This window comes from Alligator mississippiensis, chromosome 11 (genome assembly GCF_030867095.1).
Source record: "Alligator mississippiensis isolate rAllMis1 chromosome 11, rAllMis1, whole genome shotgun sequence".
Classification (NCBI taxonomy): domain Eukaryota; kingdom Metazoa; phylum Chordata; order Crocodylia; family Alligatoridae; genus Alligator; species Alligator mississippiensis.
The window spans coordinates 40,635,349-40,903,878 of record NC_081834.1 but is presented as its reverse complement, the minus strand read 5'-3'; the positions used below and the strand labels follow the sequence as shown (position 1 = coordinate 40,903,878).

At 45.7% G+C, this 268,530-nt stretch overlaps 5 protein-coding genes and 2 long non-coding RNA genes across 16 annotated transcripts; 5 read left to right on the top strand and 2 right to left on the bottom strand.

Moving 5' to 3' along the window:
• Positions 1-6,921: 6,921 nt before the first annotated feature.
• PATL2 (PAT1 homolog 2) lies at positions 6,922-22,915 on the top strand. Of its 3 annotated transcripts, XM_019477832.2 has the most exons (20): positions 6,938-7,027; positions 7,657-7,797; positions 7,886-7,988; positions 8,496-8,935; positions 9,747-9,815; positions 10,205-10,264; positions 11,144-11,311; positions 11,638-11,724; positions 12,669-12,823; positions 13,164-13,244; positions 13,885-14,026; positions 14,554-14,674; positions 14,761-14,858; positions 15,514-15,558; positions 18,671-18,819; positions 19,079-19,238; positions 19,866-20,006; positions 20,261-20,358; positions 20,448-20,597; positions 22,482-22,915. In XM_019477832.2, exons 3-20 carry the CDS (start codon positions 7,934-7,936, stop codon positions 22,519-22,521), a joined length of 2,259 nt encoding a protein of 752 aa, XP_019333377.1. In that variant the 5' UTR covers positions 6,938-7,027; positions 7,657-7,797; positions 7,886-7,933; the 3' UTR covers positions 22,522-22,915. The 3 variants fall into 3 exon arrangements, with proteins under 3 accessions (XP_014455446.1, XP_006260961.2, XP_019333377.1); XM_014599960.3 differs by lacking the exon at positions 7,657-7,797 and having other exon boundaries at positions 6,922-7,027; positions 11,641-11,724; XM_006260899.4 differs by lacking the exon at positions 7,657-7,797 and having other exon boundaries at positions 6,922-7,027.
• A 4,419-nt stretch (positions 22,916-27,334) lies between these two features.
• Positions 27,335-50,263, top strand: SNX1 (sorting nexin 1). The gene is made up of 15 exons (XM_006260908.3): positions 27,335-27,563; positions 36,964-37,081; positions 38,491-38,630; positions 39,199-39,265; positions 40,415-40,458; positions 43,132-43,273; positions 43,966-44,044; positions 45,059-45,134; positions 46,609-46,722; positions 46,900-46,993; positions 47,510-47,715; positions 47,979-48,122; positions 48,545-48,625; positions 49,176-49,247; positions 49,825-50,263. Exons 1-15 carry the CDS (start codon positions 27,435-27,437, stop codon positions 49,873-49,875), a joined length of 1,557 nt encoding a protein of 518 aa, XP_006260970.1. The 5' UTR covers positions 27,335-27,434; the 3' UTR covers positions 49,876-50,263.
• A 12,516-nt stretch (positions 50,264-62,779) lies between these two features.
• SNX22 (sorting nexin 22) lies at positions 62,780-68,687 on the top strand. 2 transcript variants are annotated; one of them, XM_059714864.1, is made up of 7 exons: positions 62,780-62,909; positions 64,757-64,840; positions 65,656-65,760; positions 66,004-66,098; positions 67,214-67,246; positions 67,831-67,898; positions 68,028-68,687. In XM_059714864.1, exons 1-7 carry the CDS (start codon positions 62,835-62,837, stop codon positions 68,144-68,146), a joined length of 579 nt encoding a protein of 192 aa, XP_059570847.1. In that variant the 5' UTR covers positions 62,780-62,834; the 3' UTR covers positions 68,147-68,687. The 2 variants fall into 2 exon arrangements, with proteins under 2 accessions (XP_059570847.1, XP_059570848.1); XM_059714865.1 differs by lacking the exon at positions 67,214-67,246.
• A 656-nt stretch (positions 68,688-69,343) lies between these two features.
• Positions 69,344-72,755, bottom strand: PPIB (peptidylprolyl isomerase B). Its single transcript, XM_006260902.2, has 5 exons — positions 72,561-72,755; positions 72,359-72,472; positions 71,396-71,489; positions 70,073-70,257; positions 69,344-69,789 (listed from the first exon to the last, which is right to left on the bottom strand). The coding sequence occupies exons 1-5, from the start codon at positions 72,738-72,740 to the stop codon at positions 69,667-69,669; spliced, it is 696 nt and encodes a 231-aa protein (XP_006260964.1). The 5' UTR covers positions 72,741-72,755; the 3' UTR covers positions 69,344-69,666.
• Positions 72,756-72,959: 204 nt separating this feature from the next.
• On the top strand, positions 72,960-85,671 carry LOC132244013 (uncharacterized). The gene is made up of 2 exons (XR_009455641.1): positions 72,960-73,308; positions 79,868-85,671. It is a non-coding gene; the product is annotated as an uncharacterized LOC132244013 (long non-coding RNA).
• Positions 73,306-250,951, bottom strand: CSNK1G1 (casein kinase 1 gamma 1). 7 transcript variants are annotated; one of them, XM_006260903.4, is made up of 15 exons: positions 250,851-250,951; positions 226,290-226,383; positions 215,038-215,110; positions 194,551-194,985; positions 182,283-182,323; positions 172,496-172,565; positions 131,656-131,807; positions 118,135-118,369; positions 113,389-113,474; positions 105,286-105,370; positions 101,503-101,651; positions 98,864-98,971; positions 90,367-90,477; positions 86,129-86,235; positions 73,306-80,018 (listed from the first exon to the last, which is right to left on the bottom strand). In XM_006260903.4, exons 4-15 carry the CDS (start codon positions 194,729-194,731, stop codon positions 79,964-79,966), a joined length of 1,380 nt encoding a protein of 459 aa, XP_006260965.1. In that variant the 5' UTR covers positions 194,732-194,985; positions 215,038-215,110; positions 226,290-226,383; positions 250,851-250,951; the 3' UTR covers positions 73,306-79,963. The 7 variants fall into 7 exon arrangements, with proteins under 7 accessions (XP_006260965.1, XP_014455433.1, XP_019333118.1 ...); XM_059714861.1 differs by lacking the exon at positions 73,306-80,018 and adding an exon at positions 86,556-86,612 and having other exon boundaries at positions 86,152-86,235; XM_014599947.3 differs by lacking the exon at positions 90,367-90,477.
• LOC109280658 (uncharacterized) lies at positions 90,434-91,500 on the top strand. The gene is made up of 2 exons (XR_002087043.2): positions 90,434-90,522; positions 90,793-91,500. It is a non-coding gene; the product is annotated as an uncharacterized LOC109280658 (long non-coding RNA).
• Positions 250,952-268,530: the final 17,579 nt, after the last annotated feature.

Genomic DNA, 268,530 nt, shown 5'->3' with positions numbered 1-268,530 from the left:
CTATTACAGTCTACATACAGAAACCAAAAGGTGAGTATGAGATCATGAAAGTGTTTTGCGACTACAATACAATCTGTTCTACACAAGAGCTCAGTTGTGATCATGGAAGGCAGCTGAAGACAAGATAAGGAAGTGCTTATATTTCCCTCCAGTCACGTTAAAAGTTAATTACTTGAGAATCAACCCTCTGTGCCAGCCAGCAATTCAGTGGAAGCAGACCCACAACTGAGAACGTTTATTTTTTATTCTAATAGATTATAAAGTCCACACAAATAAATTCATCAGGACCATTTCCAGTTCTGCAGTCCATACACTGAATGTTTGGAAAAAAAAAAAAAAAAAAAAAAAAAAAAAAAAATCCTCACCCATTAGCCAGGATAAGTAGGAAAGCCATTCTGTTCAAGGCTGAAAACAGAAAGTTGAGATTAAAACTAGCTGGAGCTTTTTACTCCAATGTTTATGGGAGCTGTCACAGCAACAGAGACCTCAGGGCCTAATTTTTCCTGAAATGCACACGAGAATCAGGTGTCATCATTTCCATTCTGACTAGCCTTTGCAGAGATGTAAACTACTATTCAAGACAGAAAGAAGCCAAGCCCTCAGACTGCGCATGCTAAGGTGTGGTCATGAATTTCCTCCCCCCTTCACTCCTCCATTCCAGCAGCAGGGTGGGGGCTGCATCTCTGCTGCAGGTAAGCAGTAGCTCTGAAATCTGCAAAAATCTAGCACATTTCACAGCTGCTGTTCACAATCTGAAAGGCAGCACCTGCTACACTGACAAGTTTTATTGTGCTGTTGAGGAATATCCTGAGCTCAAGAACACATGTAGAAGTGTGAGGGTCACAGGGAAGGTGAAATTTGTTTTTTTGTTTTGTCTTGTCTCCAGGAGCCCAAAGGAGGAGGAGGAACATCAATGCCTTTTTTCAGCAGCCAGAATTGGGAACCTCTATTTGTGGAACACCTATGAGCCAAAATTTTGTTTTTAAGTGAGAAAGAAAGGATACTTAATTGGATCTAAGGAAAGTCTATTGGGGAAAAGGGGAATTCAATGCTTCCCTCCTTCAGGAGCTGTGGAGCAGAGGTACTGCACAAGCCCATCCCTCCACTATATCCAATATAGCCCATATTAAGAAAAAAATTGCCTGCTATGTTGCTAAACCAAAAATTCTTGTCACTTCTAGCATCAAACCCTAGCAAGGGAAAGAAACAATTTAAAGCAAGGAGTATCCAGCCCTGAGGGGTATCCCGTGTCCAAATGGAAGGGTGCAAAAAAGCCAGAGGACGAACATCAAATACCTTTTACTAGATTTACTTGATACCCCTTTTTGTGGGCAAGTTGCAGGTATAGTATAACAAGCCCTTTGTTTGAGCCTTTGCCCAGAGAAGTTCAACACACTAGCCTCAATACAATATGCAGCCCCTATGGCACAGCCATCTCAAATACTTACACCCAATTTGGTACCAATCTATCAGAGATTAACAGACTAACCAGACCAGTGGACTGGTACTGTGTATGGCAAATCCCGTGCTCTGGCCCGCAGTCAAGCCTTCTCCTTAAACTAGGAATTAGGAAGAGCCAAGATGCTTTATACAAATGTTGGCTACAAATGTCCAACTCAGGATCCTTAAAATTCTAGTTTATTAGGCGGATTGAAATACTGTAATGAGTTAAATCATAAACCTTGGGGCTGGTCCCCACACAAAAGCAAGCTACAGAGTCAGGTATACCTATCCTACAAGCACTGGAGTCTGCCATCGATGGCCAGTCGAGGCTTCTTTCAGCGTGGTGTTATCCTCCAGAAAGGGGTCACCAGCTGGTCCTTCTGGCTGGACAGGTCTGGTCGAGTTGGAGATCAAGAGGGGGCCACTGAGGGTTGTCATATTGAATGAAATAGTTTGAATGTTTGTAGTAGTTGCCCATTAGCCAGTTCAGGAAGAAGACAAGATTTATCTTCTTATCTAGGCCATTGTTTTGGTTTATGTGCGGAAGGGTCCTGACTTTGCTCAAAGTCTTAACTTTTGAATTTTATCTTTAGAGGTCTTTAACAAAGTTAACCTAAAAATGACCCTTAAGCAAACATCCCACATTCCAAGAAATCAAAACCTAGGAGCTTTTTAAAAGATTGGAAATAAAAGTCAATTCAGTGATATGGAAGTTCCTCAAAGTAATTAAAATGGTCAACAAAAGAAACTAATTACCAAGCAAAAGAATCTGTTGAGTAAGATCTGAGCCCAAATTTGGGAGTAGTGACAGGTTTGGGTAGGAGGGGCCCAAGACGGCAACTCACTTAATAAAAACTGTAACCTACTGTTCCAATTTGGAGGTAACCTCACTTGCAGAACAATGAAGGAAGAATCGCAGGTATAGGCTGGATCAGACTGATCACCTGAACCACCCTCTCCTTGAACACAAATCTCTTAGTTCATGCTGAAGCCGCGGAGCATCCGAAAGGGACTGAAGGAAGGGGATTTAGTCCCATCAGTATTGAGGCCAGCCCATTGAATCATATTGCTGAGGTGAGCCCATTGAACTGTACTACTGAGGCCAACCCATTAAATTGTACTACTGAGGCATGAAAGCATATCTAGATGTTTGGCTTCTTGGAATTCTAGGATTGTAAGTATATTATGAAAATAATAGTATTGATTCAAATTTAACTTTTAGTTGTAATTGTAGTTGTTTTTGTAATACTAATTCTTATAACATTGTTTGGGAAGGAAGTGCATTTGGAGCATTGTTTCTGATATATGTAGTTATTGTGTTCTTAATGTTTGTGGTATTTCTTAAAGAAAAGCAGTGTTATATGTGTAGCAAAGAATTTAAAAATAAAATTGTGTTGTATGAATCAAGTGTGCAATCACTGTGAAATCATGCAAGTAGCTAAAAATTTCCCCAGCCAGTGCATCAAACGAATCAGTAAGTTGTGTGGGACTTTCTCTATTCCATAACCCACTAGAGACAAGGGTCACTTTTCACTGCCTTTTATCTGTCCTTGGCAGACTTTGGTGACTCCCTAGTTTCCAAGTTTGCCCAATCCAGGGGTCATTGACCCTCGTGGGACTTCCCCCCCCCCCCCCTTGGTGGCCACTGGACGGCATCCGTCAGCCCCAGGGGTCGTCCGCATGTACGTGCAGGTTTGGGAGTCCGTTGATGAATTTTGAATAGGGCTCTGGGAGTGGTCAATCTGGAGATATTCAGCCCAAAAGTTGGTCCCCGGCGTTGATTGACTCAGGCCAGGGCTTCTAGCCCTTGATCAGTGAGGTTTAGAGATTTCCCAGTTGTTACATTGTCTTCTATTGAATTCTTCAGCTGGTTGCTCTGCAGTGTCCCAGGTGTTAATTGCTGTCTGCTGCTACAGTATTACACATTCAATCACTGATTCACTGGCTCTTTCAGGGGCCAGCCTGATACAGGGAAGGGCAGTTTGATTCCTGCCCTTATTAACATTGTTACAATGTATAACTTACTTATGAAACTAAAACACACTTAGTTGAAAAATGAAAGGTGAGGAGTATAAAATATAAGCTACAAATGCCATGGCACACAAATAGATAAAAATACCAAACTACAAGGGGAGATACAAAATGCACACATACAAATTTTAAAACACAATTCCTTATCTTAAAGTGAGAGAGAGAAGAAGGAAGAAAAGGTAGAAAAAGAGAAACATATCCAAAGAGAGGAGAGCAAATGCAGGCAAGAGGAAAAGGGGGCTTTCTGCTACACAAACATCCTGGTTTTGTAATTCTCTTGGTCATGAAGCACCCTTATCCCGCTGAGCCCAAGGAGCACAGTTTACAATGGGGAAGGCCAGGGCTCACAGGGATGTAGCTGGGCCATAAATTCATCATTATTGCATTGAGGAAGCCAAGGAGGCAAAGGAAAAGTAAAACCAGAGACCAAGCCAGCAGTACTGGCAAAGAGTGGTCAGTCAGTCACACCCCATGCACAGCTACCAACCTATCCTGGCCATCTGAGGAGGCCTCTTCCCAACCCAGTCCCCACTCCAGCTACCTGCACTCCCAAAGTTAGTTCCCTCTCCTTCTAGCATATGCCTTGTGGGAGGAGTAAGGAAATCATTCCATGTTCTGATTTACTAATTCTGGGCATTTTACTGTGTACACTTAAAGCAACAGCTTTAGAGTTCCAGGAAGAGGATCCATGGAGGCAGATCAACACGTACCATAATCATAAGGGGGGGGGGGTGAATTCCTACCCCCTTCAGGGACATATTCTACACATCTAAATCTGCTGCATTCCTCAAACAATGAGGGCTTCAGTAACAAGCCCAGAATATTCTTCATAATCCAGGCATCTCACAGGCCCCAATCCAGCAGCAAGCTCTGTGCAGAGTTGGGATCCACCCCCAAAGGGACTCTGCCCAAGCACAGCTCACTGCACCACCAAAAGAAAAACATTCAGCCTATCTTACAAATGCAGTTGCCAACAATGCTGCATTAGATGAAAACCAAGACAGATTGCAGACATGGGTTTGTTCCCATGTATCTATACGGTCTTCATCATTACTCTGCGGCCTGGGAAGCCTGATGGGACCAAACAGTTCGATTTATTCATTATTCACTCTGTCCAGAACAAGTGCCTCAAATCACACCTAGGAATCAAAACTTACTCACCGGAAACCAAATCTAAGCCCAACAACAGCCTAGCCTGCTCATAAGTACTCCCTCCACCATCAAGAATTATTTTCTCCATCCAATACTTCAGGAGGAAAATAGCTCACCCACTCAGTGTACTCTCCATTATACCTGCAGGTCAGTACCCTCACAATGTCCGGGACAAACCAAGGCACCAATTGCAGAGTCATCTCCCATCTCAAACAGCAGCCCAAAGCAAAAATTGAGATCCTGAACACTTCCTGTCAGCTTTAGTGATAGCTACTTGGATGCTAGCTGCATTTACCAGATACGAAGCCCCACAATTATTCTCACTGTCAGTGTCCTATGTTCCAGAAAAGCATCCTGTATTTTCCAAGCACGACATTTTAAACCCTTCTCAGTAAATCTGAGAACCATCAAGCATTAGCACCCTTTAAACAACAATACACATGCTGAAGAAAGCTACACTACTGAAAAAAAGGTGCACCTTTGTCTGCTTGACTAGTAAGCAGACGAATTGGCATATTTGCAGTATCTCAACTACCCAACTGAAGCACTGCAAGTTAATAACTGTTGCTACATACTCATCACTGCTTAAATGTGCGCTCAGCTGTGGGCTCCTGCCTTAACACTGCCCTCTGCAGACCCAGAGCTGAAGCAACAAACACCACAGATTCAAGCCAGGCCTATCTGTTACCTTAAAGAATCATGGCAGGTTCAAGTCAGGCTACTGGAAGCTGCAGGGCTTCTCTCATACCAATGGGCACATACCATACTCAGCCAGCCTCCTCTGGTTCCCTCCACTACAGAGAATTCAAAGGACCGCTCAGGCTACTGAAAAGTGTATTCAGTGAGGCTTGGCCTTAGGGATGGCAGTGGGAGACTCCATTACATTCATACAGACATCCTTTCCCCCTCCCACTATCACACAGAAAAGCAAGGCTGGTAGGGACCTCTACAGGTCACCTAGTCCAGTTGTTCTCAGCCTTTTTTTTTGTACCAGAACCCTTTTGTAAATATTGATATCCAGGCCCCAGCCCTGCAGCATGTGGGACTGGGGGTGAGGGCAAGCAACCCCTCACAGGCTGGAACTCTGCCAGCTTGCAAGGAAAAAACCATGACTTCCCATGTTTATCTCCTTTAAAGAAGAATCCATTTTTAAAGTTTGTTTGCAACCCTTTCATATATTTTTGTGACCCACTTTTGGGTCATGACCCACAGGTTGAGAAATGCTGATCTAGTCCAACCCCCTGCTTGAGGCATGATTGTCCCTATCCACAGGGCTGTTCCTAGGGGTGTACAGGGCCTGGGCCATTGCCCACCCTGGCCCGCATGGGCTGATGTGGCAAGCAGCCAGAGCATGGAGCTGGTGGCACACAGCAGCTGCAGAGTTGGTGGTACATGGTGGCTACAGCAGAGCTGGCGGTGGCCACAGCAGATCCTGTACAGCACAGTCCACAGGGCCCCCCAAAGTGCAGGGCCTATGTTGGTCACCCCAATTTGCCCCCCCCAGGCACAGCCCTACCTATCCAAACTGTCCTAAACAAATCCTAACTTCTTAGCAAAAACAAACAAACAAACCACACATTCAATCCTGACACCCTAAAGATGCAACACCATCTCCTACTACAGGGAAAGCAGGGGAACAATAGCAAGCAACATCTTTGTGCTGTAAAGGTTTTAAATACACTCAAGAGATCCCAAGCCATACACCCCACTACAGGAGGAGGATTTCCCCCTTACCAATCTTATCATGGGGTAAGATTCTTTCCTAACCCCAAATACAGCAATTGGTCTGAACCAGAGAGTAAGAGGACAGACCCCTCCAGCCAGGAACATCCAGGTTTCAGTTTTAACAGGATTGTTAGCACCTACTGGACACAGGTGCAGCTACTTAGATTACCTTATTAGCCCAGCAGTGCTTCTAGGCAGCATCTCGAGGTAAGCCTGGATGAGGCTGTGCACCTGCCCATCTCCATACCTCAATAGCAGCTAGGCACCCCAGGCAGGGACCAAGCCTCACCCCTGTGCTCGGCCGGCGCTGCACAAACAGAACAGAAGTGCGATACCCCGACCTCCCACAGCGCAGCTAAGACCTTTGCTCCTCCCTCTCACCGCTTATATCAGCGGGAGGAAAGACCCACTGCACCCGCAGCCTGCACGCGAGAGCCCACGTGGCGATGGCAGGCAGCCCCCAGCTGGGGAAGACGCGCGTTGGAGTGCGCAGGCGCGCTCGCCTTGCGCCGCCTGGGAGACGCCATGTTGTTGTACGGAAGGGCAGGCGCTGCGCATGCGCCTGCGGGGGAGCCTCACTCCCTGTGCCACTACCCTTTAAAAAGCGGCAGCTGCCGGGGCCAGCCCCGTGGAGGCGAGCGGCGACTGGAGGATGGCGGGGAGCGGCGACCCGGTTGTAAGTGTTCTCCACCATTGCCCCTGCTCTTCTAGCTGTCCCGTCCCGGGGACGCCGAGGAGTCTTCCCCAGCGCCGTACCTGCACCTGCCTCAGCGGCTGCCCCCCCCCCCTCCCCCCCGGGCTTGCCCCGCGGCGCTGTGGGTGGGGTGTGGTGCAGGAGAAGCCCCGGGGTGGCGGCCTCCTTGCCCCGAGGGTGGCTGCTCGCAGCTCCGGGCGCCCCGGCCCCTGTTGGGCACCTGCACGTGCCTCTTGCTCCGCGGCTTCGCGCTCCAGCCCCGAGGTGCAGGAGGAGGGTGGGAGGTGCCTGCGCTGTCCCACTGACCCCGCGCAGATCCCCGGCACCTCTGCCGCAGCTTCTCCAACGTGGCCCAAGTGCGGCTGCTCCTGCGGGTGCCGGCTCCCCACGAGCTCGCTCCTGCCAGGCCCCGGTGGGCTCCTGCTCTATGTCGGGCCCCTTGCCCCGGCCCCTGCGCTGGGCTTCTTGGCACTCTCTGACCCCATGCAACTTGTGGCGGGATTGGGCCCTGAAGGTTTAAAGCATACTGAAGGAAGGTGCCTCTCTTACTGATTGATGCAGGGAGGGATGAAAGTTTACAAAAAGTAGGACCATCTCCTTTCACTTTTCAGTTAGTACCTTGGAGGTATGTGAGCAGTACAGCTGGTCCTGAGCTGGCCAGCAGGGAATTGCCCCATCTGCAGTTGTTTGGAAGGGTGTTTTGTCAATACTGGGGCGCTCCTTTTGCGTGAAGCCCATGCCTCTGGCTCCAGGCAAGTGGTACTGTCTCCTACCTCTACCATTTAGCTTCATGAAGGGACTGGGATATGCTATTGCTCTTCTCACTCTGTCCATTCCCAGGTCCTAGAAGATTACCTTCTGGCAGAAGATGCACCTTTGCTGGAGGAAATGGCTGAGGAGGATGAAGAGATTGACCTGTACAATGACATGACCTTTGGGTTAGGTAGGGAGGGGCTCTGGTCTTGAGGAAAAATAACTGTGGGCCCAGGAAGGCTTCAATATTAGCAGGTAGGCTGGGAGGGGTGGGAGAAGAGAGGCTCATGGTGCAGAGATCCGAGTCTTCATATTGTTAGAGTAGGAGGCTTGATGGCCACCCCTAAGCTAATGTATGGACAGCCTGTGGAACAGGCGGACTGTGTGGCATGCTGCACACTTGGAAGGAAGCAGAAAGAGCAACAGATGGGCCAGGGAACTGAAAGCAGAGTAGCAGGTGAGGCAGAGGAAAGGGATCAGATGGCACTTGGGAAGGGTGCTGAGGTAATTTGTGGCACTTCTGGCAAAAAAGCTGGTCCCCACTACATTAGCTTTTGACTGGTACCAGTGGGGGGGGGGGGGGGAAGGCAGAGCTTATTCAGGCAACCCTTCAGACTACCCAAAGGGTCTGTCATGGAGCTGCCAGGCAGTCCCCCAATGACCCATCTCCTGACTAGAGCTCTGCTTGCTTTTGAAGATCGAGACTCCATGGAAGAGGAGGTGGCCAAAGCTCCAGCCCCTCAAGATAAAGACCCTGAGCCAAGTCCCATGGACAAGAGTATTGAAGAAGGGACAGTGATGGAGGAGGATGAGGAGAACAAGGCTGTGGAGGAGCCTGGGCCTGAGACAGAAGAGAAGTCTTCTATTCTGGAGGAGATGGATGAGGCAGAGGAAGAGCATGAAGGGGAGCCTGGGACTCAGCTAGAGGACTATGGTGACATGGAGGAAGAGGGAGAGCTAGGGGCAGATGAGCAAGTAGAGGTAGAGGTGGAGGAGGAAGAGGATGAAGAGGAGGACGATGATGAGCAGGAGGAAGAGGAGCAGCAGCACCACCATGATGACGGGGACTCCAAGGAGCAGAATGACCTGGGAGACCCAGCAGTGATGAGAGCAGTGCATGGCAAGCCCACCCTGGAGGTAAGGCCCAGGCCCAGCCCTAGCTCTGACTGGGTCTAGGAGCATGGTTGGCTCTCGTGCCTTTGGACAAGGGATCTCACCTTGACCTGAACCTGTTCAGCCTCCACAAGAGAAGGCTGAGGGGGGGGATCTAGTGGCTGTTTACAAACTAGTCGGGGGAACCAGCAGGCATTGGGAGAGTCCCTGTTCCCCCGAACACTACCAGGAGTGACAAGAAATAACGGTCACAAGCTGGCAGAGGGTAGATTCAGGCTAGACATCAGGAGGCGCTACTTCACTGTCCGGGTGGCTAGGATCTGGAACCAGCTTCCAAGAGAAGTGGTGCTGGCTTCTACCCTGGGGGTCTTTAAGAGGAGGCTGGGTGAGCACCTTGCCGGGGTTGTTTGACCCCAGTACTCTTTCCTGCCATGAACAGATCATCAAGTCCAACCCCCTGCCAAGTCTCTTCCGACCCTATCAACTATGAAACCGCCTGACTTGGCCCATTGCCTTGGGCTGTGCCTCATCCAAGTGGGAGGACCCCAGCTGGGGCATGGGGTCTGCTGGGAAGTGGCACAACATTTTCCTGCTGCAGGCCCCTTCTCCCTTGTGCCACTAGGGTGCCAGGCACTAAGCCCAGTCCTTCCCCCAACTCTGCTCTTGCTATTAGGTTCCAGGGCAAGTCCCTGACCCCTCTCCCTGGAGCAGGAGGGAGAGAAGGGAAAGCTTGCCCCTTTCCCAGCATCCAGGGGTGACTCCTCCAGCTGCCTGCCCCCTGGGAGCTGAATGCTGGTCTCCTCTGCCCTTTCAAGCTCTCGCCTTTGCCCTGCAGAGTCTGGACTCAGCAGTTGTGGACAGCAGCATTGGCTCCAGCTGGGAAGGGTACAAAGCAGATGATTTGGTAAGCAGCAAGCGTCCTGTCTTCAGTCCGCCATGTCTGCTCCTGCCTCCTACCAGAGAATGCTCCCTGCTGGAGGGTTAGATGGGGTGGGAGGGGATATAGGCTTCCCACCACATTGTGGGTCCTCCTGCCTGATTCCTTCCCTATGTGTCCCTATAGCTCCCCTGCTGGGAAACCTGGGACGAAGTGGAGGAGCTCTCTGGCACAACTATGACTCTTGCTCAGGTCCCCATAGTGCCTTCTGCAGGCAGGGGCTGGCATTTAAGCTGTTCCTGCCTGTGCCCTGTCCTCCCCCTGATATTCTCCCTTTTGGCCCCTCTATCTTTTCCTGGGGAGTCCTTTTTTTTTTTTTTTTTTTTTTCCCCTGACTAGCTCCTGCTGCCTTCCAGGTGCTTGCAGATGTGTGGTCTTCATCCCCTGGCAGTATCCCATCACATCACATGCTGGAGGTGAGCACTGCCCTTTGCCTTCTCTCCTGCATCCAGAAGGGCTGCAGGTTGCAGCACTGTGGGCCCCTCTGTACCTCTAGGGCAGCAGGGGGCACCCAGGGTCCAAGCCAAAGTGCTTGCTGGGTTTTGGGGAGGGCTGACATTGGATGGCTTCTAAGCATGGCCTGCAGGAGCTGCTCCTCTAGCGGGAAGGAGCTTGATGCAGGTCTGTTGGCATAGAGGGAAAATGGGATCTCAAGGTATCAGTGAGGTATTGAGAGGTTCTCCAAGAGCAGGCTAGTGCACAAAGGCTCATGGGAGAGAAACTGCCTACCCTGTGCAGCTGGACTGATGCTCCAGTGGGGCTTGGGATCTTTGTAGGGCTGACACTTCTCCAGCTGCACAGCTCCTGAGGGGATTGGGAGAGCCAGCCTGCTCCAGGCACAGAACATGGCCCCTCTCATGGCCCCCAGCCAGAGGAAGTGGCTGTAGCAAGAGCTCTGTCAGAGCAGGTCCTCTTCTCTCTGGCCTGTGCCCCCTCCAGCCCGTGGCCCGGGCATGTGTGGGAGGAGGCCTTTTCAGCTGCTTTCCGAGGAGAAGATGGTTAGCCACTTATATAGCTTGGAGTTGTGGCCTAGCATGCTTGTGGTGGCTACTGGAGTTTGGGCTCTGCTGCTCTTAGCCAGTGCTCCCAGCTGCTCTTAGCTAATGCTTCCACCCAGGATTATGGGTGGCCTAAAGGACAAGTTTGATCTGTTTGGGTCAGCAAGCAGTGGTGATGGAACCTAGTCCCTAGTAGGGGGGATGGCAGGGATTGTAAGAGCCTCTCTCCCTTGGATCCCCCACGTGCCTGGGACATAATGCAATGGCTCTTTCATAGTGTTCCCCCATTCCCCATAGGACAAAGCCATTCTTCAAGTGCTGGAAAGGGTCCCCCCCACATCTCACATGAGCCTGGACTTCCTTGGCTCCCCAGTGCAGAGAGGGTACCCAGGCTCCCCAGGACTCAAGCGCCCAAACTTCAGGATGATGTCCCCTAAATCCTTCCCTCAGCGGTTCATGCGGCAGGTAAGGGACTCCTGTTGTCTGTCCTATTGTGACCATCTCCCCCTCTTCTGTCACATGTGAAACCAAGAGCAAGCTATGCCTTGAGACTCTTCTCTCTGGAGTTTCTCTGTACCTTGCTGAGGTAGCCTGCATGCTGTGCTGCCCTCTTACAGCAGCCAGACTACTGTAACATCCCTGTGTGCCTCCTGTTCCATTTCATTTATACCTACAAATGCTGATATAGCAAGGCACACTGCTGGGCAGGCCTTGGGTGCCTGGCACCTTGAGCCCAACCTATTAGCTTGCCACAGCTCTGCTTCCAGTAACACTCCCTGTCTCCTGTGCAGCAGTCTCCCATGATGCCTCGCTCCCTGTACTCCCCTCGGCCCTTCACGCCACCCCGCAGAGCTTCTCCTCTCTTCACTCCCAGTCAGGTAAGGCACTGGGTGGTGGCGGTGGCTGCTGCTGCTACTCTCTTGGCCACAGCCTCCTGTGGGTGCCAATACACAAGGACTAGACAGGGTTGCAGCTAACCAACCCATCACCTGCTGGGGTTGTATGGGAGGCTTTGGCCAAAGCACTGAACCTGACCAGCCTGGCTGCAAGTCCTGCTCTGTACGAGGGAAGAGTGTCTCCTGAGTGTCTTAATTGGGAGAGCTTTCTGCACTGAGTGGCAGGAGCAGCACTTGTAACATCTGCGGGAGTTTTCCTGAAGAGTTCTTGTTGAGAGGATCAGGTGGTGGTTATTACTGGACTGTTCTCCTGCAGGAGGGAGTTCCATAGGTGGGTTGCATAGTAACTCCCTTAGTCCAAGTCAAACACCTTTTAATCCCAAAAATCATTCCTTTTTGGCTTCTGGGGCATGTCCAGGCAAGGGCTCTGTGTACATTATTTTGAGCTTCCTCTTCCCAAACAACATGGCTGTCCTCCTTCCCATGGCATCCCAAGCCCCTCGGATGCATCATCCTGGATGATGCAGAGGCCAGCATTGATGGTGATTCCTGACAGGCTGTGGGACAGGGGTGGGCAGGGGCTGGGCCAGCTCCTGAGACCTGTGAATAGGTCACTTGCTGACTCCATATGCATGAGGACTGCATCAGGTTCTTTCTCCAGTCACCATCCTGGCTGGATCTGCTGCAAAATGCCAAAGTCCCAGAAGTGGTCTCTGGCTACCTGTGCAGGTTCCTCTCTGCCCCATCCTACTCTCTGCAGTCCCCTCAGTGAGATGAGTGGTTCTGCCAACTAATCAAGAGGCAGTGGGTGCAGGAGCACAGGGGCTCAAACATGACTATTCTGGAAGGCAGTGGACTCCTTTGGGAGAGGTATTCAAGAGGTGTTCTTGCTCTAGGTCCTTAATGCTTCTTTCCTCCCCTTTCAGAGCTCAGAGTACACATCTCCAATGCCCTTCAGGCCCATGTCACCCAATATCAGGACACCAACGCAGCCTTTGGGTATGCGCTTCGGCCCCATGTCGCCCTCTCTGGACCCCTCACTCTTCTTTAGTCCGTCAGCTGGCCTCCAAGGGAAGTTCAGGTATGGAGCTGGCAGGTGCAACATCCAAGTCTTGCAGTTCCTAAATGTGCTGGAAGGGAGGGCCAGGGGGGAAAGCGGTCTCCATCCCCTCAACTGTGGCAGGTGAAGACAACTGGAGAGAGACTATTCTGAAATGAAAGCTGAAACCCTAGGCCCCTGATGGATGGAGGGCTAGGGGAGGCATTGTGTGGCTAGTGAACCCCACAGATGTTAGTTTAGCCTGCTGGTGGAGCTGCCTTTCTGTGAAAGTCAGTGGCCAGCTGTGCTCTTTGCCTGGTGTCCAACCACTGCCAGGCCTTCCTTGTCACTGGATCTTGCCCTCCCCTGGATTCCTTTGCAGTGTGCCCAGCCACATGACTCAGCTGCACCCCCAGCATCAACGGATCCTGAACCAACGGCAGCAGCAAGGGCAGGTGCAGAGGTAAAGTTGTTGGTAGACTTGAGGCGCACTCTCCCTGCAGAGCCTTGTTTCTATGGGCGACTCCCACTGCCACATCCTTACATGGCTGGAAAGGTCAGGGAGAGGGAAGGGTGAAGAGCAGCTGGGCAGGAGGAGAAGTCTGGCCTCCCTTTTCCCATGCAAATGAGGTCAAGCAAGGGGAGACAAGTGAAGACCCAGAGTTTCAGGGGAAACCAGTTAACTGGGTGGGACACACCCTGATGGTGGGGTCAGTTCTGGTATGGGGAGTCTTGTCCTGAATCCTGCACCTGCCTTCACCGGCTCAGCCTGAGAAGGGAGGATCTAGGACTGGGGACGGAGGGCCCAGGCACAATGCAGAGAAATGGGGCCATCCCCTCCCAAAGTGGACAAGGGCTGGAGGGAAGGAGCAACCCACATGTTTACTCAAACTTCTGGGTCCTGTGAAAGGATGGCTGTCCCATTTATTTGCTCAGTGCTGTTCCCTTTCCCTATGCCTCCCCTGCTTCCCAGTTCCCCTTGGCCATTTTCCCCAGATAGCCCACCTGCCTGGTCCATGGACATGGGGTAGCAAGAGAGGGGCTGGGTGATGTGGGTTTGTATCTGTAGGGAATAACACTGGGGTGTGGTTTCTTGCCTGAAGCATCTCCCCCAAGAAGCCCTGGTCCCCAAAGGCAGACCCCTATGCTGGGCTCATGACTCACAAGGAGAAGGACTGGGTCATCAAGGTGCAGATGATGCAGTTGCAGAGTGAGAATCCCCACTTGGATGACTACTATTACCAGGTGAGCAGAAGGATCCAGTGCCTTCTCCCCTTCAGAAGGGAGACAGCTGCATGCCCCTCCCCAACTGGGTGAAGCTTGGGCTTTCACCCACACCTCACCTGGCTCAGCTGAGTGTTTCTCCTACCTGCCCCTATGCTTAAAGGGGAGATCCTCCCAGCAGGAGGAGGTTGAAGCCACCAAGTGGTTGCCCCCCTCAGCCAGTCTGGCTCTGTCCCCAAGGCCTTCATATCCAACACTCAGCCCAGGTATTGGGCCTGAGAGCAGGGCTGGCATCTCAGCGCATCTGGTCTGTCCTGACCAGGCCTATAGCAGGTGTACTATAGCAGGACACAGGTGGCATAGGGCTAAGATCCCAACTGAGAGCTAAACCATACACACTAGCCCTAGGAGCCATGTGGGCTTCTGTGGCCAGACCAGTAATTCTGCCCTCTTCCTCCCCAGCAGGAGGGTAGAGCTCCTGTCATTCACCATGGGGCTGCTCCCACTCTGCCCTCTCTCACCACTGCTCTGCCATCCTGTGCTTGCAGGCATATTACCACCGGCTGGAGCGAAAGCAGGCAGAGGAGGAGCTTTTTGGGGGCCGGAGCAAGCAGGAGCCTCCCAAGCTAGTCACACCTTATATCCAGAAGATGGAGACCTACGACTCTGGTAAGGGGCTTGGGTGATGAGATATGACCTGAGCAAGCTGTGGGGCTACAGGGAGACCTGGCACACTATATCTCTGTCTCTTCCAGTGGTGCGCATAGCAGGATCACTGGGCCAGGTTGCCATGTCCACGTGCTACAGCCCCCGCAGGGCCATTGATGCTGTGCACCATGCCCTACTGGAAGAGGTATGTAGGGGACTGCCCACAGAGCCCTGGGCACACAACAGACCAGCAGCCCCTGAGTTCACCTTGAGTCTTAGTATGGCCTTAGCTGCTGGCTAATTTACTTAAAGCAGGAGTTGTCAACCTGCAGCACAGACGCTACAAGTGGTATGGGCAGCCTGTCATGTGGCAGACTGGGGAGGGAATAGGCAGCACAGAGGGCAGGGAGCAGAAAGCAGAGCAGGTAAGCGAACAGGATCAGGGTGGCATTCAAGAAGGGCATGAGGTTAATTTTGTGGAACACCTGCAAAAAAAGGTTTTCCCTTCCTGGCTTAACCGGAGAGACTGGGGCCTCTTGCTCAACCCTCCAGAGGCTGCTGTGGCTAGCAGGACACTGGTGCACAGGGCTGTAGCTAAGCATAGCATTGGGGCTGAGCTGGGCTAAGGAGCTAGGTAATGAGGCCTTTCTCCAAGGGAAAACTTGCTTGGGTGGAAGCTTTGCTGACTCCACCCTGCCCAGGCAAGCTGGAATTGAGGGATGAGCTGGGGGCTCTGTATCCTGACACCATCTGCTATCCATACTTTTCTGGTAGCAGTCTGGGCAGAGCCTCCAGTGCCAGGGCAGCTGCATCTCATGCAGGTGGTGACTATTTTCCTTTCTTCCCTCCTGGATCCAAAGGCTGCAGGGAACCAGCGGCTTCGAGCACTGGACAGGATCGAGAAGGTGAGAGGACTTGTTGGTCCCTATTGTGGCATTCTCAGTAATGCATCCCTCCTCCCACTGAGATGCTATGTGGGGAGCTGGGAGCCATCCAGCTGAAAGGTGTGGGTGCCATTAGAAACTTGCTTTTGGCTCCTTTTCTAAGGTCTCCAGCCCTGCTAAGTCTGGATTTGGTGAGTGTAGTTGCTTAGTGCTGAGATCCTCTGTGGGGAGGGAAGGCTGACATCTGTGGGTCCAAGTGAGCTGGGGACAAGTCTGACAGCACCTCCAAGCAGCCTTGGAAGGTGCTGTGGGAATTATAGATGCTAGGGTTGGAAGGGACCTCAGTAGATTGAGTCCGACCCCCTCCTGTGGCAGGAAAAAGTGATGAAGTCATGTGACCCCAGCCAGGTGCTTGTCTAGTCTCTTGAAGACACACCCCCCACCCCCACAAAGTAGGGGAGAGCACCACCTCCCTTGGAAGCCTGTTCCAGATTCTGGCAACCCTAACGGTGGAAAAAGTTATTTTTGATGTCCAACCTAAATCTGCTCTCTATCAGCTTGTGGCCATTGTTCCTGGTTATTCCAGAGAGGGTGCCCTGGTAAACAGCATATCCTATTCCCTGCTGCCGCTTACCCCTCTCTGGTGAATTGGTATACTGCCACAAGATTCCTCCCCTCTGCCTTCTCTTGCAGAGGCTGTAAAGAGCCAGGTCCCTCAGCCTTTCCTCATAGGGCCTTCCCTGCAGGCCTGTAACCATATGAATGGCCCTCCTCTGGACCCACTCAAGATGTCCATATCCCTCTTGAATTGCGGCACTCAGAATTGGATGCAGTACTTCAGCTGCAGCCTGACCAGTGCTGCATAAAGGGGAAGCATCACCTCCCTGGACCTGCTCGTGGTGCACCTACTAATGCATGACAAAGTGTGGTTAGCTCTGCTAATTACTTCATCGTATTGACGACTTATTCATCTTGGAGTTGGCAATGACACTGAGATCTTTCTGCTGCTGTGCTGCTGAGAAGGTCATCCCCGAGCCTATAGGTGTGCTGGCGATTCCCTCTCCCTAGGTGCAGCACCTTGCATTTGTACTTTGTTGAACTGCATCCTATTGTTCTCTGCCCAATCCTCTAACCTGTCCAGGTCTGCCTGGATTCAGTTTTTTCCCATCGGTGTGTTTACTTTGCCCCATAGTCTTGTCATCTGCAAATTTGGAAAGAGTGCTTTCCACACCCTTATCCAGGTCATTGATGAAGATATTGAACAGCATCGGCCCAAGGACTGAGTCTTGGGGGGACCCCACTGCCCACATCTTTCCAGGTCAATACCAACCTGTCTACCACCACTCTGAGTACAACCCTTAAGCCAATTTGCCACCCACATGACTGTGTAATCATCTATGGCATAGCTGTTCAATTTATGAGACTAGGATGGGATACCTTGTTGAAGGCCTTCTTAAAGTCCAAGTAGATGACATCTACCTTGACTCCTGCATCTAAGCACTTTGTGACCTGGTCATAACAAGAAACAAAGTAAGTCAGGCAGGATCTACCTGCTATGAACCCATGTTTGTTGCCCTTCAGCATTATTACCTGCTGGACTCCTACAGATGTGATCCTTAATAATTTTTTCAAGGGTTTTCCCAAGGATAGAGGGAAGGCTAACTGGATCCTAACCTGGATCCTCCTTCCTCCCCTTCTTGAAAATAGGGACCACAATTGGCCCTTTTCCAATCCTTTGGGACCTCACCTGCACTCCATGAGTGCTCAAACAGCTGTGCCAGAGGCTCTGCTATGACGCTAGCTAATTCTTTCAGCACCCTTGGATGGAGCTCATCCAGTCCCACTGATTTTAAACACATCCAGCCAAGTGTCTCTTTACTAGGTTGGCACTGACAGTAAGTGGTCTGGTGTTCCTCCTGCTTCATTCTGTAATGCATTTGGGGGATTTGTCTAGATCTGTGTTCAAGAATACAGAGGCAAAAAACTCATTGAAGAGCTCTGCTTTGTCCCTCCTATGTCATCAACTGCCCTAGTCTATCCTGTATTAGTCCTATGCTGCCCTGCACTGCCTTTTTGCTCCCCATATACCTGAAGAAGGACTTCTTGTTGCCCTTAATTTTTGTCTCCATCTTAAGTTCTAATGCTGCTTTGGCCTTCCTGACTGATTCCCTGCAAGTGCAAGCCAAGGAGGTATACTTCTTAGTAGCTACCCCCTGCTTCCACAGCCTGTGTACCCCTTTTTTGCCCTTTAGGCTTTCTTGGATTTCCCTGTTTAGCAAAGAGGGCTTCTTGGCCCCTTTGCCTCCTTTTCTACACAGTGGGATTGCCTCCTGGCAGTGGGATGTTGCACCTTCATAGGGGTCTGTCTGCTGGGAGATTCTTCTTTCTCAGTTGCTTGCCTAGGGCTGTTCTGAAAGTTAGATGGTTTGTGTGTCCTGGTGTGGATGAGTTAATCCTTGCCCATGCCACCAGTCCCCTGTGGAGTTGATCTATCTGGAGCTCATAGCCTGTGACTTGGTTAAAGTGCCAAGGCAGTCTGTATTATCACAAGGCCTGGAAACCCCTGGGACCAACAAGAGCACAGAAAATCAGGGTGCTGGATCTCACCTGACTCCTGCTGTGGTGCCTTGATGTCTTGCTTACCAAGTACTGGCCTAGTCTGATCCTTCCTTGCTTAAAAAAACCCAAAAACAACAGAGCACAAATGCATTTCCCCCCTACCCAGTGCCACACATCTTGTAGTTAAGCCTCCTGTGTTTGGGAAAGTACAGGGCTTAACAACAGCTGGAGTCTTTCCACTGCGTGCCCCTCCCCACCCCCACCCCAACAACACACGCACACTCTGGGAAAACAAATTTAGGATCCATGGTCTCTCCTTAGCTGTTGGATCTCAGCAGAGAGCATACAGTAAAACTAGGCTTGAGGACCCCTGGTCTCCACCCAGACTGAGACAGTGTCTTAGTGGACAAGAGTTGCTTGCCTGGCTGGAGTGTCTTGCCCAGTGAGAAAAGCCTGCCCTGTAGTCACTGGGTTGAATACTGCAGGATGAGGTTGAAGGCTCCCTATCTGGGAGGAGAGGGATGTGTAGAGCTGATGAAGGCTCTCTCCACCTTAACTTGTCATGTTTCTCCAGATGTTTCTGCAGCTGTTGGATGTGGAGGAAACACAGCGGAAAATGAACCTGGCACCAGAGGAACAGCAACCGCGCTTCCGGGAGAAGAAGAGTCGTGAAGTGGGCCGCATTTTCCACACCCTGAAGATTGGGGCGTGCGGCAGTGAGGAGTGAGTCGGATGGTGCGCATGAGTGTGCAACCTCACCGCATGCTGCTGGCCCCTAGGGAGGGGTGGCCTGAGGGCAGGTATCAATCCCTTGGTGAAGCTCCAACCACCACCACAGAGTTGGTGGGAGGAAGGTCTCGGAGATTCTGGGTTTGAGAGAACCTGCTCAGTCTCCCTTGCTGGCGACCCCAGGTCCCTTTGCAGGCTGGGATGAGTCGTGGCTCCCATGGAGTCTGCACCAACTCCAGCCCCTGTCCTCCAGGGAGGCAGAGGATGAGTTCCTGCAAGTGCTGTGTGTGCGGAAGGGCAAGAAGCTGACGGCACGGCTGCTGCCCCACCTGGCACGGGAGCAGGCCGAGGGGATCCTGGTTGCCATCACCCACCACCTGCCATTCCTCATGAGGAAGGATGTACTAGATGAGGTAACAGCATGCAGGGGGCAAGGAGGAGCTGGGTACAGTCAGGGCACCAGTATGCACTCCTTATGCCACTCCCTGCTCTGGGCTGAGCAAAGCTTGGCCCCTGTGTTCACTCAGCACCCACTTATAAGTCCCTAGAAAGGCCCTTCTAGAAGCACTGCAGAGACTGACCAATGGTAGGGAGCTCAGGAGAAGGAAGTAGGAGGGGGCTGGTAGCTGGTTTAAGGGACTGGTCCCATTGACAGGACAGTGGTATGAGGGGGACGCGGGGCAGTGCCACTGAAAGAAAACAGTTCTAGCTGGAGAAGGGAGTCCTGTCAGGGAGCTGCACCAGGCTGTGACCTAGTCTCTGAAGCGATTCTACTTTCCTCTAACACCCTTGAGAGGGTTTGTGGGTGCACAACCCTGAATGATCCCACATCCCCTGTAATAGCAAGGGGAGATGCTCTTCCAGCTCTGCAAAACTTCCCAGTGCTACTTACTGGCTGGCTTAGCTTCCTAGCCTTTCTTGCACAGGCAGATGCTCTGTGGAAGCAGGGTCAGGGTGGGGACATTCCAGGAGTCAGGAATACAGCTCATCCCAGTGGGTGTTGGTCTTGACCCCCTACTGGCCCCTCTCTGCCCTGTTAGTCACTTCCAGTTCTCTACGGCCCCCTCAGCGAGATGGTGGGCAAGATGACCTTCAGTGAGCTCATTGAGGTCCTGCAGGAGCTGACCAGACCACTACCTGACTCAATAGAGTTGCCACTCACCATGGCCCTGAAGAACCAGGTGTGTTGGGTTAGGGTAATGCCCTCTGCAAAGATCTTGGGGGGAGAGGGGTATGCAGTTGGGGGGGGGAATCTGTCCCAGGTCCAGGCCAGGAAGTTGGCATGGAGAGCGGGACTCCAGGATACTTTCAGGGATTTGGCCCTTCTGGCTTGGTGAAATCCTACTGTCTTGGTCCCAGACCAGGTAGCCATAAGGCTGTGAGGGGCTGAGGCAGTGTTTCTTCCTCTGAGCTGCCAAAATGCATTTTCCTGCAGTTTGGGATCTCGCTTCTGTACTTGCTGCTGAGCCATGGTGAGAAACTGCTCTCCTCGGATGTGCCCCTGGAGCCGCATAGCGGGGACTTTGAGAAATGGTGAGGTACCACAGGGAGGGGGCAGAGGGTCTCTACAGTGCATGCTGTGCCAGCCAGGTGCTCACTGCTGGGTTTGGTCCCCTCTTCAGGACCGACACTGTATTCCTGGTTGCCAGGGAGCTGTCCCAAGTGCCCAAGACCTCTCTGGTGGAGCCTCTTGTCCTCCCCAGCAACCTCCTCTCCTTGTTCTGCCGCTACCTAGATAAGCAGACCATCCACCGGCTGGAGGTCAAGATTGAGTGAGTAATGTCTGCACTGCCTGGCAAAGGGCACCAGGGCCTGGGCACTAGTAGGCTGACAGTGGTTGTTGCCTCTCCCAGGATGTGCTAGTCCCTCCATATGTGCCCTGCCCTGACTCTACCAGGATAGGAAGCATCTAGGCAATGCCAGGGGTATGGGCAAAAGCCTTAAGGATCTCGGAGTAGCATAGTGCTGCAGGGATGGGATCCTTGGAGGGCAAGAAGCCACTGCTGGCCTGCCCAAACCAAGGGTTGAGGTCTGAGCAGTGTGGAAGGAGTTGGGGTCTTTGGCAGAGCTCTGAGGGTCTCTGGGATAGAGGGGAGGACCTCGTGCCCACATAAACGGGGAGCTGAGATGGGACTGTCTGCCCTCAGACCTTCTGCCTCCCTGACTTTCTGCTAATTGAGATGGGGCTGCCCTTGCAGTGCTGTCTGGGAAGCTGGCTCCAGTCTGCCCAGCCAGAGCTGAGGGTGTTAATGTTGGGCTGTGTTCCCTCTGCTTCTTTGTGCTCAAAGCTTTTGAGATGTCTACCTTGTATAACCTTGCCGCCCATGACTCTCCATTCAGACCTCTCTGCTGCTCAGTCTGTGCAGACTTCAAGATTCCCAGAGATGCCCTTTCTAGTATCAGAAGCATGGTCCACACTGCTGCAAGTCGCCCCTTACCCCAAATTGCTGGTCCTGCTACTTGGCAGAACCAGTGGTGCCATTGGAAAGGGATGTGGTCCAGACTTCTCAGTCATAGAGAAAGTGGTGTGGCATCCCTCCAGGGACATGACCCAGAGAGAGTCCTCAAGCTGGAAAGTGGGTTATGTGTTGCAATGCACAATGGGTACAGATAGGCAGGGAGGGAGATCTGGCATGATGGATCTGGCTGGACTTTGCCCATGGAGATCTGGAAGCTGCCCAATATCCCAGAGCCAGCTGGCTTCAAAGGTAGCAGGAATGGGGAAGAGCAGACCAGACTAATGTAGGAGTTTGGCAGCATGGCTTTGCTAGGCTGTTTCCACCCTAAAACCATACTGGTTCAGCATAGTCCAAGGCAGCTCTTTAATCTGTTCACTTGAAGTGCTTTGTTTGCTGTCCTAGGGCAGGCAGATCCCCAGCCGTCCTCAGGGAGGTGAGCTCCTTGCTGCCTGGTTGAGAAATAAAAGTCACTAGCAGGCAGATAGGCCAGTCACTTCCTCCAGCATTTCCTTATGGGGCAAAGCAATGGAAGTCCCCTGGAGAGGGGCATGACTTAGCTCCACCATCCAAATGGGGGTGGTCCACATCATGGCAGTGAATCAAGCAGAAGGGAGATGGTTTCCTTGTGGCCAGGGGAAGATCCAGAGGAGGCTTGGTGGTGTGGTGGGACTTCCCTCTGGCTATACCCTGCATGCCCAACAAGCTGTTGAAGGTCACCAGCTTGTCAGCAGAAACCCTCCTGGGAGCTCTGTGTATGCTGTGATGTCTGAGCTGAGCAGTTGGTCTGCCTGCAGTCCTGGGGCTGAGGCTGGTGTGGGGGAGGGAGAGAGAGTAAATGGCAGCAAACTGAAGAGCTGAAAGCAGGAATTTTGCCAAGCAGACCCTGTGCCCATGAACTCATAGTATTCACAGCAAGGGGCTATAGTCACCCCCCTCCAGTCATGTAGCACACATGCAATGAGGTCTTTTCACTGCACGTGTCCCACACAGCCAAAGGGAGTATGGTCATATCACCTGTGCAATCCTGGATCTGGTCCACCCATGCCTGTGGCAGGTGGCTTCTGTCATAGAAGCCTACATGACATGAGTTGGTGATGATGCAGGGGTAGTATTTGACCTGTGCCTGCCTAAAAGTGGGGTTATTGTGCCCTAATTTTGTGCCTTCTCCTCCCCTGACCGCTGGATCTCTTCCTGCAGGTGTGCCTCACTGCCTTCTGAGACTGCTATGCTATGCTGAGGTGGCCTAGACTTGGAGAAGAACAGATTTAAACCAGCCTGCAAGGCAGTGATACTCATCCCTGCCAAAGTGCATGGGCAGGGAACCCGATGCAATGACTTTGAGTTTTGAAATCGGACAGTACCCCAGTGCAAGGGGCCTTTGTATTTTTTTTGCCTGGGCACTGCTAAGAGCATTACATAAGGGCCTGGTTGTGGCCCTGTCCACAGCCAGTGCCTGGGAGCACAGCACAGGGACACGGGTAACTTGTTTGGGCCTCATCCAGCAGAAATGGGCGTTGTGGTCCAGCTGGTGTGGGATAGGTCTGTACAGCTGGACACTGGGAGCACCTGGCTGGGAGGGAGATTTTGAGTTCATGTACAGCACTCACTACAATAAAAGTGGCTTATGAGAACCTCCAGGCTCTGTGTATAAAGCACAAAGAGGCTTCTGTGCCTAAAACTTAAAATTGGGTTGTTGGGTTTTTTTGATGTGGAGGAGCAGCCCTTGTGTTTCCACCATGCTCTTGGCACCAGCACGCACCATCCTACCAAGCACAGAACTACACTGTCTATAGAAGAAGTGGGAGGAGAAACTCCATGGCCCTGGCTTGTCTCTGCATGTCTGCAAGGCAGTCTAGCATACCTGTATGACATTGGGGGGGGATAGAGATGCTGTCTAAACTGGGAGCTTTGCCACTGACAAAGCCCTGAATCTCACTCCTTTCTCAGAGCTGTGAGCAGTGAGCATATAATGCCAACCTTTCCCAAGAAAGCTATTTCCTCTAGTCTGGCCTTAGGAGAGTCAGCTAACAGAGCTAGTCCTTTACTAGTCATTGTTAGCCTTCAAGTTTTACAGCAAATGCAACATCTCAAAGTTACTATTTCAGACTAACTCTAGACTGGGGCTGGATCACCCTCTGGAAAACTTTCTTCCCAGTATTCTTAATCAAAGTAGAGATTCTGGTGCACAACGTGGCATTGTGCTCAAGACACCTGCTATCTCATGTTGTGTTCTCCCTCCCTTTGAGTTTCCAAAGGATAGCCATTTGCTCTTCCTCTCTCCCAGCCATTCCACCTTTCTCATTCTCATCCTGTGCTACTTTGTTCAAGTAGACTTTAACCTCTCTGGGACTGGGGAATTGCTTCTAGCACTGTTTGTCTGAGCACCCTCCCTGGTCCCTTATCCAGGCTCTTTTTCCCCCCTTCTTACCCAGCCCATAAAGGCATTGGGGTATCCTGGGGACACCAGGCTGCCAGGGAGGCAGACAGTCTGTAAACTCCAATAGGGGGCAGGAGTGAAGGTATTGGAAGCTGGAAGAGAGATGAACAACTTACAGAACTCGGCAGGTTGAAGCTGAAGTGACTCTGGCAATGCTGGTACTGTCAGACCCCAAGTCCATGTGGCACCCAACAACTAAGGAGACAATGGTCCAATTGCTCATGGATCCTGTTACTCATTAGGCAGAGCAAGCAAGGAGCAAACACAAGCACATGTTGCTCGCAACAGCTTTATTCAGAATGGAGACTGCTTCAGGCAAAGGTCCCAAAAAAACAACAAACGGGGGACCTGCAGTGAACAGTAGTACTTTTCATATTTTATACACCTTGGTTCATACTCATTTACTCCACCTTTGTCCCTCCTTTTTCCACCCATATTTCCTCCTATTTCAAGATCTGCCTCTGTTTACTTCCTTAGTATAGAATTGCCTATGCATTTCATTCATTTACATGCCTCTCTGCTAAGAGTGCATGCCCAAGACTTTGAACTACACTTCCTCTGGTCACTTGCTGGTTCTTTCTGGTTTCTTACTAACTCCTCCTCCATCTCCAAGGTCTTGCTTCTGCTTTCTCCTGACGATAGCTGGTGGGCTGCATCTTCTCCTTTTACACAATAAATCATGCATCCTGCACACTATCCCAATGCTAGGAAACTGCTTGCAAGGTTTGCAAGGTTACTTTTAATATATCATCCTGCCTTGTGGTTAGCAGTTTTTGCTAGGCCACAGGTTATAGCCTTTTATTCAGCTGCAAATGCAGTGCTCCCCAAGATTTAAATACAGTCACCCTAACAGGTACCTCATGGTATAGCCTTTGCTCATGCATGTGCTTTCACTGGCTCTGGGATTGCAGGAGTTGGAGGGTGGAAGAGGCCAGGACAGGGTGACCCTGCAGCAGCACTTGTGGCCAAAATCTGCTGAGAACCACTGGGCAAAAAACACAGGAAATCCCTTCTACTGCTGCTGTACTTGCCTCTGGGAAGGGGCAGTGCCTGAGCAAGAAGGAATTTGGGTTGTGAAACCTCATCTACATAGTCAAAGGCCTTCCCAGCCACGGCAGGTTGGCCTTTCTTGCCATCTGGTGCCACTGGACACAGACAAGTTGGGTACAAGGTGTTGCTGGTACAGGTGGGTTGTGCTGGCAGCCCTGCCCTGTGGAACGTGGGCAGGAGGTGGCTTGCACCTTGTGGCCTCCTTGGTTCCAGTTCTGCAAATCAACTACAGCAAGGATAAGGTTCCTAGTACAGCATCCCCCTGGGCTGGGCTGGGCTGGGCTGGGCTCCAGGCTGAAGAGACTCATGTGCTGCATTCCCTTAAGTATAAGATATGCCTCTCAAAGCAAAATAGTTCTTCTAAAAGTGCCCTTCATCTTAAACTGGAATTAGTAGAGAAGTGTGTGTATACATCATAAGGGGCTGCAATCTTGTAAATGTCTTTGTTTGGTTGGTGGGAGCAGACACTGGCCTGCCTTGTTGCCAGGGCTCAGTACCACAGAAGCCTTTATCATACCTGAGCCCTGTGTCAGCCCTGCAAGGGAGGAAGAAGTTCTGTGGGTGGCAACCAGCAGAGAGCTTGCTATGCAAAGTAGAGGGGGAAGAGACCAACAAAGAGAGCAGGTGTTCAGCTAGAGCTGAGATCACAGGATGCTCTGCACAGGACAGGCACCCCCAGAACACAGCGCCAGGGGGAGCAGTGGAGTTGGCAGATGACAAATGCTTTTCAAAAGCAAAGGCCTGGTGCATTCCAGGGCCTTCAGCAGGACATAAAGACATGGGATGACTGCACTGGGCTCCAGGCCTCTTCTCCCTGCATGTTGTGTTACTGGAGGGCAAGAACTTTCTCACTCCAAGGGGGAGTGTAGGGGTTCAGCACTGGAACAGGGGCTCCATAGGGGCTGTGGAAGCAGCTAAGAGCAGGTCAGACAAACCCACATTGTCTACATTGGTTTAGACCAGGAGGTTGCCTAGAAATGGTCTCCTAGGGGCTCCACCATCCTGACTTTTCTACGTTCTTCTGTCTTAGGGTATTACGCTGCCACCCGTGTAACTAGCATCTCAGCACTTTCCACCTACACACATCTCCCGTTGGCTTCCTGGCGTCTCTGACACCTCCCTTTTGCAGTAAAAAGTGATGAGAGCAGGTTTTGATGTTTTGGTCCAGTCAGTGCTTTGAAATCCGCAGGTTGTCCTAACGTTCTGTCAGAAAGGTGTTCTTCCGTGTCTGTCCAGGTGCAGCAGGCTTATCTTGCATCGTTGTGAGCTGGCACCGGCTTACGCAGAGCTCATATGCTCTAGGTGCCAGATGCCAAGAGAGGACTATGGCAGACAAGTAGAAAGAAAAGCAATGCCCTGGACACTGCACTGTTCCACAGTCATGTCTGGCCATACCTGCTGTTGCTTCCTGCTGAGGTACTACTTACTCCATTAGCTCTCTGTGAAAGTCTCTGTCAGTGGCAGGATTAGCATCCATGAATTCAGTTGTTCTCAACCTTTTTTGCACCAGGACCCATTCGTAAGCAGCCACGGGTAGTCCCGGCCCAGTGCCACTCGCTCCCAACACACTGCCCCCAGGCCCCAGCCCCAGGTGTGCGGGGCAGCAGGCAGCCCCCCGCAGGCTGGAGCTCTGCCAGTCTGCAAGGGAAAAGCCAGTTTCCCATACTTTTCTCCTTTAAAGGAGAATCCATTTTTTAAGTTTGTTCACATCCCTTTCATATATTCTTGTGACCCCCTTTTGCATCGCGGCCTACGGGTTGAGAAACAGTGCGCTAATTCACCGGTCCCCAACCCGCAGCTTGCGGGCAACATGCCGCTGTGGCTCCCAGCAAGTTCTGCTTTCCACCGAGATGAGTCCATTGAGGCCGAGGGGGAGCAGCCCAGGGGGTGACTGGCTCCCCGGTGCTGCAGGCGGGCCGGCGCACCTGGGCCCCGCTACACCACGTTCAACCAGGCCTGCCAAAGCCCAAGGCAGCGCATGGAGCTGAGCTCTGGGGAGGGGGTGTCTTGCACCAGACCAACTTCGGTTATCAAAAAATTTTAATTGCACACTGCCCGGCACACGCGCCCTCCCCGCGCACAGGAGGGGGCAGAGCCCGCCCCATGCCTTGTACAGCAATTGTCTAGACCAGCAGCTCCTGACCTGTGGCAGGTACCAGGGAGCCTGTCGGCCGGACACACTAACAAATTTATTACAATTGCTTTAGATGACAAAAACGTGTTGATAACACCCAACCCGCCCCGCCCCGCCCCGCACGGGTGGTGCCAGTTTGCGCGACCCACTGCTCGATATATAGAGACGCGCACAGGCTGGAGGAGGCGTGGCTCGCCCAGGGCTGCAGCTGCCATTGGCTGCCTCTGTCCCGGAAGCACAAGCAACCAATCAGACGGGAGAGGAGCTGGGCTTCCCGCTCTCCACCCAGAGCGACCCCGCCTCCGCTCTCGCCTCAACCCCGCCCCCATCGGCGCTCCCGGGGCCGTGGCCCCGCCCACCGCGGCCTTGCTCTGGCTTTCTGCCGCGGCCCCGCCCACCGCCCGCGTTTCCGGTGCGTGGCCGCGGCCCCGCCCCCGCGGCGGCGGCGGCTGCGGCGCCGTCCCCATAAGGCGCGGGCGGCGGCTCCGCCCCAGGTGTCCGGAGGCGGAAGTGGCCTCGGCGCACGGATATGGCGACGGGCAGCGCCTGCGGCTCCGACCCCGACCTCGATCGCAGCCCCGGCCCGGCCGAGCGCCTGCCCCCACCCTTGCCGGCCGCTGACAGTGACGCGGAGGGCGAGGATGTCTTCACCGGCGCTGTGAGTCCGCGCTGGGCTGCCGGGGCCGGGCCGGGGGTGCGGCGGGAGCTGCCCGGAACTGCTGCCTCGGGGGAAGCGGCTGCAGCCCGGGCTGGCACGAGCAGGCCTCGCTCCCCTGGGCCCGGCGCCCTTGCGCCTGGCGGGGGTGGGCGACCCCAGCGTTGCCTGCGCGGAGCCTCCTCCTGACGCGTCTCCCAGCTGCCCCTGCCACACCTGTTCCCCGAGTCCCGCAGCCGGCCGGCCCGGCCCGGCCCGGGGAGGGGAGAGGAGGCGGGGAGCATCCCTGCTTGCTGCCCCCAGGCCTGTGGGGGGGGTCTGGCACTTCCAGTGTAGGCTGCACGCTGCGAAAGGGACTCGGGGAGGAGGGTGCTCACTTGCCTGCTGTAATCTGGTAGCGTCACGGGGGTCACCGTTCGCGGGGGACTGTGGTGCCTCGAGATGAATTGCTTCGGGCCCCTTGCCCCATCAGGCCTGTGGCTCTAGTTTCTGTTCCCTGCTGCTGCTTCCACGGTCTGTTGCGAGAGGCACTGATCTTAAAGCTTATTTCACAAACTCGACTGCATTGGTGCTAAATTTCTTCTTTAAGGTGACGTGTAGGGGAGGGGGGAGGAAGCTTGTGTGTAAAGGGCTCTTGGAAATGTCTCCCTGTACCCACATATGGAGCAGAGTTCAGGCTTTTTGAAGACTAAAACGTATGTGAGGCTAAGCTAGTGCAAATAACGTCAAGAGTGAAGGTAGAACAGCTGAGGGTTGGGCGTGGATTTCTCTGTAACGGCTCTTCTGTACTTTCTGGCTAGGTCACTGGCTCACTGACTCTCTTGAGAGAGAAACTTCAGTCAAGCCTCTCCTTGCCCAGTTAAGCTGGAAGCTCGTACAGAAAGAACCTGAACGTGCGGCCAGAGTTGACATTCCTGACTTCTTAGACTGTCTTTTAACCCTGTGGTGGACAAGGCTAACATCTGAAGCGCTTAACTACCCTTTTTGTAGGGGAAGCAAACACAAGCTGTACCTGTGTCCTCGTATAACCCATCAAAGTCTGATTCTCTGCTGGTCTCAAAACAGACTTCACAACTGAGCAAAGCTGCTTCCTCCTTGAAAAGACCTGTCCTTCTGCAGTGCTGGGACCAGGGAGCTGTTGTCTCCTGGGAGATGCTTTTTGGGGGGAGGGTGTTTGTGCTAAAATTCCTGGGAAAACTGAGGACCATGTGAAACTAACTCTGGGGGGAATCTTTTTTGCTTTGCTATGGACCGTCCTTAGCATTGCTGACACCGTCTTCTGAAAGCTTTTTTTTTAAAAAGCTTCTGCAGGAGCATTTCTAGCTCTTCTACTAAAACTGCATGAACCAACTAGCTGGTCCTACAGAGATTTGGTTTGGGGTAGAAATAGAACCTGGGCATCTTTTTAAGAAAGTTTTGTTATGGATGCAGGGACTCTGTCAAACAGTGCCTTGGCAGGCCAGGTCTGGTGCCAGGCCTCTGTTGCTCACAGCCTTGCCAGTAGCAGTCAGGGCAGATATGACCAATCTGTTTCCCAGCTAATGGGGAAGCTTGTGGGCTTTTGTACAAACATTTCTGCTGCTCTTTGCACAGCAGATGTGAGCACTAGAGCCTTATTACATGCACCTCAAAAGAGATGGTGAAAGTGAAGTGGGCAACCGTCTCCCACACAGGTAGGAGAGAGAGCTGCTTCCTCTCTTCAGCAGCTAGAGGGGGTTGGTGCATTGAACTTGATGCCTACTGACTAAAGACTGATGTGGAGAGGAAGCTTTCTAGCCTGGAGAAGATGCAGTAAGTTTCCCCAGACCTTGCAGCACCTGTATTTCTGGAGCCTGTCCAGTTGCTTCACATTAGGGCTAAGCATACTTCCCATTTTGGCCCTGTCTCTACTAAGCAGTCTTCAGAGCTTCCCACTGTTTGCCTACACCCTAAACAACAGTGATTACACCAGAGTAACTAAATAGACACCAGCATAACATCTAGAATTGGACATGGGGCCAGCTCTCTAAAGGCAGCTGTTCACAGACACTACTACAGTACCTGTCCTATAGGTGCTAGGGACTGGTTACTTGTCTGTGCTGAGGAATAGCTGCCTTGGCAAACTTAACTTGACACACCACACACCTGCTTTTACAGTTGTCTCAGTTCTTCTGAGTGGTAGCTCTATCACAAAGTGAAGTGACTTATGTTGGTGTTGGCTTCACTTCTATCCCCCAGTAAACTCAAAACACTTAAATGTGTTGTCTACACTCTCAAACCTGCCCCTCCAAACAGGCCATCTCACTGCTGAGGAAGCCTCTCTGCTTTCTTCAGGAGACATTAGGTACCTCTGGAAGGACACTTGAATTTTGGTAATGGAAGTGGTATGAGAACCTACATAACAATGTGTGGATGGTCTGCTTCTGACTTGAGGTACCTTCTGTATGTATGCCCTTTTGCAAGCCTGCTCTGATCAGATTTAGAAGGGCTACTGCCCAAGGCTGACACTTCCAACCTTAGTGACTTCTGGACTGGAGCTGAAGATCTCTGGGGAAGTAGAACTCTTCTAAACTAGAACAAGGCATCTCTTTAAAACTAATTCTGCATTAAGGGAATTCTACAGTTGCAACCATGAGCTTGAGAGCTAACTGAACAATTGGCAGCCAGAAATACCCCTAGAGACTTGCTTTCTCTGACTGTTAAGTCCTAGCTCTTCATTGAGGATATTGGTAATTCAGATTTGTCCCCCTGGGCCTTGGTAGGAGAAACAAAGCTCCTTAAGTCTCTATGTATATAGTAGCCTTCTAGGCAGGCAGTTCATCTCACTGAACTGGGATTACTCATGTGGCTAGAGTATCAGTCCTAACTGGCTCTTGCTGATAAGTGGTAGTAGAGGCTCAACCTTAGCAGTTGCTGCTGTACAGATCACTGAGAATGTTCTTTGCAAACTTGAGTGACATGTTCTGCTCACTTCCTCCCAAATTACATGAACTGCTACTTGCAGTTCTCTTAAGGGCTGAAAGGCAGCCTTATTTAGCTGTACAGGACTCAACTGGCTCAGATTTGTTGGTAACAAAAGGGCTTTTATCTAAAGTCTCCTAGCTAAAACAGAGCGCAGTGAACTGAGCAGTTCTCTTCCTGTTTGCACAGCACTTCAGTCTGGCTAGTCTGCAGTTAACCTGTGACTTAATGCATGGCTGAGCATGCTGCCATCTATGCTTTTGAATCTCCAGGTTCTTGGAGGAAAGTCTAGTTCAGCTTTTTTTTGTTTGTTTGTTTGTTTTGTCTTTAACTTTTTGCAGTCTTCAGCTGACTGCATCTTCATCACTTCAGCTCCTGACTGGTTAAGTAGTGGTGGGGAAAGTGAAACACTGGTTCATTTGGAGGCTACCTGTCTAGACAAGTGGGCTAGGATGCCTTGGGACACAGTTACTTGGGTCTTGAAACTCACAGGCTAGGACTGATCCATCTGGTCAACTGTGACACTGGGTGCTGTTGACAGAAGATGCTAGCAGATGTTTAAAACAGTTGCAAAATTCTGTACAGCTGAATCCAGGAAGAACACTGGCCTTTGGTGATAGGAACTTATGCAGCAGAATGCATGTGGGTGGACACAAGCTCTTGCCTTTCACCTAATGTTGCTGTTGGTGAGTGTCCTGTTCCAGTTTTGATAAAATGCTTGCTAAAGCACCTGTGGTAATTATAAGCAGTAGCACTTGGTAATGTCTGGACACTATTGGCCTGTCCTCCCAGGCTGAGAGAATCTCAATAGCACAGGGCAAGTGTGGGGTGGGGGGGTCATAGTGAAGAACTAAATGGAGGCTTAGTGGTGAGTAGAAACCCCTGTTCTTAAAATTCATCAGGATAAGATGAGGTAACTGCTTGTTTAAAAGTTAGCCACTGCATTGGCTGCAGGTGAAGTAGTTGCTTCTTGAGCATCTTCAGACTGGGGTTTTCAATTGCTATAGGTAACCTTCCTCAGCAGTATGCCAAACCTGGCAAAATGTCTGATAGACAAGACTCGGCCTCGAGGAGAGCATACAGAATCTGTCACTAGCGCTCTACCCTGCCTTGTATACCTTGTCCACTTAATTTTATATTGGTAGTTTGACTAATATCACTGGGATTAAGATAAAGATCTGAGAGAAGAACTACTACAGGAAATTGGAGCAAGGAGGTATGAAATTTCGTAACTTCCTTTATGGGCCTTGCAGCCTTTCATGTCTTGGACAAATGTTTGAGAGTGCTGTATTAAAGAACTGATGCGCAAAATCCCTACTGAACTATAATCAAACTCTCAGTGTAGAGGTTGCAATAACTTTTTATTGCAGGTGGGCTGCAATTTGGGTTGTATGGTTTAATGCAAGACTCATCTCCCACTAATAACTTGATACAGCTGTAGTCTTCTCTCACAGAGAAGGAAGAATAGTTCTGGCCAACAGTCTTCATGGAGGTCTATATAGACTTGTAAGTATGTATAACACTGATACATGAGCATGGCATAAAGGCTAAAGTAATCTTTAGTGTGGGGCTGGCCATCTGGCTGCAGTCTGAGCACTTCCATTTTTGCTCCAAAACTTCACTCTTTAGGCCTTGTGATGACTCAGTTTTGACTGACTGAATGTCTGGTTTGAGCTTGTTCATAGTCGGAGTAACCCCCTGCCTTGTTAACTGCATTTGGAGGTCTTAAACTTAGAAAGTAATGTTGCTAAAAGCAATATTCATCCACAATAGTGATACAGTGCATTCCAGCCCACCTCCAACTCTGAGGGAAACTCGGAAGAAGAACAACTAGAAAGAAAAAGCAGTGCTTTTTAAGCATAATACCACTGAATGTTTCTGAATTACTTTACACATACTTGTTCTCCACTTCAGTTAATACCCACAAGTTTTTCACTGCTGTCAGTGGAAGGGTGCTGCAGGCGTGGAATCCTAGTTCTAGCTGCAACTTGCGAACATCCAAAAATGGAATCTGACCCTCTGCATAACACTGGGCTGCGCTGTCGTATCTGAAAAAGGACCGAATGCCTAGCCCTAGTACAGATGTGAGGCCACTCAAAGTGTTTTGGCATGTAGTGTTCACCTTCAGCTGGCTACGTTTCTGCTGGTCCTCCTGCCTCTACTGATTGCTGGCTTGTGCAAACTGTATTGTCCTCAGCAGCTTGCTGGATGCCTGATCTAGCTGTCAGTTCAGGAGTCCTGCTGTATAACTGCAGCCCCCAACACTGCTGGACTGATGCACCATAAAACCTTGTTCTTTGCCAGATGATGTACTGGAAGTGTATACAGCTGATTGCATAAGTATGTGCTGGAGTGCTGCCTGTTGAAATAGCTGTGTATGTGGGTTTCTAACTTTTTTTTTTTAAGGAAGCAACATTCATGTGGTGCTGACACATTTGGACATGCTGTCTCAAGTCCAGCAGCTTCTAAGCCACTGGAATGGCAGTAAGGTGATGGGTAGTGAGCCAAAAAAGGTACCCAGTGCCTGGTTCAGGGAAGTGGCACTCAAAGTAGAATTGATGGAAACTTGGCTGCCATGCTCCCAACCTGTGCATCTCTGTGGAGAGGGCAGTCTCTTTTTATGCTTCAGTTCTTTCTTCTGTGCTAAGCTCTTTGCCACATCCCACTGCTTGAGTGTCCCACCAAACGCAATGAATCTGAGTCATAAGGGGAAGAGGAATTATTTGACTCTTCATATTTCTGGCTGACTACTGAGGGCTTGGCTAAAATGAGTTTCCCTGTCAATAGGGTCCCTTAAGACTGAATGGATTTAAAATTCATCCTACACCAACTCATTACAAGGCTGGACTTTCATAGATTGTAAGAACAGTAGAACCCATAGAAGCTTTGAATGCATGAGGTGTTGATGCACTCCATCCATTATTGCACTATGCAAAGTATAGGAGAGGCTAAACCACTAGCATCTCTTGTAACCTAATGGAATACACACACTCAATATAAATGGCTTGGGTCTTGGCTACTTCTGAGGAGATGCCTGAGCATCATGTGGTTGGTTTCTTTAAAGCTATTGGAAATTGGGCTCATCTTTAAAGCCCAATAGAAGCTTTCAAATCTAACCTGGTTACTGATGAGAACTGATCTACTTAAGTACTGGCACAAGATAAAGTTGAAGTGATCCTTGATATCTGCCTCCCAAAACAGACTTATTCAAGGTATTTTTGGCTCTAGTTCTCACTGCTTTATTAGGGAATAAAAACAACATGAACAGTACAGGGTGAGGGGGGGAAGATATAAATTGGCATCTGTTGGAGTAGATCTTTATATAGAAAGCTCCATGAATGCATTTGATGCTGGGGTTCTGTACTTAGACCTATGGCTCTTAGTCACAAGACCTACATGAATCTTGACCTTTTTTCCATAAATTTCTAGCACACATTTTTTTGAGTGCAGAGCTCAGCAGGGAAGAAACAGCTATGCAGTGATTTTTTTTTTTTCTTTTTTTTCCAGGAGTCTAATGACCTAGAGCCATAGATTTGAGGCAAAAAAACTGAACCATCCATCTTACTGCAGCACTAACTCCAAACCCTGGGCTCTAAGACAGTGGTTCTTGACCTTTTTTTGGGAGCAGAACCCACTTGTAAACATGGGCTAGTCCAGCCTGCTGCCTGCAGGCCCCAGCCCCCCAGTGTGGGAAGGGGGGGGCAGTATGGGATATGGTGGAGGACAAGCAACCCCTTGCAAGCTAGAACTGACAGCCTGCAAGGGGGAAAGCCACAGTTTCCCATCTTTTGTCTTTTAAAAGAGAATCCATTTTTAAAGCTTGTTCATAACCCTTTCACATATTTCTTGTGACCGACTTTTGGATCATGACCCCACAGGTTGAGAAACTACTCTAGGAAATGCCTTGTAAATGGAGGACTCAGATGTGATATCTCTTTGACACCAGGCTCGGCTAGTTTGAATCTTGCCTAGGCAGATACACAGCTGTGGAAGAAGGGTCTGTGATGCTGACCCCTTTTAGAGATGAGAATGGGCCTTCTCTGCTTGAGTAGAGTGAGAAGGGGACTCTTGCTTTCCTTGATTCTGAGATGGGACCTCTGCCACCTACACCCACTGAGATTGGCTGCATGGTGTTGGACTGACATTGCATGCAGGATGCTTTATGGTGTACCAAGGTTTCTGAATGGCTCTAATCCAGCCATGTCTGAGGCTGGCTTGCTGCAGGAACTGGGGGCCTGTTAGGGTAAGGGATCTTACTAGGCCAGGATCTAATAAACTAATCTTCAGGTGTGTTTTTAATATTTTTCTTTGTGCAGGTGTCATCATCCCTGCCTACAGAGGGACTGGAAAAGTCTTTGATTTGATCTGCATGGATTTGTTTTAGTCCAGTTCCTATCTCCAGTTAAGGTGCTGCTAGGTCAAAGCCTAGTGGTGATAAACTGGTATTGCAACTAATTCTTGATGTATCCTGCAGTACTCTGCCTTCTACAGTCCCTTGGCTAGGCTGTAGCTCATATGCCTGATAACTGGAATTGGAGGCTTCCTGCTGGATGGTCAGAATATTTCCCAGCTCTGTCATGCAAGGAAATATGAACTTGCGCCAATCTAGCAGACTCCCCCTTCTCTCTGCATTCAGTGGCTTAACATGAGCAGTTAGGTTAGGCCTCCGCTTCCTCCATGCCCCTAGAGAAATGGATGCTACGTGTAATAAAACCGCTTGCATGTTTCCTGTCCTAGTGCTAAATCTAACTGCCTAGTTAATGTTTCTCCAGCCCTCACTCTGTGGCCACCCTACTTTATAGGGAATGGTGATACCCGTTTTGGAAGTAGAATGTTCTCATCTCGCAACATGACATCACTTGGACTAGCCACTGCTTTTGGACTCGGGGCTGGGTTTTTTTTCCTTCCCTACTGACTTGCTTTCTTTCAGTCCCGTCTCCTAGTGTCAAACAAAAGATGACCCTATTGCTTGCCTGTGACTTCTTGCCTGCAGTACTTCTTGCGTACAAGAAGAACTGCAGTGCTGTAACAATAGAGAATTCATTTAGCTTGCAGATGTGTAGTTGGCTATCTCCTGTTGAGGTAGCCTGTATACTGTCACCATTCCCCTGAAGGTGGGAAGCAACCTCTGGGTTGCCAGGTCACTCATCCTAGTTCATTCTCTCACCTGCTTGCAGGCTCTGCTGTGGATGAAACAGGCTGTCGCTTGCATGCCCTCACTCTGGGTTGGATTCCCCCTACTGACAAACTGGTGCTGTCTGACACTAGAAGGTGCATAGGGAACTTGAGTGAGCTCTGGGTCTTAAAAGACACATGTACAGCATGATGTCCCTGTATTGGGGCTTGGTGTCAGCTTCAAAAGCTGACTGTATAGCATGGCTCTGAAGCAAAATTGCAAAGAGCTTGTTCTGAACAGTGCAGCCTTGTCTCAGCCTCTGTAGGATTGTTCTGGGAAGAAATATGCTTCAGCCTTGTGTAGTTCAGGCTGTTTCACTGGCATAGTCCCAGCTTCAAACCATGCCCAATGAGCAGAAAATGCATATGCTTCCTTGCAGCAAGTATTGAGAGTGTTGCTGCTTAGTCTGTCAGACTGTACTAGACTGCTCTGTTTTTGAAATGGGACTAAGAAGTTTCCAGAAGCAGGGATACAGCTTGTATGAAACTTGTGTGGCAGTTCCTCTAATGGTGGCAGCAATTGCAGTGTTTAGTGTAGACAGAGCTGAAACAGGCATGGTCATCTTGCCCCCTCCTGTAGACCTGCCTTGAGCCTAGGGAGTTGCACAGTGGCAAAATAAGTGCCTCTGCCTACCTGTGGTGCCTGATGATGAGTAGGGCATGGTGCACTTGAACTCTAGCCTTTCTAAATTACTGGGCTGCCTGATCAGCAGGGGCAGTGTCTGGCATCTGCCTTAACTGCTGCTCATACTGAATTTTTCTGTAAGCTAATAGTTGGTCCATTGGGAAACAACAGTGCTAGATGCCTAACTGCAGCAGCTAGTTCAGTGCCGTGTCAGTTGTATTGAAGATGAGTAATAAGGACACTCATGGCAGTTTAAGAGCACTTCTATTTTCCCCTCAGCTAAGAGGACAATTTTAAGTGTAGAAAGCTCAAAACTGTAGTGCTGGGTGTAGTCGGCAGCTTGAATTGGGCAGCCTTACACAGCCATGCTAGATGCATTCCTGCTCCTGATTCTCCATTATGCTGCTCCCCTCCCTCTTCAACTCTAGAATCCTTTCAGTCTTGCCCTGCATTTAGAAACCTGATGGTCATGACCTGACGGAGTGTGGCTCTTCCTGTGGCAAAGCAAAGTGATTCCATGTGGTCAAGTCAAAGCTGTCTTAGGCTCAGTGAGGTATCCAGGGAGACTTGTTGTCTGGGGGACTGGAGTTACCCCCTTTGCATGTGCCATCTCCAGGCAGCTCCTGCTGCCCATACTGACAGTCTCTCTCTTTCTCTTTTCAGAGCAAACCCATAGTATCCAAGAGGGAATCTCCTCCCCTTTCTCCTCCTCTGCCAGTGACCAGCAGCTCCAAAGAAAATGGTGTTCATGTGGAGCAGGATGACCAGGACCTATTTGCAGGCAAGTTCATATATACTATATGCTTTTATTGTACTGGGGTGGAAGGTGTTCTCTAGAGCTGCAGGAGACTCCAAAATCTAAATGTTTATCTAGAGGCACTTGGAGAAGAGGTATTGCAGTAAGCATGATGCCTGTAAATTGCTGCTTGTTCTAGTCATGTTTAAACATGCGGTTAAAAAGCTCCTCTGGCATTGAAGCAAGGGCGGGGGGAAGGGAAGATAGGAAGCCATCTGCCTATACTGCTGGAAAAAGATTCCTACTTAGTGGGTCCCACAGGAAATGGGTTCATCTAGGAACTGCTTGGTGAGTAGAGAGGCTTAAGTGATAAAGAACATGAACTTATTTGGGAAGATAAAAGTAAACCTTAATATGCCCTGATAGAGCATGCATGCTGTTCTATACCAGCAGCAGGAGCTCAAACTCTCCAGTCAGCTCCAAGTGCTACCAGGTAGAATCCTAGAGGCCTGAGGGGGAACCAGCAGTACAACAAGTCCATAGACTTGCATGAACTACTCAAGTGTGGCGTCTCCTTGAGGAGAAGGAGTCAAGGAGGCAGAAATCTTCAGCCTCTCTGCAGCACTTTGGAAAAGTTGAAAGTGATCCTGTACCACCACCTGATCCTGAAGGCCATGCCCTTGCTAGAGACTTTCTACAGGCTGACCTCTGCCTTGTGCCAGTGTGCCTCTCATCAGGAAAGTCTTTATAGAACAAAGTTTCCAAGATAATTTTTCTGCTGCCTCCCACCCCACCAAAGCATTGAGTTATGACATGCCACTCTTATGTCACCTCCCACACACCCAAGCAGAGGGACTGACTGTGGTGGTGGCTGCTGCTGCTTCTAGCTTGGTGGTAAGAACTGATGTCCTGGCCATGGCATTAGTTAAGAGCTATTTGAGCTCTTCGCTTGGTTATATGCCTCCTTGTCCAAACTGCAAGCAGACATGTCTATGGATGTTGGAAGTCAAATGTTGAAACTACTTCATTGTGAGACACCCAGTGTAGATAAGTTTAACACGGGGTGGGGGGGGGTCAGCCAGTGGTACAGGAAGTCTCTGTGGCTTCCAGAAGACTGGAGAGAGAGCAGGGAACAAAGTGGAATAGCCTATTGGATGGGGCAAAGCAATTGGTGGAGGATGTGTGGCTAACCTATGGCATGCCTGCTAAAAGGGTTGGTCCCTGCTGGTCTAACAGATCTATGGGAGCTTAGGAGAAACTCTTTCCTATAGGAAAACACTTCATACAAGTAGCTTAATAGCAGGAAGACACCAAAGGGGTGTGGGGTGTGAGGCAAAATCACAAGATGTTCTGGGCAGCTTCTTCCTTGCATAAGTGCTAGCTTTTCTGGAACAGAAAGACCATTTAGTTGGAAAAGCTGCTGACTCTTCATGATGACCCTTGTCTCTTTACAGATGCCACTGTTGAGCTGTCTCTGGACAGCACCCAAAACAACCAGAAGAAAGAACCAGCCAAAGCCTCTAGCCCTGCCCCTCCACTAGAAGTCAGAGCTGTCAGCTCTTCTTCCAGGCAAGCTTCAAAGAGCTATGAGGAGGTGAGAACTGTGACTTGGCTCTGATCTCCTTCCTGTTAAACTCAACCTCTGCTACTCTGGGGTTGGAGTAAGTACAAACAGTCCCCTTCCCTCAAGGAAAGATGACTGCTGAATAGCTGGTCTAAGAATTTTAGGTGTCACTTGGATTAATCTACCTTCTCCTTCCATGGCAGCCCTGCCTGAGGGCTTAGCACTGCTTTAAAAAAACAAAACAAAAACCTCAGCTGGGGTGGGTGCTAGGATGCTGTTCTGGGGTCAGCCTGGGTGAATAATGGAGCTCGGGTTCTGCAGTGCCACTGGCTGAAGGGTGGTGGCACTGCTGTCCATCACATGAATCTAGACTAACATCTAGTCCTCTTCACTGCTGGAAGGCTCCAGCTAGAATAACTGTTCCCTGCATGGTACTTCAGTGGCACTATCTGTTCTAAGAGCAGCTTGCTTTTTCAGGGGTGGGGTGGGAATGAAGGAGCCAATAGAAGCAGCTTTTCTTGCAAAGATCACAACTGAGGCAGGCTGTAGACTTTTTTTCTAGCTTTTAATTGTCTTGCCTCTAAAATCTCCCAAACAGCTGGAGGAGGAGGAACAGGAAGACAAATTTGAGCTGACAGTAGGAGTGAGTGACCCAGAAAAAGTTGGTGAGTCTTGTCACTTCCACCCCCATATAATATGCAGAATTAGAGACTGGGAGGGAAGTTATGAGCTTGGCAGGGGACTAACATAGCTGGGCTGGAACCTTTACCTCAAATGCACAATTAATCCTCTGTCACTCACCCCCAAGCAGATCAAAGAAATGCCTTTCTCCTGCATGATTTCTCAAGAATGTGGTGATACCAATTGGAAGTTTGATAGTAGCAGATAAGAAATAGGAACTGTAGCCAGGTGCCAGTGAATGCACGTACCCTTGCCTTTCACTTGTCGGGTGTTTGTATTTTGAAGGCTATACAAGCAGATCTGCCCAAGCCATTATTGGCGTATATGGCTGTTTGGCTTGCAAATGTCATACGGTCTTCAATTAAAAGGTTCCTAAAGATCCTGACCTTTTCAGGGCTATACAGTTCAACATTCCCAGTTTTATGGAGAATTCTCATGATGACCCCAAACAAATCAATAGCTCTGGCCACTTGTAATAGGCTAAGCTGAAAGCATCTCAACCCTAGTGGCCAAGTAGGGGTAAGTCTGACATAATTACCCCTGCGAAAAGGGATGGCACATGCGTAAAGCGCTCTGATGGATTTGTCACTAGGTAAAATGACATCTGCTCTATTGGCAATCCTCTGGGCTGTGATTGAGTCTCTGAAAAGGCAAATCACATGTAGCCCATGGGGTAGGTTTTTAACTAGCTTCCTTTCAGATAAGCTGCCTCCTGCTCATACAGCCACTGAATTGTTTGGCCTTAAACAGATGTGTGGCCTCAGCCCAAATGCTGGCAGTGCAACAAGTGACTAATTGTCAGCATCCAGCTTGCTACTCTAGGAAGTACAAATGGGGCTCTGCAGCACCAAGCAGCCAGCCCTATTGTCTAATAACTAATTGGCAGCAATCCACAGCTCCTACAATGTGAGATGCAGTGAGAGTATGCTGGTACTATGCACTGCACTTGAAGTGTGACCATGCTTTTGGTGAGTTGGCATTGCCTTGAGGTTGAGCACTTGGCCAGAAATTCCAAATGCAGGTGGTCCAGATCTCTGTAGCCCCTTTCTGAAACTTGGGCTGAAACACAAGCATGAGCAGGGGAAGGAAGCCATTATCCAAGGGATTAATCTTACTTTCTTCTTATTTCATAGGGGATGGAATGAATGCCTATGTAGCCTACAGAGTCTCAACACAGGTATGTCTCCCAGTGGGGAGGAAGTGTGCTTTCACTTCTCACTTTTTTCCAAATGAAGACAGTCAGATTTTTAGCATTCTGGAGTGCTTGCTGTAAAGTGTGGAGTCAAACAGCCCCACTCGGCATGTTGTCCCCTCTTGCAGCAACCTCATGGGACCTCTGTTCTTATGGATAACCCTTGGCATTTTTGTTGAAACTACTAGTGAGATGAGGAAAAGATTAAATGTTAACAGGGAGCGCCAATACAGACTGAGCTGTGCCCTTCCACCTCTGTACAAGAGACCAAACAAGCTTCTGTTCTTGAGACTTCCTTCTTGAACTCTGCAGTTTTTAGGTCTTGTCAGGCCAATCCCTCCTGGAATAACGTTCAAACATAAGTTGTTTGACTGTATCTTTAATGGTTAGGAAGCAGGTTTTGAGTATTTGGAGCGACTCCTACCATGTGCTTGATCTGCAACTGTTCCTTTTTAGATGTTCCTAGCCTGGATTTGAGTTGCTTAACACCCATCTGCTGTGACCTGAAACTAATGGGAGTTGATCCTGGGCTGCTTGGGAATAAGACACTTGTATGGTTTCTCTACAGGCTTGCCAGAACTGTTGTCTGTCCCACAGTAGGTGGTGCTGTTCAGTCAATGCTTCTTGTACCTTTTGTTTGGCATGAGCAACTCTAGGCTGAGCCATCACTTCGGAGCTTTGCTTTTGTATTTCATTCTGCTCACTTGAAGCTGAAGAGGCACTGCCTCTTCCCTACTACTGAGGTCCTAGTAACTCTAAGTTACTGGTATACCACCATATTACAGGAACCTCCTGCTTATAGTAGCCTTGCCTTTTTTTGTCTTGACCTGAACTGTTGTGAGGCTGCTGAGTAGACTACAGAAGCAGATTCATTTTGACTGTGAAGCTTAACACGTGAAGTTCCCTGTCCTGACTTAAGAACAGGATGACTAAGGGAGCAGAGGTAGCTCATGCACTAGCTTGGAGGCTTCTGGCGAACTGAAGTAACTTCAATTTCAGTGGTAGTGTTGGTCCAGGAAAAATGAGGCCGGGGTTCTCATGGGATGATTCATTCAACAAAAATAATATAGTTGGGAGGGAAAGAGGTGATGCTTTGAATACCTGTATACCCTTCCACAGTGATCCTTGAAAGCTCACCTGTCCCCCGCGGCTGTGCAGCTGATCCAATAAAAAGATACTGCCGCACAAAATCCTTGCCTCTGAATTCAGTGTCACTAGGCAGATTATAGCCCAAGTCTGCCTTGATTTTAATGCCTTGAAACTCATGGCTACTGTAGTCTCCACAAAGCTTGTCAGTGGGACTGGCACCATCTGTAGTGGTTGCTATGCTGTCCATCAGAAGCTTGTACTCCCTGGCTTCTGGTGAGCTTTGCTACATAACTGTCCCCTTCTGCTGCCCAGTAGGAAAAGCCCTTCCCCATCCTTCATGAGTGCAATGTCTTCCGGAAACCATACATACCCACTTATTTGCAGCCAAGGTGCTGCTTTTAGCTTGCCATGAATATGTTGATGCTTGGAGGGGGAAACAAACAAAAAAAACAAACACTTTCATGAACTAGAAAGGTCACACAACCTAGTAATACTAGCATTTCTTAACTGAAAAGCTACTCTAGCTTGGTATCCACTCCATAACATCAAACTACTTGTACAGGTAAAGTCTGTCCCCAGACACTCAGCTAGGAGTAAAGAAAGGTCTAGATGGAGTGATGAAATGGGAATAATTTAACGGCAGATGGAAGCCCAGAGCACTAGATTCCTCAGATGCCAATTGATCTCTGAGGACAAACAGCAGATGCAGTGGTGGCTGTCTAGAGACTAGATTATAGGATGGTTTTATTTCTGTTTTTTCTCCCCCCTCCCTACAGCCTGTACAGAAGATGGTCTGTTTAAAAACCTACTTTCCTAGGAGTGTGAGGAGAGCATGCACACTCTACCAGTGTGTGCACAGTGGGTTGGAGACTACTTACTGTACTTCTGTCACTCTTCAACAATCCCCTCTGTCAGAAGTCCCTCAGCCTAGTCATTGTGTGCTTACGACTTCAGCTGTCTCTCTCTAAGCATTTCCATGTTAAAACAATGCTAGCCACTTCAACTGGTAGTGTTACCATAGCAAAGGTAGTTGGCAAGTGAGCAGGTCCCTAGTCAAGTGACTGCCTGACATTGTTCACACTTTCTTCCCTTTGATCAGTATCGCACACAATTATATAATAAAAATAAAAACCCTAAGGCTGTGTGCATCCTAATTAACTTGCAGCTATTTCCCTCCCCCACTTCAGACTGCTTACAAGGTAAGAGCACAAGGAAAGAAATGATGAGTAAATGTGTGGCAATGTATTGTTCTGCTGGTAACCTAAAGACTACTATGATAAAACTGACAATCTATCTAGGGGTGTTGCAAAGAATGCCCTAGCCCTGATGGTAAGCTGGGTCCTTGATGTTTAGTTGGAGTAAGACCAAGCATGTTCAGTTGTTTAACTCCTCCATGGAGGTAAATTCTGAAGGGTGGGAGAGTACATCTATAGAAAGAGCTTATCCTCCCTTGTACCCTGTAGTGGGGGAGGGGGATAAAATTCTAGCTGAACTTCATAGACTTGCCATGGATCTTGTGCTAAACAAGCTGCACTGTAGCAAGCCTTATCTCTCGTCTCTCTCCCCCAGACTAGTTTACCTATGTTCAGAAGCAAGCAGTTCTCTGTCAAGAGGAGATTCAGTGACTTCTTGGGTCTGTATGAGAAGCTGTCAGAAAAGCACTCACAGAATGGATTCATAGTCCCACCACCCCCTGAGAAGAGCTTAATAGGTGAGTGGTGTCCTGTAACTTCAAGATAGTTTGTCTAAAAGTTGAAATTGGTTCTGTAACTTTCCATGAACATGTAGATGTGCCAAAACTTATTGGCAGACACACATGGAACCCTAAGTCCATAATGGATGAATGCAGAGTCCTGCTTTCTGTTAACAAGTATCTGTCATAATACTGATTTCTGAGCAACCACTTCCCCATGGGATGGTAGCAGTACACATGAGAACTTAATACTGTGACTTCAAAGTCCAACACTTAGTTCAGCCAGAGAGCTTGAATTATAACTTAACAAAGCCAAAGGCTTTTGAGCCAACTTGCATTATCAAATTCTGGAGTAAGCAGTAAGCAACAGCCACAGCTAGGTGACTTTTTCTTGCCATGTAGCAAGGGCAAGAGGTTTGTTTTGTTTGGGTTTTTTTTGTTGTTTTTTTCAGTGTTCTCATTGGCTTGCCATTCACACTAAGCTCACAATGAGTTGACCCTCTAAAAGCCTGCCTGGAGTTGGTCCACCAGACTTCATGAATATCCTCCACTCTTACCTGTTTCTAATAACATGCCTCAGCCTTTCCTGTTTACTACTGTTGTTGCAAAATCTTGACGGCTCTTGTCTGGAATAGTTTCCTGCCTCTTATCATCCTCCCACACTTGGAAACTGTGCATGCTGTTTAAACTAAATATCTCTCTGATTCCAGGAATGACCAAAGTCAAAGTTGGGAAAGAAGATTCCTCCTCTGCAGAGTTTCTAGAAAAAAGACGGGCTGCTTTAGAAAGGTACGGATCAGTTCCTTGGAGGCGGTGAGCTCTGTCAAGAGCAGCCTGCAGCCACCCCAGCACTAATCAACATGGATGCTTTTTGAGTGGGGAGTGAACTTTGCAGGCTTGCGGGGATGGGGAATTGGAACTACTACTCCCCTTGCCTAGATTTTCAATAAATTTTTGGATTTGCTATTGATGAGCAAGACTAAATTTCAACTGACTGTCTTAATATTCAGCTTCTCCTCTTCTCCCCCTGCCATGTACCAAGACTTTAAAGATCATCACTCTTTTCTTTAAGTGAAGAGTCCAGACAGCACTGCTCATTGTGCCTTTTAGTAAAGACAAATATCTAATTTAACTATTTTGTGATTCATTGCTTTATCGAATGCACACTAGAAACCTTGAAGGAATATGAACTAAAACCAAATGAATAAGCTTTCAAATAATGCAGAAGAGGGCTAGGAAATGACATACGATGCTGTTCAAAATGGTAGTGAAACTGGGGTGTCTTAATCCTGCCAAAACACTGTCTGCATGTGGCAGATGAGAGATGGTTGAGAAGCAGATTCTTGTAATGCATCATTGTGTAGCTGCATGACCCTTTGAATTTAAGATTAAGATAACCCTTTTTCTTTCTAAGGAGACTGTAGGAGATTCTCAGTCTTCTAAGTCAAGACTGGTGCTTACAGACCTTCTGTAACTCAAGTCTCCAAATTATTGCCTGCAATTCTTGAACAGGGCCACTGTAGGAGGTCAGACTAGATTATAAAGTTCCTTCTCATCCTCTCACTAAGGAAATGAGGCCAACTAGAAGTGCTTCTCATTCAGGCAGGGAGGACAGCTTGGCTTGTGACTGGACTAACCAATCGGGTATAAGTGCAGAACTACACACAACAGTTCTACTATAATATGCTGTAGTGGACTGCCAAGGCATGTCATACAAACTTTCCACAGAGGTTTGGTCAAACTAGTGCTGCTGGAGCTAAAAAGGTCCTGTCTGATGATCAAAATTTGTGTTCTCATTCTCAGGTACCTTCAAAGAGTAGTCAGCCACCCAACCATGCTACAAGATCCTGATGTCAGGGAGTTCTTGGAGAAAGAAGAGGTTAGTGAGTAAAGAAGATGTGCAGATCTTTTCAGTTTTCTGGAAGGAGGATAGAAGCTCCACATGAAGCTTCAAAGGAAGTGGTGAACTCCCTAAAGGAGTTAATGGAACTTAATTACATGCTAAACTAATCCCCCATGTACCCTCTGCCCTCCTCTTTCAAAACTGTTGGTATTTTTGCTTTCCACCTACTTCTTCTTCTCTTAAGAACTCATAAGGCATTGTAATTACAAAAATCTAATTCCTTCAGCCATTAACAAAACCAAAGGGAGGGGAAGATACTTAAGGATGTGATGAAACCAGCATATCTGGGACTTGGATGGAACACTAAACAAATGTGGTAGAAGCATGGCTTAGGACCTGGAACCAGAGATGAGGCAGTTGATTCTAAGCTGCCAGGGAAAGAGCATGTCTTCCAAACCAGTAGTCCTCTTATATGAGAGATTTGTACTCCAGAAATTCAGATTTGATCATCTGATTTCAACTGGGTGCCCAAGGCTCACTAAAAATAGTCTGTAGCCTCTAGCTTCTAAAAGTTAGTCTTCTAAAGTAAATGTTTTTTTCTTTTGATTATCAGTCTCTTGACTCAATCTCTGGGTTTATCTTGTGTAAACATGTATACATGATTCATACAACTAGAATAATTGAGCAGCATCTGTAAAAAGAGCTTGCAGCAGCACAGGGTGTCACAGTACCCTGGCTAACGGTCATTGGTTTATAAGTTTCACTTAACAGCTGTATTCTGCTTTGTGCAAGATCCCCATTGGAGATTTGGGCAAGATCCCCCCTGTGGAGCCAGTGGGATCATCTGAAATAGTCATACAAGTATAGTGTCTCCTTGACATGGAAGTAGACCAGTACAGTAATGTTCATGGCTCGCCTACTCTGAGTAGGGCCCCTTTTAACTCTGACTAGATATATATTCTCTTCTTAGTAAAAAAAACATTCCCAAACTACAGAGCTGGTAATAACCAGCTCACTTGAAAATGGGATTGTGATGGGGGTAATATGGCCAGTCTGCAAAGAAGCAAAATCTGTTCCCTAATTCCACTGATGTATAGACCTGCTGGTTCCTGGAGAGCCCCTAAGTATCTTTAAACTGTGGGTGAATGTCTTGAGTAACAGTTTGACATGACACTGCATGACCAGTAAACAAGGCAGTAAACGACTGCAGATGTGTCCCAATGGCTCAGATAGATAGCGCTAGATTGTGCTGCATCACTAGACTGTCTTGGCCTCATCAGACTAGGTTTGTTTGTTTGTTTGTTTTTTTTAAATGTACTAAATCTGTTCCCTACTAATCATTCCAACTAAGGACTGTTACAAGTTGTGGGACTAGGTAAATGGATCTCCTATCCCAGTTGCCCTCCACTGTAATATTTCTTCTGTGTCCATACTTCATTCCAAGGAATCCAAAATTTGGCTATCACCACAAACAGAAAAACATTTGATCTCTCTTGTGCTCTCTCTACAGCTGCCCCGAGCAATAGGTACCCAGGCACTGAGTGGAGCAGGAATACTGAAGATGTTCAACAAAGCCACTGATGCTGTTAGCAAAATGACCATCAAGATGAATGAATCAGATATAGTAAGTGTTAAGATCTTCAGGGAGCTCCTGCTGTCCACTTGATTTGGATGCTTTGAAGCTGGGGGTTCTCTAACTGCTCAAAAAGAAAATGGGTTGGCTGAGACATCAGCCAGACTAGTGATTTTTGTGATTCCATTCATGGGGAATGAGCCCTGCTCTGAACTTGTCCATTTTCAGTGGTTTGAAGAGAAGCTTCAGGAAGTGGAGTGTGAGGAGCAGCGTCTGCGGAAACTACATGCTGTTGTAGAAACACTAGTTAACCACAGGAAAGGTAATCGGCCCAGAACCTGAACTACAGAATTTCAGGGTCCATATGTTTGTAGTTGGATGGGGAACCTTGTGTGGGCATTGAAATGATGTGGTTTGAGAGGACCTGCCAGATCTGCTAGCACCAGCTCTGCTAAAGGCTTCCTCCTGGCTAACTTCTGCTAGTAACAACTACCTGCAGCTGGGGCACAACAGTTCTGCTGTCTTCAAGTTTAATACAAAGTATTCACTAGCCACCTGTGTTCATACTTGTCCTCCCACAGTTTCTCTGCCAACTTGCTGCCTTTTCCTGCTAGCTAGAGTCACCTAGCTCCAAGCTACAAGGGGCAGCTGATTCCTGCTGTGGAGTAACTGGCTGTTTAGCAGACCAGAGTGGTACTTGGGAAGCCCTAAAATGCCATGAGTCCCAGTCCAGCATCCCTGGGGCTAAACGCTTTCTAGCTGGGTTTCCCTTGTATGGCACCCAGAATAATAGGCTAGCATTCTGCTAAACTGACTCTCTCTCCATTCCATCCACTAGAGCTAGCACTGAATACAGCCCAGTTTGCAAAGAGCTTGGCTATGCTGGGGAGTTCAGAAGACAACACAGCCCTATCCCGGGCACTCTCCCAGCTGGCAGAGGTGGAAGAGAGGATTGAACAGCTGTACCAGGAACAAGTCAACAGTGACTTCTTCATCCTGGCTGAGCTCCTGAGTGATTACATTCGTCTTCTCTCAGTTGTAAGGGTAAGCACTTGCATGTCTTTGCCTGGTAGACAAATGTGCCAGAGAAGGATGGTGGGCCCAAAGTCAGCTTTACATGGTCACAGCTGGACTTGTGATAAGACACCTTCCTCCATGTCTAGGTGCTATACTGGACCCAAAAGTTTGAGATCTTCAGACTCAACAGAAAAAGTCTTTCCTAAGGCTGTGACTGTGCACCCAACAGACATGCTACAACAGGGTATTAGCAGAACTTGTTCAATGTTCCCTGCATTCCATTATTGCAGGGTGCCTTTGACCAGCGCATGAAAACCTGGCAGAGGTGGCAGGATGCCCAGACCATGCTGCAAAAGAAGCGGGAGACGGAGGCCAGGCTGCTGTGGGCCAACAAACCAGACAAGCTGCAGCAAGCCAAAGAGGAGATCTCAGAGGTGAGGAGCTTTTTGGTGGCGGAGAAAAAGCTAGTGAGGCATGTCTCTAACAAAACAGGGCTGCTGTCCATCTCTGGTCTGATGACTGGATACCACTAACTACTGTGTGAAACTACCTCTTAAGTTTTCTGGTTGCAACGCCCAACCCAAGAGCTGAATTAAACCCTGCACAGTTGGCTCTTACCTTGTGGTCAAGGACAAGTGTGCAGCCAGTAAAGCTCTGCTAAAATAGCTGTAGGCTCAAGCACCAAAAAGACTTGAATGTTTTTGCCCCCAAGGGCAGCAGCTGAAAGTAATGGGGAGCATCCCTTGACACCTAATAAGTATTTTAGGTAGCAATAAGCAGCTCTTCACAGTGCCTGACCGTAGCTGGAACCGATAGCTGTAAGAGATGTCCAATGTGTCTCTTGTGCTCTTTGCAGTGGGAGTCCCGTGTGACACAGTATGAAAGGGACTTTGAACGGGTTTCTGCTGTCATTCGCAAAGAAGTAATACGGTTCGAGGTAAGAGTTCTGGTTCATGCAGTAGGCCTCTGTCTGGCAACTTGCTCAGTCTAGTGTTCCTTTCCAACTGGCAGCACTTGTTAATCCCACTGTTCCATCTGCCCAGAGTGGAACAACCCTTTCCAGGTTCCTTGCTCCTTCAGGTCTTGAATTTCAGTAGCTATACAGCGCTCAGCAGCCCTGCCTCATCTGTCAAGAATATAAAGTACTAATTTCATTCATAGTGGTTCTACTACTATCAAGTCACCTTACCTCCCTCTTTGAACAGGTTAAAAGACCTGTGTAGTGGCAGTTACGTATTGGTAATAAGTAGCCTAGAAAGCCAGTGTGGACACAACTGCCTGAACATCTTCCCAGCATGCTGATAAAAGCTCTGACCATGTGTACATCTTCCTATAATAGTTGCTGACTCGCCACAGCCAAATCTGCAGTAGTAGCAGTGAAATACAATCTAGTATTTAAAAATGCAGCATCTGCTTGTTCTTGGTTCATCACCAGCTGAGTGGCATGCAAGTTCTGGGAGGCTAAATTTTAACGTTCTCATTTGCAGAAAGAGAAATCAAGGGACTTCAGAAACCACGTGACTAAATACCTAGAGACACTATTAAATTCACAACAACAGGTAAGGTTCCTCAATTGGGACTTAAATCTGCTAGGCAAGGCTCTAGAAATGCTTATCTCTACACAAAGTTGTACCATTGTTTGAATGCGTTACTCCTGACAAAGTAATGCATGTTTCAAAGTAGTAGGTATAAAGACTTGTGCACTGTACATGCAGGATGGGCTGTTTGTCCAAGCTGGAAGCCTGCTTAGGATCCAGAAACAGCTTTACCCATCTTATGATGGTAGATGAGATTCCCTGCTAGCTTTGTAGGGACCAGTGGTGTGCTTTGCTTTGCTTTTTTCTTCATGAGATTGGATGCAGAGAACTTGGTGCATCACTCTTGACAGATAAAAGCAGGGAAGAAGGGTTTTTAAGCTTAATATTAAACTCAGATCAGGTTTGCAGATAGACAGCAGACCACTGACTTAACCCCTTCATAATGAGGGGGTGCAGATAATGACCTCATGGAAGCACAGAATCTTGCCTTCGATTATACTTTCCCAACCCCTATAAAGGAGAAAAGGTTTGTCTTGTCAATCTAGCTGTTGGGTATCACACTGCTAATTATGTATCTGTCTTGTCTTGTTTTGTGCAGCTGGTGAAGTACTGGGAAGCATTCTTGCCTGAAGCAAAGGCCATCTCTTAACCGGACCAAGCAAACCAGAGCATACCTGAACTTACTCTGCCTTTTTATACACTATACCTCTTCGCCTTTTACAAACAAACCCTAGTTTGAACACATCCTGCGAAACAGTTAGAGGTTTAACCCCCAGATGAGCAGCTTACCCAACCAGTAACTCTTCTAACTGTATATTTTTCATTTAGCTTCATATATATTTTCTTACTGAAGAGAAACTAGTTTCCTGCTTTAAGCAAAGACCTGCAGTAGGTGGCAAGTGTGGGGAGGGGGTTAATGATATATCAATATCAAATGTATATTTTTCAGGCTGGGGGTTTAGGACTCGAATAATTCTTACTCCTGCAGTGCCATCAAGATTATGTAACAAAATATTTAAAAATCAGAGCAAAAAACAGTTGACTCTAGTGTCCTTTTGTGAAATGTTGTGTGGTTGGGGAAGGGGTGTCTGACATGGCAAAAGTTGCTCTATATCAAGCTTTGGGGAAGTTGAGGGCTTTCCTAATGGCTAAGTGGAATAAGGCAGCTTTGAAGGGAAGTCCTTTCTAGAAAAACCCAGACAGTCATTCCATAGATTGTGCAAATAGTAGTGGTGTCAGTCATTTCTTGCCCCATGGGGAAGAAAAAAAAACTATCTCTTTCCTCTTGAGGCAGCACCTTTGTGTTCATACTCCTGCAAAGAAGGCTGTTCCTTCTCTGAGACCATGTCCAGGACTACCATGCAGTTTCTAAATCTTAAGGGTTATAATGAGTTCAAGTTCTATGCCCCCTGCCTCTATTTAAGCTCTGTTTGGCTGCATTGGTACCCTAGAACAAGGTGCATTTTTGGGGGGGGTTACAATTTTTGTTTGTGTGGTCCAAATAGGTCAAATGCAACAAACTAAAACCCTACCACGCTGACCCAATAAGTGACAAGGCTGCAACTGCTTCAAAACAGGCCTTCAAACTAGTCTCTGGTCACTAGCAGCATAAATCAGTCACTGATGTCACTTGGGGCAAGCCAAACTGATTCCAAATCAGTAGTTCTCAACCTCTTTTTAATTTCAAGGCACCCCTTGGATAATACCGGCTGTTTTTAATTACCTTTTTCTACAGAAAAATGGAGCAGTTTTGTTGCAAAGAACTCACTGTGGAGTCCTGTGGGGAAATTCATAGATGTTAGGGTCGGAAGGGACCTCAATAGATCATCGAGTCCGACCCCCTGCATAAGCAGGAAAGAGTGCTGGGTCTAGATGACCCCAGCTAGATGGTTATCTAACCTCCTCTTGAAGACCCCCAGGGTAGGGGAGAGCACCACCTCCCTTGGGAGCCCCTTCCAGACCTTGGCCACTCGAACTGTGAAGAAGTTCTTCCTAATGTCCAATCTAAATCTGCTCTCTGCTAGCTTGTGGCCATTATTTCTTGTAACCCCTGGGGGCGCCTTGGTGAATAAAACCTCACCAATTCCCTTCTGTGCCCCCGTGATGAACTTATAGGCAGCCACAAGGTCGCCTCTCAACCTTCTCTTGCGGAGGCTGAAGAGGTCCAGTTTCTCTAGTCTCTCCTCGTAGGGCTTGGTCTGCAGGCCCTTGACGATATGAGTGGCCCTTCTCTGGACCCTCTCCAGGTTATCCGCATCCTTCTTGAAGTGTGGCGCCCAGAATTGCACGCAGTACTCCAACTGCGGTCTGACCAGCACCCGATAGAGGGGAAGTATCACCTCCTTGGACCTATTCGTCATGCATCTGCTGATGCACGATAAAGTGCCATTGGCTTTTCTGATGGCTTCGTCACACTGCCGGCTCATGTTCATCTTGGAGTCCACTAGGACTCCAGATCCCTTTCCACCTCTGCGCCACCCAGCAAGTCATTCCCTAGGCTGTAGGTGTGCTGGACATTTTTCCTCCCTAGGTGCAGCACTTTGCATTTCTCCTTGTTGAACTGCATTCTGTTGTTTTCTGCCCACTTGTCCAACCTGTCCAGGTCTGCTTGCAGCTGTTCCCTGCCCTCCAGCGTGTCCACTTCTCCCCATAGCTTTGTGTCATCTGCAAACTTGGACAGAGTACACTTCACTCCCTCGTCCAAGTCACTGACGAAGACCTTAAAGAGTATCGGTCCAAGGACCGAGCCCTGCGGGACCCCACTGCCCACACCCTTCCAGGTCAAGACCGACCCATCCACCATGACTCTGGGTGCAGCCCTCTAGCCAATTCGCCACCCACCGGACTGTGCAGTCATCCACATCACAGCCTCTTAACTTGTTCACCAGTATGGGGTGGGATACCGTATCGAAGGCCTTCCTGAAGTCTAAGTATAGGACATCCACCCCTCCTGTGTCCAGGCGTTTCGTAACCTGGTCATAGAAAAAGACTAGATTGGTCAGGCACGATCCACCTGCCACGAACCCATGCTAGTTTCCCCTCAGCATAGTTTGCCCTGCTGGGCTCTCACAAATGTGAGCCTTGATAATTTTTTCAAAGACTTTGCCAAGGATGGAGGTGAGACTGACTGGCCTATATTCCTGGGTTTATCCTGTGAAACATGCTTGTATAGTGCCCCAAGGCATCCATGAAAGGCTCTCAAGGTGCCCCAGCATGTCAATTGCTGGTTTAAGGGAATGAATCATGTAGAACAGAGGTATGTTCACAAGATTAAACCCAGAGATTGCAAATGGGAATTCAGAGCATCAAAAATGTTCTAACTTGCTGTGACTCTTGCTCTTAATTTTTTTTTGATGCTGCAAGGAGTCTTGCTTCCTGTCCAGTCTCTTGACTAGAAAATTAGGAGCTGCCATCCTTGGGGTGGAGGATACCTTGAATCTAATGAGGCCGAGCACAACTGCAGCAAATAGAGGGAAAGCTACAGCAACATTGCTCTATGGAGGCTATACCTGAGTGTGCACCCCCAACCCTGGCTCCTCACAGCTGGTTCACTTCCAGGGTTTCAGTGTTTCCAAAGCCTTAGTGGAGACCTTGCTAGAAAGCTGCAAGCAACAGGCTCTATGTGGGTTTGAGCTGGTAGCTGCAGAGGAACACATGAAGCCATAATTGTAGCTTCCCTACAGACGACCTACCAGTTTGCCCAGCGTGTAAGGAGCAGGCCTCTCCAATCTAATAGTTTCATGTCTACTTCCACTCTTCCTCTAAAGAACCACTGAGCCAACATACTAAAGGGAGTCCAAAGCACATGATATTTGGCTCCCAAAGACTTGACTGATCAAGTAAAGCAGTAAGCAGCTAGTTCCTTTGCTCAATGATGCTGAAGTACCTATAAAAGCACAGTTGCCTGGCCCAGTGAAGTGGGCATGTGGCACCAGGCAGCATGAGCTGCTTCTACCTAGCAAAAGCTTTTTCTCCAATGGAAGGCTTGCAGTAGAACCTGGTACCTTTTGTGCCTGGGTAACTTGCAACCAGCTTAACTTGCAGTGAGCTGCTGAATTTGGCACTTTTTTCTCTATCAGTCCTGCCCAACTATTGGCTGTGGCTGTATAGACCCTCCTGCTTACCATCCAAAGACAAGGATTTCAAAAATATCTGAGTTCTACTGAACAGGAGGATGTGCTCAAGTAGACCTGCCTCTACTTTTGCTTCCCCTGTTTGCCTGGATTCTACCTCTTCCAGCAATCTACTGCATAATTCTGCCCTTCCCTGCATCTGGCATAGGTGTGTCAAGCTTAGGAGACTGGATTTACATGCTCAGAAGCATGTGTTCCCCATAGCAAAGTGTATGTTGGGGTTTTGTGCGAGTCTTGCAGGCAACTGTCAAACCCAGCTGACTTGCAGCAGCAGGGATCCCAGTGTAGGGTCACTTAACGTGCTGGCAAGAGCATTAATTTAATGTAGTGATTCTCAGCCAGGGTGCTGCAGCACTGGTGCACCCTGAGATGCTTGCAAGGGTGCAGCGGGGTGCCATGCAATGTTAGCATTGTTAGGCATGCAAATATAATGCACAAGATAAAGCCAGAGCTTTCAAACGGGATCCGTAGTGTTACACACCCTGACGTACTGTGATTTTAGTTCTTGGCAGCAGAATTGCTAGAGTTTTTGTATTATTCTGTACTTAAAAAGTGGAGGGGTGTAAGAACTAAGCTGGTATTTTCTGAAGGGTGTCTTGAGCCTAAAAGTGTTGCAAACCACAGATGTAAAGGCACCATGCTGTATTCTGTATTGTTTGATAAACTGCCCTCCTAGCCAATTAACAGCCTAGCCACTTATTGTCCTAAATAGCACATTAAGAAGGGGATTGAAAAGCACTTTTCCACTGTATCCATGTTTTGAATACTGCATAGAGTTCTGATTCCTTCTCGCCCCCAAAGCACATAGCAGAATGTAGAATGAGAAAAAGTACCAAGAAGGGCAGTAAGAGTGATGAGAAGAGTCTCTAAAGAGGTTAGGATTGTTCAGCTTAAAGAAAAGATAGCTGTGGGAGGGAAGGGAGTGGATACAGTAGTTCTCTATAAAACAATGAGTGGTGTGAGGGGGGGGGAAAAAAGTAAATCCCTGTTTACTATTTACCATCTACAATACTAGAGCAGAGGGCCACAAAGGCATTATCAGGAGAGACAAATGGTTACACAGTGAGTAAAAGTGAACAGTTACACAGCATATAACAAGTTTGTGGAACTTGTTGCCTTAAGGTGTTGCCCAGGCTGAAAGTTTTTGACCAGGTTCAAAAGAGAATTGGACATGTGCATCTAGGATCAGTCCATCAGTGAAGGTTAAACAGGAAGTCCTGCTATGGAAGCTGCATAAGTCAGCTTAAAGCTTCCAGGATTTAGACACTTGTTTCATGGGATAGTTGCTGAGCACAAGTAGGCATGGACCTAGCCTATATTTAGGACAGTCTGAGGGGGGGGGGAAAGGCCTCAGTGACTTGAATTGTGGATATGCTCCTATTTTGATGATGCTGGGTGAGGGTGGAATGGGGTGTTGCCCGGCACTGCTATTAAATAACAGTTCTTGTAGTACATGAAGCCAGACTTGTTGCATATTAGCTTGGTGCTGCTTGGAAGCCAGTTAAGCCACCAGTCTTCACCAAGGAGCTATAGTCTTGCCTGTTGATGCTAATGAGATCCATAACAGCTGGTGGGCAAGGTAGGAAGATTAGGCCATGACTCTCCATAGTAGACACAGCTGGATGACTCCAGCAAGTCTTACAGAAACTCCCTCCCCACAGCAGCCTCCCTAGAAGTGAGTTTCTTGGAACATGCAACCAGAAGCTATTGGATCTTGCTGTGTTCTTGTCTCAGAGGCGAATTGTGTCCCTGAGCACTGGGAGGCCCTAATGGGCCGTGACGGGTCAGTCGCACCTTGTGTCCTGAGCTCCCTTGGTGGGATTTGTGCCCAGCCCATCTGCCTCACATTGCCTTGCATGCCAGGACTTTGCACCTGGGCACCTCCTATGTGGGTGCCAGGAGCCAGACCTCAGCCTGGCTTTCTTCTTAGCTGGAGAAGCATCTACCTGTATCTGTTCTTCCCTGTCTCACAAGCTAAGGTTAGTGACTTCACTGTGAAACTGCTGCTGGGACAGGGAAGTGACACCAGAAGCCTTAAAGCTGCAGCCCCCTGCAAGTGGTTTGGACTTGCAACAATTTGGGGAAAACCCAGGAAGGAAAAGTGAAAGCCAGTGCCTGGGCAAGCAGCTGTTGGTTACCAGTTATTGCCTTCTACTGGAAAGGGAGTTCCCAGTCTCCCCACCTTCAGCAAATATACTGTACTAAGAGCTCTTGGAGGAAAAGGAGCAGGAAAGAAGCCAATGTATGTGCAGAAGGCATGGTCCTAATGGGAGCACCAGGATCTGCTCTGCCTACTGGTTTCCCTGTGGTACTTGAGCTGTATGGGTCTCGCAAGCCAAATGCCCTGGGACCTGCCTGGCTATCACTGTGCCACAAATGATAGAGAGAAGCACCTGTGCTGGTTCTTCCTTAGCTGGAAGAGGTGCAGGGGGCCTCTGGCAGTCGGGTGGACTCTAAGACACGGCTGGGCAATTATTTCAGGCAGAGGGCTGCTTACTGAGTTTTGGTAAGACATTGAGGACAGCATGACAGGCAGTACGGGGCAGATAAATATTAATTTTCTAAATTTTTTAGGGGCCCTGTGGGCTGCATAGCATGGCCTAGCAAACCACATTTTGCCCACCTCTGCCATAAGAGGCTCATCAGCTTGAGACCACACTCCCCAGTGAACCCTTCAGGGCATCTTGCAAAGCAGCTGAGCTTCCTGGAGCAGAAGAAATCTTTGGAGGAGCTTCTGCTGGGTGAGGGGAGGCACCTGGGGCCTTGAACAAAGTGCTAGAGCCAGAGGCACGTGCGGAAGAACACATGGCCATAGTCCAAAACTCAGATGCTTTGACTATTTTGATCCTTGCTGCTGTTCCTCACAACCACTTTTAAACAAGCTCCCCTGGTGCCCCTAAGCAGTACTCTGCTCTGAGATGGAGGTTTGTGCTGTGACAACAAGGAACCTGCCCTGATGAGAGCTTGCAGGAGAAAGGTTCAAAGGAGAATTGCCTTTCTTTGTAAGAAAGGAGGTGGAGGTTAGACATTAGGCAGAACTTTCTAGCTAAGAGGCTAGTGAGCACTGGGCCACATTACCTGGAAAAGTGGGGCAATTGCTGGAAGGTTTTCAGGGCTTGTTGGACACACATGGGTCTGAAATAGCAGGGATAATCTTACTTTGAGCAGGGGGTTGGCCTGGATGACCTCCTCTGCTTCTATTCAGCTCCAGTTTGCTTTCTGTGAGATTTATGTTGACTCTGGTCCCTGCACACTGGTTAAAAGCCAAGGATCAAGCATTTTTAGAGCTGGATTTGTGTCTCGGTGCCCATTAGGTCTGCTGAGCCCTGATGCTGTGCCATGGAAATGCTGTCTCTCTCAGACGCATCTGGGTTTTTGTTTTTGTGGCACCTTCTATCAGCTGGCCTCTTTCTGGCTCATGGCATCATCAGGAATAAGCTGCTGCCCTTTGCTACCCATGCACACACTCACTGAGGGCGAGGGCAGTGATATGGAGAAAGGGATGTCCATGTGCCTCTGGAGCTCCTTCCAGAGCTTGGTGGCCATGATGACTGGGATGGGGGAGCAGCTGGGGGCTTATGCCATAGTTGACACTGATATCATCCTGTCCTAATGAATAGCGGGGGGGGGGGGGGAGGTGAAACATTATGCTGTTCCTTCTTCCCTGTCCTGTTTCAGTTCCTCTGCTGGGATAACAAGAGACTAGTGGAGACAATGGGGGGGGGGTGGAAGGCTGCTACTAATTGGAGCTGCTCTAGCCAGACAAGGAAAGGGCAAGAACAGAATATGAGACTAGAGGCCTCCAGATGGCAGGAGTCTGTCCTTATGTCCTGCTAGAGACACTTGGGCTTCCTTGAAGGTCCAGGAGATTGCTCTGTAGCTCACTGCCCCTGGCCTATGCCTCCCAGGTCCATGCATGCTGGTGTACCATGATTTGCTGTCCCTGGGGATGGGACCATAATGAGGGTTGTGTTCCAGGGGGCTGTGCCGGTGAGACTCTTCTACACCTGGTCCAGTGCCTGTGGCAGATGCTACAGCAAAGCCAAAGGAGCCCCAGGTCCTGCAGTTGAGAGGAAGTTCCTTCCAGGCTGTTGCTCATTGCCCCTCAGGCCTCTGCTGTTACTGGCTGTGTTCAGCAGAGCAGTGCTATGCTGCAGGGCCAGGGGGCAAATGGGGTGGGGGGACAGGGAGATGCCAAGACTTGGGAATACCAGGGCCAGGCTGGGAGAGACTGAGCCATGGGTTTGCAGTGAGGGCTGTGGCAGGGCTGCGGTTAACCTGCTGAGCTCAGCTCTCCCCAGCTGCCTTTTCTGCTGAGTGGGGCCTTGGAGTTGTCTGGCTGGCTGGATCTAGCTTTTTGACCCAGTGCTGACAGGGAGGGAGTGTGCAGCCTGCCACAAGCCAGCCCAACACGTGCAGCTCCCAGAGGCAAAAAAGGACACCAGGTCTGAGTCACGCACCCACCAGGCCAGCCTGCAGTACAGCTAGCTGAGTGGAGCTGGAGGGATGGGACAGCCAGGCACTTGCCCCCTCTCCTCTAGCACCCACTGCCAGTGTGAGAATAGCAGAAGCAGCTTTCACAGAGACCTGATGCCCAGCTGAGCTGCAGGGGCTCAGTTTCCCCTGGTGCTCCCACAAAAGGGGGAAGACTGCCCCATCTCTCCAGGGGCCACAGGTTTGCTTGCCCACTGCCCCCACTTTCCTAAACTGCCTGTGGGGGAGGGGGTTTGATTCCCTAATGGAGACAGGTCTGGGATGGAGGATGGCCCATGCCCACTCTGCCACAGCCTCACAGGTGGCCCTTGGGAAGTGACACTGGCCCCCATGCAGAAAGCACAAGGCCTCAGTGTGAGTCAGCTGGTCAGGACCAGATGATGCGACCAAGTGGGAGAGGGCCCCCTGGACCCTTGCACTGCCTTGACTCGTGTCCATCTGCACTGCTGTTAGGAAGCAGGAAGGTGTATTTACCTGCTGACCCAAGCAGGAGGCCCCAGCCCAAAGGAAGTTTACAGAGGCCTTTCCCACTGTCTTCTACAGTTATTCACTGCCACACTGGAGCCCTTTCATCCCAGTGCCTCATACCCAGGAGCAGTGGGCAAGCACGTTCCCCTGCCTCAGCCCACTGCTGCCTTGTCAGCCCCCACCATTCATGCTCCAGCCTCTTCCCTTCCTTTTCCAAACATGACCTGAAGAAATGCTGGCTGCAGCACCAGCTACAGCCCGGGGGCTGTGCTCCCTTCAGCTGCCGCTCTTGAACAGAGCAGCCAGGCCAGCACAGACACAGCTCGTGCCAGCCTCCCTTCCCTGCTCATCTCACGGTGCTTCTGCCTTCCAAACACATACAGATGTGCTCATTTCCCCTCTGAGTTTTTTTTTTCTCTATTGTTTTAGCAGGCACAGCAGCTGGCCTTAGCTGTCTTAGTTCAAAGAGGTATCACATCAGCATTGCTCCCATCTTCTGGCTGCTTTCCCTGAGCTCTAGAAGAATCCTCTCATACTAGGTAGAGACCCCTTCTACTCTTCCCACCTCCAAGCTGGGCCGTGCTCCGGCTGAAATCAGTTAGGACTGCTAATGCCTGGCACCTGAGGAAATTGCACTGCAAATGCCTTCATACTGAGCCTTCAAGAATCACCAGCCAAACTGATTCGCTAATTCCCTCCAAAGAGTGTGACTGGGCCACAATGACTGCTGCATGGACAGTCACATTTCCCCAGGACCTGCTTACTTTGTGTCCTTTATGTTTGATTTCTTTTGTGTAGTGTTTCCAGGCCTGTCCCTGCCAGGGTGGAGGAACAAACTTTCCTAGCTCCCTTCAGTCAACCTTTGCACAGGAGGCACCTGTTTTATTGTCAGCCTGTGCAGGTGGCAGACGCACCCTCCCCAGCCTGCAGCCTCTGCAGCCGCACATCCAGCACCCAGCCAGGGGAAGGTGGATTTGGTTGAGGAGCAAGCAGCTGGGCAGCCATGAGCTAAGGAGGCTGAGCCAGGGTGTAGGGGTCCAGCCCTCCTTCCCTGTGACAGCCCCTGGCTCAATGTCACCTGTGATTGTGGGCACAGCACCCCCCTGCTTTCCTGACATGAGGCCTTCTAATAGAGGTGGCTACAGCACTGAGGTGAGGATGGTGCGGCAGTAGAGGAAGGGTAGTTAGAGTAGCTTGCATGCCGTGGAGCATTGTGCCTGGGTTCCCATCTCACACTCGCACTTCCTGCTTTCTGTCTGACCTGCTGCTCAGGAACTGGACTAGACGGCCTCTGCTCCCGTGCCTCCCTGCTCCTCCAGCGCTGTCAGCTGAGGGCCTAGGAGCTGCAGCCTGAGTCATCTTCCTGAGCTCACGAGCTGGCTGTGGCAGCTGCACTGAGATGAGCTGCTGGCTTGGCAGTGGCTTCAGACAGTGCTGCGGGGGGACAAAGCAGAGCCCTGTTCTCTGGCTTTGCTCCGTGCTCGCTGCCTGCAGCCAGGAAGGAGCCCCTGGGAGGCTGGAATGGGACTTGGCTGCAGTTCTCACTTCTGCTGGCTCCTGCTTCCCCTGAAGCTTAGGCTGATCCCCACATCGGGTGTGCTTCCTTCCTCAGGTGGCTAGGACACCCCCTCCAGTGCTCCCCTCAGGCGTGGCTTCTATCCCAGGCTCAAGCTGGGTCTACAAGGAAGGCTACAGACCCTCCTTGCCTTGCCATTCCTGTTGTACCCTGTGTTTGACTCGAGCCAGGGTCATTAGTCCCTTTGGGCATCTCTTAACCTAAACCAAGTGCCCACCATTCGCTCCAAGCCCCTGAGCCACGAGCAGGCCAGGATCCTCCTTCTCGGGGGACGCTTGGCTTCAGTTCACTGCAGCAAGGGCCTTTAGCAGAAATAAGAAGTGAAAGCTGAGTGTGTGGTCGTGGGTCTTTGCCTTTTCCCTGCAAGTCTGAGTAATAAAGACAGTGGAGAAGACCTTACTTCTCCCTCCTGCAGAGGAACAGAGCGGGGCTGTGGGGCCAGGCCTCACACGGGCCAGGGCCAGGACCTAGGTGTGGGAAGTCACGTGCAGCCTGAAAGACTTGCTCCCAGCTCTGCTGAGGCAGTGATGCCCCCGCCCCCCGGTTTTCCTTGCTGTGCCTGCCTGCTGCCAGCCTCCAAGTCCCAGTCTTTTGAGACTCTATTAGCCTCAAAGCCCCCCTTGAAATAATGCCAGCTATTGGCTTTCTCTGCTTGCTTGCCTGCAGAAAACCAACACAGTGATTCTTCTGTGGCAGAAGACTTGGAGAGCCCACAACCTGGTATTTACCCTGTGTTACCTTGGCATCTGTCCTGTGAAGCATGGGCACACCTTGTGGCACTAAAGGCCTGAGCCCCCACACAGCAGCTCAGGAGCGTACCCGGGTAGATGCCCCCGGCCTGTGGCAGAAACCCAGTGTGTGGGGGCAGAGGGGGTGGCCAGGATGGCTGTGCGCAGTGCCCAGCCCAAACTGGCAGTGTTGGCACTGGGATGTGGGAGCAGATGCTGCCCCCAGCTGCGAGTGGCTTCAGTGGACAAAGGGCCCCAAGTGAGTCAGGAGGAGTCCCTGTCTCTGGAAGGGGGGTCCCCAGCCCTCTGCCCCCACCATGGGCAGATTTACATTTTTTGAAAAGCTGGGTACAGGTGATGTGGTGCCTCATCACACAGTGGAGGGCAATGAAAATGGTGAGGGGGCTGGGGAACATGATTTATGAGAAGAGGCTGACGGAACTGGGCTTATTTAGTCTGCAGAAGAGGAGACAGAGGGGATTTAATAGCAGCCTTCAACTACCTGAAGGGGGGTCCAAAGAGGATAGAGCTAGACAGTGGCGGCAGATGACAGAACAAGGAGCAATCGTCTCAAGTTGCAGCAAGGGAAGTTGAGGTTAGATATGAGGAAAAACTCTCTCACCAGGGGGGGTAGTAAAGCAAGGAACAGGTTACCCAGAGAGGTTGTGGACTCCCCATCCTTGGAGGTTTAAGACCTGGCTAGACAAAGCCTTGCCTGGGATGATCTAATTGGGGCTGGTCCTGCTTTGAGCATGGGGTTAGACTAGATGTGACCTCCTGAGGTCCCTTCCAACCCTCACTTTCTAAAGTCTGTGTTTCTCCAGTTAAAGAAAAACTAAAAATTTTATAAATTAAATGACTTATTCCGGAGGCCAGATCATGGGGGTTGGTAGCTCACCCATGTAAAAAATCTCAATTACAGTCTACAAGAGAAGCAAGGAGATGGAAACGATAGTCTGAAAGCTTTTGAAGTTGGAACAGGCAATGTTACATAAACCATAAAGCAAACGTCATAATGATTATAACAAAAGGTTATAAAAAATTTTAAAAATCAGATAGTTTTCTGCAGCAAAGCACAGGTTTTATTAGTTTTATTAATGTGCTAGGGGAGCTAGGGCTGTATTTTCAGTTTAAGATCAAAGCAAAAAACAAATACAACTATTATCATGTGCATTGATTGGCTAGCTAATTTATAAAATAAATAAAAACAACAAACAGAGCAAAATATAGTCAAACCATAGTGTCATTAGTCCCATAGCGATGACAGTTGAATGTACACCTCTCAGTCAGGCCCTGCTACACACTTCAAATGAAAGTTGGGTAGAAAGAAACCAGCTCTAGAGTTGTTACATATTTTCATGCACTAACTTAACAGCTGCTGGCTCTTTCTATAGCCCCATGGACATTGTTACCAAGTGCTCATGACTTTGCAGGTGTGGCAGATCTAAATGCACTGTGGGATTCACCAGTTAATTGTGTGCTAATTACTTGGCACTTTCTAGCCTGTTGTTGTTTTTTTTGCATGTGTGACTGGCCTATATTTATTGTGTGATTAACCAGGTGACTGTGTAATACATGTAATATGCAGTTGACACCTCATTCTCATTCTCATTCAGGGCCCTGCTACACTTGCAAATTACAGTTGGCTAGAAACCAGCTCGAGACTTGTCACCGTCTCGTGCTGGCCCGGGAGCCGGCGGCTCTGTGCGGGTGCGCGGCCTGCGGCCAGTCCCGCTCCAGTGTGGGGTCGCCCGTGAATCGCCTCATGGCTGCCAGGTGTAGCAGGCACCTCACCAGACCCTGCTACACTTCCAAATGCAAGCTGGGGAGACACCGGCTATGGAGTTGGTACACATTGTCGAGCACTAACTTGGTAGTTGGCTGGCTCTTTTCTAGCGGGATGGACACAGTTATAACTCGGAGGGGTGGCCTGTCTCCATTTACTGCACCATTCCCCAGGGAGGTGCGAGATGGGGCCCGCCCCTGGGCCGTGTGTGGAGGGGAGATGCCATGGGGGGAGCGGGGTCCCCAGTGAGTCGCGCCATGTGCGCAACGTGCAGCCGGGCCCTGGCTGGGACCCAGCGCCGCCCCCCAGCTGGGGTTGGGGGCGGGGCGGGGCGGGGCGGGCCCGGGGGCGGGGCGGGGCGGGCCCGGCGCTGAGGGCTGCGCTGGCGGCGTGTCCCGGCGGCGGCGGCGGCGCGGGGAGGAGATGCTCGTGGTTTCCGTCCCGTCCGTGGGGCCGGGGGCGGCCGAGTCCCAGCACAGCCCGGACAAGGCGCACACGGTGAGCGGGAGGCGGCAGGCCCGAGCCCGAGGGCAGGGGCGGCCGCGACCGCGACCCCCGCGGGGGCGGCCGCGTAAGGCAGGCGGGTCCCCCCCGCCCCCGCCCCGCTAGCCCATGCCCGGGGCTCCCCGCAGCCCGCCGGCCCCGGCCCCGGCCCCGTGGCGCTGCCCGGCGCGGGCTGGGGGAGCTGCGGCTCCGGGCAGCCGCCCGCCGTGGGATTTCGGCGGCAACCCCGGCCCGGCAGAGCCCCCGCGGGCCGGGCCGGGCCGGGCCGGGCCGGGCCGGGCCCGGCCCCTCGCGGTACCTGCAGGTTCATCAGAGGCGGGGACGTGCCGGGGCCCCCGAGCCGCAGGCCGGGGCAGTCGCGTGCCACCCCAGCCGGGCTCCTCTCGCTGCCCCCGCCTACGTGCCCGGCCCGGCGCCTGCTTTGCGGGTGGGGAGCCGGGACCCGCATTGCCCGGCCCGGGCGCAGGGGGCGCCGAGCCCGCCCCCCCCCGTCCAAGCACCAGCCGTTCAGCCCCGGGGTGTCACTGACGCCGGGTCGGGTCTCGGCTCCCTGCGGGAGGAGGCGGAGGCGTCTGCTGGGGGCAGCGCCTGATGGGCAGCACCGGGGCATCGCACGGCCCGTCTCCTCCGGCCGGCAGCGCAGGCTTTGCCCCCGAGCTGTTCTGTGACAACTGAACGCTTGGTCCAGAGCAGCCAACTCTCGGCGTCTGGGCTCTGGGCCTGCCGCGCTGGGCAGTGTCGCGGCTGGCTCCCGTGCCACCGTCCATCCCAGTGGCGGGTCCCAAGTGCTGGAATCCGGCAGCGAGTAATCTGCTGCCCACAGAGTGCCCGCAGCCCGGGCTGCAGCGTGGGAGCAAAGGGCAGGGTGCAGGCAGCACCCCTGGAGCAGACCTGCCTCTGATCCCTTGTGGGTGCTGGTGAGGGCTGCTCTGCCCCTCTGCTGTCGGGGCACCCACGCGTGCCTGCATCCACCGCTTGTTCTGGCGGGGGTATTGTGCTAAGGAGCCTTAGCCAGGGCTGGCGTCAGATGGCAGACCCAGGGTGCTGCAGGGAGTGGTGTTGGCAGTTGCTGTACGGGTGGCCCTCTCTGCTCCAAGGCTGTCACACCCCACAGCGCTGGAACGTCAGACAGGGTGATGAATAACCCTCAGTGCTTGGGAGGCATGTGTGTTGGGGGGATAAGGCTGGTGTTGTAAGCCGGTTCCCCCCCCCCCCAATCTCCTTGCTGGACCTGAGCTTGTCCTGAATGAATTGTGTAAGGTGGTTGCAGTGCTAAGTCAGACTGTGCTCTGCCCTAGAGGTGGCTGCATTTTAGTGATAGCAGCAGTACAATCTCTTGCGCACACACATGTGCTGCAGGGCATGTTGGTGCCCCCAGATGTTGCCTGAGAGCAGGATGGAGCCGTGAGCTGAGCAGCGTCAAGCCCTTGGCCAGGTTGCAAGTGCTGCTGATGCCAGGGCTGTGGCCTGGCGCTCCGCAAGAGAGGCATTTATCTAGTGTAGCTGCTCCCCTTCCTGCACAGGGCTCTAGGGAACATAGCCAGCACCTACTCTGAAAGGGCCTTTTGTGACTCTGGGCTCGCTGCAGCTGAAAAGGCTGAATTGGGCTTTGCACCGCTACGGTGCATGTTGGGAGCGGGAGTAAGACCACTTCCACTGCTGAGCAAACACTGGGACCGCAGTCCTGTGAATAGCTGCCCTGCCTCAGGGCTTCTGGGAGCCTCAGCCCATCCCTTACCCAGGCAGCTGGGAGCAGGATGTGGGGAGGGAGGGTGAACTCCTTGCTGTTCTGCAGCTGGGGTCTGTCAGGCCCGTCTCATGCCCTTCCCTTTGCCATGTAGGTGTTCAAGGTGGAGGTGCTGTACAATGGCCGGAAACATGCCATCGAGAAGCGCTACAGCGAGTTCCACGCCCTTCACAAACGGGTGAGGGTTGGGCCCCAAACCCACCTGCTGGGAAGAGCCAAGGGAGCTGATCAGTCCACTCCAGGCTCCAGCTGCTCCCCCCTGCACAGCTCAGAGGGGTCAAACCTTTCCCTGCACCACCCTGAATACTTTGTGCCCTGCTGCTTTCCCTCCAGGCACATGATGTTGGGATTCCAGACCATCTCTCTGCACTCAGTTGAGGCAGGGATGTGGGCACATACCAGTTGCAAGAATAGGCCTACTCTAACCTTGGCCCAGAGTGACTGGGAACCCTGCAGCTTCCTATGGCCCCATGCAGCAGAGTTCACAGGGTCTGGTACCCCTTGAGGCCCACTCCAAGTCCCCAAAGATACATGCCCAGGGCAGGGGCTCCCAGAGTTGTGCAACATCAGCTGCCGGCATTTTTATTAAGAGGAAAAACCTGCAAGTGTGGCCAGGAGTAATTGGTAGGCCAGCTGCTGCCAGAGCCTGCAGGAAGTCTGAGCCAGGTGCCCTGGGTTAGGGAGCTGCCTCCCTCAGCAGGGCATGCATTCGTCTGCTCTGTGGCATAGGGGCTGTAATGCTGTGGGGCCTCCTGCAGTGTCCTTGGGCTCCCTCCACCCCTGCTGCTCCCAAAGGGACCTGGGGTTGGGACCTGCCAGGGCAAGCAGCCCCCCACCCCAGCACTGTAGCTCCAGATGGGGTAGAGCCAGGCATTGGGGGCTGCCTGGGACACTGACTTGCTAGCTGGCTGGGTGATGGCAGTGCCTTCTGGGGTCCTGGCATGGGGTGGCCTGGTCTGATGGCTGCACCTGGGCTACTGCATTCTGCTTTAGATAAAGAAGCTGTGCAAGGTCCCCGACTTCCCCCCAAAACGAGTGCCCAACTGGATGACCAAGGTGTTGGAGCAGCGGCGGCAGGGCCTGGAGGTTTATATTCAGGTAGGACTTCTCCCTGTTGTCAGCAGCAGTGCTATGGGTCACAGTCTCCCACTGGGACTCCAGTACAAGTGGGGCTGGATCGGGGGCCCCCTTTGCATGGTTGTGGGACTTGCTGCCCTAAAGAAACAGAGGCACCTTTGGTTTGGGATTCCCTGCTGTGGGGGAGGAGCCCTTAGGAGATGAGCCTGCTGTGTCTCATGGAGCCCTTGCCTGCCTGTATCCTCATGTGTGCATTGGCTTCAGGGCGTTGTGTACTACAATGAGGAGCTTCCCAAGGAGGTGCTGGACTTCCTAAAACTCCGGCATGGTTACCAGGACCCCAAGGGCAGCAGCCTGGCGTGAGTACTTGGAGCACCTGGCAAGGGAGGATTGGTCTGCAGGGACCTAGTGAGTTTGGTGCTGCAGCTGTCCACATGCAGGCCTTGGAGGGGCTGGGCCAGGCAGAATAGTTAATGAGAGACAGAACAATGAATAGCTGGGACAGGGACAACAGGCTTCTGCTCCCTCTGTGCTGGGGCTGTAGCTGGGGTGCTGTCCTAAGAGCCTACCTGTTACCTGCCAGGCCCCCTCCATGCTACCCCCCACTAGCAGCCCTGCCCTGCCCTGATACATCCATGCAGTTGATCAGCTGGGAGTCTTGCTTGCTGGAGACCCCAGTGCAACAGCAGTTTGTGTTTTTCTGTAAGGGCAGATTCAAGTGCACAGACCTGGGTGTCATCAGATGCACACACCTTTTGTCTCAGTGGTTGTTGTGTCCAGGCACGGACAGGCACAGCAGTGACGCCCATCTGCTTGACATCAGTGTGGGGAAAGTAGAGGGCAGATGACACAAGTCCCTGAGCCGGAAGAACTGCTCAAATCTGGTGGAGAAACACCCCTAAAAAAAATCGGGGGTGCAAGTCACATCAGTCTGAACTTCATCTCTGTCCATCCCCGGGTAACTGGGTGCTCAAGACCAAATGGGCTGTTGCGCTTTCTCAGTTGCTTAGGGTTGAGCTACAGAGACAGCTACCTGCTCTGGCAGATGTTCTGGGGCAGTGCCAGGTATGTCCATTCCCCAGCCCAGTGCTACTTACCATGAACAGTGTGTGCCCCTGGTGGCTGTGGGGGGCACAGTGGTGGTAACCTGGGAGCTCCCACAGACTGTGCTGGGGGAGGGGGAGTGGCGAGTGCTGACCAAGGCCGGTGGGGATCGCGGACCACCAACAGATGCTGTTAGCGGCAGAGTGGTAAGTGACGACTGCCCACAGGTGCTGCCATGCTCAGCGGGTGCACATGCACCCGCGTACACCCCCTATGCATGGCCTCTGCTACTTACCTAGATGGTCAGCTCAGTGGCAGCAGTGTGTGCATCCATCCGCTCACAGGTGGGCCTGAGCATCTGGAAAGAAGCAGAGCCAGCCCCAGCTTTGATGCCTGAGCCCCAGGCTCACTATACTCTGTTCTCTTGCAGTTCTCCGTGTGCCTTCCCAGTGGAGGAGAGCAGGCAAGTCACTGGATTTGTATCTTGACCTAGAAGGCCCTGTGCACACCTCTGACAGCAGCCTTCACTGGACCTGGATCCAGCTGTTGCCATCTGAGCCACCAGCTGAGTGAGAGTGCCCCCTGGTGGCATTTTGTTTACATAGCAGCTCCCAGCTTCAGAGGCCAGGTCCAAGTCAGATCTGCTGCTGGCCAGAGATTGTTCCAGGGCCTCTCCTGAGCACTACACAGTCACTGTCCTCATGCCTGCAGTACCCAGCAGAGCCATCTTCTTCTCTCAGGGGCTCTGTTAGCTGAAGGCACTGGCTTGGAGCAAAGCCCTGGTGCCACTTCCCCTTTCTGCAGTGCAGGGCAGCAGCTGCCCTGGAACTCAGAGCAATGGTGCATGGTGGTGTAAGGGTGGGTAATGACACCTACATGACCTGATGCACGTATGCTTCTGGGGAGAGGCCTTGCCTGCGGGAACCCTCCTCCCTGTCTTACCAGCTGGAGGGGCCTCTGTGTCACGGGACTGTGGGCTGCTGCTTTAGTTATGTGCATCACTGCCCAGCACAGAGAGCTCATCACCCCCTCTTGTTGCAACCACAGGTTCCTGCTCACCCACCGGCCAGTCCTAAGCTTCTACAAGGACCCGTACGTGCTGCCCCCAGCCACAAGTAAGGAGCACCTAATTCACTGTGAGGGCTAAGGGGAGCCTGTAGGAATGCCATACTGGGGGCAGACAACAAGCCCTGCCACTTTTCCCCTGAGCACACCTCCACTAATACCATCCTCTTGCTTTTCAGACCTGCTGCCTGACACTGTGCTGAGCGGTGTGCTACAGGGCTTCTATGCCCCAGAGAATACTGTCTATAGGACACTTGCCCAGCAGGGCTTCTGTGCACACACAGATGGCAACAGCTGATGCAGCTTCACTAGCACCACTGTGGGAGCAGCACTGCCCAGCTGCTTCTCTCACTAGGATCCTAGTGCCTGGCTCCCCAGGCACTGAGAGAGGAGATGGAAGCTGAGCCTAGCTTTGGTATAAGGGACTGACACAGACAAAGTGGGTACCAAGGCCCCATTGCAGCAGACACTATTCTTCATGCACTGTACTTGTAGCTGCTCAGGGGTTGGGCCTGGCCCTTAGAGCATGATGGGGATGAGGGCAGGGCTTTAATGCCCTGGTTCCAGGCTGAGGTGTACCAGTGGCCTCCCGGGCCAGGACTCCGAGAAGTGGAGCCCAGTGTCACAAGCACCAGAACTGACACTTGCACAGCATGCAGAGGTGGCCCCACCAACACAGTGGCAAGTTTTCCAGCCCAGAGTTTGTTTGTGCCTTGTGTCTGCATGGCAACAGCCCCCAGGGGAAGCCTGATGGGGCTGAACTGTGGGGGGAGGGCATGTTCCTGAGCTATGTTGAGGGGGGCTGCAGACTCATCTGTGCAATAAATAACTCAGGTTGGGCTGGGCTGGCTGTTGTGCTTTGTCCTCAGGCAAGTGGAGACAAAGCCGGGGCCAGCTGTAGATCATGGCAGAGACAAGGGAACCAGTAGCAGTGGGGCAGGGAAGGGAAGGAGACTAAAGGTAGTTATAGGAGCAGCTAGGCAGTCCTGGGGGCAAGGTGCAGACTGGGGCCTAGTTCCATTCCCAGTCCCTGGTGAGTAGGAAGCTGTGCCCAGAGCAATGGAGGTACCACCTGGGCACTGGGCACCTGCTGGACCTTAGTCCTGGGGGAGAGGGCAGCCCCTGCCAGATGCATCTTCACCAGCCACCTAAGAGGACTCTGCACATTAGCGAAGTCTGGGGAAGCTGCAGGCCTCAGGCTTGGCTCCTGGGAGTGGGGGGTACAGCCCCCTGGTCAGTCTCCAATCACAAGTAGCCTCTGTGGAGGAGTTTTAAGGAAGCAGGAGGCCAGGCTGGTGCCAGGCCCCACCTTGGTATTAGGGCTGGGCTGCTGGGACAGCAGCACTGGAGCTGTTCAGATACTGTAAGCCACTCATTTTCTGTAGAGCCCTGGGCTGTGCAATCACTCAGTAGAGGGGCCCTACCTAGCTGGGGAAGGGGTGGTGGGCTGCCCCACTGTTGTTCAGCTCCTGAAGGAAGCAGGCAGAGGCAGCTCTATAAAAACACATTGGTCATGTTTATTGGTGCATGTGCTTCTTACAAAAAATGATGGGAAGCCCAAGCCAGACCTCCCTGCCCCCGCTTGCTGGCTGGACAGGATGTGGTGGGGGTACAGAGCAGGGAGGTCCTGGGCAACAGGGTGGGGCTGGAAGGCTCAGCGGCATAGCTGCTGCTCACCTGCCCAGGTGACGCAAGGAAGAGGGCAACTAAATATGAGGGATACCAATAAGCATGGCAGTCCCTCAGCCCAGGCCCACAGCCCTCTGCAGCAGGGCCCTGACAGCACTGGGCCCCACCTCATCACTGGGCCAGGACACATTACTCTTTGGCGATGGCAAAGGGCTTCTCCACTTCAATGGTGCCGCAGTCAGCGATAGTGACATCCTTCAGGGGCTTGTCTCGGCCATCGGTTTTAGTGTTCTCCACTTTCCTCACCACATCCTGGTGGGACACGCACAGCAGGGTTCTCAGGGCACTGGGAGTTACACTGCTGGGGCCATGATTCAGCTGGACTGCACTACATGCGCACATGGATGCCCCACCCAATGAAGGGGCTTTTACATCCCCACCCTAGATAGCTCCATGTCCAACTCCCAGCCAGTCCTGCTCCACAGGATGCCCTGCCAAGAGCCAGGACCCCTTGCCCTGAGCGCTCAGTGTCAGCTACACATCAGCCTGTGGTAGCCACTATCTCACACCCCACAAAGGTGCTTCTCCTCCTTACCATGCCTTCCAGGACTTTGCCAAACACCACGTGCTTGCCATCTAGCCAGGGGGTCTTGACAGTGGTGACGAAAAACTGGGAGCCGTTGGTGTCCTTGCCAGCATTGGCCATGCTGACCCAGCCTGGTCCATAGTGCTTCAGCTTGAAGTTCTCATCAGGGAAACGGTCGCCATAGATACTCTTCCCTGACAGCAAGAGCAGAGGGGCTGGCTATAGCAGGGGGACCCAAACAGGGATCCAGAGAGGAAACAATCTCCTCTGGCTCAGACAGGGCCTCTTCTCCCTTCCCCACCTGCTCAACTCAACCCCAGAAGCCTTGGAACCAGGAGCTGGAAGGCAGTGGAGAAGAAACCCCCACCGCCTGCACACAGCTCCAGTGGCAGCTGCAGGGAAGGGTAGTACCCAAGGCAGATGGGAGGAGGGCACCCCTAGCTGGCAAGAGAAGGAATGCAATCAAGCTGAATGGTGTTGAAACAGTCGCACCCTCCAGGACCCATCTTCTTCTAGCCAACCAAGGGGATGTGCAGGATGTAGGGGCAACCCCTAGGACACCTACCTCCTCCTCACAGCTCAGCAGACACATGCCCTTGCCTGTCATAGCAGTAGCTGGGTTGCAAGCACAACCACAATCCACATGCTCCCTAAGCTCTGAGAAGAGTGCAGGATTGGGCTCCCACAGACTGAAGTGGGACAGTATCTGGTACCTGCACTTTGCCACATACCCACCTGGCTGCTGGCATGATTAAGTCATATGACCAGGCAGTCAGCACCTTCATGCCATGCCAGCCTACATCAGGAGTTGCACAGCAGTACCCTGTTGGGGGTGGGGAATGGGCCAAGTCTCAAGTTGTCATGCCCATCACAGTGGTTAGCAGATAGGAGCTCTGAGGCAGCCTGTGCTGGCAGAGGGACCCCAGTGAACTGGGTCTCTGGAAGGGCCCATACCCACACCCCCTCCTCCATATAAATGCTGCATGGGAAGGATTTGGAGATCCCAGACCTTGTATCCCATGACTGCTAGTTTCAGCTCTCCACGAAGCACCTGCTCTGCTAACCCTAGCTTGCAAAAGCGGCTTCAACTCTGTCACAGCCAGATAATGCTGCCCCCTGTGGCACAGCAGAAGGTCCCCTGCCAAGGGTGGAGCAGTGTCGATGCAAGGGGGCTGAAGGTGCTGCCCCCTGCTGACCCACCTGGGAAAGGCAGGCCTGGGAAGAAACCCACTAACCCCAAAGAGCAGCAGAAGCCTCTGCCCCTTCCTGAGAGGCCCAGTGCCCAGAAGACAGGAACAGCAAGTGTCTAGACTGGCCAGGGCCCAGCATTACCTCCGGTGCCATCTCCCCGGGTAAAGTCTCCTCCCTGGATCATGAAGTCCTTGATCACGCGGTGGAACTTGCTGCCTTTGAAACCAAACCCTTTCTATAACAGAGAAGAGCTAAAGTGAGGCAACAGCCAGCACTGCCCCTCCCCCTGACCCCACAGGATGAGGAGGAGGCACTGCTGACCCCCAGCCAGTGCAGGCTCTGGCCCTCTTGGCTTGGAAGATGCCCTCCCACATGTGGCCATGGGCTGGACCCCAGCCTGCAGCCAGGCCCAAGGGTGAACCTGGGCAACGGCTTGAGGTGAGCTGTGGAGATGGTGCGTGCGTGTGTGGGGGGGTGTTAATCAGGAAAGGTGCCACCCTAGCACTGAGGCAGGGCCGTGGGTGAGCACAGGGAGTGGCTAGCTAAGGGCTTGTGGAAGGCAACTTGCCAGCCCCTGGGGGAAGCGAGGGCTTGTTTCCAGCCCGGTGCCAGAAGAGCAGCTGTTACTGCCCTTGACGGAGATTTCAATGGGGCCTAGAAAAGCCGAAGGCAAAGCCGCTTGCCCTGGGGCTCCTCACCGCTGGGGGACAGGCCCTGGGCCTCAGCACCAGGTGGGGGCTGCGCACTGGGCTCTCAGGAGCGGAGCTGGGCTGAGCCATGCCCGGCCGTGCCAGGATCTCTCGTGCCAGCGTGCGCCCAGTGTCCCAGCCCCCCCCACCCCCCCCAAATGCTGCTCTGCTCCCCGCCCCACGCTGGATGCCCAGCAGGCTGCTCTGCTCCCTCCCCTCTGCAACCTGCCCCGCTGCTCTCCTCTGCGCCTGATCTGCTGCTCTGCTCCCTCCCCTTGGCACTTGACACCTGCTCCATCCTGAGCTGCTGCTCTGCTGCCTGCTCCCCACCCTGCCCCACCACTTTGCTGCTCCCCCCCCCCCCCCCGATCCCCTGCTCCTCTCCCCGCTCCCCCCCGGAGCCCTCGCCCCGCACCTCGCCCGTGGCCAGGGCAACGAAATTCTCCACGGTCTTGGGCACGGTCTTGCCGAAGAGGCCGATGACCACGCGGCCCACCGCCTCCTCGCCGATGCTCAGGTCGAAGTACACCTGGGGGGAGGGGGGGAGCGGGGTCAGCGCCGGCCCGAGCCCCCGACGCGGGGGGGTGGGGGGGCAGTGCCGGGGGGGGGGAGCTCACCTTGGCCGTGACCTTGGGCCCCTTCTTGCGCTCGTCGGCGCGCGAGGCCGCGGGCAGCAGCAGCAGCAGCAGAGCCGCCCCGCCCAGCAGCGCCGCGGCCGCCAGCAGCTTCATCCTCCTGCGCTCGCCGCCCGGCCCCGGCCACAGCCACAGCCACAGCGCCCGCCGCGCCGCCGGCATCCGGCCCCGCCCCGTCGCGCTGGTGCGGCCCGGCCGGGGGGAGCGGCGCTGCTCCCCTCCCGCCGGGGCAGTGGTACAGTCCTCCTCGCGCGGGCCCAGCTGGCGGAAGGCTCCAAGTGTCTCTAGAAGGGGGGGGCTCGGGGGGACCCTGGAGTGAGGCGCGGTGGTGCGGTCCAGCGGGCGGGGCGGGGCCGGGCCGCAAGAGGATGCCACGTTTCCAGGCGCTCACTGGGCCGCGGGCTAGCCAATGGGGAACGGGCACGGAGCACGCGGCGTGGGGGAGGGCTAGGACCGGCATGCACCGCGCTTCGCCGCGACAGCGCGAGGCCGCGCCTGCGTAGTGCGGCCCGGGCGCACGTGCTTCCTTGCGGTGACGAGGGCGGAGCCAATCAGCGCCGCAGTCTCGCGCGCTCGAGGTGAGGCCGCGCGAAGGTGGCGGCCGGCCCCGGCCCGCGGGGAGGGAAGCCGATCCGCTCCCGCCCTTCCTCCCGGGGCCCGTTTCCAGCGGCGCCTGGCCGTGCGAGCGGGGTGGCGGACAGACGAGGCGGGCAGGTGGCAGACAGCATAGGTAAGACGTTTTATTTTACATACAAAAAAGGAGCAGTCGGGAGCGCCGGCCCCCCGCGGGGAAAGGAGACAAGTAAAGATCACATTTGTCACGTTTCTCCCTCGTGCCCCAACAAACGGGCAAATCTGAAAGAACAACAGGAAGCAGGACCCATTTTCTTGAGGGAAAGGCGCCCCTCCCCCCCGCCCGCGAGGATCTTCCTTCCCGCGGATAAGCCCTTATCCTGGCTGGACCATTTCAAATACAATTGAAATTAACATTCATGTTAAAAAATACTATACGTTGCATGTTCACAGCTGAGCTCAGAGACCAGTGCCAGGAGGAGAAATAAAATACCACATTACATGTTTAAAATAAGATTAAAAAACTCAAAGGCATTTACCAAGAATGAGACATCCACACACTATTTAAAAAAATGATTTCCACAGCTGATTTTTATGTATTTTTACAGTTAAAAAAAAGTTGCAACCAACATCCCAGTGTCCCCTCTTGAAAATACAATGGGGCTAAATTAAAGAGACCAAATAAATTATAGCTTGCTAAGACTTCTAGTGAGAATTAATCCTTTATGAGTAATTTTCCATGTGGAGGCATACAACTCGTAAGGGTATTTGGTATGATCTGTGTGTTCCCAGAGGATAGTCTTCCCTCTGCCTGATAATTAAAAGTAAAAGTTTCACCAGTCCCAGCCTTGCTGCTCTAATTTAGGAAGAGGTGTTGTCATTTTGGGAAGACAGGGTCTTCAGAGCTGCTTAAATTGTACAGCAAGATGGTACAGATGGGAAAAAAACTAGCATCTATTGCAGAGATCAACCATTTTTCCTGAGACACTCCCACAAAAGGATTAAACAAGTTTTAAAAAACACATTTTGCCTGCCCGCATTTCTTCTGGCTTTCATCTACACTTTGGTTGGAAAGACAAGGAGAACCATTGCCAGCTGGGGAGCTCCTGCCCACCCAGCTCCTGGGGAGGTCGAAATCTGCTGCTGCCCTCCACTGATACTCACCACGGTGCCAAAGCCTCTAGTCTTTCCTTAAACACTCAAAATGTGCAAAAGAGCAGGTTGAAACCGCACAGTAAAAGCTAAAGAGAGGAATACGAAAGGAAAGATCTTGGTCCAAGCAGCTTAAGTTTGGTCAGTCAAGCTAGAAACGCGCACAAAGTCTCTGCTGTTTATTCCAGACCTGGAGGTCAAATTTAACACAATCTTACATGAATACTGGACTGGAGAGTCTTAATGCAAGGAAATACATTTTTCAGGTTCTCTACTCAAATAGACCGTTAGCTATTGTACAACCATTTAATTGAAATCTGAGGGGGAATCCCCCAAAATATATTGCAGTCAATTAGCTGGAGAAGTAACTGAATGAACCTGACATTTGAGCAGCTGTGGCTTGTAAAGTACAGTAAAAGTGAGGGTATGGCACTGCTAGCCACTGTGCAGCCTGCAAGAGGCCAAAGGGGATGATATTTGCTTTGCTTAGAAGTTTGTAATTGAGCCTTGGATTACAAACCAACTCCACTCCTTGAAGTGGGCCTGCAAGCAGGTTGGAAAGACTTCTGGAAACTCCAGCACTTTTGTGGAAAAAATAGCAGAGTTCTGCCACAATCAGTAACTTCAGCAGGTTTCTAGCAAGAGCACAAGGTGGCAGCTCTAGCTGTATATGCATTATTCCTAGACATTCAGTTCCCTTGCGGGAAAAGGAGGGGAAAAATACTCCTCCCTTAAAAAGAAAAAAACAAAACACAACAAATCTGAAACAAACATAACCCAAGTGTGCCCAAATCAGCAGTGCCCAGCTGGCCCTGCTTTCACTGGTGTTACTAAACAAGCTCAGTCAGAATCCTAGCTCAAAGCAGAATACTGCAAGTTGCTGCTGCCTAATCTGTACTTGAAAACAGATAAAGACCTTAAGAGAGAGGAATTGCCTGGTATGGATGCAGGTTTTGAAAGGCCTGGGGGAATAGGTGCTGAGGTTTTTTCTTCTCAGAGAAGTAGTGTCCCTGGAAGCAGTAGGTTTTTGGAAAGTGGGAGATAAAGTTCATAGGAAAAAGTAAATATTTAAGACTGCAATCAAGTAGGAGCAAGCCTTCCAATGAAGCAGATCTTGGTATTGAAACAGATACCAACACTGAGAATCGCCACTGACAGAACACTATGTGCTGCTTCTACCTAAATATACTGAAAGCTACCTTAAGATGATACTTTTTGGTTAATAGGGTGACAGTGCTTTACTGAATGTTGCCCCCCTACCGCTATGGAGAATAAATAAGCAATTGCTGTTTGCATGCTGGGAAGCCTCGTAATTGTGGCAGTTCAGTAGATTAGCTGATTCATTTCAGTGACTGGAGAATGCAGTGTTCAGCCAAGTAGCTGCACATCCCCTTTTCCCCACTTCTTGTGCAACAGAGCTAGGTTATGGGACAAACTTCCTGAGGAAGCACATGCTCAGCCAGCAGGCACAAGTGCACCCTGGGCTGGGTTTCACAATGTTGCACCTGCCGCAGTCGTAGATTCTGATAAAGCTGGAGAGCACCTGGACTTCAGCTAGAGCAAGAGGACCTGCAGTTGCTGGATTCCCAACTGTCAAAGTTGCACAGCCCTTTTGTAGTGTATTGGCCCAGAGAACATAGTGCTTTTACAATTTAGGGAAGACAGTTGATGCTTTGCCATGAAGAAGGTAGGTGGAGATGCTTTTCTGCATGGCCCATGGATTACACTCTTTGTGGTTAGCCTGTTTATGGTTGGTTCATATTCTCTTGGGTATCAGCAGTGAATCTTAACATAACAAACAGTGAATGAAGCCTGCTCTCCATCACCAGGGATGTATGAAGTTAAACTAGGGAAGACAGGGAGAAGAGGGCTAGTTTCAGCATTCCATATCAAAGCCTGATATGGCTGGACTGTTCATGGCTTTAAAGCACAGAAAAAGCATTTCGAAAGCTCCCGTGTTAAAACTGTCCCTTTAAAGAGGTGTTCAGAGCTTCAACACAGGATTAAAGGGCAACCAAGGGAGCCTGCCTGAAGTAAAGAAAGCACTTTTGTAAATGAGTGAGTGTTCTCAGGAAGGGGTAATAAATACATCTATACATGGAATACAATACAGCAGTGCAATATTTTATTGAAAACCTCACTTGAGACCTCAGGAGGCCGCAATGCAACATGGATGGGTCCCAGCTATAGGGGAACTGCATCTGGAAACCCCAGCTGTGGTTTCAGACCATGCGAAGGAAGCACTGGACACCTAAACTGACATTCCCACTAAGCAGCTCCATTAGCCAGCTGTGATCAGAGATCCTCCCCCTCACTCTCTCAGAAGAATACAGTTATATATGAAGTAATACGTTAGCTCACAGAGGAAAGGGGAGAGGCAGGGGGGGATGTAGGTGGGGTTTAATGCTTTAATTCCTACCATATGATGGGCCTGCTTGATCTGGCTCATATCAGCCAGCCCTGGAACTCCCTGGGTTTAGTAGTTTCCTTAGAATAGGACTACCGATTACCCGCTTTTTTTTTTTTTTTTTAAATATCCTTTGCCCTTTTAAAAAGTCCAATGTTTGACCATAGTGCAAGAGAGCAAGGTATAAGTGAGCATTACCAGAATGCCTTGGGGAAAGATTTCCTCCCTCACATACACAGTATTCTAGGATTAAAAGGATATTAAATCCCCAGAATTAAGCAGTAGCAAGGTCAATATGAAATGGCTTTCTAACTGACCCACTTAAAAACAAAGTCAGGAAAGTTTCTAACCAAATACATTCACTTAAAAATGTTTAAGAAGGAAAAACAAATGTAGCGACAACTCCCCCATACACACACGCACACATGTACACTTGCAAACGACAAGCTACTCCCTGATTGGAAGTAGTTAGGAATGACTCACAATGGCAGGAAAATGCAGAAGGAATTGAGTTTTGGTGACAGGCACTTAGTGGGGTTTGGGAGGGCAGTAATGCAAGTGTCTCAGAGCCCAGCACAACTTTTTTCAGAGCTAGGAGTACACAACCACTTCCTCCCCGCAAAGCCCTGCTCCTCCTTCCTCCCAAGACGCCAAACCATGGTTTCCTACAGCAAGGGTATGAGGAAATAGGCTATTTCAGACAGACTGGCTTTTGGGAAGCCAGCAGCTGAGAAAGAGTTCAGGAAGGGGGGGGAGGGGGGCAGGGGTAAAGAGAAAGAACAAACAGCAAAACTAAGTGGTTAAATGGCTCCTTCTCTTCTGGGAGGAAGAAAAGAGCTCAGGTCATTCATGCATTCACACCTGAAGGAGATGGACAGTCCCTTCTCCATCCCCCATTACACTGAAAGGAAAAAAGTTTGCAGAATTAAAAAGTGAGTTTTATAAACATCTCTTGGCAGGTTAGCAAATAAAGAGCAAGCCAGCCTGCAGCTCAGCTTCCACCCTGGCGGGGGAGAGGGGAAAGCACAGCCAAGCACTCTGCTATAGCTGCCTTCTTTCCATTAGAATAAGGCATTAAGATACTTATGCAGAAAATGGCTAACAGCTAAGAAATCCCCTAAGGGATTCTCAGAGACCTGAATCCTCACTAGGAAAAGAGGTGTCTTTCCACACTACAGCCCCCACCATGGATAACAAAGAGCTCACCTGCTGGAAGGAAGAGGGATCATCTTCCAGAGATTTCCCCTGTTAACAACGATTCTTCCTTCTCCTTCCCGGGCTGGGGAGCCAAGCTACACTCCTGCCACCCCCCTTCCAGCAAGTGCTGGTAAGGACACGGAAAGGCAACTGGGTTGCATTTTAGAAGAGACAGGATGTCAGGTTTGGATTCTGCCTTCCCGCCCTTCATGCTCGGCAGAGAATTCAGGCACTGGGGTGGGGATGCCCCAATTACATGGCAAACTAAGCCTCTAAAGCGAGTGGTCCAATCCCATCAGGATGGAGAATGCACATAGGCAAAGCAATTCACAGCCTCCACAAAAAAAAAAAAAAAAGGGGAAAAAAGCTTGTTTAGCTCCTGCAAACCTGGCCACATGCACCACCCAGTACACTGTCCCCAGGAGTAATGCAGCCTCCTCTGACTTCAACAATCCCTACACTGAGGTGCAAGATTTTTTTTCTCCTTTTTTCCCCACACTTGCGCAGAGTGCCCCAAGCCCTTGGCCAAGTATTAGCTTGGCTCAAAAGCTGTACATTAAAACCTTAGCCCCCCTCCAGGGAGGAGCACATGGTGTGTGCTCCAGGCCCAGCAGACAGGGCTGAGCTGGTGTTCCCAGACCTAGGCAAGCTGCAGAGCAGATGCAAAGCCCGCACAAGGTCCAACTCAAGGAACCTGTTTTATCACTAGGAGAAAAGTCATTGTAAGGCAGTGAAGTGTCTGCTCCCTCCCTGCTAGGGCAGCTTTGTTCTTGCTAAGATTTCATCATTGAAGGTGCTTACCAAAAAAAAAAAAATCACTCTCCCAGGAACCTTCCAAGAAGGCTACAAGGCTACCCAGCCACAGGTTTGCAGTTTGGGAAACATCAGGTTTCTGGTTTCCTGAATCCATATCTGCTTCTCTATCCAGAGTAAACTCCTCAGCAAATGGGATGCCTCTCCATCCTATCAACACCAAGCTAGTGCCTTTCAGCTCCAAGCTGGTCAAGTTAGGCACTGTGTAGGAAACCATGATAGGGACCATTCACTGGCAGCTAAAATGGGTGATTGAAAATTCAAGTATGCTTCCCTCAAGGTTGTGGGTGTTGGGAACCCCAGACCGGCACTAGGGTTGGTTTGTTTTGATGCAAGCAAACCCTAAGTTGAGGGCATTCTTTGCACCCCACCATATTCCCAGCTGAATGTCTGTCTGTGCTGGCATCAGTCATCCATGCAAAAAAAAAAATCTACAGACACAATATGCATCTGTAACGCTAAAAAAATAAAAAATAAAAAGTGCAACAATGTCAGTTTCTGTAAAACAATCCACATTGCTCTGTTTACCGTTTGGAGAAGGGAGGTGTCACAGAAGCCAGAAAAAAAACTAAGACTGGAACAGTAGATAGCAAATTTCTCACAGCTTGCGTGCTACAGTAACTGTTCCCAAGGAACCTACAAGGGAACTAGTGTCCCACTGCTGTACCTGGCGAGGCTGGCAGCAGAGGCTGACACTGAAAGGGACTTTAGAGGAAGGAGGGGGTGAAAATTTTCCCCTGTCCCAGCCAGACCCTTTGCCCACACCTCTCTCCCCTGCCCAGATGGCATTCTCTCACCTTCTCCGTAGCCAATTAAGCCTTCTGGAGTATTTTTATTGGGGAGGGAGGAGAATGGAGGAGCAGAGAGCATAGGAAGGGGAGTAAAGTGAACAGGAAACAAAGCATAGTCCTCAGGTTGGTGTGAATGATGCCTTCTGCCGTAAACAGTGGGGAAGAGGGTCAGCCAGCCAGCCCACCTTCCCACAGGGCAAACCAAGGCCTGAGCCAGCTGCAGTCCTGATCACCAGAAAAGCCTCAGGCTTGGAGTGAATGGGGGAGACCATTCAGCAGATCCACCCCGATTGGTTTGTTTTGGAACGTTTTCTTCTTCTCTTTTTGGTTTAAAATGTCACATTTCTCTTCCTCAGCTGCTTCCTCACCCCTAGAGAGAAGCCCCTTTCAGTAAGACATGGCAGGAGCTGCAGGTGCAGATCGAGTTCCTGCAAGGCCCCAAGAGGCACTGGTCACTTGTGACGCTGGGCTGTCTTCTTCCTTTTTCTCTTGAAGAAGCAGCAGCACCTGGAGTATAAAAATATGTAACAAGTCAATGGAATGGATCAAACCACACAACTGGCTCCCACCACCCGACTTCCAAGAACTGGGCTTCTTCCCTTCACCTAGGGAGACATGCAGAGGGATTTCAACATGCCCAGTGCTATGGATAAAGCAGACCTACCAACACCTCCAAGAAGAAAAAGTTTATCCAATGCCAGCAGCATCCTATTCTAGCCTGCACTGGGAGGGGCATCAGCATGGTTCTCAGACAGTAGCTATTTATGGCCAGCTGCTAGGATCACAAGAGCCAGGAGATCCTAGGAAGACAGGTCAGCTGGGCTGTTTTAGAACCTGAAATCTACAGTTACTGAAAAAGGTCGGCAACTGTTATTTACAATAACTTGCTAGTGCCCAGAGGTCCCTAGTCAGCATTAGGGGATTGCTCTCCTGGGCACTATGCAAATGCAGGTCTTTGCCTCCAGGGGCTTAATTGGGGGAAAAAAGGAACAAAGGTCTCCAGGTTGCCAGACTACACACTGGGACTGATGGAGACAAGTGAGAGACACCCAAGGACCCAGCTATTCTGTTTCCTTTGTCCAAGACTGATGCTGCTGGAATGGTCTGAGCCCAGCCTGATGAGTGTGCACACCACAGGACATGAGCAATTTAAAAACACAAGTTAAGATGAAGAGGGCTTTGTTAGGGGCCAGCTTCCTTTACTGAACCCTTAATGGAGAACAAGCAACCAATGCTTCAGTTTCAAGACCAATCATTTAGTCCATGTCTGCATACCTGGTTTACTCCCTGAGCATGGGCACAGGGAGTAAGGGAGGCAGAACACCATGGATGTTGGAAACAGATGTGGTAAGAAATGGACACAATTTCACAGCTGATCCTTGAAAGATTAATTTCAGTAGATCTCGTAAGTAAAACCTCCATCACCCAGGCTTTCAGCTCCTGCTGGCTCCTCATGAAATCACATGGCATTTCAAGGCCTGCCTGTATTTCTCTGTCTTCGGGTTCTACTGTCAGTAACTTCTTGCGTGGAAAAAAAAAAATCTTGCTTCTTTGCAAGTGCATCTGCTTCCCTGCTCATCTCCTCCCTATGACACCACAACTATTTCCATGGCAACCAAGTTGTTATAGGATTATGGTTTTTTAGGGAGTGAAGAAGAGAATAAGCAGCATAAGAGCAGATGGAGGTGTGAGGGTTATTGTAGGTAAGTGCCCCTAGCCACAATCCATCAGGAGCAAAGACATTCAGAAGCTGCATGATATCTCCAGACTAGATTTCCATTGGGTGACTGGTGGCCCAATGCAGTCATTTAACATATACCTGTGCACTGAATAGCAAACACACACTAGCTTTGTTTCTCCACCCTCCACCTCTCTTCAGGTCTTAGCTATGAAAATGAGGAATGACCAACACCACTATGTCCCTCAGGTGAGGGATGTGACAGGTGCCAAACTGGCAGCCCTGAACATATATAACCTTCATGTATGCAGAGCAGATGCAGCTATGGCAATAGAAAGGGTAAGCTACCATCATCCCTTTCCAGAGCCCTGGCCAGATGGAATGGTCTCGTGGGGTGAAGGGCTGTTCATTGTCCAGGGTTCATCCTTGAAGTCTACTCCAGAAAGCAAGGCCCAGTTCTGGAGTTGGGGCTGAAGAATGTGCATCACGATCACTCTTCAAGTAAATAGATCATTCACATAGGCCCCCTTGAAGAGCTACCAGATGGTAGTTGCCCAGAGTCCCTAGTATCCCAGGCTGGTGGAAAGCATGATCTACGTATCTAGCTGTGAAAGCCAGAAGAGATCTCTGCGATTATCTGGTGGAATCTACAGAGCACATGCCAAAGAAATGTACCCAGATATCTGTATGCATATCCCCATCCCCTCTCCTCCCCCTATTTCACTCTGCATCCACAGTAATGACCTTACTTCATGGCTCAGGCACCAGAAAATGAAAGGGGAACTGTCATGGGAAGAAATGGGAGCAGTCTGCAGCAGGGATGACTGAATGTGTGTATCCCACCCACTAGGGATAGAAAGTGGGCCCCAAGCAGTAGGTGCATTTATTGCCCCAAATGTGGAGGGCTTAACATCTCTGGCTATGCTTTCCAACCATTTCTTTCCCTGGCAACTCCTTCACTCAGATAGGGGGTTCCTCAGCTTGTTTGGAAGGGTTCAGGAAAGGAAGTCCTGAGAGTTCATTAACACAGGCAGAGGCAGAAACAAAATAAAAGAATCAGGCAGGCTGACAGTTACAGAACGTGACCCTCGAGCATGCAGACAATGTCCAAGAGAACAGCCCCAGACTATGACATACAGAAAAGCCAGAGATGCCAGAGATACTGGAGGCAAGTGCCAATGGAGAGGAGGGCTGAGGAGGACCAGTCCGCCAACAAGCGGGAACATCCTTCACCACACATGGGGCCTTCAGGGAGTTTTAAACTTCTTCTCTACAGCTGGACTGACATGTAGATAGGACTCAAAGCACAACACCCAACAGATATGCTGAGCTTCACTGCTTAGGGTCTCCCTGGGCACGAGGGGTTGGCACAGCACACTGAGTAAACTCACAAAGCAGCTGCTCTGCTCCCACCCCCCATCCCCGTTAGACTTGCATTGTGGCCTTTCCCTTCCCACCTGCCTGGTGCAGGAACTTTCTGGAAGGCAACCACTAGCTCTCACCCATCCAGTGGAGCAATGGGCTCTAGCCCGGCCTCTCTCATGCCGCTATGAGGGAGGTCCTAATGACATATAAGAGATACCTAGGACTGTTCGTTCCCCTAATGGGGAGGTCTGCAGAGGGGAAGACAGCCTTCATAGGAGGGTGCCAATGCCTGCTGAGGACAAGCACCCTGCTGCCAGGAGACTTGGGTGGTTTGCAGAGCTTTCCATTCCTGAGCCATCTGTTGTGAGGAATTCCCACAAGAGGTTTTTCAGGCTTGGTCCCACCTCTGCCCAACTCCTTCAAACATCATTTGTTCAAGAACTGAGAGTGTTCAGTGAATAAAGTAAAAGCCATAGAGAAAAGGGGGGGGTGGGGGGATCAAGTTTTCGATGGGTCAGTCCAGTTGCTTAGGCCAGCATGGCCTCCTGTTGAAGAGTCCCTCCCACCGTCCTACAAGTGTTCCCCACCCTTGCTTTAAGCAGTAATTGCACTGGTTTGGCACTGAGTTTTGTTTGATTTGTGTGGCTAAAAGGTTTAGGGTGACTGCATTTTGCCAATCTCAGTCTAGTCTGGTCCGCTCCCCCTCCCATGTGGACTGGAGAGAGGGACTCACCACAAGTTGAGCATTTTCAGGCAGCTACAGAGTGTGTAGAGAGAAAAAACACAGAAAGGAAGAAAGAGCAATTAGTTCACAGAGGTGGGATGAAAGCATGTCACTGAGCCATGCAAGCATGCAGTGCAGGTTGGCAGATGCGCCATGCCCACTCATCCTCTCTAGCCTTTATACCACCTAGGGGCCCCCATAGCTGGGTTGCAGAAGAGGATCACACTGGATCCTGCCAGGTCAATGCTGGGAGGGAGTACATTTCTTCTGCTATCCTGAGGCCTGGGGACAAGCCCACCAGGACAGAGGGAATAAAGCATCAGGGACTTCTGTAGCTGGAAATAGGGAGGGTGCCTGGGCTAGTAGGAAGGTGACACCAGAGCTGGAAAAGGATCCAAACCACAGTCTGAGGACAGTCAGACAAGAGGGCTGGATGAGAGGTACAGTGTGTACAGGACTGTTCCCATAGAACACTGCTCTTGATCACAGCTGCTGAGGGTTTGTTCACTTACTACTTTGGCACAAACCACCAGCTCCCCTGCCTTGTCCACGGGTGCTGGGAAGAGAGACGTCCGCCGTCTTCCACACAATGCATCATCTCAAAAATCAGAGAGCCATGCAACTTCGCTTAACCCTTACCCTCCCTGCCAACTACAAAGCAGTAGCATCAGGCCAGCTGGGAGCATACTTCAAGTCCAAAAGACCTCCAACCTCCTCACATGCCCAGATAACTGAGAGGTGGATGACACATTTGGACTTGTGACAACAAATAATATTTGCCAGGAAAGATAATGAGATACCTTATGTAGCCTGACTCAGTAGGGTAACTGTTAGCATATCAGCACAAGGCACCAAACTGCAACAACCATCCACCTTCCCCCACCAAAAATACACAGCTCCAAAACATACACTGGTTGGTACTGAAAGAAAGGAAGTAGGCACTTCACATCTTCATGGGGATGTGGTAGGGCAGTGTTATCCCTCCCAAAGAAACTGCCTGTGCCAACACAGAACAAAAGGATTTTGTGCAACTGCTGAACCTCAGAGCCCTAGTCACAGATCAGGACCACACTGCTCAGTGCTGTACTAATGAAACAAAGGCAGTCCTGAAAGAGACAGCCAACTCCTCCTTATGTCTGATTGTTTGCCACATCCAGGGGAATAAGTTGCAGTCACTGTTCTTTAATGGTGGTAGGACTCAGGTTACACATGCTGGCAAGCAGCGCAGCAGTTGCTCCAAGACGGAAGAGTTTGCCGAGACAGTTTCAACAGAAAATGCTGTCCACACGAAGGAAATCTGGCCAACTCATTAGGCTACACTTGATTACTATCCCCTTCCAGGAAATCCCCATCTTCCATTGAAAAGAAAACAAATTTGCTCCCAAGTCTCTTCCTCACAATATGACTGTGGCTCAAGGATTGGACTGTTAAGTCACCTTAAGACCCATCAACGAGCCATAGTAGAGATCATCCCTTAATTGAGGGATTGCCAACAACTGTAGCTTACTATCCACAGGGATTCATGGCAAGATGGTCAATGGACAACCAAGCCACTGTTCCTCAGGAGAGAAAGATAGAAAAAGTTTCTCTGCTGGAGCCAACTTGACAGACATCTACAGAAGCTGTCCTGACATGGGAAAGTGCCAGGCCCACATTCCTTCAAGCCTTCTCTAGCACTACAACTCTACCTCCCACCCCAACTGGTCAAACGTGAGGCCTGTCAAGCAACAAGTTCATTGAGCCTTGCTGTAGCTTAGATCACTGAGTAATTTCCAAATGCAGAAAATGGAGGCAGCCTCAGAGCCCATTCCTCCTGTGCTGGGGAAGTTGATTTGTTAGGCAATAACTACACAACCCAAGCAACCCACTAGGACTAAAAACAGACAGTACTCATAGGCTGACCCTGGGCTTTGATTTGCATCAAAACAGGCCATGGGGTAGTTGTTTATATATGCAGTGTGAAAAGCAATTAACTCCAATTAGCTTCACACAGGGAGAGGGAGCGTTAGCTGGGTACTTCACAGCTACTTGGGGTTGGACAGTGGGCTTGTACACCTGTAGAATTCCAGGATAAAAGCCTTCATCTCAGGAAATTTGAAACCTGTTTTTAGCCTAGTATTCAAAGCTCTTCTTGATGCAGGAGAGAGACAGCAGGCCCCACATTCCACCTGTTAAAGGGGGATCATGCAAAGTGTCCTCTTGTGGTGCTGGATGGCAGCACACATACAAAAGCAGCAGAAATGGCCGACAGCGATTGCCCTCAATTTCATCAGAAGCTCCAGATGACACTTCCTGCTACCGCAACTGTCAGCTCAAAGTGAGATCTCCAGTTCCCACAGGAAGAAGGGCTATTTACAATTTCTCCCTCAATCAGCTCCTAATGGACTAGGCTAGGGAAAATTCAGAGAGAAAGCAGTGTCCCTGCACCAGGACTATGTAAAAACCTCAAACACACAAAGCTAGAGATAAAACACTGCTGACTTTTAGACTGACACTTTGTTCCCTGAACTGAAGCTGAACTATTTCCATGCTCATAACAGAGGGAAGGAGCATATCCTCCTGGATTCAAGGGAGATTCGCGCAACTGGTTTTCATGTTATTTTTGTATGTCACCATTTCTTTGTAATACATGCTCTGGCCAAAAGTTATTCTCCAGGCATCACAGGTAGGAAAAAAAAAAAAAAAAAAAGGCAGCAGAAGCAGCACTGAAGAACCATGCAAAAAGCAGTGAGATTCAGGGGAAAGATATGGAAACAAGCATCAAATACTTAAACATGGGTAAAAGCTTGTTGCAGAGAGACAACTTAAAAACTACATCAGTGAAGAGCTCAAATTGTAAAGCAAACGTACTTAGCTTCCTCCACCACTTCCACCTCAGCCTGTGCTGTGATTGGAGCATTGGAATGTGCCCCTGTTGGGTCATCAACGTTCAGTTCCCCATTAGTCGAGCTGACCACCTGAAACACAAAAATCATAGAAGCCACTATTAATTAAATCCACTGCTAGGTCATGCTTGTGTGTGCAGTAGGTCTTTACCAGTCTGGGCAACAGGTACTGTAAGAAAAGCACATGAAATCCATAGTGTGTACCCCTTTCCCTCCCTGCCCCTTTGTACTCTCCCAGCACCTCTGCAGAATTAAATGAGGTATCCCCCACAAGGCAGCATGCAACTGAGTGCACTGATTCACAGAAGTCAGAGACTGCTAAGGTCTAATTCACTATGCATGCCACAGCAGGGTCATTCCCTTCAATACATTCCCCAGGGCTTGGTCCACACCTTTGTGTCAGATTGAAGATTCTACTGCTACTTTTTGGATGCTGTTCCACTGTCTGTCTGAAATTAAGAGGAAAACATAGTTTGAATGCAAGATTTATTTTGACCCACTGCTTATTTACATCCTTGTAACACCTGTTCACTACATTTTTGCTAAGCCACTTCTCCATGGCATCTTCATACTAGTCTTTCTGTAGAAATCTTCTAGGTCTGAACCTGCCAACTCCCCATCATCTGAAGGGCTCACCCTTACAGGCCAAGTGTTTTGACAATATTTGCCAATGATATATCATGAAGACAAAAATGGACTCTTCAGCTTTGCACACCAAACTAATAAGCACCTCACACCTCCTTTAAAAAGAGACGGCCTGCTGGTCCACATGTCAAATCCCTCAGCCTTATCTCAAGACCACTGATGGCATACCAGAACTCATTTAATCTTGCATCAATCACCCCCCCCAATCCCAGAGAAGTGAACTCTCTTCCGTTTGCTTCTTGTGACAAAATAACTACCTGAACTCTGATCTCTTTTTGCCTCAACACAACATAAGCTACAGGGTGCCTTGACATTCCCTCCACCCACCACCCCCCCACTACTGATTGTAAACCACTTGAGTTCTCATTTAAAAGCCAAAGGTATCACAGCCGGTAGGGCAGATGAGATTGAGTGTCTCACAGCGACCATATTGCTGAAGGTGTGACTGCAACAGTAACAAATGAATGAATCCACAGACAACCAGAATTTGGCTCTCCATACTTTGTTCAAAAAGTCCAAAGGACTCCTGATCACATTCAGTCCCAAATTCTAACCCACTGTTAGGCGAGGAATTTCTTGTTGCATTGACATCCCAACTAACAACCCTGCAAGAACGAAGAGGACCATCCATAGGTCTCCCTTTGCAAACATCGCTCTCTCGGGAAAAGAGCTTGGGGTTAAAATTGTGATAACTAAGTCTGGGAAGCACTGGCATACATGGATTTCATTAGGATCCACAGTGTCAACCAGGTACTCTGGTGGGTTAGAAAGACCCAATTACCATAGAAAAGGAGTGGGAAGAAAGCTAAAACACAACAGGTCTTTTAGAAAGGGCTTCACTATTTTACCAGCAGTGACAACTTTTAAATCCTGCAAGCTGTGCGCTCAATGTGCCTCTGAAGTTTCAAGGTGGAGGCAGTTCCTATCCTATGCCCAAAGACTGCTAAAGTTTTGCTTCACCTCAGAGTCACCCTGGTGCTGCCTTTGGAGCTCCCCTTTCAGGAGTGGATTCCCCTCATTGGCACACCCTTCTCTAGTACCACCTCTTCTGCCAGTGTGAAACAAGGTGAGCCCTTCTACTCCCAGTAGGCCTGGCAAAGAGTTCTGCAGGTAGTCTCATTTCCACAGCTACTTCTTGTCCAATGTAACTTCACAAGAAGCTCTTCCTTTTTTTTTTTTTTTTTAATTAAACTTAACGCTGGTGTACTCTGCCATACTTGACAGTCAGTGGTTTTTACCTCCTAGATGCTGCTGTTTAAAAACTGCCTTCTTAGGGTTGAGGATTTTTTTGAGTACCCATGATACATCAATGAAAGCAGCAGAGAAACTCCTATTTCCAGTAGCAGGTAAATAGAAGTTTAAGATGCGCCATACAGGAGGATCTCTGCACAGATGTGGCAGCTTAACTAACCTTTTTAAAGGGAAGAAAACCAAAACTAACAAATGTTCCAATGTCTTTTGTGTAAGTGTACCCACACAGGGAGTTATATTGGATGGATTTTAGTGGCACAACCTTTAGTATAATTAGCTGTCTGGATAGGCCCAAAGACTGGGTTTAGATTAGGAGCACTTTCCTGGCATTACTATACCAGCATACTACCCTGACTGAGGACTTTGCATCGGTACAGTAAAATAAGAACTTCCCTTGAGCAGAACAGTTCTTTACACTGAGGGCTTCTGCCAAAGTCATGCTTCACAGTGGGATCATTTTTTTATGCATCTGCCCAGCACAGTTAGTAATCTCTGCAGCGACTTACGCTATGTCAAAGAAGAAAACAGTACTACATATTCTTCATACACCAATGTATCCTCGTTCCGGGTTTCAACTTCTGAACCTCAGAGAATTCTCAAAGTGGGAGAAAAACAAAAAAGGGAAGAAGCTGACCTACAAAAACCAGGTCCCTTAAATCTAGCCAAATATTAACAAAAAATTAGACCTCAGCAATAACCAACATTACAGCTATGAATGATCTTTCCACACAGAAGATCTAAAAGACGTTTGGAAGTTCCTTGACTATAGTGACCTCCTTCTGTATGCCTGCCGTGTAGTGGAAAAAATTCTCTCATGACCAGTATGGGCAAGAACTACACAGTAGAACATGGTGGCATGCATATCACCTGTACAGGAGAACCCATAAGGTAATGATTTATTTTAGACATACTCCTCTTTTGGTAGTATTTTGTGCTTACCATTAGGATTCCAGTATGCTAAAAAACAACATCAAACAATTTCACTAAATATTTTTTTTTCTCCCCAACAGTGATCCACCCTTTCTGCCATTTCAAATGCTGAGGAGCAGCAAATATTAATAAGACATTTCCTAGAGGAAGATATAAACAATTCCACGTAGCCAGGAATGACCAAGAGGTCTAGTTGGCTTTTGCCAGGCATCAGCTTTTGTACTAGTACACCAGCCCTATATGAAAACAGCAACACAGCACTTCTGCAAAACTTTTACTTCATTAGAGTGAATCAAAATCAAAACAGTTTGTTGCATAATGCTCCTGAAGTACTTAAGAAACAGTTGAAGCCTGGTTCAATTTTTATTTCATTCTCTTTAATTCTGGCCCAAACCTTGGGCCAAGTCAACTTGCATTCACTCCAACAACCAGTTGGCATGGCCATGCTGCAGCATGAGTCACAAGCTACAGCTGAGATAGGTACATGGCTGTCGCACTAAAAATGAAACAGGGTACCTGGTTCTCCTCACACTTTAACAGCACATTCACCTTTTCCATGGAACATAAATTGACTGCTGTATGAAATGCATTTTTCATTCATTTTCCCTACCACTAGCATAAAAGAAAAACAACACGATGTCAGTAGCAGCCAACAATGGGGTCACCAGCACTCCACAGTGCCATTTTGTGGTAGCAACACAACATGCTGCTTCTCAAGCTGTTTGTAAAATAACTTGTGAGAACAGGACAGCCAACCCAGCAATGTCCCTGGATTCTCCCACGTACGATGTACTCAGACATCCACCTGCACACAGCCTGGATATAAAGGCTGAACTAGAACAACACTATTGCTTTCCTAGAATTTGTTTGTGTGCAACAGCCCACGTAGGGCCACATCAATAGTCCAAAACTCCAACTTCTTGATTACACCACCCTGTAGTGCTTTATAGTCCATACACAATGCCATCCAGTACCCCGTCCCCCTGCTTACAAGTACAAATAGAAACAGCATTCTTTCCTAAGCTTAACTACAATAATAATTTATTTGGTCATTTTCATTTGTTCCAAGAAAGCGTACCTATGCAATTTTATAAAACACAAAACAAACCAAAAACAAAGGAAAACCCTTGCTGGGACTGTAGCAGTGAAGTGCAGTGACCATTCATAACAAGTTCTTGGCTTTGCAAGACTGTTTTTTAAGCATGAGGTGAGGGTAGGATAGGGCTAGTCTGGTTTTGCAACAAGCCCCAAAACTGCTTCAAAGTGCAGCCAATTCTCCTGATCACACAAGCACCACAGCAGAGAATCAATGAGACTGGAAATTAATTTGAAGCAAGTTCTGATGGCAAAGCTGTGCAGGTCAGGAAAAGACCATACCTGAACGGATCCTCCATGCCGATCCGCAGCCAAGTGAGATGTCAGGTACGAGGTATTTGTCTGCCGGCTTGGCTGAATCTCCCACTCTCCTCGGCGATCTGATGATGCAGTCTGCTCAGGCATTCGGGATCATGACAGCAAGAGATGGAAGGAAAGGTAAAGATGAGCCCAGGCAAAGCAACGGGTATGTATTAGTGGGGTTAGTTTATTGGGGGGGAAAAGCAAAGCATTTAAAGAACGCTTAGTTTGGTTATAAGTCGCTTCCACCACATGTGCTGCATCATTGACTTAAATGCCAAGAGCAGTAAATGCTATAATAGATTCATTCCTCCCCAATCCAGTGAATGGAGAAGCAGAACTCAGTGAAATCCTGAAAGTTACTTCATTGCAAGGTTTCTCCAACATCTTTTTTTTTTTTAAACACAGGAACTGTACACCAGTGACAAAGCCTGACAGGACATGGACATGAAGATTTCTCACCACAGTGGGGACAGACAAGTTGAGTCTCACTCTACATTGTATCTTCAGCAGAGGACCAACAAGAACTGACTGTTATAGAGCAGAGCCATTTTCCCCACAAATACAGAAGGAACAGAAACCCCACCCACTTTGCCCAAAGAAGTGCAAGGTTCTCTCTTTTCTTTTCTTTTTTCCACCTCGAGAATGACGCATGTCAAAGCACCAGCTTTCTATCACACTTTCTTCTTCCAAATGCAGGCACGAGTGCTAATCAGAGACTATAAACAATCATTGTCAGCTCTCACTATTTAAGCAGGAAGCTCTCTTAGCCCAGCAGTTCCCAATTTGTGGTATGTGTACCACCAGTGGTACGCATTAAGAGATGTATTATAATTACTTTATATGACAAAAATTTGCTGGTGGTACTTAAGGCTGCATCATTTTAAATTGGTGGTGCAGAGTCTGTCAGAGTTTGGGAACTGCTGCCTTAGTCTACATCAGAAGTTGGTTCCACCACTAGAACACGCGATACCAAGAGCCTGCTCCATCATAGCACATCCTCAGTGCCCCGAAGCACAAAGGCCAATTCTTCTGTGGAGTTAGAGCAATATGTTAAAAATAAAAAAGGAACACCATTAGCACGTGCTCCACCAATAAAAACTCAGCTTTTCTCAATGTGCCTTAGTTTTATTCATCTAACTCAGGGGCGGGCAATTATTTTGGGCAGAGGGCCGCTTACTGAGTTTTGGCACGCCATCAAGGGTGGCATGACAGGCAGCCAGGAGCAGATAAATATTAATTTTCTAAATTTTTTAGAGGCCCCATGGGCCAGATAGAATGGCCTGGCGGCCTCATCCACCCCACGTTTTGCCCACCCCTGACCTAACTGTAGAAGCTAGCGTAAGTGAACAGTAGAGTCCATGAAAAGTAGCCTTTGGGAAGATGCAAGCTACATCTAAAGAGTTAAAAAAAATTATATTATATATATATATATTTTTTTTTTTTTTTTAAACCATGGGTCACGTTATTTCCTTCCAAGTGCACACATGTCTTGGACCCAAATTAGCCCATACAAATTAACAATGACATACCTCTGTTTGGCACACACCTAGCAATAACTGCTTTGCCAGGAAGCTGAATTCAGGTACAAGAAGAACAGAGTTGAAATTTCCTATATTAGAGAGACTAAGTCTGATCAGCTCAAATGACTCTCACAGCTCAGTAGTATACTTAATGACATTCACTCAGAGAAACATAGAAGCATCTCAAGTCTTCGGAACAGTCTCCAACAGAAGTTCTTCCAATGCAAGACACTAGTAGCATTCCCTTTGTGGGTGTCACATCATCTATATGGCTATTAGGAACATAGATGCAAGACTCATTCTAGCTAACCAAGTTATTTCTATCCTTTGTTTCTTAAAAGGGAAATATGAACAAGACTCCAGGATTGTTGTACTTTTGTGGATTCTGTCATAATAGAAGCTAATCAACTAAGCATAATTGAAGCTGCAAGACTGTTTGCCTTGGATTGGATGCAAACACTGGGACACTTCTGCTTTGATCTGAGAAGTTGATAATAAGGATACAAATAAAGATTGCAGACTTGAAGTTGCAGTCAATAAGTCTCTGCACTCCTCAGCTGCATCCATATTATCCAGCTTTCAAATCAAGGCAGAAAAGTGTCTCAATGTCAGTTTAAACCCTGAAAGTTTTCAGGTTTCCAGTACATGACTAATTATGCCCAACTTTAGAAAAGTAAAATGAAGAAAAATGCTGAGCACAGTATGAACCAAGAACAACTGCTAGCTCTAAAGAGGCAGAGGACTCATTGTCCTCCTTGAAAACAAAAGAATATCCCTTACAGTTTCAAAAGTTAGCTACAGCCAGAGGAAAGCTTATGAAAGCCAGTCATTAAGTATGAAGCAATTTACAATCCATAGTGCGGAGAAGTCCTTTTTGAAGCACAAGGACATACAGATTCCTACACTCTGTTGAGAGCCAGAGATGAATTATTACATTATTTTGGCTTTAGGTAACGCAGTTGTGATAAACCTGCTCCACCATTCTCTAGCAGATGAAGGCATAGGTGGACCAAGGATTTTGCAAAGTGGGGTGCAGGAGCAGCAGCTGGTGCTGGCTGGCACCCCTCTGCTGTCAGGACAGGCACCACCCTGCAGGGGCAGCAGACAAGGACTTTTATTTTTTCTTTTCTTTTTCCAAGTTCCCAAATAATACAAAAATTTCCCCCTACTTCCCTTCTGTGCTTAATGGCACCTCCCTTCCCCTCTCCCTCCTTGCCCTTTCTATTTAAGTTTCTCAGCGCAGGAAGGGCGCTGCAGAGCTGCTCTCCACAAAGAACAAATGAAGCTGCAAAGAGAGGAAGACGGCAGAAAAAGGACAGAAAATGATGGCGGTAACTGAAAAACAGCATATCTTCAGAAACTAATTCTAGTCCTAATTCCACAGTAGAATTGGTTTCCTGAAGCCAGATTTTGACATGGAAGTTGTAATAGTTTGACTCATGAGGTGAACAGATACAGACAGGAAAGCTGCAATGTGCTTCCAGAAAATAACAGCTGAACCACAGTGGAAGTGATTGAATTGGTTCTAAACAGCTTGTCTTCCCCCTTGCCATTTCATCTTGAGGTATAAGCAAAGAGTGCTGATCTCTTCATGGGCACAAAACTAGTAGCTCTTTCTCCCAGGCTATCTACATTTTCTCAACAACACATAAGCACAAACCATAGCAAGGAAACTGCGTTTATTAAGAAAACTCTTCCCCAATGGGTATGAGAGGTTCCATCAAACAAAGCAGGAGGAGACACTTTCATGAAAATAAAGATAAAAAGTATAAAACTGTGTGTTCTGCCAACATACTAAACAACAGAAGGATTCTGGGACAGTGGCCTCTAGTGAAGAACAGGCAAAAAAGCTCCTCATCTCTTCTGAGTTGAGAAGGGAGTCATGGCAGTGAGTTTATCTACAGTCATGTAAATATCCAAGATAGGGAATGGGTTAAATTGTAACATACCTCCTGCTACTTCCTGGTCTGAGGGCAATTTGGTTAGGTTGGAAGGAAGTAGCTGAAAAAGTGGGCCAGCTGCTTACAACAGCACATCAGGCTATACAGTCTGCACCTCTGAATCACTGTGGAGGAGGAAGCATAGGGGGTCTCATCCTCTCAAGTTGAGGGCTGGACCATAAAGTGGTAAGGGCTCCAGGCTAAGAGATCTCCATTAAATAATGTTCCATTATTGGAGATCGCCATTAAATAATGTTTCTATTTGACTTGGATTTGCTGCATCTCTTGGGTTGGTTTGAAGTGCATTTTGCCAACTTGATGCATTTTCGTTAAATTTTTACCAAGCCCTATTATTTAGGGGATTTAACATTACTTTAGTATGCATCTGTGCCAGCATATATCCTTTATTTAAGGCAGTAGCTAAGACAGTGCAGCAGTATGGAAGGAAGCACAACACTAGAGCAGCCAGGATAAAAGACAGCAGGTCAACACCAAGTCAGCGTACTACTTCTGTACAGTTTGGCAAACCAAACCTTTTTTGGACATTACCCATTAGCACCCAGAAACCCAATCAAAGACAAGGGCTTCATCACCATTTGCATGTACAGCCAAGTGTGACAGGGAAGAAAGGAGTTTGGTACCATAAGGTCTCAGTTCATCACTGCCTAACCATTGCAGACTTAATTCCTGACACCTTAGCTTTATCTTCCCATTCTTTGCTGAAACTCCTGCCTTCAGAAATCCCATCACTTGAAAGCCATGTTCTTGGTTTTGATTAGTATCTTCTCCCCAGGAGATGCTGTGAAATCCCTCTACCACAAGGCACTAATTTCCCTGGCCCAGGTTCCCTTTGTGAAAGAGGAAAAGAGGCCTCAAGGAGCCCTTCATCTGCTTATTAAAATGATAACACTACTGCCTACTACACCCCCACCCTCTGGTTTCCATAAGAAAGTGCTCCCTGACCAGTCAGCTTACAAGATCTCTTAACAGCATACACATCCCCAGCACAGTTTTTCCATGAGGAGCACTTCCCACTGAGTGCACAGCTCACTGTCTCTTCCACCAAGTCTAAGAGGCAGTTTCCAATTAAAAGTGCCTGCAGAGCCCATCTGGAATAGCTATGAAAACGCCTACCAAGACAAACGGTCAAGCTCTCAGAACCATCATTCTTAGGAAGATATTAATGGTTAAAACCAGGTAGATTAAAAAATTACTACTGGCAGTGGGCACACAGTGTGCGCAACAGAACAGTGTGCATTTCATCTTGCCTGTGCTGGGTAGGTTCTTACATGACCCGTAGCATGAGAGCACCTTCTTCTAGTGCAGTGAGGACCAACCTTTTTGACAGGCATGCCACAAATGAGCCTTGCCCACTCCAGGAATGTCATTCCCAGCCCATTCCTTTGCTCCTTTTGTTGTTTACTCTGTGCTCCCTGCCCCTTCCCTGATCTGCTTCATGCCACACATACAGGCTGCCTGTGCCACTTGTGACACATGCCACAGGTTGGCCAGCCCTGTTCTAGTGCATCAAAAACGTGACTAATGGGATTACAGGTTTATCCTTTCACCCTCTTCAGGAGGACAATATTAGGCTTCAGTTTCATTTCATTTTGATATGGGCTTTTTTAAGTGTCAGAGAAATGCACCTTGAACACAGTGAGGTTTTTTGGTGACCCCTGGCCCATTCCACATTTTCAAGTCACACAGGCAGTGTTTCCATTAATCTTAATAATGTGCACCTGGCTATGGCTGGCTGTATAAAAGAAGCCACGGGTTACCAATTTACTGGTTCAGTTTGCAGGATGGAAACAGCAGAGGGAGCTGTGAGACAGAAGAGAGCAGCACTGCAGGTCAGTACCTGACACACTGACAGAATACACTTTCCCGGACACCAAAATTCAATTAAATATTCGAAACTTAAACCAACTCTGAAGAAAGCAAGAAACAAGTAGAACAATTTTTAGATTTCTGTGGAGAGCAAATATACTGAACAAAGAGACCAAAGATGCACACTGATCCAAGTAAACAAGCTTTAATGTGGAAGGTCTGTGAAAGATGGAAGGGGGTTTCATCCAGGTAATGCAGAGGATAAGCAGTGAAGCTGAGCTAGCCAGTTAAAGAACACAGTCCAGTATCCTGCCTTGTTGCACAGCAGAGTTACTCAAGGTGTGGAAGATTACCCCTATCCTGACTGCAGAAGAACAAGCACAAGATCTCAGTGTCACTGTTCAAACAGGATGAAAAGCTGAAGGCCAGGCAGTTACACACACAGGAAAGGGGAGGGGGAGAAAAGAATGAAAAGGAGTCAAGTTATCTTTGAGCAAACTTGTCGCCCCTTCAACTAGCAGATCCTGAACCTCACTGAGAACTAAAACAGGAGAATCTGCAAAAGGAAGCAGAATGGAAAAGTTAATCAGGCTCCTCCTTAAAAGTTACAACACCCCCATTTTAAAAACTTTCAGTCTGATTAGATCTGCGGCCACCTTGTCTCACCTTCCAGATAATCAGTTAAAGGTGACCCTATGGTTTCCAAGTCAGAGGTGCGTAACAGTAAGAGAAAGACTAAATATACTCCTGCTAGCTTCCTTGTTTAAGATGCCAAAGCAGGAAGCATTGCCAGTAGCTGAAGAGTGACTTGTGCTTCAACTCCTTTAGACAGCACCTAGAAAATGGACTTGCTACTGGTTCTCTAAAGCAGGTCTCTCCAAACCTCTTTTGATTAAATCCTTCTGTCACCACGTCATACTGAGCTCTTGCTTGCTTCTGGAGTGTCACCCAAGTACAAGCAAAAACTTCTGTAGAAGCACTTTCCTTAACATGCGTTTCACAGCTATAAAATTTAGAAGCTACTACAGGTATCCCATAAGCCTGTGTATTAGAGAGGTGAATGGAAAACAAACCCTACAAGGAGTAGCTTCACGTCTAACAGGCATCATACTCTGAAACATTACCTTACTCTTTTAACAAAAGAATACACACCTCTGCCTTGGAGCCTAAAGTTTGCTTAAATTTGAAGAAAAGGCCAAGAGAGCTAGGCCAATGGCTGACACAGCAGATCCTTTGAGGGATTAGGAATGGACTCAAGTCACACTATCAGAGCTGAATAATATGATATACTGGAGGAGAGATGCACACAGGATTTGAGAAGGGAAGCTTCCTATTGAAACCCCAATCACCCTCTTGCTGGATGCTAATTCACAGAGCAGCACTAGCTTCTGAAGAAACTAGACAGCCCATTCCCTGCAACATAATAAGCAACATGACTAGCTATCCAGAGGAAGCAGCTACAGATAAAGGGACCTGTAAGACCTTGCCTGGTCCCAGTGCCTTTAGTGGAATGCCAGAGATTACTAAACAGGGTCTCCTAATTGCATGCTTGGGAGTAAAAATAAAACAGTTACCCTTGGAGTTCAAGAAGGGTCACAACCCAAACTCACATGCCTTGATTCCATTGCCCTAGAAGTCTCTTTTTTCTAGTGGATTTCTGCAGAGAAATGATTTGCACAGCATTTTAAAAGGATCATCTCTTGGAGAAGGAATTGTTATGCTCTTGCAAGACACAAGAGATTATGAATTAATTACTTCCCAGTCAAATGTCTGAATGATACCTCAAAAGCTAAAGAGATATGCTGTTCACCTGCCACAGCATGCAAGAATTACAGCAGGGGTTATTTATGGGGGGGGGAAGGAAAAGATAATGACACATTCATGCAGCATCAGGACGAGACACAAATTTCTTTAATGGATTAGAATTACATAAACTAATACACCTGCAAAAATAATCGAGGTGTTTTATGGTCAGTTAAAAGTAAACAGGATGCACATACATCTACTATCACTCAATGTGTTGGCTGGAACAGGCAGTAAAGTGGTCACCCGGATTCACCCAGCAAGAAGCATTACAGTGTATTAAATACATGGAGGCAGATTACTGTGCTACCTGCTAACAGTCATCTGCACTAAGCATACATAAAAAATGCTCACAACCAAAGATGTAAGTAATCCAGTTTAAAGAAAAAAGACAACCCCCGCCCCTGGCCTCCCACCCACACTTTTAAGGAAGGAAATTCATGTTTAACAGCTTTAGAAGCATTCATATTTTAAGTCAGGAATTGGCAACCTATTGCCTGCAAGGCCATATCCAGCCCACAGAACTATTAGATCCAGCCTGAGGAGCCCGGTGGGGACTTCAGCAGAATTCCAGCAAGAGAGTGTCAACCACACTGCAGCCAGGTGGCAGGGAGTTTGCCCACAATGCAGCTGGGCAGTGCTGGCCCACACTTCAGACCTGAGGTGTATCGCTGCTAGGGAAAGCTGCCAACTGCTAGTCTAAGTATGTTGTACTTCAACTCACTGGATAAAGGCATGACAGGAGTGCTGGGCCAAGACAGGTTGCCACAATATATTGTAAAATACCACACACACAAAAGCAGCAGCAAACATGAAATGGATTGAGGACAACATACATGCAACAACTTGACAACCAGGCAGAGTAAACCCAGACCTCTTCATCACTGTTCAAAGTAAAGGGTATCAACAATTTCACTAGGAACCAGCAGAAAATACCAAGTTTTTGGATTCCCCAACAGCCACAAGATATAAAGAAAACAAAAGGACTGAAACTAGGAAATTCAAACTTATGTGCTTGGGAACAGAACCCAGCAACCTTAGATGAGAAACTGAAATCACTTTCATGAGCTAAAAGAAAAAAGTGACCCACTTCAGATTGTATTTCCTTTAAACCATAACACCTAGGTCATGAGCCTCCTCAAGTGTACTGGGATAAACAGCACTTCAGGAATTTGTCACCTGCAGAAGACAAAGCTATTTTCCAATCGTCTCCTAGACTTAAAAGGAAATGCAGTTGCTGGAGATGGAATAGGTGTCAACCCCAAGGGTCTCCAGACACGCAGTAGGTAGACAGATAGTGGAATACACAGGCTGGGACAAGCACTAAAGAGGAACGCTCAACAGCAACATTAGTAATAGTAGTAGTAGTAGTAGTAAGTGACGCACCTGATTTCGAAGAGCCTGCTGCTGCGATGGTCGATCCCTATGTACATGGCTGTCTCGGGTTATTGCAGATGCCCCAGAATCTACATGAACAGACCCCACTGGAGTAGGCTGGAAAATAAAGCACCCATTGTACACTGAAACCAATGCTGTGGTTAGATTCCTCTCCCTCCACAGGCCTGCATAATCTTTACCACAATATTAGCTCACATGCCGTGTAAAACCAGGAAAATTGAGGTAAAAAATATGGCATTAACAACAAGAGAGATGCTGTGAAACTTCGAGGGGACTCAAGGGCTTGCTGGACACTAGACCTGTTAACATCTCATGCAAAACTGGAAACTTATGCACATTAACCCTCACAGAAAGGTTACATTTGACCTAAATATGATAAACAGACTTGCATACAAGGATAGAATTGTATGGGGTTTTCTCCAGATCTCACAGTCTTCCTATTTTTAAAATTACATTAGCATAGAAACAGGATGTGTTAATTAAGGTTTCATCTGCTCTGTTCCCACCTAAAATCATAATCCTTGCTTGTAACATCATAATCTCCATAGCAACCACTGGTGTGTTGATAAGGAGTATGTGATAGAAAGTTTGCCTTGAAACAGGCTTTCTTCCAGTTGCTTTTGTAATTAAAAGGTAAATGAGGGGGAAAAGTGATTTATAAGGGAAAAAAGAAACCTTTTGAAAGGAAGCTACTGGTTGGTGCTAAGTAGACATTAGAAACATGTCACATTAGCAAGAAAATAACTGGAGCAGAATGATACCACAAAGTAAGGGACGGGCTACTTGCCTTGGGCACACAATGCCCTTTGCTTGAACAAATACTAGAGTGACTTCTATGTAGATGCACTTCTCAGATTTCCTGACAGGGCACAGGAGGTCTCTTGGTAACACTTCTTCGCACCAAAATTTAAAAGCAATGCATCAGGAACAGAGGTCACAAAGTTCAGTTAGATATTGCCTGGCCACTCACTAGGTTTCATCTGCTAAGCGATGATTTTGAACAAGGGAGCACTGATAGCATCAATGCAAGAGAGATCAAAAATGCAGGATTTAACGGATCCAAGCCATGACTAGTCTGCATTTCTCTCTTTCCCTTAGGACTCTGATCACAACAGCACTACGAAAACACTGACAAAGGGCTTTTTTGTTGTTTTTTTTGGAAATAATGTTTTCACTGAAAAGCAGGTTCGATGGACCAGAAGCTATTACAAATTCATTAGCAAATAAAATTTGGGAGGCACTAGGAAGCATTCACTAAACCTGAAAAGAGATTAAGATCTTCCAGTTTCACAGGAGTGCCTGAATCATCAAGCTACAGAGTGGGCAAGGCTCTCTCTGGCCCAATCAGGTGGATTTACTTCTAAACTAGGATTTCTCATTGTTCTATAAACGGGAAAGATTTTTCTTGTTGCTAAAGCTTATTAGCATTTACATGAACCCTACTAAAAAGCTGCAATCTAATTATTGCTAACACATGGGTAGATGTAACTAGTTAGATTGTCACAGGACAAACAGGCCATGAGGGATGGAACCCTAAATGTATCCAGGTCTGATTGAGAAGGATTTTGCTGGCAACATTAAAATTTAAAAACCAGATTTGCCAAACAATCTAAGATACAGTAATTATTTGTGACATCATGTACAATGAAGTGCTGCCACAGCAGCAGCTTCCATAGATCATTTTAATATGCACATCATTGTGTTAAATATGCCAGCTGTTCTGTTCCCCTGGTAGTGACCTGCATTGCCATATGGATAAAAATCATGCGAGACTGCCTCACTGCAGCATGGTCAGCACGAGAGAGCGCACATGCATGAGAGAATAATGCACTCTGCATTATTTAGGTGCTACCCAGGCATTGCAAAGAACCTATGAATCTTGACACAAAATTAAAGAGGGAGGAGTTAAAAGGGAATCAGGAAGGGGAAAGATCTTAATCAGCTCCAAGAGATGAAGAACATTCCCAACGCTTATTATTATGCCTATTTTTCCCTGACAATATGCTGATGACAGAGATAGTGAGCCTATTCGATTTCTTAAAGAAAGTCACCTCTCTACACAGAGGTACAGCCCAAAAAACACCTTAACACAAGGTGTAGGATAACATTGTGTCAGCTGTTCCACTTTAAAGTTCCCATATGCACACTATTACCCATCAGTAGATGAAGGGTAAGATACCAACTTGGTTTATTTTCCATTTACCATGGAATAAAGAGCACACAGACTGGTGGTTATTGAACAGCTACTGCGCAACGAAATAGCCACCTGGTAGAGGGAAGTGGTAAATTGTACATCCATAGCCTGAGGCATTTCATTACCCATCTACAGTACATCACTCAGATTATCATCCAGACTGTTGGCTAGAATATTTAATCTTAACTACTTGGGAAATCATGGTCATTTTGAATAATCCAAGGAACAATTCAGTAAAACTGCAATCCATGTGATGCATTGGGAAAGAGACCATCTTACCTACAGATGGAACTGTTAAGTCTGGATGCACAGGTTACTTGCTGTACCTACCACTAGTGTGAAAGGAGTAAACTGCAGCAAGTGCAGCCAAGAATGCAGAGAGCTATTTTCTTGGAAAAACAGAATAGGGGTTTTTTTTGCAAGCAACACTTACAATTGGCCTGCCAACCCAGTCATAGGCATAATCAAATGTGTAGCCTTTCTTTTCAAATAGGTCTGTGAAGATGTTTCGTAAATAATCGTAGTCCGGTCTTTCAAAGAAGTCTAATCGCCTGACATAACGAAGGTATGTAGCCATCTCCTCTGTTGAAAAAGGAAAGGGGGGGGGGGGGGGAGAAGGGGAAAGAAACAGCATCAATATCCTTGTCCCGATAACAACAAAAAGCAGCACACAGCAAAATTGCTTCCTACCCACATCAGGTGCATGTGTGGATTAAACAATCTTGTCGTGTAAAATGGGGATGACAAACTTTTGGAGGAGTTCAGCCCTCAAGAACCTCCATATGGCCTCCCCAGAACACTGGGCAAATTTGGCTCTCCAATCTTCAGCAGTAATGACAGGAAGTGCATCTTGAACAGAATCATTGCTTGGGGCATAGTACATACACAAGTTAAACCAGGGATATCAAACTCACCTTATGCATTGAGCTGGATACACACTGCAGGGCTCCTTGCAGAGCAGCTATGCCCTGCAGCACATGGCCGTTGCTCTGGCTCTGGCCCAAGACATACAGCAGTGAAGGCAGGGAAAGCACGGTGGTGGTGGTAGCAACAGGCAAAGCAGCTTCAGGGTGACAAGGGCTGTATCAGTCCATGTTTGCACTGCCACCAATCACCACATCCCCTGGGCCCATAGGCCCCAGGTTCTGCAGGAGGGTACTCTCCTTGGCTGCGGCCCCAAACTTCTAGTTGCTTACTTGTAGCCCAGCAGGTTAGAAAGAGCAATGCCACGAGCCACATCTGGCCTGCAGACCATACGCCTGACACCCCTACATTAATCAATATACGCAAGTCTCACCTGCTCAAACACGTATGTGACATCTCTATACAAAAGGAAAAGGAGCAGTGCTAGTCCGATGCTAACAAAGGGGCCATGAAGCAGCTTGTTGTTTCCTCCCACTTAATATGCTAATAAATCATTCCTTCAGACCTACAGGGCTTCCCAGAGAGCCACTTCCCAGTGTTCACTTATGCAAAAGGAATACAGTATCTGTTGAATGATGGCATATAATCTCACCCCTCTTTCCCTTTGCAGGACATAGCCAGGTGCTCAGCTAGTATAAACTGTCACAGCTCCACTGAGCCATAATGATTTATGTTGAAGATATGCATCTCAAATGCAGGTCTCTGACAAGGCAGTACACAGCAGTACTCACCACTTTACCAAGTCTGCCCATCTAATACCATACTTTTTGCTGTTTGTTCCCACAGCAGTCTCCAGGGCATGCCTGAACCTTTCCCCAAAAAATCTAGCAAGATATTCCTTCCATTACAAAGTCTTTTAATGTTTAATGAGTTGAGGTTTTTATTCCAAAACAGACCCCACTTTAGATTTGACATTTCAAAGGAACACACCATAAAAGAAGTGCCTTGGACTGCCTTACCCAATCCTACCTATTTTTTTTTTATCATAACATTTTAAATTGTATTCTATACTAATTATTTGAAACTGAAGCGTCAAACCTGCTCTAGACTCCTACTGTCTTCCTGGGAGGACTTCATTTTTAATTCAAGTACATAAACTATTGTATATACTTTTATTTAAAATTGTGATTTTTAAACAAAATTCATCAAGTTATTTTAAATCCCAACAGGATTTTAAGTCTATGTGAGGTGACAGGCACATAATTACTTCAAGCATCCTAAGCAAGGCTCAGCAGTATTTCATCCAAGTCACTGCACTGCTGTTGCAGCTCTCCCATCGGTGCCCCATAGGCACACAATCAGTTAATAGCTCTATTACCAAGGCAGGGGTGGGGAGATTTATTCTATATTTATATTGCATTAGGATCAAGGAGGTCCGATCACAGAGCAGGACTACATCATGCTAGGTACGGTACAAATAGAAAGATGTTCCTTGCCCAGTACACACACACACACACACACAATGCCAAAGCATTGTTAATGTTAATGCAACGTTAATGGGCTTCCTGACTGTCAAACTAAAGCGATGCAGCAGTAATGAAAACGTCAATATGCCCTCCTTGAGCCCAGCCAATGTACTGTACATAGAAAGATGGCACTGGTTTTATTAGGCATGACAAGCCAGACAGTCTTCAAAACAGGCTCAAGTCACATTCACAAACCTACTTCATGCCAGATAATTTTGATTACTAGACCCAGTTAACTGTTAATCCAGAGCTATACAGGATTTTATCTGCACTGAGAAATTAGCTATGAGGAGAATCCATAACTTCAGTCTTTTGCCTCCTTTACATTTATGCTGAAATTTTACCCATTTCAAGGTCAGGATCATCTGTTTTGTCTATCCAGTGCCTACCACAAAACTTGACACTCTTAAGCGTTACTGCAGTACCAATGTAACATCAGCATGGCTCAGGCATTTTGCCTCTAGGAAAAGTGTAAATGCCTCTACTTGTTTAGTATTAAAATGGTCCATACCAGCTTCAAAGAGCACATTTGCCAAGGTAAAAGGGATAAGGGAAAAAGATGCGACTGCCTCTTGTTGCTGCTCTGGGGCCACACATGCTACCCTTGTCAGTAAGCAGCTCCCACTGTGTGCTCCCCTCAGTCCAGGGCTCCATGTGTCACAGGAGCTCTGGGCCTCTAGAGAAGACAGAAGAGGACACAAGGGAGTGACTGTGGAAAAAGGTGGGTTTGCCATCCAAATACTGCTGGGAAGTTCGTGCTACTTCAGCCAATAGTAACTTCCTCCTCCTGCTACTCTTCATAGTGAGAAGCTATCTGCCAGCAGTCTTGTTCCTATAGGAGCTGTGGTGTTGACAGTAAAGTGAAAATGGCCTGGGATTTCCAATGCTTCCAAATCACACCTCTCAGTCCCAGCAAATCTCTATCAAGGGAGAGTCACCCTCTGGGGCTTCTCTTCTCCAGCAAGGCTATGTGGGCTATTGTTCAGCTGCAGCGAGATTGTGTGTGGCCAGCCTGAGTTAATACCATGTTGTATTGTGATGGTATTATCCTCAAAACTATGTTCTTAGCACACTGCACTCAGCTGACAAATTAGACCCAAAGGGTGTTGCAACAGGCCGCTCAGGTCTTTTACTGCTGCCGAGTTATCTGATCCAAACGAGAATGAACCCCACTGAGCAGAAGCAGTCAATGTGAATGGGTGGTGCACTCTGGAAAGAAGGCCAGGAGGACCTGCTGTCTGCATTCCCCTTCAGAGGGGAAAGGCAGCAACATGGGGCAGTCTGCAGCCATGTCAAAGTACAATTATAAAGTAGGACTGAAAGGGACCTCAAGAGGTCATCTAATGCAACCCCCTGCTCGAGGCAGGATCATCCCCATCCAAATGCTTATCTAACCTATTCCTAAAATTACACAGGCAATCTTGTCTCTCAGCTACAAGGCATATTGCCTCAAAACCCAAGGACATCCTAATTGGCCACAGGGAAAGCAGGAGTACAAGAGCACTGTCATGGGTGAAAAGTTACAATATACTTGGGAGATCCAAGGAAGAAGGAAAACCCCCTGCAGTCTGTATCAATCTGACTGTGGGGTAAAATTCTTTCCTGATCTAAAAGTCAAAGGAAAACGAGTGTAAAGCAACAATTGAAGAGTAACGCTGAGTTACAGTGACAGGTATCTGCCATCTACTGGAGCACAGGAACAGAAACAGCATTCAAATACGTTCCGACAGAGCAGGTCTAAATGTTCATGGCTATCATCAGACAGTTTGTCCAATTCCCAGCGGGCAGGTCACACAGACAATGTAACAATCACGGCAGGGAGTTACCTGGAAAGTTCTCACAGAGAACTTCAACTGGCGTGTTTCTCTTTGTGTCCCCAATCTTCTGATACCTCTCTTTTAAAGTGTCAGCCTGTGGGGCACAAACAGGAAACATAACTGTTGAGAGAAAAACCCAACAACAGGACAGTATAGGGAAAATGTCATTTTGTATATGGCATCTTGAGAACATAAATCAGGAGAGGATATTTCCCCCCCACCTTTGAAGACACAAAATATGAAGAATAGTTCCTTCTGTTTTAGCTCCAATGCAACTCTTGCTGTAAGCAAAGGATATCTAGTGATACCATTAAACAATTACACTAAGACTTAAAAGGGAAGAGCTGCTTAAGTGTGACGGTATAATGCTTAAGTCTCTCTAACACATTCTCTTATCACATAAAAAACAAGCTACAAGACAGGGCTATTAGCCCCCAACCTCAATATATTAAATGCTGCTGCATAGCCCTATAAAGTAACAATGCTCAGTTAGCCTTGTTAGGCATCAGATTCAGTTTTCACAAAACTTTTTACAGTGAAATGAATTGTCCCCAACTTCACACTTCTCTGCCATCTAGACAACATTGACTAGACAGCTGGTTGTTGGAAAAGATGAAGCAACGTACGCTCATGGTTTCCTGATCACATCCCTCCAGAAGCAGTGAATGCCACTTCAGGCACTACCTTAGTAACTAAAGATGCTCAGGCTGTATTTCAGGGCCTCTCCTCAGAACCAGCAGTTTCTCAGGAATTATTTAAAACACTCTTTTTATGAACAACTGCTGTTAAAGGTTTCTACCTTTGACAGCACAAAAAGTTTTCCTCAAGATTTTAAGTGCTGAGGGGAAAAAAGTCTCAGCTGCAGAAATCCAAAAACATGAACACAGAAGTAACACTTCACATTATTTCTAGTGAAATCAAAGAATATACACGTTTGTGGCCTGCAGGCAAAGGAGTAGAGGAAGGACGAAGGACCACTCCTCCCCACTTCCTTGAAAAGTTCAGGTCTTCCATCTGAGGCAGCTTCTCATCATTTCACATCTCATCTGCATAGCGCAACCCCTTTCTGGGCTAGAACAAGTTCTCTCCAACAGATGTATTTAGCACATACCCAATGAAGTCATGCTGAAGTTACCTGATGTTTTACAAACTAGTAAGCCTGGCATTTTTAAGGATAGAGACAGATGTCAAGCTATGTCACTGGAGAAAGCACCACCCTCCGCTATCTAGCAAGTCAATTCACTTATTGATTCTAAACTACTGAAATGCTCAAGTAAAATCATAGATCTTGTCACATGCCTCAGATCAATAGATATACGCCTGAAGAATGGGTAAGCTGGTAATCAAAGCTGTTAAAAAATTGTTCACAATTCCTCCCAAAACTAAAAAGCATCTATCTACACAGTAGTACACAAAACACCACTTGGCTGCCTAACTGCTCATTCCTCTGAGTTTATTGCCCCAACGGTTACATGTCTCCCCACTCTGAACCAGTTAGTCCAAGGCAGTGCTTCTCAGCTAGCATGCTATGGCAGTCTGGGGTGCCTTGAGATGCCATGGGATGTCCCGCAATGCTGGCACCGTTAGGTGTACAAACATGATTCATAAGATAAACCCAGAGATTTCAAATAGAAACCCATAGCGTCAAAACCATTCTTATCTGTTATGGTCCAAGTTGTTTGCAACACAACTACCCTATTATTTTTCTGTTATCAAATAAGGAGTGAAAACTAAGAGCCAGCATTGTCTGGGAGGTGCCTTTAGTCTAATGAGAGATGCCTCAAGTCTAAAAAGGTTGAGTACCATTGCTCTAAGGTGCCATCCTGCCCTGCCTTCTGCCCACTCTCAAGGGAAGGAATTTGCAGGATCTGTATTTGCAAAATATCTTAAGCGGTTTGAAAGCGATTCAGCCTCTAAGTGACTGTTGCCGACGACTCCTCATGTTCAGACAAAAGTATTATGAATATCTTAATACACCTGGAATTTCTTCATTAAGCTGAATACAGCTGAACATCCGAGCCTCCGAGAGTAATCAATTTTAACATTCTGAGACAGAAAAAGGAAGTTTAGTATTCTAGATTATACAGAAATGATATAATGGAGATTGCAGACAATGACAAAGTCAAACAGATCCTAAAAAGGAAGGACTGAAATACTAGTATTGTGCAGAAATAAGTGCACCATATGAAAATTCACTGATTTGTCAAGGCAATTGTTACAAATTCAGAAGGCAAGGAAACCAATACCAACCTATTAAGCACTAACAAATTTAACAACAATCACTGTTAATGTCAAGTACAGAAGAACACCTAAACATTTGTATTGCTTCATTATTTCTAAAGCTTTATGTTTGGGCATTTTGACATGCATTCAATACCGGGCTTTTACTGCCCTTTTTCTCACTGAGGGCTCTTTGGAGAACTATAGTGGGAAAGAAAGATCTGAAGACACAAGTGAATTGCAGTTTTCCCAAGCCCCAAATAAAAGAGGCGGCAGCATTATTCAAATCAGGAGTTTGCACTGTTTTTAGAAAGCCTATCCAAAATACATTTTATCTAACCAATGCTTTACACCAAACCCATCATCAGCATACCTCAGAGCCCAACTTGAACCACAGACTTAAAAACAATAGTACAAAGGGTTTAACAAAACATCTCCTCAGAGCTAAGGTTCACAGTACAAAATCACTGGGCATCCAGTCTTTCACGAGGTCTCCCCAGCAGAAACACTTGATAGTCTCATTATTTCTTGAGCAAGACCTATGCATAAACATTTTTGGAAAAGAAAGAAAATACGTAGTGCTGATGATAACAACAAAACCCACTGCCACCATCATCCCGCACCACTGAGGCTCCTTATTTCCATCATAAATAATGCATCAAGGGCCACAACATTTCTCTTTCTGATAAACGTCCAGTTCATGAATTAAGGGAGTAAGAAAAATAATGCAAATGCAATACTGTTTTACGATTAGGAACCACCAAAACCCAAAATTAAAACCTCCAACTTCTGATCACAGAATAAACCCTTCTTTAGGGCCTTATTCAAAACACACAATTGAAGAGGTTGTTAAAGCTCCCAAAAGTTGTGATTTGAAAAGTACAATCCTGGCATCCCAAAGACCTTTAAAAAATGCTGGGGGTTTATCCCAAAAACAGACAACCCATTTCAGTATAGTGCCAGGAGGCATCTTAAATAGGCCATATCCAGTTCAAGTGCACCCTCTCCAAAATCAGGACCACAACCAAGATTAATACATAACTGCACAAACACCAGTAAGCGTTACTGAAAGGTAGAATCTGTTAACTGATGCACAGAACCAGCCACACTATTCTGGTTCACAAGCCTTCCCTCCCCAAACCAGAAATAGCACAGCCACCTCAATGCAGCACAGGAAATGGGCAGTACTGGTGCTGTACTGGGACAACAGTATGCTTTCTGTGCTGCAATAAATTCAGCAGCTTTACATAATACCGCTAAAGCAGTATGGGGCCTCAAGAGGCTTTAGTTGTTAGAAGGAGAAACGTGCAAGTCAGGTAATTTCTTTGCTACAATCATGTGAATTTACAGAATGCGTAAACCAGCAGTTCCCAAAAGGGGTCGCAACATCAGCCGACGGGGTCACAATAAGTGTGCTCCTGCAGATTTCTGCACCCGCAGCAGGGTGCAGGGCTGCAGCCAACTCTGGGCAGGAACCACCACTGCAGCCCAGTGGGAGGGAACGCTGCAGCTTCAACCTTTGCAAGATGGTTGACATTAGGACCATAAGAAAGTAGAGCTGGAAGGAACCTCACAAAGGTCATCTAGTCCAGCCTCCTCCTCCAGTAGGATCATCCCCAACTAACCCATCCCAGCCAAGTGTCTGTCCAACCTGCTCTTGAAAACTTTCAAGAATGGAGATTTCCCCAACTTCTCTAGGCGGCCTGTTCCAAAGCTTGACCACACACAGTCAAAGTTCCTTCTACTCTCCAACTTGTATTTCCTCTACTGCAGCTTGAGGCCACTGCTCCTAGTCCTGTCCTCTACAGCCACAGAGAAAAGCCTGTTCTCCATCCTCTCTCCAACTGCTCTTCAGGTATCTGAAGACTATTATCAAATCCCCTTCAGTCTTCTCCAGACTTTAATAACCCTACTTCTTTGAGGCATTCATCAGAAGTCTTGCCTCCCAGGTCCCTAATCATTTTTACTGCTCAGCACTGGACTCTCTCCAGACTGTCCACATCCTCCTTGAATTGAGGGGCCCAAAACTGGACAAAAGTGCTCCAGCAAAGTAACACAACTATTGTTATGCAAACACAAAGGGAATCACCACAAAACAATATCCAAATCTGATGCAGGTGAGTTAGTGTTGCTACTGGACCTGCCCCTTTAGTCGGGGGGGAGAAGGAATGTGCCACCCCAGCAACCAGTCAGAAACCAGGGAGGGTGTTCCCCCATGGCTGAACACACCAGCCAGGAAGTGGCCGCAGGGCTTCCGGAATTGGCTGCAGCACTCCCACTCCCCGGCCAGGGCTCGCAGGCGGGTCACCGGCACTCCCACCTGCCCCCCCGCCTGTCACCTAAGCAGAGTGGGCGACCTGACAGGGTGCACCGGCGGTCTCGGGGTGCACGTGCACCCCTTATACATCACCATGCACACACTGACAGTGTGAAGTCTAGTCCCTTTTTAAAACGAGAGCTTAAAATCCAGGTTTCAAACTCCATCTTTGAACTATCCTGTTGGTTTCTGGTAGCTTTGAATTAATTTTCCTACTTTACACTCCCCCCTCTCCCCCCCCCCCTTAGATTCATAGATGTTAGGGTTGGAAGGGACCTCAGTAGATCATAGAGTCCGACCCCCTGCATAAGCAGGAAAGAGTGCTGGGTCTAGATGACCCCAGCTAGATACTCATCTAACCTCCTCTTGAAGACCCCCAGGGTAGGGGAGAGCACCACCTCCCTTGGGAGCCCGTTCCAGACCCTGGCCACTCGAACTGTGAAGAAGTTCTTCCTAATGTCCAATCTAAATCTGCTCTCTACTAGCTTGTGGCCATTATTTCTTGTAAACCCCTGGGGCGCCTTGGTGAATAAATACTCACCAATTCCCTTCTGTGCCCCTGTGATGAACTTATAGGCAGCCACAAGGTCGCCTCTCAACCTTCTCTTGCGGAGGCTGAAGAGGTCCAGTTTCTCTAGTCTCTCCTCGTAGGGCTTGGTCTGCAGGCCCTTGACCATACGAGTGGCCCTTCTCTGGACCCTCTCCAGGTTATCCGCATCCTTCTTGAAGTGTGGCGCCCAGAATTGCATGCAGTACTCCAACTGCGGTCTGACCAGCGCCCGATAGAGGGGAAGTATCACCTCCTTGGACCTATTCGTCATGCATCTGCTGATGCACGATAAAGTGCCATTGGCTTTTCTGATGGCTTCGTCACACTGCCGGCTCATGTTCATCTTGGAGTCCACTAGGACTCCAAGATCCCTTTCCACCTCTGTGCCACCCAGCAGGTCATTCCCTAGGCTGTAGGTGTGCTGGACATTTTTCCTCCCTAGGTGCAGCACTTTGCATTTCTCCTTGTTGAACTGTATCCTGTTGTTTTCTGCCCACTTGTCCAACCTGTCCAGGTCTGCTTGCAGCTGTTCCCTGCCCTCCAGCGTGTCCACTTCTCCCCACAGCTTTGTGTCATCTGCAAACTTGGACAGAGTACATTTCACTCCCTCATCCAAGTCACTGATGAAGACATTAAAGAGTATCGGTCCAAGGACCGAGCCCTGCGGGACCCCACTGCCCACACCCTTCCAGGTCGAGACCGACCCATCCACCACGACTCTTTGGGTGCGACCCTCTAGCCAATTCGCCACCCACTGGACTGTGCAGTCATCCACATCACAGCCTCTTAGCTTGTTCACCAGTATGGGGTGGGATACCGTATCGAAGGCCTTCCTGAAGTCTAAGTATACGACATCCACCCCTCCTCCTGTGTCCAGGCGTTTCGTAACCTGGTCATAGAAAGAGACTAGGTTGGTCAGGCACGATCTGCCCACCACAAACCCGTGCTGGTTTCCCCTCAGCATAATTTGACCTGCCGGGCTCTCACAAATGTGAGCCTTGATAATTTTTTCAAAGACTTTACCAAGGATGGAGGTGAGACTGACTGGCCTATAGTTGCCCGGGTCCTCCTTCCTCCCCTTTTTGAAAATGGGGACCACGTTAGCCCTTTTCCAGTCCTCCGGGACTTGGCCCGTGCGCCACGAGCGTTCGAATATTCCCGCCAGTGGCTCTGCAATGATGTCGGCCAGTGCCTTCAGCACCCTCGGATGGAGCCCATCCGGGCCTGCCGATTTAAAGGCATCCAGTTCATCCAAATGACTCTGCACCACCTCAGGATTTACGTATGGAAGTCCGGCGCCTTGCTGCTGCCGCTCTACAACCCCAGTGAGAGACTTGTCGTGTCCCTCACTTAGGAACACTGAGGCAAAGAACTCGTTGAGGAGTTCAGCCTTGTCCCCCCTGTCTGTCACCAATTGTTTCTGCCCATTTAGCAGTGGTCCTATTCCTCCCTGGGCCTTCCTTTTACTCCCAATATATCTAAAAAACAATTTCTTGTTGTCTTTTACTTGGGTTGCCATCCTCAGCTCCATGGTAGCTTTGGCCCGCCTAACTGCCTCCCTACAAGCACGAGCAGAGGAGGTATATTCATCTTTGGTGATCTCACCCTGTTTCCACTTTCTATGTGCTCCCCTTTTGGCCCTTAGGCTGCCCTGGATTTCTCTGGTCAGCCATGGAAGCCTCCTGGCCCCTTTCCCTCTTTTGCCTCGCTCGGGGATCGTCTTGCTTTGTGCCCGAAGGATCGTTTCCTTTAGGCACAGCCACCCTTCTTGGGCTCCCATCCCTTCAAAACTCCTACTCTGCAGTGCTTCTTTGACTAATCGCCTGAGTGCATTGAGATCAGCTTTCCTAAAGTCTAGCACTTTCACCTTACTAGTTACCTTACCCACTCGACGTCTTATGTTGAATTCTATTATTAGGTGATCACTGTCTCCCAAATGGCTACCGATCTGGAGGTCCCCTATCATGTCATCCCCTGTTGCCAATACCAGATCCAGTATGGCATTCCCCCTAGTGGGACCATGCACCTCCTGTGTCAGGTGGAGGTCCTGTATGCAGGTTAGAAACCTGCATGAGCGTTGGGACCTTGCTGTCTGCGTCTCCCAGCAGATGTCCGGGTAGTTTAGGTCCCCCATGACTACCGCCTCTTTAGCTTTTCTTCAAAAGACTCACCAACAATTGGAGAAAGTGCTTATATACAAAGTACACCGAGTAAATAAACTGGAAAAGGAAGAGGTTGTTTGCTAGTAACATTTTTCTAGGGTGCTGCCTCTGCATAGTTGCACACTCCTCCTTTCTTTCATCCATGGGGCAAAAAAAAGAGAACAAACAGCTGGAGACTGCACTTCCCAAAGAGGAATACACAGAAGAATTAAATCTTTTGCCTAGTCCTTGAAAGGTAGTAGCTAAGGGGGGAGTTTGTGAGAGAAGGCAGTGGGAAGTATACAGATAAGAGGTGTGGTTGTGTGTGTGTGGGGGGGGGGTTGTTTTTAAAAGAAGAAGTAGGCTTGTAGTATTTAAAGTTTGTTAGCAATGCTAGTTTAATGACTTGCTCTGTAAATACTTTGATGGAGCTTACAGACTGATGATTTGAGTTTCCTCAGTCAACTATTGCACACTTCAGATCAGATAAACTGTACTGAAGAAAAGCTTAAAATTTCAAGTGAAACAGAGCTACATAAATAAGCAAATCTAGCCCTCAGGGACAGTTATAGGATAAACTTAGTTTCTTAATGCACATATACGTATAGCTTTCTGAATATTCAAAGACTAGTCATATCAAAATCCAAATATTCTTAAACCATCTTCCCAAAGGAAGTATCACATTCTTGCCAAGTTTCAGCCTCTGGCCATTTTTTACTACAGGGATACTTCAAGATTTTTCCTCCCCCGCCACTAAACATTTTCAAGGATATATTTAGTATATTCACGTTTTGGGAAACAGTTCATGTTCTGACAAAGAATGTAAAATTTCAGCCCAAGGTGAATCTTAGAGTGAAATGTGCTGACACATTTTTAGCACATACCTTCAGTCCTTGCCAGGGCAGACTGCCACGAAGGAAATACATGAACATATGGCCAAGGGCTTCCAAGTCATCACGCCGACTCTGCTCTGAAAGGTATAAGAGATCACATATTGCTGTAGCCGTCAAAATAAAACTGGTCCAAAAACTAATTTTCTTTCTAAATAAACTATTACTACAAGGCTTACTAGCTCTGTATGTACAAAAACATATATTGTAGTTCATACTATCCCCCATGGCAAGCAAATATAACACTGAGACATCAACTAGCGGTAATCAGGTTATCTGAAAGTTCATAATTTGGGACATCCTGTACAGTATGAAAGAATGCTCATCACTGCAATAATAATGAAGGGCTAAAGTATTAATACTGTAAGAGAAAAGGTTGTTCCCAAACTATTCTGCAGACTGCCAATACACCTTGAAATATCTAATGGGCAGTTACAGAGTTCACAAGTCGCATGGTACTGGCACTTTTCCCAAATGCTTCTATAGCTTATTACATTGTAGCAATTAAAAAACATGTTTTTCCCTCAACATATTTCCTTGAATGCATATGCTTCAGTTGCCACAGGGATAATCTATTTAACTGTCTAATTACAGTTGAGAGAATGAGAGGGAGAATGTGGTTTGTGTGATCACAAGAAGAGATAATATATTAACATATTTACTTGAATCTAAGATGACCCTGTATGTAAGACTACCCCCAATAATTAGATTTTATACATAGAAAATTTATAAATTTGTTGTAATTTTCCATGTACTGAATCCATTTATTGGAGGATCATGCTTAATTCATACCCCCTACTACTGCAGTGGGGAGGCAGGTGGTATGGAGACATCAAGCAGCCTCTGCTCCACGCCCAGGCTCAGGCTCCATTCCCATTCTAACCTGAGGCACTGAGCATAGCCCCAACCTATCCCCAGAGCAGCCATGTGGGCTGTGTGCCAGTCTTACAGAGCTGGACTGGGAGCATGTTCAGGCGGCAATGTGTACAGAGCCTGCTACTGTGAAGCAAGAGGAAGGGGCAAGGGGATGGGGGAAAATGGGCTGCATGTGGAGGGGTGAGGGAAGAGGTAGGGGGCAGAGGCAAGGCAGGGAAGGGAAGAGGACCAGCAGTAGCTGCAACTACGGCCCCAAACCTGGGTAGGGGCTGGTGCCTGAGCCACAGCAGCTACCTCCCCTCTCTACTGCCCTCGTACTCAGACTCAGAGAAATAGGGCTGGAAGGGACCTCCAGAGGTCATCTAGTCCAACCCCCTGCCTGAGGCAGGATCATCTCTACCCAAACCATCCTATACAAAACACAATCTAAACTCTATGTAAGGCCACTGTCAACCCTGACAACACAACACACCTAACACCCTAACCTGCCACAAGCAAAACCAAGAAACCAGAGCGGCCAATGTCCTGCTTCTATGGAATGTTGTTAATCTATGCTCAGGAGATCCCGGATAGAGCCCTCCCCAAGTCCATACCAATTGAACCACAGAGTAAAATTCCTTCCAAATACAGCGATCACTCAGACCCTGGGGGGGGCAAGAACCACTAGCCCAGAACCTCAACCTCTGGTCCCAGCAGGCGTACTGGCACACCCGTCCAGGTCCCAGCCCTGCCTGCAGCCAACACCCAAAGCCTCTGAGGAAGGATTAAAAACACCCTGATACATGTAGCAGAAAGATGGGGGCAGGGGCAACCAGCAAAGCCCAGAAGCATGGGAAGAAACCACACCATTAACCAGTGGCTGTCCAACTCTATTTTAAAATGAAGGGTCTCCCCCCACCATGTTAAATGGGGGGGGGGGGGACCTTGTCTTAAAATAGAGTAAATATGGTAAGTTAAACTAGAAATCATTATATGTTGTATTACTTCAGTTCAGAAAATACATCTCCAAAATCTTGTCACAGATGTGGTGTACAGATAAGGCTGCTTTGCTCACAAGTTACAAAATTGGGACTCCCCTCCACCTACAGGCTGGTCACACATTCGGAGCTTGATGTGGAACAGACCCAGTCAGTCATCCAGCCCACATGCTGGACTGCAGTATGGTTAAGAGCTGTCTCCAGTACCCTGTAATTTGCCTGAACAGGAACAGGCAGTGCTTTGCACAGCATGACTTGCTTTGGAAACTGCTTTCCAAATAGTACGTGGGGAGAGCAGAAGAGAAGGACAGATCTGAAGCTAGTGCACAGGACAAAGATAAAGCTGTAAAGAGACAGAGTTCAACTCAATTCAAAGCAACTAAATTAAGATATGGCTATATTAATCAACAAGAAGCAACTAATCAAAACGGAACTGCTTTCTGTTTCAGTCCTTAAAAGAAACAATGTACACATTAAACCACCAGTTTGAAGTTAGCAAGGTTGATCTAGGGATTAGGACCACGCGTTTACAGAGGAGGAAAATGCATCTGGGTCAAACTTGCTAAAACGCCACCCTTACTGCAGAGCCCTGTAAAGCATCAAAGATTACAACAGTCTTAACTGTTACATCTTGCTGTAAAGGAGGGCTTGCATGAAACGCATTGTTCATGGCTTTTAAACGTATTTGTGCACTAGGGGGCGGATTTCTCCACTTCACACAAGATCATGCCATCCTCTCAAAACTGACATCTCAGAAACAAGCCACTTTACAAAAGCAAGGCCTCTAGAAGCAAGCGAGAAAAAGCTGCACTGAAAATAAATTCAAGCTCTTAATCATTTCAAGATAAAAATAAGCACTAGTATCCTTCAAAGGACTCTGAAAAGATGCAAATAATTGTAAAGGCATTAGGGGTGCGTGAAATGGGCTGTATTTCGATTCAGATTCAGCCCAAATCAGGGACAGTAATTCCATTAGTTGATTCGGATAACTGTCCCTGGTTCGATTCGTCTGAATCCGAATCTGAAGATTTGATGCTGATTCGGCGAATCAGCGATTCAGCCACAGACACAGCTTTAAATGTTTTTTCTACATACGTCGAGGTATCAGGCACAGCTCATGAACGCTGCGATGCTGGGACAGATGAAGCATCCCACAGGAGCGCACGCACCCCCTCCCCCAGCCCCCTCTCTCCCTGTGTGTGCTCAGTGGCAAACCCGGAAGTGGACCAGAAGTACTTCCGGTCCACTTCCAGGTCTGCCAGGGAACGCACAGAGGGAGGAACCTGTGCCCCCTGGCCTGGTGATTGGCTGCGGGGAGACCCCATGTGCCCCCCCCACCCCCAGACCCAGGAGGCACCAGTTGATGAGTCAGGCAGGGGCATGAGAGGGAGGGCCCCGGCACGCTCCCCAGCGGGTCTGAAAGTACTTCTGGTCCACTTCCGGGTTCACCACTGAGCACACAAGGGGGACAGGACCCCCGCAATCCTGTGGGATGCTCCATGCGCCCCAGCATCACAACATTTACAAGCCGCCTAGTACCTTGAAGTATGTAGAAAAAAAACATTTAAAGCTGTGTCTATGCCCAAATCTTTCTGAATCTCTCTGATTTGATTCAGAGAGATTAAAGGGGCTCCTGATTTGATTTGGATTCAGAGATTCGGCTGCTAAATTGAATCAGGGACCAAAGCTTTGCACAGCCCTAAAAGACATGGCTAATTGCCCACAATCTCAAAATGTAGTTCTTGCTTACTGAAGTCAGTGGTTTATCAACAGACACAAGCATTGCTCCCTAATAAGTGGTGTTTGACTACCCTGTGCATATTCCAGCTGTGGGATCAAGACATTTGTGCCACCAGCTCCTGGACTTCTAGAGAATAAGCATTCATTGGGACTGCTCATCCCTTCTCACTTCCTGGCTCTCCTTGCATAGGTTTTCTGAGGGTACAAAAGCAGGGGAGTGAAGAGAGAGAGGCCCAAGGTCTCTAGAATATTCCAGACGTGAAGCACCTGGATCGCACAACTGAAAATGCAGAGGCCACTCAAAGAATATCCTATTGAACCACTCTTCCAAAAACCTTAAGTGGATATAAATATTTAATACAGAACCCCATTCATTCAGGCCTTCAAAAAAAAAAAAGTTGCTTTTGATTTTATTAAGAAAAGTCAACCCCCAAAAGCCAAATGATGCTTTGTTAATAGTATTACAAACCTGAGCCAATCCCCCATCCTTTAGCTGGCATTTGGTATAGGAGATGTAGCAGCTAACCCAACAAGTTCAGCATGCTGCCAGCCACCCCAACAAGCTTTAAAAACTTGGCTGGCTCAGAGAGAGATTCGTTTTTTTGTGGTTGAAGAGCAATGCCTTTGGCTTGTTAACCTGGGGGATGGGAGGTATTGAACACTGCAGCTGGATGCCAGGGGAAACTAAACAGTTAGAAACTGCATTTGTTCCCTTCTGCAAAGCAATATAAAGTGACCGAGTCAGCAACAGCTCTGAAATTGGACAGTACCAAGCCACACTTAAGTTCTCAAAACAGTGCAGAAAAAAAAATCAACTGCTGCACAAAATATGGACATAAAAACCTTGTCCTTCAACCTACCTTTGCAGAATTGTTCCCTTTCAAATATCCCTTAGCATTTTGCCCCTACAGTTTTAAAAGACCCTCATAATGGGGTTTCTAATTCCAACATACCAGCCATCTTGCTTCTAAAAAGAAAGCTCCTTTCTAAAGACAGCAATGCCACAAATGTACAAACTGAATGGTTGCGAGATGGTCTAAATGGTACTGGAATGATGTAGGTCAACCTATGGCTGTAACTCTGTCGGAGAATACAGTGCACTTGCTACAAACAGTAAGTACAGTAAATTAGCATAAACTGAACGGACCTTTGCCAAGATGCGTATTGATGGACATGTATCTTGCAGTTCCAGTTAGGCTCTTGTGTTCCCTGTAAGGTATGTGTTTTTTGGTTTCAGGATCAATATACTCCTTCGCCAATCCAAAGTCTATGATGTGAATGACATGCTCTTTCTTATTGCCTTGCCGGCCAATAAGGAAGTTTTCTGGCTTGACATCTCGGTAAATGAGGTTCTTTGAATGCACATATTCCATTCGAGAGATCTGAAAAAGCATGAGGCAAAAGTTATTGAGAAAAAGACCACCAACTTTTACACTTTGCTACCGTCTCATTTCCTCTCCACATTGAACAAAACCCTTTGCAAAACCCAAGACCCTGGGATGTAAACATCAAATATTATAATATAAGGTGGAACACAATTGGAGAGAGGGAAACCACGGCAAAGAGTATCCTGATGTGGGCGGAGAAGTGGGATATATTTGGATGGGAAAACTAGGAACAGTGACCAGAACTCTTACCCCCTGGTCCCTTGTGCTAAGCACCGGATTATATTGAAAGGAATTAAAATCGAAGAGTTTTTAAGATGTTATCAGAAAATGACCCTCAGAAGAACTCCACAGAGAGCAGCAACAAGTAGCCAGGGTTTTTTTGGCACTGAATTTCTAAAAACAGTTTTAAACCAGACTACACAGACAACCCTATTCTTTTCCAAAGCCTTTCCTTACTGTCTTGACTTCACCATTTTCCTCTCTTGGTCCATGTGCTACCTCAAACCACATCAACTTCTCTGAAAGGGATTTCTACTCCTTAACACTCATTAACAAGAAAATCACCACTTTGTATCAGCTGTCAATTGGAAATAGCACAAAGAATTTCAAGTGATTATAGGCAACTGTTAAACCACTGTCCAACTCCAATTTTTTGCCATCACATCCTGGAAAAGGATTTATACCAGTTACATTTCCAACCTAAATCCCATCATGCCAACAAGCCCCGGATCTCCTGTCATGCTGCCATGAGCAACTGTTTTTACTTGAATAGTTTGCCTTATTCACAGCCTGTCACTTTTTTATTAAAAAAGGGGTAAATTTAAAACCACATTAGTGAACGTTCTCGTGGAGTTACTGCCTGCAGATGATACAGACTTAAAAGTATATTTACTTTGTTACATTTATGATTTCCTCCTTATTTTTTAAATAGGAAGCTAGAAACAGTGGCTGTCATGAACCTAGTACAAGCAATGGTTGGACTTAGCACTTCAGGGAAATATTTATTCCAAAAGCCTTATACAGAAAACGTACAACTACTTAATGGAATAACTGAGACTTGTCAAAGATACAAAACTTGCATTTAACTCTATGCCCCTGAGAGCATCACATTTTATGGTATGGCCACATCCACATCTTTCTAATGTTTCAAAAAAGAGGAGGGGACGGTGGGGGGGGGTGACTTGCTTTGAACTGCACAACAGCTGCTGCATTCACAGTGTGGACAAACCTGGAATGATAGAGACAGCAAAACAGCTCCAACTTTAAGCCTGGCTGGAGCAGTAGCTACATTTGTATCATTCTCAGATCCTCTACAACTTGAGTGTTAAACAATAGCAGCTTCTGCCCACTTGGGATCAGCAGGTCCCCTTTTGAAATTGTTCCATACCACATACACAGACTATTTACTGTATGTGTGCCATACCCTTAACAGGTACGTGTTCCATTCACACAGGCTGCCTGTTCTGCTGCATCATTATAATAAGTAATGTTCCAGAGACTTTTTTTTTCCTTGGGTGGAGGTAGGAGAAAAGAAATCAAGAAAGAAAATGTTCTTTTCACAAAAATGCCCTTCAGTCATGGAAACAGTGCACTGAAATGGGTTCCCCCAAACTATGGATGGGTCTTTTCTTCCAGAGGTCACAAAACAAAGAGCAGTCAGCAAACAATTCTGATTACAAAGCTGGGCTTCATATCCCTCTCCTTGAAGACAGTTAAGTTCTAAAATGGGGCAGAAAAAACCTAAACAAACAAACAAAACCCAGCACTTTGGGCAGAAAATGGAACAACATCAGCTCTAATACAGGAAACGCACCATTGTAAGACCACTATGGATGAATGTGCTAAACCTCAGTACTGGGATCTCTCTCCAACCAGCAGAACACACGCTCAGTTGGGAATAAAAAATGATTAAACGTAAAGCCACACTGCTGTCCAGCAAACCATTCTGTTGCCAGCTGAAGTGTATGATCACATTTGGATCTTCCCATGACAGTTTAGCTATTAAAAAGAGTTAAGCCCTTAATTAAAAGTGGTGGAAGTCTGTACTGGTGAACCTTACTACTGATTGCATTTGGAAGCTGGGAAAGTTTTTATATTTGTAATCAGAACACCAGTCTCTGCATATTCCTACTTGTGGGACCAAGACACCTGCAATGAACACTTTCAAAATCTTCTGGAAAGCAGTGTCTTCTGAAGTGACTTACACCTCCAGTTGCAGAGGGTTTCCAGGTTATAACTAGGGGTGGCTCAAGCCACTCTTCAGCTTTTTCCACTACTTGAGGATTCCTAGCCTGATACACTGATGTAGGAATATGTGAGGAGGGAGCATGGACAGGTCTTCTTGGGGAGGCCTATATCTATCCATCTACCTACCTACCTACCTACCTATCTCCATCCATCCATCCTTGTGTGGGGTTCAGCAGACACCACAACCCAAGGAAAAAGACTGAGAATGGCAAAACTGCGAAACGACCACTGGCTCTGGATCCAGGTCAAGAATTAGAGACATCTGAAATTCTCACTTGCTCAAAACTCTCAAGAAAGAAAAAAGTTTTCTGGTAAAGCAACAGTAACAGCCTCAGCTTGTATGCAATGAGGAAAACCACCCACCCACATATACAATCCAACAAGTAGATGTTGCTGCTTCTGGTGAAAGTAAATACATGACAGATGAATTTCAGGTAGGTTCAAGGTCACCTAATTTGGCTAGACTGTATAAAGGAAGGAAACAGCCATAAGCGTTTGTAATTTGCCCGGCCTTCTTGTCGATGTAACTACCTTTGAAGACTGTTTGATATCCATTTGATGAAGATCCTGACCCACCACAAAAAGGAGACACTGGGCACAATCATCTCAGGTTAACGAGACTATAAAAGTGTTCTGCAAGTTGATAGGTGAAAGCCGGTTCCTTTGATAAAAGGGAGGGCATTAGTACTGCCATGACCATCTTGAACTTGAGCTTGCAAATAAAAGCACTGAGCTTTCTTAGGGCCAAGGCTACAGTATTTTCTTACATGCACCTCTTTCCCCAAACTGGAATGTTCATCTTACACAGAGAAGCTTATTTTCTGTTCAGAATAGCAGCACTCTGCTTTGATTCCTGCTCCAAAATCAACTGCCCAGCAGCGGCAGTGGTATTACTATCCAGGCAGCTGAGGGAGGCAATTGACTTAACTCATTGTTCTTCAACCTACAAGTGTTAATGACCATCTCCTTTTCAATGCTCTTGATATTCTAGTAAAGCTAACCTTTTTCTGGCAATATTGTTGTTTTTTGCCTACTCCTGACGCACCTCCTCCTATTTCATAGCTTTGCAGACTTTTTAGCTTTTTTCAAAATTAGAGATCCACTCAGAGAGACCAGTCTTCAGCAGCAGGTAGGGTTTTAGCTTTTGGTTAAGCAGAAAAGGGAGGGTCAATGAGCTGAAGATCAAACTCTGTCCCTGCTCTGTACAATTGTAACTCTGAAAAAATGTTCTCCTCCTTATTCTGCCCGCTGCAAAGCAAAGTATCTTATTGAGGGAGAGGGAGGTAATGTGGAATCAGAAAGTACCCAGAGTAACACCTCCCCACCCTTGAGATGTGGAGAAATCTCTCTACAGCCCCCCCGTCACAGAGGAAAGACACCTTCTCTTGTAATAGAAAGAACCCTGGAAAAGAAATAGGGGAAGGAAGGTTTGAACATCCATTTGCTACAATATCTAGAACTCAGGCAAAAACAGTTTGTGCCCATGCAAAAGAGAAACAGACCAAGCAGTCTTGCAAAAACCAGGCTAGGTACTCTAGTGTTCACATCTCCTGAACACATGATCAAAATCCCATCTGGGGGCAGATAGCGCATGTATAGATTTTTGCAATATGAGCAGATACCTCTGCTTTTCAAATTTGACACTTACTTTCCAGGAGGCTCAGAGTGCAAGGCAGACTAACTACGCAGGTAGAGCAGTGAAGAGTGTGGATAGGAGGATACTTTGTCTGGGTGTCAAGCATAGCTGGCATTTACACTTGCACTTAAACAAGGGAGAGATGTACCTTAGTAAAATCTGGATGAGCACAAGGAAAAAACCCAGCAACAAGTGGTCTACAGCAGTGGTGCTCACAGTTTTAGCCACACAGGCCAGATGAATGGCCCTCACACACCAGGATCAGACACTGTGCCATGTTCTGTGCCACAGCCTGCAGGGCTCCCCACAAATTAATGGGGAGCCCAACAGGGCAGATGACAGTGCCAGGAGTTGAGCACCCTTGGTCTAGGATTGGATAAGCACTAATGGCAACAGGGAGATTGTACCAGATGACTGTAGTTGGTTGTAATGCCAGCTGACTAGTACTGGATGGATTTTACTGCCTGAGCTATTTTGGCACCAAAACTGCCAGAGTTCCAACAGTGCTGCAGGGCTGCCTCAACATGTTGGGGAAAATGGCACTGCTTGACAAGCAGATGGTACCTTAGTAATGTCCTCCAGCTCCATTGCCTTGGGAGATGGTGAAGAGGCCACAGAACCCACTGCAGACCAAGGAACCATGCCTCCTGTCCGAAACAGAGAATTGCTTGTTCGTTTTACCTCTTCTACCCTGATCCAAGGACTTTGTTGCCAGAGAATGCTGCCAAGGTGTCAGGCTTTAAGAATTGCTGAGCTTCTGCAGTAATCCTGCAGGGCCAAGAAGTCTCAGAGGCATCATCCTAATGACACTTTGACAAAAAAGGAAGACAGGCTCCCTTGTTTGCTTTTGGTGATCCCTGGATCTCACCTGAGATGACTGTTGGTTTGCCAACTGCACAGGTACAGAGGAGCAGGCAGAACAGCAGGTGGAAGCGCTCTTAGGGATATGACTCCACCAGATAAGAAAAGGACTGCCATCAAATGAAGAAATCGGGCCATTGTGTGAGGAACAGCATGAAGACTAGAGAACAGTGACAGTTCTGGGCAAAGTCATTCTCTGGGCCTACTTCCAGAACAGGAGAGAAAAAGGGAAGGAAGCCTGACCCAAAGAGGATGAAGACAAATGAGAAGCTCTCTTTTTTCCATTTCTTCTCCACCCTCCACCCAACACACACACTTTCTTTTTTTTTTTTCTTTTTCTTTCTTTTTTTTAGAAGGATGATGATCCACAAAATGGCAGTGCTCTGTGGCACTGCACCACAGGCAGGCACAGGAGAAGGCTCCAAGCCAGACCCTAAAATGCTACCAGCAGCTCTTGTCAGAGAAAAGTAAAATGGAATCAAAAACAATTAGAGGCTCTCAAACACTTCCCAGGGCAGCCAACATGGCAAGAGTAAGATATACTGGTAAGATTGTTTCCCCAAGGCTTGTAGGCCACTAGGAACAGCAGAAGAGCATTCCGTCTCAACCAGGCAATTGAAAGGGACCAAAGAAAGGGAAGAGTACATCACCCTCCACCCCTAGCGCAAAGGGAAGGCTGAAGTGAACTCTACAGATACAGTAAGTAAGACAGAGTCTCTGATCAATGCTCCAGGGCACAAGACTCCCAAAAGTAAGGATGTGAAACTGGACTATTACTCAAAAGAGAAGGTACACTTGGAATAAGTTCCCCTTTAAAAGAGGGACTGAAAGGTGCCTAAAGCCCCATAAACACAGCAAAATTTTAAATGCATTACAATCGTTTAACTCCATTTTGCCTTGATGATCAGGGTCAGTCACTTATTGGGACAGACAACTAGGGTTCAGAGCTGATGCTTAAATAATAACAAGGCTTTTATTTTTAAAAAATCTAAAAGCATTTTTCACAGCAAGACACAAAGGCAGGGACAAAAGATATTTTGTAGATTATACAGTCACTGAATTAATACACTGCAGTAGCATTGCAAGATATTGATCTGGAGCATTTTCATTTATAGTGCATGAAGTGCCAGGAAGAGAAGATATAAACAACCACAGAATCTTTTACATTTCCATCTTTTTACTCCTAGAAAGCCAAACTCTTTGCTCTGCTATACCTCCAAGTCTCCACTTCTACACCGTGCCAGGAGACCCATCACAAAATTCAGTCAGTGTAGGACAATTGAGGTTTTTTTGGTTTTTTTTAAATCAACAAGGGCATTTACTAAATGGCCTAGAAAGCAGCTGCCTTTAAACAGACCACCTAACTTTTCACAACTGTTCAACAGCAAGTACTTTGCTCCTTGGATGGCTTAAGCTCAGAGAAGATAAAAGCATGCATCCCCACGCCAGTTGCTCCCATGTACTCCCAGACACTGGGCTACATGAACCCCACATCTAATCCAACGTAGTTGTATCCACCTTTATACAAGAGAAGAGATCTCTGTTGTGGATTTGAAGAATCTGAATTCAAACTACTGATAAGCCATGGCTGCAAAACTACACATGCACAGTCCAACAATTAATCCAGGATCATGTTGTTAACTAGGTATAAGAGCTTAAGCATAAGCGTTAGCACACTGATCCTGAAGTAACTGTTTCAATCATGCAATCATTTTTGTAGTACAAAGCACCACATTACAAAATGATTTTCAGAAGTTGTATTCATATTTGTGTTGCTGGTTTTCGTATTTGCATGTGGGCGAGTGGAAGCCATCCCTTATGGAAAAGGTAGAAAAATGTGATTCAAGGGAGATTTTGCTCATGTCCTCCAAGAAAAACCTTGCGCAAAAAAATGTCTTAAACTTGACGAGGTTTTTTAAGTATCAAATCTAAGTCTCAAAAGGTGTATTGAAGCTTGTGCTACTGTGTGCTTCAGGGCATTCCCAGTGAATGACAAAGACTCTGCTGCAAGCCACATCTAAAACCAGATCAGTTCAGCAGGAATTCGGAATTGTTGCCTTTTAACAGCTATTAAGTTTAAGGGGCTGCATGTCCAACTTCAGCCTCACAAAAGCATTCTTATGACCTGCTCTAGATTGCAGCCTGAGACAGGGGCTGGAAGTACTTGTTTAGTGCCCAATACAATGGATTCTCCTCTTGTTTGGGTGCTGCAGGGAGACCGCTTGCAGCAAGAGTCCAAATTACATTTCTCATGATAAATTTGCGAGCTGCCGAGGTTTCAATGAATCACATACACTGGGAGTAGGAATGGGAGGCTCAAAGTCAGGACACAAAACCAAAGCATTATTTAAAAAGAATAAATCACCTTATGATCTTCTGGGGCCTGACTCATGATTTATGGACTTCTGGGATTGGAATTAGTGCAGAAGCCCATTTTGTATTTTAAAACTTTGCATCATTTCAGGAACATTGTTTCTGTGAAGTAAATTGCCTCTGGAATCCATTCCAGTTGTGTACGGGATGATAACGAAAGCAATGCCAATTTGATACTCTTAAGGGGGCAATGTAATGCATCAAAGATGAATGAGTTAGAGGAATAATATACCTACAGAATTCTCAATGGACAAGGAAGAGAGAACTGCCTTGACCCAAGATTTTTATACAATATTAAAAAGGTATGCGAAATACAGGTATATTATCATTAGAAAAAAAATCCTTTCAGATTCTGTATAATTGCACTTTATAATCTGCTGCTATAGCTCTAAAAGAAACAAACACTTATTATAGAAATGCATAACATTAAGACTCATGTAGTTTATCCTCCTCCCAAGGCAGGATTTCCTATTGTGCAGTCTAATTTTAAATGTTCCAAACAGGTTTTCATCTCTTCCCTGGAGATACTATAACACAACTTAATAGATCTCACTGCCAAGAAGGGTTTTCTTTTTCCTTTTAGGCAGCTTAGCATTTACTTAATTTACCCCTTTACTTCCAGTTGCACCCCTTGAAGTTATTGTAAATCCCCCTCCTTTGCTGGCATTTACTTCTTTCAAATATCTATAAGGCTTAAGCCCCCCAATCATAGCCTCAAATCTTCAGGGATGTCACAGAAAGCAAAAACGAAGCAGAAAAAAGAAAAGAATGGACCACATGGCACAAAAAAGAAGCAAAAGACTAACTTCGGAAATTCTTGCCAGCTTTTAATTTGCTGCAGATATAGTCTAAGCTGCATCTGTGATGGTGATCAGTCTTGCTGAGGTAATCAAAAGCACAGGAGACTGACTTTAGCAGCATCTTTACAGGAGCATCTTTGGCTCCTCTTAGGCTCTCAGGCTGAGCCAGCAGCAAAGCAAATACCGACAAAACACTGGAGGTTGTCATGACCCAAAGGGTATGATTTTGTGTGCGCTTCGGCACTGCAGAATTATTTTCCACCACATGGAGCTTCCTTTGCACGGTGCAATTCTCAGTTGCACAGAGAAAACCCCGGTGCAAAGGAGTTCCCGCCGCCTGTATGTAAATTTGTTTCCCACTATTGGCTGTTTCTAAATTATTCCCATGTGGCGGCTAGCGATTGGCTTGCTAGCCGTATAAGAGGCTTGAGCAGTTTCCACCCAAGTTGGAGGACTTCACATCCATCTCGTGAAGAACTCTAAGCGCGCTGTGGAGCCTAACAAACTCCGCATGTGCCTTAGAGGAGGATACAGGGGCCTGATCAACCTCTAGCTTCTCCCCGTTGCCGCACGATCCCTCAACGTACCTCACCCTGCACGCTCGTGGAGAGTCACCTTTCGGACTCTCATTTCGGACGGTCCACGGAGCCTAGCAAACTCCATGAGTGGTATCCAGAGCTCTGTTCGTGTTTGTTTTGTGGAGCCTAGCAAACTCCACTTGTGTTTTTTTTGTAACTGCAACTCAAGAAAGTTTTCCTGCCTGCACTGCGACCATCTACGGCGTAAGTAAAATAATCTTTAATCAACCTCTATGAGTCCGTGCCTAATTCTAGTTCGCCGTGCCGACCCTTTCCCCGGCCCACGTGCCCAGGCTGCTGGCCACAGCCCCTCGGCCCCGACAGAGGTCAGGAGAAAAGGGATCAGTCTCTCAAGAGAAAGAGTGTTACTTGATAGATTCCCTGTTTCAGCTGACAAACATTTGCTTCCTGAGGTTTTGTAAATTAAACAAAATTCTTCCCCAGGTTTGGTAAATGAAAAAAGTTAAAGGGTTTTTGAAAAATTTACCCTTAGTCAACAAGCATCTCACTTTCCCCAAAGGAAACTCTAAAGAAAACATGAGTACAAGCACCAAACTAACACGGAAGTGAAAATTCTCCACAACTCTTCAAGTCTGATTGCCCATTTCTAACACATTAATCAGCATTGTTTACTTGATAACAGCCATGAATGTGGTAGATTAATGCAACCACATGTAATTGGGAATCGGTTCCCTCTACTAGCCTGGGCTAGGCAAGAAGAGTTGGAAATACTGAGACTGTATGTTCAGGTGGAGGCACTATGTGAACTTCAATCTGATACCCAACTTACCATTTTTAGGGGTGGGGGTTGGTTTTTTGTTAGTTTGTTTTGCATACATGCACCTTTCCCTGCTAAAAAACTAGCTGCTGGAAACTGATGTGCACATTATATGCCAAAAATATGGTAAGAACAGGTTCTGCCACTTACCAAGTGAAAACCAAGGAAAATCTACAGCAATCCACTGGGAGCAGGTTTGGCTCCTTAGCTGCTGCTACTCAGTTACAACAAGGAAAGATCTTTTTTTCATTTTAAATTTTGCCTTTCAAAAACAAGGTGTATATTATATTCCAGGGCATGTTGTATGGGAAAAAATATGGCACTCTTTCCTGAAGAAGCCAGGCACGGTCCTCATGATTTAAAATAACCGGGTTTGCTTCCCAAACAGAAGTGTCATGAGTCCTTAGAATGAAAGCATTTTCTTAAGCTTAGAGATGACATGTGAAATCTCCATTTTGTCCCAGAATTAACTCCTAAACCCCCTGATCCTTCTCTCACTGCTTTAAGCTCTCAAATTATCAGCGTTGTTCAAAAGGTAGAGATCTGAAGATAGTTGTGATTTCACAAAAAACCCTGAGATAGACTATCCCTTTCCAGCTCCACGAGGTGTCCCTGTTCTAATCCAAATCAATACAGCATCTGAAATAAAAGGTTAGGATTTAGGGATTCAGAAATAGAATACTAATGCCCTTTTAAATCACCTGCCTACCACAGTTCCCTTCTCCCACAGATAAAACTGTTCTAGCTTCTAATGCTATTTAAATATCCTTATTTTCCCCAATGTCTGTAAAAATCCTCATAATCTGGAGATCAGGTAGCAGGACAGCTTAGCTCTCCATAATTGGAGGATTCTTTAAGTATCCCAAGGTCTAAAGAGAGACAAACAACACTTTCACTGAACCAAAATGATTACTACAGGTATTAAGAAATTCAGTCAGTGCAGGAAACATAACCAAAGTTCGCTGAACAAAATTTGGCAAGCTACAATTGACTGTCCTATTCACATTCTTTGAATTGCATAGCTAGGTTTAGCTCTACTCCCACTGATTCAGTAAAGGATGCAATAAATGAAAATGATTTAGACTATTACTGAAAGGATGGGACAAATTTGAATGTAATTTCTGAACTGTGTCTTCACAGCCAAAAGGAATTTACTGATACATATTTGAATTGCCCATCAGGAAACTTTACTGCAAGATACTTTCCTTTATGGAACAGTACAGAAGTAGAGAAACAATTGCACACTAATATTCAGATATTAAGATAGTTTATGCCCAAAAGGCTAAACTACAATTATTTTAACTCATGCCTATAATGTATTTGTGCCACATAAGCACAAATGAATGAGACATGCTCATCCATTATTATTTTAGTATACAGTAGGTCCAAGTTATCTTCCTTTACTCCATTGTTCCCACTAAGTATCTCATTAAATTTGCACATAGTACATCTGAGCCATAACACACAAAACTAGCTACATTTTTTTACTTATTCGTTATCACACTAGCGTAAGATCCCACTGTGCTAGGCACAGTACAAACACATACCGAGACTGCTCTGACTCTGAAGAGTTCGTGATCTCAACAGACAAAAGACATGGAATGGAAAAGGAAGCGAAAGAACGGAAGCAATCTGTCCACATGGCACATCAGTGGCAGAGCCAGGATTAGAATTAGGGTGTTTAAATTTTGACCACACATCAAATACAATATAAATAAGGGAATTCAAAGTTAAAACCTAACACTCACACAATCCAACTCACTTTGTCATCCCAGGTACTGAAATCCACATATAGTGATCACTGCCTTGGAAGGTGTTTAGTACCTGGCAACCATAACAACTGAATCCCATAATTTATATCAATGGGCGATTGCTAATGCTACTTTCCTTTGTTTCCCTGCACTTGTTTCATCATATGGTATAGCACAGTGGTGCTCAACCTTTCTGCTCTGCAGACTGGATGGATGCCTAAACCATCTACGGCCAAATCTGGCTGATGGGCCCGATTCAACTGCATAGAGGCAAGGGTAGGGTGTGACCAGTCTTGGGAGGGAGGGGGAAAGGGGCCATGGCTTGACCTCAATGCAGCCACAGGGGGGAGGGAGGAGGTAGAGGAAGAGGGGTGGCAGTATTAAGTTGTCACCAATCCCCTGTCATCAAAATTTCCCTGCACCAAATTTCCCATTTGGTGGGGAGCTCTGCAGGCTGTATGCCGAGGCTCCATGGGCCGGATTTGGTCCAAAAGCCAATGGATTGAGCAACCCAGTATAGTTTTTTCAAGGCACCACACTTACAAACACCAAAAGACATGGAGGAAGTACAGTGTTAAAAATGAGCTTACTTCACAACAAACCATAATTAACTTCAGTCAACAGCTGCAGCTTGATGATGGTTTTTGTTTCTTCCTTCTCTCCCCCACCACTTTTTGTGGCTACAAGGGCATTTCCTTCAGGTTTTTCTTAAAACCTCAAAAGATTTTGTTGTTTTCCTCCAACACAAAGACTCTTGCCACACAATCTGTGCGACTGTGGCATCGACACCTACACAGTCAAATGGGTCACTAACTGGCTGGAGGGCCGCACCCAGAGAGTGGTGGTGGATGGGTCTTATTCGACCTGGAGGGATGTGGGCAGTGCGGTCCCCCCAGGGCTCAGTCCTCAGGCCCGCACTGTTCAACATCTTCAGCAACGGCTTGGATGAGGGGTAAAAAGCACCCGGTTCAAATTCGCAGATGACACTAAGATGTGGGGGGAAGCGGGCACACTAGAAGGGAGAAATAGGCTGCAATCAGACCTAGACAGGTTACAGGGGTGGGCAGATGAGAACAAGATGGGTTTCAACACTGACAAGTGCAAGGTGCTGCACCCGGGGGGGAAGAACCAGCAGCATACCTACAGGCTGGGGAACTCCCTTCTCATCAGCACAGAGACAGAAAAGGATCTTGGGAGTCATTATTGATGCCAAAATGAACATGGGCCGACGGTGCGGGGACACTGTCAGGAAGGCCAATCGTACCTTGTCATGCATCCACAGATGCATCTCAAGCAGATCCAAGGAGGTGATCCTCCCCCTCTATGCAACACTGGTCAGGCCGCAGTTGGAGTACTGCATCCAGTTCTGGGTGCCACACTTCAGGAGGGATGTGGACAGCATGGAGAGGGTCCAGAGAAGGCCCACCCGCATGATCAGGGGTCAGCACGGCAGGCCCTACGAGGAGAGGCTAAGGGACCTGAACCTGTTCAGCTTCCACAAGAGAAGGCTGAGGGGGGACCTACTGGCTGTTTACAAACTAGTCAGAGGGGACCAGCAGGCATTGAGGGAGTCCCTGTTCCCCCAAGCACTACCAGGAGTGGCAAGAAATAACGGTCACAAGCTGGCAGAGGGTAGATTCAGGCTAGACATCAGGAGGCGCTACTTCACTGTCAGGGTGGCTAGGATCTGGAACCAGCTTCCAAGAGAAGTGGTGCTGGCTCCCACCCTGGGGGTCTTTAAAAGGAGGCTGGATGAACACCTCGCCGGGGTCATTTGCCCCCCGTACTCTTTCCTGCCATGGCAGGGGGCCAGACTTGATGATCTGCTCAGGTCCCTTCCGACCCTACTAACTATGAAACTATGAATCACTCTACCTGAGGACTAGGTGTTTCATGCTGGTCCTTAAGTGATTGTTCAGATGGTCATCATCTTTCCATACAAATGTTTCATAAAGTCCTTCGGATTAAGCAGTTTAATATACTAGGGAAAGCAAATAACCAACCAACCAACCCACCCTCCTTCCACAACCAAGGATTTCACTCCAATTTGGAAGGAAGAAAAATATTCCCTAGTCAAAGAGACTTTAACCACAAGAATTCATTTGACATTTAACTTATAAATCTTTACAAAACAGTCTAACAAAGACTGGCATGCTCACACCCATCCAAAGGTAGAATTCCAGATAAAATGCTGCTAGAAATAAGCTGGCCTAATTCAAACCAGGAGGCAGAGATCCTGCTAGTTTGTGTACTCACCAGTTGGATGGCTATCATTAATACCGTCTTCAAAGTAAAGGTTCTGTCACAGAGGTCAAACAAGTCTTCCAAACTGGGACCAAGCAGTTCTAGTACCATGGCATTGTACTTTCCACATGGTCCAAAGTAGTACACCTGGGGAAGACCTTCAGCTGAAAGAAAAAATCCACACATCAGCAAGACTGGATCTGCTATGACTCCTGTACACCATACATATTTTGCTGTCTCCAGCTTTATTTTTACACATTAACACACAATGCCTGTTGTACATCTTGCACACCAAGAAGAATCAAGCTTCTACATGTGTTTGCTATGGAGGAAATGGAAGCCAAGCCAGTACATGCTCTGCTGAAATAAGCCTTGGAAAGGTATATAGTATTAGTCGCTCTGAAAAATCTGAGCACATGACAAGGTTTCATTCTGGCATTGTGACTATTTTGGTCACAGGGAACTTATGAGATTCAACATTTCACCTTAACATTAAAGAGATATGGAGCACCAATGATCCTCATTTTTCCCCCAATATCAACAGCTCAAAAGAGTTAAAGAACTCTCACTATAAATAGTTTACACTCAAGAAAAGTTCCCTTTATAAACCAAGTTGTGCATGTGGGTTGTTACTAAGCATGGCTTTATACACCATTTAAATGGCACACTTCAGTTAGCTATAACCATGTCTCATTCAACAAGTCTTTGTGTCAGATCATGTGACAAAGAGATCAAACCACTTACGTTTATCTATAATTTTAGTTTGCTAAGTCACACAGAGCACACGTTTATTGGGAGTTCTAACTTTTCACTTCTCTAACCTTCCCCATCCCAAACAAGCAAGGCCATGGGAATACACTTAGAACCTACCAATAAGGCCAAATCTATACTGAACTGATCACAACACTGAATGAGTTGAGTAAGCAATGGCTCAGAAAGGACAAGGCTTAGCTTACAGCCTTTTTGCAGTGCTGCTTCCAAGATGACTGAGCTAATGAAAGTAGTGTTATGTTCACAGGCTGTCCTGTGAAAACCTTCAGACTGACCACTCAATACACGTGATTGCAGCCAACTGCCATATTCAGAGGTTCCTTCTAGTATAGGAACCTGGGTCTTCTGGTGCTAGTGCAAGACAGTGGGACAAACTAGTTCTCTCATAGACCTATTTCAGCCTTCCTTCACGATTATTCCTTTGTTTGCGCTACAGACTTGCACAGGAATGGGATGCACAATAAACCAAACCCATCTGGAATCCCATCAGCACTGCAGCCCAAGGTCTCAGAGCCCCGGAAGAGATTACTAAAAGCTATGCCAAAAATTCAAAGGCACACACACACACACACACACACACACACACACACACCCCTTCTCAACAAATCGAGAGAACAAATATATATCACTTCACAACAAATCGAGGGAAGTGATTATTCCCCTCTGTTCAGCACTGGTGAGGTCACATCTGCAGCACTGCATCCAGTTTTGGGGTCCCCACTACAGAAAGGATGTGCACAAATTGGAGAGAGTCCAGCAGAAGGCAACAGAAATGGTGAGGGGGCTGGGGGACATGACTTCTGAGGAGAGACTGAGGGAACTGGGCTTCTTTAATCTGGAGAAGAGAAGACATAGGGGATTTAACAGCAGCCTTCAGCTACCTCAAGGAGGGTTCAAAAGAGGATGGAGCTAGAGACTGTTCTCAGTGGTGACAGATGACAGGACAAGGAGCAATGGTCTCAAGTTGCAGCAAGGGAAGTTTAGGTTAGATGTTAGGAAAAGCTCTCTCAGGAGAAGGGTAGTAAAGTACTGGAACAAGTTACCCAGAGAGGTGGTGGACTCCATCCTTGGAGGTTTTTAAGACCCAGCTAGACAAAGCCTTGTCTGGGATGACCTAGTTGGGCACGGTCCTGGCTCTGAGCAAGGGACTGGACTAGATGACCTCCTGAGGTCCCTTCCAACCCTCATTTTCTACAATTATTTCCTCCCTCTTCGCACACAAAGGCTGTGTCCAGAAGAGCACAGATGTTTGGTTCCCTGGAGACAAGAAGCAGCAGCACAACTAGTGCTGCTGCTGCTTGTCCCTGGGGAACGCCCATGCTATGCACCCTCTGGCGTGCAGCAGGTTACCCCAGGTTAGGCAGGGGAGGCTGAGGCCAGCAACTGTGCTGGCCTCAGCAGCCTTACCTGGGATCCTGGGAGCTGGGGAAGCTGCCCATGGCTCTCCTGCAGCTTGGAGCCCGGCTGGCAGCTAGAGCACAGCTCTGGTGGACCAAGCTCTGGTTTGAGGCAGCACATACTGTAGCCGTGTGTGCCACCCCAGTTCCCCCCCGTGCAGGCTTTTTTTTTTTTACTCCAGGACCTCCCAGGTCAAAAACCCTACCCCCCACCCCAGCCTCCGCACTGCAAGGTAGCAGCATGGGAAGTGCCTGAATGTGCGGTGTGTGGCACCACAGAGGGGTCTGCAGCACCACATACCACACAGAATTGTCTGGCTGCAGCCAAAGGGTGTGTGGAAGAATATTAGAATCAGAGCACAAGCTTAGCTATATCTCTTACTGCTACTGTACATACAGGAAAACTTTGCTAATCTTCCCCTACTTAACTACTTCTGCATTTAAGGATTATTTCAGGATTTTTTAATCTTGTTTGCTCATCTTAATTCACAAATACCGGGAATTCATGCTAGCTCAATCAGTTACCAGAATAAACTAATCTAAACATCTGCAGATGCTGAGCATCTAGCCACCAGAACATTCAATATACTGTGTACAACAGCTGTACAAATATGGCAGTGTTGGAGGGACAATTTGAATTGAAACATTTAATTAACATTTACATCTGATCCAAACAACTGAAGCAAAACTGAACAGAAAAGATGTACTGTCCCTTCTAGAAACTACCATTTTTACTCAAATCTAGGTCAACCCTGAATTTAAGATGACCCCCAATAATTAAGATTCTATATATGGAAAATTTATAAATGTGTTGTTACAGTTTTCTAGGTATAGAATCTAATTATTGGAGGGTTGTCTTAAATTCATCCCCCAGGACAACTTTAAGAAAAATCAAGGAAAGAAGTAGCTGGTGGGAAGGGGGGGGGGGGGCAGGTGGCCCCTTGCTCTCTGCACCCCCCCCTTCCCATTGCAGCCTTCCTGCCCCTCCCCCCCACTGGCACCCCCCCCCCCCCAACTCCAGCTTTGCCCCTCCTGTCCCACTCCCCAGTCTCTTCCCTGCCCCCTTACTGTGAGATGCTGCTCAGGCTGTTTCCTCCCAGAGCACAGCTGGTAGAAGTGCGAGCCCTGCAGCAGTGTTGAATGGCCAAGCAGGTGCCACGCAGCAGTGTTGGGGGTGCTGACCAGTTAGGCAAGGGATGGAGTTTCCATGTACTCTGTGCCTGAGAGGGGAATCGAGCCAGAGCCAAGCTGTGCACAACAGTAAAGTGGGGGAGGAAGCTGCTGTGGGTCTGACTCTAGCCCAACCCATGCTCAGGGTCAGTCAGAGCCATAGCAGCTGCCTGCCCCCACCACCCCCTCCCTGCTTCATACATAAATTTAAGACAAGAGGCTTTTTTCTCCATGCTGCTGGGGGGGGGGGCAAGGAGGAAGAGGGGGGACCTTGTCCTAGATTTGAGTAAACATGATAAACTTGAACTCGAGAGGTAGCTTTCTTTGATGTAGAGTCAATTTAGAAAAGTAATAGGAAGATGGAGTCAGGTCAGCTCCAACAGTGTCTCAACACCCATTTCAATGTCCAGTAGGTACCTCAGTTAGGACAAATTCAACTCAAATAGCACAGCTTGGGGTATCTGGTGCACCTTCCTGGCACTCTACTAACAAATCATATTGGAGTTCATCCTTCACCTCCACAGTGAGTGCCTCAAACTAAAATACAGAAGCAATGCACCAAAAGATGCTGGCTGCTACAGGTTGGTGTTAAGGAATCCACCCACTAGCATGGACAGGATAAAGGAACTGGATGACTGAGAAAATGCAGCAGCAGAAGGCCAAAGCAGCAATGAAGAACAGCAATTTGCTTCATATGCATGGGGATGGGACAACAGAAGAGTTACACTGCAGAGTAGGAAAGAGCTCATGTCATCTAGTAAAGAAGAGATCAGGAAGGAAACAAAAAGACAAGGAAAAAAGTAAAAGCAAGAGCATGTGAATAGACCATGGGAAGAAGAAGAGGACCCACAGTCTCCATTCAGGTTAACTTTGTATTTAGTGAGGACTATCTGCATACCCCCCTCCATATCACCACTGACCCCTGCTTGTCAGCTGATACAGAAAAAGTTATGGTGACAGTGAATGCTAAATCTCCCAATTGCTTATCACATGATGAACAAAGATGAGGCTCGTCTCTCCCTCAGTGCTTTGGAGAAAGGGAGGGAGGATAGGGCAACTTGTTAATGAAGCTACTGCACAATATAAAATACTGAACATGCTCAGCTGTGTGCAGAAGTAGACTAGTGTTCACAAAACTCAGATTAATTCCCCTATCATAAACCCTTTCCAATGATACCCCTGTTCCTCTGGGAGAAGAGAAAGAAGGCCCCATCTGCCATTGGCAAGGGATGGAGCTTTCTTCCTCACTGAAGGCAGAATGGAACTGTTAGTGAAACCAATCAATTGTTTTTAATAAGTATATGCATTTAGTATTTTACAAGGTCAAAATTAATTTAATCCAGTTCTTGTGATGCTTAAATACACTGAAGAGGAAACATATACTCATTCATAATATTTTCCTGAAAGCAGCAGTCAAAAAGACGAGGTACAGAGTACTAAGAGCATGGAGGAAATCAGCAACAGAAACAGGTGTTTCTCTCTCAAGCCCAGTGGCCTATTAGCTAAGTCAGTGATGGTCAACCATGGTGCGGGGGTACAATAAGATCCTTTTAAGGATGACATGAGGTGTGAGGACAAAAGCAGATAAGCACAGGCTCAGGCTTTTCCTTGCCTGGAAATTCTCCTGCCCCCACTGCCTGGCCCCTCTACAAAGAAGTAAGCACCATAATGAATTAGTATTTGAAATGGGTGGCTGCTTAGATCACAAAAGTTATGGAGAGGTGCATAGGTAGATCTAGGATTTTGAAACCCTCCCCTCCACCCCACTTCAAAATCCTAGATCTGGCATGATGCACTGTCACAGGTAACAGCATATTTTTCTCCAGTTAAAAAGAAATGAGGAGTTTTACTAATATATTAAGGGCCTAGAGCCAATGTCCCCTCTAAGGTTTAGAGATCAGTGAGCAATCCTGGCTGGGAGGGTCCAGGTATCTCAGTGTGCCTGCCCCTCCCCCCTCCTGCAGCAACCTGTGGCTGGGTTGGGGCAGTGGCCAAATGCAAAGCAGGCAGTGACAGCGGGCGGGGGGGAGGAGCATGTTAGTGCCCCTTTGCTACAGCACTGGGAGTGCCCCCCAGGCCAGCGCCCAGGGGCCATGGCCCCCTACATAGGTACACCACTGTGTGTGCGGCATTAAAAAAAGTTATTGCGCGGCATGATTTTTTATTGTGCACGGCCATGCACGTGCGTAGCTTAGAGGGGACACTGTCTAGGGCTAATATCATGCAGTTTAAAAGAAAAACAATTTTAACTTAACTGGAACGTACATTAATTTGTAGGCTTGTGTGAATACAGAAGTATTCAATTTGGATTCGGCCAATTCAGAAGATAGTGATTTAATTCAGTGATTCAAATCACCTGTCCCCATTTGATCAGGCCAAATCAGAATCGGAGATTTGGTGCCAATTTGGATCGGCTGGGGAGAGGCAGACACAGCCAGGCAGCTGCAGTTTCTCCCACAGCTCGTCTGGCTGTGCCTGCCTGTTCCCAGGTGGGGGGAGCCACGGGAAAAGCCCCCATGGCTGCCCTGCCCAGCCCCATCCCCCACCCAGCCCAGCCCAGCCTCCCAGCACTTAACCCCCTCCCCCCCCCGACTCACCAGCTGTAGCAGTGGCGATCAGGGCCTCTGGGGGCTCGTGGCAGAACTGCTCCCCCCCCCCTTCCCCAGACAGCTGTTGCATCACACAGGTGTAGTGTGGCTCGGCAGGGCACTGAGCACTGTTTGGGAGCTGGGGCTGAGCGGTGCCAGACTTCGGCTGACAGGTGGAGCCACCCCAGCTCCCAGACAGCACACAGCACCTTGCCAAGCTGTGCTACACCTGCACAATGTGACAGCTGCCATGTGGGTGCCAAGTAGGGAGGGCAATCCCTGCTCCCCCCCACTGCCCCATGCTGAGTGGGAGGGCTCTGCTATGAGCCTCCAGAGGCCCTGATCACTGCTGCTACAGCCAGTGAGTGGGGGGGCTGCCTTTTTTTTTTTGTTTGTTTTAAGTGCCTAGAGGCTGGGGCCAGAGCCAGGCAGGGCAGCCATGGGGTCTTCTCCTAGGCTCCCCCCACCCGGGAAGAGGCAGGCACAGCCTGAGGAGCCGCAGGACAGCCTGCAGCCCTCCGGTTCTGCCTGCTTCTCCCCAGCCGATCCGAATCTCTGAATCTATTTAGAGGCTTCAGATTAGATTCGGACCTTTTAACGGGTCTCCCAATTCGATTTGGATTTGGAGATTCAGCCACTGAATTGGGCTGAATCTCCTCTGACTTGAATTGGCAACCGAAGCTTTGCAGAGCTCTATTAATTTGCTATATCATATACAAAAACACAAACTAGGAAAAAATTAAATACCTTATTTTGATTATTACTTCTATAGTCATTACAGCAGAGATTCTCAACCAGAGTGCCAAGACACCCTAGGGTGCCACCAGATCCTTGGAAGAGGGTCATGAGGTGTGAGGAGATAAGTAGATAAACTAAGAAAATAAGCCTGGCTCAGGCTTGTCCCTGCCTGAACAATCCCTCATCCCCACTGCCCAGTCCCTCTGTATGGAAATAAGCACTGTACATAAATTAATTTTTGAAACTGGGTGCCACTCAATTTATAGAAATTATGGAGGGGTAAATTGATCTTGAAGTACCCCTCCTGTAAACCTGTAATCCCTTCTGGCATTTTGCAACCCAATGCGCAGGATGGGTAAAGTTTACTTGTTTCACTAGTAACTGTGTAATCCCTTTATAAAGAAAAGAGAGGTAGTTGGCTGCGTTAGTCTGAAGTCAGCCAGAAGGCAAGGTAGAGGTGTGTTTTATAAGCCAGGGGTGTCAAAAATGTGTCCCATGGAGCCCTGTTATCTGTCCCTTGGCACTGCCCCTGTGTTTGGACTAGACGCACAAGCAGCATGAACAGGAATAGCCTCATACAGTATCTCCCCCCCACAGCCACTCTGGGACACAGGCTACATGTAGCACCTGCTCCAGGACCTGCACTACATGTGGCACTCCCCCTTCCCTGGGCTGTGTGCTGCATGGATAGCAAAGCATGGGGCACACATCCCATCCCAGCTGGGGCAGGTGCCACCTGCAGCATGCATCCTGGAGCAGCCAGAGCAAGTGATGTGGGCTCTGGATTCAGCATGGGCAGGAATGGAATGGGAGAGCTCCATGCACCTGATCCACCCTGCTGGGCTAGCCACATGCCGTTGATCCAGTTTGTGGGCCAATCCTGCGCCACTTGCCTGGCTCACAAAGCCAGATGAGTCTGACCACCCCTGTTACAGGTTAACTGAATAAGAGATAAATGAGCTTTCATGCGCTACAGCTCACTTCATCAAATTATATGAAGTGACATGCAGACAGCAGGCTATCAAATAGAAGTAATTTATAAAATTTACAAGCAAGGGAATATTATCCCTACTATTTAAGTTACATTAGTAAAATAGCAAGTTCAAAATTAATAGCCTTCTTCTCACCGTCACCAAGCCTAACTTGCACATGTGAATCAGAGATGACTGCCTAGTTACTGATCATATTTCACACTGTGCGCTACATATGGATTAATAATTTCCATTCTTTATTTGTTTAGCATGTGTCCCACCATGCATGCCAGTACACCCACCAAGTGTACAGGCATCTCTCAAAAGTATCTCTCCTAGGCTACAGAATTGAACAACAGAAATCATAGCCTGTGCAGCTATTTTCTAATATAAAAGCAGTTACTAATTTGTCAATATAAGGGCATGTGGTTAATCTCCATTTATCCTCCTTTGTCCCACACCCTACTATTCTTCAGGCTAACAGGACTTCCATAGGAGCATTAAAAGTTGGCTGCAAACACTGCCTGAACATCTTGAGGCAACCCTGTCCCAGAGGATAAGGCTCTTCCCACCTTTGCAGTCCCAGCCCCAGTGACACAAATAGAGAAATAATCTAATTTCGCAGAATAATGCAGAACCTCACAATTAGAGCAACACAGGGTACAATTTAAAACAACCCCCTGATAATGGCAAAGATTTAAAAAGGAGACTGCAAGGAGCTCTGAAATGATCCAGTTCTCTTCCTTCCCTTCACCTCCATCTCAAAAAGAAGTTAACAAGTGCTCCATTTCCCCCCCATCTCCCAGAGGGCTCTCCCCTTCCAAGAAACCTTATCCCATTTCTTCAAATCCAAGTGTGAATTTGGGAAAACAGGCTTTCCTTAGAAGACAAAGCCCATGAAAACAAGGGCCAATTCACTTGAAAGCACTTGCAGGCAAGGTAGCAATTCTGCTGTGCTCTCTTGTAGTATTTTAAAAATACTTGCTTTAATTTAGTCAAGACAGGTGAGATATAAGCTGCTAGACAAGTCTTGCACATCATCATTTGACTTTTTTTCACTCTATTCATTACATTAGAAAAAGCCAGAAACTGAGGCACTGACAGCTCATTCAAAAAGGTTCCAAAATGGGTGAAAACTCATAACACCGATGCCATGCAAGGAATTCCTAGAGACCCAACAAGGAACATCTGCACTGCAACCAGTACCATGACCTATCCCACAACCTTTAGAACAAGTCTGTTCAAATGGACACCTAGTTGAGAGGCTCCTTCTGCTGCAGTTCAGTGCGTGTGGCTCAATAAGCCTACAGTACTTGCTCTGGTTGCTGTTTTCAAGGACTGATTTAAGTAAATTTTCCAGAGACAATCATTTATTTCAGCTAAAATATTTTCCAAAGCAGCTGTTATCTAAAGCAGGTAATGACATAAAGGGACAAATACTGTCCTCGGTTACCAGTGGCAGGAAACTGAGGAGATCACTTTTACAGCCTGTCAAGGAGAGTTATCTGGAAACCCAGATATGAATACTATACTTACAATAGCCAAATGTTGATATCTGAGAACACACCACTGTTGCTAGAAAGCTGGCAGGAGAGGGCAAGAGACTAGCTGCGGGAGTATGAGAATGCATTTCATTCAACAAGCAATTAAACGAGAGTAAATTTTGATTCAAACTTTGTGCTAGTATAAAACCCCCTTGAGGAACAACTATAAAGATTCACCTTTTTCAAACACACCAAGAGAGAAAGCTATATGCTCAACAGGTCTCCATAACAAGTCAGATACCTGGCAGTGCAAAAGCATGCAAAAAAGCAGAGAGTAGGATAACTGGTCATGGTAACTGCTGTAGCCATGTACACAGTCCTGATTCCCAGAAAGAGGCCAATTAACCAGATACTGAAGCCTCCAAGAAATTAAATGCCTTCAAGAAGGACAAAATTACAAGTAATCTCTCCTTCCATTACATGCTTAAAAGCAACAAAACATCAATTTATCATGGTTAATTACTGCTTTTATGACTTCCCTCTTAGAATTTAAGTAGGATGCTTGAGCTGCTTCTTGTATAAGTTGCTTTAAAGTATATGGGAGAACATTCATATGGCATGAGACAAAGTGATAAAAGATAAGGACAGTTCAGTTCCACAGACCAATCCAGGATCGTGGTAAATTGGGCTTAGTGGTAACATTAAAAAAAAATCACAAAGCAAAAGCAGAGTCATCATTTAGGAAGGGGGCAAAATACAGGTTATGCAAGATGGGAAACTACTGTGGAAAGCAGTGATAATGCAAAAGGTTTATGGGTCATGCTTAAGCGGTTATCTAATGTGAGGTTTCTGTGAAATGATGCAATTAGGAGGGCTAATGTGTTCCTTGATGCATAAACAGGGGAATATGTAGAAGCAAAAAATGTTCTCTCTGTGTCATTTTTTAACCCATTTACATTTACCAGCTACCCTTCAGAGTAATTTACCTAGGGAGAAGGTGGATAACATTTGTATAAATAGAGACTCTATCTTTTAAAAAAAATTCTGTTTAAAGCTAGAAGAACTGGATGCCTTTAAGTCGGCAGGCCCAGATGAGCTCCATCCGAGGGTGCTGAAGGCACTGGCCGACATCATTGCAGAGCCACTGGCAGGAATATTCAAACGCTCGTGGTGCACAGGCCAAGTCCCGGAGGACTGGAAAAGGGCCAATATGGTCCCCCATTTTCAAGAAGGGGAGGAAGGAGGACCCAGGCAACTATAGGCCAGTCAGTCTCACCTCCATCCTTGGCAAAGTCTTTGAAAAAATTATCAAGGCTAACATATGCAAGAGCCCAGCAGGACAAATTATGCTGAGGGGAAACCAGCACAGGTTCGTGGCAGGCAGATCGTGCCTGACCAATCTAGTCTCTTTTTATGACCAGGTTACGAAACGCCTGGACACAGGAGGAGGGGTGGATGTCATATACTTAGACTTCAGGAAGGCCTTCGATACAGTATCCCACCCCATACTGGTGAACAAGTTAAGAGGCTGTGACTTGGATGACTACACAGTCCGGTGGGTGGCGAATTGGCTGGAGGGTCGCACCCAGAGAGTCGTGGTGGATGGGTCGGCTTCGACCTGGAAGGGTGTGGGCAGTGCGGTCCCGCAGGGCTCGGTCCTTGGACCGATACTCTTTAATGTCTTCATCAGCGACTTGGACGAGGGAGTGAAATGTACTCTGTCCAAGTTTGCAGATGACACAAAGCTATGGGGAGAAGTGGACACACCGGAGGGCAGGGAACAGCTGCAAGCAGACCTGGACAGGTTAGACAAGTGGGCAGAAAACAACAGAATGCAGTTCAACAAGGAGAAATGCAAAGTGCTGCACCTAGGGAGGAAAAATGTCCAGCACACCTACAGCCTAGGGAATGACCTGCTGGGTGGCATGGAAGTGGAAAGGGATCTTGGACTCCTAGTGGACTCCAAGATGGACATGAGTTGGCAGTGTGACGAAGCCATCAGAAAAGCCAATGGCACTTTATCGTGCATCAGCAGACGCATGACGAATAGGGCCAAGGAAGCAATACTTCCCCTCTATCGGGCGCTGGTCAGACCGCAGTTGGAGTACTGCGTGCAATTCTGGGCGCCGCACTTCAAGAGGGATGCAGATAACCTGGAGAGGGTCCAGAGAAGGGCCACTCGTATGGTCAAGGGCCTGCAGGCCAAGCCCTATGAGGAGAGACTAGAGCACCTGGACCTCTTCAGCCTCCGCAAGAGAAGGTTGAGAGACGACCTTGTGGCTGCCTATAAGTTAATCACGGGGGTACAGAAGGGAATTGGTGAGTATTTATTCACCAAGGCGCCCCCAGGGGTTACAAGAAATAATGGCCACAAGCTAGCAGAAAGCAGATGTAGATTGGACATTAGGAAGAACTTCTTCACAGTTCGAGTGGCCAGGGTCTGGAACGAGCTCCCAAGGGAGGTGGTGCTCTCCCCTACCCTGGGGGTCTTCAAGAGGAGGTTAGATAGGCATCTAGCTGGGGTCATATAGACCCAGCACTCTTTCCTGCCTACGCAGGGGGTCGGACTCGACGATCTATTGAGGTCCCTTCCGACCCTAACATCTATGGATCTATGAACATTGGCTCAATACCAAAAAATGTTAACAGGTAAAATGCTGTGGTCTGTGCTATACTGGTTTATTCTGGCCTTTAAATACATGAACCCAAGCAAAGATGTGTCATAGAAAATGAGGGTTGGAAGGGACCTCAGGAGGTCACATCTAATCCAACCCCCTGCTCAAAGCAGGGCCATCCCCAACAAGGCTTTGTCTAGCTGGGTCTTGAAAACCTCCAAAGATGGAGAGTCCACCACCTCTCTGGGTAACCTGTTCCAGTGTTTTATTACCCTCCTAGTGAGAAAATTCTTCTTAACATCTAACCTAACTTCCCTTGCTTCAACTTGAGACCACTGGCTCCTTGTCCTGTCATCTGCCACCACTAAGAACAGTCCAGCTCCATCCTCTTTCAAACCCCACTTCAGGTAGTTAAAGGCTGCTATTAAATCCCCTCTGTCTCCTCTTCTCTAGACTAAATAAACCCATTTCCCTCAGCCCTCCTCACAAGTCATGTCCCCCAGCCCCCTCACCATTTTTGTTGCCCTTCACTGGACTCTCTTCAATTTGTCCACATTCTTTCTGTAGTGGGGGGCCCAAAACTGAGCACAGTACCCCAGATGTGGCCTTATCAGTGCTGAATAGAGGGGAATAGCACTTCCCTTGACCTGCTGGCAATACTCCTACCAATGCAGCCCAATATGCCATTAGACTTTTTGGCAACAAGGGCACACTTGGCTCATTCAGCTTATAACCCCCAGGTCCTTTTCTGCAGAGCTGCTACCCAGCCAGTTGGCCCCCAGCCTGCACCGGTGCATGGGACCGTTCTGTCCTAAGTGCAGGACTTTGCACTTTTCCTTGTTGAACTGCATGAAATTTCTTTTGGCCCAATTCTTCAATTTGTCTAGGTCACTCTGAATCCTTGCCCTACCCTCCAGTGTATCTGCTATTCCCCCCAGCTTGGTTTCATCTTCAAACTTGCTGAGGGTGCACCCTATGCCATCGTCCAAGTTGTTGATGAAGACATTGAACAAAACCATCCCCAGGAGCAACCCCTGGGACACTCCACTTGATACTGGCTGCCAACTAGACATCGAGCCATTGATTACTACCTCTGAACCTGGGGACAGCAGGTCAGACTCTACGAAGAGAGGCTATGGGACCTTAACCTGTTCAGCCTTAGCAAGAGAAGGCTGAGGGGGGACCTGGTGGCCATCTATAAACTCACCAGCGGGGACCAGCAGGGTTTGGGAGAGACCCTGTTCCCCCTAGCACCCCCCCGGGATAACAAGGAATAACAGCCACAAATTGTTAGAGAGTAGGTTTAGACTAGACATCCAAAGGCACTACTTAACAGTCAGGGTGGCTAGGATCTGGAACCAACTTCCAAGGGAAGTGGTGATGGCTCCTACCATGTGGGTATTTAAGAGGAGGCTTGATGTCTACCTGGCTGGGGTCATTTGAGCCGTTTTCTCTCCTGTCCAGGCAGGGGTCAGACTTGATGATCTACAAGGTCCCTTCCGCCCCTACTTCTATGAATCTAAACCCGATGCTTTATCCAGTCTTCTGTCCACCCAACAGTCCATTTATCCAGCCTGTACTTCCTTAACTTGCCTGCAAGAATGTTGCATCTTCCCAACTAGGTCACAAAAACAGAAAAGCTCTCAGTACAGTGGAATCCTATATAGAACTCAATGTAATAGTTACTTCAAGAATATGGTCACGTCACTCAGGATTTTAACAAGCCTTAGTTTCACTGCCAATCAATTTTTACACGTTAAATCCCATCAAATCCCAGTAGTACCTTCCGAATATGTTTATACAAGTTAAGGGACAGATGTCATTGTGACAGTGAAAGATGCTAATATCATGCTTACCCATCCCTCTTTACACTACTGCCAAAAAACAAAAAGCAAGTAGTAAAGGACTTATTGTCTGCTCATCAGGTCAGTCAAATATCCATTTTCTTGGTGCTGAAAGAGATGGTTGAGGGCCAGGCTCGCTTCTGAAGACCATTCAATCCTGAATAACCAGTTTTGGATCCAGAATTTCCTAGACAGAAAGCCCAGAGCCTAAAGGAAGGACATGAATAGTAGTTTCATCTAGATGGAGATAGGGGTATAAATTCCAGTACGTTAGACAACCTAAACCTTCATCAGTGTAGTACATGGGCAGCATGCCTTATCTAGATCAACCCCAAATCAAAGGGTGCCAATATAAGGTACCACCACACCAAAAATCTTAGCCAGAAAAAAAAGCATTATATTTATAAACAAGTGATTGAGAAAGCCCGAGGAGAGAGATGCCCAAAATCTTTTGGTAACAACAGTAATGTTTTAGCTGAAGTTTCTGCAAATGAGAATTGCTTCCAGGCATTCTGAACACACCTGCCAGGAATCAATGATATTCTATAAAAATAAGATTACACTAAAAGTAACTTGCTTCTGAATCACCAATATCCACTCCCATAGCAAACAGATGTAGACAGCCCTAAGACCTGCTAATGCTCAGTAAAGGGGCAATATTGCTTTCTGTTTCATCAAAAATGGTGAGGAGAGCCCTGCTCTTCTAGTTAAGATTCCACAACGTTTTCCTAATGCTGACTTTTAAACTGAGAACATGCCTATTCCAGGGTTAGGTGTTATAAGAAAATACTAAGTTAGTTATTGAGAAAGTAAAAAGTCTGACTGGAGGCAAAAGACTGGCATTTGAAGAAAAGACGTGTTCTACCTAATTAGCCAGAAGCTATTTTTTCAAAAAAGTACTTAAATAATTTGCCACGAGATGCTCTAAACAACAACATTATCTTACACATAAAATAGAGCTTGTCATTAGCTCAAACCTGACCAAATCTGCATTGTGAAGTCCTTAGTAAGAGCAAAGAGATTTATTTTTACAAGGAACAGAACACAAAGTTACACAGCCATATGCAGCATAAATAGCAGTTTTGTAAATACTACGTGGTCATAGCTAAAAATTGCAAGAGTCTGAACAGAAGATCAGGCACTTGATTTTAAAAGTAGTTACCTGGCTTATTGTGCCCACAATATAACTTATACAATCTCTTGGTTGTCTGATCAGCACCAAGAATGAAATCTGGGCCAGAAGAGAAGCTTAGCCACTGACTTCAGTGAGGCCAAGATTTTGTCCTCCTATAAGTATAGAGACATAAGAGGACCGCTATAGAATAATTTATTCTGGATTTTAAATCCCTAGTAAATGTATTCTGTGGTAAAGAAGAGATATATAACCAGCTCTCCCATGCTGGGTGTGTGTAGTAGGTGCTGCAGTGTCTGGCTATTAAGGGCACATCTATACATGCATTAACACACTTTAGTAAATGCACATTAAATCTCCTAGTACCTCACAATGAGGTAGAAAAGTGTGCATTAGCCTGTCTTAATGTGCATTAACTAAAGAGTACAGCTTTTTAGCTACACTTAACGCACATTAGCCTATTTTAATGCACATTAGATAGTATGTTTAAGTGATGCTTTAATGTGCATTAAAATAGGTTAATACACATTAAAATGCACATGTAGATGTGCCCTAAATGCTGGGAAAAGCAGTTTACATAGAGAGAACAGTTACTTCAAAATGAAACCAAGTAGGGAAATGGATACAACACATTCTATACAGTACATTTCCCACACAATAGTTACTTTTTTTTTGGTAAGAGGTATTTACCCTAAGTGATTTGCTACCTAAAAGGGCTGTGTCTCATGTCTGCTGCATTTTTGCCACCTATTGAAGTCAATTTATCTAGTAGATGCTTCACATGTCCACAAACTCAAGTCTTTATAAAACTGGTCCCAGTTCCAAGTATAAGTTGATAGGATAGATGCAGGAGTTCAATAGGTGAAGTCTATGGATTGCATTACATAAATTGGCATATTCAACAGAATAGTCTGTTCCAACTTTAAAATCCAGAAATCTCTAAAGAAGTGACTATAAAAACAGGGCACACAAAGTTAAAAAATATTTTATTAACAAGAATGGTTAAAAAAAGCTCTCTTAAATACCGCTTCCCTTTGGATTTGACTGAAGGGAGCTACAAACACAATGGGCGCACGTACACTGAGGCTGCTCCAACATGCTATAATTACAACACATAGGAGCAGACTCCTGGTAACTACCATGCTCCAGTGGACTCCAGTGTCATGTGCATCAGTGTCCCCATGCTGAAAATCGGCAGCAGGGGTGCTTTAACTAAAAATCATTCAACAATCTTTAGTTAAAGTGCCCCCACCGCCACATTTCAGTGCAGAGATGCTGATACATGTGACACTTCAGGCACTTTAATTAAAGCAACTCTCAGACTTGCTCTGATTTAAGTGCCACCCTCCCCCCACATGTGTATGAACGCCCAGTGACTCATGATAGAAACTGAAGAACCTTTCACCACCATTCACTCAGGTTGTTTCAGTCTCAAGGTTTGATAAGCAAAGCCTTAAGCAAGAAGGAAAAAAGACAGCGCGTGACCTGCTCTATGTAATGTATTTTACAATGTTCACGGATGAAAGTATTTCTGGAAGCAGCAGGATCAAATGAAGCACCGGAATATTGTAATTCACTGGCAACACTGAGTAATACAACAGTTACCAGTCACCATGACAACAGAACGATGGGGGTTTAAAAACGCTAGTGTTTTCAAGTGGGAATTCCACCATTAGCAGAAGGACATTATGACATGTCGTATCAGAATGACATTGAGGACAGCCAGCTGGACACAGAGCCAGATACCAAACTCTCTCAAAAAGAAGCTAGATAATCACATTGAAAGCTCTGGAAAGAAAACTTGTTTTATTGCTACCTAACCTGCATCTGCATCTAAAGAAATTCTCACAGTACACAAGCAACCAAGTCCAAGACCCAAGAGTCAAATGACCCTTTCCAGACTAGTCATCACTGAAACTATGTGCTTGTTTACCTTCTGTTCAAAAACATTTTGACCTATACTTGACTTATGGAGCAATATTTGTTATGGTCTTTGAAGTACCTAGAATAATTCCCTTTGTGACCTATTTGATCCTGATTCCTGAGATCTCCCACATGGTGGCCAATGGCAAAGAGAGATGGCAGGATGTAATGGCAAATGATATAGAAATCAATTTGTTTCAGAACTGTGTTATTGCAGATATCTATAACCTCTAGAGGGGCACTTAATTTTCATCAAATTATACAAATGAAGGGTCTCTGTGCTGTACATGGCACTAGCAAGTGTTCACAGGCAGCTGTTACTACCACCTGTTATAGGCCTCCTATAGTGCATCTAGAAGAGTATGTGGTCAACAAGCACAGATCAGCAATGAAGAATTTTATACAACTTGTTTAAATTAAATATAGCAAAATATGCAGAAGAAAACTGAAACAAAGCTACAAATGTGATTCCATCATGGACAAGACAAAGATTTAGTTAAAAAAACAAAAAAACAAAAAAAAAAACACAAAAAAACACCACACACACACAAACCAAAAACAAACCAAAAGAAAAGGATGTGCACTACACATAGCAAGTCAGCTAATGTGCCAAAGCTAGAACAGGAAGTATAGCAGAGGCTGGTTCGACAATTAAATGTCCATTTCTAGCATAAAGATGAGTGTTGTCTTCCCCCACACGCACAGGAAGTGACAAAAAACAGAAGATTTCAGTAGATGTGTATGTTGATTCCTGATATTTCACAGACTATGAATGTATTCAACGACAACTGCATAAAGGTCACAAGTGGAATGGGTGCAAGGTTGTAGAATGCCACAGATTCAAAGATAAATGCAACAGAAAGGAGTCAAAATTAGAGGCATGGATGAGATTCATTTTGGTGTGCTATCCAATAAGGCCACAGATGTGAAGGAGAAAGCTGATGACACTAAAAACCAATGATCATGAGAAAAGAAGATGTATTACACTTGTCTTGATGTACTAGACAATGATACAAAATTGTGGTCAAAGCTAATTTTTCTAACTGAAAAAATCCTAAGAAAGAAAATTCCTTGCGGTGTTTTTGTCCATGCCCACGAAAAAGGGAGGATAAACAAAAACGTGATGCGACTATGGATTGACAATATGGTGCGGCCATTCAGGAGCTCTTTAGAGGCCATCCCTAGTTGCCTGATTACTTTTGTGCACAGAGCACAACCAAGAAGAAATTCCAAGAATGAAATCTTGATCTAGCCATCATTTGCAGAGGTCTCACATCACAGCTGCAGCAATTGGATATGCCTATTAATAAACTCTTCAAAAATTGTCAGGAAGGAACACTGGAATGAGATGATGATGGACAAAGTCAGTAATGCAACACAGTTTTAAAGGTTAAAAAAAGGCCAATCGTTACATTCATTAGCTAGTGGATAAAATTCTCAGACTTGAGTCAAACCAAAAATTGTTAACTTCTCTAAGGAAACTAAAATTCAGCAGCACACAAGATGGTAAGTGAGGAGGACATTCCACACAAAGCAAGTGAAAATTAGAGTCAAGTTTCTGAAGAGGAAAACTTCTGCAGTTTCAGTAGTTGTGAAAATGGTGGTAACTCCGCAGAAGAACTTTAGTGACTTACTATAAAAACCAAAAACCGGACAACTGTAACATTTAAGGCAAGATAACTTTCCATGAATAATAGCAAAACTTGTTGTAAATGTATACAACCATGCACAAAAAAAAAAATTGCAATATTGATCATCATAAAAACTGGTCAAACTTCAAAAATCAAGCTAATGTTAAAAAAAAAAAAAAAAGCTTTTCTTCTCCACAAATGTTATCCTTGCTTGGTGCACAGGTGCATCATATATCTGAAAATATAGCAACTACTTTCGTTTTGTAATAAACATTTCACTCTGGGATTGAGGCTGCAAGCTACTTCTGACCAATCAGCTACCACCTGCTAGTACTGGCTGCTAAGTGAGCAGGAGCATAACAGGGAGTGGCACCAAATTTTAAGATACTGTAGAAAGGTAGCCACAGTCACTGATGTCTCAGCCATTGCTGCCACCCAGGATGCAGAAACCGCTTGTTATGCCTGTGTAAGCAAGTGAGCAATTATTACTACTACTGTTATTTTGACCTACAAACTTCACAGACCTACATAAAAAGTTCTGTAAGCCACGACTGCCTCTCTGCCCTTCCATCAAATTACATAAGCATTTTCCCCCCTCAACACACAATTTACCAATCAAATTCAAGATGTTGTGGTTTATTCTTCACAAAGTTCCAAAAGTAAAAACTAGGGTTAAGAAACCATAGTTGTACAAAAAAAGACATTGTTAATACTAAACTTCACTTTTGAGAATGATAAGGAACACATGCTAAAGGACCCCAGTAGTCAGAGAACAAGCAGCAGATCTGCATGTCAACAACACAAAACTTGTTTTTCACTTGCATTCAAACCTCCCTCTGGTTCCAATCAGATCAAACTTTGCAACTGGCTAGTAACATCAAAGTAAGTAGCAGCAATGTCACTTGGCTCTCTTTCCAGCTTGGTGCTAATCAAGTTATCACTGATGATCAGGATAGCAAAGGCCAAAAGTGCCAGGGTGGATCCTGAAAGAAAGTATGAATAGCAGCATACATGACAGAAGGCCTACTCCCAGTTCCCATGTCTCCTCATCTCCAGTTAGTGACCAGATGAACAGCATTATGAGAACTGCATTAGAACTAGCCAGGCATTAATTAGAAACGCTTCCTCCCATTTCTACAACCATTTGGCTCCTTTTCATACCAACAGTGACACTGCCAGGAGCCTTTAACTTGAAACTCTAAGCAGCCTTCAACAGCTCATTCATTTTTGCAGACTTGTAAATACAATTTATCAAAACAGTCTTGAGTCAAATTTCTTATCTTGTACAACAGAGTACAGACCATGGCACAAGCGTTTTGGCATGAACACTATACAAAAATACAACATAGATAAAACATCTGAAAAACTCATTGGCAAGGTCTCAAGAGTGAACCCACCACCCACAAAAGCAACTATATTACAGGAGAAAAGAAGGTACCAGAAGCCAATTTTCATTTCTACTACTCTTCTATATAGTAATGACACTAAGCTCAGGACCTTCAAGTGAAATTTCAAGGCATCATGATCTAATCCAACTGACATTAACTTCTCCTGTTTCTTCCTCCCCACAATACTAAGAACAAGACAAAGGACAACAGAGTCCATATAACCTGGCTTTCTAGGGAGACTATGAGCATACCCAGCTCTTGCAAACAGCTGCAACTTTTTTGTGGTCTTTTAGAGCCAAAGCCAAATAATCAACAGAAAACTTCTAGTTTTAGTGCCTGGGGTGTTTTTGTTTTTTTGTTTTGTTTTTTGTTTTGTTTTTTTGCTTTTAATAGAAAAAAATCCCACATAGACTTCTTAAGATGAGCTAGTTGGACAAACATTCTTAAAACACTTTAAAAATGGCAAGCTCTAGGAAGTAATAGTTTTTAGTATTCAACATTTGCAAAAAAACTAAATAATATGTCTTTAAATTCCCCCCCATAACACATTTTGGACACTGCTAATATTTTCTTGCAACTTCCATTTCTGCTCACTCATCATCCAACTAGTTCACATGACAGTAAATAGTATAAAGTGAGAAATAAGACAGGAACAAAATATTCTTTAAGCAAACATAAGCCATTGAAAACGTCTAAAACTACTTTGAATGTTTACCCTGACAGTACGTTAGTCCTTGTCCTGCTTGTTGGAGCTTTTTACTCTCAAACTACTGCAGTGGCCATTTGCTGTACCCACCCCCCTTGATCTTGAATTTCCCCAACCACGGAGACATCATTGTTCCTACTGTCCTCCCTATTACAGCGCTTAAAATAGTTCACTACATTCCAGATGGGGTCTCAGCAGCCCTTCTTCCAATGCCATAATAATCTCCTCAGGTTTGTGTTCCCCCCTACACACACATCCCTGTGTACCATTTGCTTCAACTACTGCCAAACACTAAGCTCCCTTTTCCTTACCAGCCTTCATTACAACCTCTTCCTTCTGCTTTGATGGGGTAATGAATCATCTCCTTTCTAACAAATGCTAGTGTAATAGCACACTGCACAGCCTGATTAGCTACAGTAGGGCACTCCACTTTGACACAGCAGGGAGCCTTCAGCAGGTATGAATAGCTCTTTGTTATTCAGGCTCTCAGTGCTGCACCAGGAAATCTTAGTATACTTTCCACAAAATATCTGGAAATCCACTTCATCACATCCCCACACCAGCTGACTGGGCTGAAAAGCTGCTGGTCAGACCTATATATTGTTTGCCTTCCTCCCCTTTCCCTGGTTTAACCTAGATCATCACTATACACCAGGTTTTGGAAAAAAATGAAGAGCTGTCACCTCGCACACCAGTCCAGTATCCTGTTATATTACAAGTAACTGCATTTCTGCACAGAGGACAAGAGCAATTATTATGTATCCAGTACTTTCACAGATGAGTGCAGCATAGGCACCATTCTTTTTAAAGGCTTCAGAGTCATTTGTGATAACTTACATGCCTCATGCATTTTAGCAGGGAATAAAGTGCCACATTGAATCCATGCTGTATTGTGAGCAGCTTGTAAACTCAAACTGCTTGTACAAGCATAGAGGAAAAGGAATAGAAAACAAGCCTGGGAAGGACAGAAGGAAGAGCACATTTGTTCCTGCCACTGGTAAGAGTCCAAATGACAACTGACAGTGTCACCAAGTTAAAAAAAAAAAAATCTGATTGTGTGGTAATTTGGAAAATTAGCCTGTTCTCTTTGATTATTTGCACATACTTATCTTGTGGCAGTATAACTGGCTTCTGTCAAGTAATGCTACTCAGTCTGAAAAAGAAAAAGCTGTTTTTTTCCCCCCCTTTAAGAAACTACTAGAAAACGTTCAGATTTTATTCATAAAACTACATTATTCTGGTCATACACAGTAAATGTTCTCTCCAAAACAAGCAGTCCAAAGACAAGTAAAATGCTGCGTTTCTCTTTCAAAAATGAATTAAGAAACCAAAAGGTAATCTGTGTAGAGGACCTACCTATAACTCAGAGTTCATAGGACTTCAAGCAAAGATGACAGAAAATTTCCATTGGGCTTTATTAGCCCAAATTATGCCATTTTTCTAGAGGCCTGTTAGCCTTCTATGATCAAGATCCAAAGTACTTCACATATGGGAGAAGTCACTGTGTACACAAGCAAACTACCTGCATTAATTTCTACATCAGATTTGAAATCCAAAGCTGTATCAATTCAATACAGCTCCTAATTTATAATTTAGGTGTTGGTACCCTAAAGCAAGCAATTCCTGAAGTTTACAAGAAGGGTGATAAGCTAGGACTGAATGAGCCTAGAAACCAAACTCCATATTTCACCTCTAGAGGACTAACAGAAAATATCACTGAAAGAGAGAGACTATAATATGCAGGTGGATTTTGTTATGGTACACTTAATTTTTTTGCATGCCAATGGAGAAGACAGCTAGCGTATACAAGTAAAAGCCTGGGGGAAGTGCAAAACAGTAGGTTTAACTCAAACAGGAAGAATCTTCCTCCCATGGAGGAGTTTTAGTGCATCTTTTTCCACCCTGAGGCTATCTGAAATGTTTCAGGCTTAGAAACATATAGTGCATCAGCTGTGGGACATGCATGCAGTCCAGCTGCCCCAGCTGTAGTGCTTTTAAAAAAAAAAATCACCGTAGCTGTATGTACAAAATGGGACCTACTCCCTGCAGGTACTATTTTGTCGTGCTAGAGCACATTTCATCCCAACTATACATCTTTATGGTAGCACTCTGAAGTGTTTCAATGCCTCTGAAACATTTGAAATGTTATGTTTGCCCATACCCTGAGAGACTATTGAATTAATTCAATCTATTCCTGCCCAAATATCTAGGGAGAAATAAATGAATGGAAGGAAGGAAAACATGAAAATGATTAATTATTCCCCCACCTCTTAGGGGTTCAGCCTCATCTGCCCTTTTTATTTATTTGGGGGAGGGCAGGGGGGACAACAAGAGCGGGGTGGGTTCCCCTCTTCTATAATCTGTGGACCATTCCTGAGCTAGGTAAAAGGTTATGCATTTCATTTAACCCCTCACAAGTAGCTGAGATACGATATGAGTAACTGCAAAGAGTGCCTCATAACTGTTCAACTTCCCTCTACTCCAAATGGAGAAGCCATGCCACTACAGGACAGTAGCCAAAGCAGAGATGAATGTCATTTCAAGCTACATGGAGGTTTTCTTTCTACATCAAAAATTCCTCTGAATACTCCTCTTGCTTCACTTCTTTAATTCCAAAGTACACAAAGAAAGGTAAGGATACAAATGCAGTGGGCACAAGAGTTTAAAAACCATATTCTGAGCAAAAATTATTTTTCATTGCAAGGTTCCAGAACACGGGCTGCTCTGCTCTTGCAACACAGCAGTTCTGCCTGCTGAAGGGGAAAATAACAGTAATCAGTAAGTGTTTACCATACATTGGGCAGAAGGGAACAGAAGGCCAGATTTTTAGTTATTCTAGTGCTCATACATGCACATATAGCTGCTATACTCTTTTTCTCCCGTAAATCCCAGCAGTAATAGGTACAGGAGCTCCCAGTCTTGTAATGAATAGGGTAGAAACCATGATATCTGGCACAAGAGTAGTTCAGGAGGGATTTAGGTTAAACGTTTAATGGCATAAAAACCTACAACCACACGAAGAGAAAGCTCAAGAGGAAAGAACCCGAGGGGGATACTGATTCCAGAAAGTCTCTCACAGAATAGTACAATGCAAGGAGTTGGATATACGAACCAATGATTGCTTTAGCATGTGGCAAGGTGCAGCCCTCCCTTCTCAGGCTCCCAGGGGCCACCCGGATAGCATCAATTGGCAGGCTGGATAGATCTCACAGGTCATATTTTGCCCTCCCCTGCCTTAAAGTGACCCCTTAAACAGACAAACCTCTAACTGGCTGACAGTTCTCTAGAGCAGTAGCACTATGTAGTGAAGACTGAAAATCTAGAAGCAAATTCCATATTTCAAAATGCTCTCCAATCCACATGCAAAACTCACACTCTAGTGTTTCAGGTTTGTAAAAGGAAAAAAAAATAGTATTACGTATAAGGAAGACGAATGGCATGGCTAACCTGGAGACAAGATTCTTTGGGTAGATGTGATCTCTTTTATTAGACCAGTTACATAGTTGGAAAAATAGTTGAAACAATTAGACCAACTAAATAGTTGGAAAAATTAACAAAATCGCATCTACCCAAAGAAGCTCATCTGCCTATGTCCTTAGACCAACACGGCTACAACCAGCAACCCTAATAGCTAATCTGCAGCATGAAAATGAACCTGGTGTAGGTAGGCTCCTCTCCTTTTTCCTGAAAAACAGGACTGAGTGATCAGAGAAACAAACAACTTCAGTTCAATGGCCTTGCTTTTACTGCAGTGTTAACGTTGGTATATCTAATGTTGTCCCTAAGCCAGTTCCCATTACACACCCAAAAATCTCCTGCTCAAATGAAGTGGTACTTAAGTTTGAGATAGCTGGCCTGTTTTCAGAGAAGGTTGTAATTCAACAGCTGCCATCACTTGAACAAAGTATTGCTGTGGGGATTCAGTGAGCTACTACTCATTCATGAGTCTCCACAGCTCGATTGTTTCAGGGTCATCATTCTCCCTTCAACAGGACTAGCTCAAATTGACTACTTGGTGTAGCCTAACTTGAACTAAACACTGCAGAAAGACAAGTCCCATGCCAGCAAATCCGAGTAGTTTTACAAGGAGCTGAGTATCAGGAAACACCTATTAAAAGAACACCCTATTCTAAGGGCTGGCATAAAGCCATCATTGACTATTGTGGTGTCATAATGTTGTCAGTCAAAACAGTGACTAATATTTACCTTGAAAAAATAAAGGCAAGAAACAAATGTAAACTGTCTATAGTCTCATCCAATCTACATAAACCAAAGCACTTGCAACTACCAATTCTACTCCTCACATTACTGCAACCTGTATGGAAAATAAAGGGTATGTATGTAGGGCGGGCAGGGGGAAATCAGACACCAGAAACGTTGCATTTGTGTGTCCCTTTTTGAATAGTCACAGCAAATTTCGGACTTGTTGATTCCCCACTAAACCGCTACAGAAGAGAGTGTCAAGCAAGGCTTCCAACTCAAGGGAACTTGTGCGGTGTTTCACTCTTCTTAAGATTGCCAAGATGCAAGAAGGAGAAAAAACAATTCTATATGGTACAAAACAGGGCACAATTAGATCACGGATGTGTGTCCTGCAGAATAATAAATACAAGTATACGACAGACCTTGCAAAAACATTCCTAGTGGACCTTTAACATCAGCTCCAGCAGACAGTTTGTGTGCACCTGCAGTATATTCTGGTTTTCAGAGATTTCACTATTCTGTTCTGCAGAACAGAAAGCACTGCACTGCCTGGCAACCATAACCTACCATGACTTATATAAGTAGCCCATCTCTGAGAAGTCTGCGTTAGTCTTGGTGTACCTGAACTTCTCTGAAACACGACCCATTTCAGACCAACAAGGTTGTACTGACACCAGCTGTCCTACCACTCGTTAGTGCATTAGGAAGAGGATTAGCATGCTTGAAAATTCTTGGCACATCTAGGACACGACATAAAAATAAAGGAACTTCCAAAAACAAATACCAGCTTGGTTACAGATGAGAGTGCATTACCCTTGAAATACTAGATATATATGGTTCCCTTTCTAAAATGAACTAAAAATGTCATAGCAACTGAGAGCCTCAAGTACCAATCCCCAAATCCCCAGGATGTAGGAAGCAGATTCTACAAAGGGGAAAACAGACACAGCGGGTCAAATTTTCTTGACTGTTTCAAGAACAAAATACAATTTTGTACTACTAGCAGGCACGCAAAAATTTCATCTCCAGGATCTTTGGAGAAAAGGAAAGTGTGACTGAATAAGAGATTTAAATGAAAATTGTTCTTTCAAGCTCAAATATCAAATTACAACCAGAACACAAGATTTGGCAAGTGGTATATCATTGCCTTGTTTTAATGTATTTTGCTATTCATTACATGAACAAAATTGCATTCACAGAACACACCATGGTATATCTGTGACAACCTCATCTCCAAATGTATTAACTACTTTGGATTTATATATAGATCAAAACCATGTGGTTTTAGAGAGGAGTCTGGGGGGCAGAGACAGGTCACGTAGAATTGAACAGCTGCATGGCTAGGGTGACCACTATATATCCCAGGCTGCCCGGGACAGTCCGGGATTTTGAAGGCCAGTCCTGGCCAGCTGAGGAAAAATGAACACGAGAGTCCCAAGCATGGGGCACTGTCTGGCAGGGAAGTGGAGTGGCCTGGTGCGACAGGCAGCTCTGCCTCCCTGCTGTACTGTGCCTGCACCCAGCTGCTGGGGTTGCGTCTTGGATGCCCCGCATTTCCTTATGGCCACTTTCTCTTGAGACTAGGCATCCACTAAATCAGTCTATCAATTACACAGCAAAAAATAAATAAAGCCAAATCATTTGGACTCGGATTCAAGACCTACCGAAATAATCACAGAAGGATGATGCACACAAAAGGAACTTTTAGGCTGTGAAAGAGTGGCAGCATGGAGTCATAATAAGAACTCCCCTTCCCTCCCCCAAATGTTGCCCTAATCAAGACTCATTCAAATCCTAAATGGCCTTGATTTCAACTGGTGTGCAGTTATTGGCATTTAAACTTCCTTTGGCTAAAATTGTTTTTGTTAAGGCATTTGATGTTAAGAAAATGCTAAGCCATGCATGCTCAGTAAGTCCTCAACAATAGGTCTGTCATGTTAAAAGCTATGTATTTTTAAATAGGTAAAGCATTATTCCTTGGAGACTTGCAGCAGGCCAATTACAGGGTATTAAAACAAAGCTAGTTTTCAGCTGAATGTATACAATGCCTCATTGTGTTTTATTCTTTTTATTCAAACACTCTACAACCAAGGTCCAAGCTTTAGGAAACTTCGGATTTGCTTGGGCAAGCCTAATTTAACTTCTGACAGCAACAGAGCTGAAAAGGCTTGAAGCTGTTTGTTGGCCACACTCCCTTAAACAATGCAGGGCAAGGGAACTGAAGAAACTGCTCCTCTCAGGGGAGGGTTACTAGTTCTATGTGATATTAAAATGCAGGTGGTTAGAAGTGGAAGAAGCAAGGAGCGTAACTGTAACTGCTGTATGTTTCCATTTTAAAGCCCACATTCAGTTGTTTTAACGGTCAAACTGTACCCTTTCTTATTAAATGTTTCTCTGGTCTTATCTTTACGGGCGAGTTTTCGCTCTAAAACAGTTTGAGAAGTAGGTCGTAGTTTCAGAAATAAGGTTGCACTGCTTTTACTATACACAAAAAGGGAAAACTTTTTTTTTGGTGGGGGGGGGGGGGAGCATCTCTCCAATTTGGAGTCAAGAAAGGTCAAAAGTCCGCTAATCTTAGATGGTCTATTGGGCTGGCATTAGCAAGCTACACAGCATCCTGTAACAAACACTGCATAAGGGAAGGATGTGACAATTATCAATGTCTGCCAGTCTAGGGACTTTTGAGCCCATGACCAGATATTTGTCTATAGTTGGCAGCAGTGTAACTAGAGGTGGGCAAGCAACACACCAGCTCTGGGTGTCTGCTTAGAGGGCACACAAACTTGGGGGCTGCTCACGATGCCTCTGACAGCTCAGTTGATTAGGTGCAGAGTTCAGAGAGAGGCAGCTCAAAATTATACCACTGAAGCAGATACCTTTAAGTTCACTGCTACCATTCCCTGATTTTAAAGTAAAAACATTTAGATATGACAATTACCTGTATTACTCAAATAAGACAATCCTGATTGTAAGAGGAATCCCAATAATTAGATGCTGCATGTGAAATATATTTCATAATTTGGCTATAAACTTTCCAGGTATAGAATCTAATTATTGGAGATCTGTCTGGAATTTGTCCCTCACCCACTGCTACAGCAGGGAAAATAAATCTGGGGGGTCCGGTAGTCTTTTTGTCCTGTGCTCCCCCAACTTATTCCCCTGTCTCCTTACTGTCAGACCCTTCTCCCTGAGGACATGAAGGGAGGAGGCAAATTTGAAAAAAAATGACCTTGAAATAAATATAGCTGTAGCAGTTTGCATATAGTATATGCATACTTAGTTCATCCAGAATCGATGCATTTCACCTTTTTTGAAACCGCTGCAAGTGTTAGCACAGGTACTCCATAAACACACTTTTAAGCAGCACTTACTAATATATTAGTACAAACTTTTTTTTTGGCAAAAATATTTATTTACACAGTCACCAGCATTTCAAGCCATGGTGATCCCACAGCTCAGCACTGCTCAGTACGTGTGTGTACTCCAGAGAACCCCCACAAAGGATCCATGTGCTAATTACCAACCCCCACCCCCACACACGACTGGAACTGGGTGTTCTTGTCGTAAGTCCTGGGATCCTCCAAAAACTTATAAACAGATGAAGCATAAGGCAACCTGGTCCAGCTTCACCTCATGGAGGGCAGGGCCAAACTAATCATATGCAACAGGCTGAGAGTGGCCAACAGAGGGATTCTGAGTGAACTGTCTGGGGACCCATTTGATGATGTTTGCCAAACATTTAAAGCTGGTGAAGAAACAGAAATCATTGGAAATGGGAAAGAAAGGTACGGCTCAGCTATGGGAGTGAGGAGGAAGTCAAAATGTATGCAATGTAGTGAGACAAGGTTCCTTGGGTGAATTTGATATCTTTAATTAGACAACGCAAATGGTTGGAGAATAGTTATTAAGCAAGCTTTCGGGTTCAAAAACCCTTTGTCAGGGTAGGGAAGCTTCAGCAGTTGGTGGGTGCTCTTCCTGGATGGAATGACAAGTAAAGAAGCCAGGGGCTGGGCTGGGGAGTCAGGTGCCAGGCAGATTATAATGTATCAAAAATCCAAGATTTTGATAGAGATCATGGACTAAACATAGACATTGGATTTTTGATACATTAAAATCTGCCTGGCACCTGACTCCCCAGCCTAGCCCAGCCCCTGGCTTCTTTACTTGTCATTCCATCCAGGAAGAGCACCCACCAACTGCTGAAGCTTCCCTAGCCTGACAAAGGGTTTTTGAACCCTAAAGCTTGCTTAATAACTATTCTCCAACCATTTGCATTGGTCTAATTAAAGATATCAAATTCACCCAAGGAACCTTGTCTGCCTATGTCCTTAGACCAACACAGCTACAACCCAAACTCCTGCAATGTAGTGACTCACCCTGACTTGAAAAGAGTAGATGCTATGGGGGGACTGCACTCAATGGGTATTACCATAGACTTATTTGGTACAAACTGTCCAATATGTTTTTAGAGTGTTTTGAGCTGCCAAATAAACCACAGGGTCCATCTGGCAGAGTGCTGGAAATGGACGCGCACACACTCTCCACTTGATTTTAGCCCACACTACTTTTATTTCTATACACATAAATTTTATATATATTAAATTTGTGTGTATGGACATAAATATTTTTGCAAAAAAAAAAAATAATAATATTCTTGTAGGCTAAAATCAAGTGGAGTGTAGGACATATCTGAAGTCCTGGACTTGACAGTCTGAGATGGAGGATGCTTGCCTGTAGGATTCTGGGGACATCCAAATCCCAAGATCTCCAGGCTTGGGCCTGCACGTAGGATGCCTGCCAGTGGATTTGGGAGTATCTGAATCCCAGGGTAAGAGGTCTGGGACAGAGGATGCTTGCCAGTTGTAGCATCACACATGGTGTTTAAAATGATTGAGTTCTGCCTGCTCAATCCATGTTTTCGGAATGATTGAGTTCTGCTCAATCAATACGATTTGGAACAGATTTGCCTGATTTGACCTGGAACACTAAATATATTAATTTTTTTAAGTGCCTTTTGGCCTCTTTTCAGCCTCTTGTGGGCTAAGATCAAGTGTACAGAGTATCTGAAGTCCCAAACCGTTTGGGATGGAAGATGCTTGCCTGTAGCATCTGGGGGCATCCAAACCCCAAGACCTCTGGCCTTGGGACTACACACAGGATTCCTGCCAAAGGATTTAGGAATATCGGAAGTCCCTGGGTGATGGATCTGGGATGGAGGATGCTCACTGTCTGTAGCGCCATAAACCATGTTTGGAACAACTGAGTTCTGCCTGCTCAATTGATATGTTGTTTCTTGGAACGACTGAGTTCTGCTCCATCAATATGATTTGGAACCAATTTGGATAATTTGACAAGAAACATGAAATGCATTTGAAAAAAGAAAAGTGTGTTTTTGCTGAAGAGTCTGGAAGGGGGGATACTTGACAATAGTAGCACCACACAGACTTGAACAATTGAGCTCTACTCAACTGATAGAATTAGGAACCAATTTGGCTAATTTAGCCTAAGACAAAATTTACTTTAAAAAGTGTGCTTTGGACTGTCAAGTGAACCACAGTGGTCAAAAGACAGGTTGGTAGTGGTAGTTTGTTTGTTTGTTTATACATGTACACACACGTATATGTATAGAAATAAATATTTGGGGGAGAGGGGAGGGAAATCAGCATTTTTCATGGGCAACTGGTGTCTCCAGAGTTGGGGGGGCACTTGCCCCCCCTGACTGGACAGTCAGCGACGGGGTGAGAGGTGCCCCCCCTGCAGCTGATCCCGCAGGCCGGGGGGCAGCAGAGGTCCCCCTGTGGTCGATCCTGCCAACCTGCAAACTGGCAGTGGTGCGCCCCCTGGCACTTCCAGGTCAGCGGGATTGGCTGCAAGGGGACCACTTCTCCTGGTGCCCCCACTCCCCGGCTGGTGCTCGGGGGGGGGGGGGGGGGGGGGACCCGCACTCTCACCTGCCCTACCCCCACCCAGGAACGCTGGCTGACAGGGGATGCACCAGCACTGTCAGGGAGTGCATGTGCATCCCCTGTATGTCGCCACTGATGTTTTTGGCACCAGGGGAGGGTGGCAGAGCTTGCTCTGGCCCCCGAGTGCTGGCCTGGCATTGCAGTACCTCCAGGCCCAGTGCTCGTACCCTCCTAGGGAACCAACTGCCTTTTTGTTGTTATTGTCATTTTGGGGGGGTTTTAAGGGCCACACACACTAAACAAAGATTCCCTTCCCGATATTGGCCGTGTTTTTATAGTCACGCTTAGTGTTGACTACATTTAATCAACTTCAGAGGTGGTTCCCATTACTAAGCACATGCTGCTTTGTTCAAAGATGAACAGTATTTTTAGTGAGGTTTCCTTATATGCAAATGTAAGATGAGGGCCTTTTACTTCCATGCTGATCAGGAGAAAAAAACTCAACTTTTATCTGAGTAAATATGGTAAATGACCTGAGGGAGGCGAGGTGTTCAGTGCAAGGGAAGTCAATTTTATAGCATATGACTTCTAGCAAATTGAATAACTTACTACAAGCCCTCAAAACTGTTAAAGAATTGTTTTAAATTATCTCCCCAAATTTAAATGAAAGAGTGGTTCAACTACATGTGTATTATTTGGAAATGCATGAAGTTGTGTTCAAAGATGACCCCCTGCCTTATATCAATACACAGGGAGCCAAGAAGAAAGCCTGCTGCACAGACGGTGCAGTCTGGATCAGAGAGGGCAGTCAAGTGGTAAGATTTCCATGCCATTTCTTTCTCTTAATGGAAACCATGACATTTCAGCACAAAGTTTACATCTTGTTTTTGGGAAAGCAGAATGAAAAATACCCCAACCCCGAGTTACAGCTGCACAGAGCAGGGACAAAACCTAATATTCAGATCACTCAACCGCCCTTTGCTGCTTAGTGAGACGCTGAAACTGTAGCTGCTGCTGAATACTCGTCTCCATGGGTGGATCTATGCATATTTATAAGAGTAAAAAACAGTTGTAGGGCTGTCAAATAGGGGAAGGGAACCCAGGAGTAGCTAGGAGACAGAAACATTGTCAGAAGACAGACTAGCTTGATTAGTGTAACTTCAAGCCAATTAAATAGAAGAGATCATCATAAACACCTGTGGAGTGCAGAGCGAAAAACCATTCAAGTTAACCCACTCCCTCAGCTGCCTGAACTGAAATGCCACTGCTGCTGCTGGGCAGCTGGCTTTAAACTTGGAGGGGGAATCAAAGTAGGTTGCTCCTACTCTGGGCATAAAGTCACTTTCCCTGCTTAAACCATGCCCCCCAATCCTGGAAGATTAATTTTTGGGAACCAAAATGTGCACACTATTCAAGTAAATACAATATATTGAGTTCAAGAGCAACATTTTTTGTGTATGTACTTGTAGATTATGAAAAAGATTTCTGGTAGTAGAGGGATCTCTAGTTTAGTAGATACAGGCATAAGACCCAATGGCTAGAAATTTCAGCTAGATAAAACTCAGACCATACATTAGGTGATTTTTTTCTTGTGGGGGCAATTACCCACTAGACTCCATCCCTTGGAGCCTAAATCAAGAATGGGTGTCTTTTGGAAGATATGCTGTAGCTTAAGGTATAGGCTTAATGCAGGAATCTCCACAAGTTTTATAGCCTAGGTTATGAAGGAAGTCAGACTGGATTATCACAATGGCTCCTTCCAACCTTAAAAATCTAAATCCTTTCTTAACTCTGCCACAACTCTTTAAATAATCATCCTGCTGTACGTCTGGTATGTGATCATTTAAATTCAGTGCATCATTATATGGTGCATAGGGAAAGAGCTGAGGAAACTTGCTCTGAATTACCTAGGTTGTATTTACAAGTGAATTTGTGCTACAGTAATTCCGAGCCATCAGATTTATCAAACTTACATTTGTGTAAACGAATGCAGTATGAGGACTTTGGTGTACAAGGTGAATAGTATGTTGTGAATTAGGTAGAATACAACCACTAAAAGGGAGTAACATTTCCTTAAAACAGATGCACTACTGCACAAACTGACTAAATACTCACTTAAGAATAGTTCGCTGAAAAAGATGAGTGAGAAATGGAGTGAGGGAGAGAGAAAAAAAAATGATGAAGTTTCTCTATGTTTTAGTTTATCAGGGGTGCTCAAGCCCCCAGGCCACAGGCCAGATCTGAACCCTGGTGCCTTATCATTCAATGTACAATGCTCCCCGATGGGTCTGCGGGGAAGTCCACAGGCCATGGCCCTGCATTCTAGTTCTAGCATGCAGGGCCCCAATTCCAGCAAGCAGAGCCAAGTGGAGGTGTTGCAGGGCCCCAAACTGAGTCAAACAGGAGCAGTGTAATCTGGATATGGACGTGGAGAACCAATCTGGCCCATGGCCTGGCTCCCAGGACCCAAGGGTTGAGCACCACGTCCCCAAAAAGCTTTTGACAGAGTCTACTTCTCAAACAGAAGACTGGGAACTTCCTTCCTTGTACAATATCAAAGACATTAGAGAGTCCCAGTGGCAAACGGGCAGCTTTCAAAAATCTCACTACAGGCCTTGCTGATGCACACAAAACCAAGAAACTCCAGAACCCTTAGACTTAACTAACAACCTTTGCTGCATGTACATACAACATAGCAAGATAAGAAGGTGAAAGCCAGGCTGAGAGACAGTCCCAGGTTGGAGCCTGACCACACAGCCCCTGCAGTCATGCAGATGCCACAAGAACTTAAATGATGCCCTCATTAATGGCTAGGATGTGTGTTCTTTGCTGATAAAACTCTTGTTCCAGATAAAGATGCTAGAGTGATTTCTGGGTGAATTCCTACTTCCCCAAAGCTCTAGGAGTATTTTCTGCCTCAGGGATGCATAACTTCAGAGCACACAGGGGATGCATGCTGCACTGAGAGCATCCCCAACTGCATTGATCCACATGGGCACCCCCCACCCAAAACTGCATCACAGTTGGGCCCTGCCCCCCACCCAAGCCACAGGCTCTCTGGGCCTATCAACATGCCCCTGGGGGCAGGGGGAAGGAAGTAGAAACCAGAGGAGCCCAAGGACCAGTGGCAGCACCAGCCACAGCAGTAGCGGGGGTAGCACCTGGGTGAAGCTTTCAGGCCACAAATTAACCCCTTGCATACCCACAGGCTGCAAGTTGGACAGCCCTGCTCTACCCAAAGAGAAAGAGGAGGAGTTAGGAATTACTTAGCTGTGAGAGGAGCCTGACTTAGTAACATCACAAATAGGATTTAGGTGTTTCAGCAGGCATGTCTAGGAAAATGCCCTGGAAGAATCCCCAACAGATATGTGGCTCAATTGCAATGACCTTGGCATACCACAGAATAGAGCTGCTCTAGTTCACTAGATGACCAAATGATGCTGAAAGATATGAGAGATGCTGGAAAATGCATTCAAACTCTGCCCCTCAGCTGAATACAGGAGAAGTGGTGGGTCACCTAGGGAAGAACTCAAATGACGGCTTAACCAACAGGCGAAAGAACACAATTGTAAAACTTTTTTAGCAGTTAAGTGGCTCTACACATGACACTGAGCAAAGCAGTAATGCAGTTTTAGACAAAAAACACCCAAATAGTAGCTTCTAAAGGTAGCAAAAGGTATGACCTTGTAACCTAGCATTTTCTGCACAGCTTAAGGACTCAACCAAAGCTTGAAGGAAAAGGCTATGAAACAAGAATGGATCAAAAGTGGCTGCCAGAAAAAGGCAAACAAAGTCCCAGGGGGTTAAGGATTTGACAGGTCCTAAGGATTAACAGAGGGGGTATGCCACCTAAACTCCACTAGTATGACAGTAAATGCTGACCTACATGCAAGACATTGTAGGGCTAAAAGAAGTAGCCCAAGCACATGAAAGAGAGTCATATTAGCTTATGATAACAGCAAGGGAACCGAGGGAGTTAGGGGTTCACTCCTTAAAGTAGAGCAGGTTGCAGATGTCATCTGTGCAATGTCCTCAGACACTGATTTTTCAAGCCAATTGTATGGCTCAGCACTAGGGAAGCCATAATCCTCAGGCAGGAATAAACAGAGACCCTCTGAAGGGCTTTATCTCTGCCCTGCATGCCATCAAAATATTACAGTGCCATGTGCGAGAACAGTAGCAAAACCTAAAGCCAGTGTTAAGTTAAAGCTCCCAAGTATCACATTTGCCACTCAATACTTCACACCTCCCTGAATAGCAGCAGAAACAGGAGTGCAGACTGCAGTGCTTTTCACAATGGACTTGAGTCAATGATACTTGTACAGAAGATCCTTTTGACCACTATGCTTGGCCATATGTTGGGATGATTATAAAAATCAGCTATGAGTTTGACTGGAGGGCAAGTCTAGCATTTCACAAAGCTTTTATTAATTCTCTAACTAGCATGAGGGAAGTCCCCTTGAAATGTCTGCTTCTATAAACCACTTTCATTCTAAACTCTCCTTCACTGATGTGGCTAGTCTTGATCTACTTTTCGTGAACACATTAAATCTGGAGTTCATAATCTTTTCATCTTAAAGATAGAAAACACGCCATAATACTGAGATTTGGGACTTCATTTACTATGTATAGTTTTAAAAACTCTTCCAAAATGAAGTTGCATCAAACACATACCACTACAACATGACCCCAAACAATAATTCAGGAAGGTCAAAAATATCTGACAAGCTCTGGATTCAAAATGAACCTAGCCTTTTGGACAGCAAACTTAAAAGTACAAGTAAAACTTCTGACATCAGCTTTAAATCATGAGGTCATGTTCTGATAATCTAATGAATCACCTGATAATCACTGATTATCACCTCAGAAATGTTGCTGACCAGAGATATAAAACACTATTGATCCCCAGCAAGGGTAGGGGAAAAGCCAGCATTTTTAATAAACTTTCCTTTATTCTGGGTTTTTTTGTTTTTATTTTTTGAAGATACTACAGTATTCTTACTATTGGGTCTTAGAGTCAACATTAGCAGCACTTCCCTAGGACTTAAGGCTTTCAGCTGTCAAAATAAGCAGTAAAATCAAGCAAGGAGCCTGACAGATGCTCTTTCCACCTTCAGCTACTGCCTTCTGCTCAGCTAAATTCTGTCTTCCAGACACTGGTCAATTCTTGCAGTGGCCTTGGAGGTGAGGATCCCAGACAGAAAAGTCACTGGGACAGGACAAGTGAGCCTCTGGAAAAAAAGAACATGGTGAAAAAGAAAATGCATCTTCCGAGAAATAACCTCCATGCTCAGGTGTTTTGAAGGTGCCCAAAGCTAGAGAAACAAATACTAAAGACTTTGGCCAAACAAAACAGAACTTTGGGAGAGGTAGGAAAGTACATCTGCCCCTGCCTTGGGGCCAAGCTCCATATTAAAAAGAAAACCTGAAAAGGAATTCCTTCCTGGAAGACTAATCCAAGTAAGTAGAAGGCAGGGTAGATCTGCACCTTATAGACTAACTAAACCAGATATGTATTTTAGATATATCAGAGATATTTAACCTATGCTGCCTTCTGTCTGACTTCAGACTAACAGGGTTAACTACCTCTCTCCAAATAAGTAGTCATTTTATAGCCATCTGTAATAGGTAATGATGGCAACCTTGGCTTTTACAGGGATGGACACTGTCCTGTTTAGATGCAGTCTTCTTACTAAGATTCCCCACTGAACTGCTGTCAAAAGATCCACAAGTTTGGCATGGATGTACAGTATGCAGCACCGCAGATCCAACTGTGGCACCACATGCCACACATGCAGGCTTTCCCCACACTGCTACTTTGCAGTGCAGGGGTTAACCCAAGGAGATCCCAGGGTCAAAAAAACCCACACCTAAAAAAAGTGGGGTGAGGCACGTGGCACCAGCATGAGCTGTCCAGAACTGGAGCTTGGCTGGCCAGAGCCACACTCCTGCTGCCACCTAGGCTCCCTGCTGTAGAAGCACCACAGCTGTAGCTGCCAGAGGCCCCCAGGACCCCGGATAAAGCTGCTGGGGCCAGCACAGTTGCCGACCCCAACCTCCCTATCCCACCTGGGGCAATATGCCACACGCCAGAGTGTGCATGGCATGGGTGTACCCCTGTGACAAGCAGGAGCAGCAGCACAAGACGTGTCACTGATACTTGTCCCCAGGGAAACGCAGGTTCCGGCTCATAAGGATGTACCCAATGGGTCTCAATTGCTTAAAGATTTAAATTTGTACCAAACAGAACTCAAAGGAGCTTTAAACAAGCACAGAGAGGATCTCACCAGGAGAGGCATACAGGTGTGTGAACACAGCTACTAAGACAAGAGGCAGAGAGCACTGGATTCTGAAGATGCATGCTGAGTGGTACTGTAAAAGCACAAGAAATATCTTGGGTTTCTATCATGGGAACAGCATTATCCATTCTGAATCTTGCCTTTTGGGCTGGCAGCAGCAATGCAAGGTGAAAGTCACAAGAACTCACGAGCCGTGAACCGCAGTAAAGATAAAAGTTAGATGTTTAGCATGTTAAAAATGCAGACAAGGAATTACTCAGTCTGGTAACAAAACAACTTACAAACCAAAGGACAAAAGCTTGAGAGGTAGCAATGGATGAAGAATGGGGAACAAGAGACAACAGCAAATTAAAGAAATACCTCTGATTTAATAAAGCAACAGAAGGTTGCCAAAGTCATTCTGCACTGGCCACTTTGTTGCCAATAAACTACTGGTGTATTAGTCAGAATTACTTCAATTTTGAGTTTTGCTCCATTGACCAGAAGGCCAGTTAAAGGTGTTTGATCACCATTTTGGTGGGTGACTTACCTTGGGGTGACCCTTGATCACTCCCTAACTTACCATTATCGCCTCTGAAAGACTGCCATGGCACGAGTGAACATCATCCGAAAGCTCACCAGCACAAGCTAGGCTGCAAAAGCTGCCATCCTCCACCACTTCTGCCATAGCCCTGGTCTTCTCAACAGCCAAATACTGTGCACCTGTCTGGGTCTCAAGTAGACATACCAAACTCACTGACACACAACTCTTCTCAGTAATGAGGACTCACTCTGAGACTCTGATATCAACTCCAATGCAGTGGCTACCAGTACTTTCAAACATTACTGCTCCCTCTATTCGATGGGATACAGCAACATACAGAGAAATAATACGTATCAATAGTAATCCAGACCTTCAAGATCTCCCAACTTGTCATATGATTTCACAAAAAACTTTCTGGACATGTACTGAGCATCGCCTAAACCACAACACTGAAGAAGCTTGGAAGAAAGCTTAGGCAGAATACACTTTCCCAAAAAACCTTGTCTCCAGCCCAACAATGCAACAACTGGGCTTCAACCTTCCACAGAGTATGTGGACAACACTTAACAGGATACTCCCTGGACGTGCTGGTGTGGCCAACTGATGTACAAGTGGCGCCTAAAAACCTTGCCTGGCTGCGACTGTGGAAACCCTGACCAAAACTATTGAGTACACGATAGCATCCTACCCCAGACACAAGTTTGAGGGTGATATCCTGGAGTTACACTCTTTCCAGCAGGGCACTGGTCTGATTGGGGAATTTGAAATTAAAACTGTGATGATAGCTTTTGCTCCTAAAGCCCTATATAAGAAGTCATTATTACAACCAAATCAGCAATTAAGGGACTACAATAGTGTTCCTCAGCCTCATTAGACTTGTGGCACCCCTCAGAAAACACCAGCTGTTAAACTTTCACTTATTTCTTGACTACAGAAAAATTACAGGGCAATTCTTCTGCTGCAAAGAACTCAGAAAGACTAGTCAGTGAGCATACTTTTGACACACTGGATTCCTATTTGAAATCTCTGGATTTCTCACGAATCACATTTACGTATTTTCACATGTCACCATGCAAATATTAAAGCAGCACCCTCATAAGACCCTTGTTGAGAGTCACTAGACTAGGCCATCTAGTCAGAAATTCTAGTATTTCTAATTTAGCGTAAGGCTGCTGGCTCTACATTCATTTTAGAAAAGTCAAAAAAGCAGTGTGGTTTGAACAAAGGATGCTTGGAAATGTAGGGCAATTTAGCCAATAGGCCCTTCTAGCAGGAGAGGGTCATTTATTGATATTAATGAATATTTGTAATACTAAAGAAGAAATCCTGATAGGTGCATTAGTTTTGATACAGGTCTTCAAGAGATGAAATTCCACTTACTTGGGACATGTGACCCTGCATTCATAAGGCTATGACCCAGACAACATGGGTGCCTTCAAAACACTAACTTCTATGATTAGATATAGAATATGATATATATGATCAATATTCTATTGATTCCATCTACTTCATATAAAACAGTAGTAAAACATTTTAAGACGACTTCCTCTCCCACAAGTCATTCTGAACAGCTGCATTTTGCAGTATTACTTTTTAAAAGTAATTACATTTTTAATGTGTTTCCATCTGCTGCTATACCAGAAGGCAGACTTTCCTTGCTGCAGCAACCACAAAAGCTAAATGATTATCTGACCACATTCACCACAGAAAGGATGGCAAAGAATCCTGCACCTGCAATGTTGATTATCTTTTCCTTTCATACACACCTTCCTCCACCTGTTGCTGTTCTAACCTTCTCCCATTAGCAATTAAATTTAAAAAAAAAAAAAGTGGCCTTGAGATGTTTAGCTACACTTACAATAGCTATTCTTCTGCAGTCTGACATCTGAGATGCAGGTTGGTCTTGTTTCTTACTGCTTACACAAGTGTTTGTTCCCCCTGAATTATACAGGCCTCTATCAAAATGAATCTGTTCCGACTGCTAGCAGAAATCATAATCATTGTACTTTTCTGCATATTTAACATATATTTGGGTTCATCTTTTCAAAAGACTTTAGGATATGCTTAAAAAAATTGCCATGGAATGTGTATACTTGAGTTTTAATGCTACAAATCAGGGACAATTCCCAACAAGGGAAACACCGAGGTTGAGCACATATGCAAGACTCATAATAGAAAAAACAACGAAACAGAAAAAAAACAAAGACCTTTAATTTTACCTCTCAATGCCAATACTTAATTTTGCAATAGAGAACAAGCTTTAGGAGTAGATCATCCGTTTTTGGCATAAAGGATATTTTACGTCAGCCATGGGTGGGGTGCTTCTTATCAAAAAAGGCCTTGTCCACACTAGCAAAGGTTGTCAAGCAATATCAATCAATGCCCATGGGCAAATTATGCTGCTTAAAATTCTCATGATAGATCCCTGAATGAAACTGCCATGCTAGCTGAAGGACTATTTTGTCAGTTTAACTGCAGGTACCCCAGGGTTTTTATTGATATGCCTATGCTGGTTCAGAGTGGGAGTTTCCCAGACACTAGTGTGTCCTAAGACTTGCTATGGAAAACACAGGGCTCATTGAATGGTGTTCCCCAGACAATTCTGTTGTGTTTGTCCCATGACTGAAATTGTGCCTCCCTTTTTTTTTTTTGTATGCATCTACAAATCCAGTTTTGTATGGTGCATTAAGATCTTAAATAGAATTATTTTCTAATACATTTTTCAGAAAAAGGTATTTTAATCAAAGAGGTTATCCAAACAGTCATTAAGTTTAATGGAAAAACCCTGAGGTTACTGGACTATCACTGAAAATTGTCCTGAACATTCTTGTAAATCAGAAATATTTACAAGTGGTATATACTTGTAAACACAGCATCCCATTACAGTAATCATCAGCACAACGCAGACATCAAGATAAGACCATTGCTGTTGGGATCTAGCCCAACAATAATGCAAAGAATGACATTTGACTTAAAACTTCCTCCCTACCTTTGGCTGCTTCTCTACAGTTGTCTTCCAGAACTAATTCTATCCCAGTTCCCCATCTCAATCTGGCCCAAAGAAACATTCCTAATCACTTATAGCAATATGGATCCATCTGTTCCCAGGACTTAACAGTAATTCCTTAACATTTAAAAAAGCAGGATTTTAGACATCTCTGGTATAGACTGACTGCAAAAGTGGTGACCTTTGTTAGCCTGTTAGAAGTCTATACACTAGGTAGACTGGCTAAAAAATAAATTAGGTCAGTTAAGTACTATAAATGCAACCAATACCTGCATACTTAGGTCCTTATCAATACAAATCAAATTTGCCTAACATCAAATGGTCAAAGACTGCAAGTTTAACATTTTAATGCCCAAAGGAAGATTGATATCACTCTGCTAAAATACTATCTGGTTAAATATAACCTACAAAGTTGTTTTTGGTAGGCTTTTATTTAATCACCCAACACACAAAGTTCTCAGACATGACTTGTGCCATAAACAATAAGAGATTACTGTTTTACAGTAATATTTACCTTATAAATAACCCACTTTCTGTATGAGCAGAGCTCACTTACCTGCACTGCCAAGTTGTTTATAAAACCTGTACTCTAAATGGAGCTGTGGGGCACGGGATTTTATGGGTTCCTGCAAAGAGTGAAGAAATAAGAGTCACTCTTCAATAATGCACAATTTTCCACATAATTGGTTTAGCTTGAAACTTCCCACCATTTGTGTTAACACCCAAATAAATACTGCAGTTAAGCTATGTACAGAGTAAGAAAATTCCAGCAAAGGAACAGGCCATTAGTTGTCACCTAACTGAACAGAGAAGAGAAAAATAGAAACTGCTGTAAGAGCATTGATTGATGCTCTGAAACAGCTATTCTAGACAGTTTATTAAAAAAAAAAAAAAAAAAATCTGCAATGAGGAAAAGCTCTCTCATTAAAAATAATTCTTGTTAATGCATATTTAGAATAGAAACTTTGCTGAACAGTACTTATTCCCTGAAGAACTACCATGACCTCATAAGTACATTCCTGGAAGAAGAGAAATCTAAAAGGAACTAAGTTACAGGTTCATAAGCAGTGGCCACGGGATCGTTGATAGGCCAAAGCATCTTTGATCATCACAGCCTTACGTTTTTGGAGCATTTTCAGTCACTTTGTTGCTTTCAATCAGTATCCTTAATTGTATAAAGCTACTGCCTTGCTCTAAACAAGGATACACAACAACTGTGAAGCATGCCAGCCTCAAACTAGAATCTTCTGTTATAAGTCTAAATGAATAAATAAAAATATCCATCCATCTTTATTTTCTTGGTTTGGGGGTAGGGGTTACTTCACCTGTATATGATACAACTTCCCAGCCATTTCAACCATCTTTAAGGTATAGCTTTTTGTCTATGCATACTGTCTGTATCTAAAAGATTCAAATATTAACTATGTATGTAGGCTTCTGGAAACAGAGGTATGTGAGACTTATTCTTTGTTTTTAATTAGATTTCTCATGTGATTCAACTAGAAGTACATTAACTTGACCTATTGCTCATACCCAATATTGACACTTTCATATTAAAAGGAGGCAAGTAGGCGACTGATGCATCATACTTGTGACCAAGAATGTTACGGTTCAAAGACCCTCAAAGTAGGAGGTAAGTTTGACCATATGTGGGAGTAACTGAAGGACGTTACCTATATATATATATATACACACACACACATATACATACATATACACACACACACACATATACACACACACACACACACACACACACACACACACACACATTTGGAAAAACATGTTTATATTCATACAGTTTTAAAAGGTGTTAACAACATGACAAAGAATCTAATCCGATTAAGACCTACCTGATCCCACTACTGAAATTCAACTTCAAAAGTATTGGGAACTTAATCTAAATGCGAAACCAGCTTCATTTAAGTGAATGTTACGTTCCTTTACTGAAGCTGCTATCTAGCATCTTTCAAAAGTTCCAGAAATCCATAAGGTACTATTTCAAAGCAAGTTCTATTACCCCTCCCTACCCCCGTATACACCCACACTTTCACTCATATGATTAGGGCCCTGCAGGCAAAGCCCTACAAGGAGAGATTGAGGGCCCTGGATCTCTTCTCTCTGCAAGAGAAGGCTGAGAGGTGATCTTGTGGCCACCTACAAATTCATCAGGGGGAGCAGCAAGAAATAGGAGATGCTCCATTTACCAGGGCATCCCTTGGAGTAACTAGGAACAACAGCCACAAACTGACAGACAGCAGATTTAGGTTAGACATCACCAGGAAGAACTTCTTTACGGTAAGAGTTGCCAGAATCTGGAACAGGCTTCATCCAAGAGAGGTGGTGCTCTCCCCTACCTTGGGGTTTTTTAAGAGGAAGCTAGACATGCACCTGGCTGGGGTCATCTGACCCCAGCACTCTTTCCTGCCCAGGACAGAGGGTTGGACTCAATCTGCTAAGGTCCCTTCCAACCCAAACATCTATGAATCATCCCCAACATGGTTATAACAATGTGCTTCACTTCTGGGTGAATGGACCACCTGCAGAATTCAGCTGGCATTCTATCTCCGGCCTCATTTTTGAGTCCCCTAGGACTACAGAAACAGACTTCCATGGTGTAGGAACTGCAAGGTAAGGTCCCCCTTACAAAACTAGCAAAAGGATCTTGGCTGGAACTTCTATCTATACAAGCTGCTTATAACAAAAAAAAACCAAAACAAAAAAACAAAAAAAAACAAAAAAACAAAAAAAAAAACCCCCTCTCTGTTGACTAGCAGAAAAAAATATCAGAGATTTAAAAAAAACCAACTCCCCCCCCTCCCCCCCAAAAAAAACTCATGACTACAAAAAAGGTCTAGAATTAGAGAAAAACATGGACAGCCCCATGGCAGGTGGACTTGATTCTCCTGTTTTGTGTGTACTGCTCAGTCAGTGAAGACCCAAATACCCAATACATTAACCCTTTGGGCAAAGTAATGCAAGGCAGCCAGTGCACATGCAGGCCGCTATTGTACTTTAGCATGAGCCATGTAGGTTGGGACTTTTAAGTTGTCTTCTGTCCATTTGCCAGAATTGCAGTATTCGATTCTAGCTTGACCACAATAAATGGCCATCCTCTCGGGAAGGTTCTGAGAGCTGCTGGTAAATCTTGCTGCTACACTTGAAATCCCTGAGTTGTTGCTATTTACTATACAAGAACATCATTCAACCAGAGAAGCACAGAGTAATCACCATCCTTTACATAAAACTCCAAACCAGCACGTGTGCTCTCTCCTCCTCCCCGTCTCTAAAAGAAATAAAACAAAGTTAATAAGACTACCTTGAAAAGTAAATCTGTTTGACACCTTTTATTGCCCAATTATTTCAACTGAAGCAACAACTATGTCCAATGCCAGTAATTCCAATCTTCACCAGAGGTAACAAATTGCTAAATCAGAGTCACTTATAAGATTACCATCTAGAGATGCAGACCAGAAATTGTGGCCAACAATATTTGTAAGAAGACTAACAAGGCAAGACATATCCCACTGGCAGAGTAAAGTGTGGCAAAGCATCTGTTGCTAACCTTGGATTTTTCACCTCCCTCACTCATGAAGATAATTCTGCACAGTTAGATCAATGAATGCCACAAAACAAAATTCTGACCTTCCTTGATTTAATTAAACTTGTAACACCATGAATCCTATAGCTAACCAGAAGTCAAATTTAAAAGAAATGCTTACATTTCCTGGTAAGGAACTGGAAGGATAATAATTATTGCTGCCCGTCTCAAGCTCAAAGGACTAAATAGGCACCTCTTGGTCTTGCAAGATGATAGAATTAAAGTTCAAAGGATGATTCCAAAAACAGGCAGGGCACAAAGCTTGTTCTTCCCTCCCTCCCTCCCATCACTGAAAGACTGTTTTCTTGGAGCAGTCCCCCTCGGAAGAATATGCTGTTCATAATACCAACCTTAATGTTATTTACAAGGATGGAACAAGACTACTGGGATTTAAGGTCAGGTAAGGCACTACTGCAGAAAATTAAAGAAAGCCATTCGTAGGCCTCAATTAGTATACATGATAAGACAACTTGTGATAATTTAGTCTAGAAGGCCCATGTGTATTCCTTGATTCTGTCCATGAATTGAACAAATTATTTTATTGATTTTTATAAACCCAGGTTAGCAAGGAAAAAGCACTGAACAGCTAGATTTCACTTTATCCTACAGCCCAAGAGCTTAGTTCTTATGTGTTCCAGCAAATTAGTTCGCCAATTGAATCTTTATAGTAATTATGATCTGTACTCGAAGATCTAAACCTAATTCTGACTAGCTAATTACATAATCTTCAGTAAGCCACTCAAACCAGTTCTTTAAAAAAAAAAAACCCACTGTGTGCTTGATTCAGGTGTGCAATGAAAAGACAGTACCTTTAAGACATTTGGCATCTATGCTCCACCACATTAACTGCATGGGACAGCCAAATGCATTTTTGCACAGCCTGCAAATTTCAGAAACCAGGTTTCAAATTTGAGAGTGCAATTCCCATTCTCTCTCTCTCTTTTTTTTTTTTTTTTTTTTAAAACAAAGGAAGAAAAATCTTTCTAAGTTCAGTTAACATTGGCAGAGATATGAAAGAAACTATGATTTAAATACCTGAATTACAGTGTTTGAGTATAAAACTCATGGACAATTGAAATGGGCATATTTCAATGTTGTTGATAGTCCCATAATTGGAAGAGTAGCTCCAATACAGTAAGTAAGAGGTGGCCAACCTGTGGCACACTGTTGCTCAAGTGGTACAAAATCTGCATATGGCCCAGGGCAAGTTGGGGAGGAGAACAGGCAGTGCAGCAACAAATAGGGCATAGAGCAGCAGACTGTACAGGGGAAAGGGATTAGAGTGGCACTTGGGAAGGGGTCAAGGCTAATTTGTGGCAAACTTGCCAAAAAGGTTGGCTGCCATTGCAATACATGACCAAGTTGTTTGAAATATCAGTTCTTCAGATTTCATCCTGAAATAAGGGAAAGAACTGATAAAATAAAGGTTAAAACATTAAAGAATGAGAGCAAGAATCCAAAGGGAAGGCTAATGCACAGCTACATCTATACAGATATTAGAAGGGTTTCATAGGGACATCCCACACTTATCCAAGCCATTTTGAGATTGAAATTTAATAGAGCTTCACATATAATAAGGCATGGTTTTGATGTTAATACAGCATTGAATTATCTCTTGGTTTCTTCCAATGACGTGCCTTTGTGGGATCATCTCTCAAAATGAAAGAAACTAAGAAGCTTCATATAAGAAGATTTCTGTATGACTACGAACTCCCTATTGGTAACTGCTTCTGTCTAAAGAACACACTGGTTAAACCTGACTATAGCTGCCTCAATTTTCTCAGTATAGGGTCACTCAGCTTCACATTTTAACAGAGGGCAGAGAGAGAAGGGCAGAAGGGAGTCTCCAGCCATAACTTTTAGCAGCTTTTTATTTACCTTATTTTTTTTTGGGGGGGGGGGGGGGGGGGGGGGGGGACTTGCTAACTACTCCTTACAGATTATACAGCATTTCAAGAAATCACTAAGGGGCTCCTTAATACAAGTGGTTGAGCCCTGACTTTTTCTGACCTAGTTTTAAGGATAAGATAGAGCATATTACAAAAAAAATGCAATAATGGTTCTACAGAGATCAAACAGGGCAGAACAGGATTGCACCTAGGATCATAGGAAACTAGAGCTGGAAGGGACCTCATGAGGTCATCTCGTCCAGCCCCCTACTCAAGGCAGGATCATCCCAGCCCAGAGTCTAACCTGCTCTTGAAAACCTCCAAGACTCTGCAACTCCTCTAGGCAGTCTGCTCCAATGCTTGCCCACTCACACAAAGTTCTCCGAACCCCCAACCTACATTTCTCCTTCTGTAGCTTGAGGCCACTGCTCCTAATCCTGTCCCTTACAGCCACAGAGAAAAGCTCATCTCCATCCTTTCTGTAATAATCACCCTTCAAGCATTTAAAGACTTATCAAACCCTCCCCCACCCCCTTCTCTTCTCCAGACTAAGTAATCCTAGCACTTCAAGCCAGGCTTTCTTCAGAAGTCTTGCCTCCTAAGCCCCAAATAATTTTTGTTGCTCTGCACTCAACTCTCAACAAGACCGTCCACATCCTTGTTGAAATGAAGGGCCCAAAACTGGACACAGCACTCCAGATAAGGCTTCACCAGTGCTAAAAAAAAGCAAAACAATTACTTCCCTTGATGTGCAAGTGACACTCCTGGTAATACAACCCCGTATACTGTTGGCTTTATTTTTCCAACAAGAGGACATTGTTGGCTTACATTCAGTTTATGGTCTACTGTAACCCCCAGATCCTTCTCTGCAGTCCTGCAGCCTGGCAAGTCATTCCCAGTCTATATTGGTGCATTCACTTATTCCATCTCAAGTGCTGAACTCTGCACTTGGTCATTATTGAATCTGATCTGATTGATTGTGGATCATTTCTCCAACCTATTCAGGTCATTCTGGATCCTAGCCCTACCCTCTGGAGTATCTGAAAATGCTCCCAACTTCATGTTGTCCACATATTTGCTAAGCTTGCACTCAATCCCATTATCCAAATCATTAAATGAAGATAGTAAACAATACTGGACCCAAGACAGAGCCCTGGGGAGCACCACTTGATACCTCTTTCTGACTAGACACTGAGCCATTGATGGCTTTTCATTGAACAAGACTATGCAACCATTTATGTATTCACTTTACAGCAGTTTCATCTGCATTTCCTTTGCTTGTTAATAGGAATGTTGAGTGTCAAAAGCCTTACTACAATCAAGGTATAAATCACACCCACGTCTTTTCCCCGTCCACAGAGCCTGTTACTATCATAGAAGGAAGTCAGGTTAGTCAGGCAAGACTTGCTCTTGGTGAATCTATGCTGGCTTCTCCTGATCACTTTGGCCTCCTCTAGGTGCTTCACAATGAATTCCTTGAGAAAATGTTCCATGGTCTTTTCATGTATTGAGGTCAGGCTGGCTGGTCTCTAGGTCCCTGTATCTTCCTTTTTCCCTTTCTTAAAGATGGGCACTATATTTGTCCTTTTCTAGTCATCTGGGACCTCACCTGACCTCTGCAAGTTACCAAAGAGGATAGCCAATGGTCTGAAACTACCTCAGCCAATTCCTTCATCTAGCTTCTCTAAGCATTTAACCTGATCTGCTATTACTCTAGGCTATTTGTCTATATCCCTATCTTTGCTGACAACTGCACTCATCATCTGGTAGCTATCCCTATTTGTGAAAACCAGAAAAGGTGTTAAATATTTCAGCCTACTCTGCATCATCCATAACTAGACTGACTTCTGTATTCCATAAGGGACTTACGGTTTCTCTGGTCTTCCCCTTAATTTTAATATATTTGTAAAAGACAATTAAGAGGGATCTCATGTCCCTTGCCAGCTGCATCTCAAATTGTGCCTTCCTAATTTTCTTCCTGCATGCCCATGAATATTCTTACACTCTTTCCTAATATTATGACCAAGTTTCCACTTGAGATAGGATTCCTTTTCTGAGTTTCAATTCCTTGAAGAGCTTGCTGTATAGCCAGGATAGCCTCCTATTGTTCTTCCTATTCTTCTGTTGCACTGGGATAGCTTGCTCCTGAGCCCTTAAGAGGACCTCCTTAGAGTAGTCAGCTGGACTCCTTTTCCCTTCAGACTTGCCTCCCAAGGGGTCCTGCCCACCAGTTCCTCAAGTCTGTTAAAGCCTATTTTCCTCAAATCCAGTGTCCTCCCTTGGCTGCTCTCCTTTCTTCCTCCCCTTGGATCTTGGATTTATCCCTGCATTGTCACTGTCACTCAAGTCACTGCTCACCAACAGGGAAGAATTGGTTGAGAATGTGAAGGTGGAAAGTAAGATAAGAAGAGCTCTCTCACCCCCATCTTCTTCCCCGCCCCCACCCCAGTTGGCCTTTCTACCATCTGTATCAAAAAATTATTCCCAAAACACTCCAGAAGTTTGCTGGACTGCTTGTGCATTGTTGAGTTTCCCTCCCAGCAGATGGGCCAATAATTAAAGTCCCTCATGAGAGTCAGGTCCTGTGATGTGGAAGCTTCTGTCAGTTGTTTAAAGAAGGCCTGGTCCATCTCCTCCCTCCTCCTAGTTTGGTGGCCTGCAACAGACTCCCACCATGACATCCCTCCTGCTGTTCTCCCCTCTCACTTTTACTCAGGCTTTCAACATGCTGACTTCCACTTTGTACTGCACCTATGAACACACGTACATGGCCTTTATATATAAGGCTACATCTCTTCTTTTGTTCCCCTGTCTATCGAATCGACTCTATCCTACCTGAACAAGCTGTACTCACCCAAGACTACTCCAGTCAGGTGAATGATCCAAGTCACCATAATCCCAATTATATCATAAATCTGTGCCTGTACTAGGAACTCCAGTTGTTCCCGTTTGTTCCCCATACTTTTCATCTTAGTGTAAAAACATTTCAGGTATCTGACTGTCCTATCCTTTCCCTGAGAACACTGCTAAAGCTTCCATTATTGTTTCCTCTTACTATTTTTTTATCCAGGTTTCCAGGCTCTTTACTTACCTCTGGGCTTTTGTTTCCATCCTCCAATGAACCTAGTTTAAGCCCTCTTCGCTAGGTTAGCAAGTCCATACAAAAAGACTTTTGTTCCCACTTCCCCCTCTTCATCAGATGAAACCCATTTCTTCCCAGCAGTCCATCTTTCTGGAACACTAACTCATGGTTGAAGAAGCCAAAGCCCTGCTGGTGACACCACCAATGCAGCTACATGTTACATCTCTAAGATGCATCTGCTCCTAGCTAGGCCTTTACTCTTGACCGGAAGGACCAGCAAGAACATCACCTGGGACAGTGTCCCTTTCACCCTCTCTAGCCTGTATAACATCTTGCCAAAAGTGAGTAAACTGAGAGGAAAAAAAAAGTGTTGCCCACTATCAAGTTTTGCCTTAAAGCCTGCCTGAAAGTTTCAATTCTCAAACTAGAAAAGACTCATAAGAACACTAGAAGAAAATGTGACCACTTGGACAAAGTATAATGGTCAAGCATCTCAAGACTTCTTATAAGCATTAAATGTCACAAAACAGCCACAAGATTACCAAAGTTATTTTACTGCTGAGAAAATAGGACATAGATTTGGCAACTTGACTAATGACGTAAGTTTTAAGAGCCATGGTTAAAACTCCTTTTTAACGGTGAGTTATATTTCCTAAACAAATGTTGACCACGTTACCCATCTGAGTTCTAAAGAACAACTGAGCAAGAGGGATAGCTTCATCTCAACCAGCAGCTAGCCTCCTCCAAAGCTTTTCCCTCCCTCAGTCACAAGCCACTGCATTTCTTGTGCGAGAAGCAAGAACTTTTCGTATGTGCTTTCCACATTACAGGCATCATGTACGATTTGAGAAATGTATCCAGAAGACCATAATATTGGACATGTGAAGGATATCCATTATGCAATTTACTGCTCACCTCAATTAAAAAAAAAGTCTACTGCATGCCACTCAAAAGGCTAGAATTCAAATAGTTTTCAAATGATCTTTGTAAAAATTCTTCACAGCAGGCAACCAGACTCATTATTCATACATTTGGACATTCTTTCTAGGGTGTCTTGGAATAAAATGCTAGTCTATACTAGTTACTGTGGCCCTTGATTCAGAGCACCCAAATTAAGCTGAAAGGAAACTACCCAGCTCTCTGAAGAGCCAGAAGGCAGGCAAGGCCAAGCCAGCAAGAGCTCATGGCACTTGATAAGGTATTACATACCAGTGTTCTGGCTTCACCTTTCCTCAAGAGAGGACAATTTTAGGATAAGCTTTTTCCACCATCACTTACAGATAAATGTAGAGCACTGCACAGCTTAATTTCTACTTTCCAACCCATGTGCAAAAGACTGCCAAATTACTGGTAATCTTGGCAACACAGAATGGAAAGATTCTTTACAAGCTCAGTGAAGAAATGCAATCATGGACATGGGCAATCAGCCACACCTGTAGCGTTGCTAGAATGCTTAAGCAGTAGCCACAAGTTTGCATTCACTGGTATCTGCTCCCAGTTCAGTCCAGGTTGTGATGTAAAGGCAGGTGAAAGACACCTACCATCTTGCCTATATACTACAACTGCACTTTTAAGCATGCTCTAAACATCTAGTCCAAGACATTTTGTTCTCGCTTCATGATGCACTACCCTAACCCATGATGATCTTGTCTCTGTTCAGCAATACTGCAGTTTAAGTTAAGCATAGGGTGTGAGAAAGCTGCCTTCTGCATTTGACATTTGCAACTGTCAAGAGCCATTTTAAAAATAATAAAATTAAGGTTCTACTCACCAGTTTGATCGCTACATATTCATTGGTATAGAGATTTTTGCCTGTGGAACAAAAGAGAGAAAAAACTTGAAGTACTACATTTGTGACAAACACTTTCTAATTTAAGAGGTCAAGCATGATAACAGTCATTATTTGACGTTGAAGGCAAACAGCAATTTTGAGGCTACAATGGGCAGACTCAAAACAAGAATGTTTAATACATATTAAATATGATTTACCAGGCTAAAATACAAACATCATATTAACAGTAAGGTAACAAAAATTTCAGCACATGGATTGATACAAGCATGAATGCTCTGAAAAGAGCTGATATTCAGAGATTTCCTGGATGTGCTATGGTTTGTCATATGAACCACAGTCAAAAAACTGATTAGATGACTAGCTGATATGCTGCAAATTTGTTTGCAGTAGAAGAGACTAAACTAGTAAGGTGATGGAGTAATTTCTTAATTGTGGTTTCAGCCTAAAAAGTTTCCCGTAAGCTAAGAACCACTCACAGTTGTTGCTCTACTAGCTGAAAGCCAATATCTAGGGGAGATAGCTCTACCTGTTACCATATAAAAAAACCCCTGACAGCTTCACTGTTGATGAGCATGCTACTTTTGACTTCTGCCAACACATGAGCACATTGTTTGAATAAAGCTATGTCCTGTACAACAGCACAAACACTACCCTTGGCATAAGAGATCAGCAAAACTCAGTGGCAAAATAATTATTCATGTAACATATTGCCTGAATTATTATTCACTACAAGATTAGCTTTTTGCAGTGGCACATTCTTAAGTGTTGGGACGTCAAACAAGAATATGCCAGTTTTCTTGAGGACAAGTAAGAAGCAACATGCTCAAGTAACTGAAACTTAACAAGAATGTCCTCCAATGGAAAAAAAAAAAGAGTTTCTAAAATTCTAACTTCTCCTGGACCTTTTAAGCATTCACTTTGCAGTTTCTGGAACAAGTAATGTATTCAGAGTCAAAAGAAAGACCAGTCCCATCACTAGTGACATGCTGAGTGTCAGCCAAAATTTCTAGGTACTTGGACAACCCTAAAGTGGATACTAGGTAAGAAATGCTGGTCACCCCATCTCCATATTTCTTCCTGGGCATGCACGCTTTAAGAGAAGAGAAAACAGGAAGAGTCTGCAGGTTCAACAAAGACAGACAGATACAAAATAGGCACCTTTAATCCCTAAAATCCTGTTCATCGGAGGTTTTTTTCATGTTCTAGTTAAGAACAGAATTTTAAAGCCAACTTGACAAAAAAATGCAGCAGTCTAGCTGCCCAAGCTGATGTGGCAATGAAAGGTGTCAAATACACCACTACATTAAAATGCTGCTATTTTAGAAGCTTCAGCGAAGCATGCCTAGGTAACAGATGTCACAAGTAACTTGCAATGCTCAAGAATTTTCCAAATTACAAAGATGGATCTTAATTACAAAGATGGACAGAGCTGGAAGTCTCAACCTAGCAAAGTAACTAGCTACATTGTTTAGTGACAGCTGTGAAGGAACAGACAATTTGAGAACAAGAAATACTGTTTGAGTGGATTCAGAACACTTCCTCTAACACAAGCACCAGCTTCACAAACCTTCAAACCCAGCAACAAAGTTATTTTAAGGTAACACTCACAAAGCTTTTTAAAACGCTATTGCGCATAGTAGTTCTTAACTGCTTTACCTCTCGACTCGCTTCTTCAGCTGCAGTACTTGATTTGTGGCTGCAGAACAAACCAAGTGCTAAGTTAATTTCCCATTAAGGCACCAGGCCACAAACTTAGTCAGTCATGTGAAATGCTGCACAAAACAAGCACCATGTTTAAAGAAATTAAATATCAAAAAAACAACCATTCAAAAGCAACTTCAAAAAAAGCATAAGCTTGGTCTCCTTAAAAAAATTAATATTAATATTCATAAATAAGTGGGAAAAACTGGTCATTAAGTGCTTTGGTATGGATTCTGGAAACTATATGGGCTGAAGTTTTGAACATTTGCACCTGTATCTTCCACCAATAACCCTTGATCGCTAAAGGATATACTTGAAATACTATACCAGTGGTTCTCAACTTTTTTGAACTTGAGGCACCCCTCACTGGATGGGAGGAGCCCGTCCATAATTTCTGTGAACTGAATGGCATCCAATTTCAAAAACTAAATTTCAATGCTTACTTCCTTGCATACCATAGAGATCCTGCAGTGGGGACAGGATCCTCCATGCAGGGACAAGCCTGATCTTATCTACTTAGTTTATCTGCTTATCTCTTCACACCGCGGAGCACCCTTCAAAGGACCTGGCAGTACTCCTGGGTGACCCGACATCCTGGTTGCAATCGCTGAATTATACCCATTCTAGTAATTCACATAGCCTTGGACACTGATGCCAAATCCCTTAATTCTCAAGAGACATACCAGTAACATTCAGTGACTCTAACCCAAATCAGAACTTAAGCCTAACAAAGGCATAAGTATGCATCTGTTGAGCTGCCTGTTCAACTCTGCCAAACTTCAACCCATGTTATAGTTAGACTGTACTGCATTTACATACGTAAGGTTTCTGAATGTTAGGTTCCATGCAAACACCTCACCCAGCCCAAACAGTAAAAAGGACATCCAATAAAGTACCATCCTTGTCCCTTTCCCCTCCCTTCATTTGGATAAACAAATTAGTGTAGATTCAAATTCCTTTCCAAGTGCAGTTTATACAGGCATGGTCTCTGCTCTTCACCTTGTATTAACATAAATTTGGGCTGGGTACTTTAAACATTCTGACTGAGTGGCAAAACAATCCTATATTTCTACTGAACACTTTAGGTAGGGAAAACTGTATACCAGGGAGATTTAGAACACCATATTGCAGATTGGGGATACAGTCAAAAATGCCTTGTACAGAAACTTCAGAAGAATACATCCAGGACCGTAATGATTTTTATGAAAGATAGCAAAGACAACAAGGTGCTAACATGCAAGTGCTACAAGAGTAAAATACTTTTTGTGCTCAGATGCAATCTCTTTAGCTCAGTGGTGTTCACCACCTCCACCCTACAGGGCCCTGTCATCTGGCCCACAGGACTCCCCACAGCAATTAGAATAGCTCTGGAAGCTATTGAAGCTGACACCACTTCCCCATAGCCCAATTTCTGGACTCAAACAATCCTATGAGCCAGATTACATGATCCCACATGCCAGATGAAGCAGTATAGAGTCTGGCCAGCACACAGACTTGCTGTGTCTAAATCTGGCAAACAGGGCCAAACTAGGCCAGCATGCCAGACTGCACCTGCAGACTGACCCCTGCACTGGATCTAGCCCGCAGACTGACCCTGTCCACAGGACTGGTCTGTGGGATCTGAAGATTAAGCACCACAGTTTTAGGTAATCACATTTAGGTCTAGCTGCTCTTCATGGCATGTGTTCAATCAATCAAAGCAGTGCCACAGAGGTATGAAATGAAAAGGCTAAAACTAGGAGTTTGCCACCAATTACAATATACAGATTTTAAAATGTGTAACTTTTTATACCCATAATAGATCATTAAATTTTGGGCATCCCAAAAGAAGTTTTCATTACAAATATATAAAACTTCCTTAAAGCTGTTTTGGGGAGACCTAGAAATGGGAAAAAAAAAAAAGGTCACTGTAAACCCAGATGACAAAATTACTATCAGTATCTTATTTATATTATACTATATACCTAGGATTTTCAGAAGTGTCTAGCAATCAAGAAACTCAAGCCCCAATGGGAAGAGAGAGACCCACATCCTATTTTAAGGTTCATAATCTGTTAAAAAAAAAATAATATGCAAGTCTAACACATCAACAGGTTGCTTAGAGCTGCAGCACCTTCTACAGATACTTACAGCCAACTATAATAGAAAAAACAAAGTTACAAGTGTGAGAAATTGCACTTCACAGCACTACATAAAAGATTCCATTTGTGACTGAAATTATAACTATAGGATGGTTTGGATAGGGATGATCCTGTCTCAGGGAGCAGGGGGGTTGGACTAGATGACCTCTGGAGGTCCCTTCCAGCTCCACTTCTCTATGATTCTGTAAATCACACCACAGTCCTCAACCAATGCTGCTTTTGAAAAGTCACAAATCTCAATTCCTTGAAGCAGTTATTGTATTTTTATTTTTTTTATGCAGTACACAGTACAACTTCAGTGCAATTCATAGCACCTGAGCCTCCAAGATCAGTTTCTAGTGCAGCTGTAACCACAATTAACAGTTGAACTAGTGACTGTAGTGCAGTGCAGAAGTAATTGAGATACCTTGGCTACCAGAAATTTTCTACAGGTGCCATCACAGAGCTCAGTGCAGGATACAAAACCAGCCTGAGAAGCAGGGTGCATGAGCCCATGCATTCAGCAACCAAGCTAACTCAGCTATCAGTAGACAGCACTGCAGACTGCAAAAAATGCATTGTGTGTCTTATCTGGAGAATCCAAAGAGGATTCTTCCCAAACAGACTGATGTGATGATACCTTCATTTTTATTAAAAGTCTCCATGCTCCTTTCTGCAACTTGTGAAAAATTTACCCCCTCCAGTTAAATTTTCCAGGGCAGTGGTCGGGCGGGCGGGCGGGCGGGCGGGGGGGGAGGAGTCATTCAGTCCCCTGACAGAAAACAAAGCTGACCTCTGGCCTGAAGTTAACTAGCTTCTCAAAATGAGAGGATTAAAGTTAGGCTCACCCTAATTTTTCTGTTGTTCAATCCATTTGTGCTCTTCACTATGAATGATTCAAAATAAGAATTGCTATATTGTGCTCAATTGCATTTAATTCTGGCTGCTAGGCTTATTTTTAGGGTGAGTTAGTTAATTTTTTCAAGTCCAGGTTTGTCTCAGTGTCAGTATCCATGGTGTTCCTGTGCTTACTTCTCAACAGCCTCTAACTGGGGTGCTTTTTGGTACATGGAAAGCATTCACAGTCTTGTCGGCCGTTTCCGTTGTATCTTGTTAAAGACACAGTTAATGCACTCCAATCACCACCTCACTAGGTGCATTAACCACATGCCTGTACAGGTGTCAGTAACCAAAATACAGGGGCTGCTACTGCCCCCTGAATAATAAACTTCAACTAATTAGGTCACGTGAGAGATTACTGTTAAGCTTTTTGCCCTTCTGCTCATGAACTTCCAAATGTGACCAAATGCAGTAATGTCTACCCAAATCTAACAATCCAGTGTCCCTGCTGTTCTCCATAGCATTCCTAAAAAGAATCAGAGCACCATTTAATTTTTATGTTGGTGTCGCTGTTGCTATTCTGAACAGGGTCAGCTGGGAAACTGGAAAAAAGACAAATCCCAACAACTTCTTTCTGCTCCAACTCACAGTTTTCCTATACACAGCAGACTTCTCACACCCCTCAGGTTGTGTATATGCTCCATACTTCAGGGTTGTTGAGGAGAAAAATCATTAAACAGTCTAACACATCCTGATATAAATATTATATACACATATAAGATATAAAGGTTCCATGTAGGGACCGTTGTGGGCGGTACTGCATGGAGATGGAAGCAGTTCCAAGGAGATGAAACCCAAGTATCATTAGAAAGGGAAACAGGCAACCTTAATACCAAAAGCACGTGCAAGTCAGCAGTCAGGTTCAGAGGGCTGCTAGCTCCCAGGCAGCTGGATTCAGTGGCTTTGTAGCTTTGAGAAGGCACCAGGAATAGGATCCACACTTGGTTCAGGTCTACACTCAGGTGTAGAAGCAAGACTTCTTATAGTCAAGAGTATACCTTTTTCCTTCCATCATTGACCAACACAGTATCTTAACAAACCTCAAAGTGTAGAAGCAATTAAATGGATCAAGTGTCATTAGCAACTTGTTTAAAGACAAAAACAAGAATGGATTTGCTGGTATAAACTACAACTTTCATTAGGAGCACGGTGGCTTGCTAGGATAGCTTATACTAGCCTATCTATACCAATGACAGCCAAGGTTTTTTGGATAGATGTGATATATCTTTCACTAGACCAACTGAATAGTTGGAAAAAAAGTTCTTGGCAAGCTTTCAGGTGCAATCACCCTTCTTCAGGCATAGGGAGTCTCTGCTGTCTATTGGATTGGAAGATATCACATGGGAAAACAATCCAATCAACTTTTGGAATGGCAAAAGCTTGGATGATGCAGTAAGATGCAACAGGCATAATGACCATCTATCACACTATAGTAAGAATCTCGCTAGCAACCATTCTGTACAGCATCTCATCTATCCTTTGGCACTGGCTTTAATAATGGAGTACAGAGCTGTCCAGTTTCTGGGCTGCATGGTCAACAAACCATGGGGCCAAAGGCCACTCACAATGCAGATACCCACCCCCAGCCTCAGAACCCCTGCCATGCATGCAGCACAGGCAAGTCCACCCCATCCCACTGCATCGTTTTATGCCCAGAAGCAAGGACAGGAAGGAACAGGAGGAGCCCAGAGACCCTGGGTGCTGCTGTGGCAGGAACAATGTCAGGAGCCCACAGGCTGCATGTTAACCCCTTGCAGGCCACCAGCTAGACAGCCCTGACGTAGTACAAATTTAGCAGTGCTGGGTTTGGTGTCATTTTTAAAGCAGATGTCTCTAGCTTGGACTTTGCATATGGTGAAGACTTAACTATATTAAAAGACAAGCTTCAGTTTACTCACCTGTCACTACCGTGCCAGTCACACAAACCAAGTACTTACTGCTGCTGTCTAACATATGACCCAATTAGTTAAAGTTTATTATTCAGGGAGCAGTAGCAGCCCCTGTATTTTGGTTACCTCCTACAGAGCCAGCAGCACGAATCTGAAGTTTGACAGGAGGCAGCCCTGAGTTCAGGGAGGTGCTTTCTGATAGCTCTGTTCGATTCTGCTCTGATTTGATGAGGTACAAGATGTGGGAAAATAAAAATTTCCCATCTCTGTTTTGCTTAGTAGTCTGTCCTTGGCTTGCTGCCACAATGAGTCGCCCTTCCATTAGCACCGTTTATGAATCACCTCCAGCATCTTGCTTGAAGCATATTACCCAACTGCTCCAGATGGGGCAGCCAAAATGGCTACTCCTATATCAAAAAAGACCTTTGGTTTCCAGGAAGATGGGTACAGCTAAGAAATCTTGGATTCCCTGTTTCCCCATCTTGTGGTTTTCAATCTGAGATCATACCCTACTGAGATCCCTGTCCAGCAACTGGTGTTTGTTGACTCAGCATTGACTGTTAACAACAGAGAACACCTCCCTTCCCCACAAAGAAAAGGCGAGTGATTAGTTCGAGTACAGAAGTCTGTAGGGACAGGATTGAATTCATACCATAAAGCACGCACATCCACACCCACATCCACCCCCACTTGGGAATGGGTTAATTAATATTCAGAGTTGTAATGGCTTAAATACAGATGTTAAAAACTTCAAGCCTTAAAGCAGTTGTGAACACTTCTAAGTTTGCTAATTAGCTTTAATTTATTCTGTACTATTAAATTCCTTAAGTGAAGCAAAAAACCTAACCAAAATGCCAATTTGTCACAAGCATGTTCCCCAGTGCTGTAAAGGTTTCAGATGAAACAATAGTTTAAAAAAAGCCTCTGCACCCAACCTGCTCAACGGTCACATAGTGAGAAAGAACACAATCACATATTTTCAGAAGAAATCTGTTTGTTGTTGAGCATAGCAAAATAAGCTGTTTCCATCAAACCCTGATCTCGTTTTCCATGAATGTGCCATGAGTCATTGATATCAGAAAGGTGAAACTAAAGCAGTGTTTATAAGCTCAGCTTGGAAAGGAACATGAACACCACTTAAAATCTTACTTCAGGTTTGTTAATATCTACCTCCATACTGATTTGGAGCAGAGATTTACCAATGCAAAAATGCAGTCATAATAGCTTAAAAAAATTCCAAGGACTAGGCTGACATGAAGACCAAGCTTTTAGAGATGTTATCCAGGAGAATGCCCCACAGACTCTGCATGCTCAGTCCCAGAAACTGTTTAAAGCAGCAGCAGCCGGCAATTATTTGGGCTGGAGGGCCACTTAGGGAGGTTTGGTGAGCTGCTGTGGGTCAGGTCAGCAACCCCATCATCTCCTTCAATGGCTCACCCAAACTCCCTAAATGGTCCAAGGGCACCAGACAGAGTGGGTGAGTGGGAATTTCATAGAGATGGGGTGGGACCTCCGCAGGCAGGACTCACTTGGCCAGGTGCATGGGATGGGGTCACAGGCGGGCAGGGGGTAGTGTCTGGGAGGCACCAGGATCGTGGGGCAGTGACAGCATGTGGTCATGCAAGGGAGCAGATCACAGCTCTGCCCAGGCCCTAGCTCTGTGCCATCACCATCCCACGATCCTGGCCCCAGCCCCGGCCCTGCCTGCAGCCCCATCCCACGACCCCAGCTAAGCATGCCCTGCCTGCAGGCACCCCGGCAGTGAGAGTAGGGCAGACAGGCCGGGTCTGGTGGCTGTGGCAGTGACACTAGCAGTGGCAGCTGGAAGGAGCTTATGCCGCTGGGAAGTGCAGTCTGGCTGTCATGCAACCCCAGCCCCACTACATGCCCAGAAAAAAGAGCAATTCTGCTGCGGGCTCTCAGTTCCTTGAAATAGGTCAGAACATTTGTAACACTGAGTTCCTAACACCTCGTGCTGCTGCTACTTGTCCCCAGGGAATGCACATGCCACATGCCCTCTGGCACATAGCAGGGTATCCCAGGTGGGCTTTTATTTACAGATATTATAAGTACATTTATGTTGTTTTACCTGCATGCTGCAATTCCAATGTAGCAGCCTTCAGTGGCACCACAGCCCTAGATTCTAAGAACCAAGGTAGGGACTTGACTTTATATTTTGTCTCCCTCATTTGCACAATGTGCTTTTGTACTCAACTCAGGTGGCAAGTGAAAGCTTAAGTCCATCCAGGTTCACAGTAGCAGTTGCACAGTAGTGGTTTATATTAGATGGGCATCGAACTCCAGAATTAAAGACAGCAACAAGGCTACATTAACAATCCCAGCACTGGACTTCCCAACATGCTGTTGACAGCTGTACTTGAACCTAAAAATATCATACTACATAATTCTCCCTAAATTCCCACATTTGCCAAAGTCTGCATGTTGGCACCAACTGTGTGCACATCCTGTGTGAGATGCAGTACTGCAGATCTGGAGAATAAGGCTCTAAAGCTTTAAGGTTAATTTCACGTGCTCACAGGGCCCCAAAACTGAACAGGCCATTTTTATAATTAGTACAAAAGGTCCCCAGTCTTTGGGGACTATTGAGTCTACACGCTTAAATCAGGGCCTTCTCTTCTGATCTCACAAAGACTGAAAGGAAACCATTTACTAATGAATTGCTCCTAAAGTCTGCAAAGGAGTCCGACTGAGGTTCCAGACACTGCTTCAGAGATCTTCTCTGTCCAAAAACTAGTAAAATTCATCATGTATGCAGGCAAGATTTCCCAAGTGAGATGGCACTTTCGTTGCCTCCAAAAGCCTTCAGCGGGGTGCCCTAACCAAGGTCCCACTTTGATATGATGACATCAAGATGTTCTTGGTTGACAAACACCATTTAAAGATCCTCTACTTAGGCAGAATGTCCTCCACCAAGGACTGAAGGCTTAGTGTTAACGCCTTCCATCCAGGTCAAAACCTTTGATTCTGGCCTCTCTCACACTTGGGTTTTACTTTTTTCTTTGTCCATGTCTTCGTTAAATCTAGTATTAAGGCACTGAGTTTAGCGATGATACTGTTCACATTTGGGCAGCACCACAAAATGTCCGACACAACATTAAAAAAGTGCTAAATTAACCAGTTTAATGAGTGTGGTCATGTTCCTGATAAAAGGAAGGAATAATTTTTAGGGACTCTTAACACTTGTGTACATCCCACATTTGTTTTAAGTTCTCCTTATTAGCATCTATGGACAGTAGTGCCTCCTGAATGCAGTCTGCTGAAACAGCTCTGTAGTCAGCTAATACTGGGCAGAGCACAATGCCTCATTGTTGAACACTATTTAACAAGATCTGTCCTGTTCATATTTAAAAACAGGATCTCAATTCAAGAAGTTCACTCCCCCCCGCAAAATCACTCATCTTGAACACTGTTTGCAGTACATACTCCTGAGCAGGCTTCTTACTCACGGTTAAGTCGCCAATTGTTAACATTTTGCAAAATGCTAGGAACAAGGCCAAAACCTTGGAAGCAAGAGAGATTAGACTCTGGATATTCTCTACCTAAAGCTATAACCATCACCTTGGTGGGATATAACAACTAATACAGAACAACTGTAGGAAAGGATGGGAAGTTTTAGGTTCCAAAGCAGTCTGACAGTCCCCTTTACCCCAAGAAAACAAAGACCCATTTAGACTAGCATCAGAAGTTCTAGTGAAATTGATATTTGGGACTGATGTTCATTTCCAAGTCATGCAATTAGCTCTAGTGCATTTTAGTGGTATATACAGGAAACTGTAAAATATGCAAGATAAAAAAAATAAATCTACTTCAGGAACTCCTGACTGGTGCTGCCAAAAGGCAGTCCTACATATGCATTGCATACAGCATGCAGCAACTTACAGATGACTTTGCACCCCTTCACTTTGGGACAAAAAAATCTATTCTCTGCTAGTTTAAAATCCTAGCTCCATTGAAATTTGGCCTTTGGCATCCGTTTACCAAACGTAAATGTCAAGACATCTAGTATAGCAAGTCAGAATCTATAAATGAGATTATTCCATTTACCTTACAAAGACTCCCTGTGGGGTGGGGGAACTGGAATGGCATGCACCCGAAATATGTTATCCAAGTCTTTCACATTCAGGTATTAACGTATATATGGGTTCTTCTGAAAAACCTCATGACAAAAGCAGTGGCAAAGATGTACTCAAAAGCCTTTATATCACATTTACACTTTTGTTCATATGCACCATTTCTCTGCTTCATAGATAGCATTTTCATTTTAGTTCTGCGCTACTAAAAAGGTGGTTTCCTAAACTGAACATTAAAATGAAAGGCTCACTAACCAATATTTCATGCATGCATTTCTATGCCCCAAACTTTTTTGGAAGCCATTGGCAACCTCTCACCTACACTCACCTAAATACAAAGGAACTGAAATTACAAAAGAATCTACACCTCCCACTTCCCACAGCTGCTTACTGTACTTTGAACTACAAGACAGGCAAAAATCCTGGTTGAAAACACTTTAAAATAGTTTAGGTTTTAAAAGCTATTTAAGCAGCTTGACAATTTTTCAGCAAAATTGAAAGAAATTCAAGACAAAACACAGAAGAGAAAGAGCTTGAAATTGCCATTATATACCACCCAGTCAGCAGCTTGTTGTGATGTTTTAAAATGAACCAATATGCAGCCAGTCTTAGAGATACTACGTTTTTTGGTAAAGATACTTAGGTCAGCCTGCTTGGTATAAATGCCTTTCAGTATTCTCAAGCCTGCAAGCAGAACAGTCTAGTTCACTCAGATGTACAAGCTAGACCATGGGTGTTTTACTATAAGTGTCTTATTTATAATAAGCCAGGAAGAACAGTTATGCAAGCGTTCACAAGAGACTGCATGCAACCTAACACCCAGCTGGTCCAAGAACACAAAACAAAACAGATGCAACTGCTTAAACAAAAGCAGAAACAGCACAAAATAAAACAAGGACAGTCACAAAACACTCCTTCCAAGCTAAAGATGATTCTCAAAAGTTATTCTTTCTGAATACAAACAACTAACATCACTGAAGCTATTTGAGGGTGATGTAAAACACACAACAACAACAAAAAACCAACAGTTTTCCTTCTTAACACCCAAATGCAACTTTGTTACCAAATATGCTGGATGACTAAAGATGAAAAATACAAGTACTTGTTCTTTTTTTCTTAAATCTTGAGTAATGCAACTTCATGAAAGATGTACAGAGACTGTATACAGGACAAAGCCTTCACCAGATTTCAAAAAGTTTTTTCTAGGATCATTCAGAATTCATATCTTTGGCTAGAGATGCCATGTACTTATTTGTATGCATGTAAAGATTCCTAACAATGGAACAGATCTAATCTGTTATATACTTTAATAATTTTTCAGTTATTTTAAAAAAGTAACTCTAGGCATTTGAAATCTTATTTTAACATACATCAAATTTCACAATTTTTCTGTTGGTTTAAACATCAGAACAATTTATCTTAAATTAAAAAAAAAAAAAAAAGAAGTCACCTAAGCTCCTTGCTATTTCTTGGCTCAGACTTTAAAATTCCATTCATGAAATATAAATTATAGAATTACAAGCCAGTAACGGATCTATGTTCTTACCTAGTCGTAGCTCTCCGAAGTTGCCACACCCTATCTTCTTGCCCACTCTGAAGTTGGGTCCCACCATAAGAACACCAGAGGATGTAGTGGAACTTGATGGTCGAGAACTATGCCCACTCCTCCCTGCCATTCCTTTTGTTGTCCGCTGCCTTTCATCCTTCTCCCGGTTAGAATGGTCCATGATCTTACAATGAAAAAAATCTCTGCCAGCGGACCAGCAGAACTGAATTGGGAGTATGCACTCTTCTCCTTAGCATAGAAATACTATATATACATATGTATATATCCAAAAGTATCACTGAGTCAGGTTACAACAGAGTCATAGAAATGTATGGAGTTCTTTTGGCACCATATTCAGGCTCCTAATGCATCTCCCCAGCATACCTCGTGGTCGATTACCTCCTGGAGAAGTCAGCAAGGCAGGTCTTTTAGAACCTAAAAGAAAGAAGGAAATATGAAATTGCAAGAATAAAATCAATTACAAATTCATATTCAAGTACCAACCGCTAAAGACACACTCTGGACAATTTCCAGGAAGCAGTACTTAAGTTTCAGAAAAAATTAATAGCTTGGGATGTTCACTAGATCACTGTTTTAAATTACAAGATCCAACAGCATGAAGAAAAATAGATGACACTGGTCATCTACTCAGTTTTGAAACAAGCCTGCTAAAATGAAGTCCTAAGACTAAAATGCAAACATTTTTAAAAGTTAGTTTTAGTTTGTTATAAGTTAACAAACTAAGCTTAAGTTGGTCAAGCTCAATTGTCTGTGAAAAAAAATCAAGTAAAGGGCAAGAAAAACCAACTCCAAATAAAAGAGCTCTTTTAATTATTTCATCAATGCACCTTATTTCACTCATTCACAAGTGTTTATACTTTTAAGGATCAAAAAGATCTACAAATTCCTCAGAAGAAAGGTGCTACCCAAGAATTTAGTTACATATTCATTGACCACAGCACAGAAAACAAGTCCCACTTTACTCAAAATTTAAAGTACAAACTTCAACCAACCCTGGCTAATTCATATTAGTGAATTTGTGACTTGCTCCTGTTGACTCCCAACTGTTGCAACCTGACTGTTGCAAGCTAGCAAACAAGCAAAACCAACCCAATGCTTAAGGCACAATTTACTACACCCAAACTGGGAAAGGTCAACTTATGTCAGAACATACTACGATGTACTATGGACAGACAATAAGCTACCTTGAAGGATAGGTTAAAAAACTTAGCTAATCATTAGTAAACGTTCAGGATTGCATACCCTTCACTTTTGGAAAGAAATGGTGCATTGTGTGCATCAGGGGTGCACACATTTGCATTTTGCTAGTTTGAAAGGCTCTACTACAAGAAGAAACAGGGATCTACAAAAGAGTTCTGAAGGTATAAAAGTGGTAGCCCTACTTTTGCATGCAGACTACTGAACCCTAAAGTCACTCCTTAAACTGAGGAATTTGATAATCTTGGGGTGGCAATCTGCATCTCTGTGGCAAGATGAGTGTTTTGCTATTACACTAATTGCCCACTCAGGAATCAGTTCTCAAACACAATAAAACTTCATGGCTAGGGACAGAAGTTATCCATAAACCGGTTTAAGTGATCAGAAACTGGTTTAAACCTGTAATAGAACAGATGTTTATGTGCACATAAACCAGTTTCAAAATGGCTGAAACTGGTTTAAGATAAACCTGGTTGAATGTAGTAATAGACTTAACTGATTTGGGTCAAACAGGTTTATAAAACTTCTGTCCCAGACCCCTTCCTGGTTCAAGTTAAATCACAGTCCCCCAGCAACCCAGCATGCTTTCCAGCCCTGCACTGGGCTGGGCTGTCTGCTCCAGCAAAGAAGGGATTGGGGGGGGGGGGGGGGGAGGGGGTGACAGAGACTGACCCCACCCCGAGGCAAACCCCAGCTGGGGACTGGGGCTGGGGAGGGGGGTGTTAAACTTTACTTCTCCCAAGTACAGAGCCACCTTGCCCTGCTAAAAACTTACTGTTGGGTTGCAACTGTGGACTCTAAATCTCAAAAGCACCTAGAAACAGGAAAAGGAAGTGATGAGCAACCCTGCAGAGTCCTGCTGCTATTATTGTGGACTACAAAACCCAGAGACTTCAGGGGCAGCAGGAAGAGGAAGTGAACACACAGCCCATGCTGGCTGTGTGCCAGAGAGCCATGCTGTAGCACCTCCCAGCTTCTGGCCTGAGCCACTGCAGGCATATGGCTACATTTCCTGAATCAAAAGTGAATCTGTCCAGTTGTTTCCCTGTTTAATCTCTGCATCTTAGACTAACCTGCAAAGACTGAATCAATTCAACCTCAGGCTTTTTGACTGTCTGTACTTAGCCAAAATGAACTGAAGAGTGCACACACCTGGTAGCACTAACTCTATCCTAGGAATTATACAAATGGGTTCAACACTTTTTGGAGCTGCCAAAACTTCTGCAGCATTCCAGCACTAAATGAAAGAATGCCTGGTGTACTGTGGGTTGTAGTAGCCCCTAAGCTGCTTAATGGTGATATAGCACAGAATTTGCTTGCACCTGGCTTGATCACAGTTTGGCTCACAGAAAAGACAAAGAAAGCGAGCAGGTAAGAACATGCCATAAAACAGTTTAGAAGATTCAAGAAAGAGGTCAGAAAAAGTCAGCTGAAGGTTATTTAGAGTTCATTTAGTTGTTTTATATCAGTTATACTGGATATAAAACAGGATATGGCATACAAGAGAAGGATTCCTTCTGCCGACAGAAAAATTAAGCCACACCCACCCACATGGGTTCTTAGGGATTACCAGGAATTTATAAAGGATTTCAGGAATGGCTAAAATATTCCGTCACCTCTTTGAATCCTATATAACCTGGTTTCAAGATGACCAAAGTCAGAATGTCAGGGGGAGCAGAAGACTTAACCCACGAGCAGCATGAACAAACAGAATTAAAGACGTATAGAAAATTAGATTAAATGCCTTACCCAGTCTCCAGTCATGCTACTCCCAGATACCTACATAGCATGTAAGGTGAACAGCAATGCCTCAGATGAACATCTTGAGCAAGGGAGAAAACTCAAGTTCTGATTATGGATCCAGAACACATCTCTGAACTATTACTTTCTCTGAAAACGGATTTCCAAGACCAAAGTCAACTACAACAGAATAGCTCTGAACCTTTCTGTGCATTATTATTATTATTTAGAGTCTATGGAGATACAACCCATTAGCATGTGGGAAGACACAAGCTAACCTTAATATAGTCACAGATCCTCTCTCATGTCACCTTCACAATAAGATACTGCCTTGGGAAAGCAAGCATTTATGCTAATTACCCAAGGACACCCACAGAGCATACATATGAAGAAGAGGCAGAGAACATTTCAGCAATTGTTTGAGCTGTGAAAGCCTACATTAAGAGTCACACAGAATAGATTCCAGACTTGCCATAACTATCATCTGTCCATGCTCCTTATCTTGATGTACATACATCTTGTTTTTTATTGTTTTCCCTCCCCCAATCTGACCCAATTTTCTAGCCAGAATAGACTAGTTATTTTAGCTCTCAGCAAATGCTCCCCAGTAGTATTGGGAACTTCCCTCACCATCCCAATGTTTAAGTCATCTATTGATCATCATCATCAAGTCACATTTTCACCCTCCTCTAGCTGCATGGAATCCACTTCTTTGAGCATTTTCCCAGCCTGTTATAGATCAAGGAGCACCATTTCCCAGGGTCTGACAGGTTTACTTGTCCTCATGCAGGCAATCAGATGTTTATTACAAACAAAACAAAAAAAACCCCCAAACCCTAAAACGCCTGATTCCATGCATACTTTTTTTTACTCTCAAGTACACATAGTGCTCCCTTGTTCCTGCCAGACACAGCAGAAATAGGCACTTGCTTCCTTCATAGGAAATTACACAACTTCCACCATTTGCAATGTTACTGGGGGGTAAAATCTACTCATCTACTCACCCCTGGCAAGTGGAAAACTTTCCAAGTAAGGCCCTTTCCCCAAACTAAATCAGTTTCTCAAGTGTCAGGTTCTATTTTCTAGTTCTTATGGTAGTACCTGTATCTGCCAGATGCAACTGGCTGTAATAGTGAAAACAGGCTTGCAGACCAGAACACATGAAGTGCCTCAGTCACTGCATAGGGAACATTTAGGTAACAAAGCTATTAGGCTACAAAGATTGCTTCTGCCAGCAGGGCTACACTACTTCAAAAGGTACAATCATAGCTATGCTGACAGAACTTTGAAATATAGCAAGGCTTAAGATTACAACAGTTAAATGGAAGCAGAAGGAAGATTATAAAGCTGGAATTTTACTCAGCAAGGCTGTTCTGTCAGCTACAGCAGCAGAAAAGCACAGGACTTTGCTTTTAGACTGGTACAAGGGCTGCCAAGCTAAGTCTGAAATGTTTCCAACACACCCACATCTTGGACTGGTTGGAAATATGGATATTCTCCTCCCTTATTTGTTGTTAGTGTTAACACAGGTATTAACTGGAAGCACTGGCTGTTTCTCTTTTCATACCCAATGCAGAAGACTCCACAAAAAGGCCAGAGTGTCATATAGCCAAGTCAATAGCCAAGTAATTATTTCAACTGAAGCAAGCAAGGGCAGTGTCCGTGGAACACATTTTGTTGGCATCTAATAAAAAGTAGATCCTTAAAAATCACAGTAGTACAGATTATTAAAAGGCTCCCACTAGGTGAGCAGGAATATGCAGTAGAATTAAAGCAGTTTATGGAAGTGATACAATCTTTAAGTATCAAGATATATACAGTACAAGAGACAAGAGTCTTCCACAAATCCCTTCAAGTAGATACATGGGTCTGATATTGGATTGGTACCAATATAAAGAAAATTGGCTGAATTGGAAAAATCAGCCTGATGCAGCCAATAATTTGGCCAATACCTGTGCGTGCACGCAGCCACAGTGCAGCACGTAGGCGGCAAGGAGCAGAGCCTGGCAGCTTGGAGAACTGCATTGAGCTGGTAAGTCTGTTGTGGTGGAAGAGGGGGGAGGGGGCACTTCAATGCCCCCCACAGTGAGGGAGGAAGCGGGGCTGCCCAGCTGGGGTGGGGCAGGGTACGGGATTGAGCTGCAGCTTGTCAGGGGGGGTGGGGTGGCAGCGGGGTGCCCCTGGATCAGCATGGGGCAAGACAGGCAAGCTGGGGCTGCACCAGACTCCTCTCGGCAAGGGCTGGGCTTGGGGAGGGCAGCAGCAGCACTAAGAGCAGGCCTACGGGGGGGGGTTGCAGCTAACCCAAATTTTGCCGTAGCCTCCCTCCCAGCACCACCACCCCCTCCTAGCGCCACAGCTGCCCACCTGGCACAGCCCCAGCTCAACACCCTGCCTCCACCTAAGAGCCAGGGCTGTGCCAGACAGGTGGCAGCAGTGCTGGGAGGGGAGGGGCTACAGCAAAATTTGGGGGGGGGCTGCAGTCCTGCTGTAGCTCCCTTCCAGCATTGCCACCTGCCCCAAGCCCAGCCCCCATCGCAAACAGCCCAGTGCAGCCCTGGCTCCAGCACGCAGCTGCAGCCCCCCTGCCCCACCCCACACAGATCTGGGAGCACATGCCCCCCCCATGCCTTCCTGGGGTGCAAGCAGCAGTAGGAGCTGCCCCCCTCAGACAAGCCATGGCTCAGTCCTGCGCCCCGCCCCAGCTGGGCAGCGCCTGCCCCAGCCCCTGCCTCCCTCACCAGAGGCCTTGATCTGCCCCCCCCACTCCCCTTCCCTTCCACCACAACAGACATACCAGCTGCACACAGCTGTACTGGAAATTGGATCAGTATCGGCCAATATACCTCCTTAAAAAAGCGGCTGCTGGTATTCGCCTCCAAAATCTCTATTGGTGCAACTCTGCCTTCAAGTGTTCAAAATTTCTCCAGATGCAGGGGAGCAATTAAACAGGTGACCAATACCAAAATTGGTTTAAAAAAGCGAGGAAACTTTTACTTTTAATTTTGTGAGCATCTTGATCATCTATACCCCTTCTCTGATATAGAAGTAAATTAAAATGAACAAGAGTAGAAAGGTTGGCCACACATTTGCTAAGATGATAAAAGGACATTGGTTAGAAACTGGCTGTATTAGAGCCAGAATGGCAAGTTAACTGCATTAGCACTGATTGTAAAAGTTGATCAACAAAACATACATCGCTGCATTAGCTCCACACAAAAGTTAATCCCAGACTGATGTCAACTTCATGGAAACTGCTTTGTACCACTGACTGCACACCCAGTATGATCTCCCAGGGAGCGAGTACGGAGGCAGCCTGCAGGCAAACAAAAGGGGTCAACTCAAATTCTACTGAAGACAGAAATCAAGGACTAAAGCAGGATGCCGGTTCCCATTCACTATTCTGAGCACAGCCTAGACGAGAAGTTATATACAGGTGAAGGTGAGCACATTTTCAACAGTGGTAAAGTTAAAGCAACACAAGCTTTTCAAGGTACAAATGTTTCACCACTGCATAAATCTTTAAAAATACTGTAGGCAACTCTCTGGGGACAGACATTTTTTTTTTTCATCTTATAAGGTAGATATCTATTCTGCATTAAGGATTCCAATATGCACAATAGCTGTATTAAAGAGCTTTTTCAGAATACAATGAAAAGTAAAAGGGATTAAATAACTTAATATTATTGCAGCTAAACAATCCAATGATTAACTCTGACACCCACAAGTATAATTTTTAAACAAAAGCAGTTAATGAAGCTGCAAAAGTTCTGGAACCAGTTTCTGGGTATGCCCAGAGTTCTGGCAAGTAACCGTAGCCAGTAGAGATTTAACCACAAATCCAAGACAGTTTTGGCACAGCATCCTGACAGAATTATTAGGGAAATTGCTTTAGGAGACTTAAGATGAAGGTCAACCAGTTAAAAAAAAAAAAAAAAAGACTGCCCTCTTCTCTTATTACTGGTAAAGGCCTAGGGAACTTCTAAAGGAACTCAGCACTCAAGCAGGATTAGATTTTAAAAGCCACCCACTTGCCAAAATCTGAAACAAGCTATTCAGTGACGGTCTGTACCTAGGAAGAGTTAAACTTCTACTGGATACCTCAGCTCCATCCAAGTCAAATAGGTTTCAATACACATCTGCAGTTTCTCTCCCCATACCAAAGCTGTCTTGCACAAAAAGTGCTTTAATCCCTTTTGCAATGCTCAGTTTGGACCCTTCCTCCAGTTTATTACAATAGGCCTTTCATGCACAAATAACTTTAGCCTAACTTCTGTTTAGCTAAGAGTAAGTCATCCGAATCTCTCACTTGCATAGCCTGAAGTCAAATAATCAAGACAAGAACCCAAAGGGAAAAAATGCACTAAAAATACTGAAATAAGAACTACAGTAACAAATTTTGATGTGGGGGGGTTTTGTGTACACAAGAAAACTTCAAGCGCAAGTGTCACCAGGAAGCCCAACCAAAGGTCAACCTTGCAAATAAGCTCAATATTTATGGTCCTTTTGAAGGGAAAAAAGTAGGCCTATGAATCAGAACAATGCAGTAGATATCTTTCCATGCTGGGATTAGATCAGGGTCAGGTACAATATGGTCTGCGGGCCACATCTGGCCCGCCAGGCCATTCTTGCTGGCCCATGAGGCCCCTCCAAAAAACAATTACTACCAGTCCACAGCTACCCCTCTGAAGACCAGCGGGAGGAGGGCTTTCAGAGGTCACACACCATTGGACTGAGCAGGTTTTGTGCCCACAGCTCCATGGGGCTCCTAGCAATCCATGTAGAGGAACCAAGCACGATGGCACGCAATTGGACAGCTGGTGAGCAGGTAGGACAGCTCCTACCAGCAGTGCCAGGAGCCTCACATGGAGGAACAGAGACAGCACAGAGCCAACCCGGCCTGACCCAGTGGTATACAGTCCCAGCTGCAGTGGCTGGAGCCCCATGTGCTAGCACAGAGCCACCCCAATGGCATGTAGCTCCTGAAAGGAGAGCCAAGAGCTGAATGTGGCAGCACAGAGCCCACCTGGCCCAGTGGTGGGAGTGTGTGGGGAGGTGTGAAGTTTGGGGTGCAGGAGTGGACACCCCCTCTTTGACCTCCTGCATGGCACACAGTCCCCACTACTGGCAGCAGCAGGCCCTCAAGGCACTCATGCCCAGGATAGGCAGCATTCCCCCATAGCACATAGCTCCAGCTGAGTCCTGGGAGCTGCACATAGTGGCACAGAACCAGCCCAGTGGTTTTGCATTCCAGATATAGTAACAATGGTTGGCCATTAATATAATAATGATACATATTACATCAAAAAACAGTTCCTAGGGAGAAAAATATTTTATTCAAATAAGAGAAAAGGTAGTAGATTATAAACACTGAGGATAAAAATTGCGTGACTAATCGGAAGATTAGTCAGAACACCGAGGCTTAGGTTTTATTTCCTGCCATTTGATTATTTTTTTCATAATGGATTTTCCTTCCTACCTTTTTCACCCACCAACCACTCAACAAGACAGTGAAGAGCGTAAGCAAGGCAGCAAAGATGTAAGTTATGGTGACTTACTATACACTTCAAACATTTTCTGCCAACAAAAATAAAGCATTCAAGTTACAACCCACAAAACCTGGCTCCTACAGGCAATGTCAAATTAGGCTGCCACATGTATGCAAAAAACAACAGTAAGAGAAAAGACACCAAACAGCAAACCTGTTATACAGTGCTAGCTAAGCTGTGTGCCCAGACACACAAATCTATAGGGTGGGAAAAACAGCACATAATAAACCCCCAAAACGCACATCTACTCTGACAGTTACGGACTTATTATTAAAAATAAGCAAAACTTAGGGTGTAGATGCATGCAAGTGGACTGCTCCAAAATGTCACCAATTGTGAACCAGTTCACGGTTGTGTGAAGTACTGTGGCTCTGGCACCAGGGAGTGGGAATAAACACCCAGTGCAGCATGCCTTGCAGTGGGAGGGGGGTGTCTTGCTTTGGGAACCCCTGGGTGGTTGACCTGTACGGGGGGCAGTGTTCGTCTAGAATAGGGGTGCTCATCCACTGGCTCGCAAGCCAGACATGACCCCAGGCACTGGGTCGTCCAGCCTACAGAGCTCTCCATGGGTACATGTGGAGTCCTACAGGCCGCATTCTTAAGTGCCCATTGCTAGCGCGTGGGACTGGGCAGAGGTAACACCGAGCCCTGCGGCCTGATCCGAGTGCGTACAGACAATACAGAGCTTGGTCCAATGCATGGGGTCTAATCCGGACAATGGACTGGCCTCACACCATTCATCTGACTTGCAGGGCCAAAATTTTGAGCATCACTGGTCTAAACCTAGTTCACTTGTTTTCAGGCTGTTGACACTTGCCTTACTCAGGCAGGAGAGGTAGAAGGGGGGAAGAGGAAAGGTGCAGGGTGTAATTCTTGAACCTGTGCTTTCTGGTTCTCAAAGCTGGGGGGGCAGGGTGCATAACAAATGGGCTGTGTTTGAGTGAGGAGTAAAGACACAAATGCCAATTAGAAAGATGATTTATTGAACAAGCAGTGCAAAGAAGCTCACTAAATAGGGCTGTGCGAAGCTTCAGTAGCTTATTCGATTTGGAGGAGATTCGGCCCAATTTGGCAACCTAATCAGAAGTGAATTGGGAGAGCAATTAAAAACTCTGAATCAAAATCCAAAGCCTCCAAATAGATTTGGAAAAGATTCGGAGATTTGGCCATAGACTAAACAGGCAGCAGTCCTCACCACACTGGACACAGCTGCCTCCAGCTGGTAAGTCTGTTGTGGTAGGCAAAGGTGGGGAAGGAAGGGGCATGGGGGAGGGAGGGATTGGGGCTGAGACAAGCTGCCCAGCTGAGACAGGGGGCGAGGGATGCGGGCATGGCAGTGCTGGGAGCAGAGGGCTATGCCCTGCTGCTGCTGGCCCCCTTCTGCCTGGAGCAAGCCGTGCCCACATCCTGCCCCCCACTGGGCCAGCAGCAGCAGGGCATAGTCCTTGCTCCCAGCACTGCCGTACCTGCATCCCACACCTCCGCCTCCCTCCCTGAATCTCATACTCCCTGCCCTGGCTGGGCAGTTTGTCCCTCCCCCACAACCCAATCCCACCACAGACTTACCAGCTGGAGGCAGCTGTGTCCAGCGTGGTAAGGACTGCTGCCTGTTTAGTCTATGGCCGAATCTCCAAAAGCAGCGCTGAATCTTCAGATTCAATTCAGCCAAATGGAATTGGGACAGTGATTCGAATCTGCAAATTGAACCTCCGTCCCTCCGAATCTGAATCCAAAGCAAATACTTGCCGCTTCACACAGGCCTACTCACTAATATAAAGTGCAAATGGGGTGGGAAGGGGGGGGAGTTCTGGATACATAAGAAAAGTGATTTGCAATGGTAAGTGGGAAGACAAGGAGCAGTGTAGTGTGGGATGCCTAGAGGTGGTTGGACTAGATGACCAACTGAGGTCCCTTTCAACCCTAATTTTCTAGGAGTCTATGACTGACCAGACCCATTTCACAGAACCCTTATGTTCACATATAACACCAACGTGTCTCACAGTTAGCTGGTTCAAAATAGTACATGATTTTCCAGGTACACTGTTGAACTGTTCCAGGTGGATTTAAACTACTTTAAACAGGTTTCTATGTCTGTCCACTTCAGGTTTAAACTGCATTTAACCTATTCTAAGTGTTCTGTGTCTCCATAAAGTTGATTACACTGTACAAAACAGGTTTCCCATTTCACCCTGCATAGGTTTACCTTACATCAACTATGGCTGTCCACTATCCAGACCATAGGTCATAGAAGAATAGAAACTTAACCACAAAGCTTCTATACCCATTCTACAAAAGTAGCACTTCATTATATAATGAATCAAAAATAGATTTGTGGACTTCCTTAGCAAGGATAACCTACAGTATTTAACTCAGCTTTTCCATTCATGAACAACACATGGTTCTCTGACTTGCTGCAAAAACTCATATTTTCCTATGAATTCTCTTCATTGAAAAGAAAGGTTTAGAAAATAGGTTATGCTCAAATGAACCAGTGTTACTCTTATTTTAGAAATTTCTGCAGTCTTACTTGAAACCTGAATCTTCAGTCAATAGGAAGAAGTTTAACTGGTTATATGCTCATTTCTATTTGTACAGGAGATGACTTCTACTTAGTGCCAATGGATGCAACAAAATTACTAAGCCTACAAAATGTTTCAACTTCAAATATAATTTGCATCATCACAGATCCTCACAGGAGGTGAAAGGCTTCATACCAGCTATGAACTGACTGCCCAGAGGAGTCTTCCACCTATTGATTCCTCTCTGAAATATAAGCTTTCATTTCTACCCAGGAGAACTTTTACAATCTTTTCTCCAATGCTTGATGAAGGGTGTTTGTTCCCGAAAGCTTGCAATTAAAGACTTTTTTTTGCAAAAATCCTGTTGGTCTAATAAAAGATATCATCTCTACTACAAGTCCTGACTGCCATTTCAACTTCAAATATAGCTTTTTTTTTTTTCTTTCAGGTACAAGGTGATCTCTTGCTGTTAGCATTCAGTAATAGACCTACATCAGAATAAAAATCTTGTGAGCCAAGTTTGAGCTCCAGAAATAATTCTCTCTCCCAAGGTAAAAAGGAAGGTTACAGGCATGGAAATGCTGACAAAATTTAAACTATTGTCTATAATGTCATGAATATACTTCAGTAATTATGGTTTAATTGCCAGACTTGTCTATAAAAAGTGAAAGTACCTTGAGAAACAAATGCAGAAAAGAAGCTGAACAAAAGTGCCTGCAGAAACTCCTCAGCTTAAAACTACACTTAAAGACTAATTTCACTAAGCAACTAGAAAATGAGCAAGTTATGAAATGTACCTCTGAACTATACCATCTTAATACTTTAGTCATTCACTAAGTAATCAGTAGAAGCAAAATGTCAGAAGACTTTTAAAATTTTTTGTTCCTAGACTCCGGATTCCTTCCAATCTCCCACAAAAAGCTTGCACATAAAATAAGGGTGTCAGAAGGGGCAAAGAGAAATAAATGCCTCTTCATCCAAGGGCTCAAGTGGAGGGGATGAAAGCAAGCAAACAATTCTAGAAGTCCAGATCAGGCAGGGGTAATGCAAATGCAGGAAAACATGTAATCCAGATTGCATATTTGACAATATTCTGAGGCAAAGAGAAGCTGTCCAACAGCTCCTTCCAAAAACACCCAGCACTAAATCTTGACTAAGAGGATTGGAGAAGAGCCCCCAGCAGAAAAGAAAACCCAAGAAGAACATACTGCATTCAAAAGCTTATCTAAGGCTAACCCAACAAAAGATGTCAACCACAAAAACCCTTGCATCTTGCAAAAACCAAGTTATTTGGCAATTTTGAGGTCCGCAGTCAGGAGGAGGAAAAGAAAAGGTATGAGAAAAAGAGATGCCAAAGTTAATGAATCACCACTACTTCCACCTCTGTGGAGGGATATGAGCTCCAGCACAGCAGGACTGGAGTCAAATAGTGCAGAGAAGATGAGAGGGAGGGCAGGTAAAACATAATACTAATGGTTTTTTAAATGCGTAGGGGTTCCCCTGCCTCCCCCCTCTTATTTCAAATGAGGGTATCAAATTGGTACCCTTGTGTGTGTACATGTACATGTGGACAGAAAATACCCTGTATAACTAGAAGACTTGGTATGTGAAGATAAAGCTCTATGACAAAGTTCAATTTTAACTATAACGTCGGAAAGACATTTCATTGTGGTCACCTACAAAGTAAACAAGAATTATCCCTCTAGTACCTGTTTATTTGGAGGGAGGGTACTGGACTCCACCCACATACCCCCATCCTTTTCAGACATTATAAATGTAGCACCTCAAGCCCAAATGAAACACTAATGCCATTCTTTGGGGGAGAGGAAGAAAGAGGAGGCAGTATTCCTGGTTCACAGGTTCCCCTTCTCCTTGATTTGCAATAAAAGAAGCAGGCCTAGTAGCCACCACCCTACCCCATTTCACTTCATGCCTGTGGGAAAACCAAGGAAAACTGCATATGCAGCCACAAACCTACAGTATTACAGACTCTACAAAATATGGCACCCTTAGTTTAAAAATAAAACACTGCTACATGAAAGGTGTCTAATCCTTGTACACACAGTTTTAATTCTCTAGCACACATTTTGCCATTACTGTCCTTGTTCGCATGGACCACATTTTATTCTTTAATACCATGCAATAAAAATGTTCAGGATTACCATTTCATACTATGAAACAGAATATAGCAAAGCCCCTTCCCCCTTCCAATCACAAAGTACATATGGCAGTAGCTTTATACACCGGGAATTATTTGGACAGTGTGCATGTGAAGTATTTCAAGACTGCACTTAAGTGGTCTCTTCAGGCCTCCCTCAGCTGAACATCCCCCCAATGGACTCTGTTAACTGCCCTTGACTGGCTAGGCCATTTCAGTCAAGTCTGTCCACTTCTCCCTACTGGCAAGGTTCCTCTTTGCTTAAAGTGTCATAAGGGAAGCACAAAGCAGCAGGAACATTTGATTTGTTGTGGTCCAGCATAGTCTCCAAGCAGTGACACAATCTTTCATCCCCCAAAGCAGTTATCCTATGTTTAGACAGTAGCTGAATCTTTCCTTGTTGCAACCAAGCATCCAATATATGGCTTCATGAGCCAGAGCCAGCAGCAAAAAAATGAAGCCATGTCCTCAAAAATCACTATTGTCATTTCACCAACATAAATATATGATGAATGCTTATATCATACCATATTTTCCTGCATACTACAGAATAATATACACCTTGTTTGACTAGCAGAATAAAACACCCTCAATCCCTTTCCTTGTTTAAGTAACTGAATATCAACAGCTAGGGAGTAGAGCCTGCTCATTGCTCTTGTTCCTGGGTCTGTGCAGATTTTACTTCCACTTTTTCCTATAACAGGCAGAGCCTGCTCTTACTGTATTTCTCATGTATAAAATGCACTCTACAGTTTCCAGACAATGGTCTTTGGGAAAATGTATCTGTTGTTTGCAAGGAAATATGGTATTCTGGGAAAATCCTGTGTCCCTGATGATAAGAACGCATCACATCTTCCCCAAACTGCCTACATTAATATCAGCAAAATCTGTCTGACGATCCACCAGTATTTGTATAAACAAGGGTTTTCTTTTCCATGACTGTAGTCCTACCATTTAAAAAAGGTTAAAAAAAAATACAGTAACTTCATGTCTAGCCAATGAGATGAAATTTAAAAAGTATAAGTCTAACAGAATCACAAAATCGATATATTGTAATGCCAGAACAAAGAATTTCCATCTTAATGTCAAAGCAGGCCATTTCATGCTTAATGTATCAGATACAGAAGCTGCATAGTGCTTTCCTTTCCGCAGCTTAGTTTCCAGAATTCTAGATTCCAGAGAAGCAAAGAAAAAGCTTTAAAACTTGATACTGTTGAGCTTCAAAGCTCGCAGCAGGAAAAGTAAAGAACATAAGAACCATACTGGGCCAGATCAATGGTCTATCTAGCCTAGTATCTGGTCTCCAACAGTGGCAGGAGTAGATGCTCTGTGGGAGAGCACTGAACCAGATCTCAAGTGATCTCTCCCCTACTTGCTTAATAACTATTCTCCAACTATTTGGGTTGGTCTAATAAAAGATATCAGATGCACCCAAAGAACCTTGTCTGCCTATGTCCTTAGACCAACACGGCTACAACCTACACCCTCTCCCCTACTTGTTACCCTCCCTGGAAGTCACCATTATTTGGTTTAGAGATACCAGAGGAATCATCTCCAATTGTTCCTTTTAACAGCTATTGCCGTATTTACTTGAATACCAGACGACCCCAAATATTTATTCGAGTAAATATTGCCATATTTACTTGAATACAAGAATAGTTAGATTCTATATATGGAAAATGTATACATTTGTTATAATTTTCCCATGTATAGAGTCTAATTATTGGAGGTTTGTCTTGTATTTTCCCCCTCCCATTGCTACAGCAAGGAAAACAAGTCTGGATGGTCAGGTAGCCCATTTCCCTCTGAAGTTCCTTTTCCCCCTTCCTTACCATCAGACCCTGCTCTCCCTGAGCACATGGGAAAAAGCAGCAAATTTGGAAAAACAAAAAACACAACCCCCCCCTTGAAATAAACAATTTACCATTGAGTTCATCCAGAATTGATGCACTTCACCTTTTTTTTTTAAACTACTGAAAGTTTTAGCACAGGTACTCCATAAATACACTTTTAAGCAGCACCCCCCACAAAGGATCCAGGTGTTAATTAGCACCCCCTCATATTTGGAATCAGGTGTTCTTGTCACAAGTCCTGGGACGCTCCAGAAATTTATACACAGATGAGGTACAGGACAACTTGGTCCAGCTCCAGCTCATGGACAGCAGGACCACACTAATCATATACAACAGACTGCGACAGGGGCTGACAGGGATTCTGGGTGAACTGTTTGGGGACCCATTTAATGATGATTTTTGCCAGACATTTATGTAAGGGTGCACCGATAGCGATTTTGGGGGCCAACACAGATAGCTGATTTTTAAGGAGGCATATCAGCCAATACCAATCCAATTTTCAATAGAGCTGCGTGCAGTTGGCAAGTCTATTGTGGTGGAAAGGGAAGGGGCAGGGAAGAGGCATGGGGGTGCAGATTAATGCCACCGCGCTGAGGGAGGGGGCAGGAGTGGGGCAGACGTAGGACAGAGCCGCAGCTGTCCTGGGGGCAGCTCCCACCGCTGCTTGTGGGAGGGCATGGAGGGGAAGGGCGTGTGCCCTCTGGATCGGCATGGGGCAGGCAGGCTGGAGCCAGGGCTGTGCAGGGTTCTTCTCAGCAGGGGCTGGGTTTGGGGCAGGCTGCAGCCATCCCAAATTCTGCCACAGCCCTGTTCCCAGCACTGCCATCACCTGCCCAGCGCAGCCCCGGCTCTAGTCTGCCTGCCCCACACAGGTCGGGGGGGGGGGGGGGAACACTCCCCCCATGCCCTCCCAGAGTGCAAGCAGGAGCTGCCCCCCCCCACCCCCCAAGCATCCCAAATGAGCCACAGCTCCATCCCACACCTGCCCCACCCTGGCTGGGCAGCACCTGCCCCTGCCCCCTCCATGCCCCTTCCGTTCCACCACAACAGACTTATCAGCTGCACAAAGCTCTGCACGCTACCAGGCTCTGCTTCTTGCTGCCTGCATGGTGCGTGCAGCTGCACACGCACCTGGGCATTTATCAGCCAAATTATCGGCTGCATTGGGCCAATTTCCGATAGAGCCAATTTTCTTTATATTGGTACCGATCCCCTATCAGACTGATGTATCGGTGCACCTCTACATTTAAGGCTGGTGAAAAAACAAGACTCATTAAAAATGGGAAAAGAAAGGTACAGCTCAGCTGTGGTCGTAAAGAGAGAATCTAAACAAATTCAATGTAGTGGCTCACCAGGACTTGAAAAAGAGTGTGTGTGTGTGGGGGGGGGGGGAGTACGATGACAGGTTAAATAAAAAAAACAAAACACTTTGGATATTTTTTTAAAATCGGAGAAAACCAGGATCCCTGCTTATTAGCAGATGTCTACTCTTTAAAAATAAAATGTATCTGGGTACATGTTAGTTTAGTCCATTACAATAGAGAGTGAATTCTGCTTAATGCAAGTTACTGTATGTGATCCCTGAAGTTTACCATGTTCTATTTCAGTCCCCCTCCCACTACAGCAAGCACAAAAGTAACTAGACAGGTCTACAGAGGAAACATTTGCAAACAGCATGGTTGGTTAGGACCATGTTTTGGCAACACTTCTATAGGTTACAGCTTTTGCCAGTAAACAGACTGTTATATTGACAGAGAAGTATTTTTTTTGCAGCTTATTCTTCTTGGAGAACCAAGAGAAGCAGAGCAAAAAATGATCTACACCATACATTTGCCAGTATAGCTAGACAAGTCTTGTTATTACTGGCCAGCCTCTTCTGGCATAAATCTGGCCTAAGAAAGCCAAGTTTAGAAATGCACATTTTTTGCAAATTTAACTACACAGCACTTGAGTCCAAATACTTTATAGCAAGTTAAAATTCCATAAACTTCAATACTTAAAAGAGTTTACTTTCATCCTAGGCATATATATGTATCAACTTCTTTGGAGCCCTGCACCCTGGAATTTTGCATGAACTAAACATGGACTTCTTCAAAGCAGGCAGCACCTAAAGCAGTGGTTCTCAACCTTTTTAGACTCAAGGCACCACTCATAAAATGCCAGCTCTTCATTTTCACTTGTTTTGACTACATAAAAATAGATAAATTATGCTATTGCAAAGCACTCAAAGACCACAACAGGTCAGAATTTTTTTTTTAAACACCATGGATTTTTATTTGAAATCTCTGGATTTAATCATGTGAATCATGTTTGCACACTCACCGGTGCTAACATTGCATGGCACCCCATGGTGCCCTTGAAAGGCTCCCTAAGGTGCCACAGCTCCATAGTCCAGATTCACTGGCCTGAGCACTGCTCCTGTGGTCCCCAAACCAACAGGACTCCCTGCACAGCTGCCCCCCCCCCAGGTCCCAGGCAGAGTGGTCAAACGGCAAGCTAACCCAGGCATATTGGGGGGTGGGGGGCAGAGTCACTCCCGACCCACACTGCAGACAGTAGCTGTGGCAGCATGTAGATTCCTTCCTCCAACCAGCTCACAGGCAGAAGGGGAGATGAGGGAGTTAAGGGAGCCAGGGAGGAAAGAAGGAACCTGCATGCTGCCACTAGTGTCCCTGCCTGAGCCAGGCTCCTGGCACAGCTAGTCCCTGCAGCACTGAGCAAGAGCAGGTCAGGAGTGGCTCTGGGGCTCTCCCTACACCCGGATCATCAGGGAAAAGCAAAAGGGGGGGGGGGAGGGAGAAGTGTTAAAATTTTCCATGTGTAGCACCTAATTATTGGGGAGAGAGGTCATCTTAAATTCAAAAGTCATTTGGATTGGAGTAAATATGGTAATACACCTGCTTCCTCAAGCTGAAAACTCAAGTTTTGCATAGTGCTGCTGTTAGAATTTGACATCTGTCATGTGGCAAGATACCCTACTGCACCCTTCTCCATGTCACTTTTTCGTTTTTAAATTACGTGGTGAGGTACTTCTAACTTGGAACCATCTTCTGTACACAATTCCAGTTTCTTGAACCATGAACAAAAAGGGTTCCAATTGTGCTTGTCCATTTGGACCCCAACAGTTGATTTCCAAAGCTAAAAGGCTTTGAACTACCAATCAAAATAATCAGCAAGTAATATTAGTGCTAAAAATGTTATTAAATTGAAACAACAAAACAAAAAACCTACACATTTCAGCATGCAAAATGAGGGGAAACTCTCTGAACTGATTCCTGTTTCAAAGCACTGGATTTTCAGTTCTTTTAAACTAGGAAAAAAATATTACTGTTTGGGACTTCCCCCCTATTATGGGCTTTGTACATTCCCTGGCTTGCATTTAGTCTTTTTGTGCTGTACACTTGACACACAAGTATTTAAAAGTCATATTATGACAGTGCAAACAAATCTGCCACTTATATTCTTATTCAGTAGAAAGGAAAAGTGAGGCATGAAGCTTAAAAAACAAAAATATCACAACCTAGTATGAACAGGGACGAACTTCAGCTGCAGATCACTAGCAAAGAAAATTTTTACTTCTGGAGCAATACTGAAATATACAGACAAGACAGTCTCTGCCCTAAATTATCCCAGTCTCCAAAGAACACCAACATGAAAAGGGGTGCAATTCTCCCCAGGATGAGTAGATGAGTTTGCTTTGGGGTTTGTTTGTTTTTTGGTATGTGTGTTTGTTTTTGTTTTATATTACAGTAAAAGCTTTGTTATCCAGGACCCATTGGGAATGGGGGTGCCAGATAACAAAATGTGCTGGTTAATTGAGAGGCCCAAACAAGAGTCTTTGCCTATTTGGGCTGCCGTTTCTCCCGCCGCCCCTCCCGCAGTATTGCCAACCCTCCCATGGGCCCTGAGGGACAGGGAGATGGGCCCCACACATCCTGCTTTGCCCCGTGCCATGGGGGTCCAGAGAAACCGGAGGTGCCACAGTGGGCACCTCCGGTTTCATTTTACCTTACAAGACGGCATGCCAGTTAACAGAACATGCCAGCTTCTAAGGTGCCAGTGAACAGAGCTTTTACTACATATGTACAAACTTAATTAACAGTAGTAAGAGTTTAAACATTTGCCTATCTGTATAACAGATTGTAGAAAAGTGGATTTTAAAGCAAATGTTTTAAACTAAAAGTAGTTCATAAGTAAACAAATGAAAGAGTAAGGCAACACTAAAGAGACAAAAGGAGCAAGGAGAAAGTTTGCTTTTTCTTAAAGAGAAAGTGTGTTTCAAGCTGATTTCTGAGGTGCCAGTCTCTACCATTCTAGCAGTGGTGCTTTAAAACTTGAAGACAGAACTTAGAGAAAATACTGCTACAAAAATTCACAGCACCTAAAAAATGCTAAGGGATTCCCCTTTTAGTAAATTTGTCAGTTTGGCCCATTCAAACAAAATAATTCTGCACACCTAAATGCAAAACCAGCATCCAGGAACAAACAACACATGGTAGGTACGTGGGCTGATGGAATATAACCTGAAAGGCAAAGTCTTTGAAAAGATTCAGGGACCATTTATAAAGAAATATCCTGGCACAACGTTGAAGAAAAAATCCAATTTGATACTTGGATGCAGAGGCAGGAGTTGTGTGTAGATAGAGTAATTCTATGTTCTGGTGTCAAGATTTTTAATGAGCAAGTTGAAAAAAAAGAGAGAGAGACTACACCAGAAACGACCATATACTTATTTGAGGGCTAGAGAAGATAACTTATACTGAACCAGCATGACCTATTTGTCATATCAAAAAGATTGAGAAGTAACATACAGTGTTTAAGTACTTCCACACAGAGAAACATCCCAAGCACTAGAGGATACCTAGAGCCAAGTGAACAAACAAGGGTCAGATAAACTTCTGTTTGAAGATGCCAAATGATGGAGAACCTGCCACTTGTATAGTTTAATTACTTTCCCTGTTAGAATTTTGCTTGCTCCTGTTTGAGTTTATGCCTCTGTTCATTGCCAAACAACATCTATTTCACCTAGCTTATTCTAATGGTCCTTTAAGCTTAACTCCAACGTTTTTTGTTTTCTTGCAAGTCTCACAGATGCTTGACACTTCTGGAGCCCCAGCTTCTTAAGTCACAAGTGTCAGGTTTCGTTTAAACTTTAAATGTTAAAGTATCTGCAGTACTCATCAACACAGAAAGAAACTTGAAAGTAAACTCCCTAAATGCTCAAAATTCAGATGACAATAAGGAGGAGCAAATTTAAAAGCATCATCTTTTGGGGGCCTTGATTTCTGAATGCATAGTTGTCAATGCTGAATACACAGATGCAAGAATTTTGGGGCCTGCTTCTCCTACCCTAGGAGCACTGTTAGAGATTAGTAATTACAAAAAAATAAATTAAAGAGGAAGTCTGCAATAATTAACAGCTGTCTAAAGCATCTGCTGATAACACCTACCTACTGTCTTGCAGCATGTGGTTAATGATTAGTTCTACTTTGCAGATTTCTTCAAGAAGCTCAGGTCAGGTAGCTGTTTGAAAGACAAGACATTTTGTTGATCATGTTATTTCACATGACAGCTAGATAGTTATCGTCTACAGCTTTCTAACCTTCTTTTGCCTTTATCTGTCAGCAAGCTAGGAAGTAACTCAGCAAACCTCTATCAAAATCTTACCTGTCTACATTTGCAGATGCAAGCAGGTAAACAGAAGCCATCATACCAGGCAAAACCAGTGATCCGAGGCATCAAAGATGCTTCAGAAAAAACATGTGCTAGACCCTCAGCAACAGCTCTTTTGAACATAATGTCCTACCAGATAAGTGCACTAAAAGCCAGATGAATCATCCAATCCAGTTTTTGCAGCATATAAATGCATAAACGTTACCTGTGCTTAAGATGCAAATAATGACTGTTGATAATAAACCTTCACTAAACCCAAATTACAGGTTACTATGACTTGAGCCATCGGTTTGACCTTAATACACCAGGCAAATGCAGTGGAAGGGAGTAATATCTTTACCTCCTCCAGCCTTGCTTACATATTTCCATATTAAAGGAGGCAAAACTATTAATGGCACAGCCTAATACATGGTGGAACATACTGTATAGCACATTAAGTCTTTAGAAGTTTACAAAAATTGATAATTACTGGTAATATAAAATAGCAAGAATCCTACAGAAGGTTCTGAGCCTAAAGAGTCAGCATATAAATCACCCTACTTGCTCTATGTTGCAAAAGCCACAGCGCAGAAACTCAAGCCATTATTAACCACCACATGGATTTGGAAAAAAATTCCCCCTCCCCCTTTAATGTGGAAAAAGCTGTTAACAAATTCAAGTGTGAATTTAAACAGTGTATGCTTCAATGGGAAAGTACTACCACAGATTTATTAAGTGCCAACACTGCTAAAAGCAACAAATACCAGCGCAGTTAAAGTTAGTATGCCTCTTCAGGTTGACTATATAGCAACTCAGCTAACTACAGCTATGTTTAATACTCTACATTTCAGTTAAACTGCAAGTCTTGGAGCATGGCAGAAAAGGTTAAAGATTAACAAGAATATGGAAAGTGTTTCTGGACCCTTTGCTTCTTAGGAAGCTTAAGATTGGAAAATCGGCAGTGGATAAACATTGAACAATGACCTGACAAAAAAAACAAAACAGTACAACTTTTGAATTTCAAAGTGTTGCCTCTCATGCTGTTGCAGCTTTACATCCAGGTTTCCTCATGTTCCTTCCACTGACTGGCTTTGCAGATTAACTTTCAAAGCTAAAAGAATAGCTGTTATTTCATGTATGTCCCACTCTTTAAGGAATCATGGGAGTCTGAAATGGTGCTACTGCATTACAGGACAGTGTAGAATAGTTTACTCCATCATTTACAATGTAACTTATTCTAGAACTAGGATCAACCTTGGAGCCCATGATGTTTTTCCCCCAGAACCAGAAGCCCGGGGGGCCAAAGAAAACCTGTTCCAAGCTCTCAGCTACCAGATTCTGAATAATTTACTGACTGGACCTGATCAGAAGCTGGATAAAAAAAAAGATGACCAGTCTAGAGAGTTTGATCATGAATCTTTCTTTGCTCTGAAATTACATGTTATGATCTTTCTACCATATAATAGGACATGGGAAAAAAACCCAACAAGCAAGGTAAGCAAGTCAGTAATCAAGCAAGGTAAAAGTTGAGTGTCAAAGCTTTTCCTCCTTTTGGGAAACGCAAGAATGAAAATACACAGGACTCAACTCAGTCTTCTGACAATGTTTAGACCACTAAGGGCCTACATTACACAGAGGGCACTCAGATGTTCTTGTTCATCAACATTAAGAAATCTAGCACCACACAGATGCAAGCAAATGCTTGTTTCAGATCCTGAAGTAGCAGTGATTACCTGAGATGCTTCAGGTTACAGCTTTCCTGGCTGCTCTTTCCATTTCTGTCCAAGAGTAGACTAACAGTGAAATAAGCCCTCGTACAAAATGTTCCTGTACAGGTTGCCCTCGCTTTATGCTGTAGATGTGTTCCTGGAAAATGGCATAAAGGGAACCCACTCTACAATATAACAAATAGGGATATGTCCCAAGATCTTGACTGTAATGACCCCCAGACCCATTTCTACCACTTCTACAAGACAATTTTGGTACTCACCAACACAGAAGTGGGCAAAATACGGCCCACAGGCTGCATCCGACCTACCAGGACATTCTATCTAGCCCGCTGAGCCCCTAAAAAATTTAGAAAATTAATATTTATCTGCCCCTGGCTACCCATCAAAGATGACAGGAGCCAGAGGCAGTAGGAGCCAGGGGGAGCCAAGCAGGACTCAGTAGCAAGACCAGCCCAGCCCAGCCCTGCCCCGCCCCACCACCCCTAGCCCCAGCCAGAAGCTTCTGCCTAGCAGGGGCTGCTGGAGCCTTCTGACCTGGGATTGCTCCCGTCTCCCTGTGCTGAGGAAAATACAGATAAGAAGATGGGGGGGGGGGGGGAAAGAGGGCAGGGGAGGACTGTGGGTGATTGCTCCAGTCCTCAGGGCTGGCTGGGCTGGCCCCTGAGCTGCAGCTGGGAACCATGTGGTGCCAGGGGCCAACAGGCAGGGGGGAAATGGCAGCAACAGGCTGGAGGGAAGAGGCAGTGAGCAGGTGCACAGAGCACAGCAAAAGCTGGGTGGAAGCACAGGGCACACACTGGTGCCCTGGGGCCAGTGCTGGGAGGGCCCAGAGAAGGGTGGCAGGAGCATGGGGCTGGGGTGCCAGGGACTCTAGGGAGCCAGGCTGACTCCCTCTTCTCTTTCTGCTTGAGCAGCGCAGCCCAGCTCTGTAGAGCCAATGTCAGCCTGGACCCCAGCACTCCTGTCATCCTGCTTTGGGCCCCGCCAGCGCTGGCCCCAGTGCACCGTTGTGGGTCCCGCGTTCCCATCCAGCTGTCGTTGCACTCCATGCACCCACTCGCTGCCCCTTCCCCCCCCCAGCCTGCCACAACCATTTCTCCACTCCCCTGGTGCCATTATACTATCACTTCTACGTACACTACACAAACACATGGAAGTCTGGACAAAAATATTTCTTGAAATTAAATTAATGAATGTTGTAGTACGTTTTATTTTTACAATTACAATTTGGTATTTTTCTGGGTCCAAGGTAGCAAACCCCCTTGCTGAAAGGAGTAATTCTGGGGGGCAAGGGAAGGGACTTGTGGTGGCAAAGGTCGGGGGTTAGGGGGCGGAACCTCCAGTCCCAAGATGGTGACCAGGGGGTAAGGCACCTGTCAAGAGGCGGAGCTACCCATGCAGCCCTCGATGGCTTGTCAAAACTTCGTAACCAGCCCTCTGCACAAAATAATTGCCCAGCCCTGCACCAACAACAGACAGTACACATAAGCAGAACACTATCATAATGAGGATGGCAGCTCCAGAAACGCATGTTGCAGACAACTAGCAAGGAGCACAGTTCCACACAGGAGACTATATTTTGGTGCGTGTCACTCCCACAACGCACCACACAAAGCAGCCGACTGCAGGCTTCCACCACACCGATCGCATAAGAGTGAATCTACCTTGCATATAATGAATTTTTAGTCTTAAAAGGGTCATTGCATAAGAGCAAATTTGCACATACAGAACTCGCATAAAGCAAGGGAAACCTGTATTTTTGCAAAGTCTGGTCCACCTCAGAACAAATTAACCTGAAGTCCTGGAAGTCTGAACCAGTCTTGAATGTGCACATTCAGCATTCTGAAATGTGAGAAAGCAAGCATTTCTTATCCACAAGTGCAGTCCACAAAATGCAAAAAGCTGCACTGAGTATATCAATTCAACAGAAACTCCTGGTCACAAGGATTTTCTCAGATTCTGACTCCTCTTGAGCATCAGTTAAGAGGAGAAGGGGAAGTCTCTGGATAAGAAACAAAAATAATGGAGCTGGAAGCAAGAAAAGGTGATTAAGAAAAGAAACTGAGCAGGATTGTCCTGAGAAAGCAGCAACATAAGCTTTACTAGTCATGGGCCTGTGGTAGAAGCCGCCCCAAATAAAATAAAGTGGCTCTTCTTGCGGTTGGACTTGGTGATCTACTGAGGTCCCTTCCGACCCAAACATCTATGAAAAGGAAGACAATTCCCTCCACATCTTCATGCTCTTCTCAACTACACCATATGGAATTCGTGTCTTTCATTACGACTTTTTTTCCAAGAAGCAGGATTACCCACCCAGATATAGTCCTTCTGCTCTACAAGAGACACTGATAAAGCCTGGATATATACAACTATATATACAATATAGACAACTTGAAAGAAATTCAAGGCCTGTCGTCTCCTTTGGGCCTGTTCTCTGAAACAAATAGATAAGGCTCTGATAAGAGAGCTGAGATGGTAGCTGCTGTTTACCCAAGCTACAAAAAGCAACTAAGGCATTTGCCTAATAGAGAACAATCAGGGACGGAACATGGAAGTCATGTATCTAGGCGTGCAGTCACCTCCCCAGATGACAACCAAAACCTGCACTGGTAGTACTCCTACTACAGTACCTCTAAATAAAAAGCCCCGTTCTAAACATGTAACAAGCTTCAATCATGCATAGTTTTTTTAATTCACACAGAAAACCTGATTCCACATGCATCATCCCCCCCTCTCCAAGTTCAACAGGAAATGGAGGAAAAACAAAAAAAGAGGTGGGTGGGTGGGTTATGATAGACAATATAAAGAATTCCCTTACCACTCTGATGAGGGAACTCAGAACAGCAAGATCATCACAGGATTCTTAGCAAGCTAATGCAAACCATGCTGACATACCACTTTGTTCCACCCCCATATTCGCCTTCAGACATTTCTAGCAGGTCAATTTAGAAGAATTAAGTCTTGTTCAGTTAAAATGTCTGATGGCTGTTGCTAGTGGAAACAAAACTATGGCTATCTACAACACATTAGCAACCAGCTACAAAGAGTTATGTAAGAACAGATTGGCAAACTGTGCTTGCTTGTTCAATCTTCCCTAATAAATCAGATGTGTGTTATATGAAACCTTGTGTTCTGTTACATTTATTCTAAAGCAGATATGATGTGGTTAATTAATATATAAATTAAATTGCAATTCTAGAAGTCTTACCTCAACATGCAAACAGGAAGTGCTGTTGCATTAACTGCTATTCCAGGCAGCAGCTGCATTAGATTTGTTCAGAGACAGGTGTACCAAGGACAAAAGATGAACTAAGGTCACAAAAACTATGCAGCAGTTTGTTCAGCTCCTTTACAGCTTGAGGCTTAGCTGCGGTTCACCTAATGCTAACTGTTAAGACAGACCTTTTCCTTTCAGTGATGCTGAGAAAACTGCAAGGTTTCGATATCAAAAAAACCTCTATTCGCTCACAGCTGCTTTCTGCTAAAGGGCTCTGCCAATGTTTTGAGACATCAGCATCCAGATCATCTAGATTCTAGAGGCTAAAGTTATGTCGCCCTCAACCGAGTCACTGCCATTAAGAAAAGGTTTTTAAAAAAAATGGTTTGATGTTTTGCTTTAGCGCAAACAACAGTACCCTGCACCTCCATCAGCAAGAGGAAGTTGGAACCTAAATCTTTCTAAGGGAAAACAAGTTATTGCAAGTCAGCTACTCAGCAGTAATAGACCACATGCCCACTCTTACCCTAGCTAGTACCTTATTTTCTGCAAAGAAAGAGTACACACATGAGCAATTAGGCAGAGCTGCCAACACTGATTTTACAACCTAGCTTAGCTCATGGTAACTTGTTTGCATGTCTAAACCCTAGCAAAGGCCAAGGACAAAACAGATCTTTGATGCTGGCTTTAGAGATCATTATTTATTAGGTTTATATGTTGCCTGTCCCAACAATGGCTCAGGGCAGCTTACAATCAAGACAAAATAAGTTAGAAAAGCAGACAGGATATCAAGAAGGAAAAAACAAGAGACAGACATGTTTAGGAAAGAGAAAGAACAACAAATCAGAGAATCCACTTTTCAGTCAAGACAACAAAGTATATTAAGACTATCACAAAGATGATATTCTGGATGCTACCAACAACACAAAGACAACTGCAGACCTGATTAACTCACTTCTACGCAACTCAGACTAGAACAGAAATTTGTGGGGTTGTATATAACATCTACCTTATACACTCTGTTCACATTCAACACTTGTTTGGTTTAAGGAAAGTTTAATACCAGCTATATGCACAAGCACAGAAGTGACAGGACTGGTAGCATCCAGTTACAAGCCAAACTGTCACAAGCTCCAATCAGGCTGCAGCCTAAAACTCCTCCCTAGTACCGTCTTCATTTACTATCCAAGTTAGGCTTTTATTATAGTATATTAAAACTAAAAACCTTAGTACTACAAAAAAAAAAATTTAAACTGGGATATAAACAAAGCCTATGAAAGTTAGCTTTATCCAGCAATTTGCATATCCAGTTTCATCTTTCCACCCTTTTCTGGAGAGATTTCATAAGCAGTCTGTTCTGAAAAATCCACAAAGATTGCTTTGTTCCTGGTCAGTTTGTCAGATACCATTTGCCCACCACTTTGTTTTTGCATTGTTTTTGTACTTCTCCAACACATGCACTGCATTTGCTCTTGCTTTTGCCATTCCCTTTTTAGTTGGAAATGGAGGGAAAACTGATCTTCACTAGACTTGTATGAAGGTGAACAAGAGCTCTTAAAATTAATTTGGACAGTCAACCCTAGAGGAAACAATGAAAAAAAAAAGGGTTGCATAGTTACAGAAGAGGCTTAAGAACATAGGAGCAATGTACAGAAAGGGACCTGGGCTAAAAAGAAAAGAACTCAAGAGGGAGCAGCAGGATCATTGATAATGGAGAAAGTGAGACGGGGGTGACTTTTCTACAAACTCATAGCCACCATTACAGAAATAGAGGCAGTCTCCATAAAACAAAAGCCAACTCTTCATAAAGACCTGCTAAATAAAAAGTTTGAGGGGGTATTTGCCTGGCAGCAGTGGGTCTATACTATGGATTCTTCTTGCAGTTTGCAAGCATCATACCTGGTGTTAGTCTGGCATTCGGTAACATCAGACACTACGCTTTCATACAGGATTTCTAGATTTGCATTTAGGTAGTCTTCCAGACTGCAATCCATTGCATCCCAGAATGGACATCTCCTGCATGCTCCCAGACATCTTATTGGCTGTGAATTCACAGCCAATTACCTTCGCATTACTTGCTCTCAGCACAGGTCCCCAGGAGTGACGTTTGGCTTCCCTTTAGCACATTCTGCTATCTATTTTAGCACCAGAGATCAAAGTGCCAATTTCTCAATCTAGAGAACTATCATCCTGACCTTCCACCTATCAAGTTATAGAAATTTACCTATGGCAAATATGCATTACTGACCTATCTGTATACTAGAGAACTGCACTATGATGTCCATCTGGATTTTGTTTCCCTTCAGGATGCAGATATGCCAGATAGAAGGTTTACACAACAGTTATTTGACAGTCTTTGGAGCGAGCAGCTGTTGCAATTGCCTTATCATGCTTTTCTTACTGAAGATGAATTTGAGCTAAATCACACTATTCTCTGTCCAAACAGCACAGGATGCAAACTCCTGTCACCTCTGTATTTATGCTTAGACAACCTACTTTGAGGTTCAACTGCTCTGTTATTAAGGAAAGTCTGCCGCATGGGAGCTTGGGTCCAGCTCTGAGAGGGGGTTCCAAACAGTTGGCACTGTGTCCGCTTTTGATCCTTGGAACAAAATTTCCTTTTGCATTTACTCTTCAACTGCCATCTGTTACCACAACCCTCTGGGCACAGGTTTCTAACCTGCAGATATATTTTCCTACTTAACCATCATCAGTTTTAAAATTACCTCTCCTGGAACCTGGTAACGGATGCAAGGGCGGAAATGCTTGCAGGATTCAAGCATAGAGCCTTGACTCAGGGAAGATATCACTATAGAATATCACTTCAAGTACAGTCCTTCACTTTGGGATTTATGTTAGACCCGAATGCATTAATTATACCCTTTCCCCTTCGGAATCTTCCCTTTTAAAGAGCTCCTGTGGATTCTATTATCTTTACAGCCTTCCAACTGTAAACTCAAGTGAGTTCATACCATCCACTTCTTCCCTTGTTTATGACAAAAATCAGGCTCTATCATCAATTGGACCGCATGTTGGTTGGCCACTTCTACTTTCTTTTAGGACACCACTCCATTTCGGATATCACCCAGAAAGTATCTGTGAAATACTTGAGAAAAATCCAGCAGCACTCTGTATACCAAGAGAAACTCTTCAGAAGGACTGTAGACAGTTGTTTTATAATACTGTGAATGAAATGGAAGTTGATATTTCCATCCTGAAAAAATCTCCAGTAATAATTTGAAGGCCCAATGTGCATTTGTAACAGGGAAAAGGGTTGAGAGGCTGATTAGGACGGGATCAGAGACCTACTAATTCTTTCCTGAAAATAGTCAGATCTCTCCTCTTTACTGAAAGAGATAGTGAAATCAAAGAAATATGAAGAGATAGGACTGACTGTTTTGTCTACAACAGAAATAGAAAAGTAAAAGACTTGAGGTGACTAAGAAGGAGAAAGATACAACTGCCAACTTGTAAAATAGGAAGGGAAGAGAGAGGAAAGAAAAGAAAGAAGGGAGAGAGCAAATTAGCAATTAGTACAAGAAATGAAATGCACAGAGAAAAAAAACAGTAATGCTAAGACAAGCAGTGAAGGATGATATGAAAAGCACACATTATATTTTGAGAGATTAAGCTGTTGATTTTAGCACTGCCAGTAACATACAACTATTACGTTCTAAATTGCGTAGATATGGAGCTGCAGGTATTTTTCACCCCGGCTGGCCCAGCTCAGCCTGGCAGTGCTGAAGCCCAATACGACATGCTTACAGGATTCCTGAGCACATCCTTAGCAGTTTTATGTTAAATACTAGAATTGCACTTCACATGATGTACCTTTCCACAAATAGATACCAGAGCTCTGCAAAGAGCTTCAGCACTTTGTCACTCATCAGGCTTCCAGAATTTTTTTTTTTTTTTAAATGCATATAAAAGGTATCCATTCACGTTACACCTCCTTCCTCTCCTCTTTTTGAGCTACTACATGCTTTAACAGGGCCATTTACAATATGGACTAGTACACTAACAATGTAAGCAAAGATACCCTTTAAAGATCTTTGGAAAAAAACATCAACACAATGCTTTGGTTCCAACAGGTTCCCCTCAATAGTTGTGCAAGGAACCCACACTACATTAACTACCAAAACAGTCAATAAAGTCTCCACAACTATGCCAATAAAAGTCTCACATTTTCCAGTTCTCCACTGCGTGTTAAACTCAATTAATGCACCCTTCAGGGATCCTCCTACAGTAGTGGTCAGCAACCTACAGCCTATAGGCTAGGTCCAGCCTGCAGAGCTTTTTGATCCAGCCCAAGGAGATGTGGTTTCAGCAGGGCTGCTTTTCCCCCAGTGGGCAGAGAAGTGACAGCAGCAGCAGGTGGGAAAAAGTGGCAGTGGCAGCTGGGTCCTAGCACCCACCTAACTGCCAGCCTGCTTCTGACCTGAACTGAGTCGGTCTCACCCACAACCTTTAGAAGGTTCCCAACCCCTAGTGTCCTAGGGTGCACTGTAGAAGAGCTGGACACATGTAGCGTAGTGAGGAAGGACTGCCATGGAACTCCTGGCTTAAGTACACGAAAAAAAGGCTCTCCTAGAAGAAGAGCAAGAGGAGAAAAGAAAACAAGGCACAAGGCCAGGGTTTATTCTGGGAAAAAGTGTTACAGCATTCTCTATAAAGGAGAGCTCTAGTCCCTATCACCCACCCATACAGAGATTCCTCCAGATCTTGTGTAGCAGATCACTAGATGGTAGGTCACATAAGCACTGCTTGTATTAAATAGCCAAGATATAGCCAATAAGGGCTTTAATTAAAAACCCGGTAAGGCCAATTTTGTAAGCAAACAGCTTCAGGAACACTGCTGCTGCTATCTGACACTTGCATGTTGCTCAATATAAGCCAGGGCTACTTGCTGCAAGTTAATAATGTCCTGTGCTCATGAGGACACACGTTTTATGTTTCTATTAGGTACATAATGATGTAGGCTCCGCAAGTTGCACAGCTAAGCAGAAGGTAGCTTTCCACAAAAGAGCCGTCATTAAACAGAGGATTTATCAGACTCACTACTTCCATATTAAATCCCCTCAAATGCCTTGATATTTCTTCAAAAACCTCTATCCTGAAGCAAGAGGTATTTTAACCTAGGATAAAATCTAATTCCATTGAAGCAACTTATTTCCAAACACTAGTCCAGATGCAGAAAGATTTTACATGTACCTTATTTTCCCCTTGCTGGCACAGATCAGGCTTAACACAGTGCATTACAAGAAATAACTGCTTCAAAAATCCTTTGGGTTAAAGTCTCTCTCTCTCTCTCTCTCTGTACATACAGACTATACCAGTGGGGGCCAATCTTTTGGCAGGCACACCACAAATTAGCCCCATGCCCTTTAAGTGCCACCTTGATCTGCTTCTTGGCTTTCTAGTCCCCGATTTCTACTTCCTGCCCAATCCGGTGCTCTGCTTCCTGCTCCCTGTCCCCTCCCCTGCCTGCCACATGCCACTTGAGACTGATGCTGCAGGTTGGCCACTCCTGGACTACATCATGCCTCAATTTTGGTTCTTTGTTCTTCTTGCCTTTTTGTTGTCTCTGCTGTTGCTTCTTCACCGTGTTGCTGACGTGAGGCCCATGCAGCTAAAAAAAAAAGTCTGTTCTGCTGCAACATTACCTATGTAACTAATCTTCTAGACATTATCCGCACTAGCCAGGGAAGTGCTTCAAAACCATTCATACCTAACTAGGAAAACTGCACAGCATTATTTCCTCCCAGCATAAGCTGAATCAGAAAAATAAGTACAAAGAAAAAAACAGCCTTCCTTTCTCATCCCCTCCTGTGAGAGAATAAAGGATTAGAAGAGAAAAGAAGATGGGAAACAAGAGCCATACAGCTTTTTTCTTTAACTGTTCTTGTATATTCTTGGCGGAAGTTTCACATCCTAAAGCACAGGTAAGGCTAAAAGATACCTGGAGAGGTAGGAAGTGGAGTTAAAGGTAACCTACAAATTTTTATTTTTTGTCACCAAGGGAAATGAAGTTGCACATTAAATCCTGGCAATATAGCAATTTATTTATTTTACAACGTCCCCTCAAAACAGATTCTGAGCTTACCTTTTTTTGTTTTCAGTCCCGTGAAAATACAGCATTAACGAATGCTGGGGCTTCAGAGTAAAAGAGCAGCCAGCCAGCCATAACTGCAGGGATCCTAGAACCAAGAACAGAAGCAGACCATGACTCCCGGAAGCTAGGACATCATCTCCTCCATTTACAATCAAAGTAAATGATGTGCTCTATTGTGCTAAAAGCAGGGGTTGACAGACAGCCTTTTGCTATGGACATGCACTTACCACCCAGCTCCCTGCCACTGGCTGCAAGTCTCCAGCTCTTGGAGCACCCAAGCTGCCAACAAGGTTAAAACACAGGCACAAAAGAGTATTAGGGAGGGCTGTGGAGCAGGGCGTGCAGCACAACACAGCTGCTTGCTGTGGGATCCTCTATGTCACCCTGCATCTGGATTGAACCTTCACATGGCATAGGGTACCTATCCCTGCATTAAAGTATAATGTACTATTTCACACTGCACGTGGTCAGATGCCATGGCCAAACAAGCCAATGTTGAAACTAACACTTCCAGCACCAAAATACACAAAGCCAACTAAGCTATACAACACAGGCAAAAATCATGAATGGAGAACTGGCTAATCTAAAACACCAATTTTGAAATGGGGTGGGTTATACATTGAAATTTTAGAACAGGCATACCATTGATAAACAAGTTCCCTCAGTTTGGCAGCTATCTAAATAAAAGGTGGTATATTTTCCTACCCGACAATGCAGTAACCAGAAGGAAGAACTCAAAATCCATACAACTTAGCAGATGATAAAAGTTATACGCTGTTGAATACTGAACAAGATTATCTTCTTTTTTTTTTTTTTTTTTTGTAATTTAATGGTATGTATAATCATTTCTTTCAAGCTACGTTAAAATCAGGGGGGTTTAGTCAAAAGTTGCACTAAGTACATTTATAGACTGCCTGAACAATGATTAATAAAACAATAGTGAAACATCATGCTTGCAGTCTCTATGACCCAGCTTGTGAGAATACCCTTCCTTGAAGTCCCCAATGCTAGCCCAATCTCCATAGCTTTCTACTAGTGAGGCAGATTAATTATTGATATAAAAAACTTATACCCATATTTCAGACATGGTCATTTATTAACAGTCCTCTTCTCCTGGAGTACTGCAGACGGCAAGACTCCCAAACCACACTGCATTTTACTAGTTCACTTAATAGCATGTTCTTGGAAAACTCCCAACCTTATGGAAGCATATGAAACACAAGCTAATCAGGACTTACGTTAATTCTCTGCCAAAGAACATCACCACTAGCACTTGCTGTTCAGCAGTACCAACTAACCAGAACATCTCTTGAGAAGACATAAGAATCTTAAGTATACAGGCATGTGTGCCGACTAGAAAGGTGAAGGAATCTGGCTCAAGATCACAAGCATGTTCACTGGCAGAGCCTGGATAAGTCCACAGGAACATTCACACTTTTCCATGGCCCAGAGCAGAAAAAAAAAAAAAAAAAAAAACCAAAAAACCCAACTTTCTACAGCAAGAAAAGCCAAGAGTAAAAATAAGAAATAGGTAGCTGGCCCAAAATAAAAGATATAGGCAAGTGGAGTCAAGGAAAATGCAACCCAGTGACCATTACAATTCAAACTAGCTGTCACAGGTATACTATGTGTATTAAGCTTTCACGAATACCCTATTTTATCACATACCACACACCAGCAAATAATACATGAGCTTTGTTTTTTGGAAGGCAAAATGTAGAAAACAAGATTTCCAAAGTCAAAGATGCCGGTCTGACAGACTAAGTCCTCCTGGAAAGTATCCTGGAAGTGTGTCTCCTGGGATGCCAATCTGGGTGAGGCAGCAGAAACTTCCTAGTGTAGCAAGAATATTACTTCTTTACTGTAAATAATTCCTTTTATAAGTTACTATAAACAAAATATTGCCTCCACACCACAAGTCTCATCAAGCTACTACAGACCACAAGCAGCAAGTCTCACTTGCCCTGACTCACCTCAATTATTCCACTACACACAAGCTACAGTGCTCAAACAATAGATATGGCTGTGAGAAGGTTAACAGGACTCCACCCCTTCTGCTTGCTGGGCCAGAAAGCAGCAGTCACCTTGGCAGGCATTAGAATAGTATCTGTATACTTCCATTCCAGCAAGGAAAAAATCAGTTTCCCCACTTAAGATATACAACCCATTTTGGAGGACTGATTTTGGGGGGTTGGGGAGAAGTGCATGTGATATATAAGTAAATACAGTAAGTGATAAATTTCATTCTGGAAAATTACTCACACACACACACATATAAATTTAGGGAGAGGCAGTTATGAAACAAGAGAAGCCAGGAGACATCCATGTGAGCTTTTGAGAAAGTATCATTCCTTGGGACCTTAAGTGATGAGTCCTTTTCACTTCCAGCCATTTCGTTTAAAACTCACAAACTGAACTCAGTCGGCCCCAATTACTTTTATATTTGCATAGAGAAATAAGGAAGCTGTTTTCAGAAAATCCATAATGGTTTCCTCAGCTTCTAAGGAAGCGAAAGTGATTATTCAAAGTGAAAATAGTTAATACCAAGCATGGGGATTTTGAAAAAGTCAAGAATGGAGGGACGAGATTCTAGGCCTACCACAAGTTCAGATACCTGTACTTGGTACAAGAGATGAAATCCCCACCTTGAGAGTCTTACCTACATCAGCTAGTCAGAAGGTTTACTTATGACAGGGGCCAGCAATGGTTTTGGGCAGAATGCCAAAAACACCTGCAACCTGTAAGATGTTGACATAAGGTGGGGGGGGAAAGAGGAGGGGGAGCTGCGAGAAACCTGATCCTTGTTGGGGCAGCACAGCCCCAGCCCCTTCCTCGAGGTGAGTGCGTCAAGCAAAATGCTTTCACGCGCCACACACTGTCATGTGTGCCAGGGGTTGTCTACCCCTGACTTATATGAGCTTTGTTTTTTGTTCTCTCTACAGCAAGTGGCAAATTGCTACATCTAAAAATTAGCTTTTTTAAACCTAAATATTTGATCATTTAAGATGGTTGATTTTGTTTCCTAATCAGACTCAAACATCTCAATCCTACCTATTAGTAAGAAAGAGAGAAAGTACGAACACTAACATTTTAGCAATTAACTCAAGCAAAAGTATTGTTCCTATTATTATTTATTATTATTAATTCTTAATTGTTATTAATCAGTATTTTTATTATTATCTTCCTCCTCCTCCTCCATGGGCAGTCAGGCTGAGTGTGGAGGGTGGGCTCCCACCACTGTGCGCCCCCCCCGGGGGAGGTATGGGGGGACATGTGCCCCCTGGATTTGTGCATGGGGCGAGAGTAAGTTGCCCACTGCAGGCTCAGGGCCGTGGGCTGTGCTGGCCTCTCTGGCAGGGGCTGAGCATAATTTTAACAGATTATACTAAATTAATTTAAATAAAATAAATGTAAATAAAACATGTTGAGTCAATGAGCCTCTACTGAAAACTTGAGCTGAAAGGCTGATTTCTTCTATATAAAAATGAGGGGGGGGGGGGGGGGAAATCTAACTTTTGAGGTCAATCTTTAAAAACATGACATAAATGTTTCATGCATGAGGGGCTTGACCCTGCAAACTGCAAGCAAAGGATCAAAGTCACTACAGACAAATGTAGAAAAGAGAAGAAACTTAAAAGATAATGAAGCCAAACCTGAAACTTATAACACATGGGTGCAGTGCTCATTTGCCAAATCTTTTAGCCAAAAAAATTAAGTACTCCAGGAACAAAGGAAAATGTTAAAACTGCAAAAATCTTAAGTAACAATGAGTTTGCTTCAGCCTCACTGAAGAGACCTGGGGGGTCCAAGCTAAGTCTTCCCCAAGATGTATGGTGGAAGTCTGCAATTGACTGCTTTGAGATATTTATTAGGAACTGGCCTGTTCCAATGACCATCTGTGAAAAAAATAGTGACAAAACTGATGGACACATCAGAGCTAGATTAGTCAGCATTGAACTAAAGAAAAATGTAGAAGATATGCAGATTTCCTTAGACAAACTACAGAAGGACTGATGATATATTCCAGATCCTACAATATTTGGAAAGAGCAGAAACATGAAAGTAAGAAATACTTAACAGCAAAGTTAAATTGCAGGCAGTAAAGCAGCGGATAGATCAAGCACTTTGCCTAATTTTCTTGCCAGTAGTCTTAAAACAAAGTACCAGGGTAGATGCTTAACTGCTAAAGAGGAAAATGCTGCTATGACATGGGCATTTATTAATCATCCATCACTCACACCACCCATAATACAATTTCAGGGCTAGAGGTGAACCATTCATATGTTTGCCAAGGTTATTTTAAAGATAGTTGCACTACTGAACAGGTGGAAGTCACTAGCTAAGCACCTGGAACCAGAGTCTGTATAAGTGATAAGCCAGCTTGTCCCAGCAGTAGACTCTTTTGCAGATGCAAAAAGAATATTTTCTTCATTTGAACTGGTTCATTCAAAGCTGAGAAATTAATTAGGAATTGAAAAAACAGGAACACTTGTTTTTTCTCTTCCAACCTATGAATAAGGGGGAGGATGCTAAGATTGGATCGACCACCAGGGGAACCCGCCTGCCCCCCCCCCCCCCGGGCCAACAGGATCGGCTGCTGAGGAAACCCCCCCGCTGACTAATGTCAGGGGAGGCAACAGACACCCATGCTAGAGGGAAAAAAATACTGTAAATTTGAAAAGAATTAAGAAGATAGGAACTTAAGCTCATATAACTTTCACCTAGGCATTTTAAATTTTTCCTAGGGTGACCTGAAATAATTGGTTTAATTCATGAACCACAGTTTGTACCTCACCATTGCAGGCAGACCTGGACAGGTTAGAAAAGCGGGCAGTACACAATAGGATGCAGTACAACAAGGACAAGTGCAGAGTGCTGCACCTAGGGCGCAAAAATGTCCAGCACACCTACTGGCCGGGAAGCGACCCTCTCAGCAGCACAGAAGTGGAAAAGGGATCTTGGAGTCATGTGAACTCCAAGATGAACATGAATCGTCAGTGTGATGAAATCATCAGCAAAGCTAACCACACTTTTGTCAGCAGTTGCATGACAAATACCACCAAGGAGGTGATACATTGGGCAGGCCGCAGCTGGAGTACTGCATCCAGTTTTGGGTGCTGTACTTCAAGAAGTATGTTGATAGACTTAAGAGGGTCCAGAGGACAGCCACTCATCCTATAAGGCCCTAACCATAGGAGCCCTATAAGGAGAGACTGAGGGACCTGGACCTCTTCAGCCTCTGCAAGAGAAGGCTGAGAGGTGACCTTGTGGCTGCCTACAAATTCATTAGGGGGACACAGCAAGGGATCAGAGATGCTCTGTTCACCAGGGCACCTTCTGGGGTAACAAGGAACAATGGTTACAAACTGACAGAGCAGATTCAGGTTAGACATCAGGAAGAACTTCTTCACGGTGAGGGCGGCCAAAATTTGAAATGGGCTTCCAAGGGAGGTGGTGCTCTCCCCTACTTTTGGGGTTTTTAAGAGAAGACTGGATAGGCATCTGGCTGGGGTCATCTGATCCCAGCACTCTTTCCTGCCTATGCAGGGGTTCGGACTTGATGATCTGTTGAGGTCCCCTCTGACCCTAGCATCTATGAAAAATTTATCAGCAAAAAGGGCTGAAAGAAACATATAATACAATCCACACATTAGCAAAACAATCTGTTTAAACAGCCAATTGTGCTCATCTGATAAAATCCAAACATCTTGACCTGGCTCCTTTCTTAAAGGTTGTGCTCTAGCCACTTTCCTTCTCACTTATTTGTGTGATTTATCCAGGCTGTTGCTCTGAAAAAAAAGTCTTTTAGGCAGCTTGAGTATTGCCAGCCTCTCTCAATCCTCCTACTTGATCCTACTGATCTTGCCACATGCGATCCAAGCATGGTCAAAGTTTCAAAACCGTATCCTCCTGCCTCACTGTTACTTGGATCTCTCCAGCTTCCCCTCTAATTTCTCCTTCTCCTGCTTGCTCCTATACCGTTCCTCCCACTTGAAATCTGCATTTCACCATGGAAGTCCACTTTTTAGATTAATTTCTATTAAGACTTTTCAAATACAGGCCAAGGAAAAATGTTTTCCCTTCAAGTTTCCTTCTGTTATGCCTCTTAATAGCAAGAGTGGAAGTGTTAGTTTAAAAAAACAGCCACTCATACTTTAATTATATTTAAACTTGGGAGCATTTATAGATATTTGCCAGAATAGCCATCTGCAGTCCTGTCTACAGGAGTATTCCTCCTATGACTACCACCTCCAGAAGACAACCAAGAATGAGAAGTTCCACAGAGAAGTCTATTGCAGATAATATGGTTGTGAAGAAATTTAGTCCTTACCTTTGAACAGAAAGTTATTAGGTCAACTACAGTGCTGCTTTCAAAACTTTGCATTCCCACACTGAAGCATATCACACAACCCCCTTAAATTCCAAGGAGTATGCCTTGATTTCAACTGTACTGCAAATACTACAAGAAGGATTAGGCCTTTATTTTGTATTCTCAAAATGACAGTTCCACAGCAAATAAAACCTTTATCACAAGGGTCACATTAAACCAGCATGCCACTATTAAATATCCTTAGTACATGCAACTGATTTAATATTTCTACTAAATCATTGAAACCAGCATCCAATTTACATATTAAATCAAGGTGCAATTCTGAAGCAACTAGGACCCAGTATCTGGTGAACCTTATTCAGACAATTAAAAGGTACAATTCAGCACATTTGCATTGTTCAGTCTTCAACTATGGTCAAATACAACAAGTAGCACAATAACTAGATGTAGAGTACTTCATGCCAGGTGTGATCTGTTGTCCCCTACTTAAAGCAACGGATACTTTACTTGCAGAACTAACACCAACCTCCGTCTCAGCCACCACTGATATAGGTCTAAGACAGAGGCAAAAAAGGTAAAAAAAAATTAATCAGATATAGATCTCTCTCTATATATAGATCTACATCTAACTTAACAACTGAATAGGTACTATTACAATATTACTTCAAGTATAGCAGGCCAAAAAAGCAAGTTGCAAGACAAAAGAACATCTATACTGTTTGACCTAAATCCAAAAAAAATCTGGAGCAGCTACATTCTTATAGCCAAAAGGGAGATCAGGATGGTGAAGTGCAAGATGGGTATCTACAGAAGGAAGAAAGCAACAGCAAGTGTTCAGCCCTTGATACACAATGATTGATAACAGTCTCACAGCTGAAAAGTGTGTAAATCAGAGAACTTGTTCTCAGAACTGGCCCACTCATGCCAGGAATAACTGCCGAAAAACAACCACCATCACTTCAAGGCTGCTCTATCAGCAGGTAGGATGGACATGTATCAAACTCGCACAGAACCACTATCTCAAAGCCAATGTTTTGTTTGAAGAGGAATGCCTATTAGCCACCCAAACACATACAACCTAGCCAGCACTTAAACTATTTTGAAGCAGCCAACCTTGCAATATACAATTTTATGACTCGTTTGCCATTTCCAGGAAAGTTATTCAAGGTAAAACAGAACACACCATCCTGGTAGCTATGACTGTTTGAACTGAATGCTGCAGAAATCCATCATTCACAGAACACTCCTACCCTCTCCTAGAGAAACACAGAAGTGAACGCAACTGCCACACTCATACAATAACCACACCCACAATTCAAACAAGATAGACACCAACCAGCTATTCACCGAGTGCAAGGACACCATTCAGTTCTCAATAACTAGGTTACACCAGCATCTGATTGAACCAAGATCCAAATTGATGGGGTATTTCAGAGAACTTGCTGCCAGCATATTACTGCATTTACTACCATACCCATCCCACACACACTCCCCCACCCCCACCCCCCAAAAAAAATCAGCTCCCCAAAATTGAGACATGCGTCTGGAGTGGGAAAGTCGATTTTATCCAATGGAATGAAGAAACAGAAGCCTGGAAACACTGTAATGGCTGCCATGCTTGTTGGACCCAGGGAGGGAAGTGCTGAATTCACTCTTCAGTCAGAGCTTGTGTTACCCCCTTTTACAGCTGCTGTCCAGTTGGCAGTAGCTTTTGTCTGAGGAGCCAAAAGCTGCTGCCAATTTGGTAGAACCAAGATGGTTAAAATGCTAGCTTTTGCTGACACAGCAAAGTCTATTCTGTCCCTGTGGTCACAACTCAGTCATGACTCCGGGGAAAACAAAGAAACAACCTTCCATCCTGCCTTTCCAAAGAAAGGTACATTTCTTATCTAAAAACATACAGTATGCAAGAAAATATGATGCTACCCCCTCCATTAAGGATAGCTGGCCACAGATCCTACATAAGCTACTTTTGTTAAGGTTGTTTCTGGATTCCTCAAATGTGATGTCCCTGATCTACCCATACATTTATAGCTGCAAATGTTCTCGCTGCCCATAAAGCAAGAACAGACTGGGTCCCTTTTGGGCCTTGTTTACACTGATTCACTCTTGTAATCCAAGTGAAGTTCAGAAAGCTTCAACACCTTACAACAGAACCCATTACACTGGGTGATGTCTTGTTCAGAAGCAGTGGCTCCTGCATAATCTCTGGTAATGTCCAGAGACATTCAAAACATCCCACTTTCACACCAACTCCCTTTCTTACACCAAAGAAAGAGCCAGTAGTAATCATGAAGTAATCTGCCAAAATTAACTCAGGCTTGACTTGCACCTTTTCAAGCCATTACTATTGGCTACATCAGGGGTGGCCAACCTGCAGGATAGCTGCCACAAGTAGCATGGTCAGTCTCTGTGTGTGGCATGCAGCAGACCAGGGAAGAGGACAGGCAGAACAGAGCAGATAGGGCAGGAAGCAGAAAGAAAAGCAGGAAATCAGGCAGCGAGCACAGGAAAGGAAGAAGAAAGCATAACAGCAGACCAGTCAGGGAAAAAGAGATTGGTATGGCACATGGGGAGAGCACAGGACTAATTTGTGGCTTGCCCGCCACAGTGAGGGCTAAAGGTTAGCTCCCACTGGGCTACATCATAGACTGGATGTTGAGTTGGAGGGCTTTAGATCTGGGGTAACAATTCCTACGTCCCTCCTTAACCAAAATGAAGATTATCCAGAAAAGAGCCTTTGGATAAAAAGAAAGATCCTAGCCATTCAGTACAGCAGCCACTTGCTGCTGGGAGTCTGGCATCATCCTACACATTGTATTTGCACATGTAAAGTTAACTGAGGTTGCGAATATACAGCCTCCTCCAAGGAATGGCACCCTGGCTCTGCTCCCCCCTCCAGAGTTCAAATGGCAGCATCCTCAGGACACCTACTCATAAGAAAAATAGTGCTGTGTAGATAATTGCAGTGACAATCCTGGAAACATCGAATGTGATAGTTAGGAACATGTCATTGCACCATTTTATACTTTATTCACATTTGAAATGTATTAGAAACCATATGGGCTATGTGTTACATAGAAAGCAGTCAACAAGGAGCAAGATAAAACGATGCTATCCTTGGAGCTGGGACTCCAGGTTCCATCATCCTCAAGCTACCACCACTAAGAGCAGACTACTGCATCTAGTTTTTCTTCAGCCTTTTAGTTTTTATTTTCCATTTCAAGGTCCAGGTGTCACTCAGAATAGAAATTTAGTTTCATGTAGAATTTCTTGCTAAAGACAAAAATGTCTGCAATACAGTGGAAACTGGACTAGATCCTGCTTTTTTGTTTGTAGTGTTTAACCACAAATCCTGTAAGAAAAAAGTGACTAGCTGGAAGTATTCATCTCCGTTCGGGTTCCTGGTCTAGTAAGAAAGATTCAGGTCCCATTCAAGTCAATACTCTCTCAAGAACCTTGACAAATATTATCTTTGTAATCTCACATCAGCCATCCTCATGACAGATTGTGTTCCCTTATCAAGATCTGTTCCTAGCTTGGACAAGGCATCTTGGAAAATAGATCCCTTGTCTTGTCCTAGGAATATTGTGTCCAGGTTTCCTGTGTGAAACATTTGAAATGGAGCTTTCTTCAGCTCTTCATAGGCTTTAGAAAAAAAAAAAAGTTTATCAAAGCAATTACAGATTTCATAGATATTAGGGCTGGAAGGAAACTTGGAGGATCATCGAGTCCAGCCCCCTGCCACAGAGGCAGGAAGTCAGCTAGGGTCAAAGGATCCTAGCAAGATAGATGTCCAAATGTTTCTTGAAAGCATTTAGAGTAGGTGCTTGCACCACCTCTGGAGGAAGTCTATTCCAGACTTTGGGGACTCGGATGGTAACATTTTTCCTTATGTCCAGCCTGAAATGTTCTTGGAGGAGTTTGTGTCCGTTTGACCTTGTCATCACATGGGGTGCTTTGGTGAACAGGCGTTCCCCCCAGATCCTGATGCGTACCCCTGATGTACTTATAGGCTGCCACCAGGTCCCCCCCAAGCCTGCGGTTTTCCAGGCTGAAGAGTTCCATGGCTCTCAGCATCTCATCATAAGTCCTGTTCTCTTGCCCTCTGATCATACACGTGGCTCTCCTCTGGACTCTCTCAAGCTTTTCCACATACTTTTTAAATTATGAAGCCCAGAATTGGATACAGTACTCCAGCTGCGGCCTCATCAAAGCTGAGTACAGCAGGAGGATGACATCCTGGGATTTGCTAGAGAATCCCAGGATATCATCCCCCCTGGGATTCTCAAGTAAATCCCAGGATTTATGCACTGGCGTGGCATACCATTTCAACAGCCCTCAAATAGGTACAGAGAAGCTGAACAAAGTCACATCACCACCTTTATGCTAAGTCACTGAAATGTGCTTCTACTTCAGCTACTCATGAAACAGTGTTTGCGCCTATCCTCCAACCAACAATCATACCAATACTGCAAATTGTATGATTCAGAATCTTTATATTACTGTACCAGCTAAACCCTTCTTAAATCATTTGGGCCTTTCACTCACCCCTCAGAGTCAAGTGAGAATACACATCTAGCTCTTGTTCTGGGAATGATTTGCTTGGACAAGAGTCTCCTGCTCTTCCCACAGGGGATTTGCTGGCATTAGTTACCTTTATGGAATAATTCAAAGTTCATCCCTTCTGACAAACTCTTTTTTCACTTCCATCCCTCCTGGTTCTCTTGTTCTGGGTAATTCCCCATTCCATCTTAGGGAAGAGAAAGGCACCCAGCCATTTCCTGCTAGCAGGTGAAGGACTAAACCTAATCATCCTGTAGTCCAGTGGTGACCAATGTTTCTTGGCAGCCATGCCACAAATTAGCCCCCTGCCCTCCCCAAGTGCCACTGTGATTCCCTTCCTCTGCCCAATCAACTGCTCTGTTTCCTGCTCCCTACCCAAGCTGCTGCTCTATTTTCTGCTCTACTGCTACTGTGCTGCCTGTATCCCGTCTGGTCTGCTGCATCACACGCGCACACAGGCTGCCCATGTCTCGGGAGACCGCAAAATCCAGGACTGTCTGTGAAATCAACAGAAAACTTAATAAAAATAAAATGCTGGCTCCCCAGTGGAAGTCGACAGTCCTCGCTGCCAGAAGGGGAAGGAGCCAGCTGGCAGGGTGGCACAAAGGACAGAAGACAAGATGGCAGCTGCTCCCTCATCCCAGGCCCACTCCAATCAGACCCCAGGGGTGGGGCTGCCACAAAATGCCTGCAGAATGAGAACTTAACCATTTTTGTGGGTTGATCGCAGTGTAAAGTCCCCCTGCAATTTAAATAGACCCCTTCCCATGTCACTTTGGCACACACAGACCAGGGTGGTCACCCTTGCTGTAGCCTAACTACTCAGACAGAGCAACCTTAATTCTAGCAACAGCACTATGGCACCACAACACAGATACAGATCTGCCATCTGAGCTATATCAGCTTCCCCATATGCCTGAAGCTCCACTAGTACCAGAGAATTCCTGATAGCAGAACTGAATCTGCACGGGGAGTTTTATCAGCACAGCACATGTCCAGCCAGCATATCCATGCTAGCAGAACTCTATAATGTTGACAAGGCCGTGGACTTCTGTGGTGGACACCTTCATTGTGGAAGTCTGTTTAGGATACATTCTCATTTTATTCATGGTATTTCAGTGTTCACTGAACAGTCTTTCAATCTCTGATCAAAGCTCTTTAGTGTTTTCAGTAGATAATGACTTGACTTTCTGAATGAATTCTGGGCTGACAAGATGCCCACAGTATGTAGCTCAAAGAGAGAAAGCTACTTGCATCAAGATGCAGAAGAACTCTAGCAAGTTTTAGAAAAACACAGGGTGATCTCTGAATATTTAGCTAGGCTGGAGAGAAACAGATTACTTCAGTTTTCTTTCCTGAGTGCCATTTTGCTAATAAGCCTCCCATGCATTTACTTTACATAGAAGATCAAAGAACAAATAAAAAAGTTTCCAGAGCCAGTTGTTACAGAATAGAAGTGAACAAAGAACAAGCAAGAACAATACTTTGCAAGTCACACACCTCAGCCTTTTGAATAATTTTACAGGTGATCAACCCAGGCAATTTAAATACCAGAAGTATGAAAGACTTGTATGAACTCTACCCTATTTGCTTACAACTCAGATTTATGATTGATAGTTGCATTCCAACTACAATTTCCTAAATGTGTGCACAACAAGGAAGTGTTTATTAGTTTTAAGCAATTCCTTTCTAGAGAAAGGAGTTTACATGCTTTCATTTCTAAAAGCTACATTTTCAGTAGGCACTAAGCATTTAGCTTAGAAGACCTCAGCAGAAATCCACAGTTGTTCAGCTCTGATGTGAGCACTGGCAGAATTGTGCTAGAAGGGCTGTGATCAATACAGTATTAAATTTAGAGAATTAAAGCTACATACAGACCAATTCACCAATGTGTACGTGCTTTTCCCAGACACCAAAGCAGCCTTTCTAAAAGGCATTAGCTTATCAGAGACACCATAGGGTTGATTATAACCAGCTAAGGGTTTCATAGATTAAAAGGTGGAAAAAGCAACTGCGATTCCCTGACACGATCTACAGAATGCAAGAGCACGACTTCTAGTCAGACTAAAGAATCCTCAGAAGTTTCAGTGGTAAATAAGCCAACACAATTCAACTATCCCGTTGGAAAAAAAAAAAAAAGTAGGGGACAGTTTATTTTAACTTCAATTTATAATCATAGGATCTTGTAATGACCTTATCCACTATCAAACCACTTCTCCATATATAGGTGTTTCCTGATCACAATCAAGTTCTCTTAATCTACTTTGGTAACCCATGTCTGTTAAGTAAAGCTTCACCATAAGGCAGGTTTTCCAGACCTCAGGATGTTCTTGTAGCTTTCCAATGCCCCCACCACGGTTTTTTGAGGATACAATACTTGACATCTTAACTGGACATTACTCCAACAGCCTCACTAATACTACATAGCAGTGCGACGCATCTTCCCGACTCTTCCTCTATGTTGCCCCATTGAATGGCATTAGCTTCACAGAATTAAAAGCCAGAAGGGACCTGATTTAAACTGGAAACGCCACCCTTTGACAAACAAGGGAACGTTCACACTTGTATAGTATGTAAATATCCCTAGAGTGCCAGCCCTGAGCCCAAAGTGATGCTGGCAAAACCATACACCTAGATGTTGCTGCCAGTAAATTTAGTCAGTCTAAACACTGGATTTTTTCCAGAGCTGGATACAAAATCCCTTTTAAACTAGCATTTTCAATACTGTCACTGATGTTGTATCTTTCACACTGTGAAAGCAGGGACCTGAGTACTTCCGATACTATGCAGAACCATTTCAAATTAGAGGCTTTCTAGAGTGAATTGTCAAAAACCTTTCCAGAATGTAAAGCCTCAGACAGCTGAAGGATAGTTAACACTATACTTTAAGACCAGTCCACTCAAAGTCCATGGTTCTGATCCTGGGCCAGGGGGTCAGCAACATTTTTGGGTGGAGTGCCAAAAACACCCACGACCTCAACTTGTAAGATGTTGGTGTGCCGGGGGTGGACAGCAGGGGAGCCATGAGGTGCCCAATTCTTGTTGTGGCAGCACAGCCCCAGCTGCTTCCTCACCATCTGACCCAAGGTGTATGTGTACCCACTGCCAGCAACGAACTAGGCTGGAGCTCCATGGACCCTGCTTGAAGCTTCCCCCAGCTGTCTGCCACAGCCAGCCCAGGCTCTGGGCAGGCCCCTGCTGCCCACCAAAGGCTGTACTGCTCACAGCAGGCAGCGGGGAGGCTGCAAGCAGCTGCATCAGGGTCCGTCCCAGCCCGATTTAATCACCGGCAGCAGATGTATGTGTGCTGAGGCAGATGGCAAGGAAGGGGCAGAACTGTGATGCCACGACAAGAATCAGGCCCCTTGCAGCTTCCCCGCTGTCCATTCCAAGGCTCACATGCCAAGAAAAATGCCTTCATGTGCCATGCTCTGGCACACATGCCGGGGGTTGCCTACCCCTGTCCTAAGCACCAAATTGAATCAGAGGTATCTAAAAGTTCTGGTACAGGTCTCAGCAGTCCCACAATACTGGCATCAAATTAGGTTAACCCTAAAAGGCATCTGAAGTCTTGAAAGTCGATATCAGCTTTAACTAAATCTGGTAGCATGCAACTGTCCCAGGGAAACAGTCACCCTCCCCAGTCACCATGGGGAACCCTCCCCATGGTAAGACAGGGGATGAGGGTGACCCACTCACACAAAGAAAGCCCCGAAACCAGATCACACTTACCAATTTCAGGCCAGGAAGCACAGGACAAGCTGTGCCAAGAAGAGCCGCCAGGCAGTTCATAAGCCACGCTTACTTCCACTTGGAGCTGGCTCAGGCAGCTGACATCATCAGAGAACGCCACCCAGCCAGAATAAAAGCCGGCACCAGCAGAGATGGAGGGAGAGTGGGGGAGATGGCCAGCAAGAAAGGTGCTCCCCATGCTGAGTGTAGGCAGTGCCGGCATGCAGCCGAATTGCCAGCACCAGGGAAGGAAGAGAGGTCCTCGACAGGAGGGAGAACCTGGAGCAGCGTTGAGAAACAGCTCAAGCCCTAGTCACAGGGGTTGCAAGGGAGGAGAAGCTGCTAGTCTACTCCCTCAGTTTTTTTTTGTTTCTCCTTTTTTCCATTTTGTTCTTTTGGGGTTTTGTTTGTTTTCTTTCCTTTGCTTTGGCCAGGGAACAGGCAGTGCTCCAGGAGACTTGAATAGCCCAAGACCCACAGCAGGCAGCCAGCTGCCCATGAAGAAACACCTGAAGGCCAGGGCGAACCAACCACCCCGGAAGCACAGACTATGTGAAGAACTAGGACTGATGCAACCAGAGGGCAAGCCACACGAAGACCAACTGACTCATCCTGGAGGCTGGCGTATGGAAGGGGTGTAGGGGAGGCAGAGCCCCATGGATACCCGTCAGGAGGTGCGACCTACCTGGGAGAGTCCTCAGAAGGGGAACCCATGACTGAAGATTCGATCGAAGTTATGACAGGCAAGTTTCTGGGCCCCTCCAGAAGTCACAAGACCCCACACAATGCCCAACACTCGGCGCATGTGCTAAGGCAGCACATAAGGGCATACTCAAGGTCAGACGGGCACAGCAACCAAGGCAGAGGAGCCTCTGATCAGGGGGCTCTGGGTGATGGTTCACCTCCCGCAAGGTGTTTAAACAGTATTTATACTTCAGAAACTCTAAAAGTGCCAAGAGCAAAAGGGAAAAAAAAGAAAGTAGAGGATAGCACAAGCACTCCAAGCTTGCCATGCATACAATAGTTAAAGGGGAAGTGAGAGGTTGTTGGAGCAGCTATCATTTTTATACCGCCTGAGTCCTGTGTAACAGAACAAGAGAAATGACTCTAGATGGACGCTGCCCTTTAGAAGATTCCACTGCTTGATGGCAGGAGGCATTAGTCTACAAGCAGACATGTGCAGCCTCTACCTAATGACGAATAAGGGAGGGAAATGACTGTATGCATTTACAGCTTTAACTCCATTTTAATGGCAATATGGAAAGTCTACAAGGCCCAGTCTGTGAACACCAAGCATAGAGGAGACAGTGGCAAAAAAATAAAATTAAATTAAAAAAAATGTATTTAATTCCTATGTAAAAAGTAACAAATTCTGGTCTTGTCATACAATTTTAGGCTGTTTCCCCTCAAGCCCCAAATTAACAGTATGCATCCCAAATTAGTTTGTACTTTCAATGCTCAGTCATTTCGCACCCTTTCTGGTCGTGTGAACACTGACATATTTAAGTATTCCATCATTTCCTGTGTTAATGCTAGCATCCACTTTTCAGTTCTTATGAAGGCACTTTGTTGTGCTGGTGCAGTTATTCAAATGGTATGACTTTGTGTCATCACACCAAGTAGTGTCTGCTATAGCTGAAACAAGTAAGTTTAGATGATAACCCACCATGCTCAGTTTAACACACACCCCCATCACCACCCCCACCCCACCCACAACTTGAGCAACACAAAATTCCAAGAAGAGAGGCATATATAAGCATTTCACACTTACTAAGTGAAAAGGAAAGATTTGAAATGCACAAAATAAAAGAATGTCAGGCATTAAAAGCCACGCTAGTGGGAGCTAGGAAAACAGAGAGAACCATATTTTCATAACTGCACAATTATGCTGTTGATCTGGTGCTCCACTTGATTGGTTTAGATAAAGCAGAATTAATAAAAGAAGAAATATACACAAAGAACACATGTGAACACCGAACATCTGTTTTTTGGTGTACGCTGAAAAAAAATGCAGTGCTTCAGAACATTTTTGGGAGGTAAATGTCAAAGTCTGACCAAAACTAACTTATTTACAATGCATACATTCTGCAAAGATCTCAGAGCAGCAATGGAAGTAGTTTTGCATGATGTCACAAGACTCTGGAAATAAGTGCAAATTTACTTTTAAATGCCAGAAAAGTAGCCCCTCTTCAAAGAACTAGAGCAACATTTTACCAAAGTCCTGTAAAGGTATGGGAACTTCTAAGCCTACAAATCCCTGGACCTGGATTTTCTGTGAATTAGCTATAGTAACGAGGGATTCTACAGTTTTAGTTTTAGGTTTGTAATTTTCTGGTTTAGCTGTCATTCCAATCAACTTCATGTCTTCTTATGCACAGTAATGGCCTTCCCAAACAAAGATTAAGAAAGGACTTAATTTGAATCTCTGGTCTAGTTTGTGACCCAGAGGCAAACTTAAACTAGAGACAAGTATTTTAATTTGTCCCTTCCAAACTTAGACAGCATAAAGGTGACAAGAAATAAGCAATTTAAATCCCCATTAGCAGTCATTACTATGTGACAGTTTGATTTTCTGCAACAAAGAAACCATGAATTGAACAAATTGACATTAGAACAGATACCCTGTACCCTCAGATGAATATTTACATTTTAATTACATTCAGTGAACAGCATTAAGGGACCGAGCTAATTAAAATAGGCTACTGTGGAGTTCAGGTCTGATTTTACTGAAGCCCAATCTGATTAACCTGATCTCATCTCTAACACACAATGATACCATGTACCTGGAACACAGCAATAGTTTTACAAAAGAAACGGTCTAGCTTTCACAAGTCTCACCAATCAATTTATATAACTAGCATGGCAAGTTCTACTGACATAACACAGAAAATATATTAGGAAGCATAAGGAAGGCAAAAAAAGACTAAAGAAAACCTGACGCAGGAAATCAATGGTACTGTCTCAGAGTACTATGTACTGCACTGGTCAGTTAAGCTAAAAAATATTATTACAGAATTAAAAGACATTTAGAAAGAGACAAAAAATGAGGATGTAGAAGAGTTATGAAGAGACTGAATAATTGTGATTGTTTGTTTAAATAAATAAAAGGAAGGTCATTATAAAAAGGACAATTCTAAGTGATACAGTAAAAAGACTGTGAACATTTCTTCTTCCTGTGCCATAACACAGGAGTCAGGAGACATTCAGATACACCCAAAGTCAATAAAGAATTACCACACAACAGGAAATGTTAAGCTAATTTTCTAGGCAACTAAATTTAGATTCAGTATTGATTCTACGGGTAATCTATAAGGTTATAATCCAAAAGATGTTGACTCAGGGAAGAACTGGCTGATAAGTCACCCCCTGAAGCAGCTATGTGCGTAATAGTTCATTAAATTGGAAGAATCAATTTCCAACATTAGTTACATGAGGACACTACACAAAGCAGGGAGAGGGGTGCAGGGGAATCAATGCAATGGAAAAAGTGATAGCCCTGTGCTGTGTGGCCACCATTTTTATAAACTGACAAGACCAGGGTGATTAAATAAGACAGTTTTTTTTTTAAAAAGGTGAGATGCTAGAGAATGAGGAAACAATTGCCAAGCAAACAGATGTATTTAACAGGGGACTAGGTCTTAATTTTCCCATTTACGGATAGTATAATGTAGAGGTATTATTATGAGGATGTATGGAAAAGAGAAGTAACTATTTGCAGAACACATTATGCAGATGCATACTGCTGGTTACACCTTCTGAATTGGAAGCTACTTGATTACTGTCCAGGGGCATGCATCCTCCCCAATTCTCTGTAGGTAAGAAATTTGTTTTCTACTTGCCTGGAAACTGAATGCAATAACTTACAACTGTCTAACTTATAACTTTGAGTTCATATGCTGATGACAAAGACGTTTTATTTTTAAACTATGAAATGCACTACCACAGGTCCATTAAGGCTAAAACCTTAGCAAGATTAAAGAGGGAAACTAGGTTTTTATATGGATAATTTATAGCGAATGTTAGTGAGAGTTAAGCTATTAACCCTCATGCCACAAGGTTAAATCAAATCATCTGTAAGGAATTTTGAGGAGACCTGTGAAGGACATTCCCATATTTCCAGAAACCCGCATAACAGTTCCTATAATTGTCAGATGACCCAATGTAAAGAATTAAAAATGGAAGTTGATCATTAGCCTCAATCAAACAAAGTCAGTCCTTTCACAAAGCATCGACAATTCTCTACTACGCTGTCCTGAAATGAGGATTCATATCTGTTCAGCTGCAGCACATGCTTCGCTATCTGTTTAACTTAAAATAATAATAATAATAATATCACATTTTAGAAAGACAGTTTTGCTTGTCAGTCCTTTGAAAACTAGTGCAAGATGAACAGTCCGTGTGTCAAAGATTCCCATCTCACATGGCCCACATTACCCCTTTGGAAAATTTCAGCAGATGCTGATGTAAACATTATAATGATGGCACAGCTGTTAAGCCCTCAAAGTACATGATATCTGGTACTTCATACTGGATAGAAATGAGTTAAATGTATTCATCCATCTTTTCCAGTTTGTTAGACAGTCAAGAGACTGGATAATGAAGAGACAGTTGTACTAGAAGAACTACTGGGCCGGAGAGAGGTTACTAATGGAGTTCCACAGTCTTGGTATTCAGGCTACTAAAATGTAGGAGCACTAATTTAACCTGTTGGTTATAACAAGCTGTCAATGTAGAAGGAGTCTGACATGATGATTCAGTTCTCATGATACTCTATAGAGAAACTGGATTATTAAGGACTGGAATAATAAAAAAGGATTACAAAATTAATGTTCACTATTCTGGAGACAATGTTGTATGCTCACAAACAAAGGATGTGCGTCATGAACTGGGAGCTCCTTAGCTGAAGGGATAGGAGGGAAAAAAACCTGTACATTTACTCAGAAAATGCCTATAAACCATCAACGTGAACTGGTTCTGCAAATGGCAAGTGCGCTTCCAAGACATATCAGAGAAACCTTCCCCCAAGGTACTTGTAAAAAGAACTTTACCTAGAATACTCTGTTCATCATTCTTGGACATGGATGGGCTTACAACTAGAACAGCTGCTGAGAAGAACTATAGGATGAACAGGGAAACAGAGGACTTATCTTGCAGGAAGAAAGAAACAAAATCTTGACTTGTGCAGCTTAGCAAAATAGGCTGAGATGGGAAATGAAAGCTGTCTATAAATACCTCAGAAGGTAAATATGAACCAGGGAAGAGAGCTATTCAGCCTAAATGACAGTGTTGGCACAAGATCAAATGGGTGTAAACTGACCATGAACAAAATGAGATGGTTTCTAATCCTCAGGGCAGTGAATTTCTGGAACAGTTCACAACTGGAGAAGTGGGGTCAAGAAATCTGTCTGGTTTCCCAATGGAGCTTGCCTAGTTTAAGAAGTTACTGGACAAGACTTCTTTCGATAACAGGACTGGCACTGAAATCAAGAGCTGCTCTTGTATAGGGGCCTACAACATTTTAGGAGCTGGAGCCCACCTTAATGGAGCTTAGCTCCAAGCTTGAGAGAGACTTCTAACCTACCTCATGCCACTAGGGCCACTGCTTCTCCCCACCACCAAAACACTGCAGAAGCTCCCAATATAGTTATTGACCCCTGCTCTCAGATTCCCAATAAAGTCTCTAGAAGCACCCCTCATCTGTGCTGAAAAGCCTGTTGGTGTGCTGAAGAACAAATACTGATTTTAGTTCAGTATCATTCAGCTTGCAATATTTAATGCTCTAACAACGAAGAACATGGCAAAACTAGGTGGGCTTTTTTGCCAAAAATTTCCACTGTTGCTTTTACTGGTGGTCTAGTTCCAATAAGGAACAAACAAGAGCAGTGCTAGAGAACACAAGGTTCCCAACCAACACTGGGTAAAACAGGTACATAAGGAGTGCTTTCAAAAGGAGAGCTTTTCAAAAGGGCAGTAGCTGTTACATTTTAATTGTTACAGCCCCTTTTAAACTACTCCAAATGTACATGTGCATCAATACTTGCTCAGTGTCATTTACATTAGCTCCGAGTAGAGTTAGGTGCAATAATTATACTCCAACATCAGCCACATAACCCTTACATACACTAAGCTTCCACATCTGTGGGCCTGTCCTGCCCTACTCCACCGTAGTATGAGCCACAGCTGTCCCCGCTCTTTCCTTCCTCTGGTCCGGGGGGAAAAAAAGCAGATGCAGGAAGATGTCATGACAGACATGTGTTCTGTGCTTAGAGCTATAAGAAGTATCCAGTCAAGCTCCTCATAGCAGGGACACAGAGGGCATGTGGGGGAACCTGTGGTTTGCAGTACAGGTTTCCCTCGCTTTATGCTGTATATGTGTTCCTGGAAAACAGTGCATAACTCAAATTCACATAAAGGAAACCCACTTTACAATGTAACAAATAAAGATACGTTCCAAGACCTTGACTGTACTGTCCCCCAGACCCATTTCTACCACTTTTACAAGACATTACTGGTACTCACCAACAGCAGACAGCACACACAAGCACAGGGCACCATCACAATGAGGATGGCAACTACAGAAACATCTGTCCCAGACAACGAGCAAGGAGCACAGATCCAAACAGGAGACTATATTTTGGTGCACATCACTCCCACAATGCACTGCACAAAGCAGCTGACTGAGGGCTTCCACCATACAGATTGCATGAGTGAATTTACCTCGCATATAGAAAGGGTCTTTGCATAAGAGCGAATTCGTACATACAGAACCCACATAAGGCGAGGGAAACCTGTACTATCTGCCTCCACTAACTGATCTGATTCCTGCACACTAGTCTGGTGAATGCCCACCTCTGCAAAATAATCTTGTGAATGGATATTTCTAGAGTTCTCACTCAAGTCACAGCCCCAGATCCTCAGAAATTAAGCAGAACACCAGTGCTCTCTTCTAGGGAGTGAGCAGCATGCTGGGTTGCAAGCATCTTCTATACTGTTCAGCAGAAATGGACCAGCTGTCAGAAACTGGAACAGTTCACATGGGGGGGGGGGGGGGGGGAGGAGAAATTAAACTCCAAGCAAGACAAGTGAACACAAGTGAGCAAGCAGATTCTGGCACGTTCAAAGAGGGGCCAGAAGATACAAGTACAGAAAATGGGGAGGGGGGCAGTTCAGCAGTGAATGAGCATACAGATGATGAGGTAGGGGCATTCAAATGAAAAAGTAGGCAGACCACACTAAAGCACATGCACATGCACACAAACATACACACAAAGTACAGAGTAAGTTAGTAATGCAGGCATCCTAAAGCTCCTAGCACCAATGGAGTAGGAAGTGCTTGGAGCAGTCACTAGTGTAGGAACAGCCATTCACTATTGCTATTTTCTCAACTCAGCTTTTCAAGTCAGAGATTTTTCAGTCATTTTTATCATCACAGAAAACTAGGGCTGGGAAAAGATCAGCTAGTCCAATCCCCAAGTGCAAGATCCTGAGACAAATCTTTGTCTAACTCACATTTTAATTAAAACATTTTCTTTCTTTAATTTGGTGACCCTTGCCTGGGATACACTTTTATTTAAATGCTATTACTTGGGTAGTTTTGCCTCATTGGTGGCTGCTTTTCCCACACAAGGATTTTTCCATTATTTCCCACTGGTAGTACCTTCTGTTCAACTGACAGTGGGAGTCCTTGCACAAGCAAAGCTTCAGATGGCCAAGCATGTTTTGTGTAAGCTAATGCTCCCACCATTGATACCAGCAGCATTCATGGTGGCAGTAACATTAGAAACTTTTGCTAGTATTTCCTGGTACAGGCAAAGCTGCAGCTATTTAAACTTGTGGTACAAAGGTCTCCTCTATGACTTCTGGAAATTTGCAGCCCTCAGAAAGCTGATTTATCTTATGATGCAACCAAAAAAACTGCCCTTATGTGTTAGTAAGCTTCTGTGGCTGACTTCTTTTAAGTCTCAAAATCAGTATGTAATTGATGATTTGAAGTCAAAATATTTTGCTGTAGTTTTTTGCAGATATCTAGTCACAAGTGTATTAAAAACAAAATTAACAAAAATAAAAGTATGCAAAAGAGGTTGCAGCTAGTGACTGAAAGACAACATGCAAAGTACCGGAGGGGAAGGGACAAACATTGAAGGGTTCGTGGGAATAAGAACCACGCACATGGCAGTGATTAAAACATACCATGATGAAAATCAAGTCCGAGGTCAAGACTGTGAGTAAGCATTAATTTACAAACAGACTTAAGTGGTTTAAACTTGACAGCTCTGAAACTGCTGTGGTCTAAAGAGTTGAGAAAGTAGGAAATGCTATGAGAAATTAGTGTGTGCTGGCAGCAAGATACGAATTTCAGCTTATGTTCAATTCACTTAAACTCAAGCAAAAGGTGTAGTCAAATTCTTCTTTCATTCACAGACATGATCTTGGCCTCTACAGAATCATCTGCTTTGTTTTTTTCCCATTTCATCAACATAATACATTTTAAACAAACTCACAGCCCTCTATACGATTAGTCCAATACTTACGGAAGTAACAAGGGGGGAAAAAGCTAGGCTTTTAATTTTAAAGTTGTGTCAAAGCAGCACAACTTATTTTCTGCTGTCAGTAATTAGATGAAGTCAAGACACAAGCAGTTTACAACCTCTCCACTACGTAGTATTTAATTGGTTTTCCTTCACACAGGAATATGATTATGTTCTAAAGGCAGACAAAGTTCTTTGGGTAGATGTGATATCTCTGATTAGACCAACTAAATAGCTGGAAAAATGTTCTTTACAAGCTTTGGGGCACAAACACCCATATTCAGGCATAGGGAGGGTGTAGAAAGAACAATTTTTCCAACTATTTAGTTGGTCTAATCAGAGATATCACATCTACCCAACAAACTTCACCTGCCTCTGTCCTTAAACCAACACGGCTACAACCAACAACCCTAAATTATGTTCTAAAAGAGTTTTGTTTCTTGTGTGTAGCTTCACTTTGAAAGCCTGTATTTGATTCAGAATTAAGCTTTCTGGTACAGCTCCCTCCCTGGATACACATTTTGGATCAATTCCTAACCAAGAGAAAAGCTTCTAGTGTTTACATGAAGCCAAATTGTTTTTTAAGGTCCACGTGGATGTAATCTGGAGTCATTCTTATTCCAGCCCATAGATAATGTGAGCTGATTTCCCCAACGCAGGCGCCACTGTTACTGTGACACTGGTAGCAGCAGAGAAGCTGCCCAAGCTTTTAGAGCTGAAGTGGTGGTTTAAGAGCAAAGGTGCTCTGCTTCATCCTGCCAGCGGCTCCTGGCGCTGGGGTGAGCTTCCAGCCGCCACGGAAGCCTTTGGACCAGACTCAGGAAGCAGGCCCGACTCGCGGATCAAGTTCTTGGCCTGGGAGTCGGAGGCCCGGGCTGCATCTCTGACTATCACGGAAGTGGCAGAGAGCAGCAGCAAGTCACTGCATCTCTCTCCACCTGCTCCTGCTCCAACCTTCCCACCAGCCTGCCTGCGCAGCGGGACCCTGAGCACAGATGCATACGCCAAGTAATGCCAGTCTCCCGGCCGCCTCCGGGTACCGCCAACGTACAGATGAGAGAGAGGCTTATCGGAGGCGATGCACTGAGCCAGGCGGGATTAGAGCAGACCCAATCCGCGCCAAGAGCCCGAAGGGAGGGGAAGACAGAGACAGACCGGCCGGATCCCGGCCGAGCACCTTGATGGGCCGCGTGGGGCTCCCGGCTCCCCACCTGCGGGGGAAGCTCCTCCGGGCTGCGGTCGCGCCTCCCGGCCCCCGGGCAGGGCTGAGCTCCCCCGGCCACCGCCGGGCCCGACACGAGCGACGCCCCGGGCGATGCCCGCACGAGCCGCCCCCGCCCCGGGCACCAGGCCTGGTCACGTCCCCGGCTGCCGCCGCCGCCGCGCCTCGTGTACCTGGGTCCGGCAGCTCCCCCCCGGCCGGGCGGGCTCTGCCCTCCGCCCCGCCGGCTCCGCGTTCGCCCGCACCCGCGCCGCGCCGCGCCGCGCCCGGCCGCTTCCCTGCGCTCGCTCTGCCGGGGGAGGGGGCGGACCAGCTCCCGGAAGCGCTGGCGGCGGACACGCCCCCTGCGCTGGCAGCGACCAATAGCAGGCGGCTGGGAGCGGCGGCCGCGCCGCCCCACATTCACTTCCGGGCCACGGAGGCGCCGGCCGCGCCCTAGCAACCGCGTGGCGTTGCTATGTGGAAGTGCCGCCCGAGCTCGGGGGCGCCGTTCCCTCCCAGCCCTGGGCGGCGCGTGGCCCGGCCCGGCCCGGCCCGGCCCGGCCCGGGGGGAGGCCCGGAGGCTGCGGGTGGGCGGCCCCAAGACCTGCACGGCGGGTATCACGGAGCTGCCGCTGCAGCCTGACGCCCCCCGGGGCAGGGCCGGGGCCGGGGCCAGCGCGTCCGTCTCGCGGGCCGGCACGCCGCCATGCTTGGCCTCGCAGAGGGGGAGCCGGGGTGGGACGGGCACGAGCAGGGGACGCTGTGGATCCCGTTCCGCCGCGGTTGCAAGATGCCCCGCTGCAGTTGCTGCGGCACGTGGCGGATTTGGATTCTGCATCAGAGGGGCTGGTCCACCACGGGCCGAGAAATAGGGATGGGTGAGGATCAGCTATCCAAAAGACCCTCGGGATGGGAGGGAGACGCAGGCAGGGAGGGATGTACTGGGACAGCTACCCCGCGCGCTGGGGTTGCAAATGAGTAGCTCTGAACTGATGTTAGTCCTGGAAGCCGAGAGCCTCAAAGGAAGTCGGATGGCCCAGTCATTAGGGCTCTGCCTGACCCCCGGGAATGGGGGTTCGGTTCCCTGCTCGGCCACTGACTTCCTAGGTGACCTTCGGGCAAATTATTTAATCTCCCTAGGTCTCATCTGAAACCCACCTCACTGTGGTGTTGTGAAGATAATACATTAAAGCATGGTTTCTCAACCTGTGGTATGTGTACCCCTGGGGACACACGAGACACAGGTGGGGGGTACGCAGGTACCCCAACACTCTCTCCCTCTTTTCCTCTCAAATCTATGGCAAAAAATGTGGTGTGCCGCACATTGCGCAGCACTTTACATTCCCCAGTAATAATTTGGCGTGTTGTGCTTTGCGCGGCACTGGGTTCAGTCAGCCCTCCTAGCTTTGGCCGACGTCACCTCTAGCCCAGGTACATACTTAAGTTGTGCACTCCTGGTGTAAAAGATGGCAACCCTACCCACACCAGATTAGACATCTGTCATATCACAGCCTTATATACACAACCCTTCTTCCAACATATGGTACACATTAGTCTGTAAATATAAAATGCCCTGAAAAATTGAGTGTTGGGGTACTTATTAAAACTTTCAGAAGTTAGGGGGTACTTGCTACTTAAAAGGTTGAGAAATGCTGCATTAAAGAGCCTATTGGGCTCAGATACTACAGGGGAAACACATGCACAACACTAAAAAGAAGGTGTATTCTTCTAGAGCCGATACATTGTAAATCTTAGTCTAGTTAGGACAGGTAGACTCTCCTGAATGTAGCTGATCACAGAGAACTTTCCCTTTCCCTGTAGCAATTAAAACTTACTGCTATGATAAGTAATGCATTGCAAAATCAGGTCTATTTGGATTAATGTGTTGGCACAACCTAAGCAGTGGTGTAACAAGGGGTAGGGGACCAGGGCACTAACCCCAGGTGCCCATTTAGAGAGGGCACAAGAATGGCAGCTGCCACCACCACTACAGCCCAGGGCCCAGACCTGGTAGTTATGGCTCTGAACCTATGTGCAGACAAAGCTAGTTGTAGGATTATATTTAGCAGAGCTAATCTGAGGGAGCCCAGCTAGATGAGTAGGACTGAGATTTGTTTGTTTTGCTTTTGGACCAGTGATTCTCAAACAAGGTGCGGGAGCACCCTGGGGTAACTCCAGATCTTTTGAAGGATGCCACAAGGTGTGAAGAGATAAGTGAGGTGTTAGTAGATAAGTAGGTAAATTAAACAGATAAGAGTAGGTTCAGGCTTGTCCCTGCCTGGACATCCCCCCCTCCTCACTGCCAGGCCCCTCTGCAAGGAAGTAAGCACTGTAATCTAGAAATTAGTTTTTGAAACTGAGTGCCACTCCATTCACAAAAATTAGGAAGGGATGTCTCTGGTCCAGTTAGGCGTGCCTAGAGTCCAAAAGGTTTGAGAAACCACTGCTTTAGATAATTCATGAACAGCATGGTGACACTCACTGTAATTCTTTCACTCCACCATAAGAGTTGCATGTGGGCTCTCAAAATGCAGCAGCATAAATGGATTCTGTTTCAGAAAAAAAAAGTTTGGAGGAACTGAGAAATGTAGACTTAGTTCCAAAAGGTACAGGGTGTTCTTGGAGAATGTGCCCAGTGGCAGTGTGAGCAAAGTATTAAAATCCATCATTCGTTCAAGACTGGAAAACACTGAAAGACTGAGCAGTATCATTAAGGGACGGTGTGTTACAGTTCTTAAGGAGGTGGAGGCAAAGAACAGGAAGTGGATAATGGGGCTGTGTGAAATGTGCAGCTAAATCAGCAGCAGGAAAGCTACCTGATTAAGACTGTTAATAATCATTATTGTGATGATGGCATCCAAAGTCTCTTGAGCTTCAGGGAGTACACCAGTCCCACATTCCCCTGCCAATATATGTAATTTAACAAACACATTTTCCTGTTTTAAAGATGGCTGTCTACCCCCTTATTATATGGGCAAGAAATGGGGGGGGGGGGAACCTGAGGAAACTGCTATTCAAAGGAAACAGATTACTTATTATACACCAAATGCTGTCTAATGAATAAAGTTGACGCACTGAAAATATAAATAAACATTCTCTGATCTCTTCAGTTATAGGACCCTTAGGACTATTTGTAAACATAGTAGATAAAAATAATACATTTTCAGAAATAAATGTGATTTTTCAAATAATGATGCCCTTCAATAATCAAAGGGATCATAGCTTACCGGGTAACAGTGAAACCAAAGAAAATTATGGTGCAGGAGAAGAGTAAAAATTGCCTGGGTGGCTGTAACTCTGTAGTTATATCCTTTAAACAATGGGAGTGGGTGAAGTTGAACCCTAACTATAGATTTCTAAGGTTTCCAGAGTTTAAAAACTTATTTGAAATTGCATTATTCTTCCTGAGACATTTTGCAAAATATTTTATGGTGTGTTTATGTAACAATCCTCCCATGTGTCATGTGCATAAAACCTTTATCACCAAAGCACAGCTTGAGCTGATGAAACAATCTCATTAGTTGGTGGCAGTGCCTTGCTCTGCATCTACAAGGCTCTAGACAGGGATATAACACAAATCGCCAGCATGTTACATGTGCTAATATTAACAACAAACTATTAAAACAATTCCCTAGGAAAATGTATTTTGCAGTCAGAATTTGCAATTTAGCAATTATATTTTCCTCTGCATGTAACTTTCTTGAGCTTGAATTTGTTATCGTCTATGTTCCTATTGTAGTCTGGGAAACAAACTTCAATCTTGGCACATTGAAAGGGATCTCCTGGGCCACTCAGTCCAGGTCTCTACATTCATTGTCCAAAAAGCCCTAAAAATTGTCTCCTCAAACCCCTCACACACCACAACCACAAATATTACAAATCCAAAAACACCCTATAACATGCCACAGACAAAAAGGGGAGACAAGTGCATCAATAATGCCCTGCCCTCCAGTGGCAGAAAACTGGTTAATATATGCTCAGAGGAGCCCAGAAGGAAAACATACAGTGGGGAAATACCCCAGTTCTGGCAACTAGTTTGATCCTGAGCAGAAGAGCAAAACCTTACAGTCAGATTCCCGATAGGTTTCTACACACCAGCCAAAGTATGATTACATCCCAATCTTAATTCCCTCTCTTTGCTGTAGCCAATATCCAGTGATTCAGGGAGGTGAAAAGAAAGAACCTTGAAGTCTATAAAAGATTCATGAGGGAGAAAAATCCATCCTGAGCCCTACCGATAACCATGGGATTATAAGGCACCTATACTGAAAAAAGCTACCTCTGGTCAACACAGAGATTCCAGATGCCTGAATCCATACATCACCTGCAGTGATTACTGATCAGACAATACTCTATTCCATCGCTCTCCCTTTCATCCTGATGTTATTCAGATTCTTCATTCCTGTTATTTTACTCAAAAGTTCTTTCCAAAACTTTGCTCTTCTAGTTAAAAATCTAATGTCCAATTTAAATTTCTTTGTAACCAAGTTGTAGCCATTTAATCTTATGCCAGTATTATTCTTTAACTTGAATAGTCTTCTCCCTCCCTGGTACTCATCTCCCAAATGCATTTGTAAAAAGTAACATATTTCCTATCAACCATGTTTTGCCAGGGCCTCTAATGAAAATATTAAACTGGATGGGTCTCAAGATCGATCCCTGAGGAACACCAGTAGGAACTGCTCTCCAGCCTGACAACCCTTCTTCAACACAACCCAGTGAACTGGCCCCTTCAGCCATCCCCTTATCAACTTCAACCTTACAGCACTTATCCCCAACTTCTCCAGTATGACTAATAATTCCCCATTATGTTGTCAAAAGATTTGCTGATATCTGAATGGATTAGAAACACTGCCATGTCCTTGTCTAAGAAATCTGTTTTCCTGTCAGAAGGATTTGAGATTGGTCTGATGCAATTCTCCTTGGATAAAACTATGTTGCACCTTGTCCCATTTTGTGTTTACGTCCATATCCTCAATTATTCTTTCTTTTAATATCTGTGCCAAGACCCTGCAAAATACTGAAGTCAAGCTAACAAGCCTACAGTTTCCTGAATTATTCTTTCCCCCATTTTAAAAACTAGTGCATTTACCATTCACCAAAGGGTAATATCCCAGAGTTAACAAATACATTGAAGATCCATGCTAAAGGAATTGCTATGTCATGCTCCAATATTTTCAGTATCCTGGGATGGAGATTATTTAGGCCCCCTGACTAGTGACAGTAAACTATCTATGTTTTGCTTCCATCTCGAATGTGATCATTTCTGTAACCATTCCTTCATTCCCATTTGGAACCCTACCATTATTCATAGATTCATAGATATTATAGGCTGGAAGGGACCTCACAAGATCATCAGGTTCAGCCCCACTGCACTTGGGCAGGAAAGACTGCTGGAGTCATAACTGGTTACACTTTCACCCTTGGTAAAGACTTAACGCAAAGTATTTCATTCCTTGGGCCACACTCTCCATCCCATCTTCAGCACGGAGCAGATCCATTCCTTCCCTCCTGGTTCTCTTTTTATATAACGGAATGATTTTTTACAGTTGTTTTAATTTAATTTACTTCACAAGTATCTAATTGAGCAAAGCCTCTAAATTTACCTACTTTATTCTTGCAGTTGTTCACCACAGCAAGGTGTCCCTCCTTACAAATCAATCCCTTGCAGATCTCCTGTTTCCTTCTAATGTCCTGCTAAAGGCACTTGCTCATCCAAAGAGGTCTGGATGAAACACCTACCTCCTGCTTGGAATGCAAGCTCTGGTTATATTTGAACTTTTACCATAAAGTAATTCTATGCCTCTTTTGTATCTATGTTCTTCAGTTCTTAAATCCAGTTGACATTCTTAATTAATTATATTAGTTTGTCAAGCTGGCCCTTCTGAAGGTCAAAGCTCTTTTCATAGATCATTCTTGTCCATCCTGCAATTTGAACTGAACTGAATCAGCTCATGATTGTTTGATCCAAGGTTATTTTCCATAACAAATTATTCTGTAAGGTCTTCACTACTTACCAAAACCAGACCTAGGAAAGCATTGCCTCTTAGCTATTTATCAGCCAGTTCATCCCAAAATATCTGCACTAAGGCTGTGCAAAACAGCTATGTTTCGATTCGGTTTTGGATTCATCCATATCAGAGGGACAGTGTTTCATTTCAGTGTTTCAGATCACTGTTCTGTTTCAATTCGGCCGAATCTGTTTCTGGGTTCCTGATGCTGTTTCGGTGATTCGGCCATAGACTATAATGGGGAATCACTAAAATGCCTGTAACTTTGTAATTTCCTGCCTATTCAGATTAAAATTGCAGGGATGGCAGCCCCTTCTGAGGGCATGAAGCCTGCCATGTTTCAAGGAGATAGGTGCAGGGGTTTCTGTGAAACTGCTCAAAGCAAACTGTTCAAAGCAAAACTCGTATCACTTGCTGGCAGCAGCAGCATGCTGTCATCACACATGCAGATCTAGGGGCCCACGCCCCCTGGGAGGGCTTTGGGACTGTGCCAGACCCCTCCCAGGGGACACAGCCCCCTGGATCTGCACACGGGATAACAGCAGGCTGCCGCTGTCGGCTGGGGCCAGCACCAGCACTGTGTTCTTTCCGGCGCTTGGCACGGGTTGCACCAACCAGACTTGGGTGTTGGCACTGGCCTCAGCTGGCAGCAGCAGCATGCTGTCATCCTGTATGCAGATCTGAGGGCCCGCACCCCCTGAGAGGGCTGCGGGGCTGTGCCAGACTCTTCCCAGGGAATGCAGGACCCCAGATCTGCACGAGGGATGACAGCAGGCTGCCGCTGCCAGCGTGGGCCAGTTCCAACACTGGGTTCTTTTTGCCTCTCAGTGTGGGCTGTGCCAAGCAGACTCAGGTGCTGGCGCTGGCCCCAGCTGGCAGCAGCAGCAGGCTGTCATCCTGCATGCAGATCTGGGGGCCCATGCCCTCCAGGTGGGCTGCAGGGCTGTGCCAGACTCCTCCCAGGGGGTGCAAGCCCCCGGATCTGCACGCAGGATGACAGCAGGCTGCCATCCCTTCCCCAGAGCACTGGGATTGGAAGGGACCTCAGGGACAGATCACAGATACTGGCCAGCTACAGATGTCAGTATCAAAGCAGTCCTTCCCCCAACTCCCTCTTCTTAGTTTCTGTTTCCCTGCTAGCCCGGCTCTGAAACTCCAAAATTTTCCAAAATTTTCTGAAACATTTCGGAGCCTTCTGTTTCATTTCAGATTTGGTATTTCAGGCACCAAAACGGGCTGAAACACCTCTGAAATGAAACGGCTGATGAAGTTTCACACAGCCCTAATCTGCACCCTTTTGTTATTGGTATAATTTGGTATCCAGTCTGTATCAGGAAAATTAAGTTCTTCTATAATAATGCAATGTCCACTATTGCTACATTCTCCTAAGACCTTACAGAGATCCTTGTCGATGACCAGGTCTCAATGTGGGGGGTCAATGATAAATTACCAACCTGGTTCCCGTAAGAACTTTTTTTATTATTCCTTTGTAATGTGATTTTAACCCAAATAGATCTCTTTTGTCTATGGTATTACATTTTATTCCCTTACAATCTCCCAGCTTGTTAATGTATGAATATTCATAGATTCATAGATTGTAAGGCCAGAAGGGACCTTGGAAGATCATCAGGTCCAGCCCCCTGCACCAAGCAGGAAAGATGACTGAGGGTCAGGTGACCCCAGCAAGGTGACTGTCTAGTCTCCTCTTAAAGATTTCCAAGGTAGGTGATTGCACCACCTCTGGAGGGAGTTTATTCCACAGTCTGGACACCCTGACTGCGAAGAAATTTTTCCTAATGTTGAACCTGAATCAGTCTTCCAGGAGTTTGTGGCCATTACTCCTAGTTTTCCCCTTGGGTGCCCTGGTGAACAGTTGTTCACCTAGCCCTTGATGTACTCCCCTAGTGAAGCGGTAAGCTGCTACCAGGTCCCCCCTCAGCCTTCTTTTCTTCAGGCTGAAGAGTCCCAGATCCCTCAGCCTTTCCTCTTATGGCTTGCCATATAAGACTCTGATCATACGGGTGGCTGTTCTTTGGATTCTCTCAAACTTGTCCATTTCCTTGTTGAAGTGTGATGTCCAGAACTGGATGCAGTACTCCAGCTGTGGTCTCACCAGTGCTGAGTAGAGTGAAAGAATCATCTCCTTAGTTTTGCTGGAGATGTATCAATTGATGCATGCCAGAGTATTATTTGCCCTACTGGCTACAGCATCGCACTGCTGGCTCATATTCATACATACTGTGGTCTGTTATTACCCTCGGGTCCCTTTCATTCATGGTGTTGGTCAGTTTGGTGCTGCCAAGCCTGTAGGTGTGTTGGGGGTTGCTCTTCCTGAGGTGGAACACTTTACATGTTTCAGTGTTGGTCCGCCTGTATCTGTAGCCTATCTTGAAGCGTGACCTCACTTTCCCATAACTTGGTGTCATTCACGAACTTGGCCGGTGAGTTTTTCACCCCCACACCCAACTCATTGATAAAGATGTTAAAAAGTACTGGACCGAGCACCAACCCCTGAGGAAGACCACTGCCCACTTCTCACCAGGATGACACAGATCTGTTCACTATGACACTCTGGGTCCTATCCTGTAGCCAATTTCTCACCCACCTGACTATCTCAAAGATAAGCCCACAATTGTCCATTTTTCTCACAAGGACATCATGGGATACTCGAATGTCAACCTGCTCTCTCGTGTCCAGGTGGCGAATTACCTGGTCATAAAAGGAGATGAAGTTGGTAAGGGAAGACCTGCCTGTGATGAAGCTATGCTGGCTGTCATTCACAATCTTACCTTCTGCAAGCTTATCGCAGATAGACTCCTTGAACTTTTCTAGGATTTCCCCTAGGATGGAAGTTAGGCTGATTGGCCTATAGTTACCCAGGTCCTCCCTCCTGCCCTTCTTGTGAATGGGCACAACATTGGCTCTCTTCTGTTCCTCAGGGACTTCTCCAGAGCGCCATGAGTTGTGGAAGAGTTTCACCAAGGGTTCCGCAATGACTTCAGCCAGCTCCTTCAGCACTCTCGGATGAAGATCATCTGGTCCCACTGACTTGTATATGTCTATTTTTTTAAAAAATGATTACTATCTTTACTCTCATTTCTATATTTCCTTCACAATTTGTACCTTCCAATACCTGTATTTCAATAATTTGAAATGGCTACTATTATCATAGTGCTTAGGGTCAGAAGGGACCTAAACAGATCATCAGGTCTGACCCCCTGCCCCAGACAGGAACGGTAGCTACTATTCCACTATATTTGGTTTTGTGTCCCATAACTTCTGGTTTTGTGTCCCCTTTCAGACTCCTAGTTCCCCCATTTTATTGCCCAGCCACCATTGCCCAGTATTTTAGTTGTTTCCAACTAACCATATTTAACCTCCCATTTGGAATATATATAATTGTATAATTTTAATTAGTTATTCATTATTTGTTTTTCCACATTTTTGTGTATTTTGTCTCTACAGTCTGTTGATTTATTTATTACGTTTAGCCTTAAAATAATCAAAATATAGGTATTGAATATACAATAATTGTAACATAGCAAAGAATTTTGCCCTACTATGTATTATCAGTTTTAATAGATCAATGGAAGTGTGCCCTATTGAGCAGCATTTATTTTGTAGTTTGAGTCATTTCAAGTCACATTTGGTAAATTACCTGTCTGCCATAAGATTATCAGGTCACATGTTATATAAACAAGAGATATTGGGGATTAAAAAGCTTTTGAGACTTTAATATGTGTTATTTGAAGGCTTAAGCTAATACAAAGGGAAGCTGGGAGCTATTTCACAGAAGCTGCATCTGTTATAGTGTATGCCCCAGCAGAAGGCTCAAAAGAAGGACTTTCTGAGCGTTCTCATTTTAAAATATGATACTTGGTTTATTCATGGCTAAAAGTATTTCTCATCATCTAAACTTTAAGATTTGTGCTCTGAGCCATCCAGAACCTCTAAGGGATTATCCTTATTCTGAAGCCTGCTGTTTCTCTTCAAACCATTTATGTCTGAGTAGTTCTGGTGGTAAATTGGATTAAATGTATAATTTTTGTTCACCCTTTAGTAATCCCATGAGAGATTTATCAGAACCATGGCATGTGTTTTGGGAAGAAAGAAATTACAATTGACAACTAAGTGTTTGATTATTTGGGAGTATCAGATGGAGAGTTTCCTTGGAAAACTAGCACTTGCCAGTTGTAGCTTATCTAGAGTGTAACAGGCCAAGGATTTCATCATCACATTGGTACAGAACAGCAACCTTACTGTTCTAATGCCATCTTTACCTGAATCCAAGATTACTTCAAATTTAACATGATCCCTGAATAATCGAATTCTACACATGGAAAATGTATAAATTTGTTATAATTGTCCATGGGTAGAATTTAATTCTTGGAAGGTTGTCTTAAATTCCCCCACCAGCACTGCAGCAGGGGGACAGGCAGTGGCAGGAGACAGGCAGTAGGTGGGCAGCAGGGAGGAAGGCAGGCAGCGGGGAGTCAAGCAACCTGACCCCCACCCATTGACTGCTGCACCCTCTGCCACCTCTGCACCACCTCTGCCACCCAACCCGCTCCCCGCCACTACACCTCTTTCTGACTTTCCATCTTTGTCAAAGCTAGTCTCTCAACAGTCAGACACCAAAGGCCAGTGACCTAAACACTGGGATTTTGTGCAAGGAGAGAATTAACCTAGTGGTGCCACCAGGCCTTGCTGTGTCCGGAGGATTCTTTCCGTCCCCACTCTGAGGTAGGATGGTGGTAGCATTACAGCTGATGGCCCCTTTCCCCCATACAGATGCCGCTTCCCCATCTGCTCCTTCATACCAGACATCTGTTCTCCCCAGTGAAACAGCTGCCTCCCCATACACAGCCTCCCCTAGGAAGAGAGGAAGCAGGATAAGGCTGGCAGGTCTGCCTCCCAGCTTGATGTGCCCCCTCTGAAGAGCAAGAGACCTCTGCAGACCCCTCAGAGGAGCAAGAAGGAAAACTGATGCAACTCATTTCATAAAGGAAAATAAAGAGTGTGTCAGTGGAGTCCTGCTTATGCCCCAAAGGATCATGACTTTCTTTACATCTGTCCACACCCCTTAAAGGAAGAAAATGAACCAACCCCAAACACACAAATATCTGAAAACGGAAAAGATATCCAGCCTGTTCCCTACAGCCATACCATCTTCCATTGCTTGCTCTCAGGCCACAAAACCTGTCTCCTAACTTAAATCTTCCTCTTAAAGTACAACAGTTCAGAGAAACTCTTAGTTTGTTATGGAACCATTTTCTTGCTCAAGTTGACACAAGGGTAACTGAAGCTTCAGCACATTTTGTGGGACCACCTTAAGATTGGGTGCAAGACCTAAGTCAGATGCAATGCATGAGAACTGTATGACAGGAAAAAGATCAGATCTTCTAGCGATTAATTTCCACACACTAATGCTGGGTGTTTTTTGTACAATCTGTGCTTGTTCTTGGACGGTTAGGAAGGTTCCACTGAAATGCACAGCCAACACTTAAAAATAGAGCCCTCTGCACCTCTCCTTCCATCTCCACATCCTGCCCTCACTTCCCCTATTGCTTTTTTCTACCTCCCCTCAAAGCCTTCCTCCCATCCTAAAACCATGTAACACAGCCCTGCATCACCCTGTCTTCTAACCCTCCTGTCCCAGGATCCCCAGACAAGCATTTCCTTGGGACTCACAGCCCTACACAGTCCCTTGAAGCACCCCCTGAAGCCAGCCCAGGCATAGCTTCTAGAGCAGGGGTGGGTAAAATGCAGCCCACGGGCCGGATGCATCCCACCAGGCCATTCTATCCGGCCTGTGGGGCCCCTAAAAACTTAGAAAATTAATATATATCTGCCCCTGGGCTGCCTGTCATGCGGCCCTCTAAGACTTGCTGAAACTCAGTAAGTGGCCTGCTGCCCAAAATAATTGCCCACCCCTGTTCTAGAGTAGAAGTGAGCCCCTGGCTCCTTAGACTCCGGGATCTGACCTTTCGGTAACAAAACCTTTGGCTGTCTGTGACCTTCCCCTCAAAACTACCTTCTGGTTCAGCTCCTGGAGAGAGGCTTCACTTCTTCCGGGGGATGGAGCACACCAAAGTCACAAGCAGTGAAACAGTCAGTTCTCCTTAAATAGGGTGACTATATGGGACAAGGTGAAATTAGGGACCATGTGAAATCCATGGCACTGTCTCCTCCCTTGAGTAAGTGGTGCTGCTGCAGACAGGGGTAGGGCAGCAGGTGTGGCTCTGGCAGCTAAGGGAGTCAATGGCCCATTAATGACCCATTGTTCTTTTCTGCACAGGGACCCTTTTCATGGTCATTCCACTAATCAAGCTAACCTATTTTAGAACAATTTTGCTGTTTGCTAGGGCTTCCTATTTCACAGCTTCTGCCACTCTGCCTGCCCACCCTGTGCCCTGTGCCTGAGATGCTCATTTTAATTTTCACCAGCCAGCCAGGACCAGCCTCTGAAATCCAGGATTGACCCGGCCAAACTGGGATGTATGGTCAACCTATCCTTAAACCAAAGCATTTACTGGGCTAAAGTAATACAGTAGGCAGAGTCCTTCTTCCCTCAAATCCAAAACATTTCCGTCAGGAAAAACAGACTTCTCTCTCTCCCATGCTTCAGCTCTGGACCTTTTCTCAAGTCTACTGTCCTCTCAAGGACATCCCAGGAATCAAAAACAGCAGGGAGTGTTTTCAGGGGGTTGTTTGGAAACCACTTGATGTGTCATCTGATACCCAAAAGCTTGTCCAACAGCTCTCCCAACTATACAGTTGGTTCAGGCAAAGATAGCACAAAAATCTTCACCTCTACATTTCCTGGACCATCAGAACTACAACACTTTTACCCTACTACCATGCAGGCCAATTAGCTCCTTGTTGCTTGATGGCCCATTACCCCCTAGTAGGGAACTTCTGTGGATCTCCTCAATTCTGGGTCCAAATAGTTAACTTATTTTCTGGATACAAGATAATTAGGGAAACTGAGGCATGCAACATTATATCATGAACACATTTAAACCAGAAATATTACAACAAAACCATAAGCTGTCACACCATGCAATATTCCTGCTTGCTTGTAGTCAGTTGTGTGGTCAAGTTGTTAGAGACACAACACAGGAGGACTGGTAGCAATCGTTCCATTTAGGTTGTCTCAAGTCTAAATTAATCTTATATCCTACCTGTACCCGCCCCAGTGCCTCATATTAGCACATTCTGCCCTCAACCCCCTTGTCCCCATCACCTAAAGTCATTGACTCAGATGACAATATAAGCTGTTGCTCAGAGCAGGTTGTATAGCTTCCTACCATGATCTGCCACTCTTGTGCCATACTTCAATGAGCTCTAGAACTGTTAATATTGTTCATACACTTATTGCTGGGCCCTGGGATTTGACAGCTGCTGAAATGAAAGGGTCAGTTCATACCTCTCTGGTACTGTCTCAGGTCCTGTTGGTGCAGGTAGACATCAGTGGGCCTACACTCAGTTCACATTGTCTTCTCAATTTCAGCAACTATAACAGCTAAAGACTAACTTTTTTGTGGTACCACTACATACCCAGAGATTCTGAGCTCCGACCAGGCAAAGGCCAGCACACGCAATGTCAGGAAAATCCATTTTGTTGGGCAATAGTTGGGTGTATATATGTGTGAGCATGAAAACCAGGCTTTACCTTCAAATGGTGGCATGGAAATAGCTGGTCCATAATAAAAGCAAAGAAGAACAAATAAGATGCTTGTATTTTATGTTTTCCAGGCACGCCATCTTTTCTGTATGGGAGAACACTCATCTGGAGAGTGGAGCCTGCCTCCAGGTAAACAGAACAGCCTTGCTCCACCCAGCACAGAGCTGAGCACAGAAAGGCCTTCCTAGCCCCAATCAAAAGCAAGAGAATTTAGAATGGCCTCTTGGCTGTCTTCTGCTGCAGACTTTCTCCAGCATGCAACACCCTAGAAGCATTTACTCATTCACTGCAATGACGTCCCAAAAGGCACCAAGCCAAATTCTTGCTAGATATTTCATAGATTTCATAGACATTAGGGCTGGAAGGGCCCTCGGAAGATCATCGAGTCCAGCCCCCCGCCCAAAGGGCAGGACGTCAGCTGGGGTCATAGGATCCCAGCAAGATAAGCATCCAGTTTCATCTTGAAGGTGTTCAATGAAGGCGCTTGAACAACCTCCGGTGGCAGGCTGTTCCAGACCTTGGGGGCTCGGACAGTAAAGAAATTCTTCCTTATGTCCAGCCTGAAACGATCTTGTAGTAGTTTGTGACCATTCGTCCTCGTCATCCCTTGGGGCGCTCTGGTGAACAAACGTTCCCCTAGATACTGGTGGTCACCCCTGATAAACTTGTAGGTGGCCATCAGATCACCCCTGAGCCTGCGCTTTTCCAGGCTAAAGAGCCCCAGGGCTCTCAGCCTGTCATCGTAGGGTCTGTTTCCCTGACCTCTGATCATGCGCGTGGCTCTTCTCTGGACTCTCTCAAGCTTCTCCACATCCTTTTTGAATTGTGGAGCCCAAAACTGGACGCAGTACTCCAGCTGCGGCCTCACTAAGGCCGAGTACAGGGGGAGAATGACGTCCCGGGATTTGCTTGAGAAGCATCTATGGATGCAAGCCAGCGTTTTGGCCGCTTTACTAGCCACAGCATCGCACTGCAGGCTCATGTTCATCTTGTGGTCAATGATGACCCCCAAGTCTCTTTCTTCCATAGTGCTAACCAACATAGCACTGCCGAGCCTATAAGGATGCTGCGGGTTTTTTTTCCCAAGGTGGAGAACCTTGCATTTATCGGCGTTGAACACCATCAGATTCTCGTCCACCCACTTGCTGAGCCTGTCCAGGTCAGCCTGGATCATCCGCCTGTCTTCTGGTGTGGATGCTTTGCCCCAAAGTTTGGTGTCATCGGCGAACTTGGCCAGTCCGCTTCTGACTCCAGTGTCCACATCATTAATGAAGATGTTGAACAGTATGGGTCCAAGGACAGAGCCCTGGGGGACCCCATTGGTCACAGGACACCACGATGAGTGACTTCCATCAATTACTACCCTCTGGGTCCGACCCCGGAGCCAATTTTCCAGCCAGTGGATCGTGGGGGACCCAAGGCAACAATTGGCCAGTTTCTCCAAGAGACGATCATGGGACACCAGATCGAAGGCTTTTTTGAAGTCAAGATATATGACATCAATCTCATCTCCCTTGTCCAGGTGATAGGTCACCTGGCCGTAGAAGGAAATGAGATTGGTCAAGCAAGACCTACCCGCAACAAACCCGTGCTGGCTATCCCTTAAGATGTTGGCGTCGGCCAGTCCATTAAGGATGGCCTCCTTAATAAACTTTTCTAAGATCTTCCCCGGGATAGAAGTCAGGCTGATGGGCCTATAGTTAGCCGGATCCACTTTCCTCCCTTTCCTGAAGATAGGCACCACGTTGGCCTTCTTCCAGTCTTCGGGCACTACACCAGAGTGCCAAGAGTTTTCAAAGATCCGCGCTAGAGGCTGGGCTATGATGCTCGCCAGCTCCTTGAGTACCCTGGGGTGAAGATTGTCAGGGCCGGCTGACTTGAAGGTATCCAGCTTCTCAAGATGTTCCTTCACAAAGTCAGCATTAATGGAGGGCAGGGGATCACCCTCACCCGGACTTCCCGGCCCTGTAGCGGGCATGGGCGTCCCATGGGGCTGATGAAAGACCGACGCAAAGTACCTATTTAATAGGTTGGCTTTTTCCTGGGCGTCAGTTGTCAGTTGCCCCATCTGGTTCAGCAGGGGTCCAACGTTGCCCCTGCTTTTCCTCCGGCTCCCCACATATCTGAAAAAGGACTTTTTATTGTCTTTGATGCTCAAAGCTAGCTGGAGTTCAGTTGCAGCCTTGGCTTTCCTGGTCTGCTCCCTACAGGACCGGACCAGTGCAGAATAATCCTCCTTGGAGGTGACTCCCATCCTCCATCCTTTGTAGGCCTTTCTTTTTAGCCTCAGGAGGTCTGCTAGGTCCCTGGAGAGCCAGGGGGGCTGCTGTCCCCTCTTGCTGCCTTTCCTCCGAGATGGAATAGACTTAGTTTGTGCATTGAGGATCGCTCCCTTGAGGAGCAACCACTCTTCTTGAACTCCCCTCTCCCTGTGGTCACAGTCCCTTAGGGCCTCACTGACAAGCCTCCTGAGCTTGTCAAAGTCGGCTTTCCTGAAGTCAAGGACTTGCGTGTTGCTGACTGACTTGCCAGCTTTTCGGCGGATGGTGAAGGTGATCAGCTCGTGGTTGCTGTCACCCAGCTTCCCATCGATCACTAGGTCGCCGACTAGGTCCTCCCCAGTAGCCAGCACCAGGTCGAGCAGCGCTTTGCCTCTCGTTGGCCCATAGACTTCTTGAGTCAGGTAGAGGTCATCCACGCACGAGAGGAAGCTCTGCGACCGCTCAGATTTTGCTGAGCGATCCTCTCACGAGATGTCTGGGTAATTGAAGTCACCCATGACAACCATGGTCCTGGAGCAAGCTGCCTCAGCCAGTTCCTGGGCAAACTCCTGGTCTAGCTCAGGACTTTGGGTGGGAGGTCTGTAATAGACTCCCACCATTGTGTCCCCTGTGCCGTGTTCCCCACGGATTTTAACCCAGAGGGTCTCCAGCCGTCCACCCTGGTCGCCAATATCGGCTTGCAGGGACGCGTAGCTTTCCTTAACATACAGAGCTACACCCCCGCCCCTTTTCTCTACACGATCCCTCCTGTACAGGGTATAGCCATCTATCCCCATGGTCCAGTCATGGGTGGAGTCCCACCAGGTCTCTGTTATCCCTATGACATCGTAATTGTTTGCACTGAGCAGGAGGATGAGCTCCTCCTGCTTATTCCCCAAGCTCCTGGCATTTGTGTACAGGCAGGCAAGTGCCCCCTGGGGGGCTCCTTCCTTGCCCACAGATTTTACCAGGGCTGGGGCTGGGGTGGGCTCCCTTGAGTGCCGTGATCCGCTGGCTTTGCAAGGATTGTTCAGCGGGCCAGCAGTGGCGGTAGTCCCCCAGTCCCCCAGCGGGCTTAGTTTAAAGCCCGGTGGAGCAGGTCAGCCAGTCTGGCTGAGAAGAGCCTCCTCCCTAGGGGAGAGAGGTGGAGACCATCTCTTCCCAGCAGCTCGCTGTCTCTCTCGCCAAAGAGCGGGCTGTGGTCATGAAAGCCAAAGCCTTCCTGACGACACCAGCGCTGCAGTCTTTGGTTGACCACATAGATCCTCCTGTCCCTTCTCAGCCCATAGCCTGAGACTGGGAGGATCGACGAGAACACCACCTGTGCCCCCAGACCCTTAAGCCCCGCTCCCAAATCCCTGTAGCACCTCATGACCTGGCTGGGAGTGCTCCGAACCGTGTCATTGGTGCCCACATGAATAAGGAGCATGGGATAGTGGTCTGTGGGTTTGAGGAGCTTGGGGATCCTCTCTGCAATGTCCCGGATGCGGGCCCCTGGGAAGCAGCAGACTGTTATATAATTCTGTTCTCGTCAGTAGAGTTGTAGTGGGGATGAATTTGCCCCAGTCTGCTTACTCCCGTGGTTAACAATGTTCTCAGATGGATTTTTAAAATAATGGATAAAGGAAAGGATTTAGAGTACCTGTGGAAAACCGTAGATGTGAGGGCCCAGAGCTGGGGGGGCTGGACTCGATGATCTCACAAGGTCCCTTCCAACCCTAAACTTCTGCGGCTCTGTGAAACTGTGGAAGGGAAAAAATCTATTAAGACTTGCCCTGCAGTTCCTCTGAATCATTGCTTTTCATAAGACACTTCCTAGTAATTTAACCCATCTAGTCTTAGATGTCCAGATGAAGGAACTTCAGCTGTTTGTCTGAGAAACCTATTGCACAGTGTCATCCTCTCACTGTCA

What these genes read in the sequence shown, in the direction of transcription:
- PATL2 (XM_006260899.4), top strand. Translation starts at nt 7,004, where the DNA reads ATGGCGGGGAGCGGCGACCCGGTT. An exon ending in TGACATGACCTTTGGGTTAG is followed by an intron (nt 7,989 to 8,495) that starts GTAGGGAGGGGC and finishes TTGCTTTTGAAG; the next exon opens with ATCGAGACTCCATGGAAGAG. An exon ending in TGGATGACTACTATTACCAG is followed by an intron (nt 14,027 to 14,553) that starts GTGAGCAGAAGG and finishes CTGTGCTTGCAG; the next exon opens with GCATATTACCACCGGCTGGA.
- SNX1 (XM_006260908.3), top strand. Translation starts at nt 27,435, where the DNA reads ATGGCGACGGGCAGCGCCTGCGGCTCCGACCCCGACCTCGATCGCAGC. An exon ending in CCAAAGAGGAGATCTCAGAG is followed by an intron (nt 48,123 to 48,544) that starts GTGAGGAGCTTT and finishes TGCTCTTTGCAG; the next exon opens with TGGGAGTCCCGTGTGACACA. An exon ending in AAGAAGTAATACGGTTCGAG is followed by an intron (nt 48,626 to 49,175) that starts GTAAGAGTTCTG and finishes TCTCATTTGCAG; the next exon opens with AAAGAGAAATCAAGGGACTT.
- SNX22 (XM_059714864.1), top strand. Translation starts at nt 62,835, where the DNA reads ATGCTCGTGGTTTCCGTCCCGTCCGTGGGGCCGGGGGCGGCCGAGTCC. An exon ending in TCCACGCCCTTCACAAACGG is followed by an intron (nt 64,841 to 65,655) that starts GTGAGGGTTGGG and finishes ATTCTGCTTTAG; the next exon opens with ATAAAGAAGCTGTGCAAGGT. An exon ending in GCCTGGAGGTTTATATTCAG is followed by an intron (nt 65,761 to 66,003) that starts GTAGGACTTCTC and finishes CATTGGCTTCAG; the next exon opens with GGCGTTGTGTACTACAATGA.
- PPIB (XM_006260902.2), bottom strand. Translation starts at nt 72,740, where the DNA reads ATGCCGGCGGCGCGGCGGGCGCTGTGGCTGTGGCTGTGGCCGGGGCCG. An exon ending in GGCCCAAGGTCACGGCCAAG is followed by an intron (nt 72,473 to 72,560) that starts GTGAGCTCCCCC and finishes CCCTCCCCCCAG; the next exon opens with GTGTACTTCGACCTGAGCAT. An exon ending in GCAAAGTCCTGGAAGGCATG is followed by an intron (nt 69,790 to 70,072) that starts GTAAGGAGGAGA and finishes GTGTCCCACCAG; the next exon opens with GATGTGGTGAGGAAAGTGGA.
- CSNK1G1 (XM_006260903.4), bottom strand. Translation starts at nt 194,731, where the DNA reads ATGGACCATTCTAACCGGGAGAAGGATGAAAGGCAGCGGACAACAAAA. An exon ending in TAAACAACTTGGCAGTGCAG is followed by an intron (nt 131,808 to 172,495) that starts GTAAGTGAGCTC and finishes TTTTTCTTTCAG; the next exon opens with CTGAAGGTCTTCCCCAGGTG. An exon ending in AGCAGGCTCTTCGAAATCAG is followed by an intron (nt 90,478 to 98,863) that starts GTGCGTCACTTA and finishes ATGCCTGAGCAG; the next exon opens with ACTGCATCATCAGATCGCCG.